This window comes from Phoca vitulina, unplaced genomic scaffold (assembly GCF_004348235.1).
Source record: "Phoca vitulina isolate PV1807 unplaced genomic scaffold, GSC_HSeal_1.0 scaffold17, whole genome shotgun sequence".
Lineage (NCBI taxonomy): Eukaryota > Metazoa > Chordata > Mammalia > Carnivora > Phocidae > Phoca > Phoca vitulina.
Window position 1 is genome coordinate 25,086,696 of NW_022589720.1, and position 283,766 is coordinate 25,370,461.

Genomic DNA, 283,766 nt, shown 5'->3' on the forward strand with positions numbered 1-283,766 from the left:
GAAAGTGAAAAAACAGAATGGTTGTATGGGTTCAGAATAGTTCTAAGTGTATCAGCTGTTTACCCTCGTGATCACAGGGCTGACGGGCAGTTGCTGCTCACTATCCCCTGCCCAGCATAAAGGGAGAGTCTCATAGACCACATCGCTAGCCTGGGAAAAGATCGAAATTCAAAGTACAGTTTTTACTGAATGCATATCCCTTTCACACCATCATAAAGTCAAAAAATTTTAAGTCAGACCACTGTTAAGTTGGGGATCATCTGTAATGGTTGCCAGAGGCCAGGGGAAGGGAGGAAATGAAGAGCTAGTGTTTAATGGGTATAGTTTGGAATGATGAAAAAGTTCTACAGATGGTTAGTGATGAAGGCTGCGCATCACAACAATCTGAATGTCCTTAATGCCTCTGAATTATACTTTAAAATGGCTGAAATGGTGAATTTTATGTGACATATATTTTGCCACAATAAAAAAAATTAAAAATCAAGAACCTACAGCTTTCGGGGCTCCTGGGTGGCTCAGTCGTTAAGCGTCTGCCTTCGGCTCAGGTCATGATCCCAGGGTCCTGGGATCGAGCCCCGCATCGGGCTCCCTGCTTCTCCCTCTCCCACTCCCCCTACTTGTGTTTCCTCTCTCGCTGTCTCTCTCTCTCTCTCAAATAAATAAATAAAATCTTAAAAAAAAAAAAAAAAAAGAATATACAGCTTTCCTTTTACTCTTTCAGGACTATCAGTCACAATTAAGACCATGGAGACTGTAGAATGAAACCATTTTAATGTTTCTAGCCCAGCAGTCAGGACTCTGCCCAAATCATAAAAGATCCTCAACTATTTGAGAACAAGAGACGGATGATGGATAGACAGATTACTTATAAAGTTCAAACTTATACGCAGTATTTCTAAACACATCTAATATTTTATGAAAATCACTCCAATGTATGTTAAAACAATTTTCTAATTTTTTTTTTCAGTACATGCCCTCTTTAATACCCATCACCAGGCTAACCCATCCCCCCCCACCCCCAGAACCCTCAGTTTGTTTCTCAGAGTCCATAGTCTCTCATGGTTCGTCTCCCCCTCCAATTTCCCACCTTCATTTTTCCCTTCCTACTATCTTCTTTTTTTTTTAACATATAATGTATTATTCGTTTCAGAGGTACAGGTCTGTGATTCAACAGTCTTACACAATTCACAGCGCTCACCAGAGCACATACCCTCCCCAATGTCTATCACCCAGCCACCCCATCCTTTCCACCCCCACCACTCCAGCAACCCTAAAACAATTTTGTAATTTAAAATTTCATAGATGCATGGGACACCTGGCTGAGATACCTCCTTAAAAGATTATTTGTGACAATCAAATGAAAGGTAATCCCAAAACCAATTTCCAGTCAGCTTCAAACTACTTTGTAAATAGAATTCTGTTGTAAGCCCCAGCTCCCCCTCCTCTCCTAGAATGGAATGCCCATCCTTCTGTAAGTAGTAATAATGCCCAGCTCAACTCCCCTCTGCTCCTGACACTCTCCTGGACAGCCTCAGCCTAATTCGTTACTTCCTCTGAATTAAAAAAAATGCACTGTCTCCCCTACTCAAGTGGCACTTTGGATAGTGCTACTTTATGCTCTACTTTAATTCCCACATGTCTTATCTCTAGGGGACTAGACTATAAACTAGTGAAGGCTAAGACTTCTCTTGTAACTTTATTCCCAGACTCATTAACAAAAAGTCGTGCAAAAGTACAATTTTGTAATTTAGTGCAACTTTGGAAATTGCTGTTCCCACATCTCCCCACTCTCAACCCCCTCAGGGAAGGGGCCTTGGTAGCCAAACAACCTACAGTGAGGGAAAAATGAAAAATAAATTAAAATACAGGAAGGAAATAGGAAAATCTTTTTCAATGAAATAAGATATAAAAGAAAGGACTGTAGAAAGGATTGTGGGCCAATGCCTTCTCCAGAGAACCCAGCCCTACCATCCTAAGAGAAGATCCTGGCCTTGAAGTCAGCTAGCAGGTACCAGAACCCCTTGGAGGGGTGGGGGAACATCAAAAACAGGCGGAAGGACCATAGAAAGGGGGGAAGAAATGGTGATCACAGGGGTTAGAAGAGGAATGTTCTACTAAGCCCAGTAGATAAAGTACAAGAGGGTCAAGAAACAATAAAAATAGGAAAATATTAAATACTTATAAATACCACTATAAATTTTAAGTCACTTCTGGAGGCTAGATAATTACCCATTTGCATTTGCTCAGTACTTCACAGTTTTCAAAGCACTTAGACATATGCCAATTCACTGGATCCCTATAATCTAGAGGTTATGGGACAGCCCACAAATGTAGGCCCATTTTGCCCAGGGGAAAACTGAGGGTCTAAGAATTCAAATCATTTATCCTAGTTTTTCTAACTAGTCAAGGGCAAGGCAGGGAGTCAAGAACACGGCAGTCTTTGGCTGCTGATCTAAGGCATCCCCACTATGTCCATACTGCACTTCTCATGTACTTCCATTAAAGGCAACAATCTATTTTATGGAAATCATTTGCACATATGTCTTCTACATAGACTGATTGCTCCTTGAGGGTAAGAAATTTTTCTTTGAAACTCCACCACCAAGAAAAGACTGACATACAGAACGTGTTCAATAACTGGATTAAACTGAACATATGGACACTAAACCTGCTTCCATTTTATGTACTACAGATCCAAAAATTAAAGGACAAGCTCAATTCAGTGAACAAATTGAAATTTAAGTTCAATTCTTCTTTTTCTTAAAGTATAATTCTTAAATGTTATTTTGAGCTTACTTTGTTAATATAGCATAAAAATCTAACAGCTGTGTTTGGGAAACTGAAACTAGAAAATGAAATCAGAGTAAAAATAACCATTAGGAATTTATAAGCAGTCCTTTCGTTTCCAGCCCCTCCTACAGAATATGGGGGGGGGGGGGCACAGAAGGATGACACACAAAACTTTACCTACACATTATTAACCGACAAGATTAATTTTGATCTTAAAATTTCACTCACAACCTCCTACAACTGTATGCTAAAATTGTTCCTCTACTACTGAACTAGAAGCCAAATTCTTTTACAATAAAAAGTCCTATCAGAATTTTCTAAACCTCAGGTAAGAGCACAAATTTAGTATTTTCAATACTGATTCATTTCAGTGTTTCTCAACTTTTCTCCATTATTGCCCCTAAAGGAGCTTTTTCAGACTTTTTTCCCTAACCACTTTCTCCCCCATGAAATTTTATTAAGATGGATACACCGTCTGTTTATATGACCTATGTATTATCCCCAGAACCAACTTTCACTCCCTTAAGGATCACAATACCCCCATCAAAAATACATGATTTACTTAATAAATACCTATTGAGTAGTAGTATATGCCAGGAAAGATACTCACTACCAAAAAATTCTAGAACAGCAACACAATTTAGTTTTGTAGTTTACTATGAGTTTTGACACACAAAACTAAAATAAAATGGGCCTGAAGATAGAGATCTTCTTTCCAGTGTTTGTACCTAGTCAAGGGTCTGGCTCAGTAATCTTTGATAAATGCATGAACATTGTTAGAATTTTAGATGTAGTAGTTACACAGCTTGTGATGTCATTCAACAAGATGACCAGGCTACAGAAATGTCAGCTTCCTACCTCAAATCTCAAAAACTCAAATCCAACTCACTGCAACCCTGAAACCTGGATTCTTCTGTAGTAAGTTTTCAGGAAGAAGAAAAAGACAGGGGCCCCCAGGGTGGTTCAGTGAGTTGAGTGCCTGACTCTTAAGTTTCGGCTCAGGTGGTGATCTCAGGGTTATGAAATAGGGCCCTGCGCTGGACTCTGTGCTGGGAGTGGAGCCTACTTAGGATTCCCTCTCCCCCTCTCCCTCTGTCCCTCCCCCACTCCCTCTAGTAAAAAAATAAATAAAGTAAAAATTTGTTTAAATAAAATAAAAAAAAATCCTGGGGCGCCTGGGTGGCTCAGTCGTTAGGCATCTGCATTCAGCTCAGGTCATGATCCCAGGGTCCTGGGATCAAGCCCCGCATTGGGCTCCCTGCTCAGCAGGAAGCCTGCTTCTCCCTCTCCCACTCCCCCTGCTCGTGTTCCTTCTCTCTCTGTGTCTCTCTCTGTCAAATAAATAAATAAAATCTTTAAAAAAATAACAACAACAACAACAACAACAAAGCAGGGCACTTGGCTGGCTCAGTGGGTGGAGCATTCAACTCTTGATCTCAGGGTTGTGAGTTCAAGGCCCACACTGTGTAGAAATTACTTAAAAATAAAATCTTTAAAAAAGAAAACAAAGCAAAACCAAAAAATTAAACTAAAACAAACAGTTCCTATTCAGTAATTTTCAACCTTCTGGTTCACTAAATGCTTTTGAGTATATGATGAAAGCTATGTCCTCTTCCTCCAGAAAAATACACAATTACAGAGTGCTCAGTTTCTAAACTCCCATCTGTTAACTCCAATTTAAGAACTTTTCCACTAATGTAATATGTAAACCAAATAGTTTATTAAGTTTAAAAATAAGTTAACTTTTTAAAATTTAAGTTTTTAAGCTTACAAATGTATCTACCAGAAGCATTCTTTCCAGTAACATAATGTACTTTAATCATGATTGTATTCTTTACAGATCAGAGGCTTACCAAACAAAAAGAGAAGCCGACTACTTTCTATATATACCTGTAATACCTAAATTAAAACCTCAATATTTACTAAATTACATTATAATGCTGAACATGCTACTGTAACAAGCAGCAGTCTTTCAAGCTTCGATTAAATCAACCTAGGGTGCCTGGGTGGCTCAGTCTTTAAGCGTCTGCCTTGAGCCCAGGTCATGGTCCCAGGGTCCTGGGATCGAGCCCCATATCGAGCCCCACATCGGGCTCCCTGCTCGGCGGGAAGCCTGCTTCTCCCTCCTCCATTCCCCCTGCTTGTGTTCCCTCTCTCACTGTGTGTCTCTCTGTCAAATAAATAAATAAAATCTTTAAAACAAAAAAAAGAAACCTAAAGCCACAGACATCAATTTCAAAATGAAACCAGACTCCCACCTTTGGCACTTGTCATTATACTTATTAAATGGAAGAAACACCGGACAAGCACAATCTCTTTGTGTTGCTTTAAAAGGAGATTCACATGAAAATAGAATGACCTAAACAAAGACTAGCAACTTTGAAGGGTATCATTTACTCTGATTAACAGCAGAAAAATTACGCTGACAGAAAGTAGGAAAAGTTTGCATGGATATAGAAGAGCGTTGGGCCAAAAATGTACCATGACATAACAGAAAAAGCATGATTTAGGTCTTTGAGACTTACACATAAGCTGACACTGTAACAGTTTATTTCTTTAAATATCAAATATGTCAAACTTCAATCAAAATAATTCCAAAGTAAAAAATAGTAATTCCAAAGTATATCAAATACTTTGAAATATCATGTATGATATCATATATCAAATGATCTATACAGGGACCATCAGATGATTTAAAATTAATATCAAATATTTATTAATTTATAATTAATAAGTTAATAATTAATTATTAATAAGTTATCAAATATTAGGATGGCTTGGAAGATTAGTGAATATGTTGGCCAACTATGAAAGAACCCCAAAGCACTGAAAATGATTTCAATAGTATAAAATCTTGTTTAAAAGGTACAAATGGGGGGCACCTGGGTAGCTCAGCTGGTTAAGTGGCTGCCTTGGGCTCAGGTCATGATCCCAGGGTCCTGGGATTGAGCTCCACAGCAGGCTCCCTGTTCAGCAGGGAGTCTGCTTCTCCCTCTCCCTCTGCTTGCCACTCCCCTTGCTTGTGCTCTCTCTCTGTCAAATAAATAAAAACCTTAAAAAAAAAAAAAGGTACAAATGGTTCAATGAACTCCAAAAACTAATTTTTGAGATCCTGTGTGTCTTATACTGTGTACCTACACTTAAATATGCCTGAAAAAATAAATGAAAATTCAATCTTTAAAAAATATGAAGAGAATATTATTTGTATTAATAAAGGAATCACAAGGGGCGCCTGGGTGGCTCAGTCGTTAAGTGTCTGCCTTCGGCTCAGGTCATGATCCAGGGTCCTGGGATCGAGCCCCTCATCGGGCTCCCTGCTCAGCAGGAAGCCTGCTTCTCTCTCTCCCACTCCCCCTGCTTGTGTTCCCTCTCGCTGTGTGTCTCTCTCTGTCAAATAAATAAAAATCTTTAAAATAAAATAAAATAAAATAATCACAAAATTCCAAAGCTCAGAAGCCTTTGTTATACTTTAAGTTACTAAAATCTTAGCACATGTTGAAATTCTGAATATCTGCAGAATGGATTTCTAGTTAACAAATTTAATACTCAAAGATGGTATGTATCACTGCATGCAAAGAAAGATTTTTAAACAAAATTATACATCTTGGTAAGTACTGTATTTCAAAATAGTGACCTTAAGAACCTTATTCCAAAACTGCAACATCTCTGTAATCAATCTTTGGAGCCAGTTTAAAAGCCACGCAAAAGTCAGTTCCATCATTTTAGTTACTTAACTATTTTATATTAGTGTGTATTATTCAGCTGAACTACCTACTTATTCTTCAAGACACAGGATGAAATTATTACATTAAGGTTCTTGTCTACAAGCATTAGAAACATTAGTAATAGACTGTGGCTATCTTTTAAAAAGGACTTTTTTAACATTTTATTTTTTTAAGTAATCTCCACACCCAATGTGGTACTCGAGCTCACAACCCCAAGATCAAGAGTCGCATACTCCACTGACTAAAAGCCAGCCAGGTGGCCTTTAAAAAAGACTTTAGGGAGCCTGGGTGGCTCAGTCGGTTGAGTGTCTGCCTTACACCTGGGTCATGATCCAGGGGTCCTGGGATCAAATCCCGAATCCCTGGGATCAAATCCCGAATCTGGGCTCCCTGCTCAGCGGGGAATCTGCTTCTCCCTCTCTTGGCTCGTGCTCTCTCTCTCAAATAAATAAAATAAAATCTTAAAAAAAAAAAAAAGACTTTCAATGCAAGGATCTTACAGATTACAAAATTGAAAGGTGCCTGAAGGGGTGCCTGCCTGGCTCAATCAGTAAAGCAGGCAACTCTTGATCTTGGTGTTGTGAATTTGAGCCGCGCACTGGGGGCAGAGCTTACTTAAAAACAAACAAAAAAACAAAAACAATAAACAGAAAACTAGGGGAAAGGTACATGGTAAACCAGGATGGAAAACACAGCACCAATGGGCTAGGGAGAAAGAAGCTCAAAGAATCATGTCAGAGAACAGTGATCTCAAGGAACCATGTCAGAAAACATTCTGATCCACCCACTGGCACCACTTAATAGGTCTCCAAAAACCCCACAGCCCGTTCCATTATCAAGATCCAAAGCCCTGGGAGAAAAAATCTGATTGGAAAAGCCTAGGTGTGACTGCACTACAAAAGGAGAGGGGTAAATGCTTCAAGAGAGCAAGCTAGGGCTACACACAATGGTGGAACCCCTATAAAAGGAAGTGAGGAAGGGGTAAGGAGAGAGGGGACACAACATGGTGGAGAATAAAACAATAAATGTCCACAACAGTCCAATCAGAACCATGGGAGAGAATTATTGCTCCATTTTAAAAAACTCTGAGGCTCGGGATGCCTGGGTGGCTTAGTCAGTTAAGCGTCTGCCTTCACCTCAGGTCATGATCCCAAGGTCCTGGGATCGAGTCCCACATTGGGCTCCTTGCTCAGCAGGGAGCCTGCTTCTCCCTCTGCCTGCTGCTCCCCCTGCTTGTGCTCTCTCTCTCTTTCTCTCTGACAAATAAATAAATAAAATCTTTAAAAAAAAAAACAACTCTGAGGCGCAGGGGGCTTAAAGAATATATGTAAAACAAAAGATACATCTCAGAAAAGGACTATGACACCTCTTTCCACTTCTACTATTCCACAGGCATACTCTAAATTATACCTGGCCACTTAAATAATTAAATCCAACATTAAAGCACTAAGATCTGCCATCAATGAAAATATTTAAAAGTATCTAACACCCAAATAAACAACAAAAATAGAAACACTCATAAACACAAAGAATAAATTGGTGGTTGCCAGTGGGCAGAGGATGGGGGGGGATGAGCGAAATAGGTGAAGGGGACTAAGAGTTACAAACTTCCAGTTATAAAATAAGTAAGTCAAGGGGCACCTGGGTGGTTCACTTAAGTGTCAGACTCTTGATCTCAGCTCAGGTCTTGATCCCAGGGTCATGAGTTCAAGCCCCATGTTGGGCTCTACACTGGAGTTGAATTCAACTTCCAAATTAGCAAGATTCCTGGAGCCTACTTAAATAAATTAATTAAAATAAAATAAGTCAAGGGGATAGAAAGTACAACATAGGGATTAGTCAATAATATGGTAATAACTTTGTACATTGACAGATGGTAACTAAACTTATCAAGGTGAGCATTTTGAAATGTTTATAATTGTCAAATCACTGTTATATACCTAAAACTAATATGTCAAATATACTTCAATTAAAATTTAATAGGGGTGCCTGGGTGGCTCAGTCAGTTAAGAGTCTGCCTCCTGCTCAGGTCATGATCCCAGGGTCCTGTGATGGAGCCCTCATCAGGCTCCCTGCTCAGCAGGGAGTCCGCTACTCCCTCTCCTGTTCCCCTGCTTGTGCTCTCCCTCTCTGTCAAATAAATAAATATTTAAAAAAATAAAATTGTTAATAAATACAATAATGATGTCCTGAAGAAATAAAGAAATAAATAAAATGCAAAAAAAAAAAAGTATATGACACCACTTGAGGTAATCCTCCATGAGGCATTCTGAAAACTCTATTGACTCTTGGAGGCATCTATGGAAAAATCAAACAGTCAGGGAAAGGAAAATATCTGGCTCATCGGCTGCCCTCCCCCTTCAAACAGTCAGGGGAAGATTACAGGAATCTTGCTAATTTGGAAGTTGAATTCAAGTTTAAACCTAACGGCCATCCTTGCTGTGGCCTCTGAAGATTTATTTCAGTATCTATGTCATTGATGCTCCATCCAGACTGAGCACCAGAATCCCCAGAGGGGTCTAAGCATCTATATTTTAATAAAAGCCACAAAGGAAAATCATTGGTAAAAAGTGTAAAATGTGTACCTAAATTCAAAAAAGAAGAAAAAAACTCCTCACAATGACTTTAGAGTCACTCCCAATAGGTAATCTGAGGCCAAACCATCTGCTTGTTGGCAAGCTGAGCCTTCTGTTCGGTAAAGAGAGGACAGGAGGGACACTAGATTCAGGATGTAAATCAATGTCATTTTTTAAATATTGTAGATTATAAATGTGTTAAAGATGGATAATTCAAAGAAAATGAACAAATGACAACCTACATAATACGGATGACTGTCACAATGCAAAAGATGCAAACGGAAGTACAAAAATGAACAAAATTATTCTATGCTGAATTCTAAAGTAAGCCTAGTGGCTACCCTTGAGGTATTAGGCAGTAACTGGAAAGGCAGCAACTGGGGCTTCTGGAAAGTGGTCATGCTCTGTTTCTTGATCTAGGTGCTGTTTAACAGTTGTGTTCAGTTTGTGAAAATTCATCACCCCAAATGCACTTTCCTGTACACATTATTGAACAAAAAATACTTTTCAAAAGCCATAATGTCTCAGTTTTTTTCTAAAAGTCAAAGTAAGGGGCGTCTGGGTGGCTCAGTGGGTTAAGCATCTGCCTTAGGCTCAGGTCATGATCCCAGGCTCCCTGCTTCTGCCCCTCCTCCTGCTTGTCCTCCTCTTGCGTGCACTACCCCACCCCCCGCCCCCGAGTAAATAATATCTTTAAAAAAAAAAGTCCAGGGCGCCTGGGTGGCTCAGTCGTTAAACGTCTGCCTTCGGCTCAGGTCGTGATCCCAGGGTCCTGGGTTCAAGCCCCACATCAGGCTCCCTACTCGGCAGGAAGCCTGCTTCTCCCTCTCCCACTCCCCCTGCTTGTGTTCCCTCTCTCGCTGTGTCTCTCTCTGTCAAATAAATAAAATCTTTAAAAAATAAAATAAAATAAAATAAAAATAAATAAATAAAAAAGTCCAGGTAAAACTAATTTTCACCATTTTACAATTTCTTTACACTTTTTCTCAATTGTTTGGATTCAAACACAGTAGCTCACACACCCATATACAATGTATCATTAATGACCTGCCTAACCTTAAAATTTAGGTTTTAACATCCTAAGAGTACCCAAAGATAACAAAGATGGATGCTAAGCTAAAGCAGTGAATTTATTAAGCTATATATTGTGCCTAAAGCTTGGAAGTTAATATCAAACATAAATTAAAATCTAATATTAACAAGCATAAATGCCTAGGCTCTCAGTAAGAGTAATTCCTGACCTCCTAAAAAGAGTGATACAAGTTGAAGACATGGGGGGGAAATCTCCCAAAACTTATGGAGAAGGTGACAGGTTTGGTTATTAGTTCTGTAAAGATGTGGACAGAAGTTATATAGGTTAATCCCTAAAACCTAAATCTAAATCAATGCCAAATCCCAAGCCCACCCACTTCCACTTCAACTCCCTGCCTGCAAAAGGGGAAATAGAAAATTTCTCTATGTGACTGTTGAAATCAGCAAGAAAATAGAATTGGCTAGTGTCTGAACCTTAGCCACGATATGGAAAGTACAGTGGCTCCTGACATAAACACAACACATGGTTTCAATTACCTTGCCACCAAAGAAATTTAAATTGTCTACATTTTTTAAGTACCGTTAAGCTTCGGGGCACCTGGGTGGCTCAGAATGGTTAAATGTCTGCCTTCAGCTCAGGTCATGATCTCCAGGGTCCTGGGAATCGAGCCCCGCACTGGGCTCCTGACTCAGCGAGGAGTCCGCTTCTCCCTTTCCCTCTGCCTCTACCCCCCTGCTCATGCTCGCTATCTCGGTCTCTCTCTCAAATGAATAAATAAAATCTTAAAAAAAAAAGGTACCATTAAGCTTCACCAAATTCTTTATCTTATGAAAATCAAGCACAGAAACAGAGCAAGTCAATATGCCCTAGCTTAACCTTTTCCAGTAACATATACTTGAGGAAAAAAGGGGCTTTTTCACCATAATTTCTCACTTGAAGTGACTCAAATCCAAAAGCTAATTTTGGTTTTAGTTGGGGTTTTTGTTTCTTGGTTTTGTTAAGTTTTAGTTTTACGCACAGGATGTATCCACACAGAAAACTATCAAAAACTATAAACCAAAACATTCATACAGGAATACAGATGACTTGTTTTCTTCATTTTTTCTGTATTTTCTAAAATGTTACTTTTGTTCCAAAGGAAAAAGATAAAGACTTACAGAAAAATGTTTATTACCAAGATTCTAAATTGTGAAGCCTAAAACTTTGGCAAGTTGAATACTTCCTAAAATCACATTTCTAGGACACTCTACATCAACAGACCATCCCCAACTTAACAATTTTTCAACTTTATGATTGTACAAGAGTGATACTTCCAATTTTGATCTTTTCCTGGGCTGGTGATATGCATACAATTTGCTAGGCACAGCCACAGGACCACAGGCATAACCAATGATAGACTTAGAGCCATTCTGTTTTTCACTCTCAACACAGCATTCAAAAATTTACATGAACTATTCAACACTTCATTATAAAATAAACGTTGTGATAGAGGATTCTGCCAACTGCAGACTAACGTAAACGTTCTGAGCACGTTTAAGGTAGGCTAAGCTAAGCTATGATGTTTGGTAGGTTAGGGGTATTAAATGCATTTTCAACTTCAAATATTCAATTTATGATGGGTTTATCAGAACATAACCCTATAATAAATTGAGGCAGATCTGGGGGTTGTTTTCCCAAAGAACAAAAAGGAATTTCACATACAGTCTGCTTCCATCATAACTCAGTAATTAATAAACACACTGAGCCCCTTTCACACCCAGAGGGACCTCTTTTCAAGTGATCATTATTAAAACCTGCAAATGGGAAACCTAAATATTGCAAATATTCTAGACATTTATATCAAAGTAAATTTTAATTCACTAATTACTAAATACTAGGAGGGCACAGTCCATATAAAACTCACCTATATCTAGTAAGTTTTGGTGAAGTAAGACTAAATTGTATTATAAAGATTACATTTTTTGCCCACCTCTGTGAATTGGGAAAACTTTATTAAAAATCAAAACATAACTTGGATATTTCTGTACTTTCTGTATCTGACTCTCAAAATGTACTGTTTGTAGATTTCATGCTGAGATAAAACAAGCTTCTAGAACTATCTCACCATATGTGATTTATAGAATATCCATCCATTCATCTGGCTGACTGGCTGCAAATCTCTAAAAACAATTTTTGTAAATAAAGATATGTGATGAAGCAAATACAGGAAAACGTTAATGACAGAACCTAGGAGGAGAACATACAGATGTCCGCTTTAGCATTTTTCTTCAACTTTTCTGTGTGAAAATTCTCAAAAGATACCAAGATGAAAATGATCTTTCGAAATCACAACACGAAGACAGATCTATAGCAACTGTAACCTACCTATGGCTGTGAGGCCTTTCATCAAATCACAAACCCAACATTTTTAGCACCCCCCAAAAAAGTCCTTCCATAAGATGGCAAGATTTTCTGGAGACTAGTGAACCGATAAAATATAAAAGTGATACTAAAAATAATCTCTTACCCAAAGGAAGGTTACCTAGGAAGTCATTTTCCAGGAGGTGACATGAGATTTTTGTTGGACTTTTAACTTTATCAGATGTAAAACAACTTTTGCCTCCATTACCATTTCACCGAAATTTTTCAAAATTCCAAACAGTACACTTTAAGTTTTGGCTTTTTTTTTTTTTTTTTTTTTTTTTTTATCTCCCAAAAAGCAGATCCGTGGAGCCCTCCCAGGTCCTAAAACCTGCGAAACCCAGAGTTCGGGGCGCTGGTGGTTCCGGGTGTTTCACTCTAACGGGCAGTCTCCAGGTGGGATTGTACCCTGGGGTCTACACGGGTTAAACAGGCGGAAAAAGGAGGACATACAGACCGCCAGGGAGTCAAAATCAAAGGAGTGACTGTGTAAGGAGGAAGGGAAAATCCAAGCAATCGGTGCGGGGAGGATCTGGAAGCACCGGGCCAGCTGGGCGCTCAGCTCAGGAACTCGGAGGGCAGACGCGCAGAGCCGGAGGCCGGGCTCCCGCCTGCGCCCGGGTCCCGCGCCGGCCGCCAAACTCCGGCCGCCCCCGCCCTGCCCGCCGCGCCCGCACCTCTCGGTCCTTGAGGCCCAGCAGGAGCACCTCCTCCATCAGGGTCAGCCTCGTTTCCTTGGAGTCGCCCTTGTCGTCGTCGTCCTGCTCGTCGCGGCGGCTCTGCGCGTCGTCCTCGCTGCTGCCGCCGCCGCCGCCCGCCACCCGCTCCTTGTCCGCGGCGTTGCGGGAGGCCTCGGTGCGCCGCTGCACCAGGCCCGAGCTGCGCTGGGTCAGCGAGGTCATGGCTCCCGCCGAGACGCCGGGCCGACAGGGACGCGGGACCTACCGGGTCTCCCTCCTCCTCCCCCCGCGGCCCCTGACCCGGGCTTCCGTGTTAAATCCCGGCTCCGGGGCGACGTCTGTCGGCAGCTGGGCCGGGAGCAGTCATGGGGAGACGGGTCGGGGCGAAACGGGCGGGCCGGGCGCCGGCGAGGCGGAAGAAGGGCTCTTCCCTCCTGCGGCCGCGAGCCCGGAGGCAGCCCGAGCTCCTAGGTAGAGAAGGAGGTGGTGGCGGTGGCGGTGGCGGCGGCGACGGCGGCTGCGCCTTCCCAATATGGCGGCGCTGGCTGACGTCACCGGAGGATGTGGCACAGCCGGCTCGGGGCGGGGCGGGCCCGGAGGGCGCCGGAAGCCCCGGGCGGGGACCCGGCGGCGGGGGCGAGGGCGGGGATCCGCTGACTGTGACCCCTTCCCGGGCTCTGGGGTATCCGCGGGCGCTCGCCCTCGACTTGGCGTCCCTTGGCCGCCGGGCCCGCGGTCCCCCTCCGGTGGCCCATGACGTGTCCTCCCTTCGTCCGCCTCCCCCTTGGCCCCTCGAAAAAGAGGGCCTGCAGCCAGAGACTGGCGAGGCCCCCCACGAATGGGGGAGCCGTGGCCTTGCGAGGGTGGACCCCGCTCAGCCTCAAGCCATGCCCTTACCACCCCCGACACCACCATGCTCGGAGCTGGCCGCGGGCGGGGGGAAGGGGCGGGCGGGGCGGCAGGGACCCGGCTTGGAGTCCGGGGTCCCCTAGAGACACAGGAAGGGCTTTGCTCGCTGCTGATGGAGCGGGAGTTCGCTCTCTGCCCACGCGCCCTGACCCTTCAGAGGGAATAACTGCATTTAAATGGCCTGAAAGTGGACTTTTAGTGTTTACTACGTGTATTAGAGGTTACAACAAATTGAATAGTTTTGTTTATAAAACTTTCCTCGCCTCCGACTTGTAAAGTGACCAGGCGCAGTGAGTACGGTTAGGACTGTACGCGTCAGTACACTTGACCTCAACGATCTTTTTATAGAGACAATAAACCCGTTGGGTTTCCTGCCACGTCTTTGTACAAATTAAATTTCCCCCAATTTTATTACCAGGTGAAATCCTCTTGGCGTGCTTGACAGTTACGCAAGTTATGATATACCATAGATGTCAAACCTGAGGGGGAGTTTGGAGGGCCAGAAGGGTGGAGCTTACAGACAAAACGTGGGGAAATGGTATCGGATGCCATGCGGTGTAACTTAAAATCAACAATGACGACAGGCTGTGGCTACAGTATGATTTAGACAGGAGAAATATATTGTTGTAACAGGACTTGAGCTGTAATAAATGATAAACGCCCACAGTAAAACTATCCCACAGAACATTCTCGCTACAGAGTTCTCCCTCCCTCCTCCACAAACCCATTATCCAAAACTACTGGCCGCACACCATCATCACACCCCAAACCCTGGAAAGTGAAAATGCTAAATCCGAGGTGGGGAGGAGCGAGCAAGGGGAGCACAAAGTAGACCCTCCCTTTTTCCTATCTTTCAGGGCAAAGGTCCATTTCACCTCAACCGATTTCTCCCATTCAACATCCTGTTCAACTTTTTTTCTTCTTTTACTTCTCTACCAATTCTTTCCCAAATAGCTTAAAATGTTTCTTTTTAAAAGAAATTTAATTATTTGTTTAGTATAGTCAAATCCATATAGTTCAAGGAATAAAAAATTAATATAGTGAAAATCTTCCTTCCAGCCCTGCCCCTGGTCACCCAGTTTTTCCCCTCTTCTCCTCGCCTGGTGGTTTCAAAAATACTTCAACAAATTCTCTGATGCACCTCTCAGAAGAGGAAGCCTTACTCCCCTTCCCTTGAGTGTGGGCCTGACTCTGACTCTCTGCAAATGAGTAGACTGTGTGGTGTGACTCCGTGTGACTTAGACTAGATCATAAAAGTCTGCGGCTTCTTTTCTTGTTCTCCCTCTCCCCACCCCTCTCCTCCGTCTATCTCTCAGATCATTCACTCTGAGAGAGGCCGGCTGCCATATCTTAAACACTCAAGCAGTTTTATGGAGAGGTCCACTTGGGGAGGAACTGAGACCCCAGGCACAGAACAATAGGAGTGAGCCATTCTGGGAAGCGGATCTCCCAGCCCCAGTCAAGTCCTTAGTTCACATTTGATTGCAATCTCATGAAAGACTCTGAGCCAGTCCTGAACTTCTGAGCTACAAAAACTGTGCGATAATAAATATTGGTTGTCCTAAGACACTACGTTTAGTTAGCATCTTATGCAGTTCTGCAGTGATAGGTATTAGTGCTTATACGAACAAATAGATGACAACTAATAGTATTGTTATGAAAATCGGGGGTGTGAAGCTGGCTTGGTCAGTAGAGCATGCAACTCTTGATCTTGGGGTTGTGAGATGGAGCCCCACAGTTGGGTGTAGAGATTACTAAAAATACATAAATAAACTTAAAAAAATAGTATTGTTATGAAAATCAATACAGGGAGGGGTGCCTGGGTGGCTCAGATGGTTAAGCATCTGCCTTCGGCTCAGGTCATGATCCCAGGGTCCTGGGATTGAGCCCCCTTGTTGGGCTCCCTGCTCGGTGGGAAGCCTGCTTCTCCCTCTCCCTCTGCCATTCCCTCTGCTTGTGCTCTCTGGCTCTATCCCTCTGTCAAATAAATAAAATCTTTAAAAAAAAATAAAGTAAAAAAAAGAAAATCAATACAAGGAAACCTCACTAAAGTAGAGGTCAGGAGGCTGGACAGGGGAGGCTACAAGAGTGAGCCTTAACTGCACTACCTACTATTGCATTTCTCTGGTGCTCCCAAATAAACCCATTTTTGCTGGTAAAATAACTGACTTTTACTAACATTTTCTTGGATTTCCTTCCAGAGATTTTTTTTTATGTATATTCAAACAAGTATGAAAATGGTTTCCTTCCTTTTTTATGCAAATAATAGCACATAATACACATTGTTTTGTATCTTGATTTTTTTCACTTAATGTTGGAAAACATTCTATATCAATACTTAACAGCTTCTTCATACTTTGTTTCGGCTGCATTGTATTCTATTGTAATACACTTTTTTCTTTAGTCAACCCCCTATAGATGGACATTTAGGTCGTTTCCAATTCCTTGCTATTACAAACAATGCCATAATAGATATAATGAATAGCCACATGTATTTTGTCCACAAAAATGCATGCTCATGGTCTGTCTATTCATACGCACTCTTGAGATTACTGAGACTTTACATAACTTCATTGTTTGTTTTTTCAGAGGTTTTCTAGCATTTTTTTCCCTTGTTTATTTTCCACAAGCTAGACTTCAAAATCACCTTACTTGGAAAGAAAGAAAAAGAGTGAAGGAAGGAAAGAAGAATATGGTATTTTGGGAACCAAAATATATATTCCTAATAACAGTGACGGTTAATTGACTGCCGAGTATGTGGCAGGCATGTTCTCCAGTAGCCCCCACCAGAATCCTGCAGAGAAGGTGCTGCTCCTGCGCCACATAAATCCCAACCTCCTCATGCAGCAAAGCCCGTCAGCACACTTATGCCCAAGCAGAGGAACCTAGAAGTACAAGGGAGTTAGCACTTAAAGCGGGTAAAGTTCCCCTTTTTCTCCTCAAATGGGTCACTGAGATCCTTTCTACAATTTCTCTGCGGTCCTTAGCTGCAGCAAGTTCAACAACACATTCCTGCTATGTCTCTCTGCCCTTCACTCCACCCTCCCCCTCTTCCTCGCTTCTGTTCTTGGGAGTTGCACTCTCTAACAAAATAGTGGCACAAAAGCCTTTGTCTTAGGCTCTGCTTTCTCAGAATCCCAGATTACAACACCCGTTTACTTGTGAAGAAACTGCAGTTCAGAGAGATTAAGTAATCTGTCCAACACACCACATCTGGTAAATTGCAAGCCTGCATTAATGAAAAACATATTTGCCTTAGAACTCCGGTCCTTACTTCAATCATTAAATATTTGTACGTATATATATTTGCTGTATTCCAGGCACTGTGCTAAGCAATGAGGATGTTATAAAAAAACAAAAGAGACACCACTCAGTTTTCATGAGGCTGTTTAGTGGAGGGCACAGATATTAAGCAAATCATCACACATTAATGTATAAATTGAGAACTGCTTTGAATATATTTGAATACAGAAGGAATATAGTATTATGAGAGCATATATTCTCAAATATATGAGAAACTTATATTTTATCTGGGACTCAAGGAAAGCAACTCTGCAGAAGTAGTAAGCCAAAGAATGAACAGAAATTAACTAAACCAAACCTCTCATTCCTGAGAAAAAATTGCATGTGGAAAGGCCCTCTGGCAAGGAGAGATCATGGGATGATGGAGAATGAAATAGAAAACCATTTTGGCTAGGCTAAGGGGGAGAGTGTTGTCAAAAGCAAGAGTGACAGACAAGGATCAAATCATGCAGTGCCATAAGGCCATTTAAAGATTTTGATCTTTTTCCAACCAAACACAATGAGAAGCCATCAAAGATGCTTTTAAATGCCTCCCTTGTGGGGCGTCTGGGTGGCTCAATCGGTTAAGTGACTGACTCTTGATTTCAGCTCAGGTCATGATCTCAGGGAGTCTCTCTCTCTCTCTCCCTCTGCCCCTCCCCACTCACTCTCCCCCAAATAAACAAATAAATAAATGCCTCCCTTGTAGGGGAAAGAATGGAATGCGTGGGTATGTAATATTACCAGATTTGCATTTTGAAAAGCTCCCCCAATACACGAAAGAGATGGTCACGATTGATACAGCAGCCAGTTAGTTTTGTAGTAATCTCAACAGGACCTGATAGTACCTTAACTATGACCATGGAAGAAGAGATAGTAGGAAGTGAAAGTTTCCAAGAGATGCTTAGGAAGCAAAATTAATGAACTCAGTGGAAGATTGACTATGGAGTGGGTGAGCCACAAGGAAGAGAGGTTTTCAAGGATGACTCCCCATCTCTGGCTTGTGTAAGAATGTATAGGACAGCCCACTGAGATAGGGACCACTGGGCCCTGACCAGGTTTGCATCTGAGTATATTTCAGTTCAGTTTTTGAGAAGTGTATGACACTTCCAAGAAGAGATGTTGTATAGGTAGTTGGATGTACAGGTGCTTTCTGTTTTAATCTGATAAAAATTTCAAAACACCTAGAAAATGGAACTGTAAAAGCACAAGAAGAAACTATGAGTGAACTCTTTTATAACCTTGGAGAAAAGACGCCTTTCTTAACATGATTCAAAATTTGGTAAAAAAAAATTTTTTGAAATAATTATAGATTGGGGCACCTGGGTGGCTCAGTCGGTTAAGCATCCAACTCTTGATTTTGGCTCAGGTCATGCATGATCTCAGGGTCATGAGATCAAGCCCCTCGTTGGGCTCTTCACTGGGGTGGAGTGTGCGTAGGATTCTCTCCCCCTCTCCCTCTGCACCCACCACTCATGCATGCTCTCTCTCTCTAAAAAAAAAAAAAAAAAGAATTATTGATTGACAAGAGGTTGTAAAATTAGTACAGAGAGGTCTTATATAGACTTAACCTGGTATTCCCCAATGGTAACATCTTCTATTACAATAGTACAATACCAAAACCAGGAAAGGAATATTGGTATAATCCACAGACATTACTCAGATTTCACAGGTTTTATATGTACTTGTGTGTGTGTGTGTGTGTGTGGTATAGATCTATGCAATTTTACCACATGTGTAGATTTGTGTAACCACCACCAATCAAGATAGAAAATTGTTCTCTCGCCACAAAGATCCCTCATGTTACCCCCTTATAGTCCCACCCCTCCCCTCACTCCATCTCTAACCCCTGGCAACCACTCATCTGTCCTTTCTATCATTTCTGTCATTTGAGAATGCCGTATAAATGGATTCATACACTAGGTAGCCTTTTGAGATTGCCCTTTGTCACTCAGCATTATTCCCTTGAGATCTATTCTATGTATCAATAGTTTGTTCTTTTTTATTGCTGATGGTATGGATGTTCCACAGTTTGTTTACCCACTCACCCATTAAAAGACTTTGGGTTCTTTCCAAATTGTGTCTATTACAAATAAAGCTGCTATGAACATTTGTGTACATGTATTTGTGTGCACATGGTTTTCATCTCTCCGGGATAAATACCCAGGAGTGCAATTGGGGCCTTATGGTGAATGTGTGTTTAGCTTTTTAAGAAACTGCCAAAATGTTTTCCAGAGTGGCTATTCCATTTTACATTCTTACCCCAGCTTTGCTCTGAAGAACAGCAATATTATTGATATAACTAGCAAACCTTTTAGAGGCACTCAACAATATTATTTCTTTTTTAAAAATTTGGCACTATGATTGCAAAGATTTAGTGAGCATTTATCATATTCCAGAGATGGCTCTAAATGTCTTTCACATTAATTTTAGTTATTTTTTTTAAGATTAATTTATTTAGAGAGTACGCACGCATGTGTGAGAGTGGGAGAAAGAGCAGAGAGAGAGAATCCTCAAGAATTCTCCCTGCTGGGGCGCCTGGGTGGCTCAGTTGGTTAAGCATCTGCCTTCGGCTCAGGTCATGACCCCAGGGTCCTGGGATCGAGCCCTGCATCGGGCTCCCTGCTCAGCGGAGAGCCTGCTTCTCCCTTTCCCTCTGCCTGCCACTCTGCCTACTTGTGCTCTCTATCTCTCTGTCAAATAAATAAATAAATAATATCTTTAAAAAAAGAATTCTCCCTGCTAAGCACTGAGCCCAACCAGCTAGATCTCAAGACCCATGAGATCATGACCTGAGCCGAAACCAAGAGCCGGAGGCTCAGCAGACGGAGCCACCCAAGCACCCCTTTTGCACATTAATTTTAGACCAAACTGTGTAGGTCACAATTTGTCACTCCCCTGTAGTTACACATCCACATCCTTGCTATCGCCTTGCAGTGTGTGGAGGATACTTCATTACCCCTTGCCATTGGGCTTGACCGAAGTCTCAGCCGTGGGGTTGGCCATGTGACTATCTCTGGTAACTAGGATGTTGGCCGGGAGGATGCAAACAGCGGCGTGAGATAGTCTTCCGCAGTTGTGCTTTTCCTTTTATGCTCCAGGCTGCTGCCATGTGAAGGGCTGCTTTCATGGCCATGAAAACACTTCCTCTGGGTAGTCCGCTAGTCCCAGAAGAATGAGGATGAGGCACACAAAAGCGAACACACAGCTTGGGGTCCAGCCCAGCCAAGCCCAGCTGAGATGGGCAGAGCCATTCTAACCACGCCACGGTTGTTGAAATAAAGGCTTCCTCTCTTTTGCCACTAAGCATATGTGCTGCTGAAGCGAGCACTGTTGCGTGCCACTCAGATGTCGTGTTATCCAGTAGCTCACTTAGTTCTCACAACATGCTGATTATGGGCTATCAGAGCCCCATTTTACAGAAAAGGAAATCGAGACGCACAGAGATTAAATATCTTACTTAAAGTTCCACAGCCTGATACCAGAGTCCATGGTCTTATCAGGATCTCACAGTGACTCGATGAATTTAGGACAAAAACAAACTACAGAGTGGTCTTTGTCATAAAAGACATGAAACTCCAATGCATAGTTTCAAAGATTTAAAATTTTATTGTATTTTTGAATAAGTAATAAACTCACATACTTCAAAAATCAAGATGATAAAAGGGATGTACATAGAGAAGTTGCACTTCTACCTGTGAGCCATCTGTCAGAGACCTAATCCTAACATGGCCCTTGGCGATTCTTGCCGCCCTGGTATCTACACTGTTGTGAGACTCCCTCTCCTTGAGTGTGGGCAGAAGTCGTGACTTGCTTCTAACTACTAGAAAATGGCAAAAGGGGAGAGGGTGTTGCAGATGTAGTTAAGGTCCCTAATTAATTCACTTTGAGTTAATCAAAAGAGAGATAACCCTGGGTGTGCCTGGCATAATCAGGTGGTCCCTTGAAAGCAGATCCAACCCTTCCCTAATGAGAGAGACTTGAGTCAGCTGAGACACGGTTTTTTTTTTTAGATTCTCCATAGGGAGTGGCTTCCCTTTCTTCTTTTTTTATTGAAGTATAATTAACATACAGTACTATATTAGTTTCAGGTGTACACTATAATGATTCAACAATTCTATACATTTCTCGGTGCTCTTGATGGCTCTCAAGACACTCTCTTGGGGGCGCCTGGGTGGCTCAGTCAGTTAAACGTCTGCCTTCGGCTCAGGTCATGATCCCAGAGTCCTGGGATAGAGCCCTGCATGGGGCTTCCTGCTCAGCGGGAGCCAGCTTCTCCCTGTCCCGCTCCCCCCTGCTTGTGCTCCTGCTCGAGCTATCTCTCTCTCTGTCAAATAAATAAATAAAATCTTTAAAAAAAAAACTAAAGACACGCTCTTGAAGGAGAAAACAGCTATGTTGTAAAATGCCTATGGAGAAAGGTAGCTTCTAAGAGCTGATGGTCTCAGTTTAGAAACACAGCAACTGAATTATGCCAACATAAATGAGCTTGAAAGAGGACCCAAAGTCCAGATAAGAATGTAGCCCAGCTGACACTTTGATTACAAACTTGTGAGACGCTGAGCAGAGGATCCAATGAAGCTATGCCAAACTCCTGACCAATGGAAACTGTAAGATTATAAGCGTGTGTTGTTTTAAGCCACTGAACTAGTGGTAATTTGTTATGCCGTAGATGCAAATAGGTTGAAAATAAAAGATGGAGGCACCTGGCTGGGTCAGTCAGTGGAGCATGTGACTCTTGATCCTGAGGTCGTGAGTTCAAGCCCCACACTGACCATAGAGCCTACTTTAAAAAAAAAGAAAAGATGATAAAATACATCAATCATGCAAACAGAACCATAAAAAAGCTAGAGTGGCTATACTAATATCAGACAAAATAGACTTTAAAATTAAAAAAAAAAATGATACTGGAAATATACCCTCAGGTTTATGGTCAACCGATTTTCAATAAGAGTGCCAAGACATCAATGGGGAAAGAATAGTCATTTCAACAAATGGTACAGGGACAACTGTGTATTCACACTAAAAAAATAATAATAAAAATTAAAAATTAAAAAAAAGAAGGGATGCCTGGGTGGCTCAGTTGGTTAAGCACCAGACTCTTGGTTTTGGCTAGGGGCATGATTTCCAGGTCATGGGACTCAGCACGGAGTCTGCTTAAGATTCTCTCTCCCTCTGCCCCTCCCCCCACTTATGTGTACATGCTCTCTCTTTCTCTCTCTCAAATAAATAAATAAAATCATTTAAAATGAAATGAAGATGAACCCTTACCTTATATCATATACAAAAATTAACTCAGAATGGATCAAAGATCTAAAGGTAAGAGCTAAAAAATATAAGATGTTTAGAAGAAAACAAAGGCGGGTGCGCCTGGGTGGCTCAGTCGGTTAAGCATCTGCATTTGGCTCAGGTCATGATCCCAGGGTCCTGGGATCGAGCCCTGCATCGGGCTCCCTGCTCAGTGGGGAGTCAGCTTCTCTCTCTCCCTCACCCCTCCTCACGTTCGTGCTCTCTCTCTCCAATAAATAAAATAAAATCTTAAAAAAAAAAGCCAATTCATATAATAGGAGAAAATTTTTATAATTCATATATCTAATGAAGGACTTATATCCAGAATATATAAATAACTGACAACTCAATAATAAAAACACAAATAACTCAATTTAAAAATAGGTAAAATATATGAATAGACATTTTTCCAAAGAAGATAAAGAAATAGTTAATAAGCACATGAAAAGATGCTGCACATCATCAAGGAAAAGCAAGTGAAAACCAGGAGACACCATTTCACACCCCCTAGAATGGCTGTAATAAAAAAGATATCAACAAGTGCTATTGACAATGTGGAGAAATTGGAGCCCTCACACAGTACTTGGGAGTGTAAAATAGCGCACTACCGCAGAAAACAGTTTGGCTTTAAGCAGTGTTACCAAACGATCCAGCAATTCCACATAGACTTATATACCCAAGCTAGATAAAAATATATGTTTACACAAAAACTTACACATGAATATTCATAGCAGCATTATTCATAGTAATGAAAAAGTAGAAACAGCTCAAATACCCAGCAACTGGTGAATGGATGAATAAAATGTGGGGTATTCATGCTATGAAATATTACTAGGTAAAAAAAAAAAAAAGGAATGAGGTACTGATAAACGAAGACCCTAAAAACATGCTAAGTAGAAGAAGCCAGTCACAAAAGACCACATTTTGCACAATTCTGTTTATAGGAAATGCTCAGAATAAGCAAATCTATAGGGAAGGTAAGTAGATTAGTGATTGCCTAGGGCTAGAGAGGGTGGGGGTGGGGTGGGGAATGGGGAGCAACTGTTAATGGATCCAGAGTTTCTTTTGGGGTGATGAGAATGTTCTAAAATTGGTTGTGGTGGTGGTTGCACAACTCTGTGAATATATTAAAAAACACTGAGTTATGTATCTTAAAAGGGTGACTTGTATGGTATGTAAATTATATTTCAATAAACCTGTTAGTAACAAAAATTAGGGATTTTTGAATTAGGTTTGGCTAGGTACATGTCCCAAGATACTTTATTATTGAGAAAAAAAGGTTTGGATCTTTTAAAATTTACTTTTATAACATGTACTTTTAATTCTTAGGTTAAAATGTTTTGAACAAGGTTTGCTCATAGGGAGGTGATGAAAAACCAACATACTTTCAGGATAATAAAACATACTCATATTTTTTAAACCAATAAATTTGGACTAGGATTTAAAATTTTAAACAAATACAGAACAAAACATTTTTATTTACTTTCATTGATGTTTATAGTGAGAAAACAAGTACTGTAAACATGAAAGGAATACAGAGACTAGATAAGCTATAAAAATAATTCTAGTTCTTTGCTTACATAGCAATCTGTCACAAATTCTAGAATTACATAGTTTAAGGAGCTCTCAAGATATCAAACAATTCACATTTCTGAAACTTTTCCAATAGCCTACTCATTTTTCCTAGAAATCTAGAAAGGCAAGATTTTGGGTTTTACCAAATAAAGTTTGATATCTTTCCACCATGGTCATCAGGAAATTTTCTAAACTTTTAAGTTAAATGCTTAATTATTAGTCTATATGAGGAAGGAAATGTTAAGCAGTTGGCCGGTCCTGACTTAATAAGGGTCTCTAACTGTGACTGGAAGCTTTAGGCCAAAACTATCTTAGAATTTACTTCAGGTTTAGGTAAAAATCCTCTGTGCTTTTGTTGCATTTAACACCCTTCTCTTTTTCTTAGCTCAGTGCAAATTAGCTAGCTCCCTCATTGTTATATATAAAATTGCCCATTTTGGGACCCCTGGGTGGCTCAGTCGGTTAAGCGTCTGCCAGGTTCCTGGGATCGAGTCCTGCATTGGGCTCCTGCTTGGCGCGGTGGGGAGCCTGCTTCTCCCTCTGCCTGCCACTCCCCGTGTTCGTGCTCTCTCTCTCTCTCTGACAAATAAATAAATAATAGCTTTACAAAAAAATAAAAATAAATAAAAATAACCCAAAAGGGGGCACCTGGGTGACTCAGTCAGTTGGGCATCTGGCTCTTGGTTTCGGCTTAGGCCATGATCTTGTGGTCCGGGGATCGAGCCCTGCATGGGGCTCCGCACTCAACGTGGAGTCTGCTTGAGATTCTTTCCCCCTCCGTCTCCTTCCTCCTCTGTTCATCCCCCAACTAATGCTCTCACTCTCTCTAAAATAAAATCTTAAAAAAAAAAAACAAACATAGAAGTAACCCAAAGGTTCATCAGTAGAAGACTGGCTAAATAAACAGTAGAACATCCATCCGCACAATGGAAGACTGTGTACTGTGAACATGAATTTCATCACCTCCCTATTCTCTGCTAATATAGAAAGATCTCTGATATATGTTGTACAAAGAAAAAATACAAAGAGCAGAACAGTTTATACAATATGCTGTCTTATGTATAGAAAAGACAAAAGAATATATATTCATATTTGCTTATATATGCATTTTTAAAGCCCCGGAAAGATACAGAAGAAGTTAACAAAAGGTGTTGCATGATTTGGGAGAAAGAACAGGGACACAGTGGCGAACATGCAGTTGGTGCATTTGTTTTTTTTCAAACCTACACATATATGTATTTTTATTTATATTCAATTTTAGGTTTACTTTTTCAAAATATCAGCTCTATTGAAATATAATTCATATACCATAAAGTTCGACGGTCACCACAATCAATTTTAAAACATTTTCATCACTCTTTTCCCTGCAAAACACCTGCCCACCAGCAGTCATTCCCCTCTGCTCCCCAACTTCACTCCCAGCCCTAGGAGATCACTAATCTATTCTTTATCTCTACAGATTAGCCTATTTGCCTGTTCTGTAGGGTGTGGATTCTTCTTTTTCCTTCCCAATTCCACAAATTTAGTCCATTTGTTCACTTACAACCACCTCTGCTTACTTTGCCCCCAGTGCCAGTCCAAACATCGCTCTCACCACCTGCCACTACACTGAACATTCTATAAATGTTCACCATAATCTTAATAACGACTATATCTACTTTAATTCAAAATCCCAGGAAACTTTTACCTTGCACTTAATAAATAAGATAGTGGGATATAATTCTCTATCTCCTTCTTTATGAAAGATAAGTTTAGATAAGTCAAAATATAAGTAAGTAATACATAATCCTAAATTTGACATTGAAATTGGGTTGAATTTTTTTTTTTTTTGAAGAGTTGCATGATTGGTTAGGTTTTTAAAAAATTGTTATTCTTTTTTCACTTGCATCTGAAGTTAAGTGTTGTTGTGGGTTTTGGAAAATTAGTCATCAACCAAACTACAGAAGATCTGATTGAGGGAGATCTGGGAAGATCAGTTTCTCAGGCTTCACATTTGCCTCACTGCTTTTGTATTCTACTTCAGATCCAGTATCAACTCTGCTATCTCTCAAACCGAGGTGTGGCCAATGGATGGCCTATATCTGCCCCAATCAAGAGATAGAGTCTATACCCCCTTCTCTTGAACATGAATAGACTTGAGACTCTCAACCAATAGAGTACGGTAGAATTTACCTTATGTAACTTCTGAGGGTAGGTCATTGAAATATCATGCACATCTGCTTTGTTCTCTTGGGATGACTGCTCTTGGAATCTGGCTGCCATACTGTGAGGAAACCCAAGCATCCTGTGCTGAGACACACCTAGAAAGGAACTGAGGCCTCTGGCCCACAACCCTGGCTGAGCTCCCAGTTAAGTGAGCACCAATATGCCAGCCATGTGAGTGAGCCTTCTTGAAAGTGAATCCTTCATCATTCCAGTTGAGTTGTCCCAGCTGATGATAAGGGGAGCAGAGATGAGCCATCAACTCATGAGAAATAGATAACTGAGACACAGGTTAAGAAGAGTTTCCTTGGCTCAATCTCCTTTAGAGCAGAGTCTATTTTATCTTTAGATTCAAAGGACTTCCCTCTTCTTGCGATAAACCACCAAGCCAGTAATCAAGAGGAATTGTTAACTGCCAAAAGAACTCTGAACCTTTCATCAGCTTCCTTCATCCAAATAAGTAATTTAGTGAAAGCTGACCCTACACTCATTTTACAGGCTGGAAACTTCAAATAGGAGGAGTTAAACCACAGTGGACACTAGAGTTAGGAGAGCCTGACTAAGAAAAATAATCAAGTCAATGGAGCAGTCAAGAAGAGAAGAAAGTAGATATGCCCTTGGGAGACAGGGAGAGAACCCTCTAATTATGAGGGTAGGACCAAAAAACAGTCAAGCCAGTTAAGTGATCTGAGCATGAATTTGAGGAACTGTCACAGAAATAATCTCTCTTGTTTTTAGCTCTTGAAGGGGGGATGAGGTCAGATGTCAAAGAGTTATGCACACCAGGGGTTCAACATACATTATGAATTTAGTACTTCTTGTTTTCAGGAAAGATTGAATGCATCAAGTGATCTTTTGAAAATTACACAAGTGATGGGGTGCCTGCATGGCTCAGTTGGTTGAACATCTGACTTGATTTCAGCTCAGTTCGTGATCTCAGGGTTGTGAAATTGAATCCCTTGTCATGCTCCTTGCTCAGTGGAAAGTCTGCTTGAGGATTCTTTCTCTCCTCCCTCTGCACCTCCCCCACCCTCAAATAAATTAATAAATCTTTAACAAAAAAGGAAATTACACAAGTAACATGAACACGTTATGATAAAAGATCGAAACAGGAATCAATTCTAGTGAGCAAAAATATAAAAGTCACCTTGCATTCTCATCCCCATTTTTACATCCCTCCTCTAAATTAGCCAGGACTGTGGTTTGGTGGCCATCCTTCTTGTCCCCATTCTATGCATTTACATGTAACACATATATATAACATTATACAGATTTTTAATATAAAAGGGTCATGCTGTACACATTGTTTCACAAGTTGCTTTTTCCTCTTTATAGTATGTCTTGGGAATCTCCCCATATCAGTGCATTTACCTTATCTCATGCTTTATAATAGTTGCAGAGTATTTCACAGTATGGGCAAACAATTCACTAGATCAGTTCTGTGATGATGGATATTTAACTTATTCCTAAATGTTCACTATACCAACAGTGCAATAAACCCCCTTGTACAAACATCTGTGTGCAACTTCAGTAAGATAGATTCCATGTCTTAAGCTCATGTCCCCATTTCCCCCTGACACAACTCACATACTCTCTGATGTCCCTTTTTTTCTGTGCGTTTCAGAACTGTTTCTTCAGTGACTTCTCCCAAGGCACTCTAGAATGACTATTCACTGAGGAAACAGAAGACTCCAGTGGCAGGAAAATTAAGCTGAGGTTAACTAAGACCTAAAATTTGACATGAGTACCTAAACCATTCTCCCAAAAAGTTTCTTTCTTTTTTTTTTTTAAGATTTTATTTATTTATTTGAGAGAGAGAGAGAGAGAGCACATACGACCCAGGGGGAGAGGCAGAGGGAGAGGGAGAAGCAGACTCCCGGCTGAGCAGGGAGCCTGATGCAGGGCTTGATCCCAGGACCCTGGGATCATGACCTGAGCCGAAGGCAGATGCTTAACCGACTGACACACCCAGGTGGCCCTCCTAAAAAGTTTCTTAATAAAGATGGCCTTGAAATATGTTTACCTTTCTTGTTACCTCTACTATTTTTGGGTTTTGGGACAAAGTTAATACTTGATTATAAATACATGCTTTTAAAATAAAAGAAAGGAAGCCTTGTAACATAAACCTAGAATGTTTCAACTAAAATTAGCCATCTTCTTGCACTGCAGATACCCACCTGAGGATGAACAACATACATGCTTCGAAGCATCATTAAGTTCTTTATTCCATTGGCCTCTTCTTGGGCAGATGCATTTGCCTCACATACTAACTGTACTAACCGGTGCCTCATGACCTTAAAACCTTAGTGTCTTCTCCAAACATCATTTAGCCAAGTCCACATCATAGCTAGAGCCAACCTTGTGGTCTGTCCTACAAGTTTTACTTTTACTTATTTGTCCCCAGAAGGGTTGGGGGATGGGAAGGAAAATGAATAGGTTAGGTTTGCTTTTTACAAAGGCCAGACCAGTGGAAGGTTTCAAAGGCAAAGCTAAATATAATAAATCCATACATTGTAGTATTCCCTCTACTTTGGTGTACATTTGAAAGTTCCCGTAACATAAAGTTTTAAAATTATGGCAATAAATAAATAAATAAATAAATATAAAAAGTCCTTTTTGGATGGGCCTTACGTGGTTGAATTGTATTCCACCTGTCATATTAGCAAAGCCATAGGATTTCTTACACCTATGTCAAAGATTACCTACTGGCAGTGTGTGCAGTGGGCCCGTGGACCTGTCTCTTGCTTCAGCAGTGTTTGGATGGAACAGACCCAGGGATACCCCTTTCTTCCAGCCTCCGGCCACCCTCCAACCTCTCTGCCAGTTGCAACTTTCAGAACTATCTTCTTGGCCATCTTCTGCCTTCAGACCAGCCAACCCTGTAGGTTGAGCTTAGCTCCTTACTGCTGGTCAACCATGAGCTTCCAGATTTACCAGAATGATTCCACCTAGGTGTGGTCTGCCATCAACCCTCCTGGTCAACATGCATCTGGGAGCCTCCTACACCTACCTCTCTTTGGGCTTCCGTTTCCACCGCAAGGATGTGGCCTGGAGGCAGCACACCACTTCTCTCACGCGTTGGCCGAGAAGCGTGAGGGTGCTGAGTATGTCCTGAAGATGCAAAACCAGTGCAGCAGCTACGTCCTCTTCCAGGACTTGCAGAAGCCATCCCAAGATGAGTGGGGTAAAACCCGGGACACCACGGAAGCCACTTCTGTTCCAGAGGAGAACCTGAGGTGGGCCCTGCATTCTGCCCAAGCAGACCTTCATCTCTGTGACTCCTGGAGAACGGCTTCTGAGATGAGGAGGTGACAATCCTCAAGAACATGGTAATAATCGGACTCACTTCCGCAGGCTGGGTGGGGAGAGTGTGTCTTGGAAAGGCTCATCCCCAAGTACAACGAGGAGCCGGCAGCTCTTGAGTGGCCCCCGTACCAACACCCTGGTGTCAGGCTTCTGCCCGAGACTCTCCCTGCAGCCATTAGGGAGCTTTATTTATTTATTTATTTAATTAGTTAGTTAGTTATTTGTTGGAGAGAGAGAGAGAGAGAGTGAGCACAGGGGGAGGGGCAGAGGGAGAAGCAGGCTCCCTGCTCAGCCTGGGGCTCGATCCCAGGACCCTGAGATCATGATCTGAACGGAAGGCAGATGCTTAGCCCACTGAGCCAACCAGGCGCCTTGCCACCAGGTAGCTTTTTAACCCCCATGGAGCTTCTCCCATGCTGTGGGCCAAATGGAAGCAATAAAGCTTTCTGCAGGGGATGTGAACTAACTTGAATTTAAATAAAACTTTGAAAGAAAAAAAAAAAGCTTTCTGCAGGGGAGAAAAACAAAAAACAAAAAGAAAAACAAAACAAAAAACCAAAGATCTCCTACCATTCTAAAACGCGTTTCCACCTGTAACCGTAACTCCTGAGGGCTGTGACGGTCCTATTCCTGTTACCACAGGCATCCCCGCCTTGTTCATAGGAGAAAGCTTCCTCTTCAATGGCGGTCTGTTGGCTTGTTTATTGACGGGCAGCTTTCAAATGGTCTAGCTTCAAAAATATAGGCGTTTTGTTAGCTTGTTCACGATAGAAAAATAAGCCTATGTGGGTTATTGAAATACGAACTAAAATTCGAAACTTCCAACAGGAATTTGGTTTGGAATTAAGATTGAGAAAAAAAGAGACTGACGATATTGGTGCCTTGGCTGATGAGATTTAGTGGCTTAAACAAAGGAGCCCAAGTACCAGCATGGGGACTGGCCACCGTGCTTTGTGTTTCAACAGAAGGAAGGGAAATGAGACTAACAAGGTAATGTGCTATAAACAAGAAGTTTACACCATCTTCCATTTCGTTGGGTTTTTGTTGTTATTGTTCTACGGCGAACAAATCTTATTTTTCTAGGAGAGTTATGAAGCCTCTAAGATACTTCTAGGTATTATCTTCAGTGATGCTCCTTATCTTTCTTTCAGGTAATATTCAGCCCCTACAGCTACCGCAAATGCAGCAAATCGCCCACTGAATTCTTTAAATAATGCACCAACAAAGGAAATGCTGTTTGCAAAGCCACCCATGTACGTCCAAGCCTCGCTGCGGCCCTGTGAAACCCGTAGCCCTCATGCAGCTAGCTTCTCCTGGGCGGTTTCTACTGGTGCCCCTTCTACCTTCCATTGCTTATAATCTGGAGGTTCCATTTTACTATGACCACCTTCATGTCGATGTCCACGGGCCATGTATGACAGCAAACTGACCTCCCAGGAATCTCAATATTCAGCTCTCCAGCCTCAGCCACCATCTTCCATTTCTGAGACCCATTACCATGGTCTACTCCCTTGCCTGTCTCCCATTAAGCAAGAATGGAGGGACATGCCCATACACTCCCAAATTAGCCCTCTTGTTACTCCCCTACCCCAGCTAAATAACTTCCATGTATCTCAATTAAGTGTGTGTGTGTGTGTTTGGGATAAAATAATTCAAAACCAAGCCCATGACTACGATCATGTGCATTATTATTATTAAACTTTTTTTTAATAATTTCAAATGTAAAGAAAAATTGCGGGATGCCTGGGTGGCTCAGTCAGTTAAGCATCTGCCTTCACTCAGGTCATGATCTCAGGGTCCTGAGATCAAGTCCCGCATTGGGCTCCTTGCTCCCCTGCTTGTGCTCTCTCTCTCTGGTAAATAAATAAATAAAATCTTTTTTTAAAAAAGTTGCCAAAATTACAGAGAATTCCCATTCTGTCTTTATCCAGAATAATCATTTGTTTCTGATTTCATCACATTTGTTTTCTTTTTCTCCCTCTGTAATTATTTATTTGCTCTCAACCATTTGAGTTTATATAGCTCATGCCTTTGTTATACTCTTAATACTTCATTGTATAGTTCTTAAGAACAAGTATATTTTCCTACATAACTGCAACACAGTTTCAAATCAAGAAATCTAACCTGGATACATACTTTTTTCTACTCTGCGATCCATATTCCAATTTTGTCAACTATACCAATAAATTCTTTATAGCATTTTCCCCCTCTAGTACCAGCTTTAACCAAAGATCACATATGCATTAAATTGTCATGTTTCTTTAATGTTCTTTAATCTGGAAAGGTTCTTTAGTATTTCTGTGTCTTTCATGACATTGATGTGTCTAAATAAGCCAGTTGTTTTGTAGAATGTTCTTCAGTCGGACTTGCCTGGTGTCTCCTCTCGACTTGATTCAGGTCATGGGTCCCCTACCAGAAGGGCACAAAAGTGATGTTTTGTTCTTCTCTGAGTATCAGATCTGGAAGCACACCATGTCAGTCTGCACCCTGTTGGTTAATTTTTTTAAATTTTTTCCATTTTTTAATTTAAATTCAATTAATCAACATATAATGTATTATTGGTTTCAGAGGCCTGTTGGTTAATGTTGGTCAATGGATCCAGATGTCATCCAGTTTCTCCACTGTATAGTTACTATTTTTCCCTTGCAACTAATGAGCAATTTATGGAGACACAGTTTAGAATTGAGTAAATATCCTCTTCCTCATCAAACATTTCCCCCTAGATATAGCAATCATTGCTATTTCTTGCTCAAACCATTCTTTACTATGACAGTTGCAAAACGGTGATCTTTCAACAGTACCACTCCCTCCACACTTACCAATCTATATTTCACTGTAAGGGAGGACCCTCCCTTGTTCAGCCCCATTTATTTGGTTGTCTATCATCAGCATGAATTGATGGATTCCTATTTTATTCAATGAGTTATAATCCTTTACTGTCCTGGTTTATCTTTAGCTCAAAAATTGTCCCAGATGTAGCCACTGGGCTGTCCTTGAAACTAGTTCTATATCCTTTTAACATGTTCCCATCTCTTTTTTGTTGGTTTTTCATTTCCATACTTTCTGTTATAGCAAAATGTTCCCATGTTCCTGGCTCATCTTGTGCTTCTCAGGCATTTCTCCAAGGAGCCCTGATTCTTTTTAAAGAGGAAACTGGGGGCACCTGACTGGCTCAGTCAACACAACATGCAACTCTTGATCTCAGGTTGTGAGTTCAAGCCCCATGTTGGGCATAGAGCTTACTTGAAAAAAAAAAAAGATGATATCATATTTAGAAAGATTTGGGCACTAGGTATATCTTTTGCATTTTAAATGAAAAACGACTTCCAATGACATTGCTTATGACTGAATTGTGGGTATTCTGTTAGGTTATTTGGGATTATATTTTTTATTTCTATCTGTTGTTACAAAATAATATATCTGTTGTTACAAAATAATATAGAAATACTTTTTGCTGTATCTTCCAAAAATAAAAACAATATATGCTGTGAAAAATTCAGAAAATGTCTAAAAGTTAAGAACGTATTTAAAAAATCTCCTATCAGGACACAATTAGAAATGTATTAAAGTTTTGTTTAGAGGTTAAAAAAATCACCCACCATTCTACTCCAAAGATAAACCACCATCAAGATATTAATAGTATTTATCACTAGATAACCATATTTTATAGTATAAATATACCAAAAATGTTTCATCAGAATACAATTATTGTATAATTTCAAAGTGTGTGTGTGTGTATGTGTGTGTATTTCTTCAGGATAAAGCCCTAGAATTAAGATTGCTGGATTAAAAATGTATGCATATTTATAAGTAAAGAAAATGTAGCCAACATTTTAGTCATCAGGGAAATGCAAATTAAAACCACAGTGAGAGGGCCCCCTGGGTGGCGCAGTTGGTTGAGCATCCGACTCTTGGTTTTGGTTCAGGTCATGATCTCAGGGTCATGGGATCGAGCCCCGCATTGGACTCCATGCTTGGCATAGAGTCTGCCTAAGGATTTTCTCTCTCCCTCCCCCTGCCCCTCCTCCCCTAAAATAAATAATTCTTTAAAAAAAGAGACCACAGTGAGATACTTATAACTACTAAAATGCATAAAAAAATTTAAACTGACAATATCGGTTGTTGGCAAGGATATGGAGCAACTGGAACTCTATAAACTACTCGTAGAAGTGGAAACTGTAATAACCACTCTGGAAAACAAGCATTATCTACTACAGCTGAACAGTCTTTAAGGCTGTGCCTTTCGTGTGACATACAAAAAATATTCACCTACATTTTTTTCTTGCTTTTTGATGGTTTTACTTCTTACACTCAATCCTTAACTGTATTGACTATAGGTATAAGGTAAGAATCTCCATTTTATTTAATTTTTTGCAAAAGGTTAGATGTTGCTCCAACTGTATTTATCGAACATTTTTTTTGAGAGAGAGAGCCTGAGATGGGGGAGCAGCAGAGAGAGAGAGAATCTCAAGCAGACACCTCACTGAGCATGGAGCCCAATGCAAGGCTCAATCTTACAACCCTGAAATCATGACCCAAGCTGAAATCAAGAGTTTGGTGCTTAACCAACTGAGCCACCCAGGTGCCCCTTGAACAATCATTTCTTTCTTTCTTTTTTTTTTTTTTTAAGATTTTATTTATTTGAGAGAGAGAGAGATAGAGAGAGAGAGAGCATGAGGGAGAGGGAGAACCAGGCTCCCCACTGAGCAGGGAGCCTGATGTGGGGCTTGATCCTGGAGCCCTGGGATCATGACCTGAGCCCAAAGCAGATGCTTGACTGAGCCACTCAGGCACCCGTTGAGCAACCATTTCTAACTGAAAATCAGTTTACTAATTGAAAACAAAGTCATAATATTTTAAATTCTTATATCTACTTGAATCCATTCTTAAACTTTGAAAATTTATTTTTAGAGAAGGAGAGAGGGGAGGGGCAGAGGGAGAGGGAGAATCTTAACCAGGCTCCACCCAACGAGGAGCCCAACATGGGGCTCAATCTCCGAACCCTGAGATCATGACCTGAGCTGAAATCAAGAGTCGGTCACTTAACCAACTGAGCTACCCATGTGCCCCTCTTAAACTTTATTCTTTTTCATTTACCTGTCTCTTCTGTTTTGATTTCTTATTTTTTCTGATATTTTGTATTCTGATATGGCAACTATATCATATGCCTTATTATCTGCAGGGGAAATCTTCCTCATTTTTCTTTCTCCAAAATGTTCTTCATGTGCCTATGTTTTAGTCATTCCAGACCTCCAGCAGGGAGGTTAGTGCTTAACCATAGCAGGTGCATTCAGTGTTGGTTAATTGGATGAATGAAGAGCTATTTTGAGCTCTCAAATTACCGCCTCTTAAAAATAATCTACATACTCTGTCTCCAATAGAGCTCCTCTGCTTTTTAGTATTTTAAGATCTTAGGGGATGTAGAAAGTGAAGGCAAAAATAAAAATTTTCCTTGATTCAAGTATGTAAAATAATTCTGCTACTATAACAATGAAATATCTAGTGTCCTAAGTAAAATTTGAAGAATTAATTTTTTTGGAGATTTTTTTTTTTAATTTATTTGACATAGAGAGGGAACACAAGCATGGGGAGTGGGAGAGGGAGAAGCAGGCCTCCCACCGAGCAGGGAGCCCAATGCGGGGCTGGATCCCAGGATCCCGGGATCATGACCTGAGCTGAGCCAAAGGCAGACGCTTAACAACTGAGCCACCAAAGCACCCCTGAAGAATTTTTTTAAAAGTAAGCTCTATGCCCAGTGTGGGGCTTGAACTCACAACCCCGAGATCAAGAATCACATGCTCCACTGACTGAGCCAGCCGAGTACCCCAAGAATTCATTTTTATTAGCATACAAATACTTGATTTTGCCTTCCAAGGAGCAGCTACACTTTCGACTTATACTTTTTGTTTTATCTCATTAATGCAGTGCTAGTTCAAGAGAGATTGTTGCAGTAGATGAGATCAGTTACTGGGTGGAAATGTGTGTTTAGAAATGTTGATGATATTTCAGGGAAATCTCCACTGACCCAGCCCTGAACCAAATCCATGTGTGATGCAAACAGGCATGGCCCAGTGAAAAGATGCTAATCTGAAATATTTAACCTCTTCTGTAATGAAAATTTCATGGTGTAATTTTATGTTTTTTTCAAAAACATATTTCAACTTGTATGACTAAGTAAAGCCAGCCAGTTTATTATACAGGATACAAACTTAGGTATGCAAAAACATAAACATGTCTATAATTGGACTTAATCTCTATCGAAAGCCTTCATTCTGTCTTCGTCTGAAAACTTAATCTTAATTTGGGCTGACCTGTCAATTCAGGATTTTCTCAGTTGATTTGGGGGTTTCCCACTTCTTCCCAGGGTTGTATCCAGGCTCTGGGGGAAGATAATCTTAAAGTCTATCGAGAGGTGGCCATGGGATAGGAGGTGGCTCTACCCTCTACTCTACCTTTGCAGCTGTGTGCTCTCCTTCCTGCTTACAAGATCCCTTGGATCCCTTGACCCTCTTTCTTAGCTCTTCAAATCATTCTTGATGGTATGTGTCTTAGTCTGTTCACACTATTATAACAGAGAAATTTATAAACAACAGAAATTCATTTCTCACAGATCTGGAGGCTGGGAAGTCCAAGATTAAGTCACCAGCAGGTTCGGTGTCTGGTGAGAGCCTGCTTCCTGGTTCCTGGTTCAGTCTTCCTCCAGTGTCCTCACGTGGTGGGTGGGGCAAGGGATTTCTCTGGGGTCTGTTTTATAAGGGCACTAATCTCACACATGAGTGCTCCACCCTTATGACCTAATCACCTCCCAAAGATCCCTACCTCCTCCTACCATCACACTGGGGATTAGGATTTCACATATGAATCTGGGCAACCATTCAGTCCATAGCAGCATGAAAAATATCTTGCTCTTCTTCCCTGCCACCCTGGGCTACCTCAGGCCTCTCTTCCCACATGGCCCACCCAACCATCTACTCTACCACCCCCTTGATGGTACTTGGAGAGTTCTTTGAAACGTGCCTCTTCCCAGGGCTACAAATGGGAGAGAGACACAGGTCTCCTCTACCGATTCCCTAAATCAATGTTGTGGATTGTGTTCCCTCTAACATTCCTCTGCACACATTCAGGGAACTCAAGGGGGAGGGGGAGGGATAGGGAGCAGGGTGCTACATGCCATTCCTTGCCCTCCACAGACTCTTCTTCCTAACCAAAGGATCTTTCGTCAAGAGAGGTTGGGGAGGAGGGTCTGGGGAAGGGGCAGCTGGTGCCATGTCCGGCCACAAAGATGGCATGAAGCAGGCCAAGGAGACTGACGAGGAAGATGAGGCGTTCGAGCAGAAACAGAAAGAGAAGCAGAAGAAACTCGAGGAGCTAAAAGCAAATCCCACCTGCTTATAGGTGGGATTAGGAAATCTGGCAAAAAGTAAGCTGTTCCTTGTGTCTGAGGTCATGGTGATCCTTAATTCTATTCCTGTTTAAACATCTGGATTCCCCGTCACAGCATCTGTTGCCGCCTATAACTAGAATGAAGTGCTGTCTTAGATCCTGTTGTACATTTAAGAATAAACTGTTGTAGGGGCGCTGGGCAGCTCAGTCAGTTGAACATCTCACTCTTGGTTTCAGTTCAAGTCATGATCTCAGGGCCATGAGATCGAGCCCTGCACTCTGCGGGGAGTTTGCTCGAGATTCTCTCTCTCTCTTTCTCCCTCTGCCCCTCCCCCAATGCTCACTCGCTCTCTTTCCCTCTCTAAAATAAATAAATCTTTTTTTTAAAAAAAAGAATAAACTTTTGTAAAAAAAATAAATCAATCATAAAAAAAGAGGTCGGGGAAGATGTGTGCGCATGTGTGCGTGCCTTTATGATGGTATAGGAATAAAAAGCATTGCACAGGGAGAAAAACATATCCATTAACTGTTTGAAATACTAGCCACCATATTTTCTCCAACAGTTTGAATCAGACAAAGCATGGCTTATGTCCTGTGTAAACTGTTGGGTCCTAGTCTGCCAGATTTGGAGGGGGAGCATTTGCTACACTAATTTTCACATCATGGTGCAGTGTTCCTGGGGCATGTACTGCAAACTGGTTCACTCAACACAGTTTCTGACCTCCTCCTAACATGCAAATACTTATACAGCACTAACTATAAGGTACACACTATTTTAATTGCTTTATATTTATTAATTTGTGCCATCCTCATAAAATCCCTATGAAGTAGATATCACACTCATTTCCTTAAAAAAGAGCCTGGGGACACCTGGGTGGAGCAGTGGGTTGAGCATCCAACTCTTGGTTTAGGCTCAGGTCATGATCTCATGGGTCCTGGGATGGAGCCCTGCATCAGGCTCTGCGCTCCGTGGGCAGTCTGCTTGAAGATTCTCTCCCTCTGCCCCTCCTCCCCCAACTCACTCTCCTTCGCTCACGCTCTGTCTAAAATAAATAAATAAATCTTTAAAAAAATAGAGCCTTGTTTTCAAAAGTATCATGCAAAAATAAAAATATATGACATTTTTTATTAGGAAATCCTTGGTGATTTGCTAATAGGACTAAGGCTAAATTCCTATCACCAGTTTTATAGTAACAGCTCTATTAAAAAGATGTATCAGCTCTTACAAGATCTTTCCCCTTTAAATTTCTCTTTCAGCTTGTGCATCTAGAATGTCTCCAGCTCACCGGTGAGTAGCCTTCATTTCATGAAGTGTCTGATGAGTTCTCAACACGAGGTAGCTTCCCACTGAGTATATCAGCCAACTATTGCTCTGTAACAAATTACCCCCAAATTTAGTAGCTTAGAACAGAAAACAATTGTTCTCATCTCACAGTTCCTGTGGGCCTGGAATCTGGGCATGGCTTCGCTGGGGTCTCTGGCTCAGGGTCTCTTACAAGACTGCAATCAGGGTTTCTGGTGAGACCGTAGTCAATCAATGTTCAACTGGGGGCAGATCTGTTCCCAAACTCACTCATGGTTATTGGCTGACCTTAGGTCCTTATGGCTGCTGGCCAGAGACATCCATTTCTTGCCATGTGGACCTCTCCATTAGCTCACAAAATGGCACCTTGCTTCCCTCAAACAAAGGGCTCCAAACATGAGAGAGAGAGAGAGAGAGAGAGAGATGAAAGTCAAGTCTTTTGTAACCTAGTCACTTTTGCCATACCCTATTTGTTAGAAGTCCCTAGGTCCAGCCGTACTCAAGGAGAGATGAATAAAGACATGACTGCTGGGAGCCATTTTAGCAGTTGCCTGTCACTCTGGGGCACTTTATTCTTCCCACCCATTACTGTTCTTACCATCCTGCCCTTATAAGATGGATTAGGCCATGTGATATGACCAATCAGTCAACCCGGACCTGAGAGTTCATACTCTAAGCACGCCCTGCATTCTTCCACTAATACAATGGTGTGCTTTAAAAACAGATGAATACTAATGGAGGTGGGCTCGGGGAAGCCTTTTTCAGCAATCTTACTGTTTGGATGTGTTCTGGTATTGAGACTCCCAGATCAACAATCTGTAACATTGAGAGTCCTGAAGCTCCCCTCCCTCAGAACGTGCCTACCGCCTTGGCAGTGTATCCTTGAAAGCTCTTTGTCCTACCCGTGCTCCATGGAATGTCAGGGAGTTAGATTAATTATGCAGGAAAAGACTCAAGGTTTCCCAGTCTGTGTTAGGGGCAAGGACATGCAGCTAAATAGAGGAACATTACCACAGGACTGTCAGGCTTGCTGTCCTTCCCAGACTTTGTTCTGAACAGTCTTAGGGCACAAGCTCAGCTGTGGGGAGGGCTTATGGAGGATGGCTGATCTGGGCAGAGGAGAAGAAATGCACTGGACCAGAAAGGTGCTGAAGGAGGCATTCTGCTAACCCCCTGAGGGAGCTTATCAAGTCCTGTCACCACTCCAGGCTTGAGTTCCTCCTCTCTAAAATGACAGGATCAAGGGGCGCCTGGGTGGCTCAGTCGTTAAGCGTCTGCCTTCGGCTCAGGTCACGATCCCAGAGTCCTGGGATCGAGTCCCACATCGGGCTCCCTGCTCCGCGGGAAGCTTGCTTCTCCCTCTGCCACTCCCTGCCACTCTGCCTGCTTGTGATTCCTCTCTCTCTCTCTGTGTCAAATAAATAAATCTTTAAAAAAAATAAAAAAATAAAAAATAAATAAAATAAAATGACAGGATCAAAGCAGATAATCTCTACTTTTTATGGGTTAATCACTCATAGAAAGAATTTGTGAGGTAGCTAGTAAAGAATGAGGTTAGCTGTTTGAAAGAGAAAGGGATAAGTCAGTGCTGATTTACTAAGAAGTTACAGAAAACTATGAGACTTTAAAATAACATAATTTTTTCTGATCTTAACAAAATTCCATGTTGTTGTGAAGACTATTGTTTTGTAAGTACAGAGCTCCTTTCCTTCTAGAAACAACCACTTATTACCATTCTCTTCAATATTTCCCCCCAACACACACACACACACACACACACCATCCACATAATTACCACAGAAGCCACCATGTTTGTGAATCATGATTCTGTCTGCAGGTGACTAGGCCAGGGTGGTGTGCTTATCTAAGTGGGGACAATCTCAGTCCCGACCTGCAGATTTAGATCTGGAAACAGATGATGTCCAGTCTGTCTCAGGACTAGCAGGGCGCCTGGGTAGCTCAGATGGTTAAGCATCTGCCTTCAGCTCAGGTCATGATCCCAGGGTCCTGGGATCGAGCCCCACGTCTGGCTTCCAGCTCAGCAGGGAGTCTGCTTCTCCCTCTGCCTCTGCATCTCTCCCCTGCTCATGCTCTCTCTCTGTCTCTCTCTTTCTCAAGTGAATAAATCCAATCTTAAAAAAAAAAAAGAAAAAATTTCAGGACTAGGGCGCCTGGGTGGCTCACTCGCTAAGCGTCTGCCTTCGGCTCAGGTCATGATCCCAGGGTCCTGGAATCGAGTCCCACATAGGGCTCCCTGCTCGGGGGAAGCCTGCTTCTCCCTCTCCCACTCCCCCTGCTTGTGTTTCCTCTCTTGCTGTGTCTCTCTCTGTCAAATAAATAAAATCTTAAAAAAAAAAGAAGAAGAAGAATTTCAGGACTAGGGGCGCCTGCGTGGCACACTCGGTTGAGCTTCCAACTCTTGGTTCTGGCTCAGGTCATGATCTCAGGGTAGTGGGATCAAGCCCTGTGTAGGGCTCCAAACCGAGCAAGGAGTGGGCTTAAGACTCTCCCTCTCCCTCTTCCCCCTGCTCTCTCTCTCAAATAAATCTTTTTAAAAAATGAATTTTAGGGGCGCCTGGGTGGCTCAGTTGGTTAAGCGACTGCCTTCAGCTCAGGTCATGATCCTGGAGTCCCTGGACCAAGTCCCGCATCGGGCTCCCTGCTCGGCAGGGAGTCTGCTTCTCCCTCTGACCCTCCCCCCTCTCATGTGCTCTCTCTCATTCTCTCTCTCTCAAATAAATAAATAAAATCTTTTTAAAAAATGAATTTTAGGACTATAGGGGGTGCCTAGCTGGCTCATCCAGTACAGCATGTGACTCTTGATCTTGGTCATGAGTTTGAGCCCCACGTTGGGTATAGAGATCACTTAAATAAAAACTTAAAAAAAAAACATTCAAATATTTATATGTAACATCTAATAAATAGATATTTCAAATTCCTCTCTGGATACTTACTGCAAGAGAAAAGACACATCAATATAATCCTAGAAGGGTTTCAGAATAGATAAAAGATTTATAATAAAACTGTTATTAATATAAAAGTTGCAGTAAAGTATCCAGGTGAAAGTTTAGACCTGATTAAACTGTTCACCATGAGATTGTTACCTACTAGGGTCCTTTGGCTCTCTAAGTGATAGAAATTTACTGAAAGCCAAACTGGAAGTTTCAGGCTGGTTTTATCAACAAAGGCCCAGGAAAGTTTTTTTACAGAGACTAAGGTGGGAAAGGAGTGACGACTAAGCACTTAAGGGCAGGAGAGAGACAGGAAGTTGGGAATGCAGGTGCAGTAGACGCAACATGCTTCCTCATGCATCTTATGTCTCATTAGCATGTTAACTCTCACCCCTGGGCATGATTTTCAGTATTATAATGAGGTAAAAAGTCAGTGAAAGGTCAGCGCTGGGGTCCATCTTGGCACAGACTGGTCTGGTTTGGTCTTCACCAGTCTTTGTAGTTGAGTCTCTCCTTTGGTCAGCATCCTGCTTCTGCATTCCCGTGAGATCTGCTACTCAAGAGGCATAGGGTTTCAGCTATCAAGGAATGCTGGATTTCATGGTCAGTATTGTGGGGACCCGAGTCCAGTCCCTGCTCTGTTTCAAGACTAGCTTTCCATATCTGAAAACTAAGTGAACAATGTGGTCATAGCTTCTGTCCTTGGGTCCTTTCTCAAACTTTTGCTAATCGTTGCTTTTATCACGTGAAGGCCAGCATGGGCCAGGTCATGGAGGGCTTTGTATAGGGGGTTAAGGATTTGCATCTTCATCCTAAGGCAATGAGAAGGCCTTAGAGCATTGCATGTAAGTGACCTGAACCAATTGTCATTTTAGAAAGACTTTGACTGCAGAGTGGGGTCAGACTGGAGTGAAACATGTGGAAAAATGAGATCAGAGACACTGACAGAGGAGTCCAGGGTCTGCCTGTGCTGGTTAAGGCCAGGGTGGTGACAGTGGGGATGGAGAGAAGTGGAAGGACTCAGTAGACATGTAGTAGGTAGACTCAACAGGCATTGGGGGTTAATTAGGGTCAGAGAGTAAGGGGAAACAAGACATCGAGAACAACTCCCAGATTTCTAGTTTGGACAACTGAGTGAATGGTGAAGTCATTTTATGAAAACAGAATTCTGAAGGAGAAGCAAGTTGGGAGGGAGTAAAATGAGTTTAATTTTGGACTTGTTCAGTTCTCAATGCTTTGTAAACATTCAAATCTTGACAAATGAATCAAAGCCAGAGATAAAGATTTGAAGATCTTTAGGGGCGTCTGGCTGGCTCAGTTGGTTGAGCATCCAACTCTTGATCTTGGGATTGTAGGTTCAAGCCCCACATTGGGTATAGAGATTACTTAAAAATAAAATCTTAAAAAAAAAAAGATTTGGAGATCTTTGCATATAAGCAGAGGAAAAGGATTTGAGGGTCACTTGTGTCCACAAGGTAATTAAATCCCAGGAATAATTATCACCCAGGAGGAGGATTAAGAGACCTAAGGAGGATAGAGGAAAGAATGTCTGTCAGGAGACTAAGAAGGAGCAGCCAGAGGGGAAGAAAACTAGGGAAGCATAATAATGTGGAGCCCAAGAGAAAAGACCAATTCACAAGGGAGGAAATGGCCCATAGCACTGACCACTGAGGCAGTCAAGTAAAGTCATTGACAGTTGCCTTCCCAATGTCCATTCTTTCCTTATTATTGGCTTGTCATGCTTAGTCCTCACTGGTAGACAAGATGAGAACCAAAAAGTGTTTGGTAGCACGGAGCTCACTGGGGCCTTGGGATAATGGACTCAGAAGTTTGGAGTGGACTCAAGAGCCAAACTGTGGAAAGAGCCAAGATGTCCATCAACAGATGAATGGATAAAGAAGTTGTGGTATATATAGACAATGGAATATTATGCAGCCACCAAAAGGAACGAGATCTTGCCATTTGCAACAACATGGATGGAACTGGAGGGTGTTATGCTGAGCGAAATAAGTCAATCAGAGAAAGACATGTATCATATGACCTCACTGATATGAGGAATTCTTAATCTCAGGAAACAAACTGAGGGTTGCTGGAGTGGTGGGGAGTGGGAGGGATGGGGTGGCTGGATGATAGACATTGGGGAGGGTATGTGCTATGGTGAGCGCTGTGAATTGTGCAAGACTGTTGAATCACAGATCTGTACCTCTGAAACAAATGATACAATATATGTTAAAAAAAAAAAAAGAAGAAGATAGCAGGAGGGGAAGAATGAAGGGGGGGAAATCGGAGGGGGAGATGAACCATGAGAGACGATGGACTCTGAAAAACAAACTGAGGGTTCTAGAGGGGAGGGAGGTGGGACGATGGGTTAGCTTGGTGATGGGTATTAAAGAGGGCATGTTCTGCACGGAGTACTGGGTGTTATACGCAAACAATGAATCATGGAACACTACAACAAAAACTAATGATGTAATGTATGGTGATTAACATAACAATAAAAAATTTAAAAAAAAAGAAGTTTGGAGTGGACTGAGAAGTGAGTGTAAGGTGGGACAGTGAAAACCTAAGTGAAGATGACTGTCTCAAGGAGTTTGGCTGGCTGGTGGAGGGCAGGCATGGAGGTAGGGAGCACAGGTTGAGGGGAAAATAGGATCAAGGCATGCAAGTCTTGCAATAAGCTAGAGCATTAAAATACTGATAGGCAGGGTCAGTAGAGACTAAAGGACCAGACAGACAGAAGTTAATAGAGAGCAAAGGTTCCTGCACAGATAACAAGTGATGGCAGCCAGGGCACAGGTGCAGGGACTCCGTATAAATAGAAGAAGGCCAAGTCTTCCACCGTCACAGGAGGGACAGAGGGAAAAATAACGGGATAAAGGCAATGGGAAGCCACGGGTGGCAGGAGTGTGAACCAGGAGCCACAAGCTCCCTGAACAGTGCTGAATTATATCCACAGAGCTAGGGAGAATTTTCCTTCCTATTTTATTAATAAAACAGCCCATTTCACCTCTAGTGATGGCTTTATTTATCAAAGCCAATCTTTTATGATAATATAAAAAATCAGAGACCAAATAGTCTAAATGTATCTCCTCCTGAATCAGCTTCTTTAACATGTATTGACTGGGTCAAAATTAAACAGGGGGGTCACAATACCTAGGTACATCACTTCTGTATCCCATAGGATGCCTCTAATTAAAATAGCCTTAACTACCAGCAGCCAGAATGAAAAGAGAGGGCTCAAAAAGAAACTCACATGGATATCCACATGGAATATAATAAAGTTGGACCTTTACCTCACACCGTATACAAAAATTAACTCGAATGAAAGATCTAAATTGTAAGAACTAACACTGTAGTAAGAAGACTTACTAAAACTGTAGTAAGAAGACATAGGGGTAAATCACTGTGACCTTGGATTTGGCAATGGATTCTTATATATGATACCCAGAGAACAAGCAACCAAAGAATAAAAAAACAAATCTGGGTCATCGGAATGGCTCAGTCAGTTGAGTATCCGACTCTTGATTTCGGCTCAGGTCTTGATCTCACAGTGAATTTGAGCCCCACATTGGGCTCTGCGCTGGGTGTGGACCCTACTTAAAAAAAAATAATTGGACTTCATCAAAATTAAACTTTTGTGCTGCAAGGACAATCAAAAAGGTGAAAAGACAACCCACGGAATGGGAAAAAGTATTTGCAAATCATGTACCTGATAAGGAACTTGTATCTAGAATACATAAAGAACTCTTGACTCAAAAAGACCATACAATTAAAAAATGAACAAAGAATCCAAACAGACATTTCTCCAACTACAAGGAAGACAGACAAATCACCAACAAGCCCATGAAAAGACGTTCAACACCATCAGTCAATCATCGGGGAAATGCAAACGAAAAATAGAATGAATACCACCTCATACCTACTAGGATGGCTAAGAGTGAACAGTCAGGTAATAGCCAGTGCCAGCAGGATGTGGAGAAACTAGAACCCTCACACATTGCTGATGGGAATATAAAATGGTGCAGTCACTTTGGAAAACAGTCTGGCGGTTCCTCAAGAAGTTAAACAAAGAGCTCTTGTTTGACCCAGACATTCCACTCCAAGATTCATACCCAAGAGAAAGGAGAACACATGTCCACACAGAAACTTGCATACAAATGTTTGTGACAACATTATTCATACTAGTTAAAAGGTGGAAAAGACCCAGTTGTCCAGACCGATGAACGGATAAGCTAAATGTGGTATATTCACATAAGAGGTTATTACTATTAGGCCATACAAAGGAATGAAATTCTGATACATGCTACAGTGTGGATAAGCCTTGAAAACATTATGCTAAGTGGAAGAAATCCATCACAGAAGACCACTTACGTGATTCCATTTATATGAAATGTCCATAATAAGCAAATATAGAGAGACAGCTTTATTAGCAGTTGCCTAAGGCTTGGGGAGCAGGGGTGGGGGGGTGGAGGAGTGATAGCTAAAGGGTATGGGTTTCTTTTTGAAGTGATGAAAATGTTCTATAATTGATTGTGGTGATGGCTGTGTGACTGAATATATTAAAAACTACTGAATTGTACACCTTAAAGGGGTGAATTGTATAGTATGTGAACTATATCTCAATAAAGCTGTTACCAAAAAAAGAAAGAAACTTGCAATTGTAGGGCAGCTTTCTACCACGCAGCCTGTTGTCTCTGCAAGTCACAAATATCCTCAACCACCTGGTCTAAGTAGAGGGGTACCCCAAAATGTGGGTCCTTGGGATACAGCCACAGAACTCTGTGAACTGAGCCACCATCATGTCATGCTGGATTTCACGTGTCTAAGTTGCCTTTTGTCTTGACAACTTGCTCCTCTGAGTCAGTGCAGGATAAGTTCTCCTTGTGCCTACAACACACTGAGCCCTTATTCCCTGTGCTATGTTATTGCGAGGAAAACCAACAAGTTTTGAATATGCTCACACAGAACTATACTTCAAACTGGTTATGCAAAGGCAGGAAATGGTATGTGTTGCGTTACGTTTTTCTCACCACCTACTACAAACAGAAGCTGTTTAATTTCTTGGCTTTTAACTTTTTTTTTTTAATCACAAAACATTTATTTCTTGAATTCTTGCTGTCCTTTCCCCATGCTCTGTAGCTTGGAGGATTGAGGTGGGGGGGGGGGTTGCCGCACGCTTGAGAATATTATTGCACTTTGAAGTGTTGGCAGGGATTCTTGGAATTGGATGATGAATATAGAGGTACTCTGTGAATTGAAACACTGTGTGATTTTTTAATGTTTGATTCGATTAAATAAAAATTTCAACTTCACAGTAAGGATTGAATCATATAATCATCTAGTTAATTTTGCCATTTCCTTTGAGGCCAGGGAGACAGTATGGGTCAGATCTTCAAGAATTCTGGGAACTCAGGTCCTGGAACCAGAAGCTCTGAGGCAGGATGAAACTCAACTTCCTGGTAGAAATAGGAAGGGCATTTAGAAGTGTCCACAGGCTTTGCAGATATAGAAACGGTACTCCTTCATGAAGAAGGGAGGCACAGGCAGTCCCACATTTGGAATTCAGGGGAGAAATCAGGGACTTTATCTGGTGTGGAAGCTCTCTGAGCAACTATTATGTAAGAATGCACTAGAACTCTACCACTTGGATCTAGAGGAATTTCCACAAGACAATGTCGAGGGAGAAGAGATACGGTATAACTAACGTCCCCGCCCCCCATTCATATGGTCTCTCAGAGGGTCCTCGTCCGGGTTGAGCACCGGTTGCCACAGTGACAAGGTGCTCACTCAGGTACTCTGTTGTGTTGCTTTCCTGTCCTACTTCCCCCTCTGTGCTGCCCAGGATCAATCGACAAATAAACTACTCACACCCTAATTTTTGTCTCAGAATTGGCCATTGGGGGAATGCAAACTAAGGCCCAGGCTAGGAGCCCCTGGGTGGCAGCCGCGATGGACCAAAGGCCAGAAGCAGGCTTCCTATACCCTAAGACTCCTGTACAACTGTAAGGAATGAGGGAGGAGTCCCCTCGATTTAACTATGGTTGCATATCCAGCAAATCTTACTACAGAAAACGATTACATTTTCAGTCAATCTGGTGGAACGTCATGAGTTGGCTGTAGAGCAATTGTGGCTATAGAGCAATTGTGACACTCTTCTGGTCAACGTCAGTAGCTTCGGGAAGTCAGAGGTAGGAAGGGGCTAACGCTCCCCAGCACTGTTACTACCATCACCTTAGCAGATGGCGTTTCACAATGAAAGCCAGCCCTGGACCAAATTAATAGATGTGTGCACATTTAGTAACAGCACAAAACAATCGTGTTTCCTGCACTCAGGTCGTGGGAGAAGTCCCTCTCTTTGTCCTCAGGCCAGGACCTGGCATGAAAGTTTTACTCCCAAGATCAATGCAATGAGACAGCAGAAACTAACGCTGTGGTCCATGATACGATGTGGAGGTCACTGGACCAATGGGGTTTTTAGAGCTCGTGCTTTGCTCCAAAGTATTTATGCTGCTGGGCCTGATGGATTTTTATCCTGTATGTCTGAGGATGGGGCCTCTATGAGATTCCTAGCCAACCAGAGACCCCAAGTATCCACTCATTTTACCACTGAAAGAGCATTTTTAACATCCCAGATGCTGCTCAACAAATCCTCTGAGGTAGATCTTAAAAACATTTGAAGTGCTAATGGGCCACCTCTGGAACCTGGATTCCTGTTTAGAGTATTTCAAACCCTAACTGCTCCTAGGTTGGAGATTAAATTTACACACACACATACACACACACACACACACCCCTCTGTTTACACGAAGTATTTAAACGACCAAACACACAATACAATCTTAGCTAACACTTACTGAGCATTTACTATGTGACAGACACTAAAGGCACTCATATCTAACCGTCCAGCACATCAGTGAGGTGGGTTCTGTGAGTGTCGCCATTTTGCAGAGAAGGAAACGGAGACCTTGCCCAAGTCCCACAGTTCGTAAGCTGCAAGTCAGGGGCTCAGATTCCAAGAACCCAGCTCCTTAACCACTACACCACACGGCCTCTGATGGGGACCAGGGCCAGACTGAATTTAGAGACATAGAGAAATGTGCCACTGATAGTGTTAATCTGAGAACCTGACCTTTAGAGAGAGGCCCACTCCACAATCGGTGAGCAGTGAGCTACAGCCTGAGCGCAGGCTGGGAAGACACACGTGTTACACTCCGAGCTAGCGGGGTGGCCCTGGTCCGACACAAAGTCCTTGCTCACAGCCGGCCTGCCCAGGCTCTCTTCTCCAGGCTTTGGAATGAGGACCAAGATTCCAGCTTCAGTGTGGCTGGTGTCCTGAAATCAGATTTGCCGTGGGAGCTTATCTCACTTCATTGACTGGGAAGACAAGAGAGCTGGTGTGTGGATCAAGAGTGGCCAGTAACACTCAGAGAAGACTCCATGGGCTTCAGGTACTGAGAGCCAACAGCATCTCTGACCTAAACCTTCAAACACACACACAATTGCTCTCCTTGGTTTAAGTTGTTGCAACCCATTGTTTTCACCGATGCAGCCATTCAAAGTTTCCAAGCCAAAAAAAAAATCACATGACTGCTCCAAGGAAGATTCACTGGCAACGAGAGGGCACTGAAAGCAGAGGCGGTAATTTATAATAATGATCCAGGCAACAGAAAATGACCCAGAGGGACGATGGAAATGGAAAAAGGGGACTCAAGGCAAGGGGACATGAAAATTCCAATTCCTTCCCTGAGTTCCATTATATCCTGGTGGCCAGGTAATTTGGTAAGGATGTTTCTCTTCTCCCATAAAGGACCAATATACTTCCATATATATATTTGTTTATAATTACTTCTTGAAGGATTTACTTAAAATTTTTCCCATTTATTATGTAAAGTTTCAAATACAGCAAAGTTTACAGAATTCTATGAATACCCGTACTCTCATATACCCAGCTTTGGATCATCTGACATTTTGTTCTACTTGCTTTATCACACACCTAGCCATATCCATCCCGCTACCCATCCATTAACCCATCTTATTGTTGCTGCCATTGAATCAACTGCAGACAACCGTATACTTCTAAATAATTTGGTGGTGTATCTTTAACTAGAGCTCAAGATTTGCTGTTTCTTTTTTCTTTCTTGTAATGTAAAATTCAAACACAATTAAACACATCTTAACTGTATTTTTGCTGAGTTTTGGCATGCACCTGCATATTCCCAACTCTTATCAAGATCCAGAATGCTGCAACCACATGGATAGAACTAGAGGGTATGATGCTAAGTGAAATAAGTCAGAGAAAGACAAATACTATAGATTTCATTTATATGTGGAATCAAAAAAACAAAACAAATGAACAAAAAAACCAGACTCTTATTAAATACAGAGAACTGGAGGTTGCCAGAGAGGAGGTGGGTGGGGGATAGGCAAAATTAAGGGGATTAAGCGGTACAAACTTCCAGTTATAAAAGAAGTCACAGAGATGAAAAGTACAGCATAGGAAATAGTCAATAATATTATACTGACGTTGTATGGTGACAGATGGTGACGATGCCAACCACGGGGAACATCCAGCAATTCACAGAATTGTCAAACCAACATGTTGTACACCTGAAATGGATACAGCATTGTAGGTCAGTTACGCTTCAAGAAAAAAAAAATCTAGAATGAAACCTTCCTTTCGGTCAGGCCCTTCCCAGCCTGCCCCCGCCTCACACCTCCCAGCCAGGTGACGCCTCCTGCTGTTTTCGGGCCCTGGACAGTCTGGGGACAGGCTGTGTTCAGGTCTCCTTGGAGAGACTGCATAGCATTCCAAGCCCGGTCCTCGGGGGCAGACTGAGGGAGAAAATGTGCTCCGTCTGCATTCCTGCCTGACCCAAGACTGGCACACACCACACCCTTACGGGGGGGGGGGGGGGGAGGCCCCCCTTCCCCCTGCCCCCCACAACTGGTGAAGTGATCGTTTCTAGCAACCCCCGCCTTTGAAGGGGGGGGGGGGGGGGTAAGCCACACAGCCTTTTATAAAAGTAATACTCAAATCTAAATTAAAAAAAAAAGTTAACTGCTTTACAAAAACTGGACTAGCTAGCCAAACTGGAAAGTTTTCTTAAAGGAAGGCCAAAAAAGCTTACTGTGTGTCTTTCCATCTGATTATACACTTCATATCCCTTAATTGCTAGAGGCAGACAATGTAATAGAAGGATTAAAAAGAACGAACGTGGGCCGGAACCACAAAATCGGCTGAGATGTCTGTGTTTTTAAAGACACAAAAGCACCACTCCAACAAATCATTTTCCTCTTCAATCTATAAATGGTATTTAAAATATTTCCCCATGGCTAGGCTGCTTATCAACATACACAGCCCTCCTTATACTGGAATCCACACCAAACAGATCTCCCCTCACCTGCCTCCATCCTAATATTCTTCAGGGCAGTATGTGGTGTTGGGGAGGCTGTTGGAAGGGCATGTGTGGAAGGCCATGGCCACTGTAAGACTGTCCCTGCAATGGTGGGGGGGTGGAGGGTCCTGTCGGCCCTTCTGCCCTGTCCCAAGGCTGGCTTCAGAAGTGCTCTAGAGCCCCAGGTGGAGCGTAAGCACAACAAGCACAGCTGAGACTTTCCTTCTGCTGAGCAACTTTGGCCACAACACAGGAGGGGCTTGGAAAATAGGCTACAGTCCAGGCTCCCTCTGCCCCCGAGTTCCCCTCCAGCACAGTAGCCAGGAGTCTGTTCTCAACAGGAACCCCTGCCCAATCCTGTTTCATATCAGATGAAATATGTCCCACTCTTTACCCACCCCTGCAAGTCCCCCACTGCCCTCACCTGGAAACCAAGGAACAAGCAAAATCAGGAGAGAGAGACCACCAAGTCCACTCAAAGTCCAACAGCTGTTAAAGAAATGTGGAAAAGAGGGCTAAAATCTGCTCATCTATAGGGTCCTAACTATTACTCAGGAACTTAACAGTTATCGAAGAACAATGAAAAGAATGTGGTAGCAATGGGAGCTTATTAAGTTCCAGGGATGTCTCAGAGCTGGCTTGGCGACAGGGAGCTAGGCCTGGCTACACACAATAGGAGGTGAGCAGAGTAGGGGGACATCTTCTCTTGTCCCTGAAAGGGGGAGGGATGCAGATAGGAAAGGTCAAGGAAATGGAACTCTCCCAACAAACACAAGTGATAGGTCTCAATCTAGTAAGTGCTAAACCAAACGAATTAGAAAAAATCCTACCGTCACACACCATCTCATTCTGCCAGCTCACTTCTCCTCTCTGGAAGGAAAAACAAAGCCTTTTCTCTTTCGTGGTTTAACTGAACTCAGATCTTTCAGCACTAAAACAGACTTCTCATGTTATGTATGCCCTCAAAAGCAAAGAGGCAGCAGTATTTTATTTCACATATTTAAAAAGCCCTTTTCCTTTATTTGCCCTATTTTATTGTTCTTCATAGTATTTCAACCCCACCTGAAATTTTTTTAAACTCTACACCCAGGGGTGCCTGGGTGGCTCAGATGGTTGGGCGTCTGCCTTCGGCTCAGGTCATGATCTCAGGGTCCTGGGATCGAGCCCCGCATCGGGCTCCCTGCTTGGCGGTGAGCCTGCTTCTCCCTCTCCCTCTACTGTTCCCCCTGCTTGTGCTCTCTCGCTCTGTCAAATAAATAAATAAAATCTTTAAAAAAAAATAAACTCTACACCCAACGTGGAACTCAAACCTCATGACCCCAAGATCAAGAGTCTCATGCTCTACTGACTGAACCAGCCAGGTGCCCCTAAAATTTTAAGTATTTATTTAGTTGTTGGTTTCCCACCACCACCAACCAACCAACAACCAACCAATTCAACTCAACCCAAGACACACACACACACACATGCACTGAATGAATGAAATTGTTCCATGTTATATCAACCACATCGAATGCAGTATTGCTTGTAAATTGTGCTTTAATTTCTGCAATCAGATATGATGCAGTGAGATACAAGTATAAACGTTCATTGTACATTGGGAAAATAGAAATCACATTTATACAGATAATAGCCCAACAGCTTATTCCCTTTAAAAAAAAAAGTTTTGAATGTTTTTAAAGCTAATTTATTTTCAGTGTAAAAACTTGGAGGTATAAACAAACTCAAGATATTATATACAGTAAATTAATGTACATTTCCAAATTTGCACAGTGCAGCATTTTAAACAAAGTAAATGGTCTCATTTCAGCTTTTACTGTTAAGCATAATCCATATCTCAATCTTGAATAAAAATGTCACAATATATAAACCCACTGAGAATTCTGTACACAAATACAAGTTTATAGAAATCTGATTTCAAATATAAATACATAAATTGTCATGACCTCACATGTTACAACAGCTTATTTTTCTATTGTACTTTTTTTAAAAAAATCATAGAAAAATATTTCAACACACATTCAACCGCTATGACAAGGGCCATGACCTTGTGCCTTTAAACCATACTTTGTGGAGTGTAAAGCATCACACCAGGCATTTTTGGAATGAAAATTACTAAGATTCTAAGATTGAAGAGGCTATTGTATAAATATTCACGTTATAATATGGTAACAAAAATAGTTAGCTCCATAGTGTATTTGGGAGGCAGTGGGGCAGAGAAGTGGAGGTTAGTGCTAGTTTAAGAAGGCCCACAGAACGTATGTTAAGGTAGCTAATGAACTAGTGTATTTTTAAAATCCCTACTGCAAGCCTAACACTGAAATCACTAGTGAGACTCTTAAGGCAACCAAGACCGGACATGCGTTTGGCCCCCAATGCATGAATCCTGCCCTCTCAGCCTCTGTCATTTTAACAGACCAACCTGGCTCACGTGTCAATGTGGAATGGGGAGAACAGCAAAGCAATTTCTTGTACATACAAAAAGACGATTCAGTGCAAACTGAGAAACTTCTTTGTCAATAGTTTCCAAATTTCTTATTGCCCTCAAGCAACTGAACTTTTTCTAAACATGTAACATTCAAATTGGGATCTACACTGGAGAGCAAATGTATATAAAAGGCAAACATTCAATTTGAAACGTTCTAACATTAGTTTCCCCCCCTTCCTTTTGTGGGTTTTAACAGGGTTCCACTGAGAAAGAAAAAACTGGTCCTTAAAAGTGTACTTTCCTGCATTTAAAAATATATATACCATTTAGACAGCAGATCCAAGGTGACCAGGCATAATCAAGTTTCTTCTATGGCTTTGAAATCGTTGAGGTACTGTAGGAGAACCATCACCTCTGCTATTCATGCTTCTTGGCCTCCCTACAGAAGCCACGTTCAGAAGTGATCCTGCTCACGCCTGCGTGGTTACAGAGACTTTGGGGAGACCGCGTGAGGGCTGCGGCGGAGGACCGTGGGCACAAATGGCCCCAAGCCTCGGCACACTGTTAGAAAAAGGCAAAGCACTTTCAGTTTAACCAACAGATTTAGCAGCAAGATCCTGGGACTCGGTGCACCACAGCAGGGAGCATGGGGACGGCAGTGAGGGGGACGGAGTGGGCAGAGGGAGACCTGGAGCTGTCAGCGCACGGAAAGGGCAGTGGGGCTGGCCGGCTAGCCCACCAGCCCCACACAAAGTGACACAGTCTATGCAAGAGGGGGGATGGCCAGATATGTCAGGATGGGTGACATGGATGGAATTTCCCCAGCTTTTCTCAGGCGAGAGGATGTAGAAGGGAAAAATGCTATGGGTTAAATGAATGCCATACATCTTAATACCTCTATGTGAGTCTTTCAATTTGCCATACACACATCAAATAAAGCTGAACCTGCTCCGAACTAAAGATGGGTAGAGAGACACACACTCTTCCCAACGACTAGATAAATTATCTCGGCACAAAAAAAAAAAAAATTATCTTGGCACAGAAAAGATCTGAAGAAAGTCGAGTCCAAGAATGTCTGACCAAAGCCCTTTCTAGTAGTAAACCCGCCACTGCAGGTTCTGTATAATACTTACGCATCAGACAATGGCCAGTTCTATTATGGGTCAAGTAGTAACTCCTTTCAATTAATAATACTAGAGATACGGTTTTAATTGCATAGTCTTTCAGGAGCATGAAAAAACCACGAGAGCCAGCTCTTTTCCTGAAGGTCCAGGCTTCCTGCTACAGAGCCCTGGACTAATGCCTCCCCGCCCCCCCGCAGCAGTAAGCTTCAGCATGACCCACTAATCCGGAGATGAAACGTGTTCGACTCCTGTCCCAGCCCTCAGCGTTCCTCCTTCACAACCACTGAGCAGACGGGTCACACATCCCCCAGATCCACAAACTCATCTTCTCGTTTGGCCAGATCGTCTTCATCGCCCAGAGCTTTCCAGCCACTGGTGGGCAAGACTGGCTTCGAGGAGTGTCGCTGCAGCAGAGCGAAAGGAAACAAAGAGGACAAGCGGGCAGAGCTCCTCAGCAAAGGGGGGGCCTCTGCCGGGAGGGCCCCCTGGCTGTGGTGTCTCTCGTCGATTTTCTCTTGTAAGTGCTCTACTTCCTCCATCATTTCCAAGAGTTTGCTCATGGTGGCCACTCTGCCGCCACCCAGGATTTGGGCTTCTGGAATCCAGCGCAAATAGCGCTGGGCCCAGACTTTGATTTCTGGCCCCTCGATGTGAGGCAGCAACAGACCGTGGTAGTCCGTGGGCTTGCTGTGCCAGCTTTCATAGAACTCTCGAAAGTTGTCTTGCAGCTCATCAGAAGAATTAATTAATTTGCTAATTCTCCTGCCCAGAAGGTTTTTAATTAAATGATCTGTTTCTTCCCTGAAAAATCCTCTTTTGGGAGATGATTTAGATTGGGTAAGTGGTAAAGAAAGTTGTCGTTGATGCTTTGAGAGAAAACACAAATAAAAATCTCTGGTTAGCTAACAGCAGTTACAATCATTCCTCTCAAAAAAGGAAAAAAAAAAAGCAGGGTTGCGGGGGGGGGCATAATCCTGCGTTAACAAGAGTCATGAGAAATCAGAACCGCCATGTGAATGAAAAATCATTAAAAAGCAGTAACCTGGTGGGGGAGGGGGTTCTTGTTTACTCCACGACGCAAACATTAGATGCACATGGCATTTAGAGACAAACAGGTGGAAGCAGGCACGTGCAGGGCTGTGCAGGAAGGTGGGCTGTGACAGGAAGAGCAGCTTTCTACTTCCTCCTCTCCTGGCACAGGCACAGTGAGCACTTCCGAAGAACAAGCTTAACTCAAGCTGGGCTGCCGAATTTGGGCAGTGCGGGTGTGAGGCCTATTCATTTTCCGGAGACAGCAAAATGTTTCTTCCTTAAGAACATTCTGAACACCTGGGAGGAAGCAGTGCTGACTACCTGAAGATCCCATCGCTTTAATGAACTACATTTGCAGGTTATCAGGCATCCAGTGGGAGTCCAAGCCTATGTCATCAAGATTCTTTTGGACAAAGAGACAAGTGGGAGCAGAAGGAATTTGAGGAACTGGCTAAATGGGCCAGATGTTCTTGCCTGACAAGCTGTGCTGAGTAGAAGATGCAAGAGCATTGACATTATTTTCCTCCCCAGTAATTCTACCTGCAGCCAAAGCAAGGTATTCTAAACTGAGGAGCACCAGGACGGGGCTGTGAAGATGGGTAAAGAGGTAAAAGGTTACAAGGACCCCCGGGGCCCAATGGAGAGGTCAGCAGTGTGGGGAGATGCTGTTTCTCCCCAGCTCTTTTGCTCCTGAGGTGTCCGTTTGAAATAAGAAGTCAACAGTTTTATGGGCAGGCTAGCCCTATAACTCTCATATATTCCTGCCAGTGGTTCTTCCTGGGGGCGGGGGGGGCAGCGGAAGCATCCTTTATTATGGAATACAGAACAATAAAAATATAAAGAAGAAAAGCAAAACCAGCCACAATGCCACAACTCAGAGCTGACCAGGATTTTTGACTTTCCAGCGGGGATAGGAGCACCGAAGGCCAGGAGTCAGCCTGGAGTGTTTGCCGCCTGCCGGGTTCTGTGCTCGGTGCTTTACATACATCGACTTGGCCAATTCTCCAAGTCACTGTTCCTGCCCCGTTTTACAAACGAGGAAACCAAGGCACAGACATTAACACACGAAGACCCCAGCTATACAGTGCTAAAGGCAGTTTTACATACAGTCTGGCTCCAGAGACTGGACCCTTAATGGAACTCCACTTGTCTTGGAAGCCCCTCCTCTCAACCCCTAAGTGAACAGTGGGTTCAAGAAGGGCAGGGTGGGAGTGGCATGCCTGGTCCAGGCTGAGGTTGAGATCGCATGCCTGAGCGGGGCCCACCGCCTCGAATGGCAATGCAAAACCAGTGCTTCATGCTGCTCAGCCACAGCCTCTTTTGTTTCTATAGAACTTTTCCAAGGCCATCTGCCCACTCAACAAGGGGCCCAAAGCCCAACACATGATGTCCTAACACAAAGGCTTCAAAGTTCCTCGTCACCCCAGCCCCAACTCTTCAGCTGATACAATCTGAGATTCTCCAACTCTGGCTCAAACCTCCTGCACCTGTCAGCTCCTGGAGCCTCGGCCATCTGCTCCTGATTACAGGGAGAAAGGACACTGAGAAAAACTGGATCTGGTCACAGAAATGAAATCCAGCCTTGCAAGGGGGAGCCTCAGTTTCCTTCCATGCGACATATGGAATCAGGCCTCGCTGTCTCTGAGGTCCCTTGCCCCCTCCAGCCCGGGGCACTTCTGAGATCCTGAACAGGTGAGAAGTGTGCATGCAGCCACCAGGGGGCACAGCACACTGAGGAGAAACGGACCTCGGGCCAAGCTGTTCCAGAGCTCAGGGCAGTTCTGGTCCAGCGGGCAGGAAAGAGACTAAGCTGGGAGGGGAAACATCCACCCCGGCCCTGAGGACCCTTGAAAGAGGAAAGCGACAGTTCAAAGTTGTTCAGCAGCTGGTATCTTCTGCAAGAGCGGGCCGCGGCTCACCGGGCCCCCAAGCCTCTTCAGAACGGAGCACCTCCCTCACCAGGACTGGCCAGGCTCCCTGGACGGCAGGTGGGATCAGAAGAAGGGCAGTGGAGAAGGCAGAGACACACACTGACCTGGGATTCATCACTACCGCTTTCCCCTTTGTGGGGTCTGGTGGGGGGAAGTTCCAGGCCAGGAGACAGAGTCAGGAGATGGCATGGAAATCAATGATCATCTAGGGAACTTGGGGGTTTTAATAACTAGTACAACGAGTAACAAATATCTGAAGGGATAGCCAAATAATTTGACAGTTTTGGTTTATAGCACAGGTGAGCAAAGGACAGCCCACAGCCGATCAGGCCCGGTGCCTATTTTTGTAAATACCGGGACACAGCCGCGCTCCATCGGTAGAGAGCAGGAGCTGGGCTGGGGACTGTGTGGCCCTTAACAGAATAGACTGTAGACGCAGCTCAACGAAGAAAGGTCTTGCTACTGCAGACATGAGCCGGTACAGACGGAGCAAACCCCACAATTAATGCTCCTTCTGCCCTAACCACACTCAGGTAGAGAGTACACACGAGCCCATGCGGCACAGCTGTCTTGGCAGTAACCTCCCCAGTGACACTGAGCAGATGGCCGTGTCTCATCAGGGCAAAGGCTGATGTGCTGACAGCAAGTGAGTCTCACGGGCCCTGACAGTTTGCCCACCACAAACCTGGACTCTGCAGGCTGTTTACAGAATGTAAAGTTACAGGATGTAACTTTCCTCCTGACATACATGGGGATCTCTGGGCAGATGAAAGGGGTTAGACATGTGGTCATCTTACTTTCAAACGCGTTCCTTTCCGCTGGCCTTTGTCCAGTTTTGGCTTTTCCACATAAAGAGGGTTTTTGAGCAACATCTGGGCTTTAGATTCAAACTGTACGGACCAATCCCACACGGTGAGCAGATTCAAAGGCTTGCTTTGTGTATCTTGGCTTTCCCTACCCTGCCAAAACAAGCACAGGTCACGACGGTTCCCAGGGAGGGCTGGGGAGAGCAAGCACACAACGCCAAGAGACCCGCACCAGGAAGGGCGCTCCTGCCCTGCCCGGAGACCGACCACTCATGGGTCCTCCTTTTGAAAGGCTGCAGCTGTCAGTGGTTGTTCACTTAAGGCTTTGGGTGGGAAGGGAGAGAGGGAAGACGGTCACCTTATTTTCCAGTGGCCCACGTGCCACCCACTGATGGGCACTTTCACCACAACCCTTGTGAGGTCACTATTTCTCACATTTTATATTTGAGGAAGCTGAGGCTCAGAAAACTGAGGTGAACTGCCTGAGCTCTTGAAGCTGGTGAGCAATGGAACTGGGCCTGTGTCACTGGAAGACCACGTTCTGTGCCCCCACTTCACTGAGGAATTTGCTAAAACCACTCCCGAAGAACCAGCTCAGGCAAACCCGGAGGCCAGCAGAAAAGCCGGCCAAAGGCATTCAGCGTGGTTAGAAAGTAAAAACTCCCAGGAACGAGGCCTCAAGGGAGACTAAAGGAGTTTAAGATGGAAAGTAAAAGCCTAGCTTCCCTGCTCTGCCTCATCTCCATTTTCTTCAGAGTAACTCCAGGCATCAAGTAAATGGAAGAGAAGGCTGACCGTTTTTACAAAGAACAACTTTTAATTTTGCTTAATTCCTCACCTCCAACACTTGCTCTCCCAGCTCCAATATTTACTGTGTGGCCTTGGGCCAATTACTCATCCTCTCAGTGCCTCAGCATCTCAGGATAAGAATGTGGACCCCACAGGGTGCTGTGAGAATTATCAATACCCAGAAAGCACTCAAAACAGGGCCCAGTATGGGGCGCCTGGGTGGCTCAGTCGTTAAGCGTCTGCCTTCGGCTCAGGTCATGATCCCAGGGTCCTGGGATCGAGCCCCACATCGGGCTCTCTGTTCAGCAGGGAGCCTGCTTCTCTCTCTCCCGCTCTGCCTGCTTGTGTTCCCTCTCTCACTGTCTCTCTCTGTCAAATAAATAAATAAAATCTTTAAAAAACAAACAAACAAAAAAAACAGGGCCCAGTATATTGTTACACAAATATTCTTTACATCAAAACCATTGCAATCTACTTGTGAGTCAGGGCTTCTTTAATGCACAGGTTCCTAAGAGGGACTCTTACCATGTTAATATCTTTTTGATGAGGCGAATTGAAGAAGAAGGTGCTAAAAATAGGTATGTACAGACTATCTGACAAAACAGTCAGGTAAGTCTCTGTGAAATCAAATGCTGGGGGATGCTGGTGCACCAGCTGCCAGACGCAATCCAAGAAAAGCAGGAACACAGGAACCTATGTGAAAACAAGGTACATGTTACTAAGCAGGCACTGAAAGGCCAAGGCCAGCTGTCCCGAGTTCAGGGGCAGCCATCTCAACAGTTGTGGAATAACCACTTCTGGGCACTATATTCTCTGAGAAACAACAGTAGACTCCATCCTATTCCAAGCAATGAATATGCTCAACTGAGGTCACATGCCTGTAGATTAATATCCGTATTCGGCAGTACTGATCTGTGTAAAAGACATTTCAAAGATGAAATATGTAAAATCTCATTACTGATCAAGCATTGACAGATGAGCATTTGCAACTGATTTTGATGATAGGGAACACTTTGAATCCCAATTAAGTGAAATTGTTATCTCCCCTCCAAAAAGAGTTCCATTCTTCTCACTTGTACTCAATATTTTGAATTTTGTCAATATTCCTTTTTCCGCCCCCACAATGACGGTGCAGAAGAGAAAGAGACCGGGAAAGAAGGCAGAAGCAGCAAAGGTGAGTTTCTAAGCTTTTTTCACAAGTGTACAGATTTTTTTAACTGATAGCCTCCTTTGTTAGCTACCTAGAGGCAAGCCCTTTAAAGGCAGAGAGAGGTTTCTAGTGTGCTTTATCATTCACAAAGTGTTTATCCTTCTGAGCCAGTGACCCTGCCAGGGGAAGACAAGCCATGTCACGGCCTCTCCCTTATGGAGGCTGCCCACACCCCATGCAGCTCAGAAGAGAGACAGGAGTTGGGAATCCAGCTCTTGAACCAAATGCAGGGCTGCATCCATTATATCTCAAAGCAAACAACCCCATTTTCCTTTAAAACTCCAATATGGTGTCAAGTAAACTCAAGTATAAAAATATAATTTTAAAGATTTAAGAAATATAATTTTAAAGATTTAAGAATTGTGCTCGGTTAAGCAACTGACTCTTAGTTTCGGCTCACATCCTGATCTCAGGGTCGTGGGATCAAGCCCCATGTTGGGCTCCCTGTTTGGTGCGGAGTCTGCTTGGGATACTCACTCCTTTTCCCTCTGCTCCCAACCCCCAAATAAATAAATCTTTAATAAAAATAATTTAAAAATTTTAAAAATAAAAATTTTAAAACTTCAAGAAATGAAAGTAGTCATGTAATAGAAGAAAAAAGAAAGACCAACATGTTGATGTTGAGATGTTAAGAAATGTTTATATAGCAACTTTTTTTTCTTTTTTTAAGATTTTTTTTTTTTTTTTTTTATATTAGAGAGAGAGAGAGAAACAGCATGAGAAGGGAGAGGGTCAGAGGGAGAAGCAGGCTCCCCGCCGAGCCGGGAGCCCGATGTGGGACTCGATCCCAGGACTCCAGGACCATGACCTGAGCCGAAGGCAGTCGCTTAACCAACTGAGCCACCCAGGCGCCCCAGCAACTTTTTTTTTCTTAAAGACTTTATTTATTTGACAGAGAGCACAAACAGGGGGAGCAGAAGACTCCCCGCTGAGCAGGGAGCCCAATGGGGGCTCCATCCCAGGACCCCGGGATCATGACCCAAGCCAAAGGCAGACGCTTAATCGACTGAGCCACCCAGGTGCCCCTATATAGCAACTTTATTTCACACCTTATTTTCTGCTCAATGTATCATTTAAATAGAATGGAAAATATCTGAACCTTATTGTAGAGGCAGGAAAATGGGTTCAGAAAGTTTGGTTGACTTCTCCAAAGGCTGGATGAAAGCAGATCAGACTGGATCTGTTCTTGGACTTATTCCCGCCCCCCCCCCCGCCCGCCCCCACGGTACCTGTCCGTCCTCACGTTCTCAAGATATCCAAAACATACTCTTCCCCACAAAGTATCAGCTCTCTCTGCCCATCATGTTATTTGAGTCCCATTAACCTTGCAAAGTCCTCAGAAAGGCAAAGTCCATTCTAAGACTGAAAATGGTGATTTCCATTCAGCTTGATGGGACACAGATGAGCAGAGACCAGGCCTGAAAGAAACCTCAAGCCTAGCTAGAGAAGCTGGGGTCTTCCAGGAATTCGGAGAGACTCCTACAATTTCTGTTAATTCCATAAAACTGCTCCCCACCCGACACAGCCACATTTATTATCTGGAGTAAGAACAGCCATGAGTCCTTCTCCTAGAATACGGGAACTTCGCAGGTGACTTAACTAAAGAAAGTTCACCTGTTTTCATTTTACCTTCCATAGTCATTAATAATGTAGCCAAAGTAGTTTACACAGCTGCAGCTGAGACAAGTACACCGCAATTTGGGGGGCTAACTAAACTACAATGCTAACTCGCCTACGCCTGAATTCAGGGTCCATGCGGGGAGCAATTCACATGGCCAGGAGCAGAAGAGGTTGTGTACACAGCGGACATATACTGCCGATAAGGTCCTGGTAATGGATGGCATTAACATAACCCCCTGCTTTATTCTGAAAAGATTTATGTGTTATTATGTATTTTCTGTAACTAACTTGTATACTGGATATTCATTTTTTTTTTTTGCAAAGATTAACTTAACAGAAATTGTAGGAGTCTCTCTGAATTGATTTTTAAGTTTTACAACAAATCAATGTTATTCCCATCATGAAATAAATATCCACCCTTAGTGTACACAATTTATAAGAGAAGGATCTGAACACACTAACCCCTTTCCTTGGGGAAGGGCTTCGATACCATTTAAAGCATTCAGAGTCATCAAACGGTGAAGTGAACACAGCCTTCCTAACAAGCCCATCGGCATGCACTTAGCAAGCAGTAACCCTCCATCTGAAGACAGGTATTAAGAGATCGGGGACTTCTGCAATGAGGACACTCACCTCCTCTTTGTCACTCTGACGGAGGTGGTTGCAGCGATCCAGGAAACAGTGCCCACCCATGATCCATTCCTTTTGGACGAGGCTCTGGAAACCAACCCTGGTTCTGCAGTGGGGGTCCATCATCACTTGCACCAGAGAGGAAAGGAGGCAGCAGAGGTCGGAAGCGTTCTCCTCTGGGAGGGGCCCCAGCGCCAGTACAAAGAGGCAGGAGAATGTGAAGTTATTTAAAGCCGCCCAGAGCACTTGCACAGTTAATAACAGGGTTCCCCAAACCAAAGTCGGCTTGCTAACTGACAGTCAAGCCCTACTTCTCTGAAGCCAAAGATGCCAATGGGAAACAAGGTAGTGTTTTCAGACCGAGGGACAAACTGCTTCTGGCCAGTCTCATACAGGTTCCCGAATACTCTGGCCCTAAGCAGGGATTTGCTTACTGAATGAATAAAACGTGGCATGTCAAGTCCACTGTCAGCACGTGGGCATCCCGGCGTGCCACACAACGAGGACAGAACCATACACAAGATGGCGGCCTGCAGGGCTTCACAGACCAACTTCAAACCTCTTCCAGCTGCTGTGTCAAAGCAAAAGTCCTCACTGGACCCACTGTTCCCAGGCTCGGCTGCTTCTCAGACTCACCTCGGAGCTCCTTTCCTGCACTCCCTCTGCTTTGGAGGAAGTGTAATCTCTCTGGACCCCCTTATTCCCAGCTCCACAGCGCTTTCTGTTTCTGTCTGAGAGCACCGAGGTGCTCTGCCTAGCCTGGAGGAGAAACTCCCTTCGGGCTACTTCCACGCGCCCACCCCCAGAGCGCACCATACAAAACCTGTACGATGAAAATTCAGTGCACACACTTGTTTAGCATTCAGGACTCACAGCTAATAAAAGCATACATCACCATCCATACATTTGCCTTAGAGTTTTCAGATCCTAAAAGGGAGGGTCTACATCCCCGTGGTTTCCCCTTTACAGAAAGAAGTGCAACCAAGCTGCTATTTAAAAATGCCCATGGGGAGGACAGTGCTAGTAGCGGTGCAGTTAGAGAAACTTGAGAATGAATTCTCAGTAGGTAGAAAATTCTCATTCTGACCCTGTCATGGTGAGGCACTACGGCCCAGGCTTAGGCGTGGGCTTCTGTTTCTCTCCCAGGAGACAGGTCTCAACTACAGGAGTGCATGCATTTCAAAGAAACAGTTTCGTCTATGGAGTGCTATCAGGTTTTGAAACAAGTCTCATTTTTAAGGGAATCTTCCTCCTTGCATCTGAAGGATATTAATAGTATATGTGTGGGTAACAGGAAGAGTGGCTAGAAAAGGAGATTTCAAAGGAGACAACTCAGTGGTCCATCTGGGAGCAAGTGACTTCTCACAACTCAGCCAAAGATGCAAATTTCGTTTATGCGACTCTGACTACTGCCGTCTGGCCCTTACTTCCATCTCTCAGACCCCAATCTATCCCTCCTCCTTTGCACCAGTTACTCAGTCAGTACTCTGTTCTGCCATTGGTGATAAGGTCTTTTTCAATAACGTGCTCAGGTCAACTCTCTCATTAGGCTGTAAACTTCTAAAAGGCAGAAGTATACAGCTCTGCACATGGCAGGTGCTCAATAAATGTACTCAAATTGAAGTCACTGAGCCAATATCAGGTGGTACAGAAGCCCCAGGCAGACACATTTTCCAGCCTGCCCACAGAGGCTAAATTTCAGCAATCACGGAGTGCATCAGAGCAATGGTAAAAGCTTCAGGGTATGAAAGCAGGAGATGATCTACTGAATTGGAGGTACAGGTCTATAAGAAGTTAAAATATTCTAAATAGCAAACATAATATTTTAGCTGAGATCTAATCAATTTCAGCAACCTTTTTAAAAAAGCGGTTTACACCTGTTTTTACACATTCTGAATGTGTATGTCCTGTTGGCAAGTATAGCAAGTTAAGCCCACTGAGGAAAAGGAAATCATGACACAAAGTTTCTACGGCAACTGCACAAGGTTGTCAAACACAAAGGTATAAAAATAACAATTAAACCATCCACGGGTTTCTTTTATATAAAAGGAATTATCAAAAGGTTTTAACTTTAACCAAATTGAGTTAATATAAAACAAAATCCAAAGCATTGGAAATGTGACCTTTGGTGAAGATACCAAACAATTCCTTCTTGGGCTGCAAATAGGTCTGCCAAGTTCTAAACGAAGGATTTATTTTTAAACTGTAACACTGACCTCAAACGCAAAGGATTCCAAGGTCAGAGTAGAAAAGAACGGGAAGGATTTCTACACTAGCTCACTCCTTTTATAAGACAATTCCAATTCCATGAAGCTGTGTATACAGAAACTGAATCTCGACTGAAGGAAAATGAAAACCACTCCTTGTGCTTTAAATATATTACCTAAAAGAAGAACGTTCATGTTTTGTGCTTCTAGACATTCTGTAATCTCTATTGCTTTTTTCAGGCAACGTCTAAATTGAAAAGAGACAAGAAAGGGGCGTTAGTTCCTGAGGTTGGTATCAAAACGATGAGAAGTTTAGAGACAGAAAACTGAAGACTAAGGGAGACGATCTCATTTGTTTTTCCACTTGAAATCCTCCAGAAAAGAAGCAATTACCATTTACACTATTCAGATACTGCAACACACTCATTTGCCAATTAGAAACTGAAAAATTTCAGAAAGGAATCCCAAAACTGATGTTAAAATGTTCCTAGGTGATTTCTAAACTACAAACTCTTATTGAGAACTCATGCCTGAGTCTGGCCCGCGAGTCCTAGTAAGACCCACCAATGCCCACGTCAGAACTGTGCCGCACGCCCACATCATTTAATTCAAGGTCACTTGCCAAATGTGTCAGTGTGGCTGACGAGATCCGATATGCCCAGAAATCCCTTTTGTCTGTCTCTGTACACACTATTCCTTTTACAGCTTCGACTGTTCTCTACTTATAACTAGGGGCTTCACAATGCTGTTCCCTGCCTGCAGGGGTGCCTCCCTCGGCCGACTCTTCATTTGTTCTCTGCCCACTCCACATAACGAAGGGTTCTTTTCTGTATGACATTTATCACTGTTTGCAATTATACATTCAAACTGTGGGACACGTGGCAGGCTCTTCAAAACATATTTGTTGATAAGTGTTTGGAGGGCTGAGGCTCCGTGCCACAAACCTCACCGGCAGAACTGAGAGATGCCATGCCAGGTCAAGGGAAGAATTCTTCTCTTTTCTCAAAAGAATCTTAGGGCCGCCGGAGCTATTCTCGCACCCCGATCATCACTTCTGTTCTGTGCCTCCCCCTTTGCCCTCTCCTTTACTTAACGGCAACAGAAAGGAGCTATTCAATATATGAAGCAGGGAAGGGAATGTAATTCTGTCTCTGGGGCTCTCAACCTAATTCCAAAACCCAAAATGACTAATTGAGATTAATCATAAAGTTATGGGAAAAAAAGGGGGGGACACCTGGGTGGCTGCCTTTAGCTCAGGTTATGATCCCAGGGTCCTGGGATCACGCCCCGCAATAATTTTTAAATAGGTAATATACACACAAGACACAGAATTCAAAAAGGTATTCAGTAAAAAGTCAGCATCCCTCCCCTTCACAATCCTGGTTCCTGCTTGGAGGCCAGCACTACTGCCTCAGTTAGGATCTTGGGTTGCCACGCCCCCTCTTCTGCAGTCTTTCAATGCCTAGTCTAGAGCCTACAGAGATCTCCTTCTGAGCAGGTAGCATGTCTATAAATTCAGATCAAATGTGCACAGAATACATAACACGTAAAATCCAGCTGAGCCCTGAAGAAACATGTGATCTAAAGAACAGTTAACTGTGAAATATAACAGTTATTTGTCAATTTGCTTTACTACTTTGAATTGGAGAACTATAAAATTCATGAGCAAAAGAATGGCTTGAAATACCTGATTATGTCAAGCCAGCTGCTGCTTTCCAACAGAGAAAACCATTTTATATCTGTGTCCCAAAATTCGGTACTATTATCTGAAAAAAGAAAAAAGAGTAAGAAGTCAGGTCACTGTTCTCTTCCACGTCTGCCACCAAAAAGCTGTGCTACTCAAGCATGCTGTTCAGACAGTCAGTCCTGGACCTGGACTACAGACTCCAAGCACAGATCTCTGCTTTTAAGCAAAGGACATTTCCAGACCTCAGCTGAAACGGTGTTTGAACTTATATAAGCCCCTGGAAGGGGGTGGCAATCAGAAATGGATTTTTTAGATTTTTATTGCTCAAATAAAAAGTGCCCCACAGTATGTATATAAAGTCACAGTCCACCTTTTAACTCAACAAGGAGAGTAACATGTTTTAGGCAGAAATGGTCAGGACCCAGGCTATACTGTTCCTAGTAGTGGAAAATGCAACAGGATACATCCTGATGCCGGGCAGCCCAAAGCGGGAGATTTGGCTTCTGTTGGAATCCTAAACACACAAACACATTTTCCTTGCTCACTCCTACACCATCCCCCCCACCCACCCTGATACAGAGAACCCTGCGTTTCATGGACATCTAAGACATGTCAAAGTTGCAAACTCAAATCAGTGACAAGGCAGACACTTCTGCGAGTCCTGGAAGATGAGAATGGAAGTGTAGAATCACAGTTCTGCAACAACTAGTGCAGTGAACACTATACGTTCAGGGATCATTTCTATTGTTTGTTACTAGAGAAGTTTCTCTGAACGTGTAGAATACCCAAAATTTAAGATCTGCAAAAAAACCAAAAAAAAAAAAAACGAAAAACAATAAACTAGTGCAATGTATCACTCTCCACCAGATCCCTGCTTTTTATAAATCTATTTTATAACACACAACATAGTGTGTTCTCCTTAGAGGCGGACACTGCTATGTCCCTGGGTGTCATATTCATCTTTATCTCAAATGCCTCCATAGTCAGTGCATTTAATGAAAACTCCAGAAACGTCAGCTGAATGAATGAATCCTAAATTAGCTGGAATCTGCTAGGCTAAAAAGTCCATGTTAGGAAAAACTACATGTAAGTGTGACCAATCTCAGATGGTAATACAGACTCACTGAAGAACGAGGAGAATAGATAACTGAGCTGGTCAAACTGGATTCAAGTCCTAAATTGTTCATAGTGGGCAGCCTAGGCAGGGAAGTGGGGGAGGCTGGGATGTGCATATTTCATTTCTTACTTGTCCATTTCTGCTTAATCTGAAGGGAAAAAAGAGATTTCCACTTGGGGCAGGGCAGGGAGGTCCATTCAACAAGTGACCAACAAGAACAAACAGACCATTCGTTTTATAAATCACCGTGACAGAGCCAGTGAATAGTGGCATTGCACAGTCCACAACTTTTAAAGGGAGAAGCCCCAGTGTTCCCCTCTGGGCAACCGGGGTGCTGGGGATGGAGAGAAGAGGAGGGGTGGGCCTGTGTTCACGGCCACGAGAAGGGGCAGTGGGGCATAAGACTGGAGAAAAATGGGGGGCGGACGTGGCAATGACACGGCCCCTTGACCACCAGCCCGCCCCTCCGCTCCACATCAACCCTCATGGCCACGAGCCTCTGGTGCAAACTGAGCCCAGGGAAAAGGCACCAACTTTCACCTGATCCACATGGCATGTCTTTCCCCATGTGACAGGAAGTTTTTACTCAGCATTCTTCTCACCTATCAGAAAGAGCTGTTTAAATTTAGAGTATGCAGTCTGGATGTCCTGAAGCGACAGGAAGTTGCTGGACAGGTCTTCGGTTTTAACAATTTCATAGGGTGGCCTGTGGATGGTCTTGTAAATTCTAGGTATCAAAAAGTAACGTGAGATTAGAAGAACAGATGTGAATTAGAAATAGCTTATTTGCCCTGAGCACTTACTATGTGCCCAGATCTGTGTGCATAGGATCTTCCCATTCAATCCCTGCCAACGAAGTAACCACCACAGGACTGCTGTCCCTGGTCAGCTGAGGTGGGAATGCAAGCGCATGGGGCACTTCCCAGCCTGAGAGTATGATGATTGTAAACTGACAGAGCCATGATTTGAACCCAAGGCAGTGTAACTTCAAAGCTGTCTTCTTTTCTGTTTTTAATTCATCCACTTTGGGTTTTTTTTTCCCCACATTTTGAAAAATTTCAAACATTTGTTAAAGGACAGTGACATAGGCCATGACCCGGATTTGACCACTGTCGACCTAGGGCCTTCGTGCCACTTCCCCCTAAATACTCAGGCATGCATCTCTAAAAACAACGCAGTTGACATTTTCTATGATTATGTTATACTGACTCCTTTCAAAGCTAATTTTTTAAGTGTATTTTTTTCAGTAATCTCTACTCCCAGTGTGGGGCTCGAACCCACGACCCCGAGATCAGGAGGGACATCCTCTACCAACCGAGCCAGCCACCTGCCCCTCCTTTCAAAGTGATTAAAAACAATCACTCTAGGGGCACCTGGGTGGCTCAGCCCATTAGGCATCTGCCTTCGGCTCAGGTCATGATCCCAGAGCCCCGGAATTGAGCCCCGCATTGGGCTCCCTGCTCAGTGGGGAGTCTGCTTCTCCCTCTCCCTCTGCCCCTCTCCCACTTGTGCTCGCTCGCTCGCTCTCAAATAAATAAATAAGATCTTAAAAACAAACAAAAACCAATCACTCTATGTGGTATTCCCGAGCACTAAGCTGTCAGCAGGTGAACAGGAGTGAACATACTATTAAGCACTGTTCCCCTGCATCTGGGAAAACAAGAACTGAACTAACCAATAAGAAAATGTAGAACAGTACTGACCCATCCAAGAAGCTCTTTTGGATTTGTAAAAGGCCATCATCCTGTTCTTTGGGCAGTGCTGACATTTTCAAAAGGGCACATCCATTATGGCAGGACCAACACCATATCTGCAAAGGGGGAAAAAAGATTTTTCAGATATAACATACACAATCCAGGAGGAGACAGGTAAGCTTAGCATTTAAATTCATACAGGGAAGTGTTTCACTTTAGTAAGAAATGGCTGGATATATTCACCTTTGTTAAGCCAAAGAGTAGTTACGTAAGTGAAAAACACCGATTTAGTCTCAAAACAAAACAAAACAAACCAAACCAGGTCTAGATAGTCACACGCAGCCTTGCCTATGGTCTAACGTATATACCTTTTGACTTGCCTTTAGTGCTGGGAGCTGAGACGATGGTGTCACCACCGTTATCAGCACAGATCTCACGAGAGCGCAGCTTACTCGGTCAGGCATCTTACGTCAATTAACCCATTTGATACTCACAGTCACGCTCGGAGACAGTAAGATCCTTAACCCCATCAACAGCAAGAAACTGAGGCTTGGAGAGAGCAAATAACCTCCTCAAGCTGCACTCCAAGTTGCAGCATTCTGACGAAAGGCCAGATGGCAAGCAGGGGGCAGCTCCTGTCACCAGAGAAAGTTCACACTAGAAAGAAGGGAAGCTGGCCATTCAACGCAGAAGACTGTACATGCAAAGCAGTGCAGTACGTACAGACAATGTGAAGAGGGCTAAGATATGGGTCTACCTTCAAGGAGTTTACACTCTCGAAAGGGAAATACATTTACAAACATAGTAAAAGGTAGAATGTGGTAAATGAAAGAAGAGAATTTCAGGAACAACAAAGGGAAGGCGAGACAAGAAGAAATCATATGAATGACCATAAGTGACAGGTTCAGGCACTTTTCTGGCTGTGGTGGGAACTTTTGTTTGTTTGCTCTATTTTGCAGGAACGAAAGGAAACGAGGACTGATCTTGGGACAAAGTAATCTGCCGGCACAGCCCGGCATGGAGGAGAGGGCAAGGCTGGTTGGGGCAGGTGAGTACAGCTGTGGACTTTGAGCCCCATAAAGGCCTGGTTAAGGGTTGAGAATGGCAAGAGGCCGGCCACTGCTCTGCTGACCGCATCCTCAGCCTTAGCTCAAAGGCAAACCTAGAGGAAGAAGATGCCTTGTACAATTCTGCTACGTGGAGATGGTATCTTTTTGCTTCTCATCTGCAATGAATGGTATAAACCATACACTGGCCATGCTAGCAGCAGACTCCGGGGCCATGAGGTTGAAGATCAGCACACAGTCCAGGTGATACTCTGCACTACACTTAGAAAGCCAGGAGGCACAACTGGTTTGGGGTTTCAGGGGAAGAGGACAGAATCGGTGCTGGTTATATTAGGACCTGTGTGCAGATATCCAGAAGACACATTAGATGAGGGTTACAAGTTTAGGAGGGGAAGGCCGGACTGGGGTTGTGGACATGGCAGCTGGCTGCCAGCAGACATGGAAGAGATGAGAGCCCACCCAGGTAGTGAGGGCAGAGGAACACAGAACTGTTTCAGGAAATGCCAAAAAGCAATGACTCCCCTTCTCAGGGCCAAGCTGTACTTGGACTCTTTAAGATTCAAAATGAGGTTGGAAGTGTTAGGACACCGAGACAAATCGAAGGGCCCTTTGCTGTCCTCCCCCTCCCTTTCCCAATGTCATGCTAAGCAACATACAGAAACCAGCACACAGTTTCTATCCCTCTGCCAAGGGTGGTGGCATTTTGAATGCCCAAGCAATCCTGTCCCCCTAGTTGGGTGCAGCTCACTTGGATAAAAGGGGACAGACACTCTTAGCTATGACTAGGTGACAGGTTCTTTTTTTTTTCCCTAAAGATTTTATTTATTTATTTGACAGAGAGAGACACAGCGAGAGAGGGAACACAAGCAGGGGGAGTGGGAGAGGGAGAAGCAGGCTTCCCGCTGAGTAGGGAGCCCGATGCGGGGCTCGATCCCAGGACCCTGGGATCATGACCTGAGCCGAAGGCAGATGCTAACGACTGAGCCACCCAGGTGCCCCTAGGTGACAGGTTCTAAGAAATTATGTGTCCTTTATCTCTTTTTCTCTCTTCTCCTAGGGCAGAAAGGGTTGGCTCTTGTTGATATTCAGCCATTAATAACTCATTTTCTTTTGAGGGCACAACCATACCTGTCTCATCTCATCTGAGGCAATTCCCTTACTGTTCTCTATTTGAAAAAATAAATAGAAAACAAGCAAAATTCTTGGTCAAAGACAGACTTCTCACTGGAAATTAACAAAAAGCCGGTCTTCTCTTATTGTGGTATGTATAATTTCTGCCTGGTGTCTTAGTATATGTCTTGACAAGAGACAAGAATCACTGCTTGTTAATCCTGTTTAACTTTTAAAAGGGAGAGGGAAAATTATTCACTATTTGATACAGCTTAAGGTCATCTTTCTTAACAGAGCCCAAGACAGAGCTTTAGGGGAACATCTACAACTGGACGCTAGAAAGCAGCGTAAGAAGGAAGGAACTATTAAGGAGGTTAGAGGACCGAGAAAGCACAGTGTGTCCAAAGCAAGTCAAGAATTTAGACACAAAAAAGGTCAAGACCATAATCAGTGTCAAACCTGCAGTGCTGGTATGGGGCAGTGCTGGTACAGGGAGTGCTGGTACTTGGGGGGGAGTGCTGATACTGGGGGGGCAGTGTTGGTACGGGAGGGGACAGTGCTGGTATAGGGGAGGGGGATGCACAAGGCCCGCTGACTTCTGGAGGGTCCATCGCAGAGTAGGGGGTAAAAGTCACAGTGCAAGAAGAAATGAGGAGAGAGTCAAGGAGGGAAAATTAGTACAGAGTCTTTAAAGATGTTTGTCAGTACTGGGAGGGAGAACAAGACAGTAGCTTAACTCTTAACGAGGGGCTTCTTCAGGTCAGGGGAGGCTTGAGTGTGCCTTCAGGTAGAGCGGAACACCAGGAAAGATCCACAGGGAAGGGGGAAGGCTGATGGAAGCAGGCTCCTGACAAAGCAAGGGCAGATGAGATCAAAAGCCAGGCAGCTGTTTAGATTCAGGAGAAGGAAACAAGAGCACAGAGAAAAACCAACAGGAGGTGAAGGGGAAAGCCGAGGGAGGTCTTGTCGAGGGTTGTACACAATCCCACAGAAGTAGGGGAAACATCGTCTCTCAGTACAAAAATTAAGAATGGAATTACAAACTTAAAGAGAATGAAAAAATGGCTTATACCAGCCCTAGGGAAGAATGATACAGGATCCAAAAGGAGTTAAACAACAGACTGCTGAGCAGAAGAAAGGCCCAACTGAGGCAAGGTGACATATGGCTTTTCCGTATCCCATTCAGTAACACTCTGCTGTTCGGTTTGAATAATCTTTAGCAATGTTCACTAACCCCACAGCCAAAAAAGATCAATACTCAGGGGCTGGAGAACAGCAGAGGGTAGAGGAGGCCAAGGTCGCTAGAATGGCCGCAAGGGTATGACTGAACCTACAAATGATGCAGGTCTTCACTGAAAATAAGGCAAGAATAAACACACTAGCTGAAAAGTCAGGGTAAAAAAAAGCATGGAGATACGGAAATGTTCTGGAACTGGAAAGTGGTAATGGTTGCACAACACTGTAAATACAATAAATGCCACTAATGGTAAATTTTATGTTATGGGTATGGAGAGCTCTGTGTTCCCTGGGTAAATGTGTCAATTCCATCTTGTATAATATTCTTCTGTTGTCCATTCATGCAAACCCCACTAACAACTTTCAGGACAGATCTAAAAAAAGTGAGAACACCTTCCTGTTTCTACCAAGAAGTTATGTTGCTGGCTCCCCACTCAGATCTCATCAGAACATTTTCTACTTCTCTGCCTCAAGGCCTGGCTAGAACACAGTATCCAAATTTCAACGCTGGATGGAAAGGCAGCCTATTCGCACATGTGTAGACCATTCATCTTTATTTCTTCCCACAGAGCTCACCCTCTTTTCCTCAATCCATCTCTGAAAGGTTAAAGAATGAAGACCCTCATCTTCATTGTTCGAAAACAGTGATTCTCAAAATGTAGTCTATAGATGGGGGGAGGGGGGGTTTCCCAAGACCCTTTCAGGTGGGCTGAGAATAATACTAAGAGTTAACTTGTCCTCTTCACTGTGCTGACATTTGCACGGACGGTGCCAAAGCCCTGGTGGGTAAAAGTGCGGGTGCCTTCGGACCACTCAAGGCACCGCTCCCAGATGGCACTGGTCACCACTGTATTCTTCATAGCCACACGCTCGCAGAAAAAAGAAATGTTCTACTTGAGAATGTTCTTAATGCAGGACTAAAAATTACTAGTTTTATTAATCTTGGCCATTACAGATTGATATTTAATATTAACAAGCTTTATAATTAACATGATGAAGTGGGAAATAAGCACTGAAATACAGTGTATAGGTCTTGAGGAAAAGCACTTATGGGACTGAGGTGAGAGGTGAACTAGCTGCTCTCTTCACGGAATTGAAAGAATGAGTGAGAGTCGAACACTGTTCAGACTTTGGCATGTGGCAGTGTTCATCCTCAAAACAAAACAAAAAAGAATGAAGTGACCCTATCACTTCAAGGAAAACAACTGACAAATTGTTGTAAATGATAAAAATTGAAGTTTCATGCAAAAATTAGAACTGTGGAAAACTAATCTCTGCCTCTACCTAGACAGCTTCCCAAAACATACAGATTTTTCTGATGAGACAAGTATGATGTTAATGAGTGTGATTTTTATATAAGGAAACATGCTAATATTTGGACGATCTGTATAACCCCGTGAACCAACACTTTCCAAAAGACCACTATATAAGGTCATAAAATCATGCATGTTTTGGGGCACCTGGGTGGCTCAGTCGTTAAGCGTCTGCCTTCGGCTTAGGTCATGATCTCAGGGTTCTGGGATCAAGCCCCATATTGAGCTCCCTGCTCAGCGGGAAGCCTGCTTCTTCCTCTCCCACTCCCCCTGCTTGTGTTCCCTCTCTCGCTGTGTCTGTCAAATAAATAAATAAAATCTTAAAAAAAAAAAATCATGCATGTTTTAAGATCTATTCCAAGTACAAGACAGACCCCATGGATTTTAATTTAACAAAGAATGAAAAATTCATTGATTAGGTTTTCAGATTCCTTATTGCAATTAACCTTGATGAAACCACCACTTCTCATTTTTTTTGGTGCACCATCAAAGAATAATATTCTGAATTATCTGAAAAGGTGAATAACTATTCCTCCCTTTCCCAAATATGGATCTGTGTGAGGATGGATTTTCTTCCCATACGTCAACCAAACCCTAACATACTACAACAGACTGAAGGAAAGAGGTAGATTTAAGAATCCAGTGGTCTTCTATTTTTAAAAATGTAAAACACTGCTATTCTATGTTTTTGTTTGTTTTGAATAGTTATTTTTCACAAAAATATGCTATTTACACTAACATGTAGTAAGTTTATTGCTAAAATAAGCTAAAATTTTTTGTTTTAATTTTTCATATGGCAAATATCAAATAATATAATCCACATAAACAAAAAAAGTCTTTGAAATCCTCAATAACCTTTTAGACTATAGAGTGTTGAGATCAGAAAGTATGAGAACCTCTGCTCTCAATCAAAGGTTACAAACTAGTGGGACATGAGCCAACTCTAGCCCAAAGACCTGTTTTTTAAACATCTGAATCAGTTGCATTCATTTAGAAATTGGGGAAAGTCACAACTCACATAAAAATCCCTATCTCTGGCTTCTCCTGAGAAATCAGGATATCTGGCAAGACCAGGCCCATATTCCCACATGGCACAAACCAGCTGGCAGAGAAAAGCAGCCTCACCCTTAACTCAGGTGGATGGTCTCTGGTTCACTGCAAGGGCCAAGCTCATTACCTGCTCTGCCTACATGGGACCTACATGTGACCCTGATTAAACATCCTGCCTCCCATCCAGGAGTGACCTTTTTCGTGAACAAGCCATGTGCACAGTACAGCATTTATTTGTAATTCTCATTCCTTACTAAATTCCCTGAAGGCTTGGCAACTCCCAACCACCAATTAGAAACTGGAGTAACTGCCAGAGCCTTGCTTTCTTTGATTAGTAACACATTAATATGGCTCCCATCCCAGTCTATTCTGTGAAAACTAAGTAAACTCTCCATATTGTCTCTGGGAGAAAAAATGGCCACATGCACTCAAAAATTAATAGTGGGGCCAAAAAGAATCTTAAACCCTACTACCCTTCGAGTGGGGTACTCAGCCTCAAAATGATTTCAGGTGCAAAATCAGGCTGGCTTTCAACATTAGGTAGATCTGTAATCCTCTTCAATCTCTAAGATGTTTCTGCTAAAAACTCTATTGCAGCTGTGAAAACTTCAGAGCTGTCCCAGGGAGCCTCATGTCTGAGAGACTCTTTTAGTGAGCCCCTGAGATATTTCTGGATCCCTTTTGGACGGAGGACCAAAGCCAAGGGCTTTAAATAGAATAATCTGCCAGAATGGGCTGATGAGCAACCCATGGCTATTAGGGTTTCCAGATGTACTCACTGGTATGCCGCGACCCTGAAAGCATCGCACGTCCTCTTCAGGAAGAGGGGTGGGGACAACAAAGTATGCTGGCAATCTAGAAGAAAGAGATGTCATCAGTTTTAGTACTGGAGTAATTCACTAAATATGAAGGCTCAACTTTAATGAACTGAGGAAGCGAAACACAGTGGTAAGGACACGAACCTTATTTCCCTCTTAAGAAGAACCAGTGCAGACGAACGATCTCCAGCCAAATCAGCTGGGACTCTCGGTTCAAATCCTAGCTCTTCCTCTGATTCTGTGTGACCCTAAGTAAGCTACCCCACTTCTCTGGGTCTGTTTCCTCATCCATGAAATGAGGGGACTGGAATGTATGATACCTACAAGTATATGAATTCCAAAATTGGGAGTGCTCTTTCTCATCACATAGTGGCAATTAAGCACCCATGTTTTCAGTCAGCTAATATAAAAACCAATAATTACAATGACTGCTGCCTAGACATTTTATCAAGCATTCTGACAACAAACATTTAACTGCTTCCTGTAGGCCAGACTTAAATTCCTTAACACAAATTATTCACTTTATCCTGACAACTCTATGAGGTATGTACTACTATTATTCCATTTCACAGACAGAGAAACTGAGACAGCACCACTAAGGCCCTTCACAGATTATACAGCTAGTAAGCATTAGTAGAGCTATGACCTGAACCCAACCAGTATGGCTTCAGTTTCTATATGAGAAAATTTAGGTTCTAAAAATGACCTGCTAAGTGGTAGGAAGTGGGAAAGTTAGGTTTTCAGAGTTGCAAAGATCGGAGATACACAGAGACACCACCTCTTCCTCTAGTTAGCAAATGCAGGTTCCTATTAATAAGAAACCTGCTAAGTTGCATCACTGTGGAGCTGGAAAACCCTTTCACTCAAAGAGCTTGAAATAAAGCCTCACGGGAAGTTAAGAAGGTGTCTATGGTGTAAGAACTACAATGGAAAATAATGGATGGCACCTGTATGCATGCTGCATGTTTGAAGAAGTCCTGTAAGTATCAGGTGATGGGACAGATGGACTTTCTAAGTTGAAGAGGTTGGAATTTGAATGTGATCAAGTCCCTAGATCTAATAAATCCATAGGGAATGGAGCACCATTTTAAACACCAGCAAAATCCAGATTATAGGAAACAATCAGAAAATAGCCTGGTTTCTTCAAATAAATTGCAAGAAAACAAATGGTGGGAAGATCTACAGATTAAGAGACTTGAGAAACCTATCAATCAATTGCAAGATATCAATCTCACTGAGTCTTCATTAATGATAAAACGGATAAAAAGATGAAAAATTGTTCTAAAATTTATAAAAACAATGGGGAAATTTTTGAACACTGACTTATGTTACTGAATGATACTGACTGAGGGTTTTAATGTTAAATTTGAAAAGTGTGATAATGGTTTTATGGTTACATTTATAAAAAGAGTTCTTAATTGTCAGAGATGTATACCAAAAAACTCATGAATGAAATGTGATGAGGTCTGGGATTTATTTCAAAATAATCCAAGGGAAGCACAGAGAAAATAGGATTAGGAATGAGTTAATAATTGTTGAAGGGGGGGTGATGGGTAAAAGGGAATCCATCATATTCTCTTTTCTTTTATACTGCTTGAAATTTTCCATTAAAAAAAATCTTAAAGGTAATTAAAAAGAAAAAAACCTCTCATTATATTTTAACATAGAACCAGGTTTGGAAAACACTGGTCAAGGACAAGATACTTCAAACCATCAAAATTGTTTTAATGCACAGGTGGTAAGGTATCCCTTCTTCAGGTGTTATCACTGACGTAAACAAACAAACCCCCCCCCAAAAAAATATCTTCACACATCAATGAACTCAGGCTGCCCATTAAAATCACATAAGATTAAAAACCTCCCTATGTCCAGGCTCCCCCCACAGAACTATTAAGTATCAGAAGCTTGAAGAAAAAAATCCAAAGCTCAAAAGCTCCCCAGTGTACAAGGAGGATGACAGCTGTTGTTCTAGACGATCCCGCTACTCCAAGCATGCAGCAGCATCACCTGGACAGCACATTTCTCCAGCTCAGCCGCGGACCCACTGAATCAGAGTCTGCATGTCAATCCCCAGGTCACTGAGGAAGTAGCGCTGCGCCAGCAACGCACCAACAGACCACAGTTTCTCCACCTTCACACGAGAGCTACCTGCGGGGTGGGTTAGCCCTGAGTCTCAGCTCATTCTGCAGAGCTGGGGCCACAAGGTTTTTTAAAAGTTTGCATGTCTTGCCCTTCTAGTACTAGCGAGGTTGAATTTTTTACCATGTTGGTTAGCCAGTTAATTTTCTCTCACCAAGAGTCTTCCATCAAAGGGGGCAAACGTCAGAACCAAGTCTATTAGCATATGCAGCATGCACTGGCTCCAGAAGGGAGGCTGCGCAGAGATGGACAGCTCTGCACCAGTGAGAGGAGTCTCAGATGTCCTCTCTTGTCCCAGCAAACTACTAGGAGGTTCCACAGGCTCTCTGCTGTGAGGCTCCCAATGTCCACAAACAGCTAACCCTCCCTCCTTGGAGAGCAGTCATTCTACTCATCAGGACGAGATTTCAAACACAAAGTCAACAGCCTTTCCAACTACAGGACGACTTTCTTATTGAAAGCTGTCCGATCCACTCAGGCCCAGCCTTCATCAGGGTGAGGAAACCCTCAGAGGGACAACAGCGGGGCAGCAATGTCTTCCTGGGGCAGCGTCAGTTCACAGGCCTGTGTGACACACGCCCACAGGGTATGGACCTTCTGAAACCTTGACAGGGAGGCAGGATGAGAGAAAAAAGGCTTTTCAGAGAGGGAAGATAGGTACTGGAATAGCCAGCTCTGACCTGGGGAGAAGATGAAGTAGATGCTCAGTTTCCTATTATCCAAACTGACTGGAGTGCCTGCTAACCACTGGAGGAAGGGCTTTCACTACTTTACTCATTCTGTTTCCTATTTATTGATGCCTCTTAAAACCAGGCACTAGGGGCGCCTGGGTGGCTCAGTCGGTTAAGCGGCTGCCTTCGGCTCAGGTCATGATCCTGGGGTCCTGTGATCGAGCCCAGTGTCCAGCTCCCTGCGTGGTGGAGAGCCTGCTTCTCCCTCTCCCTCTCCCTCTGCCTGCCACTCTGCCTACTTGTGCTCTCTCTCTGTCAAATAAATAAATAAAATCTTTAAAACAAACAAACAAACAAAAAAAACCAGGCACTATACTTGGTACTGAGGATATAATGATGAAAAAAAAAAAGTGTCCTTGATTCTCCCGAGCTGACAGGTTGCAGAAACAAACATTTTCAAATGGTGACACAGATAAAAATAAACTCACAATCGTAAGAAGTGCTGTGATGAGAGGCATGAGCACAAAGAAAGCTCTCACTGAGACCTGACCTAGTCTTGGGCAGGCTCCCTACGAAAGTAACACCTGAGCTAAGATCTGACAAGATGAAAGCAACTACCCTTGTGCTGCTAAAAAGCAAAAGGAGCATCCCAGACAGGAGACCACACGGGCAAGGCCTATGGTAGGGGGTCAGTATGGTCAGAGGGGGGTAGAGAGGGAGTCAGGCAGAAGTCAAACCATGAAAGGCCTTGGAGATACAGAGAATGGATGCTGGGGGACCAGAGTGGGTGGTGGAGACCATGTAGGCAGCACCACAGTGGTCCAGGTGAGAAACAAAGCACAGCTTGCCCTGTATCTTCTCCACGGGGCAGAAAAGGGTGGGGGATTGTATGTACGGCTGGGGCCGTCCAAGGCGTATGTGTTTGCGCTGAGTGCTCCCAGAACTAAAATCTTGCCAAGCTCCATTTTCCCTGCTAACCACTAATTAAAAGCTTCCTTCCCACGGGGCACCTGGGTAAAGCTCAGTCGGTTGGGCATCTGATTCTTGGTTTCAGCTCGGGTCATGATCCAATGGGTCCTGGGATCGAGCCTCACTTCAGGCTCCACACTCAGTGGAGTGTCTGCTCGAAGATTCTCTCCCCCTCACACACTCACTCACACTTGTGCTCTCTCTGAAATAAATAAACTTTTAAAACCTTCCTCCCCACCTGACTTTTCTACCAGGTGTATTTTTGATGCTGACAACTAAACAAATACCAATGAATTTAATCAGTATGTGGCAGGATTTTTTTTTTTTAAAGATTTTATTTATTTGACAGAGAGAGAGATAGCGAGAGCAGGAACACAAGTGGGGGGAGTGGGAGAGGGAGAAGCAGGCTTCCTGCGGAGCAGGGAGCCCGATGCGGTGCTCGATCCCAGGACCCTGGGATCATGACCTGAGCCGAAGGCAGACGCTTAACGACTGAGCCACCCAGGCACCCCTGTGGCAGGATTTTTTAAAAATAATTCTCGGGAGTGCCTGGGTGGCTCAGATGTTAAGCATCTGCCTTCGGCTCAGGTCATGATCCCAGGGTCCTGGGATCGAGCCCCGCATTGGGCTCCCTACTCAGCGGGAAGCCTGCTTTTCCCTCTCCCTCCTCCCCCTGCTTGTGTTCCCTCTCTCGCTGTGTCTCTGTCAAATAAATAAATAAAATCTTTAAAAAAATGAAAACAATCGGAATGGGGATGCCTTCTATCAGTGTCAACATCATATTACAAACTATCACCTCCTAGGTGCAGGGGTTTCTAACCTCTTTCTGAGCAAGAGCTAGCTTTCCCTTTTCAAGCTCTGTGACTGGAAAGAGGGGGAGGAGGAGAAGGGCAAGAATGGGGCCATGGCATTTGCTCTGCAGGCCCCTCCCCACTGTCATTCCAGGTTGTGCTGTGTCAGGAGAGCTAAGTTTATAAATGTTTGAGATTGGGGACACCTGGGTGGCTCAGTTGGTTAAGCACCTGCCTTCAGCTCAGGTCATGATCCTAGGGTCCTGGGATCGAGCCCCACATCGGGATCAAGCCCCACATCGGGCTTCTTGCTCAACAGGGAGTCTGCTTCTCCCTCTCCCTCTGCCTGCCGCTCCCCCTGCTTGTGCTCTGTCAAATAAATAAATAAAATCTCTTTTAAAAAGAAATACAAATCTTATGAAATTGCTAGCAGGATAGTGGAGAGTATGTTCCAAAATGAGAATATTCAAGCTTCTAAAAAAGAATTATGCAGGGGTGCCTGGGTAGCGCAGTTAAGCGTCCAACTCTTGGTTTTGGCTCAGGTCATGATCTCAGGGTTGTGAGATCAAGCCATGCCTCGGGCTCAGCGCTCTGTGGGGAGTCTACTTGAGATTCTCCCTTTCCCTCTGCTTCTCCTGCTTGTGCACGTGCGCGCTCTCTCTCAAATAAATCTTTAAAAAAGTATTATGCAGAGTCACCCTTTAAAAATGTAGGTCAGGGGCGCCTGAGTGGCTCAGATGGTTAAGCATCTGCCTTCGGCTCAGGTCATGACCGCAGGGTCCTAGGATCAAGATCAAGCCCCACATCGGGCTCCCTGCTCGGCGGGGAGCCTGCTTCTCCCTCTCCCTCTACTGTTCCCCCTGCTTGTGCTCTCTCACTCTGTCAAATAAATACATATTTTTTTAAATAAAATAAAAATAAAAAAATGTAGGTCAGATCACATCATGCCTCTGCTCAAACTTTTCCTCACTGCACGATAAATGCTGAAAGCCTCCTCCCCTTCACCATCCAACCACCTCCCTCTGCCCTGACCTCATCCCCTACTACTGTCCGTTGATGGCTCCTCACCAGCCCCTGGCTCCTTGCTGTTCCCTCACAGAAGCCAGACAACACTCACCTCAGGTCTTTGCCTCTCCTGTCCCCTGTGCCTGACCAACCCTCCCCCCACCAACACCTCCAGCACTCCCGAGCCCCCGTGATCTATTTTTCTCCATAGTACTTACTACCTTTTAATACTCTCTAATCACTCATTTATTCTATCATTGTTTTCCTCCCACTGGCGTGAAAGTTCCAGGAGGGCAGGAATTTTTAGGCTCTTTGTTTACTGCTGTATCTCTAGTAGCCAGGACGCTACCTGGTGCACAGTGGCCACTCAAAGATTTTTTTTAAAGATTTACCCATTTATTTGAGAGAGAGAGAAAGAGTGTGCACACAGGGGGAAGGAGAGAGGGGGAGAGAGAGAAGCAGGCTCCCCACTGAGCAGAGACTAACACGGGACTCAATCGCACAACCCCAAGATCATGACCTGAGGGAAAACCAAGAGTCACACGCCTAACCAACTGTGCCACCCAGGTGCCCTGCCAAAGATTTTTATTGAATAAATGAAGTGCTAAATAAAAGGAAAGCAAATATACAATATAAATTCAAAAATGCCTCTAATAGTTTTATACTTAAGACTCTACATACAATGGGGAAAAAAAGAAACAAATTCACTTTTGAATGTTTTAAGGGACATCTTAAGGGTTTCTTAAGCACTGTATCGACATGGAAAATGTGGACCCCTCCTACGCTGCTGATGGGAGTGTAAATGGTACAGCCACTGTGGAAAACAGTCTGGCAGTTCCTCAGACAGTTAAACACAGAGTTATCATATGACCCAGCAATTCTATCCTAGGAATACACACACACACACGGAACTGGAAACCTAAAACCTTGTAAACAAATGTTCATAGCAGCGTTATTCATAATAGCCTATCAACTGATGAATGGATAAATAAAATGTGGTCTATCCATACCATGGAATATTATTCAGCAATAAAAAATAATGGAATGCTGCTACATGCTACAACATGGATGAGCCTTGACAACATTATGCTAAGTGAAGAAGCCAAGCATAAAGACCACTTATTATCGGATTCCATTTATAAAATCTTGAGAATAAGCAAACTATGGAGACAAAGTAGATTAGAGGTTGCCTAAGGCTGGGGGTGCTGAGGGCACATGGGGAGCAACTACTAAGCGGGGTATGAGGTTTCTTCTGGGGCTGATGAAAACATTCTAAAATTGACTGTGGTGATGGTTGCACAACCCTGTGAATAGATTTCAAAATACTGTGTACTTCAAATGTGTGAATTGTATGACATGTGAATTCAATCTCAATAAAGCTGTTAAAAAAAAAAAAAAAGCAGAGCACCGAATGCTTACCTTTCACCGACTTTATAGCCTTCATTGACACTCACTGCTTTGTACTTGACATGGCCTTTGGTCCGCTCCAACTCCCAACACCAGTCCTGAAGTGTGTCAAACATTACAGTATGGTTCTTGGGATCGGCGGCTAACAAAACAAATTTAAAAAGAAAGTCTTGTCGTGAAGTACAGTATTTTAATGACATGAAAGTGGATCCGTAAGCCCCAATTTTGTTCACTAAGCCCATTTTTATCCAAGCACAGCAAGTTCACTGCTTAATCCTAACCTTGCTCCTTTTTTTTTTGTCATTAACTCAAAATTATGATGAAAGGTCTATCTTTTTATACTGGAGGAAAGGAGGTGTTCTTGTTCCACTCCTTGCAAAAGTAATTTATAGCTCCATTTTCAGTCATCTGACCATAAGATAATTTATATAACATGAAAGATCCTGTGAAACACTAGAAGACAGGCTTGGCACAAATGCTAAAATAATAAAATATTTTTAGCCCTACCAATATGTGCATAAGATGGCAAACTCATTTGAATAGCATGTCAGATCCCTGAATGTAAATCCTCCTTCAATTTGCAGATGCATTGCCAACAAGAGGATTTTCCAGTGTGACATAGTTACTAACGGCCATCACCAGATCAGACAGCTGTGGTGAGGGTTAGGGCTTACTAGTCAGGGACTGCACCATGGTCACGGAGACTTCTGCCCCTCACCCTGCATTAGGGGGAAATGTCCAGGAGCACTACGCTTGCAGCCCAGCAGATGTGTCCTTGGTCCTCTCCTAAGCCACAGACCACTGGGTGTCATGCACCAAAACAGTCTCAGCTATTTACACACATCAGTTCAAGCCCTTGTGCATTTCAAAAAAAAAAAAAAAAAACCCCAAGCATTTTGGGGAAAACAGTGTTTGATAAAACTCCCCCATGCCATTTTATTAAAATAAAACCAGATTGTAGTACAAACGATAGTAAGAATAATGACAAAAACAGCGGTTAAGCTTATATAGCACTTAGTATGTGCCAGGTACTGTTCTGAGCATACTACATTATATTAACTCAATCTTCACAATCCTACAGGGTAGGTAATATTAATTCCTCCATTTTACAGATGTGGTAGAGAAAGGTCAAGAAACTTGCCTAAGGTCACAGAGCTAGGCAATGGCAGAATTGGAATCCAAACCCAAGCAGCTATAAAGGATTTCCATAAAGTAATAAACACCAAAAAAATTTCCCCATAGACACAAATAATAGTAAGACTCCTATTCAAGAGTAGATAATTCTTTTAGCAACACAGATAAGCCCTTCCCTAAAATGCCACGTCACAGTATTTAGGGCCTTTCAGCCAAAGCATATTTTGTCAATTATTAAGCCAGAAACTAACTGAAGATGTTCAGGCTGCAAAGCACCCACCTCTACAAACCCCTACTAAACGCAAAAGATAACTGTTCAATTAGCATCCATCAGTTACAACATTTACTTCTCAAAAAATGGGGGTTGGAAGGAGAATTAAAAAAAAAAAAAAAAGATGGAAAATAGAATAAAAGATGCCACATATCCTGGGCCTTGTGGCACAAAAAAACAAAAACAAAACAAAAACACCACTCGGTGAAGACCAGAGTCAATCAAGGTAAGTGTTGGAACACAGATCAACATAGTCTTGGGGAGCCAAGAAACTATGCTATACTGAGTCTGGACCAAGAGTCAGGATATAAGGAAGAGGCAGAATTCCTAAAAATAGAGTAAGATTTTTCAAATGTAAACCCAGTAGATGTTTACATAAATTATAGTAATTCATAAATCAGTCATATTTTGTGTAGCTCATATTGCACCAAGCTATTGTAAGCCAGTTACTCAGCACTTGCACGTGTAGCTACAGTGAAAAGATCCGTCATTCAAAGATGAACTTACTAAATTAAGGAACTAATTTTATGTTCAGTCTAACACTAGAGCTAAGCATTATCCTTAGTGTAATTCTCTGAAATAATCCACCCTGAATAATATGCAGTTACACTTTCAATTAACCCTCACTTAATTGACTGTGCCCTACGTGCCATGGATTTAACAATTTATAATCTTCACAACACTTCAACCGAGGCTTTAACACTGCTATTTTTATAATGAGAAAACACATGCCCCAAAAATTTAGTGTCATCCCCAGGATCACACAGCTACTGAGCAGCTGGGCAAGGATGTGAACTCAAGTGGGACAGACTCCAAAACTCACAGCTTTTCTACTAAATCACCATAGTCCCCAAAATGCAACCTGCTCTCTCAGATATCTACATCTCTGCACATGCTGATCCCGCTGCCTAAAATACTCCTCTGTGCCCACCAGACACCCCCACATCCTCCACTATCGGCTCCAGCACAGCCTGGGCCCTGTGACAGCCTCCCCGCACCGCCTGCAGTGTGACCAGCCCCTCCACCAGAGGACACAGCTCTCAGCTGTCTCTGCTTAGACTTGATGCTCGTAAAGGACAGGGATTTAGTCCTACTCACTTCCATCCCCAAGTCCTGACGCACAGCAAGCATTCAAAAATGCTGAACAAATGAGCAGTTCAACTGTACACTCCAGAAGGCCCCATGTATGCTGTTAAGCTAACATGCCACGTCCCTAACGAAAAGCACATAGCACACAGGGTCACTCAACATCAGCCTGATGTTAAGATTGACCGGCAGAATCAAAAGGAATGAGATCTTGCCATTTGCAACGACGTGGATGGAACTGGAGGGTTTTATGCTGAGCGAAATAAGTCAGTCAGAGAAAGACATGTATCATATGACCTCACTGATATGAGGAATTCTTAATCTCAGGACACAAACGGGGGGTTACGGGGGTGGGGGGGGGGGGGAGGGATGGGGTGGCTGGGTGATAGACATTGGGGAGGGTATGTGCTCTGGTAAGTGCTGTGAATTGTGCAAGACTGTTGAATCTCAGACCTGTACCTCTGAAGCAAATAATGCAATATATGTTAAGAAAAAAAAAAAAGAAGATAGCAGGAGGGGAAGAATGAAGGGGGGGAAATCGGAGGGGGAGACGAACCATGAGAGACAATGGACTCTGATAAACAAACCGAGGGTTCTAGAGGGGAGGGGGGTGGGAGGATGGGTTAGCCTGGTGATGGGTATTAAAGAGGGCACGTTCTGCATGGAGCACTGGGTGTTATGCACAAACAATCATGGAACACTACATCAAAAACTAATGATGTAATGTATGGTGATTAACATAACAATAAAAAAAAAAAAAAAAAAAGATTGACCGGCAGAGTGAGGAAACAGACCAAGGAGAGAGATGGAGAGAAGAAGACAGACATCTGTGGAAACACTGTACAAATGCTAGGCATTATTAATAGCTAATTCAAATGACCAATGTTTCTTAGTTAAAAGACTGCTCCCTTTCTCAGTGAACTGAATGGAAAACATTTAGAATTTAAGTTATGTAAGCATATTTGTTTTCTGATGTGCTCTCTATGTACAACTGTTCCATTTCCCCAGAGCATGTTCTGGTTGTTTAAAGGCTTTCTAGAATGCAAGACATTGTCTAAAGTATTATGAAATGAAATCAAATATATTAAGGTGGGGGAAAAAAAAAACCCCAGGAACAAACAGGATTATTTTAAACTTGTCTGAATTTTGTTTCTCTAGTCTCACATTCCCCGTTATAATGTTGATTTCATCTTTCGTAAGAAACAACCAAACCAATAATCCCTCACGAAAAAGCAAATAAACCTAAAAGATAAGTTAAAGCAATAAAGATCACAGGAAAAAAAAAATAGAAACTTTTTTTTTTTTTTTAAGGAACTTGAATGACTTACCCAAGCAAGAGGCAATCAATTGCTAGGAAAGAGGAAAAAGAAACTCATGGATGGGTTTTTGCTTGCTAGTTTCAGGTAGGAATTTAAAGGGTCTGCCTACCTGCAAATTAGAACCCAGAAGACACTCACCTGTATTGTTTTGTGCAGCAGCTGCATAGGAAAACAGAAATAATCTTTTAAGCAGTTTAGGAGCCTGGGTATGATGAATTATGCCACTGACAATCTAGAAAAGAACCAAACAATGGGTATAGTCATACTTTTGGCAGATAAACACTGAGCTGTCTAGGTTTTCAGTCATGCTAATAGGCTCCTATGGGCATCACACAAACTCTGAGGTCTCTATGATGTTACCTTCTGGAATAACGCCAAGTAAACAGAATGTTAACAATTTTGTTAGGTTTCTAAGAGCTTTGAATTTCTAGGGAAAACTTTAAAGATTTTATTTATTTATTTATTTGTTTGTTTATTTGAGAGAGAGAGAACAGGGAAAGGAGCGGAGAGGGAGGGGAAAGAATCCCAAACAGACACTGCGCCAAGCAGAGAGCCCGAGGCAGGGCTCAATCCCACGACCCTGAGACCATGACCTGAAACCAATAGTTGGATGCCCAACTGACTGAGCACCCTGGCACACCTGAATTTCTAGGGAAATTTAAAAAAATTTTTTTAATTTATCCATTCGAGAGAGTGAGAGCACATGTGTGGGGGGGGGGGGGGGGAGGGGAAGGGAGAGAGAGTCTTAAGCAGACTCAGTGTGGAGCCCAATGTGGGGCTCGATTTCATAACCCTGAGATCATGACCTGAGCCAAAGTCAAGAGTCAGGTGCCCAACCACCCTGGCGCCTGATTTCAGGGAAATTTTTAAAACATAGTCTCATTCAAAAACAAGGTGTTACAAAAACTTAAGTGCCATATTCAGATACTCTAAAAATCTGACACATCAGAGACATAGGGCTAATATCAGACAATAACCAAGACACTTAGCTATTCTGATCCACTTATGGACTTTAAGACCTTCTTCTAGAGATTAGAAAAAGAAATCAATCCATTGTGCTTTTTGTTTGAAGTTTCCAAACAAAAGTATGTTTGGACAGATAGCTAAAACCATCGTTCAAAATGAAGTTTCTGGCTTCTCAGGGACTTTCCCTATATACACCACTTTTTTCCTGCTCAGAATAGATACCGGAGTCATGTTTATTATTCTTTTTTTTTTTTAATTTTTATTGTTATGTTAATCCCCATACATCATTAGTTTTAGATGTAGTGTTCCATGATTCATTGTTTGTGCATAACACCCAGTGCTCCATGCAGAACGTGCCCTCCTCAATACCCATCACCAGGCTAACCCATCCTCCCACCCTCCTCCCCTCTAGAACCCTCAGTTTGTTTTTCAGAGTCCATCGTCTCTCATGGTTCGTCTACCCCTCCAATTTCCCCCCCTTCATTCTTCCCCTCCTGCTACCTTTTTTTTTTTCTTAACATATATTGCATTATTTGTTTCAGAGGTCATGTTTATTATTCTAACTGAACTACCACAATCCCTGAAAGAAAACCAAGGAGTTACCCGTAACTGTGTATAACTCAACTGTAGCCAGAACAACAGGTGAGCTGGCCCCTCTCCACGTTTCCCCCGACGGATCTACCAGGACAGTGGCAAGTTTGAGACCTTCAATACCTTAGTAACAGAATCGTAGAAGTTACAGTGACAACTGTAACCAGTTCTTCCAGTTACATATTCCGATTTGCTGCAGCAACCAGATTAAGTTTCCTTAGTGTCCAAAATCACAGGCCTCATTTGGTAACTCGGCTTTGCCTGTCTGCCCCATGTACCTCTTCCTCCTCCCACATACTTCTACAACTTCCCAGATATGAACTCCTTTGTTCCAGAACTTGGGGGTCTCTGCTACTACTTTTTGGAAAGACTGTCAGAGGTGGGAGAAGCAGCTTGCCTCCTGACCCTGGTTTATCACCTCCCACTCTTTAGAGGCTCCAGGAATAAAACCATCACGAACTCTAGGATTAAAGGTAGCATGTGCCAACATAATATGCAGGCATGCTTCACCAAATTCTCGCTCAATTCTAATCAAAGCATGTGATTATAAGCCAATTTCAACTTTACGGAGTGAAATGCACCCCCTCCACCTTCGTGCAATATAAGCAAGAAGAGTTAGTGGTGATACCTGATGGGAAAGAAAACCTACAAATACATGCAACTAGTTACCCTTTTGACTTCCTCTTCTTTTGTGTACCTCAGACCAAAGTGGAACACTCGCAGGTCTTTGCAGTGGATGATGAGTTTCTCAGGGTATTTCTTCAGTTGTCCAAAGAGAGGTTTCTTTTTCTCATCAAACACTACACATCGATGATGAAATCAAGAAGGGAAATCATGTTATAAGGCAAAAAGTTAATGCTGAGGAAACAGGTAGACTATTCACACCTCTCAAAAGTGAGAGGAAAGGTGCTGTCTTCAAAGTAACTGTCATCAGGGGCCCCGGCTCTCTGACAATGGGCAGCGTTCTTCATTCCTCTGGACAAGCTCAAAATGGACTGACTCCAGAAGCTAAGATTACAAAAGATGGAAGGGGGTCACTAGGGATATGCTGTCAAGACAGTTGAGTCCTGGCTTTATGGCCAGGGGCACCTCCTGACACTTCCCTCCCTGCCCCGGAATTTGGACCGCACAGTACCTACCCATGTTGGGATCATCATAAATGGCTACTGAATGATTTCTGAAAAAGCCCTTACTGCCAAAATATAGAACTGAAGCACAGAGAGGCTTGACCCTTAGCAGAAAAGACTCAGAGTACAGTGCAACAAACCTTTATCAGATTAGTCTTTAGAGTAAAACCTACACACCTCACACGGACAGTCACAAGTATGATCTAGCATATAATGGCACTGCAGAGTATTAGAACAGGTTCCAAATTCAAGTGCAAGCTCCTCCAGCTAAGTGGCCCCGAATAAGCCACCTTACATCTCAATTTTCTCATCCATAAAACTGATTTAAACAAATATGTAAAGAAATTTTAGTAAATTGTAAAGGACCATAGAAATATTATCATTATCAACCATACTTCCAAAGGCTGGCAACACCCCAGGGGAAAAGATACTTACCTCCATAAATCTGATCAACACAGTGGAGTGTGATGTCATTTTCTCCTATAACCTCATTCTTAAATTGGGTTTCCTAAAAGATTCAAAAGGAAACAACTGTGACTCCTTTCTGTGCCCTATTAAACATTTATAGGCAGAGTAAATCACCATTTTCCAATTGCACATTAGGAAAAACAGAGGGGGGGTGGAAGAAATGGGTGAAGGTGGTCAAAAGGGGCAAACTTCCAGTTATGATAAACAAATCATGGGATGTAACGTAGAGCCTGGTGATTATAGTTAATACAACTGTATTATATATTTGAAAGTTGCTAAGAAAGATCTTCTCATCATAAGGAAAACAAATTTGTAACTATATGAGGTAAGAGATGTTAACTAAACTTATTCTAATAATCATTATGCAATAGACATGTATCAAATCATTACGTTATACTCCGTAAATAGGATGTTATATGTTAATTATATCTCAATAAAACGGTGGGGAAAATTGAGTGTACACTCTAAAAAACAAACAGGGAAATGGAGCCGGCCACATTCTCTAGGAAAGGGATGATGAAGTGTGCAAGGGAAGCTGGTAAGCACTTTTTTTCCAAACCCAAGCATGACATGCCATTCCTGGGCTGCTCCCAGGCAAACTGGCCATGCCACAATCACTTGGAGAGGTTAGGATTTCTCTACACAATTGCAAACTGGTGAGTGACAGCTACATGAAGGCAGGTTTAGGAAGAAAACACTGTGAGTGCTGTCTGTATTCGGACGGGACGAGGAGCCAAGCCACTCGAGCAGACAGGGGCAGCAGGGGGTGGGCCGGGACCGCTGAGTTTGCATCAACATACAGCGCGCCCCCCCCGATGGCGTGGGCTGTCCTCTCCCTCACTCCACTTGCCCATTCTCCGTAAGCAGGGATGAGTCTTATGAGGACACTGCGACTGGGGCACAGTAAACCCAAATTCAAGTGCTGCATTCAGCATCAGTTTCATTACTGAGCTCAGTTCCTGAATTTGAGGGACAGCTCAGTATACAGAAAACATGGGGAACTAGTATATTTGGGGAAATGTGATTCCAGTGAGTGATGTGTACTATGCTAAAATACAGGAGAAATTAAGAACAAGTTGACAGTGTCAACCTATGAAGTCAGATGCAAGCCAGCGTAACCTGAGGCACTGGAGGGAAATTTTAGAACGGTCCCACCACTGAAAAGAGATCCCAGAGGACAGAGAGCAATCTAGTGGTGAAGACTTCTGTCCTTTGTGTTTAATGTGTGTTGGCAGGTAGGGGGAGGAGGGTAGAGTCACTGAGGAGCTGGGAAAAAAGACAACAGGGCCACAATTGCACTGCTCCCCTCAAACTCTGCCAAATGCAGCTCATACATACATCATTATCCAGTGCCGATTCGTCATCGCCCAAGAAAGCAATCTTAAAGTCTGTGCAGACAAGTTTCCCATAGATCCCACGCTGACAGGAATCTTCCTGGACATACTTCAGCACTGTGCTGGCTTCACAAAGCAGCTGTTCACCTGATCAAAACCAAAGCAAGTCCTCCTGAGAGTCTTCAGGGAACACACAATATGCGACAGTAAAAGCTTCCCCAGCTCTCGTCACGGGAAAGACAAACGCACGACACACTGCAGCCCTTCAGAACCTACACTTTCAGCACAGCAGGGGCTGCAAACCTGAGGCACGAAGATGAAGCAGAGTGGGGACCGCTGGTAAGTGAAACCAAAATGGCTCAGATACACCTTCACATGGGGCACTTCCCCATCTTCTCGCTGTGAATGAGGAAAGTGTCCAATACGTGGAAATGATCTCAGCTACACTTGCAAGCGCAGACCTCAGTGTTCCTATTACTTGGGCCCAAGCAGGCGTTCCCCAGAAGTGATACCCTACCTGGAATTAGCAAGGCTCTAGAACACAGAGCTCAGGCCCGCTTTGTGGGGAGAGTGGGCCATCATCTCTAACTCTGGACCTGCTGAGAGAAAGCAGGGTGCCTCCCCAGCCACAGGGCTGGCAGGCAGCTTCCTCAGACACAGAGGTGCAGCATGACCACATGCATTCTGGCTCCACAGACAAGGATGGGAGGAAAAGGGAGGTCAGAGGTTTGTGGGAAAAAAATGGTTTCCTCTCTTTCTTAGTTGAGGGTGTTTCCTCTCAGTGTGTCACCTTTCCTGCTCCATCTGCAGGCGCCCAGCCTGCTCGAGCAGCTGTATTTCCTGGAGATAGAAAGGACTTTACAGTCAAGAAGATTAGGATTTGGGGATAGGTAAGCGTTCACTGCTCCCTAGAAACAGAGAAGTTTATGAGGGCTAGACGTCTGGATGAGAGCAGAAAAAGGAGAAGGATATGGAAGATATAAAAAACCAAGTGCAAATATTTTGTAACAAAAAAGAAAAGGAATATTCTCTTTCAACAGACAACCATCTCCCCTTAGAATCTCCCTCTGGATATTTTCCTCAGTGTTTCTGAATGTACTTTTTGGCTCAAAATTCACTTGGTCTAACTTTCAACATGAAAATAGTTTCAGACACTGAGACTATCAAGGGATGCATATTATGGTATATTTTTCCATCTCCCAAGGGGTTAATTACTAAGGAAATACAGGAAGATGGCTCAGTCACTAGGTCAGCCTCTAGAGGGACCACCGAGCTCGAAGAAACAATGAATCGGGGCCTTGTTAGGGTTTAAAATAGTTCCGAAAAAATGCCTCAACTAGTTCAAGGTGGAAGATACGTGAACAAGGCTTCCTGAGCTTTCAACTCTTAGCGTGAAACACTTCTAACAGTGTTTCCCCAAGACCAGGCAAGCCGGGTTCAGGCGGTGGCCGTGCGCTGGCGAATAGACAGCGGCACGCAGCAGCTAATACGACATCCCGTGCAGCTCTGCAAGCCCGGCGTGCTGCGCATTGCTATCAGCTTGCATGTGCAGAGAGGGTCTCAAACCACGGGAGGCAGGAGCTGGAAAAAATCAAGGTCTAGTCTGGGAAATGGAGGCGGCACATCAAGAAGAGACCTCAGGTAATCCAGCAGATGAGAGAATGAGTGTAACACTAAACTAAAAATCAAAGTTCCAGGATCTATGACCCAAGGAAAGGAAGGACAATGTGGTATGTGGATTAAGGTTTCGGCCATTATTAGTAAAAAAACAAAACAAGGGGCGCCTGGGTGGCTCAGTCGTTAAGCGTCTGCCTTCGGCTCAGGTCATGGTCCCAGGGTCCTGGGATCGAGCCCCGCATCAGGCTCTCCGCTCTGCGGGAAGCCTGCTTCTCCCTTCCCCACTCCCCCTGCTTGTGTTTCCTCTCTCACTGTGTCTCTCTCTGTCAAATAAATAAATAAAATCTTTAAAAGAAAAAACAAAACAAAACAAAAACAAAAAAACACCTCTGAAACTTAGAAATATTTTTAAGTTTTAGGATCCCAGTATTTACCAAATAAGGTGGATCAGTCAGAAACTTGTGCATATTCATATCCTCTCAATAAACATTAGTACCAGAATGAGGCCTCCATTGCTTTGGGGAAATATACCCAAAAACTCTTATGAAAAAAAGCTATTGGGATTAGAAAAAAGAAAATGGAAGAAGAACCAAATGCACAGCCCCCCGGACAGCCCCACCCGTGGAAGGGAATACAACCACCACGTAGTTTGTCTCTGAATTCAGGAATGATTAAAGCTTAACTTCAGATATAGAGTCTCTCTTCCATCTCAAAACTATCCAACCAATTCAGACTCTCAGTGATGACCTCAGAGCAAAGCCGTGGCAGCCCCAGGGTTAGTAAACCCCGACCTGTCTGGTCCTTTCGCTCGGATGCATACGCGAGACCACAGGTGAGGCCAGCCACCAATGCTTGCCTGGGGAGGCCGAGACAGCTGTGCTAGTCCAGGGCAGCTAGACCTCGGCAGCAGGAAGAGCGTGTGGAACGTAAGGCTCTGTGGGGGACCAGGATTTTCCTGAGTGGAGACCAGAATACTGGATGTATCCACGTATAGCGACACGAAAAAGGCCTAATTTGCTTGTGAAGGAGGTGAATTTCCCAGGCTTATTTTCATCAGCTTGGGTGGAGGGGAAAACAAGAAAAATTCTTGGCAGATGCTGTAATATTCAGACCTAGGTATGTAGTGACTGAACTAAAGACCTTGATATTTTTGTCCAACTCATCCCCATTATATGCTCTCTGGGTTAAAACAAAGGAGTTTATATATAGCAGTACTAGGGATGACATAATTTATCACTGGCTTTGAGTTGCACATGAGGTCTGAAGCTAACATGACCGTTACCTGGCAACAAGTGAAGAGTTACTTCCTTCTCTGTTACTTCCTTCTCATTTGTGTGAATTTCCTAAAAGAGAAGAACAAATGGTAATATTTTTCTTTGTTTAAAGGCTCAAAATGAATAACATAAAGTCATGCTTTCAGAATACACACTAAAACATCATATACCGTCAGGAGTTTTTTGTTTATTTGACAAGCTACTTTTTAAAAATGTATTTTTAACTAAAGGAAGACAGAAAATTCCAGCAAATTAGTTCAATGTACTAAACTATCTAGGACTGACAACTATTAGTTGCCCCCAGTGGAGGGGCAGGAATGGGCACCCCCTACCTAAAAGAACAAATGTCACACAGAAAGTAAGGCAGCTCCAACAGAGTCTGAAAGGGAATGGGAGACATTCCACAGCATGACTCCCCTCTTCCTCCAGTGAGAACCAAGGATCAAAAACAAAAGATGATTATGTGTTCTTGAAAAAAAATGGACATATGTCAAGGGCTTGAAGATAAGAACAGGAAAATAGGAATGTGTCAAGTCAATACTGATCCATCTACTCTGTAGCATACCAAGACGCAATAAAGACAGATGGGAAAACATTCCAAATTACCTAACACCCCAAGGCAGTGCAATGGGACACAATCACTTCTAATAAGGAATCAAGGCCAGGTTGTCACTGTTTCTCAATGAAAAGATCTTCAAATGCCTTCATGTTGGGTTCACTGTTTTTTTGGGTATTCAAAGATAATTAGCAATCCTTAATGAATTAGTGGAACCCGGGAAAGGTCATAAATGGGTGTTAACATAACAAAGAGAGGCCTGGTGGGCCTCCTAAGGCAATCTATCATACCATCTATTAAAGCAGTCTTGCCAAAATAACTATCCTCAATTGGCCTGGGTTTCTGTATCAATCTACCAATTTATAAGAAACACTGGGACAGAGAAACATGTTAAATGACACCATGGGGATGCAGCCAGTCAAATCTTCACTGTGGAAAATTCTACACGACACAACCAGCTTTGTTAACAAATCAAATCAGAATTTGTTTTGTTTTGTTCTTTGGCATGAGGCTCTAGGTGGTAGAAGTTTCCTGAAGCTGTGAATTCAGACTGAAATACTGAATACTGAAATCTTGAAGCTGAAGAAGAAAATCATAGCTGTTTCAGAAAACCCATTTTTTAAAAAAGATTTTTATTTCAGATAAAGAGAGTGAGCACAAGGAGGGGGAGAGGCAGAGGGACAAGAAGACTCCCCACTGAGTACGGAGGAACCCAATGCAGGGGGCTCAATCCCAGGACCCTGAGATCATGACAGGAGTCAAAGTCAGGCACTTAACTGACTGAGCCACCCAGGCGCCCCTCAGAGAACCCATTTTGACCATGGTGTATTTTAGAGATGGTTACAGTTTACATCCCAAAAGATGCCAAAAATCCAGTCCTTCCGAAGAGGCAGTGCTTCTTAGACTTGGAGAGTGTCACATCATCTGGGGATCTTGTCACCTCTGCAGGTACTCACGCCTCACCACAAGAGTAAGGAATCAGAGTGCTGGGGATCCAGCTGGGCCCTTGGTTTTGCAAAAAGCTCCCCAGAGGATTCTGATGCATTGCTCTAGGTTGTGCATCTTGCATACAGAAATGCTATGAGTGTTTTGGTAATTTAGAAATCCTCATGGAGCTTCCACTGTCTGCCATTGGCACGGAACTAAATTAAAGCACAATTATTTTTGACAAGTCTGCCATCTTTCTCCAAGGAGATAGCAAAACTATTCATTAAATTCAATCAGCTGTTAGAAAACTAGTGATCATCTTGACTAGTGCTTGGAATTCAGTTCAAACACTGCAGCCAGCTTGGAGAGGACTAGCCCTACTATTATGTCTGCAGAAGTAGCATCTTCTAATGACAATTTATACTACTTAAAACTATCTACATCAATTCTTGAAATGGTTAGTGGAATTCTTTCTTTACATTCTATAAACAAAACAATCAGGAGACACCTTTTAGGATTCTGTCCTACCCAAAACTCCCTTTCCCCAGACAACTGTTCTCTGCTCCCCCAAGTTCCTGGAGTGAACCACCGCTTCACCATCAAATGCCTGGGAAACGGACAGTGGTCCTTGAAGAGCTAATCGTTTTATGTCCCAAATTAATTTGGCTGAAGGTCTAAAAGAAGTTAACCAAGTTGGCTACTTAAACTACAACTTTGTAAATTTGGTCATCACAAGTATGGTAAAGCAGAAAAAGCTGTTCTGCAGAGAACAAGAACCATGAAAAGGTTATGTGGAGACAAAAGCCCCCTCTTCCAGACAAACAACCATGGCCGGGACTCTCATGGTTTCTCAGGCTTTACTGAGGCCCAGCCACACCTTTGGCCCACAGTTCCGTGAATCACACCTGCATCCTTAAAATAAATCCTCTTGTTCACCTACATTAGTTACAATGGTTTCTGACTGTCACCAAGGGAATTACTGACTTAGGTCAATTGCATTAACAATATAGAAACCATAAATGACTAGAATCACATATTGCAACATGTCAATGTACAATATATCCAGGGCTATAGGATTAGGACCCATGTCATAGCTGCCACCTTACAGGTGAGACTGGCAGCGAAGAGTCAAATGCCAGAACTAGCATCTACTGCCTCAGTGTGTGGGTTTTAGATGGAGTGAGGATGTATGAAGCCTCCAAAGCACAAAGCCTCGTATGAGTTTGCCATCATTCAGCTGATTAGCCTTGTCACTTCTAAACTAAGTCATATATGTATTTGTATACACATATACATTTATACACACACACATAAATTGTAAGCAGAGGATGCTAGGCTTCTAAAGGTAACTGAGGTTTATTCATAGGAAGAAAGAAGAGATTTATAAGACACAAAGGTAATTGAAATGAATCCTACCAAGTGCTAGGTAAACAGGAGTCTGCAGTCCAGGGGGAGAAGAGACAACACAACACTCTTGGACAACCATAATACAACATGACGGATGCAACGAATAAAGGTATTGATATGGGGCTCCAGGAGCACAAGAGGGGGCCTCACTCCCCAAAAGAGGGAGGAGTGGGGAGAGGAGAGACTGTTCAAACAAGTGCTTCTCGTGCTTCTCCAACTGCCCTCAATGCTTCTAGGCAAGTGGCTCCTAAGGAATGTGCAGGAGTTCAAGGGACGGTCAAGCAGAGAGAGGAGGTGCAAAGACATAGAAGCAAGTAATTCTGTTAAGAGGTGAGAAAGATGGCGGGGTGAGTGGTGGGATTCAGGCCATCTTAAGGAGTTTGGGCTTTAGTCCGTGGGTAGTGGGGAGCCCATGTAGGATTTTAAACAGGGCAGTGAATTAAGCACATAGCATTTACTATCTCTGAAACAGGTCTTTCAGGAAAAAGCACAGGACTAAATCAGGAACCCTTTGTAGGGTTCTAGCCTACAAAGATATCAGAGGGATCTTGGGCAAGTGTCCTGGCCTCAGTGTCCCCATCTAAAAGAATGGAATTAAGAGCCATACTACCTGCCTTGCGAGATAATGTGCAAGAGACCTGTGCAAGGTCAAAATCATGACAGTGATGTGAGCCTGAGCATGTGTGTCCGGAAAGCAGGCAGGGTCCTTGATGGCTTTCCCTCACTAGAAACAGAAAGGAAAGCCTCCCCCTCCAGACCCACTCTCTCCATTCCAGAACACTGTCACAACAAGCAACTGAATTCTCAGAGGGATGAATATCAATCCACTGGAACATTTCCTGAAAGAAAAAGGGAAAAGGCTGGAGACCTTTTCCCACTCACCGTCTTTGTCAAATGCCCCAAAAGCTTAGTACACATTTTTCATTTTATTTATTTTTTTTTTTTAAAGATTTTATTTATTCATTTGAGACACAGAGATACAGAGAGAGAGAGAGCATGAGCAGGGAGAGAGGCAGAGGGAGAGGGAGAAGCAGACTCCCCACTGAGCAGGAGCCCGATGCGGGGCTCGATCCCAGGACACTGGGATCATGACCTGAGCTGAAGGCAGACGCTTAACCATCTGAGCCACCCAGGCGCCCCATTTTTCATTTTAAACATACTGACTCCTCTTCTTCCCTAGAATAATGTTAAATACATTTGGATGGTGGCAACAAGTTGCTTAACGACTGAGCCACCCAGGCGCCCCGGTGGCAACAAGTTGCTGACCAATAACTGATCTGAGAGAGAAAGGGAAAACACACAAAGCAGCTAGCTAAGTCACTGAGAAGCCACGTATTTTATGAAGCATGTGGGAATTTCAACATTGGAGAAGGATGACAGAAACACCACCGAGATTCCTCGCGGGGCTCAACTTCCTCCTAAAACTGCTGCTACCCCTCAGACTGCCCTCAGCGCTCAGACTGCTAAAGTAGAGATCAGAATAACACAGTAAGATTACACTGCTGCTGAAAAGCCAGCATCCAAGAAAAATCATCAAATGCATGTGAGCCCCTGCCTCAAATGCCACTAAAGAATTATAACAAGACTTTATTCATCCACAACGCAGGTAGTACAGCAACCTCATCTACTTTGAACGCTGTCGAAAATCACGAAGACTTGGGGTGCCTGGGTGGCTCAGGTCATGATCCCAGGGTCCTGGGATCGAGCCCCGCATGGGGCTCCCTGCTCCGCGGGAAGCCTGCTTCTCCCTCTCCAGCTCCCCCTGCTTGTGTTCCCTCTCTCACTGTGTCTCTGTCAAATAATAAAATCTTAAAAAAAAAAAAAAAAAAAAAAAATCACAAAGACCAAAGGATTTCTGAGCAGTCAACACAGATGTGTCCAAGTTTGTGCACGGCAATCAAAGCCCTCCACAATGTCAGGCTCAGCTTTCACTTCAACTGCACACTTTCACTATAATCATAATAATAGCCAACTAACATTTACCAAGCTGCTATTATGTGCCAAGTAAGTGGTCTTCGTTAGTATCTCATTAATCCGCACGACTACTCTAGCACTGGTATTACCTCCATTTTAAAGATGAAGAAACAGGTTTAAAGTGGTTCGGGAACTTTCCTTTTATAGGAAATAAGTCACTAACCCAGGGTACAGCCCAAGCCCTGACGAGCTCCAGAACTCACATTCTTCGCTGCTAAGTATTAGTTCTAACAAACATGGTCTCTGGTTTCCTACTACAAAAGGGAAAATGGTTGTGATATCCACTGCCTGTAGTAGGAAACCAGTCTCCTATTACAAAACTGATTAGGACAAATTAGGAAAATTCCCTTAGGAGAACTGTACTTCACTATACAAGGATTTGCCACATCCAGGACAAAAGCATGTGAAAGCTAAAGTCAGCTAACACTCCTGAGAATCTGCTGAGAGGCTGAAAAGCAGCCTGGTTTTCATTCCACTAGTTCTCAAAAAGTAAATTCTCTAGTTTCTTACCAAGTTCACATTTAAGGTGCTCATCTTCTCAAAAGTGTGACAGACCTAAGGCACCTCGGAAAGGCAGAAAATGGGCCCTGCCAGAAAGCTGTTGACCTTGAAAGAATGGGGGGTGTGGAGGGTGATCCTACAATGACGCTCTCATAGGCCAGAATGCTTACAAATACCAAAATGCTTCACATCAACCCTTCACTGTTTATGAGGGCTTTGAGTCAAAAACTGAAGTTGTTATTCTCAGTTTAATCTCACCCAGCCAGAAGGGCAAATTCCAAGAGCCAACGTCCCTAAAGGTTCCAAAACACAACTTCTTTCAACCACATTTGGCACCAAAGTGCTAAAAAGACACACCACAGACATTTTATTTTTTTTTATTTTTTTAAAGATTTTATTTGACAGAGAGACACAGCGAGAGAGGGAACACAAGCAGGGGGAGTAGGAGAGGGAGAAGCAGGCTTCCCGTGGAGCAGGGAGCCCGATGTGGGGCTTGATCCCAGGACCCTGAGATCATGACCTGAGCCGAAGGCAGACGCTTAACGACTGAGCCACCCAGGCGCCCCAACCACAAACATTTTATTTCCTGAAAGTTGCTCTACTGCTCTCAAATGGACATTTAATATACTTGTTTTCTCCACTAAAATAGAAAATCTGAGGGTGCAAATGTATTTGCATCCACATTCTCAGTGGGAATCTATGTGCATCTCAGGATGAAATCTACCTTTTTTACAGCAGAAAGCTCTATTTTTAATACAGCATAATACTAATAAATTTTGTTTTCCCCCTTGTTTCTCCAAACTTCTCTCAGGGCATGCACTAACATCAGAAAAAATACAGATTTGGGGCAACAGTTCAAATCCAGCTCTGCTCTACAGACATGACCTTGGGCATGTCATTTCACTTGACTGAGCTTTTACTTGCTCCTATGTAAATGGAAACAATACTACCTAATATAAGGCTTGAAGAAAAATGTATGCAAATGCCTGGCACACATGTTCAGTAAATGGGAGTTATCACTGTTGGTCGGAACAGTATCTGTGCTTCTTGATTTCTTTTATTCTCTCGTCCTTTCCTCTGAGTAAACAAAGAATTCAAATATACTACGTAAGAGTTACAATTATTCAAGATTGTCACACAAGTAAGAAAAATTTCTACTTCTCTCTCAGTTCCATTTCCCACATTAAACTAAATTGAATCTACTCTCAATTCTTTTCTGTGGATCAGAACTCCTGCAGTTAGCGACACCCAAGTTGGCCCTAATTCCGTAAGACAGAGTATACAGGAATATCTGAAGCAAAGGAAAAAGAAACAGCCTTTTTCTATTAGTAGGATTTGTATTCTAGAAGCCCACAATGACTTAGATATGGTCATTTTGTGTCTTACCTTCTGCAACACAAAGTACTTTGAACCCATTATAAGACCAAGAGAGGAAACTAATGGCTTCCTTAAGAGAACACCACATCTGAGAAAGGGACTGCTCAGGCATGCTGTACAAAAAGTAAACCTTTCTTGACAGCTGATCCTATTGAAAGTAAATCACTGAAAGTTGGTAACAAATTGAGAATAAAAACCTCTATAAGCACTTCAGCAGTAGAATTTAAGGAGCCACACTATAGGCAAACATCACTAATATCTAACCCTTCTCTGGTTAATACTTCAAAATAATTATAAATTATACACTATCCAATTCTTACAAAAAACTCAGAAAAAAGTAAGTACCATGATCACTACCATCAAATACTCATTCCCAAAACAAAATAGACAACAGTCCTAAGAAGAGAAATAGCCTAAAGGACTCTAATAAATCAGTGTATACAAAGAGAATCATTAACAAACCAAAAACCAAAAAACCCCCAGGGCGCTTGGCTGGCTCAGTCAGAAGAGCATGACTTTTGATCTCAGGGTCATGGGTTCTAACCCCAAACTGGGTGTAAAGATTACTAAAAAAGAAAAAAATAAACTTAAAAACCCTCCCCTCAAAAAGCTTAATTTTTTCTTTTAATTTGGGAAGCTAGCTATTTGGGTGGTGGGGAGGAATCAGGAAAGACAGAATGGAGTCTCATTAGCTATGTCCTATTGTTCCTTCACTCCTGTGTTTTACAATAGCTTTTTTTTTTTTTTTTTTTTTTTAAATTTTTTGTTTTTTGAGGGAGAGAGGGCGCATAAGCTGGGGGGGGGGGGTAGGGTAGAGGGAAAGGGAGAAGCAGACTCCCCACTGAGCAGGGAGCCTGGACATGGGGCTTGATCCCAGGACCCCGGGATCATGACCTGAGCCAAAGGCAGATGCTTTTTTTTTTTTTTTTAAGATTTTATTTATTTATTTGAGAGAAAGAGAAAGAGAGCACAAGCAGGGGGAGTTGGCAGAGGGAGAAGGAGAAACAGGCTCCCCACTGAGCAGGGAGCCTGACATGGGGCTCAATCCCAGGACCCTGGGATCATGACCTGAGCTGAAGGCAGATGCTTAACCGACTGAGCCACCCAGGCACCCCCACAATAGCTTTTTGAACCCCACAAAGAACTGACAAACATGGAGATAACATCTCAATGTGTCCGAGAAAGAGAAAAGAGTTATAACATCCGTTGCTTGTTGATTCTGGGAGAATGAACACAGTCAAATGGAGGAGAGGGGAAGCACTTACCAACAAGGGTACAGGAGCACCCACGTCTGGATGTGCTGAGTCTGAACATGGATCTTAAAGTGGGTTACAGGACAGGATGAAATTCCCACATGTACATCCTACTCCTGATCATGCTGCATTCTGAGTGTGTATAAGCTGTTGTCTTCATGGGAAAATTTATTGGATGAGTGATTAAAGGCTATCCAACTTGATCTTTACAACTGGATAAGTAAATACAATCTCTTCCCTATCAACACTACCAATTACTAAATCATGACTCAGGGGTCACTTGTGGACTGCAGAAATCACAAATGTCCACTCTGTAAATGTCAAAGAGGGTACTTACAAGGACCAGCCCTTATTGAGGTTGAGAGGTGAATAATGATATATTTTTTTGGTGGGGGAGGGACAGAGGGAGCAGGAGAGAGAGAGAATCTTAGGCAGGCTCCATGCGCAGGGCTCAATCTCAACCGAGATCATGACCTGAGACGAAATCAAAAGCTTAGCTGACTGAGCCACCCAGGCACCCAGTGATAAATATTTCTTGAGTTGTGTCAGGCATTGTTTAAAGGGTTTGATACTTATTAACTCATTTAATCCTTATAGCACGCCTTTGAAGTGGGGTTATTATACCCACTGCTATCTCCATTTTGCAGATGAAGACACCCAGCTAGTACGTGTGGAGGTGGAAGTCAAACCCGGTAGCTGGCTCGGTCTGCCTTAGAGGATGCCATACTGCCTCTTACGTGGAACGGAGGAAAAACAGGACAAAATGGCCAGTCAATGTATCTGCTAGACCCACCTGAAACCAAGTCAAACCAAGAATCATACAAAGTTCCCAGGGAAAACCTAAAAGGGTGTTGTAGACAACAAAAGGAGGCAGAAGGGAAAAAAACAAACCAAGAAACACCTGCTCTACAGGGGTAATGGCTGGCCGCACGGGGAAGAACTCCGGGGCTTCTTCAACACCAGCTGAATTACCTTTTGTGACTTACTCCACTGGGTCCACTGAGGCAGAAGTCTCGGATTTGTCACCCCAACAAACCCTGGAGGGTTCAATGGGAATCTTCTGATTCACGACACTCCAGGCACGGCTCCAACCACAGTGAACACTGCTATGTACTGCCCGGACAATTCTGTGCTTCCCTTCAAGAGCATGTAGTCTAGAGGCCAAGCTAACAGTCTCCCTTGTCTCCCTTTACACCTCCTTCTCCGTCAGCCTCAATATCCAATCTACCACCAAACCGCATCAGTATCACTGTTCAATGTTTCTAGAATCCATGTTCCTCTCCTATCTCCACCAGCATCACCTCATTCAAGCTACCCTTCTCCACCCTAAAGCAGCAGTGATCCTTTCAGCACAGTTTGTTTGCATTATTGGCGGGATGAAGACGGTGCCTTGATGTGGCCTGTGAGGCCCTGTGCAGCCTGGCCCTTACCTACTTGTCCACTCTGGTTTCCTACCATTCTCTTCCTCAGTCTGCATGTTGGCCACACTGGCCTCCTTTCAGCCTCCCATACCTGCCAGGCTCCTTCCCATCCTGAGGTGTTTCCACAGGATGCTCCTTCTACAGAATGCTCCTCTCCTTCTTTGCCCTGTGAATTCTAAGTATCCTTCAGGTCTCAGGACAAGGGCCATTTCTGTTCCCGGGTTCTCACAGCCCCATGTATCTCTCTCCCTCCTAGCCCTTGTCATAGCTGCAATTTCACATTTGTTTTTGTAATTATTTAAGTCTATGTCCCCACCAATCTCAACTCTTTGAGGGCACATCTTTGCCTGTTTTTTTGCTCACTATATATCCCCAGAATCCAATACAGACCTTGCAAGTGGTACATGTTCAAAAGATTTCCTTGACTAATTCAATTAGTAATGACTAAGTAGTGAGAGGTTTTAAAACCACTTGAGCAGGGACCAGAGAAACATATGGCTTAAGATACAATATCGATCTAGGCTTGGGCCGTTACTACGGATGGCATCACCAAATGCTCTAATCATATGTTAAAGTACTGGGGAGAGAGTGTATTCCATTCAAGACTGTCATGCATGTGGTATTAATCCAGAGAGACCAGAACCCGTGAAGCCTGTCCAATAAGAACTGCAGGAGCGCAACAGCCGCGGACGGGGCTGGCGTCATCCCAGGACCCTAGAGCCAATTCAGCTCGCGTCTAGTGACAGCTGCCCCCTGGTTTCGGAGAGGGGCCTGAACTTCCTCTTCACCCTGTACTCCTTCAGGCCCCGTCTCCTTCAACCCTGACACTCCCTGCCCAGCTGCCTGACCAGCCAGTAGTGCCAATCTTACTTCCAGAGCAATGAAACATGGGATAAAAGTCCTTACTGACCCCAATTAACGATCTTGGGTCAATGTGTAGGGGAAAAAAAGGTAGAAAAGTATGGTTCTTTAATAATCACACGAAACTGGTTCTCCTAGTTACACTGACCAACTTTTCCTGAACTCCACAAGATTCCTGAGAACCAACTCATTTGAAAATGATGCGAATTTTCAACAAATGTGGCAGTTAAAAACGGACAAATGCTTTGTGCAGCACCTCTTGCTACTCGGTCCGAGTGTGGACGTTTTGTGCCATGACAGCATAGAAGAGCGCACAGACAGCCGCCAGCACTCTCCGCGGTCCACATTTCCAAAACTAGGGTATCCCAGTGGCCTGGATTCGGTTAGAACAGTGTCCGAACTGAAAGGGAGAACAGCTCGGCCACACCGCTAGGACAGGAGCTGGGGTTTTTGTTGTTGTTGTTAATTCCTTATTTCATCGATTACCCCAATGTCTTTTTATTTAATTTTAAAAGAGGATAAGGGCATGAATAACAAATCTTCCAGTTTCCGCATGTTCCACCCCGCAGATCAAAAGGAGCTGCATCTGTTCCTGTTCCCACTGCGAATATCAACCATCCCCAGGACCAGCAGCTGCCCCTCCCCCCACATCATCTAACCCCCACCCCCCACCCCCCTCCACCCCGAGCCAGAAGTGCGCCTATGCAGGGGCAATCTATGCCAGACAAGATTGAGAACTGCCACCGATTCTTCAGCAAGCTTATGGCCCCGAGGAGACAGCGGGGATACCAGATGCCGTACCACACAGCTGGCCTGGCATTAACAAGATGTCACTATGATCTCTTCTCAGAACTAGATTTCTGAGGAGTGGCCCAAAGCACAGGGTTCCAGTGAGCCCGAGGAGCGACAGCCGTGAGTCAACACTCAGGCTGTGTCTGGTTACTAAGAGCAGCAAGGTGAGCCATCTCAAATACATACCAATCTATTTCAACAAACAGCTCCCCGACATCCTAAACACCAAATGCTGAGGATAAAAAGATAAGTAAGAATTGACTTCTGCCCTCCCTAACTTCAGACAAATAAAAAGTAATAATTGGAATACTGGGCGAACAGTGCAATAAATTCCAGAAGCTGACAAAATAAAGACTGCGTCATCTCATGTAATCCTCACAACTCTGTTAACAGCCATCAGTGTTCTCATTTTACAGATGAGGGAAACGAGGCTGACAAGGTTAAGTGAAGTGGGACTTGAGCCTCAGTCTGCCTGACCAGACTTGTATTCTTCACCACAATACAACCTGCCTCTGCCTGCTGACCACATCCATCTCCAGGACTCTGCCTCCTGCCCTTTCACAGACTCTTTCACTGACCGAACTATCACTTCTCATGCTGTATTCCAGCACCATGAATCCAGGAGAGAACACACCGCCCCTGCCTTCCCGGAGCACACAGGAGTCGGCCACAGTCCAAGCTGTAAGGAAGACGTGTGCGAGGTGCTGCGTTTGGAGGACAGGCCACAGGCCTGAAGGGAACCCAGCAGGAACATCTAATCACATTCAGACAGGGTCAGAGAAGACTGCTACCCTCAGGAAGTGTCATTTATACTGAAACCTGGAAATAAGCAGAAACGAGTTCCAGGCCAAACAACCACTCTGGCAGCTCTTCCACAAGTCCTCTTCGGGCAGGGTCCTCTTCCCTCCTCACGAGACCTGTGTTCCCTGGTCGAGCTCTCCCACTCATGGCACGTCCAGCAATGCAGAGGATGATCCCCAAATGGCTTGTCACTCCAGATCTCTATTCAGAGCTCCAGGCCTGGACACCCAAACAGCCTCCTGGCCACCTGCATTGGAAAGTTCCTAACATCCTCCAAATTCACATTTCAAAATCAGCTCATCACTCCCCTGTTCCCCCACCAAACCTGTTCACCCTCCTCTGGGCTCTGACTTGATGGTCAGCCCCAAGAGCAGATACGCAGGAGTCATTCTTTTTTTTTTTTTTTTTTTTAAGTTTTTATTTAAATTCCAGTTAGTTAACATGCAGTGTAATATTAGTTTCAGGTGTACAATACAGTGATTCAACACTTCCATACAACACCTAGCGTTCATCACACGTACCCTCCTTAATCCCCAATCACCCATTTCACCCACCCACCTCCCTTTACCCATGAGTCATTCTTAACTACTCCCTGCCCCTCACGTCCTGTCTGCTCAGCTTTATTAACAGCTCCAGAAGCCGTCCACATCTGTCCATCCCTATTACCACTCTTACTTTTGGCCACCATCACCTCTCACCTTGCACACTGCCGTGACCACAGCCACACCGCCACCATCTAGCCCCCAGTGCAGCCACTGGGCCCATCAATCCACTGTCCACACAGTTCAAGACCTCTGCGAAGCTCTCTCTGATCAACCCTCCCTCCTGTATCCAACAATCTTTTACCTTGCCTCCTCCCCAACCAGTGACAAACTGGGGGCTGAGGCCATACCTGTATTTTTTTATTTTTATTTTTGTATTTAAATTCAATTAATTAACATATAGTGTATTATTAGTTTCAGAGGTAGAATTCAGTGATTCATCAGTTGTGTAACACCCAGTGCTCATTACATCATGTGCCCTCCTAATGCCCATCACCCAGCTATCCCATCCCCCCAACCCACCTCCCCTCCAGCAACCCTCAGTTTCCTATGATTAAGAGTCTCTTATGTTTTGTCCCCCTCTCTGATTTCGTCTTGTCTCATTTTTCCCTCCCTTCCCCTATGGTCTTCTGTTTTGTATTTTTTAGTTTCAGACAGTAAACTGTCAATAAAAGTCTACTGAAAGAATGCATACAGAAAAACATACAAAGAGACAAGTAATTCTTGATCCTGGTAATATTCCTAAGCATAGTTCTTGACAGATTTTTAAAAAACAGCTCTATTAAAAATTAGTACCTAAGTATATGATTAGTGCCAAGTATTACTGAACTCTTGTCACATGTCTCACGGGCTTTGTGAAACACATTCTAGACCCATCAGTGGGGCAGGTGCATGTTCAAAGCCAGACTTTAAATCTGAAGCCCTGTCACTGAAGATAGAGACTCGAAGCTAAATGAATCTACCCACAGTCCAGTTCTAGGGAGCTAGAAATCAAGACAGAATTTGTTTCCTGGAGCTGATTCCCAGGGCTGTTGGTTCCCCGCTCCTGGCCAGAGGGCTTCACTCCCTTTGGAGCCAGCCTGACGAGCAGGCTCATTCCCCTCTGAAAGTATGACCAGGTAAAAGCTTTCCTGCTAACCACAGCTCGACTCCACTAACTATACACTGTCTTTGGCGTACAAACAACAATTACTCTGACAAGAAAACAGAAGCCAGGGAAGCAGACATGCAGTAAGAGGCGACCTGACAATCTCTGTCTGGACTCAAAGTAACAGACCATAGACTGAGCCGTTCCGGTACCTGGTCTTTGAGGACTCTGCTATTTACTCATCATGCAAATCAGTTCTCAGCCTTAATAAGTGTTAATTGCATACGGCTAGTTGGGAACTCTCAAAAACATTTCAGACTAAGCATCTATTATCCATGGGGCACTTGGGTGGCTCAGTCGGTTAAGTGTCTGCCTTCGGCTTAGGTCATGATCCCAGGGTCCTGGGATCAAGCCTCACATGGGACTCCCTGCTCAGCAGGGAGTCTGCTTCTCCCCCTGCTTGTGCTCTCTCATTTGCACTCTCTCAATAAATAATAAAATCTTTAAAAAAAAAAAAAGCGCATCTATTATCCACAAAAACATAGGACTAACTTAAACACATAAATATATGATTTGCTGGAGATTTTCATACGTCCACTTTCATATGTCCTATGTAATTTATCTTGACAATGATCCTGTAAAGTATTCTCATCCCCACTTTACAGATAAGGCCAATGAAGCTCCAAGAGGTTATGTGCCTGGGCTCATACAGCTGAACATGCGATGAAGCCAGAACTTTTTCTCAGGAGTTCCAACACCTCAGAAAGTTTATAACAAAAGTTTAGTACTTCTGGTTTTTACTTTCTTTTTGTAAAAGTTGTACTAAGACATAATTCAGGGCACCTGGCTGGCTTAGGCAGTAAAGCATTGGACTCTTGATCTCGGGTTGTGAGCTGAAGCCCCATGTTGGGCATAGAGCTTACTTTAAAAAACAAACAAAAAACAAAGACAAATTCATATACCCTAAGGTCACCTATTTAAAGTGCACAATTCAGGGGCGCCTGGGTGGCTCAGTCGTTAAGCGGCTGCCTTCGGCTCAGGTCATGATCCCAGAGTCCTGGGATCGAGTCCCACATCGGGCTCCCTGCTCAGCGGGAAGTCCACTTCTCCCTCTCCCACTCCCCCTGCTTGTATTCCCTCTCTGTCTCTCTCTCTGTCAAATAAATAAATAAAATCTTTAAAAAAAGAAAGTGCAGAATTCAACGGTGTTTAGTATATTCAGAGTTGTACAACTATCACCACAATCAATTTTAGAATATTTTCATCATACCTAAAAGAAACATGGTACCCATTAGCATGGTACCCGTTAGCATTCTCCCTGACACCAACCCTCCGAACCCACTCCTAGCCCTAGGTAACTACCAATCTTAAACTTTTTTCCTATTACAAAATAATACCATCAAGTATCTTTTCAACTGTAACAAGTGTTTAGGACAGGGAAACAGGAAACAACCTCTAATAGTGCATTACCCTAACAGCTAAGGAATACTTACTCATGTGCCCATTCTAAATCCTTCCTTTCACACTTAGACTGCTTTTTTCCCTTATCTCAGATTTTTTTTTTTAAAGATTTTATTTATTTATTTGACAGAGAGACAGCGAGAGAGGGAACACATGCAGGGGGAGTGGGAGAGGGAGAAGCAGGCTGTCCAAGGAGCAGGGAGCCCGATGAGGGACTCGATCCCAAGGCCCTGGGATCATGACCGGAGGCAAAGGCAGACACTGAACGACTGAGCCACCCAGGCGCCTCGATTTTTTCTTTTTTTTAAAGGAAGAAAGTAACTGCTAAGACTCAAATTAAATCCCTCACTCTGGTTTGACAGCTCATCATTTGTTGAATGGCAGTGAAAGTATTACTCATTCATGCTTCTTGACAAGAATCACTTTAACAGATGACTATTGGGGCATAAAGACCAAGAACAGAGTCAGCAACCACACTAAAGGCCTACCACAGCTCTCCACCTCAGCCATCCAAATCACTCTCCAGGAGAAATAAAAAAGAGCCTCAGAATGATGCTCCCACAAGCAAGCTTCTGAGGCCCCCTCCTGGGATGGCCACAATGCTCTATGAATCTACCCTGACTTCCACTAGGCCACACTCAGCGGCACTACAGCCCTGCCCTCAAGGAGCTTACAGTTCTGTTGGAGAAAGAAGACCCGTAGATGTGGAGCAATTATACATCAGCAGAGAATAGATGCTCAACTGTAACAACCAAGAACGCAGAGCTATGGACAGTCCGTACGATGTACAAAAAGAGGGAGAATGCCAGTTAGGCAAGACCAGAGAGCACAGAGAGGCTAACATTGCTCCGGCCTTCTGAAGTGCTCCCTGGCCAGGTTCTTTTCCCACTAAACTCCTCTGCTCACTTTTCTTTCTCTATTTGGGTTTCCTCCATGACTTCATTTGAAACAGCAGTTCTCAACAGGGGATGAGGGAAGAGAGCATAGTCACCAGAAAAAATGCAGATTCCTACAGCAGGTGCCCCCCAACCCCCCCCCCCCCCCCCCCACACCCCTCTCTGCCCCTAAGACATATCTGAATCTCTAAAGCAGGACTTGGGACAGTGTATTTTTTAAAAAGTTCCTCAAAGAAACAGTGTTTAAAAAGAAAAGAATTTCCTTGTGCAAATTAGGTTGGTTTTTTTTGTTTTTGTTTTTTTAAGATTTTCTTTATTTGACACAGAGAGAGCGAGAGGAAGAGAGGGAACACAAGCAGGGGAGTGGGAGAGGGAGAAGCAGGCTTCCTGCTGAGCAGGGAGCCCGATGTGGGGCTCGATCCCAGGACCCTGGGATCATGACCTGAGCCGAAGGCAGACGCTTAACGACTGAGCCACCCAGGCGCCCCAGGTTTTTTTTTTTTTTTTTTAAAGATTTATTTATTTGAGGGGTGCCTGGGTGGCTCAGTCGGTTAAGCCTCTGCCTTCAGCTCAAGTCATGATCTTGGGGTCCTGGGATCAAGCCCTGCATCAGGCTCCCTGCTTGTTGGGGAGCCCTGCTTCTCCCTCTGCCTGCCACTCCCCGTGCTCTGTCAAATAAATAAAATCTTTAAAAAAAAAAAAAAAAGACAACAATCTTAGGAGCTAGATACTATTATTATTCTTTTAAAGCATCTGGATTTTTTTTTTTAGTTTTTAAAGATTTTATTCATTTATTTGACAGAGAGATAGAGAGCACAAGAAGGCAGAGTGGAGGGAGAGGGAGAAGGACAGGGAGAAGCAGGCTCTCCGCTGAGCAGGGAGCCCGATGCGGGACTCGATCCCAGGACCCGGGATCATGACCTGAGCTGAAGGCAGACATTTAACCAACTGAGCCACCCAGATACCCCGATACTATTATTGCCATTTCATAGATGAGGAAACCGAGGCTCAGAGAAGTTAAATACCCAGACCAAATCCATGTGGCAAGTAGCAGAGCTCTAATTCCAAAGCCATGCTCTTAACAAGCACGTTACAAAAAACTAATGATGTAATGTATGGTGACTAACATAACATAATAAAATTAAAAAAAAAAGCAAGCACATTACATTGCAAGTAAAGAGGGCAGCACTGGAATGTGTACGAGCGCTAGAGAGGCAGGTGGCAATTACAGGGCTGGCCGAATCTCATCATTTTCAGCGAACTGATGGGACTAACAGCAGCTGCAAAAACACATGGCGCTGCCTTCTGTGCACCACCACCCCCCCCCCCACTGCTATATAAATACTAGGTCAGCTGAATAGCTGGCAAGGAGCTAAAAGCTTCGGAGCAGGAGCTTCTCTGTGGCCTTGGAGCAGCAGGAACCAGGGGCAAATGAGAAGGCGCCTGCAGCCTCGCAAAGGGCCACACTGACTTAATGGTAAAGCAGCAACCACAGAAAGCAGAAAACAATCCTGCACATCCTAGCGGCACCCCTTGGATTCTACTTTTCAGGACTTAGCTCCCTTGCACCGCCCCCCATCAACGCCTTATATAAGGTATGAGACAGATGCTCCGACCACCTGGTCCCGACATGCCCATGCGCCTTTTGAGCTGTCTCTGTTGCCTGCCCACTACATCATCCCCGCCTCCCCACACTAGCACCCACTCTTACACTGCCCTTTCCAAGTCCTACACAGCCTTCAAAGGAGGCCAGATGCTGCCGTGGGCCCTCCGTGCACTCCTCCTTCCTAACCAGGCAGCACCCATCTGCTGACGTGCTGTCTCTCTAACAGGATGTGAGCCTCCTGCATGCACAGACTGTTTTCTCACATTCCTAATTCTAATGCAGAGCAAATGGTAGGTCCACGATCAAGAATTCTCCCAATTCAACTTACTATTAATAATAACAGCATCCAGGGCGCCTGGGTGGCTCAGTCGGTTAAGCGACTGCCTTCGGCTCAGGTCATGATCCCAGGGTCCTGGGATCGAGTCCCACATCAGGCTCCCTGCTCCGCGGGGAGCCTGCTTCTCCCTCTCCCACTCCCCCTGCTTGTGTTCTCTCTCTCTGTCAAATAAATAAATAAATAAAATCTTTAAAAAAAATAAATAAATAATAATAATAACAGCATCCAGCAGTTGTTGGGGACCCACTATGTGTCAGGTTCTGAGCTGGGCAGACAGGGTTATTTCTTCGCAAGTGCAAAATAAGCCTGCAGGGAACATGGTCATCCAATGTTACAGCTGAGGAAAATAACTCTATGAGAGGTAAAATCACACTGGAAGTAGATCTCTAGAGATTAAAGCAAAACAGGAATTCAATTTTATGTCTAAAGAAAAGGTAGGAACGCAGTGAGATTTTTCATTCCAAAACTGGGCTCACTCCCTTTAAGGTATCCTCAGGAATTTTAGAACTCTCTTAGCAAGAAAAGCAAAAAGCCCAGCAGCTCAGGACCATTGTCTGAAATTGGGGGTGGCAATCTGTCATAGGGAAAGGTAGATTGGGGTGCCTGGCTGGCTCAGTTGGTAGAGCATGCGACTCTTGAGCTGGGGGGTGTGAGTTGGAGCCCCACGTTGGGTGTAGAGATTACTTAAAAATAAAATTTTTAAAAAAGGGGGTGGGGAGGTAGACTTCAAAATATTTCACAACCATGGCTAGGGCTTCCATACACAAGTCCTGCTTTTCTTGAGGCTGAAGACCCTCCCTTCCCCAAAAGCAAACAATGAGGGCTAAGATGCCACCTCCAAAAGGCTGCCCCCCAAGTAATGTCTACAGGGAAAGATGAAGGACAGGGACACAGGAGGGAAAAGTTATGATATTATTTTAGGAAAAGTATTTACATATGAAATTGAAACAGCATGGCCTTGCAAGTGCCATTGAAATAAAAAGTTATTACTCCCAGAAGTAACTCGATTTTACTTACTCATATCTTAAGTCAATCACTGAACAGACATGATAAATGGACAAAATTTGGCCTATGATAGAGTCATTAGAAATGAGGGACAATGGGGGCACCTAATGGGCTCAGTCGATAGAACCTGCAACTCTTGATCTCAGGGTTGTGTGTTGAAGCCCCATGTTGGGGGCAGAGGTTACTTAAAAGGAAAAAAAAAAAAAAAAAAAAAGGAAATGAGGGAAGAGGGAAAACGGGTCCACAGAATGAAACTAGCAAAAGGTCAAAGGCCAAATGTTAACAATGAAAAAAGTCAACTAGTAAGTGTTCTCTTTAGGTTGGAATTTTAAATATAATCTTATCATTCTCAAATGTATAAAGGAACAAAGAAAAGAGGAGAAACTTTTAGAGACAGTGAAAAATACTCTAAGAAAGAGTTACCACACAGTGAGCTTTCCTGGCATGATACCATGGCAACAACCACAACAACTAAATACTCCACTTTTGTTAATACCTTAGCTGGGAAAGATTTCTGTATTCTAAGATTAATGATTAAGCACTTTCTGAAACCATCCAAGTGGCCCTGACCCACAACTTCTGAATAATAACAACAGTAGCCCACATCTACTGAAGCCTAACCATGTGCCAAGTACTTTGCTAAGGATTTGCATAATCACATTTAATATGCATACATGTTCACATCTACCTATCAGATGATATTACTATTCTCATTTTCCAGGAAGAAATACAACCAAGGCTTAAAGGACTGGCCTCACTCACAGCTGTAACCAGTGGTTGTTTGCTCTCCCTAGAGCTGTGCCCCTGAAGGCACATAGAGGGGACTAAGGAAAGGAGGAGGCCCTGTGGTCCTTCCAGCTCTTGAGCAGCTTCACTCCACTCCAGAGTCCCTGTCCATTTTTACCTCCCCCCTTCATCCTCCCAAAGCAACAGATTAGAGGTTATAAGATTCCAGTTCAACCCTACCTCCCAACCTATCTCAAGAGGTTTATTTTAAATGATTCATTAAACTGCAAACCCACTGTTCTTGTTGACTCCCAAAAACACATCAGAAGTCACAAGTGTAACTTATGAGACACTAAGCGTGGTTTCCTGGGGAAAAACAAGTCAAAGTGTATGCTCTACTGGGACAGGTCGGCAGTACTACCTTCAAATACATCTTTACACATATTATGCTTGCAACCATATGAGATACAGACACAGACAAAGCAAGAACATCCTAAACAATGGACCTAATTGCTTAGGTTGAGGTAGCATAATTGATGGTAATTTTATTTTTCTAACCTCTGATGTTTGTAACTTTGCTATGTTGTCTTTTCTTAATATTGTCTTTATCATAAAAATAAGTATACATCTTTTAAGGTAATTAAAAAGAAGCTTTGGGGGCACCTGGGTGGCACAGCCAGGTGGGCGTCCAACTCTTGGTTTTGGCTTGGGTTGTGATCTCGGGGTTATGGGATCCAGCCCCGCATCGGGGTCCATACTCAGCAGGGAGTCTGCCTGGGTTTCTCTCTCCCTCTGCTCCTCCCTGCCTACGCAGTCACGCGCACATGCGCGCGGTCTCTAAAATAAATAAATCTTAAAAAAAAAAAAAAAAAAAAAAGCTTTGGTTGGGGCACCTGGGTGGCTTAGCTGGTTAAGCAACCGACTGGATTTGGCTCAGGTCATGATCTCAGGGTCGTGAGATTGAGATGCGCCGGGTATGGAGCCTGCTTAGGATTCTCTCTCCCTCTGCCCCTCCCCCATCAAAAATAAAGAAAATTAAAAATAAAAAAAAATTTTTAAAGCTTTAGCCTCTGAAAATCCAATTCTCACTAAAGAACACTATTACACAGTGTGGAAGTATTCCAAGAACATCAAACATCCTGTTGAAGATGTTCAGAGAAAAATCTAGAACTTTAAATTTCTAAGTATGGATTGTCCTCAGCCTAAGATTTTGATGGCAGCCCTGGTTTTAACATCAGAGAGGGAAGTAGGGTGCAAAAGAGCATCGGGTTCTAAGACAGAGGGTGTTTGTATGGCAGCTGTTTGATCAGGCTGCAGGAAGTGTCTCGATACTGCCTCATGACATCTTCTGATGCTCCTTCTGCAGAAGCTGAGTGGTATTGGAGAGGATCCAGGGAGATGCCGCAGGAAGCACATGCAGGAGAGAAAAAGCGGAAGCTTTGGAGAGATCATCAGGCTAAAGCCACAGCTAAGAAAGTGATCATTTTAGGAAGAACTTTTGATGTCCTTTCGTCACTGTCAATGACCTCTAAGCTCCAAGAGAAAATTCTGCCATCAAAAAATTAGTTTGGAATGGAAAAAAGAGACTTTAAAAAAGAAAAGTGATGGATCTAGAGTTTGCCTTTAAAGGTATTTTTTATTGCTAGGACTGAGCAAGGATGTCTGTTTTAGGATAAGCCAATGTCTTCTAGTCATGGATCCATCTAAGTCATCAAAGTTAGTAATCCAACACAGCAGTGTTCCACCAAAAAATCATCTCAATCATTTCATCTGCTTTGTAGCCCCAACATCTAGAATAGTGCCTGGTACTAGCAGGTGCTAAGTAAATATCTGCTGAATGAATTCCCTGTATCTCCAAGGGGCCCTGTATCCGCTCACAGTCACCTGGTGGAGAAAGTAACAAAAGCCAAGAAGGAAACTGCTACTAGAGACCATGAATGAGAAAACACTTCAGTGTGTGAACACCAGTCATGACTATATCCATGTTTCATTAATAATATTACCTGCATTCATAAATGTAAGGATGGAAGAACAGCCCTGGAATGAGACTGCCCAAGTTTAAATCCTGGCACCACCTCTTGTTGGCTGTGACCCTGAGCAAGGTACTAACTTCACAGGGTCTCTCCACATCTAAACACACAAAAGGAAGTAATACTATCCACTGCATACGATAGTTGAAAGGATGAAATAAGTACAGTTCCTGGGACACAGAAGTGCCTAATAAATATTAGTAATTATTCACTGTATTATTTTGATATATACCCCAGCTTTTCTCTCTTGGAAAAACCAGATCATAGATCAGTTCACTTCTCTCCATGAAAAGATACGGCCTTAAATCAAGATTAGGCAATCAAATGCATTCTTTTCCCTGAGGGATAAATGAAAAGAAAAAATTGGCTCTTTAAATCTGGATTTTTTTTGATCCTTCCTCAATCTTCGTTTCTTTTCTTGCTTTTTCTTCCCACATCTACATAAAAACCTTTCCTAAGCTCCTGTGGGCCTAGCTTAGCCACAGGCACTGCTATCTCCAGGAGACAGTTCTTATCTCTGGACTGCAAAACTTCTGTGGCGCTGGGCAGGACATTTAACCTTGCAGGGCCTCGTTTCCATATCTGTATTACAGAGGAAGAGTACAGTGGTGGAGCAGATTATCTTTAAATTCTCTCCCAAATCTAAAAATCTACAAATAAGGGTGCCTGGCTGGCTCAGTTGGTAGAGCATGCGACTCTTGATCTCGAGCTCAAGCCCCATGTTGGGTGTAGAGATTATAAATAAACTTAAAAAAAAAAAAATCACGGAGCACCTGGGTGGCTCAGCCGGTTAAGCGCCTGACTCTTGATTTCAGGTCAGGTCATGACCTCAGGGTCATGAGATCAAGCCCTGGGTCGGGCTCCACACTGGGGTGTGCAGTCCGCTTGAGATTCTCTCTCCCTCTGCCCATCCCTCCACCCTCTCTCGCGCGTGCGTGCTCTCTCAAAATAAATAAAATCCTTAAAAAAAAAAAAATCACACTTTCTTTGGTTTTTTATGCTACCTAACATCTCCCCATCACAGTGTTTCTGTTGTGGAAAATGGGTCTAATTTAAAATGACATTATAGGTTAACAACAGACATGGAAAGACATTTACAATATAGATTTCTGGTGAAAAGGTAGATTACAAATAATATGATCAGCAATATTAAACCCATTTTAGAAAAAACATATGCATACACCTACACACATATCTGACAGGGTACACTCTGAGTTGCTTATAATTTTTCTTTAAAAAATTCTTTGCGGGGCGCCTAGGTGGCTCAATCGGTTAAGTGGTTGCCTTAGGCTCAGGTCACGATCCCAAGGTTCTGGGATCAAGCCCAGTGTCGGGCTCCCTGCTCGGCGGGGAGCCTGCTTCTCCCTCTCCCTCTGCCTGCCTCTCTGCCTACTTGTGCTCTTTATCTATCAAATAAATATAAAATCTTTTAAAAAATAAAATAAAAAATTCTTTGCAAATCTATATTTTCTCATTTTTCTATAATGAACACTTAGAGCTTCTGAAATAATAATCAGGTGTTTTATTTAGCAAGAAAAATGGATCTGGCTTCCAAACTATAACCAAATGCCTCCTTGAAGGGGAGGTAGGCACCCAGCGGTTCCCTTGCACAGAGGCACAAGGTCCTTTGCATTGTTTGTCTGGGACTAACCTGGGGTGGTGATGCTGAGATGTTTCTAGGTACCAGCCATCTGGTACCACCAAGAATGACCCAGCTCTCTCCCTCCCATTCACCTCAATTTCCAGAGCCACTGGCTTCCCCCTTACAAGCTCTACTGATCTGTAACCCTCTGGGCAGAGTTCACAAAACATGACCAAAGGTCCTAAACTACAGTTCAGGATTTTAAGGTTCACATTCACTGACTTAGAATCAATGACAGATGTCAATCCTCTCTAATCTCAAGAAAAAAATAAGCCATCATATTTAAAAGCATCATCTTCCACTACTTTATCCAGTAAAGCGCTACTGTTTTCAACACAAAGTGCTGACTCTTGACAGACTCTGACATACTGAAGAAAGCCACTGTTGAGCCTTCCAAGATCGGATCAGCCAACAAGTTATCACCAGGCACGGTATCACCACATCGTAAGGCGTGAGGATTGTTCTGGCAGCTCAGTGACCTACCAGCAGAAAGGTGCCTGAGAAACCTGCGATTTCCCAGCTAACAAAAGCAAAGCGCATAAAGAGAAATGAGAGGAAGACATACACCAAATGCAGTAAAGATGAAAGCAATATGAAGGAAAGGAGTAGAAACTGAATGGCAGCCCAGAAAAGTGTTCTGAGGGACTCCTCCTACTGAGTGAGCCAAGAGGTTACCAGACACAGTATTCTCAGAGGTATATAAGCTACGCCGCAAAGCTGCTCACGTCAATTTCCAATAATATGATATCTAGCAAAAGCTATACATTTAAAAACAAATTGCTTTCTCACCCGCTCATAACTTTATCTTTTAAAAACTGTAAGCAATTTAGGTCAGAGCCCTTCCCTCCGTTCAAAATATTTTTAGAGACAGATTACAACAAAGAAACATAGTGTCTACACAGCACTATTTCACTGCAAGAAAACAAAACTGCCAACTATAAGGATCCGAAAAATGTGACCATTTTGGGACTGAACCACTCCCCTTCCCTAATTATCCCTCAAAGGAAATATATCAGGCACTGTGGGCAAAGAGGGAAAACATGTCTAATTACAACATGTGCACTTGGTGGATGAAAAATTTGAACATTCTTGAACTGTGGCCACATTTCAGAAGACTTTCCATTTGTAGTTTAATCTCACTGAAGAGGAAAGGTTAAAGATCAGTTGTGTTTCAGCAAGGGCTCAATCAAAAAGACACAAAGAGAAACCGACATTACTTACCCACCATACAAGGGAAGCCTGCTGAAAATTCAAGATGACCCTGACTCCTTATCGAGGATCTAAGGAGGAAGTGGTTTTTATTTTCAAATTAGGACTAAAAATAAAACCTATTTCAAAAGTATTCTCAACTAGAGAAAACACAAATTTGAAGATGCGTGTATAAAGGCTTCTGGCCTCAGGTGGTGTTACAGAAGCAGTCCCTGATCAAGACCGCTCATCCACAGCCCACCTGCCTTTGCTTTGCAGGGGTGGGAAGACAGCTGAAGACAGTGAGTTTGATAGTTAGTGCTCCTGCACATTGCTGCTTAAAGTACTGGGAAGAGGAGCAGGAAAAACCTTCAGGAATCCAAAATAAGAATGCATTTCATTAGGTATCTGGGTTGGGAATTATTGCTCAAGAAGTCCTCAGGATGGCCTACAAGCTATGACCTCTCTAACCTGGTTTCCTAGGACTCTCCCCCTCACCTACTAGGCTTCTTCAGGGCTGACTTTCTTGATGCGCCTCCAACACTCCAGACTTCCCTCTACCAGCACTACTCTTCCCTTAGACCCCAAACACCCTTCAAATCTGCTCAAATGCCACTGTGGCAAAGAGGAAAATGGTGCCTTTCCTTTTCCCCTGATACTTACCACCTTCTAATATAACCATGTAATTTACTTATATTTATTTTACTTATTGTTCACTCCATTCTCCCTCAAATACGCGCCAGGAGAGCAGGGATCTTTGTTTTGTTCACGATGTATATATCCCAAGAGTTCAGAACAGTGTAGGAGCTCAAAAAAATATTTTATGAATGAATGAACTTGACAGTAAAACTCCAGGGGGAAGGCAAGAGGGGGTGAAATGAAAAGGGGAAGAAATGACAGGAGAACTCTCAAGGGAGAGAGCTGCACTGCTTGCTGATGGGAGGCGGGAGGCGGTGCACGGTATCCCGCCCCCGGCATCAAACAGCAGGCGAGCTCAGAAGACTCCACTGAGAAATTCCAGGGGCAGGGCAGACCCACCCAGGCGGCGGGCTCTGGGCAGGTCCCCACGGGGGTCCGGAGCGCGCAGCCCTTCCCCTCCCGCGGTGCCCAGGACCCCAGCTCCACGCCAAGGTAGGCAGGGGCGGCCCGGGCCCCAGCACCTTCCCGGCCCGGGCCCCTTCACCTAGTCGCCGGCGACCGGGCCCGGCGCTCCGGCACCTGCCTGCCGCGCCGGAGGTCCCCACCTCAGCCCGCGCGAGATCCCAGCGCGCCCCCGAGGGCCTCACCCCGCCCGGCTCCCCTCCCGCACACGCACAGGAAGCGCCCGCGGCCCTCCCAGCAGCGGGGAGGGGGCTCCCGGCGCCCCTCGCCCCGGCAGCTCCAGCCCGACGCCCCGCCCGCACGGCGCCCCCTCACCTCAGGGCGCACGTACGACACGAAGGAGGGCTTGGGCGCCTTGGTGCCGCCGCCACCGCCGACTACCCCTTTCCCCAGCATACCGCCGCCCTAGGAAGCAGCGACGCGCGGGAGCAGAGGCGTCCGCTCGGGATCGGCAGCGGCGGCGGCCACCAGCACTGGCGGCTGGGGCTCCGCCCATCCCCCGGGCCGCTGCGGCCGCGGCGACGCCCGCATCCGGCTCCGCCGCTGACACCGCTCGCCCCGCCCACTCCGCGCGCGGGCCCTGGGAGTCGGGAGCCCGCGGCCGAGACCACGCCTCCTCCGCTCGCGGCAGGCGGGTCCGACGGGCGAGATTCGCCTCCGGAGATAGGCTCCACTCCGGCAAAGCCCGCCTCATCCTTCCTCTGATTGGGCAGATGGCGCTGCCGGCCTAGCCCCACGCCAAGCTACTTCTTGAATGAACCTGGAGAGATGTTTCCTCTGACCAATCCAAAGAGCGTTCTTTCCGGACTCCCCGGCGATTGGATAGCAAGAATGTCGCTGTCGTCCAACGATCCTACGGTCCCTAAGTTGTGAGCAGTGGTTCATTGCGGTCGATCTCTTCCCCTTGCTGTTTTGGTTTAAAACTTTCAAAAGTGTGGTTGTATCGAAATCCTCCGTATGAGTTCCAGATTGACGTCCAGGTTTATTACTTTTAAATGTAGGCAAAGATGAGACAAATCATTGTTAACAGGCACTTAGGAATAGGTTTGAATGTTTGATCATAAAAGGCCTGTCGACCTCATTTTTCCGCTGTTTTTTTGTTTCTTTGTGTTATATCAGAATAGTAAAAGCCCTTAAGAGACTTATCCACTTTCCTAAGTTACCGATAAAATCCTCATTTTTAGTGAAAATTGCAAAGGAAATTCATTTTAATGTCACATTTGGTGCCAGGCATTGTGTTAGACACAAGTGAATAAGACAGGACCCCGCTCTCGAGAAAGTGAGTCTAGTGTAAAAAAACGAATAAATATTTGCAGTTGATTTTTTTGGTGTCAGGCACTGTGACTAATGCTCTTTACCCTCTTCATCTCCATGAGCATCCCTCCCCAAAGCCAAATAAACATAAAATCTAAGTGGAAACCAATGTGCTTACTTTTGCAAACTTAGTTTCAGGACAAGTCCTGTAGCCGCATTTCCAGTTAGATGGAAGCCTATCAGGAATGGCGGCCCTGGAGGCACAGCTAAGTAGCATTATCCTGGTTTTCAGGTGAGACAATAGATGCAAGTAATTTGCCCAGGTCTCACAAGTACTCACTGACAGAGCTAGGATTCCAAGCCAGGTTTGTCTGATTCCAAAGCCCCAATTCTTAACATTGTGATTATGCAAATTAGGAGAGAGCATAATTGAAAGCTATCAATTCTGTTTGAGAAGGCCAAGTCAGGCTTCATAAAGAAAGACACTCTTCAGGGAGGTGTTGAGGAATGAAGTTATTTGTTCAGACTAAAATATCAGTTTCTTTTACAGCAGTTTTTACTTTCAAAGTGAAGTGACAGGGCAAATTTTTACTTTCTTACTTTTCAAAGGACTTTGGAATTTCCATGGTCTTCCACCAAGGTATGTTAGCTTGGGTACTTATGGCCAGGGTTGGCTTCTTGGACATGCAACTAGTGCAGTCATGCAGGGCTGGCACTTAGAAGTGTTTGGGGTTTAATGCTCAGCAGTTGCAACCTTGAAATTCTTAATCATTTTATCTTGAATTTATGTTTTTTAAGTGAAGTTTGATGGGCCGATGGACAAGCCCAGGGGTCTTGGAGCCTTATTTCCTACACAGTCCGCCTCGCATCCTCTCCCCACTTCTTCCCTGGTGCTCACTCCCCTAGCACCTTGCCCCCCCCCCCCCCCCCAGCCAATACCATGACTGCTGCTGGGGCAGCAAGCTCATTGCTAGGAGGGAGTGAGAAGGGAATCCCGCATTCCACCATCGCCATCCACCTCTCACCCCCATGGGTGCCTGGACACTGACTGGGAGATGATTGGGGTCAGACACAGCCCCCACCCCACCCCTTCCTGTGTCTCTGGGTGAGGTAAACAACCATCCTTGCTCGAGACTGGAAGGACCATGGCTACTGGTGGGAACCTCTTGCCCATCCCCATGCAGATACCAAATGTGGCCAGGCAGAGCAGTTCTAACCCCTTGGGGATCGCACAGACACTGTGGGAATGGTAGTTGACTTCCCTGCCCCTGGCCAGGACCCCACATTTCCATTTTGCACTGATCTCTGCAAATTATGTAGCTGGCCCTGCCTATGCCCTTTATCATCTGTGTCTTTGAGCAAGGTACTTCGTCTCTCAGTGCCTCTGTTTCTATGTAGGATGATGGCAACGGCAGTGATAATTATCTCCCGGTGGTTGGGGATTATTCTGAAGCCTAAAGATGATCCAGGTGATGCCCAGTAAGCAACAAGAACTAAATAGGTAACAGCTGTCTTGGTACAATCCTACCAAGCAGGACATACTTTAGCCCTCCCCCCCTACCCTGCACCATAGAAAGAGAAGCAAAGAGACTTCTCCCAATAACCAGCTGTGGGACTTTGTTTAACAAAGAATTTTTGTTTTTTGCTTGTTTGTTTTTGTTTTTAATTTCTAGTCCAATCCTGGGACTAGAAATAACAGCTTTTATTTTTAATCGACTGCACCAAATTTCCCTGTCTTCAAGCCATCCTGCATTATGATAATTACTTTATCCTACTCTTCAACATCCATTTATGGTCAAATTGGTTTGCAGTGTGATAATTCTGGACACTTGACACAACCACTGCATTCATACACCCTCAGGAAACTATAGCCAGCAAGCAAGGAAAGATTTGAGAGAGTGAAAGGCTGGCTGCTTCCAGGAGCAGTTTAGACTCAATGATGAAAACCCACACTTTTTTTTTTTTTTTTTTAAGTAGGATCTATGCCCAGTGTGGGGTTCGAACTCACAACCCTGAAATCAAGAGTCACGTCCTCCACTGACTGAGCCAGCCAGGTGCCTCATAAAAAAAAATAATAATACTTTAAGAAGCAGTAAGGGAATGAGGACAGAGAATAAACTAACATCTGTTTCCATCTTGCTCTTAAGGTTTTCCAGCTATCAGCATATTTTTACTTAATCTTTAGGGTGTGGGTCAGATCTCCTTGGGAGAGCCTCTCCCAACTGATTGAAAAATTCCTGTCATGCTGAGGTCAAATAATTCTCCATCTATTAATAAACACAGATGGAAGTCCTTAGACCTTGAAATATTTTAATTCACACACAGTAGTTTAAAGTCACTCTTTTCTCCTAATGCTGCCCTAAGCTTTCTTGGAGAATTATAAATAGGAACAAATCTTAGCTCACATAGAATCAAGGGCCAGACCAAAGGCAGAGCTTCCCCCAGACAAGTGAAACCTACAGGATACTCCAAAATAGGGGAAAATGTTTTCCTCTGGTGGAGAGTTAAGCCTAGCCGCATTCGCATTTCTCCTCTTTGGAGTCACTTGAAGCAGCCTATCTGTGGGTGTTATTCATCTTTATCTGGTGTGGGCGCATAGTAGGAATTCAATCAATATTTGCACCTAAGTGAGTGAAATGTAATCAGATGAAAAGCAGCCTAGGCAGCAATTGATTATTAGGTGGGGGAAACAAGAGTTCAAATATATATCTTATGTATTCTGTTGTATTACATATATATAATTTTCAAGGATTAAGATGCACATGTTATTTAATGGCCACTTGCCCACTTCAATTTTAGCAAATGGTCTGGATCCAAAGATTTACCCTCTTCTTTCACTGAAAATAGAAAATTCCTGAGCCTCTTGCTGCAGCCAGGGCCCTTTCAACCTTCCTCTGAGGATGGTGAGTAATAGATCTGGATTAAGAGGCATTTGGATCGTTCTCAATCTTGTGGCGCTACAATATGAGGGCCTGCTGGGGAGACTCAGAAATTGTAAACAAAGATGTTCTGGTAATTTTTTCCCCCCCACAAAACATGCAACTTAAGATGATCACGTGGTAGGGGGGCTTGATGAGCCTACTCTATGATCTGTATTCTCATCAAAACGCAAGTTAATGGCCTGATTGGTTTTTTCATTAAATAAAGATTTACTCATGGCTCACTTTGATCTGTCTCCCAGCCTCTCCCAATAAGACTCAGTCTTGATCTCAAAGTCATGGGATCCCACTCCCAGCATTGGGCTCCAAGCACCTGGCTCCAACAATTAATAGGTGTGTGACTTTTAATTAAGCATTTATATTCTTAGGTCTCAATTTTTTCACCGATATAATGAGGGTCATGGAGGAGCCTGACTCTTGATCTCGGGGCCATGAATTGAGCCCCACACTGGGTGCAGAGATTACTAAATAAACTTAAACAATATTTAAACTGAGGGTTATGAGGATTATAAAGGCATCTACCTCATAGGATTGCTGTGAGGATTAAATAAGTTAATGAATATACAGTGTTTAGAGTGTTGTTACATAAGGTGTGAGAACCATAGGATATTCAGTGATCAAAGCAAGGGGCAGAACAGTAGGCAGAGTAGGCTACCACTAGTATAAAAAAGTAGAAATAAAGACTGCATATACCAGGGCGCCTGGGTGGCTCAGTCGTTAAGCGGCTGCCTTCGGCTCAGGTCATGATCCCAGGGTCCTGGGATCGAGCTCCGCATCAGGCTCCCTGCTCAGCGGGGAGCCTGCTTCTCCCTCTGCCTGCTGCTCCCCCTGCTTGTGCGCATGCTCTCTCTCTCTGTGTCAAATAAATAAAAATCTGAAAAAAACGAAGAAAACTAAAAAAAAAAAAAAAGACTGCATATACCTAGGTCCTTATATTTGCATAGAACACCTTTGGATAGATATAAAGGGAACTATGACATTAATTGCTTTCAGAGGGGGAACTTGGTGTTTGGAAGAAAGATTGAAAGAAGAGTTTTCACTGCATACTCTTTTTTTAAAAAGATTTATTTATTTTAGAGAGAAAGCATGAGCAGGGGGAGGAGCATAGGGAGAGGGAGAGTGAGAATCCTCAAGCATACTCCACGTAAGCGTGGAGCCCGACGTGGGGCTCAATCCCAAGACCCTGAGATCATGACCTGAGCCGAAATCAAGAGATGGCCCTTAACCAGCTGAGCCACCCGGTCGCCCCTCACTGTATTCTCTTTTATACCTCTGGATTTTAAACCATCAGAATTATTACCTAGCTCAACAACAAATTAATTTAAAATTACACACAAACTCACATACAGAATTATCTCCTATAGTTTTTTTTAATTGGGGTGAAAGTCCCATGACATAAAATTTGCCATTTTAAAGTGAACAATTAAAATACATTTAATTTAAAAGCAAGAGCCTTTTACAAGACATTGTTTTCTGTCTCTGCTTGTCTTGGCATTAGTTCCCAAATCCACCCATCAAGGTCTAACCCCAATGTCACCACCTCTTTGACATCTTCCTTGGAGACTGTTGGAACCAGTCTAGAGCTCTTCTGAATCCCTAAGCATCCAGTATCTGTATGCTGCATTGGCCCATGAACTGGAATATGTCTTGGAATCACTGCAAAAGGGCCTCCTCACCTTTGTCTTCTCTCCTAGAGCTATCCTGCGAGCTTCTCGCAGTCAGAGGAGGCCCTCCTGCGCATCTTGGCATTTCCTACAGTGCTATCCTTGGTGCTTTGAAGAGAGTATCAGATTGATGGAAAGCCTTCAGAACCTGCCTGAGCCCTGGAGGCCTCTGGGACAAGGAAACTGTGCCCTCTACGGGACTATCTAGGAAGTGCTGAGCAAGGAAGGCATCGGTCTCCCCCACTCTCCAAAAGTTCCTGTTACACCACTCCGCTTTAAGAAGGACCCCCATTAGTACCTGTTTTTGCTAATGAAAAAAAAAAAAAGAAATCTGAAGACAATTTTTGCTTTTAACAAAATGGTAATTGCTTCTTTGCTTACGCCATTTCGGCTTAGAATAGGCTTCATAGGAACGCTTTACTTTCCGACAGCTGGGGAAACCTGTATTCACAGCGCAGGCGGGGGTGGTCCCTCAGCTCCGGCATGGGATCAAGGAAAATGAAGGAGGAGGAGGCGGCTGGGCCCATTCCCTCTCCGTCCTCCTTCACCAGGCCTCCCGTGGGCTCACCGGGTGCACAAGCAGACGGCACGCGGTGGAAACCGTGCTTGCGTCGGGGGCTGGGCCACCCCCGGAGGCCGTAGCGCTACCGCCACCCGCGGAGAGAAATCGGTTTGAGGAGTGGGGGTGGGGCGTCCCCAGGCCCAGAGAGGTAAAACGCCTTGCCTGAGATCGCACTGAGCCGTGCCACCCTGCGACTGGACTTCTGGAACACAGCCTTCTTCCTGAACGTGAATTCCAAGCCAGAGGGGTCTAACACGGGCAACTTAATCTGGTTATTTCTAAGCTTTCTCTCTGTCACTTCAAGTCTTCTAAGTCAGTCACAGTCCATTTCAGAGCTCCCTTCTGTGTGTCTTCCCCCGCTCTCTGGGCTGCGTTAAAGGACGCACAGAGCCCCAGCGGGGCCTGGCACGGGACAGGGTGGGTTGCCCATCTCCCTGACTCAGGCGCATTGCGCGTCCTGTGTGCTCCCCGGCAGGGAAGGTGCCCGCTTCCGAGGGTGCAGACTTGGGCCTGCAGTCACTCGGCCCTGCCCCCCGTTGCCGCCGGCTGGTGTGGCGATTCCTTAGAGAGGCAGCTCAGTCCTCTGCCCTGGGGTGGTTTGTGCCCTACCCGTGAACGGGTGTGCCCCTTTCCTCTGTGAGGCAGCCTCCCCGCAGCACCTTGGCTGTCTTTCCTCATTACGTTCTGGGTCTCACTTGGGGGCCACCGAATACTCTGGATCATTTGCAAACGCCTTGGGAGACACAGAAGAGTCAAGGGGCTTCTGCAAGGGGTCTAGCGCCTGGAAAGTCCACACCACAGTTTCAACTCCTGTGTGCCTGGAGGCAGTGGAGGAGGGATTGTGGGCAGGGCCACCCCGAAAGTCCCCTACGGGGGTACCAGACTCAGGCCAGCCCTTCCCTTCTCTCGGTTTCCCTGAGTGAGGGGGTAACTGTGGGGCAGGGGAAGTGCAGGGACACTTCCTGCTTCTCACTCTGCTCTTTCTGTCCCCAGCTCAGCGCCCAGGGCAGGTGTGTGTGTGTGTGTGTGTGAGTGTGTGTGGTGTGGGGTGTGTGTGGGGTGTGTGTGTGTGTGTGTGTGTGTGTGTGTGTGTGTGTATGTGTGTGTGTGTGTCTGGAGTAGCCAGAAAAACCTGTTATTTTGTTTGGCTCTCCATTTCAAATTTCTCTTGACTCATTCCAGGATGATAGAAGTCCAGATCTGGCATCTGATTCAGGGATGATCTTCAGGAAAGGGGAATGAGAGAAGCTCGTTGATATCTCAGATTATTAAGAGTGACACGACTTCTTGCTTTACTTGTTGTCCAACTCTGTGGAGGCTGTGTATCACAAGATGGAAATAAGGTATTATTCCTCCTGGAATTTTAACTGAGATCAGAGCCTTACGTTTAGATCTTAGAATTTCTGGTACTCCAGAGCTGGTTGGGAAAAATCGAGGGACATGACATCCAGGCTGTTTATGCTCTGATTCGAAGGAAGATGACACTGAGAGAATCTTCTCTTCCTTCCCGGTTTTGTTCAGGGCTGCATCTGGTTTGAAAATCTGGAAGAAGGGTGGGAGGGCACCTCTTCTCCACAGAGGAGGGCCACTGGTGTTTGGAGCCGAATCATCTTAGAGGGAAGAAGAAAGTTGTTGCTGTCATAGGGGCCAGGAGAACCTTCTCAAATAAAAACAGGCTGCGCATGCCTCCCTGCTGGGATATTTGATCTTTGTTGAAAGTGCAGTCAAGCCTGTTTTGAGCTTGGCTGACCCCTTCCCGCTCCCTGGAAACCTGAAAGGCTTATTGTTCAGGTAGTTGTAAAAGAACACAGAGGTCGCGAAAGGCCCGCTCTTTTATGTCTGAAGAAGTTATCTGTCCCAAGGTGAAAATGTAATCAAAATTGTTTCTTAAAAATCCCTTTTGTCCAAAGGCAAGGAATAGAAATGGCTGAGCTGCCAAGAAACATCTCAGTATTTTTACAGAGTCACTTTTCGGCTTGAGCTCTGTTAATGGTTAGCCCCCCCCCCCCCCCCCCCCCGCCCCGCCCCACCCAGAACACTGGAGTCTATTCACCATTCATTCACCTGGTCTCTGGAATGGATTCTGAGGGCAGCCAAGTAAAGCACCAAGCAAGGCAATCTCAGACTTTGCAAACATCTTACGCAGGTTTAAGAAATCTGAAAAGAAGTTTTGTCACTCCGCTGAAACGGGGGTGGGCCCAGAAGGAGGGAGGGGAGTCAGTTCATTCTCCCCCTTCAGGTGAGACAACATCAACTGAAGAGAAAATACTAAGAGGAACTTAACCTGAAACCACGCAACGTTAGAGAAGCAACTGATTCATTCTTTCCCCTTTTCGTTTTCCTTTTTTTCTTTTTTAAGTAATCTCTACACCCAACATGGGGCTTGAGCTCACAACCCTGAGATCAAGAGTCGTGGGCGCCACCGCCTGAGCCAGCCAGGCGGCCCTGGATTCGTTTTTAGAAAGAAGTTTCTCTGCTCTACTTTTCTCCTGGTCTCCTCGTGTGCCAGGGCAACACCGTCCGCATCCCCGAAGGAAAGGCTCTGTCCATCGTGGTCGGAAAAGGAGCCTCCCACACCGGCCTGTGAGGATGACCTCAGAGGGAGCAGGACGGGCACCATGGGGAGAAGCCAGAGCCAGGGCTTTGCCCTGTGGTCACACTGCTGGTTCCAGCACAGGCAGTGGCGAGAGATGAGACTGGAAGGACAGGCTGGAGCTACAGTTTAGGGGACCCTGAATGCCACGCTAAGGATTTTGCAATTTATCCTTAGGTATGTGGAGCTATGGAAGACTTTTTACACCATTTTTTTCTTTTTAAGGAATTATTATGGGGGCCCCTGGGTGGCCCATTCGGTTAAGCGTCTCATCTGCCTCCGGCTCGGGTCATGATCCCAGGGTCTGGGGATGAGCCTCGCATCCATCAGGCTCCCTGCTCAGCGGGGAGCCTGCTTCTCCCTCTGCCTGCTCTGCCCACTGCTCCCCCTGCTTGTGCACACTCTCTCTCTCTGTGACCAGTAAATAGAATCTTAAAAAAAAAGAGAGAATTGTCCACTCACATACATTGCTCATTTATACTTTCAAACAAAGAAATTTATAATTTATTACCAAAGTTTTCCATGTTCATTGTCAAGTCTTCTGCATCTGTTGGAAAAGTCATTAAGGATCTCATAACATGGAGATAAGCAATGCTAATAGTTTGGAGTTAGAACTTCTGTATGTGTGTGTACATATGTAGATGTATGTACTGCAAAAGTGGACTCTTACACAGATACTGGTTTTACATAGATGATTTGTGAACATCCCAGCATACCAGTAAATACCTAGCTATAGCATTCTATGTAATGATCCACTACGTGGATGTTCCATTTGTTCAGTTCCTGACCATTTAGGTAACATAATAAAAATCTTTATGCCTGTATCCAATTCTTTTCTTAGTGGAATCAGCCCAGTTATTTGTCTCTAAATTTTATTCCGGGATACAGGAATTTTATATTTTTGTAGTAAAATTCATGTTGATTGATTTTCATATATTGAACCAGATATTCCCAAGATAAACTCCCCTTGGTTGTGGTATATTATTCTTTTTTAAAAAATATTTATTTATTTGAGAGAGAGAGAGAGCACAAGTGGGGGAGAGGGGCAGAGGGAGAAGCTGACTTCCCACTAAGCAGGGAGCCGGATGCGGGGCTCCATCCCAGGACCCTGGGATCATGACCCGAGTGGAAGGCAGATGCTTAACCCACTGAGCCACCCAGATGCCTTTTTTTTTTTAAGATTTTTTTTTTTTTTGAGAGATGAGAGAGAGAGAGAGAGAGAGTGTGCGCCCGTGCACACATGAGCAGGGGGAGGGGCAGAGAGAGAGGGAGAAGCAGGCTCCCTGCTGAGCAAGGACCCCCATGTGGGGCTGGATCCAAGGACCCTGGGGTCATGACCTGAGCTGAAGACAGACATGCTAAACCCACTGAGCCAACCAGGTGCCCTGTGGTATATCATTCTTACTTTTTTTTTTTTTTAAGTAGGCTCCACACCCAGCATGGAGCCCAGCATGGGGCTTGAACTCACGACCCTGAGATCAAGACCTGAGCTGAGATCAAGAGCAAGGTGCTTAACCGACTGAGCCACCCAGGAGTCCCTACATTATTCTTTATATATATTGCTGGATATGATTTGATAAATCTCTCAAGGGTACTTCACTTTAACTTCATCAGGTACATTGGTCTGAGCTTTGTTTTTCTTTCTTTTTTAAAAAAATAAGTCTATACCCAATGTGGGGCTTGAACTCATGACCCTGAGATCAAGAGTCGCACACTCTACCAACTGAGCCAGACAGCCTGAGTTTTCTTTGAACAGTTTTTATTTGGTTTTGATATCATGGTAATGTTGGCCTCATAAAATAAGTTGAGGTTGAGCCCCAGAAAAAAATTATAAAGTTATTCATAAATAACTTTATGGAGCCACTTACCCTAACTCCTCCAACTCCCCAATCTGGCCAGTGTGTTCCAGTTACTCAGGACTCCCCTTTTCAATCCTCTGGCCAGAAATCTGGGGCTGTAGTTACTACTCACACATCTATGGTTGTACTCATGTCTATGGCTAAGCAGTGAGTTTACCTCTGGAAGGTGGAAATACGGTGAATTGTTGACTTTGATGATACTTCAGTTCTTGTCTTCTCCAGTCTTCCTGTCACTAATTATGTTTTAGAGTCCTCAAACTGCTGTTCTTTGTATTTTATCCAGATTTTATATTCAGAGGGAGAGACAGGGCAGAGGGTGCTTACTTCATCTTACTGGGAACTTGGACTCATAAATTTGGTTTCAATTAATAAGTTAGTCATAGCTGCCTTCCCACTTTACCATATACTAAGCCCTCTCCTTTTCGTCTTTTTTGTTGTACACTAAATTTCAGGACAAAAAAAATTAAGAACTCATACAATTAAGAATTTTACCATCTACCAAATCTTTTTTCCCTTTGAGCCCATCTTTGTTTCTCTTCAATTCCCACAGCCTTCTATCTCTTTCATTAAGTCCAACCAAAGAACAGACAGGAAGACAGGCTGCTCCAGTGTTACTGAGATTTTCGGTCTCTGCTTTAAAATAAAGGGTTCCTTTAAGGCTGTAGTTTGCTTAAATTTCAGGCCTCCTTCCTGACATTTCTCTTGAAACAATCAATGAAGGAAGTGCGTTGAGTGTTTATGACTGTCCTTTAGATTTTATTTTTTAAAGTAATCTCTATACCCAGCATGGGGCTCAAACTCACAACCCTGAGATCAAGAGTCGCATGCTCCACTGAGTCAGCCAGACGTCCCTATGACTGTCCTTTATATTAAGTGTGGGGGACATCAAGTATCTTAGTGTATGAGAGAAACATATGATCACGGAATTGAAGAATTTTGGAGAGTCCATAGGTAAAATGGCTGGGGTCTCTGATGTCATAAAATCAAATGCACACTGGCCATCCTGGTAGGCAAAACAGGGAATGGTAGAGGCTGTGATAAACTTTCCAGAAAAGATTTTGTCTTAAATTTATCCTCTGGAAGGAATGGCCATTAATCTCACCTTTAGCTAATTGTTTTTTTTTTTTTTTCCAGCTTTAGCTAATTCTCAGCGCACAAGAATACATGCCCCCTGTCATCAGATCTTCCAATTTTTCAAGAGAAGTCAAGTTGAGGGACGCCTGGGTGGCTCAGTCGTTAAGCATCTGCCTTCGGCTCAGGTCATGATCCCAGAGTCCTGGGATCGAGCCCTGCATCGGGCTCCCTGCTCCGCGGGAAGCCTGCTTCTCCCTCTCCCGCTCCCCCTGCTTGTGTTCCCCCTCTGGCTGTGTTTCTCTGTCAAATAAATAAATAAAATCCTAAAAAAAAAAAAAAAAAAAATAGATAAGCTGGGATTTTCTGTGAAATCTTTAATACTGGTTGTTTTTAACACTGTTTGGGCCAAATAAGACACAGCTATATCCTGGATCTGGTACCTAAGATATGACTTCTGGCTCAGGTAAAGGTTGAAATGCAGAGCAAAGAAGATGGAATTCCCTCTTTTTCTAGAATTATTTAACCATTGACCTTTGAAAAAGATGTAGCTTTGTAAGTTCCTTAGAATGAAGAGGTAAAAGTGGGCCTTTGGAGTAGACCAAAATTGGGTTACTTAAAAATTATTTGTACACCATGTCTTAAGGATTAAAATTCTACAGGGGCGCCTGGGTGGCTCAGTTGTTAAGCATCTGCCTTCGGCTCAGGTCATGATCCCAGGGTCCTGGGATCGAGCCCCGCATCGGGCTCCCTGCTCAGCGGGAAGCCTGCTTCTCCCTCTCCCGCTCCCCCTGCTTGTGTTCCCTCTCTTGCTGTGTATCTCTCTGTCAAATAAATCAATAAAATCTTTAAAAAAAAAAAAAAAATTCTACAAAAAGAGGCTTGGCTGCAGGACACATCAATGGGAGGTTAGGGTTAGGGTTAATTGCTCGGCTTTGAAGTTAACAGAACTCTCCAAGTATGTAGCTTTCTGATGATCTGACCCAATTCAAGAGATTATATCATTCAAATGATCTTTTATTACAGAAAGGACAAGTTACTTAAGCTCAAACCCTAGTTTGCTCATGTGTAATACTGAACACCTAGCAATGTTGTGAGGATGAAACAATATATACTGTTCAGCACAGTGATGTGGAGTTGCTTGAAGGTATTTTGAGTAGCAGTGACATAAACAGATGTGTTAGGAGGAATAAGCTGGGGGTTGTTGGGTGAGAGACTGGAGGCAGAAAGAAAAAAAAGCAAGATTGGAGTTTAGATAAAGGCAGGATTTGGAGGTAATTTTAACAAAGGGAATATCTAGAACTTGGAAGATGGATGAGATCATCAAAAGCATTAAAATGCTGATGACAGAACTGTGGGTGCTACCTAGAGGCGGCAGCACAGAAGGAATGTTCGGGGAGGTAGGAAGAAACAAAATAATCAAAAACACAACAACCACGGAAAACAAGGGAAACGTTAACACAATATATAGCAAAACCAGCATCCATTTTGTCACAATCTTCTTTATGCCTGCATTTTGGCTGCCATGAAATAATGATTAACTTTGAGGCAACTGGCTATGTGACTTCTATTCCAATGACTTTTACCAGGTACATGGACTAACAATGTAAAGGCATAACTCTTTTTATTGTGCTTTGCTTTATTGCCCTTCACAGATGCTGCATTTTTTTGGAAATTGATGGTTTGTGGCAACTCCACATCAAGCAGCTCTGTCAGTATCGCTTTCCTGACAGCACTTGTTCACTCAGTATCTCTAAATCACACTTTGGTAATTTGCAAAATATTTCACACCAGCTCATTATTGTAATTATTATGGCAATCTGTCATCAGTGATTATGACTCTGAAAGCTCAGATAATGGTTAGCATTTTTTAGCTTTAAAAAAATTTTTAAGTTTTAAAATTTATCTTTAAAGACTTTTTATTCTTTAAAGGTATGTACATTGTTTTTAAAAAAGACATAGTGGTAGGGGCGCCTAGGTAGCTAAGTCGGTTGGGTGTCTGCCTTCGGCTCAGGTCATGATCCCGGGGTCCTGGGATCGAGCCCCAGGATCAAGCCCTGCATCGGGCCCCCTGCTCAGTGGAGAGCCTGCTTCTCCCCTTGCCCCGCACCCCGTTTGTGCTCTCTCAAATAAATAAATATCTTAAAAAAAAATAAAAAACCTAACGGTATTGCACACTTAATAGATGAACGTAACTTTTATATATATGGGGAAACCACTTTATTGTGACATTTGCTGTATTATGGTGGTCTGGAACTGAAACTCCAAGTACCGCCGAGGTATGCCTGGTAATCACACCTTCAACTTGGAAAAGATCTGATTATCTTACATACTTCCATACCTAATGCCAGGACTTTTAACCAAAATCTTAAACAGGTGGTTATAATTTTGAACATGAGCAACAACTTTACAAATGACCTCTATTTTACTGTTGCAGTTAACATTTTCAAAAAGCTATTTCTTCAATTGATTTTTTTTCTATAGTCTCTCCTGCTCTGTGGTTCCAATTACACAGCTTAGTTTCAAATTCACTACCTCAAAGTATCACTTAAAAAAAGAATGCCCAGGTGGGAACCTGGCTGGCTCAGTCAGTAGAGCATGACTCTTGATCTCAGGGTTGAGTTCAAGCCCCACAATGGGAGTAAACCTTATTAAAAAAAAAAAAAAAAAGGCCAGAACTGAACACTATGGCTCTAGATATGGACCAATGCCAAGGATATGTATCTCTCATTTTAGATATCAGATAAAGGACAGAGGTAGCTCCCTCTGGGTTAAGTTTCAATGCTAGCTCACTAAAATTAGTTGTGATTGGTAATGTAGGTTTGAACTTCCCTCCAAACCCCTACCCTATGCACTAACATTTTTAAACATTTTTTATTTCTAAGTTATCTGAATACCCAACGTGGGACTCAAACTCAAAACCCTGAGATCAAGAGTCACAGGCCAGGTGCCCCAGGTCTTGTTTTTATCTACATTATAAAGCACACTAAATTGCACTGAAATGCAGCATACTCATTTTAAACAGCTCATAGCAAAGCTCAAGGTAAATTACAACACCCTGGAATTCTTCTCATCAGGAACCTGTCATACTTCATTATCCTGTATTTCTTTAACATAGAGCTCCACTGATCCAAGCCCTAGGTATGTGCTGTTTTCCCTATTTCTGAACTCATTTTAAGAGTGATTAAGCTAACGGAGATCAACTTTTCATACTTTGATTCAACAGATTATAAAGAAGCATTCACATTGTTACTTAACTGATTACATAGTCCTTTCCAAGCTGAAGACCCTATTTTTCTAATACCAGGTATTGGAACTATATTAAGAGAAGGTGAATATAGTAGCTTTGTATTTAATGTACCAGTTTAGAGATTTCTCAAAAATATTATTCAAGCTTTAAGTTGGTTACTGATTTCTACTTTCACATTTTATTTTACAGCTAATATTATCACACTAAACAAGATAAAGACTAAAATGACCTAGACTACAGTTAATCAGTAAAATTGCTTAGGGAATGGGGATATTATGATTTGCTAAATATCCCAATTAACTTATGCTATACATATTGTGTGGCTGATAATAAAATACCTTCAATACTAAATTTAAAATATAGTTTTGCAGGGTGCCTGGCTGGCTAAGCCAGTAGAGAACGAGACTTTTGATCTCAGGGTCATGAGTTCAAGCCCCACGCTGCGCGTAGAGCTTACTTAAGAAATATATGTAAAAACAATCGTTTTTGGACTTTAGAGTACATGATGGTCACTGCTATAAAGCATGTTTATTCAAACATGATCAATGTACCACTTGCAACACAACCACCTATACTTAAAAGAAATCTAATTTGGAATGATTCTATAGTGCTGGTTAAAACTGCAATTTTCCGAGGCACCTGGCTGGCTCAGTTAAGTGTCCGACTCTTGGTCTTGGCTCCGGCAAAATCTCAGGGTCGTGGTTTCGAGCCCCGAGTCGAGCTCCGTGCTCAGCAGAGTCTGCTAGAGATTCTCTCTCCCTGTCCCCCTCCCCCGCTCACATAATAAAATCTAAAAAAAAAAAAAAAATACAACTTCCCTATGTGTACTGATATGGAACAATCTCCAGGATTCCAAGATACTAAATGAAAGAAAGGCAGGTACAGAATATACACCGTATGCAGCCATTTGTAAAACAGCAAGGGTGCACATATTCACGCCCTGTGCACAGGCCATGTGTGGAAGGGTATACAATGGATTAATACTGACTCTCTCTGGGAAGGGGCAACGTAAGAGGCAGAAGACATTTTATGCCATGTACTTAAACCTTTTAAATTTAAACGTGTATGAACCATCCATTCAAACAACATTCTTAGGCTTATTCTGGCCCTCCTCAAGTTTTGGAATTAGGGCTTAAAACTCTTAATTTTTATAATGTTCCCCAGACAACTCTCAAGGAACAAATTTGAGACCAATTATATGAACATTATCTTTCTAGGATACTGTAAAACTTGCCCTTTATGGAGAAAATCTTCAAAAATGAGATAGCACTGTCAAATTCAGTATAAAAAGTAGTGGATCCATTAAAGCAACTATTTATAACTTCAATTCAATTCATACATTGACAACATAATAGCATGACCATGCAAGACAAAAAAATTTTTTAAGGGAAAAATTATTTAAAATACTCCTGACTTTAAAAAACCAGGGATCTTTTGCTGTGCTGTTCATGCAATTCTGCATTTTTAATTCTAACTTGTCCGAAGAAACAGAAGAAAAAATAGTGGTGAAGAAAAAGAAAATTCCAATTTGGAGAGCACTGTGTAATTGGAGGTGGGTAAGAGGAATCAATTTATTTGGGGGTTATCATTAAATTATTCTAACATAAGAACAGGAAAAGTCAGCCTGAGATGCAGAGAATAACTGATAATTAGTTGCCAAAACAACTGGTTCAAGAATGTATTAGCAGGACGATGCCCAGTACTTTTTTTTTTTAGAGGTTTTATTTTTGGGGCACCTGGGTGGCTTGGTCGTTAAGTGTCTGCCTTCGGCTCGGGTCATGATCCCGGGGTCCTGGGATTGGGCCCCGCATCGGGCTCCCTGCTCCGCGGGAAGCCTGCTTCTCCCTCCCCCACTCCCCCTGCTTGTGTTCCCTCTGTCGCTGTGTCTCTCTCTGTCAAATAAATAAAATCTTTAAAAAAAATAAAAAATAAAAAGGTTTTATTTTTGAGAGAGGGAGGGAGAGCTCACGAGCATGCGAGCACACAAGCAGCGAGAAGGGCAGAGGGAGAAGCAGACTCTCCGCTGAGCAGGGAGCCCGACCCAGGGCTCAATCCCAGGACCCTGGGATCAAGACCTGAGCCAAAGGCAGAGGCTTAACTGAGCCACCCAGGCACCCTCTCCCCAATACTTCTTTTAACTAGAGTTTATAGTTTTCTTTAAAAATTGTCAAAGCAGGGGCTCCTTGGTGGCGCAGTCGGTTAAGCGTCTGACTTTTGGTTTGGCTCAGGCTGTGATCTCAGGATCGTGGGATGGAGCCCTAAGTCAGGCTCCACACTGAGTGCCGTCTGCTGGAGATTCTCTCTCCCTCTCCCTCAGCCCCTTCCCCCTGCTTGCTCTCTCTCTCAAATAATCTTTTAAAAAGATGTCAAAGCAGAAGATACTAATGAATCCAAGTTCTTTTTTTTTTTTTTTAAGATTTTATTCATGAGACACAGAGAGACAGAAAGAGAGAGAGAGAGAGAGGCAGGCTCCCCTCGGAGCAGGGAGCCTGATGCGGGACTCGATCCCAGGACCCCGGGATCATGACCTGAGCCAAAGGCAGACGCTTAACTGACTGAGCCACCCAGGCACCCCAAGTTATTTCATTCAAGATGGTTAACGTGGGTCTATCCACAACAATGAAAATAATTAAGTCATGCAAAAAATTAGTACTGAAACAATTATTTTCATAAAAAATTTAAATGGCACCAACTGTTTATCTGGATGAAGACACCCAAAACAAATGCAAAATTTTGAAACAGACTGAAAACATGTTTAGAACATAATTATAAGATGAAGGGAGCAGCCTGGAAAAGTGCTGAGCATGAATTTTGAAACCTGACTCAATTTCAATCCTGTCATATAAGTTGATTTGTGATCTTGTTAGTTAGCCACTCTGGGCTTCAATTTTCTCATCTGAAAAATAAGAAATATAGCAGTGTCACTTATTGTTTAAGATGGGAGAACATGAAATGACCTAGCATGTCATTGGTGTGTGATGTTAAGTTCTTGCCTTCTCTAAGAGAACAGTGAGGAACAAAATTCAAAAATTTTACTGGGTAAAACTCACTATTCAAAAGAGTAAAATGAGACCCAGAAACATTTAAAAAACAAACAACGGGGGGTAGGGGTGAAAAAGGCTTGTCCGTGTTACATAGATAGTATGTGACAACCTTTGGAGAAAAGCCCAAGTCTCCTTTTCTAGTTCTCCAGTGGTTGTCTCCTACAGTTTCCTGGTCTTCTAAGTGGAGGTCCAGGGAAAGATTCAAATTCCAGAAAGACACTGAGCCAATATACTATTGAATTATAAATTTTTCTGGAAATTATGTGCTCAGGCAACAAGTACTTGTCAGGAATAACAAGATATATGTACCCAATAAAACTTGAATGTGGTTTTACTGAAGCATAAGTCATTTCAAAGCAAAAGTAGTTTATGAGTCATCTCTAACATATAATACATTTAAGTCATTATGTGAATTTAAGTTTTTATTTGTGTATTTCACTGTAGTGCTGTGACAACAAAATGACATCTGTGTACCAGAGCATACATACATCAACAGTAAGATGTAACTTCTCATTACACCACTGCTAGAATATTTAGCTTTTTGTAGGACACATAAGCATGTAAGATGGCCACACCAAATAATTTTCTGGTTTTTTTTCCTTAGATAACCTTAATTTTTTATCAGTAATACTTTATCAACCTCACTGTTAAGAGAACTGTAAATTATCTGGGTGATGGGGTATGAGGGCAGGGGGAGGAATCATTCAACTGTGTTATACTGTAACAGTTTGCTAGAATAATCTCACACACACCAATAAGGAACTGTCATCATAATTAAGGGCTAGTTACTGTTGTTAGTTGCACAATGATAAAGTTCTTTTGAAAATATTGGTTAGCCCACTTATATATGAAAAATGCCCTTTCCACTTATGCAGAAGAAAAAAATATTCAGAAAGTTATTTTTTGGCCTTGCTATGTCAAAAAGTCAACTGTACAAAGGTCTACGTGTCAAACCTAAAATTATAATTTTAAAAGTCTATTAAAAACAAAAATGTCATGCATTTTTATTATCAATTATGCAGAGGCTTTAAAACTGTTGCAAGACCATATAGTATATATTAGCTTTTATACTGCTAATGCACAACTAACAGCAAACTTGATTAGATTAACAGAAATCTGTCTTAATTACACCTTTATATATCACACTAGAGACAAATGCCACAAGATCTGCAGAAACATTCAGTTCTGAGCACTTAAATGGCAGGATAACTTTTTGTGTTGTAATCCATCACATACAGAATAACAAAACAAAAGGAAAAAATTCTGCAGTTTCACGTTACAAAAAAACGTACTGCTGTAAAATATTAAGAAGGGGTAAAGGATATCATCTATTAACACAAAGTAACGACTAGTGTCAAAGAGCAAACAAAACTCCTAAATAAAAATATCAAAATACACATAGCAACTGAAGCACAAATACTGCATTAAATACAGTAAAGATTTAATAAGACTAGTTAATAAAAGACACAAAAATAGGGGGAGCTAGGGCAACCAGTTAATAAAACCAAAATAATGGGGAAAACATCTGAAGCATTGTTTTTCCCCTAGTTGGAGCACAATTTTTTTTTTTTTTGGGTGTCTTTCCATTCATATAATACCTAACACTGTACATTAAGATATTAATGTCACAGAAAAACTTGGTTCTTCCATGAAATTCTTTAAATTCTTGATAAATTTTTCAAAGTAGACATTATTATGAATGAAAAACAACCAACAAATGGGCACCTGTTGTTTTTAACACTGCAGATTTACAGGAACTTTTTAAAAGTTATCATAATCTTTTTTGTCTTTTTTCCCCTCAGCTTCAAATCCATCAACTCCATCGCTATCCCTTCTTCGTTTCCTGTTGTTGTGGATGTTAAAACGTTGGCTCATTTGGGGTAATGGATCCATGCCTAGAACTTTGTGTATCTGGCGGAATGCAAGGAGTCTCAATGCAAACTGCAACAAAAAGAGCCGGAATTCAAAGTTAATTTTAAGAACCAAAATATTAATTATTAACTAGGCTTATATCTCCATATATCAATATAAAAAAGCATATTTAATTAAATAAACAGCTTGAATAATATTAAGTTTCACAACCAAAATACTCCATATGTTCTAGTGTTTATATTTTCAGGCTTTTCTGTACGCATGCTGTTTTGCTTTTTAAAACATAAATTAAGAGGCACCTGGGTGGCTCAGTCAGTTATGGGTCTGACTCTTGGTTTCGGCTCAGGTCATGATCTCAGGGTCATGACATCAAGTCCCAAGTCAGGCTCCGTGCTGCGCATGGAGCCTGCTTAAGATTCTCTCTCCCCTTTTCCCTCTACCCCTCCCCGCCCAGCTCATACGCACTTGCATTCTCTCTCTCTCAAAAAAGAAGTTAAGAAATAGACCTTTAAAAAAAATTCAGTATCATGTTCATTTAAAAAAAAATCTTGAAATTGAAACAATACGTAACAAAAGGAATGTAAATCTCATTGAGTAAATCCCTCCTTGGTTTCTACTCATGTATTTTCCCATTTTTTCTGTGATGCCCATGTGTATAGGCTGCACACATACACACACGCACACACACTTCCCCAGGTTTACAAAAAAGGGTCACATTTCTTCAACTTGTTACTTCATGAACCAAAATCAAAATTTCCACTACATGGTTATGTATGCGCAGAAATGTGTTAGGCATCACTGTCACAAGATTTCATAAGACATAATCTATTCCTTGTATTTCTGGGACTATATACCTCTTAAATTAATTCAAGGAGATGTAGTCATTTGATTATATGGCAAATTTCACTATATGGTTATAACCTTCAATGTAAATGTTTAGGATTATTTTTTGAGATTAACATATCCTAAGAGTCACCCTTTTAAAGTGTACAATTCAGTGTTTTTTGGTATACTTACAAAGTTAAAGCTGTTCCATCATAACCACTCTCTAATTTCGGAACATTTTCACACACCTCCACCCCCACAACCCCCATGACCCAATGTTGGTCATTCCTCAACCCCTCCACCCTTAGGTCATGATAACCACTAATCTACTTTTCTATCTCTACAAGATTTACACACTGTGGACATTTCATATAACATATGGCTTTCTGTGTCTGGCTTCTTTCTCTTAAAGTGGCTGCTGTTGAGACTTTTTTTTAAAAAAAGATTTTACTTATTTGAGAGAGAGAAATAGAGCACACGGGGGGTGGAGATGGAAAAACAGGGAGCCTGATGCAGGGCTCAATCCTAGGGCCTGGGGATCATGATCTGAGCTGAAGGCAGAGGCTTAACCGACTGAGCCACTCAGGTGCCCCTATTTTTTTTTTTTTGAGAGCGTGTGTGCGCGCCGGGGGGCGGGGGGTGGTGGTGGTGAGGAAGAGAGCTAATCTTAAGCAGGCTCCATGCCCACTGTGGAGCCCAACATGGGGCTCGATCTCACGACCCTGAGATCAGGACCTGAGAGGAAATCAAGAGTGGACACTTAAGCAACCGAGGCACCTGGGTGCCCCGAGACTATTTTTTAATGCCTAATTATTTTCTTCAGCTGAGATCTAGTTGTTTGTTACAATTATCTCTGTAAGAATTTACTATTCTAGAAATTTCCTTGATGATACGATTCCAATTCCTTAGAACTCTGCCTCATATATTGGCTTTTGAAATCCTCAAAGTCCCCAAATCATCTGTGTTAAGGACTTGATATAGCATTCTATTTAGTCTGTAATTCCGGATTTTCACCAGTACTGGGTGCTTCTCTACTTCACTTAAGCTATAAGGCTGTTAACTCTCTGAAGTGAGAACTAGGAATATTTATCATAATAGAATACTTATTCTTTATTGAGAGATTCAGAAAAGATAAACAGAATAATTTTTTCTTCTGTATTCATGGAAAATATCCAAAGATATCTGGTATACAATAATGAATACTAATACATTTCTACCACAGGGATATTGCTGCTAATCATCAGCCTATTTGAATACTAGGAGTTTCTAAATGAAGGAATACTCCAGTAAGTAAAACTGAGCATCTGAGGCTAGAGTGAGCATCCTATAACCTCTTGTTCTGCATGTGGCTTGTATGTATTTCTAACATTTAACAAGAGAGAATTCTGTCACATAATTAGCAATTATTTAGCAGCAAACAAAATTTGAGGATTGATACTGGAATAATTCTCAAAGACATCTTGGAATTTTAAAATAACATCGAAGAAGACTTGAGGTTTACTTTACAATTCCTTTGAGGAGGGAGGGTTAACATCTATGGGAAGGGATCTGAATAAATGACCAAGGCTGTATCTGGCAGAAGCAACTTGAAAAGATCACTAAAGATAAGACTACAGAAATACACGAAAATAAAGATAAGCATTATGGGGGAAAAAAAGAAGAATAGATCTAGATAGAGACAAAGGAAGGAAGAAAATTACTAACATGGGTGCTACAGGTCACCAAGAAATAAACAGATCAACATGGGTACAATTCATAGAGCTTATTCAGATTTTACCAGTTAGATATGCACTCCTGTGTGTCTTTAGCTTTAATGCAATTTTGTCGTACGTGTAGCCTTGCATAGCCACATCACAATCAAGACATTAAACTGTACCATCACAAGGCTCCCTGTATAGCCACCATTAACAATCCCTACCCCATCCCTAACTCCTAGGAACCACTACTGTTCTCCATCTCTGTTATTTCATGAATATTACATAAATGGAATAATGCAGTTAACTCCTTCACTTTTTTTTTTTTTAAGATTTTATTTATTTATTCATCAGAGAGGGAGAGAGAAAGGAGAGCACAAGCAGGGGAACCGCAGGCAGAGGGAGAAGCAGGCTCCCCGTTGAGCAAGGAGCTGGATGTGGGACTCGATCCCAGGACCTTGGGATCATGACCTGAGCCGAAGGCAGCTGCTTAACCAGCTGAGCCATCCAGGCGTCCCATAACTCCTTCACTTTTTTAAAAAAGTTTTTTATTAACTCCTTCACTTTTTTAAAAAAATTTTTTATTAACTCCTTCACTTTTAACAAGGACATTTGTCACTACCACCTAAAGCCAGACCACTTTCTTCAAAGTGATATTAAAAAAAAAAAAAAGCCTTTCAAATGTGAATTCTATTAGTTTTTGAATGCCCTGCTCCTAACCCTAAATCTCCTTTCCCTTAGAATTTATAAATAATTCCTCCTTTAAGCACCAAGGAAGAAAGCGACTTAGGATAACTATCTTCATCCCCCAAAAATAAACCCAAAGAAATACAAACAAAACATGTCTAATACACATTAATTAGTAATCACATAAGTTATCCCTTAATATACTTATGACATAACAATTTACTTTAATCTTGACATCTTCCAAATTCCAAATTATTGTTGCCAGAAGACATAACAAATCAAGAACTTAAGTCCAATAACTTAATGTCTTAGAGTGAATTATTACTGTTCATTGCTAGTTGCCTTTTCTCCCCTTAGTACATTTTTGGAATAAAAAAAGAGCTATAGTAGTTTTAGACTGTTTTTTTTTTTTTCCATTCATTCATTAGGTTCACATATCTTATCTTTCCATAAATCTTTTTCCAATAAAATTATTAACTGATTATGATAATAGCTAACATTTATTAAAATCCTTCCATATACCAGATACTGTTAATACAGTTAAACACATTAACTCATTTAATCCTCCCAATAATCCTGCTTGAAACAGGATACTACTTTTATCCTTGTTTTATAGATGAGATAGCACAGCTGGTATTCAAATCCAGGGAGTCTTGACTCTAAAGCCCACTTTTTTCCCCCTAAAAGATTTTATTTATTTGAAAGGGAGAACGCACGCGCAAGCTCTCACGGGGGGAGGGGGGACACAGAGGGAGAGAAACTCAAGCAGACTCCCCGCGGGGTGCGGAGCCTGACACAGGGCTGGATCCCACAGCCCATGAGGTCATGACCTGTGCTGAAATCACTAGTCCGACACTTAAATGACTGAGCCACCCAGGTGCCCTGAACCCACACTTTTAATTACCTACTTTAGACAGCCTTTCCAGTGGCAGGAGAGACTGAATTATAACAATAATTACCATAAATCACACAGCATATCACTTTTTTTTTTTTTTTTAAGATTTTATTTATTTGACAAGAGACATAGCGAGAGAGGGAACATAAGCAGGGGGAGCGGGAGAGGGAGAAGCAGGCTTCCCGCTGAGCAGGGAGCCCGATGCAGGGCTCGATCCCAGGACTCTGGGATCATGACCTGAGCCGAAGGCAGACGCTTAACGACTGAGCCACCCAGGCGCCCCAGCATATCACTTCTTATAACCAGAGTACATAAACAGTTCCCATACATCATGATATGTAACTTAATACCCAGATTTAAGAAGGCACTGAAAATACAGCTGTATTTTTATATAATACACTTACTTAAGACACACACATTATAGTTAAAGTAATATAATTTAAGATTATATTAGTGAAATCTAGTTTAAATTATATCCCCTCCAAGGGCTTACTTACTTAGGAAGAACAGAAATAAATACTATGCAGTGACTTCTTTTAAAGGACAACTATAAAAAACCAAACTTGAAGGGCAGTGACCCAACAACAAAGCTTTGGGATTAGGAACACACTGGTACCTGTGCACTGGATGTGATGTCTTCACGCTGTTGGTCAGTCATCGTTGCCAAGGTATCAAATGGATCCTTCTCACAAGGATCCAGAAGTCCAGGACTACCTATAAGCAATCAATATATGGAGAAAAAGGCATTAGCATTATCCATTTGTAAAAGAAAGAGTTCTTATTTAATTATCAAACAGACAAACATTAAGAACAAAGCAAAACCTACCTTTAAGAATAATCCCTGAAGAAATGCACTCAAAAACTCTTCTCAGTGCATCTCCAGGGCTCTGAGGACTAGAAGCACTACTGATTGCTTTCTCTACTAGTAACTCCATAGCCTAAAAGTAAAAACATAAAAAAAAGTGTTTAACAGCTTAGAGACCAAAGGAATCACTCATTTTCAAACACCAGAATGACAAATTACTCATGAAGTGGTCATTAAAAATTTTTAAAGACCAAAAATGTTACACAGAGCAGATCACAAAATCAGAGTATGAATCACATATAAAAACAATCAAAATGAAATAAAACAAGTAATGAAAACAAAACTCATGAGGCAATATATAACTTACATTTTAAAAAGATATTGTAATTTATGTTTAATGAAGAAAAATGTAAAATAGATTAGTAGGGTTTTTGGTTTTTAGTTTTAATTATTGCTGGTCTTTCCTATTAAAATGACAGTCCTTAAAATTCTTTTTTTACCCCAAATATTTTATTTATTTATTTGAGAGAGAGCATGCACGAGTGGGAAGAGGGAGAAGCAGACTCCCTGCTGAGCAGGGAGCCCAACTTGGGGCTTGATCCCAGGAACCAGGGATCATGACCCGAGCCAAAGGCAGACACCCAACTAACTGAGCCACCCAGGCACTTCAGTCCTTAAAATTCTTTACATATTTAGGGCTCACATGTTTGTTCTTTAAACCTACAGTTAGAGGTGCCTGGATGGCTCAGTAGATTAAGCATCTGCCTTTGGCTCAGGGCATGATCTCAGGGTCCTAGGACTAAGCCCCACATCGCATCGGGCTCTCTGCTCAGCAGGGAGTCTGCTTATCCCTTTCACTCTCCCTCTGTGTTCTCTCTCTCTCTCTCAAGTGAATAGATAAAATCTGTAACAAAACAAAACAAAAAAACAACAAAAAAACCCCCCCTACAGTTAGAGCAGGTCAATATCCCAAGTAAAGAAGACTTGTTCTTTCTTTACAAACAACGTATATTATCTAAATTTTCCACTTAATGCACAAATGAACTTCTATTACCCCTAAGGAAAATATAAATTATGCTTTCACTGCAAAGTACATTTGAGAGACTCAAAATCTAAACCAATCAATAAAAGACAAAAGTAAAAGTATACACTTAGAAAGCAGACATACAGGAAGTGTTCTGAACAGTCTCTTATTAGAAAAATTTGCTTTCATTTAGACTTTAAAACTTGAGATATAATTCACATAAGAACCATTTTTTTTTTTTTTTAAAGATTTTATTTATTTATTTGACAGAGAGACACAGCGAGAGAGGGAACACAAGCAGGGGGAGTGGGAGAGAGAGAAGCAGGCTTCCCGCGGAGCAGGGAACCCGATGTGGGGCTCGATCCCAGGACCCTGGGATCATGACCTGAGCCGAAGGCAGACACTTAACGACTGAGCCACCCAGGCGTCCCAGAACCATTCTTTTAAAGTGTACAATTCAGTGGTTTTTAGTATACTTACAAAGTTGTTCAACCATAATCACTATCTAATTCCAGAGTATTTTCACCACCCCCAAAGAAAACTCCACACCCCTAGCAATCATTTCCCATCCTCCCTTTCCTCCAACCCCTGGCAACTACTAAACCACTATCTCTACAGATTTGCCTATTCTGGACATTTCTTACAAATGGAACTATATAAAACGTGGCTTTTTGCATTTGGCTTCCTTCACTCAGCATAATGTTTAAGGTTCACCCAAGTCATAGCCTTTACTGAAATTTTAAATATAACATTCAAAGAAACTGAATAGATTGGAACTACAATAAAGTCCTTAAAAGATAATGAAGCTGAAAATACCTTAGTGAGAACCCACTTTTAGTTGTGTGCCTAAGAAGCTTATGGATGTAATCTGAGGTAAAAACCATATCCACCTATTCACCCCAAGGTCATCTCGCAGATCTTTTAAATAGGAATAACTCTGAAAAGTTTGGACATGTGGAGACTGCATTTCCAAACAAATTAGGAATAAATTATAAGAGATGGAAATTTAAAGAGACAGTATATATTAACAGCTACAAAAATGATAGCTGAGCAGCATGAGATTGAAAACAAAAATGAAAAAAATGTAAATCACAATGAAAAAAATTAAGATAATTCAGTTTATTCAGTAGAAGAATGCAGGGAGATGCTCAAGACTTTTATTTATTTAAAAAAGGATTTTCATTTAAAAATTTTTAGTATTTTAAGGAATCAGCTTCAGTTACTCAGATAATTCAATGAATGTATAATGAATCTCTCTCTTTTTAGACAAAGTATTATTTTAAGATGTCTAATAGACTGTGAAATCCTTACGGATAAGATCAATGTCATTTATTTTGAGCTCCTGTGCCTAGTGTAATGGCCAACATATAGGAAACAATATGCTTAGGAAACAAAATACTTTTGAAAATAATACTGCTCATAAGAGAAATTAAGGGTAATATTTATCAAAATTATTGATGCTATGCTTAAAATACAAAGCTGAGTCCTAAAATATGCAACTTTCACAAATATAGTTGACCCTTGAATAACATGGGTTTGATCTGTATGGGTCTACTTACATGTGGATTTTTTTCAATAAATATATCAGAAAATTTTTTGGACATCTGTGACAATTTGAAAAGACAGATGAACCACATAGCCTTGAAATGTCAAAAGAATTTAAGAAAAAGATAAAACTATAGGAATACAGGATATAGGGGTGCCTGGGTGGCTCAGTTAGTTAAGCATCCAACTTGATTTCGGTTCAGGTCATGATCTCAGGGTTGTGAAATCGAGCCCCATGTTGGGCTCTGCACTAGGTGTGGAGCCTGCTTAAGATTCTCTCTCCCTCTGCCCGACCCTCCCCACTCTTAGGGAAAAAAAAAAAATGAATACAGGATTTAATACATGTAACATACAAAGTGTATTAACTGACTGTGTTATTGGTAATGCTTCCAGTAAAGAGCAGGCTATTAGTAGTTAAAATTTTGGGGGGGGGTCAAAAGTTATACATGAATTCTGAACTGTGTGGGGATTGGTGTCTCTAACCCCTCCATTGTTCAAGGGTCAATTGTAACTCAAACTTTTACTAAGTACTTTTAGAGAATGCTAAGAGAAAATTAAGTATTAAATAATCAGCTATAATCTTGGTATGTCAAGATATAGGATGTGTTCCAAGTAATTCAAAGCTTTAACAAAATCTGCTTACTAATTGATCTTAAGAAATGAGAACTTATTAATTAATTTATTTTTTTAAAAGATTTTATTTGACAGAGCAAGAGAGTACAAGCAGGGGGAGCAGCAACAGGAGAGGGAGAAGCAGGCTCCGCCCTGAGCCACCCACGTGCTCTAAAAAATGAGAATTTATGATTTATACTTGCATATAAAGGTAGAAACTAAAAACCAAGAAAGAAAGAAATTTATGGAAAACCAAAAGTCAGTGTATCAACACACAATAAAACTAAGTCCACTATCTGCCTTCTGAGATCATTTGCTATGAAGTGAGCAATTTAAAAATACTGATTTTCTACAGAACATAGCTGTTTGCCAAGCAGATGTCTGTAAGTTAGGATAGCAACGAAAGTAGAATGCACGTGGTTTATAAGCTCTGAAATGTATGCAAAGTAAAAGAACAACATCAAAGATGAACACAATCGAATCAGACAAACAATATTTAGGCTGTTATAAAGGATCTTGGTAGCTTAAGTTATTTAGAGAAAAGCTCTCCATATTATTTGAAATCTAGGATTGCAGTATTTGCTTAAAAAACCACTCATGGGTCCCCTGGTGTGAAATTCCAGATTTCCCTGGGTCTTCTGGTAGGAGCCACGATCAACTGTGCTGGTAACATGGGAACCAAAAATCTGTGTATCCCCTATGAAGGGGACCAAGGGATGACTGAACAGACTTCCTGCCGCTGCTGTAGGTGAAACGGTGATGGCTACAGTGAAGAAAGACAAACCAGAGCTCAGAAAGAAGGTACTTGGGGCAGTGGTAATTCATTAATGTACGTCATACAGGAGAAAAGAAGGTGTGTATCTCTATTTTGAAAATTATGCAAGGGTCATAATAAACAATAAAGGCAAAATGAAAGGTTCTGCTATCACAGGACCAGCTGCAAAAGGGTGTGCAGACTTGTGGCCCAGGATTTCATTCAGTGCTGGCAGGATTGCATGATTCTTTGGTGTATTTGTTAAAAAAATAAATAAAAAAAAATTATTTGTGCCCTCCTTACCCCACCATTCATGAAGCCTGTTTTTCCTTCTCACCTCTAGTAGTAGTAAAAATGCTTACTATGTGGCAAGCTACATGCTAAGCACTTTAAATGCATGATTTCATTTAATTCTCATAACTGGATGCTATTATACCCTAATTTTAAAGGATGGGGGGGTGGGGGCAACAACTTAAACAGGTTGTCCAAGGTTATACAGCTAAAACGTAAAAATTAGGCTGGGATTTGAACCCAGGTCTGATTTAAAATCTATTTTTATTTTTTAAAAAACCACAACTGTATTTCAAGAAATATCCCTTATCAATGGGTGATCCAGACTGATAACTAGTTACCTTGCATATTAGTTCTTTTTTTTTTTTTTCCTTAAGATTTTATTTTTAGGGGCGCCTGGGTGGCTCAGTTGTTAGGTGCCTTCTCTTTGGCTCGGGTCATGATGGGATCAAGCCCCGCATCGGGCTCCCTGCTCGGCAGGAAGCCTGCTTCTCCCTCACCCACTCCCCCTGCTTGTGTTCCTGCTCTGTCTCTCTCTGTCAAATAAATAAATAAATAAATAAAATCTTAAAAAAAAAAAAAAAAGATTTTATTTTTAAGTAATCTCTATACCCAACGTGGGGCTCAAACTCACTACATGAGATCAAGAGTCGCGTGCTCCACTGACTGAGCCAGCCAGGCGCCCCACTGACTAAAAATACACCTTAAGAGACTGTGGTAACACAAATACTTTCATTTGGTGGCAGTATAAACAGGTAAAACCTTTTTTATCATACAACTGACAAATTCAAAAATTTACAATAGGGTTATTATACTTAATGAAAGCACAAAAAGAGGCACCTGCGTGGCTCAGTCAGTTAAGCATCTGCCTTTGGCTAGGGTCATGATCCCAGGGTCCTGCGACTGAGCCCTGCATCAGGCTCCTGGCTCAACAGGGAGTCTGCTTCTCCTTCTCCCTCTGCCCCTCCCCCCCCACTCCTGGCTCACTCGCACGCCCTCTCTCTCCAAAGAATAAATAAATAAATAAACAAATGAATAAACAAATAAATAAAATCTTAAAAAAATTAAAGCACAGAAGATATCTAACACTAGAAAGTTTGGTTAAATAATAAAAAATAATAGTAATTATCCCCTTCATTATAGCTAATACTGAGCGCTTATTATATACTAAGCATTAACCAATTTAAATCATCACAATCACCTTTTGAGGACAGATATGACTATTATTCCTATTTTACAGATGAAGATATTTATATTAATAAAATAGGGTTTTATGAATATCATTACAATAAGCAACTGTACACACAAAAACCATTTCTACATTCCAGCTGATATAGGTTAATATTGATACATGTATGACAGACTTCCATTCCTAAGTCCATGTGTAGGATGTTCTATTTTTATATTATATTTATGCATAGCACCTTATTTCATACTCAAAAATTCTTGGTAAAAACTGTCACGTCTTGTGGGAAAAAGATTTTTACAGTTTTTGGTGATTCAGAAGTGCATGAACTTTTTTTTTTTTTTTTTTAAAGATTTTATTTATTTATTTGACAGAGAGAGACAGCAAGAGAGGGAACACAAGCAGGCAGAGTGGGAGAGGGAGAAGCAGGCTTCCCATGGAGCAGGGAGACCGATGCAGGGCTCGATCCCAGGACCCTGGGCCCATGACCCGAGCCGAAGGCAGACGCTTAACGACTGAGCCACCCAGGCGCCCCAGTGCGTGAACTTTTAAGTAGATGTTTTTTGTTGGGGGTAACTAAGTGTTGCACATATGTTATTTTTAAGCTAAAGTGAATGAGAGGATACACTTCAAGTATAATTTGTGGATTCTTTTGCAAGCTAAGACAATGGTTAGTTCTTTGCCCTGAATGTCAGTGTCCTATCATTTAAAAACTTCACTGGTTCTAAAAGTGACAGACAGGGGGCACCTGGCTGGCTCAGTCAGTAGAGCATGAGACTCTTGATCTCAGAGTCTCGAGTTCGAGCCCCATGTTGGGTAAAGAGATTACTATCCACCCCCCCCCCCAAAAAAAAAAAAAGGTGACAGGAACTCTGTTACTACAAGCTACCATCATTAAAATCTAAATTACTTATATTCTTAAAAACAAAAACAAAAAAAAGAAATATGTAGGAAGAAATACTGAATCACATATTTCAACAGCTATTTGTGCACAAAGTAGAATTATGGTAGTTCTCTCAGCCTCTTTGAGAACTGTCCGTTTACATTTGACAGATCATTCTTTTTTTAAACAGCAAGGTAAAATTCACGTAATATAAAATTAAGTACTTTAAAGTGAATAATTCAGTGGCATTTAGTACATTCACTATGTTGTACAACGACCACTTCTTATCTAATTCAAAACATTGCCATAATTCCAGAATAAAACCCCTTAACCCATTAAGAAGTTTCTTCCATTCCCTCTTTTCCTCAAGTCTCTGGCAACCCACCAATTTGCATTCTGTCTGTATGAATTTATTATGGATATTTCACACAAATGCAATCATATAATGTGACCTTTGTGTTTGGCTTTCTTAATGTAATGTTTTGGAGGTTCGTCCATGTTGTTACAGATCATTCTTTTTTGTAAAATATTCCTTACTCTATACTGTTCAGAAATGAAACATATAATGAACATCAAAAAATTAAGTATATACCCTTTGTAAATTATAGCAGGTATACCATTCCAAAGGAGGTTTAGATACTATGTAGCAATTCTGATGTTAGACCAATTTGACAAGAATTCTACCTGTATTTTCTTTACTTCATTACCATGGGTTCAAGACAAAAGAACTAATTTGAGGGCAGAGTACCATTTTCAGTACTCACTGCAGTGGTGAAGGAAAGCCTAAGAGTAGGCACCATTACTTATTTACTCAAAGTAAATAATCTGAATGCTAAATAAAACTGAAAATAATAAAGTTCGTAAGAATTTCACATTTCTTTTATGAAAATCAAGAAACTTTACTCTTGGGGCTGCTGGGTGGCTCAGTCTGTTATGCATCTACCTTTGGCTCAGGTCATGATCCTGGAGTCCCAGGATCGTGCCCTGCATCAGGCTTCCTGCTCAGTGGGGAGTCTGCTTCTCCCTCTCCGCCCCCCCCCCCCCCCCCCCCCGCCGCTCATTCTCTCTCTCACACAAATAAATAAATGAATAAATAAATAAGTAAATTAAATCTTTAAAACACAAATGTTATCTCTGCGAAAGGTGATAGTATAAAGCTTAATTTCACGATTTCTTGCCCCAACACATAATTAATAAACAGTTACAACACACCCAAGCAAAAATTTAACAGTTTCAACCAAAAACAGAGGAAAAGGTCAGTGAAAGAATCTTTCCAAGGAATTGAGTGCCTTAGGCAACTTTCTCCATGGAGCTCCTAACTTGGTTCTCTAGAGGGAAGATGGGGGTAGGGCTGGCAGTTGAGTGAAAAAAATCCAAAAAATTTCATCAATTACTTCCCAACTAAGAGAGATAGATAGAACAAGTCATACTGAAGGCAGCGGCAGAAAAAGAAATTTTCCTAAATGTAAATACCCCTTCTACCATTCCCCTCCAGAGAAAGGAAAAGAATAGAATTCACTATCCTGAAGACTCTTGCAGAAGGGAAGAAGAGAAGAACAAAAGAATCCTAGTTATCCACATCTAATTATGTCTAAACAGACATTTGGCTAATATGTAGGTAAAAGAAAAGTAAAAAAGATAAGATCTGCCGAAGAAGGAAGTGGTAGGGAAAATGTATTACCAAGGATGACTGTGCATTCTCAACAGAAGTGTCCCAAAGTGGCTTCCCATATTCCAAACACTGTTGGCTCAGGGAAATGGAAGTTGTTCCTAAAAGGGGATGGTGAATAGGGAAAAAAAAAAAAAAGAGAGAGAGCAGATTCTGCATAGGCAAAGGCTCTAGGTGCCCACCCTGGGTTTGAAAACCAAAGCGTGAAGGTGTGCCAATGGGATCTACCTCACAGAGTAGCATAGCACATTCAATCGATACATAATAGAGAGCACTGCTTATGTCTGCAACAAGGCTGGATGCAGCAAATCCATACATCTTTTGTTTAATCCTCAAAGCAGAGCTCACAGGGGAAGAAAAAGGAGAGCTATTTTAAAAAAGCATGGATGGGGCACCTGGGTGGCTCAGTCGTTAAGCATCTGCCTTCGGCTCAGGTCATGATCCCTGGGTCCTGGGACTGAGCCCAGGCTCCCTGCTCAGCAGGAAGCCTGCTTCTCCCTCTCCCACTCCCCCTGTTTGTGTTCCCTCTCTCGCTGTGTCTCTCTCTGTCAAATAAACAAATAAAATCTTAAAAAATAAAAAAATAAAAAAGCATGGATAGGTTCAAAGACAATTCTTGTTTGAATGTCAGAGCACAAAAAGATGATTTTGTAATGGAACTGACAACTAATGAGATGAAAAAACAAAAAGAAACCAGGCATGATATCTATTTGGGTGGAACATACCATGAAAAATAGAGATGAAAAATCAATTCTCTACAGACTTTGAGTGATAATGATGAGTGATCTATGTTCACTGCTTGTAACAAATGTACCTTTCTAGGGAGGAATGTTGATGGAGAGGGTGTGCATGTGTGAGAGTAGAAGATCCAAAAACTCCTCTAAAAAAAATAATGTCTATTTAAAAAATAAATTAAAAAACATGTTCTGGAAGGATCTTAGTTTAAGCTAATAAAGATATAATCAATCTGCTAATATTCTGAGTTATAAGAGAACTTGATGAGCAAAAAACCAATAAATTAAAAACTCAAAGTTGAGATGAAAAGATTACAGAGCTAACAAAGCACATTGAAATATAAAAACATTATTAGAGAATAAATAAATTATAAATAGCAAAGAAGACTAGGACATAGCTGAAAACGAAGTTACTACCAAAGAGATAATCACAGGAGACACAAGAGGAAAGGAGACAAGATTTAAAACAATTACAGGGGCGCCATGGTGGCACAATCCGTTAAGCGGCCAACTCTTGGTTTTTGCTTAGGTCGTCATATCAGGGTTGTGAGATAAAGCCCCATGTTGGGCTCCAAACTCAGGGAGGAGACTGCTTAAGACTCTCTTTCCCTCTGCCCCCTCCCCATGCGCACACTCTCTCTCTCTCAAATAAATCTTAAAAAAAAAAATAAAACAGTTACGAAGATAGAAGATATGCAGGACAAAAGCAATCCAACATAAGGATAATGGTGTCCCTAAAATACAGAATCCTATTAATCAGACATAACGGAAGATTGTTTTCTCCCCTAACTGAAAGAAAAATCAAATCTGCAGGACAAAAGGACAACAATTTCAATAAAATGCTGATATTAAACAACAGATTCCAAGACATATTTGGTTAAAGTTAATGATACGCAAAGATAAAGAATTCTTTCAATGGCCTATAAAAAAAAGTCAGGGCCAAAAAACTAGGCAGAACTTAGACTTACCAATACACAATGCTGGAAGATAGTGAAGTGAAACTAAAAATGGAGAGGGGGAAAAACTGTGACCTAACAATGTACTTCTCATTAAAGTAATGGCAATTGGCAGCGCTTCTCAAACATGACAATTTCAAAACATCTTTTGATAAAAATTATCTGATGATAAAATACAAAGGAAATGAAAAGGAAAAGCCCCAGTATAAGACCTAGTGGTTTGCACTGAACCATTTAAATATAGAATATTAAACAGAGAATATGAATACAGAAAGAAGGTAAATAGTTATTTTTAACACTTTTAAGGTTTAAAAAGCATTAAGTGTGTAAATGGCTGTTTTCTAAGTGGAATCAGCAAATATTAAGATAAGAAACAGGTTTAAATATATTTAAAAAAAAAAAAGGAACCAATGAAAGAATTACATAACAAGAAACCCAAAGAAGGATTGGGGAAGGGGAGGAAATATAAGTGAAAATTTTCTCAGCTTTTATGGGTGAGAGTTGACAGAGACTATATAAAACTGTTAATAGATGAATGAGAACATCATATAAAACCAGAAGGGCAACAACTAATTGTCACAAGGAAAAAACATTCACACACAAAAAGAACAAGGAAAGAATAAGAATTATGATAAAGCACAGAAGAAAACAAAGGAAACATAAATACACTCATACCAGGCAAATGCTCATGACAAGAAAGCTAGAGTTTCAATATTAATCAATGGACAAGGCTTATTAACTCATGACAGAAATTGTTAAACAAGGGACCCTTTATAATGGCAAAGGTCCAAATTCACAATGATGACGTAACTGTATTAAGTGTTTATGTCCAAAATTATCACTGCAACGAAACAATAAAGCACAAACTATAGGAAATAGAACAGAAATGGAAACATAATAGAAATAGCAGATTTTAATTTACTTTCATCAATCCATGGATGGATGAAGTAGACAAAAAATATGTAAGGAAAAAATACAGAAGATATGAACAAGATGATAAAGCTGAACTAAGAGGTGTATGTGAGAACACCTCTTTAAAGGTGACCATAGGAAAAAACAAAGTGCCCATAGATCATAAAAACTGTACATATTAAACTACAGAGAAACTTTAAATTCCAAAAATTATAAATAGAATACATTTATCAGATTATAATGCTATAAAAACTAGAAATTATTTACAGAAACAAATGCAACCCGTTTTCAATCACACAGAATCTAAAAATTCCCTCAAGGGGGCACCTGGGTGGCTCAGTCAGTTAAGTGTCTGATTCAGGATTTTAGCTCAGGTCATGATGTCAGGCTCATGGGATAGAGCCCTGCACTGAGCTCTGTGCTCAGCAAGGAGTCTGCTTCTGATTCCCTCTGTCCCACCATCCCTCCCCCCGTGCGCGTGCACTCTCAACTCCAAAATAAATAAATAAATCCTACAAAAAACAAAAAACAAACCAAGAGTGTACCCTTGTCTTGATGAGCACTGGGGGATGTACGGAAGTGTTAAATCACTATATTGTACACCTGAAACTAATATTATACTGCATGTTAATAACTATACTGGAAATAAAGAGTGAATGAAACAAGTATCCAACTCAAGAAGTTGGTTAGAGAACAATAAAATAAACTCAAGGAAAACAGAAAATTAGAGATGAAATTAGGATTAAAGAGGAAAATGGTAGATCTGGCAGATAAATCCAAGGAGCTGATTTTTTGGGGAAAGGAAAAAATAATATGAAAAAGTAAGCCACTGCCTAAAGAAGACTAATACTAGGAGCATTTTTAAATGTCAAAATACTAACATTCTGGTGTGTTTTGATTGTTTTTTGAAGCTGAAGGAAGGAGAAAGTAGAAATGATATATAGTGCCTATATTTTTATACATTAAAAAATTTGAAGTTAGATAATGCTTAACACATTTTTATATTAAAATATATTAAGAATTTAGTGTATTCTGACCACATACAAATAATGAAACACCCATTTGTCATTTTGCTCCTATACAGCAACTACTACTGCTGGCTAGTCTAATCAATCAAACTAAAAATTAAAAACAAACAAAATAATAATAAAGATTCTGCAAGTACTTAAAAAACCCTGAGGGGGCAACCTGGGCCGCTCAGTTGGTTAAGCCGCTGGCTCTTGGTTTCGGCTCAGGTCATCTCAGGGTCGTGGGATCAAGCCCCGCATTGGGGTGGGGTGGCAGGAGTTTGCTTCAGATTCAGATTCTCCCTCTCTCTGCCCCTCCCCTGGCTCATGTGCACGCGCTTTCTAAAATAAATAAATAAATCTTAACACCCCACCCCGCCCAAAAACCTAAAAAGAAAAACAACAAAGAACCCCAAACAAAAAAACAAAAACAAAAAACTCCCAAGACCCCAAGAGCAAAATTCTATCCTATAAAAATGTGAATATCTAGCTGAATTGGTCAATTTTTCTAGGATAATAGAAGTTACCAAAATTAAAGCAGGAGAGAGAAAAATTAGACTAATTAATCACAACAGGAAAAACTGAGAAAATGCTACCCCCTTTATTAAGAGAGATTGGGAAATAATGTCATCAAATGACAGTAGTAGTTTGATCCTACCCAAAAGCGTTTCAGAATTTAAATAAAGAACAAAAGCCTTCAAACTGTTTTTAGAGAGCTAGCGCATTATTGATTCTGAATCTGAAAGAGAACAAAAATAAAACTATAAAACTTTCTTTTATGTCACCAAGAAAATTCCTAAATAGACTATCAGCAAACAGACTATAGTTCATTAATATTATTCTTATATATGAGAATCACTCATGCAATGCAAAGATAGCTCAGTATGAGGAAATCTATTTGTATAATGAACAATATTGAACAGGTTGAAAGGAAAAAACTATACATTCAGGACAATAAACCTTGAAAGACTATCTGATAAAGTTCAATTTCCATTCCTGATTCATTTTTTTTAACCTTAAAAAATTTTTTTTAAATGTAAGCTCCACACCCAATTTAAGGCTTGAACTCACAACCCTGAGATCAAGAGTCATATGCTCTACCTACTGAGCCAGCCAGGTGCCCCTCTATTCCTGATTCAAAATTACTTAGCAAACTAGGAAAAGAATGATAATTCTAACCTGACAAAGAAGTATCTCAAATAACAGGCTAACCATCATGCTTAGTACACTGTACACCCTAGAAGCATTTTTTTTTTTTTTGCCTAGAAGTATTTCCAATACAATTAGGAACATAGAATGCATGTAAAGTATATTATTTTTTATTTCCTATTTATTCTAGAAGTATCAGTTAAATTAGAAAAAAGAAGGCAAAATATCATTTATAGGTATGATTCTAAGATTAGAAAACCCAAGAGAATCATATGAAAAAAATTATTACAAATAAAGGAATGCAGTCAGGTGGTAGGGGTTGCAAAATTAATATCCAAAGTTAACAGCTTCTATATACACAAACAAGAACCAGAAAATAGATGTGAAGGGGGGAAAAAAGCCCCTAAAAGATAAAATACCCAGGTACAAACAACCAAAACCAAAACTTAACATGCACAGAACATATTCAAATCTAAGCAGGTACATAAAATTAACTTCAGTAAACAGGACATCACATACTCTTGGCTAAGAAGAGTCAGTATAAAAGTGATGATAATTCTCCAAATGAATCTATTAATTCAATGCAGTACTACTTAAAAAAACATCACAAGAACTTTGGAGAAACTGAACAAAGTTGTAGTCAAGTTCATTTGGAAAAACAAACATAAGAAAAGCCAAAAAAGGGGCGCCTGGGTGGCTCAGTCGTTAAGCGTCTGCCTTCGGCTCAGGTCATGATCCCAGCGTCCTGGATTCGAGCCCCGCCATCGGGCTCCCTGCTCAGCGGGAAGCCTGCTTCTCCCTCTCCCACTCCCCCTGCTTGTGTTCCCTCTCTCGCTGTGTCTCTGTCAGATAAATAAATAAAATCTTTAAAAAAAAAAAAAAAAGAAAAGCCAAAAAAATTCTTCTGTGCAAGATGGTGTTTAAAAGGGGCAAAGAACAAGGAGGCAAGAATGTGATGATGAGGACAATCAGAATTTTAAAATTCTGAAGCTTCAATCGTTAAGAGTTTAGTACTACAGAAGAAAACAGACTGAGGAATCAAAGACAACTGCCGAGATGGACCCACAAAAAAGGAACTTTGGTCTAGGACAGGGTTTTTCGACCTCAGTGCTACTTTTTTTTCTTTAAAGATTTTATTTATTTATTTGACAGAAAGAGACACAGCAAGAGAGGGAACACAAGCAGGGGGAGTGGGAGAGGGAGAAGCAGGCTTCCCGCTGAGCAGGGAGCCTGATGCGGGGCTCGATCCCAGGACCCTGGGATCATGACCTGAGCCGAAGGCAGATGCTTAACGACTGAGCCATCCAGGTGCCCCCTCAGTGCTATTGATAACCAGTTCTGATAACCAAAAATGTCTCCAGACATTGCCAAATGTCTCCTGAGGGACAAAACTGCCCCTGGTTGAGAACCACAGGTTTATGATAATGGTGGTATTTCAAACTGGAGGTTGGGAGAACAGATATCATTGTTAAATAGATTATTCAATGGTACTAGAATAATTGGCAATTGGTTTGAAAAAACATTTAGCTAAATCCATTTATGATTTAAAAATTTTTTTTAAATTTAAAATTATTTTTAATTATACAAATAATGTATATATATTTTGTCCTGGTAAAAACTAAACATTACAGATCTCTATCATAATCATCCCTTTCTCCTATTCCTCAGAGACAACCTATTACATATATATATTTTTTGACAATCCCCATTATAAGTTGGAATACATTCTTCTCAAAGCTTTTGTTATGTATTTTTTTTTTTTAAAGATTTTATTTATTTATTTGAAGAGAGAGACACAGCGAGAGAGGGAACACAAGCAGGGGGAGTGGCAGAGGGAGAAGCAGGCTTCCCGCGGAGCAGGGAGCCTGATGCGGGGCTCGATCCCAGGACCCTGGGATCACGACCTGAGCCGAAGGCAGACGCTTAACAACTGAGCCACCCAGGCGCCCCTGTTATGTATTAAATATAGATATATATGCACTTGCAGAAAAAGAAATTTGATGGGGAAAAAAAGCTTCAGAAGAAAGCATGTGTGAACTAATTTATAATCTAAAATACAAGAGAATTTTTATGAGTAGAATACAAAACACAGAAGTCATCAAAGATTAATGGATTAAAATTTACAAAAATCTGATATAGTAAAAATGATAATATAGCTAAAAAGCAGATGAAAAGCTGGAGGGGCGCCTGGGTGGCTCAGTTGGTTAAGCGACTGCCTTTGGTTCAGGTCATGATCCCAGGGTCCGGGATCAAGCCCCGTATCGGGCTCCCTGCTCGGCGGGAAGCCTGCTTCTCCCTCTCCAAACCCCCTGCTTGTGTACCCTCTCTGTCAGTTAAATAAATAAATAAAATCTTAAAAAAAAAAAAGCAGATAAAAGCTGGAAAACATCAATTTTGTTACAGATAAGCACTAATTTCTTATAATAAAAAGATTTAATATAATTAAGAAAATGTTGAGTAACAAAGGAACTGCTGGTTAAGAGAAAAATCATTCTAAATGCCAGCAATCACTCAAATAAAGAAATGTAAGTAAGAAACGGGACACCATTTTATATTTATTATATATGTGATGATATCCCAGAGTTAGTGAGGGTGTGAAAGAAATGATCAATCTGGGGCGCCTGGGTGGCTCAGCTGTTAAGCATCTGCCTTTGGCTCAGGTCATGATCCCAGGGTCCTGGGATCGAGCCCCGTGTTGGGCTCCCTGTTCAGCGGGAAGCCTGCTTCTCCCTCTCTCACTCCCCCTGCTTGTGTTCCCTCTCTCGCTGTTGCTCTCTGTTAAATAAATAAAATCTTAAAAAAAAAAGAACTGATCAATCCAACAGTTTTTGGATGTTTTCAAAGATCCAACTTTCTGATAAATACTTGGCACATGTTCTTTGACCTTGGAATTCTGGCCCTAGCAATTTATTACATGAATTATAATACAAAAGCTTGACAATAGTATAATGAAGACTTAATGGCAAAACACTGCAAAAAACCAAAATGTCCATCAAATGGATACTAGTTAAATAAAGTATGGCATGTCCACACAAAGGGCATACCACGTAGTTAATGCAAAGAATAAGGTGGATTTGACTATGCCCTTCTCAAAGAGCTCTAAGATGTATTTTTTTTTTAAAGGTTTTATTTATTTATTCAACAGAGAGACAAACAGTGAGAGCAGGAACACAAGCAGGGGGAGTGGGAGAGGGAGAAGCAGGCCTCCTGCCGAGCAGGAAGCCCGATGCCGGGCTCGATCCCAGGACCCTGGGATCATGACCCAAGCCGAAGGCAGACGCCCAATCATCTGAGCCACCCAGGCGCCACCAAGATGTATTTTGTTAAGAAAATGCAAATAATGTAAATAGCACGAACACCCCTGTGTTTAGAAAAAATTAAAGAACTAAAGTAACCTGGCTATTCACTTCTCACTAACTCTGAAATCAATAGGTTCAATTATATTTTTGAATAAACCCCTCCTCTATCTGAATTCTTGCTATTCAGGAACCAAAAGGGCTCAAACATAAAGGGATACTAGTACATATATAAAAATAAGAATATATATGATGTATATACATGTGCTTTTTTCCTGGAAGTAATCACAACAAATTGTTAAAGATAATTTGCCATTAAATAATGAGAAGACTTTCACTTTTTGGTGCCTTTCTGCATTATTTGAATTTCCTAACTTCACACATTTCTTTTTCTTCTTCACATTTTATTTCACAATCTCTATTTCTGTTTTTTTTTTTAAAGATTTTATTATTTATATGAGAGAGAGAGAGAGAGAGAGAGCACATGAGAGGGGGGAGGGTCAGAGGGAGAAGTAGACTCCCTGCTGAGCAGGGAGCCCGATGCGGGACTCAATCCTGGGACTCCAGGGTTATGACCTGAGCCGAAGGCAGTCACTTAACCAAATGAGCCACCCAGGTGCCCCTCTATTTCTGAATTCTTAAATTTTTAAACTTTTACACATTTAAAAAAAAAAGATTTTATTTATTTGAGAGAGAGCACGCACATGCACATGCACAAGCTGGGGGAGGGGCAGAGGGACAAGCACACTCCTTGCTCAGCTGGGAGCTCAATGCAGGACTCCTTCCCAGGATCCTGAGATCACAACATGAGCCCAAATCAGACGTTTAACTGACTGAGCCACCCAGGTGCCCCTACATATTATTTAAAAAGAAAAACCTGTCAACAGAACCCTGCATAAGGAGATTAATAGCTTATTTTTAGTCTTTGTACCTTGATGTAAGTAAAAGCCAACTAACAATTGTTGTTATCTTAAAAAAAAAACATAAGAAGAGAAAAAAAAAAAAAAAAAAAGGACAATACAAAAAGAAACATCAAGTGCAATTCTTTAAATAGTAAAATCATAGAAAAATTTTCACTCTATGACCCCCAGGATTTCTCACTAGAAGAGGAAAGAAACTACATTTAGGAAATGAAAAAAAGTTGACAATTAAATGTAAGAGGAGATTATAAAAAACTGCAGAAGTATTTCCTCAATATTTATTTTTCACACCATAAAGTTACATACTACTCACCCAGCTCGGAAAATCAGACCACGTTGGAACTCGCTGACAGAGGTCCCGGAGAATACGTATGATAATCACGCAGGACTGCAGACCATTAGCTCTAGCCTTGAGAGCAACACAAAAACCCAGGTGAATTAATCTTAGAAATATTGAAAATATCCCTTGATGAAAAAAAGTTAAAATACCACTGTTCAATGGAAGCTCAGATAAAAATAAAACAAAAATAACCACACTTAAAATTGGATTCAATGAGCTGCCATTTACAGCAGTATTTTATGCCAGGGTTAGTATTTAAAAGCTGGTATTTTAGGTCAAAGTAAACAGATTATACAAGAATAATATTTCTTGATCCCCTGTGAACCTTGACCTGTGTTCATTTAAAACAGTAAACTTAAAAAAAAAAAATCTGCCTACATTAGAAACAAAAGAAAAAGTAAAGAGCTAAAAAGTTTGTCTAGGGACTGAAAGGTTAAGGAAATCTGTTTGGTTTCCCTTCTGTGCCTTTGCATGACTGCAAAGTCACTAAACCAAACAGCTGCTTCCTCACCTTTCACTCCCTACACTTATTAACTTAGAGAAAGAGGGGGAAAAAATCTTAAAACTATACACAAAGCTTTAAACACATATTCCATTATTTAAAGCAAAAGTTAATCTGCAGCCTTATGGAATATAATATATATACACAAACATGTGATGTTCCTAAACAAGTAAACTTTAAATATAGCCACTAAAAATAAAAATAAAAAACCCCAAACTACAAAACACCCCCAAACCTACGGTTATTGTCAAATTAATAGTAACTGCAATATGCAGATCTTCATACCCAGCTTTCTATGTTAACATATTTTCTGAGATTTAATTTAAAGTAGTATTGCTTGGGCAATCTTTTGAAATGTTTAAACACAGTTAAACATGTTGTACTGAACTACTCTCTCATAAGGCTACAAGAAAAAAGTAAAATGATGTTCCGAACCTGGAACCACTTAGCGTGGCGTAGAGCAGCCAGAGCGTCAAGGCATTTTTGCCTGTCCAAGACGTCCGGTGGGTCTTTCACCATACCCGAGGTTACATCTAAAATGGATTGAATTGGCAAAATGCAGTGAGGAATGGGTGTTTGACCAGGTGAGCAAGACACTTCCTTAAAGTAGCATCAGTGTCACATGAGCCATTTGAGAGTTTACCAGCACTTTAACGTACCCAGAGTTATTTTCAGCAAATTTATATAATCCAATGTAACAATCAAAAGGAGAATTTAAACTCTTAAGAAATATAAGTGATTTCTGCAAATAATCAACCCTACCCACCAAAATAAAATCAAAAGGAAGGATTACTGGACACAGTGCACCAGCACAAAGACAACACAAGAGGGAACACAAAAATCCACCTTAATAAATGAGAGTTCACGATAAACTATTAAGTTTGTTCAGTATTCTAAATGGTCAGAGGTTATTCTGGGGCTCATATAGCAAAGAACTAGTAATAAATATGGAATGATCAATACAGTAATAATCATGGAAAAAAACAAAGAGCCTAAAATAGGCATTTCTAAGAGGTCAATGTTTTTCTCTTCTACCAGGAAATTTTAGCTTTAAGGGAGTATGAAATGCTCTTTTAAAAAGTTCCCATGGGGCGCTGGGTGGCTCAGTCGTTAAGCGTCTGCCTTCGGCTCAGGTCATGATCCCAGGGTCCTGGATCGAGCCCTACAGCAGGCTCCCTGCTCTGCGGGAAGCCTGCTTCTCCCTCTCCCACTCCCCCTGCTTGTGTTCCCTCTCTCGCTGTCTCTGTCAAATAAATAAAATCTTAAAAAAAAAAATATTCCAAAGGATAATTGGAGAGAAATAATGGGTATAGTGGAAAAGGGCAATAGGAACTAACATGGTTAAATAGGATAAGTATAGAAAAAGAAGAGATGCAGTAAGAACTCTTTGATGATAAAGAATATGTATGGTCTAAAATTATAACAATGGATTTTAAATCAGAGTATTGTATTAAAACATAAAGGAGCTATCTAAAAAACTTGAGAAAGTCTGAACCTAAACTAGGACAAGAAGTTAATTTTACATTCATGATAGAGGGCCAGCTATATGTTCATCTGAACATATCTGTAAAGTGTGTATAAAAATAACAGCATATTTGCTAATCAAACTATTCAAAATAGCAACTAAGTAAATCTAATTTATAGCTCTTAATGATTTTAATAGTAGAAATATTTTCTAAATACAACATAATTACACACTAGGTGAGTAATCCATTGAACTTAAGTCTTCTGGCAAAAGTGTACCAAAATTATGGGGTATTTAAGATATAATTTAATAAATCATTGAGGGTACCAAATGAATATGAGGGACAAAAGAAATACATGATAAAAGAAGTTAAAGATGATTTTAAGAGTATTATTGCCACTTCAGGCAAGTTATTTAATTATATATATTTTGTATGGGCATTCAGTTATCTTAAAAGACAGTTGTCCTTATTTTGAGTAGGTAACACATAAAGAAACATATTCTAAAAATGATAAAGAAATCTATCCACTGGGCTTTCTATTCTTAGTTCTTGCTCTTCAAATAATCAGATGATCCAGATTTTTCAAGAAGACATGTTAGAAGGGCGATTTACAGATAATCAAAGAACACTGTGCAGCATTCTGAGATTAAGACTGAAAGAAGAATGTGGGTACTAAAAAGAAACTATCAAGACAAAATATTAGTGATTTTTAAAAAATAGTGGACAATCTCAAAACCTGCAAGACCTACTACTAAAATCAGAAACATACCGACCATAAGAGATGGGGCTCTTCTGAGATAAGGAAAAGGAAAAAGGAAAGCACAGCTAACTAAGGAAATAAAAAAAGAAAGAAAAAAATGAAATAAAAAACCATTCTTCAAAGCAGGATTACAGAACTGCTGAAGGACCCTCTTTCTATGTCCCTTATTTACATTACCTGCTAAAGCTAGAATGCAAATAGGTGACAATGTGCAATCTCTTTCTAAAAAAGTTTCTGAATTTCTAATGTTATTTTCACGACGTTATAATTTCCTTCAATATGTAAGAAAATTTTTCTTTTTGCACACAAGCATTTATAACTTTGAAAATTTTAATTAATGATACAATTTCAAAGATGCCAAGACACCTATTGCAATTTAAAAACAAATTAAGAGCTGTAAGTAGAAAGTTTCTGTTAAATTTAGAGTGTGGATTTTTGCACCCATTTTATATTTCAAGTGGATTAACCCCTTAGGTATATTGTGCTAAAAACAAAAAAATCATACTTGTTGCCTAATACCCAGTTAACAAAACAAAAATCATTTAATTTATTAAAAAAAAAGCAAATTCTTACCCTACATAAATGTAATTTCATCAATTTTAAGGGGTTAATCACCAGTTAGAAGACATGCTGTGTCCACACTATTTTATGATTAAAAGTTAATGGGAATATATTAATTTAAATTAACATGGTTATGTAAAATATATAATCCACCCACAACCATTTAAAAACTAGTGTGAACACTGCTCAATTCTAGAATAGACAAAGACAAAACAAACAAAACAGCCACACAAAGGACAATAAATGCCAGACTCTGCATCCAAAATCCCTCCTTAATCAAATGGCAGGTGTGACACTGAGCTTTTGAAAACCTTGGTCAAAAATCCTTCCGATGTCTTGGCAGCAACCCCTGACAGGAATCAATCCCCTCTGCTAGAAGGCTTTGGACCGGGCCTGATAAGCTACAGGTGGAAAAAAACACACACATACTTGACTTGCTGCAGAAAAGACTCTGTAGCAAGGGTTAGAGCATTACCAACATTTCAAGCTTCAAGTCAATTAACTGTTAACTTAGTGTTTAACTGTCAAACACAGTACTATAAAATAGATCTGTCATGCGTTTAACAGTTATTTGGGCAATTTAATAATTTCTTTTAAATAATTGAAAAATAATTTTTGGTATTAAACAGGACCATCTTTATTAAAGAGCTACCACACTGCGCAAGTCGCAAGTCTCAAGTCTCAAGATTTGTAATTGCTCTTCCGGCAAAGCCTTCCTTACCCCCTGTACTAACTCCCCAAAGCAAGCTATAGGCTTTAAGTCATTTTAAGACACAGAGCATTGGGAGCTGCAGTGAGAGAGAATACATACCGTTATTCTGCAGCAAGAAAGAAGCAATCTTCATAATGAAGCTAAAGACATAGTTTACTGCAGTTATCTGCAGCAAGGAACACTCTATCAATGTTTCTACACTTTTTGCACATCCAACTTTTCAGCTCAGTGTCTTGAAGTAAAATCTTCCAATTTTGGACTGATCACTTCTCTCACCAGAGTATTTATGAAATCCAGAACAGTAATTCTAACTCAAGTCTGGGTCAGACAAAAATATAATTTTGTTTCCTTTAGAAGGGATAGGTTATCAAAGACTACTATAGATGCGATATGAACTTTAGACTTTTGCAATGTAACAAAATAACTCAATAATGTACAAATTTAACTAAGGCTAAATAGAATTGGATAAAATGTGCTCTGAAATAGTTAAATTAAATGGTTATATGAGTATAATTTCATCCTAAGTATAACAACGTTTATTTATATCATATTAGAAGATTTCTTTTTCAAATCCTAAGGGTCATATGTTGCATATGAATCGACCAGATTGACTCAGGAACTGTTTTTCCAGCAATATCCACAGTCAGACTTTGAGTGGAAAATCATGTTCATATAAAAGATCCTTTACACAAAACCCGTTCATTTTTAAGATGCAAAGCTTATACAACATACAAGTCCTGATATGGTGTATATGTGAAGTATGCAAGATTAGACATGTCTCCCAATGACCGCATTTTAAAAAAAGTGTTGTCTTCCTGGGTCGTGGAAAGCCCAGTGCCTTAAAAAAAAATTGCTTTGCTGTAAGAAAACAAATTTAAAGGGACAGTAACTAAGAGCCTACTGATGCTATTTTAGACAATTTTAATATTCAATACAGTATTCTTTTCTCCTCTATCTGTATCACAAAGAAATATTAGTGTAGACTATATAACTCCATACTCAACAAGTTAAGATGTACAAAAACAACATGAAAGGAAACAAAGTAAATTTTATCTGACCCATAAAACAACAGAACCAACATAAGGCAGACACTGACCATGCTTTTTGGCTTAAAAGCTTTTGAAGCTTTGAAAATGTTACAGAACAGTCCCTAAAGCAACATTGCTGGCACCAGCAGGATTTCACCTTCTACAATTGTAAAGTAAGTTTAAAAACCCTGTACTGTACTGTAACTTACTAACTACACCTACACCATTTATTTTTCAATATCTCTAGTATAATTATATTGGGTTCAAATGCCCAAATCTACGTGCATTAGGATGCTCTGCATTCATGAAAACTCTCCAAACAAAAGAGCAACCTCAGAGAACTAGAAATATTTACCTCAGGACAAGCCAAATCCATGATTACACATATAACAATGCCTCTTAAAATGTAAGTATTACAAGTATATAACCAATTTTATTTGAAACTCTCTTGTCTTTTTTTTAAAGACAAGAACAAAAACTTCTTAATAGAAGTTAAATTTGTGGCCCCTTACTACCAACATTTAATTTTTTCATGTGTCCACTAAGTCAGCAAGAATAATTTTGAACTTTTTTTTTCCAGAAATCTGAGGTTAGCAAGAAAAGAAAAAAATCAAGAAAGTCAATAATACCATGAGTGTTTTATATAAAAGTACATTACTAAAAAGAGCATTTACTTTCTGGGAAATGATCTTAAGCAAAACTGGTTGCTACATAAGTCAAATCTATCCAATTCATATGTAATGCCAGCATGTTGCCTTCTAGGGCTTAATGCCATCTTAAAGAGTAGGTAAATGAAAAAAAAAGTTAATAGAAAAGTAGAATGTTTAATGGCTTTCCAACCTCCTTCCCTCATGTTCTCTTCTCTAATAATTGGAGATGTCAGGGTGATAGTGACTTGCATTTTGGGTTCCACACATGAATTCAAAATTATTGCCGCTTCAGACATAGCACATTTTATATCATACTTCTCAGGACTTATAACCTATGTAATGAAGAGTACAAAAAAATTAGTTGGACTTTTACATTATCAGACAAAGCAGATTCATTATGGCTCTTTCATTTTCTCACTACCTCAAACATTTAATTAATTAATTAATTTTTAAGTAATCTTTACACCCAACATGGGGCTCAAACTTAACAACCCGAAGATCAAGAGTCACGTGCTCTATCGACGAAACCAGCCAGGCACCCCTACTTCAATCATTTTATAAGGAGTAGATAATATACTACTCTCCAAGAAGCCTTACAATAATGCAAATATCATTAATCTCTTACTATACTTTCCTTTTAGAATTCTTTGTTGACCGAACATTTATCATTATTTGTATCAGAGAGATTATTTGTATATGTCCCTATTAGATTATAAATTCTTGGATAAAAGAAATACTGCTGTATTTACTACTGTACCTTCCAAATAGCATCTGGGTAGTTAAGTTCTCATACATTTGCAGAATTTGAATGAAACTAAATAGATTCTTGAATTCAACCATTCCCACTGTACACTGTGAAATCAACATCTATATTTCATAATCAGAGAGCAAAAAGTCTTGATTAACAGCCAGAAAAACCAGGATTCACTACAATTTGATAAAGATAATAAGCCCCAGTTCCTATGAATGAATGAAGACGTTACACAGAAATTACATTGAGTGTTTATAGTATAGTATGTAAGTTCAAATTCCAGCTGTTACTTTACTAGTGCTGTGAAGATGGGCAAATTATTTAACTCTCCTATCCTGTTTCTGTAAAATGGGGACAGAAATCTTTACCTAACCTATAGAACTAAGTGAATTAACTATATAAGGCCCTTAAAACAGTGCCTGGTTGGCTCAGTCAGTTAAGTGTCTGACTTCGGCTCAGGTCATGATCTAGGGGTCCTGGGATTGAGCCCCACACTGGGGGCTTGTGCTCAGCGGGGAGTCTGCTTGAGATTCTCTCTCTCCCAACCCTCTGCCCCTCCCCCAGCTCGTGTGCTCTCTCTCAAATAAAATCTTAAAAAAGAAAAAAAACAAAACAAAAAACAAAAAACAGTGCCTGATACATACTAAGTACTATATAAATGTCAACTATGACAATGATGAAGCATTAATTCTACTTTTTTTTATTCCCTTGTATAGTAAGTACAGTCTGATTTGGAAACGGTATTTTGTTTTTAGTCTAACTCCTTGATTACTTCCTTAGGATGTATTTCCCGCTTTGTAGTTTTACTAAGTATCACAATTAAGATCAAGATATTTCTAGCAAATTACATAATTCTCTCAAGGTCCTCAAACCTTTCCTCTCCCCCCACCACACCCCACTGCCCTAGCAGCCTCAACAGAGGAATAAGCAGCAGACACACAATGCCAATTCTGCTGGCTCCTAGTACTTAAAAGACTCATCCACAATAAGAAACTTCATTTCTGGAACAATGGTAACATAAAGCAAACAACATTAAGTGTCAGAGTTGTCAGAGCTTAAGTTCAACACTGTGCTTCACTATCCCTTTTGTTACCAGTTGCTCTGCTGTGGTCAGGTACTATTTATTCTGACTCATTGCTGTAGAATACACATTACCAATGAAATGTCAATCCTTGGATTTAGAATATCTAATTAAACTGCAAGGTTTTAAGATAAATTATATACATTAAATTATTCAAGGAGTTTTTTTTTTTTTTTTAAGATTTTATTTAGAGAGAGAGAGAGGGAGGGAGCATGAATGGGCGAGTGAGTGTGTGTGTGTGGGGGGTGGGTAAGGCAGAAGGAGAGGGAGAGAGTCTTAAACAGACTCTGTGCTGAGAGCCAAGCCCAACGTGGGGCTCGATCTCATGACCAGAACCGAAACCAAGAGCTGGACGTTTAACTGACTGCACCACCCAGGCATCCCAAGGAATATTTAAACCTCAATCTGAGATTCTGACAAATTAATGTATAAAATTTTTTAGAATTCAAACTTAAAACAAAAAGTTTGCTTTTGAAAGACCAAAAGGGGATATTCTACTAATTGTGCATTGCCATGATTTGCTGGACAGAGAATTCCTATCATTATAAACAAAGAAAAACAAAACAAAACAAAAATCACAACAAAACCAGGGAAATTCAAATTGGAAAGACTATTTCTTACTATATTTTATTAAAAACATGTATTCAACTAAATAGGCAAGAGGTTCACAGATTTTAAAAATTTAAGCTTGCTACACAGGGGCTTTAACCAAAAAGAAAAAAGAAAGAAAAACCATATTCTGTCAACTGCCTTCTCTCTTATGCTTCAAATCTTGGGGAAAAAACAGGATGAGGACATGTGCTACAATTTTACATTTTTAAATAAATTAGCAAGATGGCTTCATGTCAAATACAAGCACTATAAAACCTAAAAAGACAAAGTAGAAAATAGTCCTACCGATTTGCACAACGAAGCAAAAAAAACTCAACATGGAAAGTCAAGCCAAAAATTTAAAGGCTGGCTTAGGTTTAGGCTGAAAGCACAGTTAGTCCTGCCAAAAACTTCTGAACCAGACAAGGGGTAAAAATGAACATTTCCATAATACTTACAGCAAGCTGTTTGGGTAGGTTTTCTGCAATACGGCTTAATAATGTCTTTGAAGGTTTCTCGGAGCACAGCAAAACAAGGTTGACATTTCTATCTCCTCGGAGAAGTAATCCTTTTGCCAATACTCCCACTCGCAAAACTCCTTTTAAAGCTCTGCAGTGAAATCAAATTATATTATGACATTTCTCTTCTCAACCAGACCCATGATAATCTCTAAATATATAATAGTAAATTAAATAACTTTTATACTATTAAAAGTTTCATCAACTAGTTAAAAAATATTTAGTATTTTTTAGAAGTATCCTTCATTTAGATAAGAAATATGGATAAATAAATCAAGAACTAAGTTCTCACAGGGACAATTTCAAAGAATATTAACATTTCTGTGTCTCATTTTATAAATCAGAGTAAGAGTCATAGTTCTTCTTTTTTTTTTTTTAAATCTCATGACCCTGAGACTGAGACCTGAGCTAAGATCAAGAGTTGGATACTTAACTGACTGAGCCACCCAGGCCCCCCAAGAGTCATGTTTAATATAAAAATATTTCCAAATGGTAAAAGGAAAATGAGAAGTTATAGATTACAATGCAAAACTTGATATGAAAGATGTTTCTAGGGGTGCCTGAGTGGCTCAGTTGGTTAAGTGTCCAACTCTTGATCTCAGGGTCATGAGCTCAAGCCCTGTGTTGGGCTCCACACTGGGCCTGGAGCCTACATTAAAAAAAAAAAAAAAAAAAGTTACCAAAGCTTAAGCTTCTTCATTCTTTATGGTCAATAAATTAAGGAAACAAGTTGCTAAAACAAGGACTGAACAGGGACAGATACAACAAATAAAAACTGAAGAACAGCTGAATGCAAATATGAAAGCTGCTTTGAAAAAGGACTCAAAATAGTTTTATATAAATTAAAATAAAATTAGTAAAATCACAAGGTTGGAGATTATAAGGGAACTGTGTATTTCTCATTTTAGCAAACAGCAGCTAAATACATTAAATATCTACTCAAATAAGGTAAGACATGTACACTCACACCAGAGTTTTTAGTCTTTGTAACTTTTTATTTCAAGTATAAGAAGTCCATGGAAGGAAAAACAAAAATAAGCAAAGTAAGTAACTCTGAAAACACACCTGTCTTTACCTCCCTCCTTCTTATCATCTCCCTCTTTGCTCTTGCTCTTCTCATGTTCAGACAAACTGTCCGAAACAAGTTTTAAAGCACGTTCAGTGATAGAAACAATTTTCTGAACTGCCTGTAATTCCTCTTCAGTTGGATAAATGGTTGCATGTTTTGTCATTACATAACGATCATCAGATGAGTCAGGACGACGTAAGGGCTAGAGAAAAAAGTTACTTCATTTAAAAGCAATGGTTCCTGGGCAAAAGTAAACTTGTTTTTCAACTATACATATGTTTCTCATGCCTTTTTAGTAAGAAAGTCAACTATGCAAAATGTCCATTTAAAATTATCTTCCCTTTTTCTACTTCAGTAAAAACAAAACTGCAAACTTTGGAAAGTTATACTGTCAAGAGTCGGAAGCTTGTATATGTATGCATATCTCTGTATGTACACATGCTTTGCCTGAACACCATATCTAATAAAGTTATGAAAATACTTTTTACTCAACTTTAAAGACCAGTGATTGTGAAACTTTTTTTGGCTTTGATAAAACAGGTCTTACAAATGCTTGTTCTGTGTAAAGACAAATGAGAAAGAGAATAAGTTAAAGAGGAGGAATTTGCTATTTTCTCCTAAATGTTCTCTGGAAAACAGAACAAACAAAAATCCTCTAGTTTTGTAGTCTGAACTTCTATGAAATGTTCCTCGTAAGTTGGTGTCTCTTCTTCTACACAGCTTCTGTGAAACACAAACTCTTAAGATGCGTATCTTTCCAATAGTTTTGATGCTCAGTCAGGTTGAACCATTACATACCCCTTTATCCTGCACTCAATTCAGAAGCAGTAGCAGGTTTTAGATAGTTGGGATTTGAAGAAGGAAAAAAGATTCTCAACAACAGGTAGTGGGAACATAATAATTTTGAAGGCAAAGCAGCTGCCTTCAAAATTGGTTGTTCTTGCAAATGTCAAGAAAAACAAAGAAAATCTCTAATGTTAAAGAACACTTGACAGAACAAAAGCTCTGCTCCTGTTTAGCTTTTACTGAAAGTAAGAAAAATTCATGGAAACTCTATGAAGTCCTTATAAAGACATGAGTTAGGAAGCTATAATAAAAGGAGGGAAAATTCTAAATCAGATGAAAAACTTACATTGAGATTATGAGACTATTAAATCTAAGAATTAGCCCCCCCAAACTGTTATCTTCTAATGCTGAACCAATCTTACACTTTCACCGCCCTATGTAAATTAAGTGGACACTCACTGCAGGCCCCTGTGGCTGAGGAGGCATGCCTGGTCGGACTCCCAGAAGGCCTAATGGGCCTGGGGGACCATGAGGATAGCCTCCATCAGGCATTCGGCGGCGATCATCCCAATGGTGTTGTTCTTCCTCCATTCTTCTCCAGTACATGTCCTCTTCATAACGTCTGAAAATAGAGAATGACATTACAAGCCTTTAAGAAAAATACAACCCAAGAAGTTACATCAGTAATGACAAAAAAATGCAATTAAAAAATTGTCCCAAATCAGCTTGGCTAACACCCTTCTTTTTCCCTACTGTATCTAATATCCTTTACTTGCTTTCATCTACAAGTAAATGGATGCAAATATCAGTGAAAAGAGGTGAGAAAACAAAGAGAAAAGCAACACAAAATTTCATGGCCTGATGTCAAAGCCAAAGGAACAAACACCAGAAACCTCAGAGTTCCTTTCAATCTCTCCCTCTTTAAGATAAAGATTGTAAACTTAAATGCCTACCTAGAGTGGCCAGACCAATAACGTGTATGAATCAAAGACGTGAAGCACACATTCAGGAATTATCTTGCTGTCTCCAAAGAAATGTGTTCCCTCCTATTTTCTCCTTAGAGAGACTCTCTGAAGACTACTTTTAATTTCCCCATTTAGGATACAGGCATACACAAATTTGTCTACTATGAGGAAAAACAACAGTGCAAGACAGTGATAAATGGCAACTCATTTTCTGTCTCATTTTTGGGGACATATTAAGGTTGGAGAGGACTATGGTCAAGTAGAAAGCACGTGTTTGTTAACTAACTAGAATTTAAATAAAAATTTGAAGAAAAAATAAAAAGAAAGTACATGTTCTGGCTAGAGAGAACAGCTGCTACTCAGCCCCAATTAATTACTGCCATAAGGGAATACAGGTTTGCAATCCCAAGATCATCAGGATTTTAAAGTTTTTCAAAATCTTTAATGTTGGTTCAGATTAAAAATACTATGTTTATCAAATAAAACATCTATGGGCTGACCTTGGACTGTGGGCAGCTATTGTATAACCTCTGCTTTAACAGTCATTTTCAGAATCTAATTTCTCTTTCACTACCTCACTCTCACTTCTGTCTTTACTTTTAGCTTCAAACTAGGTACCGATAACTCCCAAGGGAAATCATGTCTCTAAAGCAAATTTTGATAGTAATAAGGTTTACTAGACAAATTTGTTTAATATAAAAGAAAGAAGTGTGGTTCTCCAAAAACAAACAAAACAAAAAATCTCAAGTATGCTTCTCAAGTAGCTCTATAGAAACTACCAATTTCCTCAGGCTGGGAATAAGTGTGCTTTTTTTGGGTCATCCAACTTGGAAGTAGTACAGAAACATACTTTTCTGTTATTTAGGCCTTGAGAGAAAATGAACAGGTTGACGGCTCTGGAAAACTACATTCATTCCAGTTTTGAATAATTTATTGTTATTACTGAACACAAATGTTTAAGTTATATAAGGGCAGGGATTTTTATCCATTGTTTACCAATTCATACTCAGTGCCTAACACACTACATGCAATTTCCTAGCACATCATAGGTGCTTAATAAATACTTGATATATCAGCAAAAGAAGAAAAGTTCCATAATCTAAGTACAGAGAGTTTCAAATGCATTACAAAGGCAGATTATTCATAAAAATTGAGACTGATATATTTAAACATATTAAAAAAATAAAAATCAATATATAACAGCAAAAACTATCTGAATATAACACATTAATAATAGGTCAATAGCTACAATATAGTGTCTGTACAGAACAACAGGTAAGTAAAAAAAAATAAAAAATGAATAGGCAATTTACTACAGAAGAAATGTAAATGGTCAAACATGAAATAAAATTCAATTTGTGAAATAAAAAGTGGCTGACAAGGATGTGGAGAAAAAGGAACCCTTGTATGCTGTTTGTGGGAATGTAAATTGGTGCAGCCAATGTGGAAAACATTAAAAATAGAAATACCTTATGATCCAATAATTCAACGACTGTGTAACTACCCAAAGAAAATGAAAACACTAATTTGAGAAGATACATGCACCCCTATGTTTACTGCAGCATTATTTACAATAGCCAAAACATGGAAGCAACCTAACTGTCCATTAATACACAAACAGGTAAGGAAGATGTGGATGGACACATAGGAATATTATGCAGCCAGAAAAAAGGATGAGATCGTGCCATTTGCAACAACATGGATGGACCTAGAAGGTATTAAGCTGAGTGAAATAAGTCAGACTGAGAAAGACAAATACATGATTTCACTGATATGTGGAATCTAAAAAAACAAATGAATAAACAAAAAGCAAAATCAGACCTATAAATATAGATAACTAATGTTTGCTACAGGGAAGGGGTGTGAGGGGACAGGCAAAATGGGTGAAGGGGAGTGGAAGATACAGGCTTCCAGTTATGAAATGAGTAAGTCACAGGAATAAAAGGCACAGCATAAGGAATATAGTCAATGAATTACCAGTGTTGTCCGGGGACAGATGGTAGCTACACGTGTGGTAAGCATAGCATGAAGTATAAACTTACTGAATCAGTATGTTGTACACCTAAAACTAATGTAGTATTGTGTGTCAACTATACTCAAAAGAAGTTTTTGAAATTTTGCCAGTAATATAATTACAATTCAAACTGAACTGAAACAAATTTGAAAAGATTTCCCCTTCCTACCCCCAAATTTCAAATATGAAAACAAAAACCAACCAACCAAAAAAGGATTTCGTATTTCTCTCATTGGCAGGGACTTTAATGTTACAGCAGCAATTTTCAAAGTGTGGCCCAAGGACTCCAGATGTTCCCTGAGGCCCTGTCAGGGGATCCATGTCTTAATATTAAGACATCATTTACCTTTTCTGTTCTGATTCTCTTTTGAATGTACAGTGGTTATCCAGAGGCAAAATGTGGTATCACAACAAATTGAACACAGAAGCATATATGAGAATCATGATGCCTTCTCTTAAGCAAGACATTAAAGAGATTTGCAAAAATGTAAAACAGTATCATTCTCACTATTCTGGTGAACAAATAGTTATTTTAGAGTTAATTTTCACCATATTTATTAAATACATGCAATATAATATAGTCAATATGTTTATATTTTAAACAAATATAGTTAAAATGTCATTTTAAAATGAATTCGTAAATATTAAACTTCTCAGTTTTAATTTTTAATATAGTGAAATCTTGACAGCTATAACCCACATTAAGCAAAAGCTCTTTGGAGTCTTCAATAATTACTGAGTATAGAGTCCTGAGACCAAAATATCTGAAAACCACTGAAGTTACAGTATTCAGTATAGACAGAAGTACGGGTCTCCTTCAAACAAATATTTCCAATTCTGGAAATATTATTATTAGCAACTAATCATGATTTATGCAATAATACAGCCTCAAGGATGGTCAATGTAATAATTATGTTACAGAAACGCTGGAAACAACCTAACTAACAATATGGGACAAGTTATAAAGAAAATTATACATCTATAAGAGAATGCTATGCAGTCACGAAAAATAAAAATAATCCTAGCTTAATTTGTAAGTTGACATATAAATGAAAAAAGTGAATTATAAAATGTGAACAGGAGCGCCTGGGTGGCTCAGTCGGTTAAGCGTCTGCCTTCGGCTCAGGTCATGATCCCAGGGTCCTGGAATTGAACCCCTCATCGGGCTCCCTGCCCAGCAGGGAGCCTGCTTCTCCCTTTCCCACTCTCCCTGCTTGTGCTCTGTCAAATAAATAAAAAATCTTAAAAAAAAAAAAGTGTACATTATGCTTCTGTTCTTATTTTTTGAAATTATATATATATATATATATATATATATATATTTTTTTTTTTAAAGAGTTTATTCATTTGACACAGAGAGAGTACATGCACACAAACAGGGGGAGTAGGAGAGGGAGAAGCAGGCTCCCCACTGAGCCGGGTGGGGCTCAATCCCAGGACTCTGTGATCATGACCTGAGCTGAAGGCAGACGCTTAACCACCTGAGCCACCAGGTGCCCCTGAAATTATGTTTTAAAACTTGTACACAAATACTCCTAGCAGCAGTATTCATGACAGCCTGAAAGTGGAAACAACACAAATGTCCATCAACTGATAAATGAACAATGTTACACATTCATATGATGGAATACTATTCAGCCATGAAACAAAGTACTGATACATGCTAAAACATGCATGAACCTTGAAAACATTATGTTAAGTGGAAGTAGGCAGGGGTGCCTGGGTGGATCTGTCGTTAAGCGTCTGCCTTCGGCTCAGGTCGTGGTCCCAAGGTCCTGGGATCGAGCCCTGCATCGGGCTCCCTGCTCTGCGGGAAGCCTGCTTCTCCCTCTCCCACTCCCCCTGCTTGTGTTCCCTTTCTTGCTGTGTCTCTCTCTGTCAAATGAATAAAATCTTAAAAAAAAAAAAAAAAGTAGGCAGACAAAAAAGACCATACATCGTATGATTCCATTTATGCGAAATCTCCAGAATAAATCTAAAGATTTATTTATTTGAGAGAGAGAGAGAAAAAGAGCACACAGAGGGACAGGGAGAAGCAGATTGCCTGCTGAGCAGGGAGCCCGATGTAAGGCTTAATCCCAGGACCCTGTAATCACGACCTGAGCGGAAGGCAGACGCTTAACCAACTGAGCAACACAGGCGCCCCCAGAGTAAGTCTATAGACAGAAGTATATTGTATATTATACAGAAAGGGGTAGATGTAGGGGTTGGTGGGAAAACAGGGACTGCCAATGGGTTTGTGGTTTCTTTTGGGGGTGACAAAAACAGTTCTAAAACTGACTGTGGTGATGGCTGTATAACTCTGTATTACTTAAAAACCACTGAACTGTACCATTTAATTTTTTCAAGTAACCTCTACACCCAATGTGGGGCTTGAACTCATGACCCTGAAATCAAGAGTAACATGCTCTACCGACTGAGCCAGCCGAGTGCCCCTGAATTTTATCATTTAAGGATATGTTGGGGTGCCTGGGTGGCTCAGTCGGTTAAGCACCTAACTCTTGTTTTGGGCTCAGGTTTGTGAGATCTCAGGGTTGTGAGATCAAGCCCCACATTGGGCTCTGCACTGGGCATGGAGCCTACTTAAGACTCTCTCTCCCCTCTATGCCTCTCCTCCGTGCGCACACTCTCTCTCTCAAAAAAAAAACTCAGTTATATCAATAAAACCAAATATTAATATATCTCTAGAAGATATGTTTTCTCCTTTCTCCTTCCCTATAGCCTCTAAAGCTTCTATAATAGACGTTTCTTTTGTAAAATGCACACATTATTGTCTAGAATCTACCAAATCTTATACTCAGGATATTTTTATCACGTAACAAAATGTTCTATTTTGTTTTAAACTGAGGCATTTATTTAGAATATTAAACTATTCTGGGGCACCTAGCTGGCTCAATTACTAAAGCAGGTGACTCTTGACCTTGGGTTTTTGAGTTCAAGCCCCACACTGGGTATAGTAGAGTTTAATTAAAAAAAAAAAAATCTATCTATATATAATTCAACTATTTCTTCATATATTTAATATATGTAAGATACCACTTACCACATAATTCCTAATACCAAAGCCATGGTCAAATACTAGAATAGCCAATATCTTAGTTTTAATGCATTTCTTTCCTGTACCTATGATCTTCCTGAAAAGTGAAAATTAAAGTACACTAAATAAATCTGGATTGCTTTGAATAGGAGTCATACTCAGAATAGCTAAGTTTTTTAGAAAGGCTGAACCACTTTCTATCATGCTACTAAAAGTTAAAGATACTACCTCATTTCCATTCTCCAGCGTTCTTCTTCTTCTCGTCTTCGCCAATACTCTTCTTTCTGCATTTGCTTCCTCATTTTCTCTTCTTGAATCTTTCTGGCTCGAATACTGGGCTTTACTTCAACTTGCAAATCTGGATTTACTTTTTTCTGTTAATGCAGACACTTAAAAAATTAGCACGCCCTCTAACAATCTAGACGTATTATTAATCATACAGTCCCCCATATTCTTTCATCATAGAGGCTTTCAGTTGCAAATTTATTTTAAGGGTAAAATCAGTAAAATAAGTTGTATTAGAGGAAAGATTCAGAATACATTAATAAACATTCTTCTTCCCCTCCCATCCCCCAAATTCTTAACTAAGTTTACGATGACATACTTAGTACGTAAAAAGTACGTAACTTAGTGCTAACCAATAGAAGAAATCCTTAGTGAACTAATGGATATTTAATTTTCCTTTACTTGTTTGTAAGTAGAAGATTCTAAATGTCTGACTGTGAGGGTTAAAAAACAGACTATTTTAATTTTTACCACCTCTTTGTTTAGAAGGGAACACATGAATCTAATGCATTAGTCTAGGCTAATTAAAAACTTTAAATAAATAAATGATTTGGATTTAACTTAACATTTGAAGCGTTTTCAATGAATTCCTCATCTTAAAATTCATTTTAGTGGAAATTCTACCAAGACAAGAAGGTAAATAAATGGAGACCTAATACTTCTTTCAAAATACTTTATGTGAAGCCATTATCTATATATATACGATTACTTGATCCAAGCAATGTTATAGTCACTAAAAATGATGAAATATGGTTATACTGTTCTTAGCCAAGTATAACAAACTAATCAATAAAAAACAAACATCTGAATCCAAGTGAGACATGACATGCTAATGTTAGAATGGAGTTCATGAACTGTGTTACGTTTAAATGTTGTGTTTTCTATGCAGAATGTTCCAAGCTGTGTTAAAATAAAAAAAGACAGCTGAAAAATTTTTAAAGGGGGGGAGGGGCAGAGGGAAAGAGGCTCTTAAGGAGGCTCCACACCTGACATGGTGCTTGATCCTACAACCCTGAGATCATGACATGAGCTAAAATCGAGTCAAACATTTAACCGACTGAACTGCCCTTGCCCCGACAGTTGAAATTTTACTCACTTTATATTGAAGTCTGTGTCTTCGCCCTTTTAAGTGCATCTCCTTAGCATTGGGATCATTAAAACTGCACTCACATAATTTACAATGGAACCGAATTACTTTTCCCTCATCATTTCGTACCTTGACATGGGAAAAAAGAATTCAAGAATCATAACAAAATATTATAGTTGAAGATTTCACTCACAAACCCTCACAGATTCTGTGATGAATAAATGTAAACAATTAATACTGAAGTAGGGGGAAAATAAGAGACAATACCTATAATTTTTTAAAAGGATAATCTAGAGAATCGAAATAAGTGTTAAAATTCTTAACTGCACCATGCAAGATGTGTATCTGCATGTATTTGCATTTGATATTAACTTTAATTTCAATACCTTTAATTATGTTTAAACATTTCAATTTAAATGCAATTGGATAAGAGTTCTCTAATAAATAGTGAATACCTGCTACTGGCTAGGTACTGCTCTTGGAGATGGAAATAAGAGGATTAAAGACATTATTTTGGTATACAAAGTTCTACAAAACTCAAGATTTTACACATGTAACTTTATGGAAAATCAATGTCAATTTTTTTCTAAATGCACAACCAGTTAGGTAGAGAAGTACAGAGTTATTAACATGTCTATAATGGATACTAGGTTCAAATTATTTGTGAAAGCTTTAAAGACTGGCTCTGAATGCCAATTCTCTTAAGTTTTGGCTTACTTAATTAATCAGTATCATTAAAGATTAAGGTGTCCTGGCCGTTTAGATAACCAAACGTTTACTCTCTTAAGATCTATAATTTTTAAATTGTGAACTACTTATAAACAATATAATCCAGTTTTCTATCTGGTAAACAAAGACAACATAATATGTAATTTTTCTTGATGGGAGAAAAAAAATGAAGCGATATTTACCAAAAATCTACTATATGCTAGGTACTGTTCTAGGTACTTTATTTAATCTTCACAACTTTGGAAATATCCAAGTTTTACAGATGAGGACACTGAAGCTCAGGGAACTTACGTATGTTCTATAATACAGTGAAAGTAAATAGTGCTACACCACTCTATGTTGGGCTTTTTGCTAATAGCAAATATTTATCAGGCCCCTCATTCCTCAATTTACTGAGTTTACCTGTAAGACAGGAAGATTTCTAATCAGCTTGAGAAATCAAATAAACATGATCTGATATATCAGCAACTTTAATCTTACACATGAAACTACATGATTGTTCAGAAAGAAATACTGGCTCTCTCTGTCATTATTTTGCAGCTCACAATTTTTTTTTTACTCTTTATATGCAGGATACTTGAAGGATACAAGAATGCCTACCAAACAAATAGAAAGTTACCTTACATCACAGTGATGGTGTTGGTAAGGAAAAAGTTAAAAAAAAAAATTATGATGTCACTTAGGCAAGCCTAAAGAGCATGCTTTTTTTAAAAAAAATTTACTTATTTGAAGGTGGGGGGAGAGGGAGAGAATCTTCAAGTGGACTCCTTGCTGAGTGTGGAGCTCACCACAGGGCTTGATCTCACGACCGCTGAGATCACGACCTGAGCCAAAACCAAGAGTCAGTCGCTCAACCGACTGAGCCACCCAGGAGCCCCAAGGACATGCTTTTTAAAAAACTTTAACAAAGATACCTATGATATTCCTTTATAAGTAACCTAAATCTAATTTTACGCATAAAGCATCTGTGCAGAGGGAGAGACTCTTAAGCATGCTCCATGCCCGGCACAGAGACCAACATGGGGCTCAATCTCACAACCGTGAGATCATGACCTGAGCTCAAACCAAGAGTCGGATGCTTAACCGACTGAGCCACCCAGGCATCCTCAATGTGACACATTTCTTTCCTATACTAATCTCACAGTGATGGTATTCTCAAATCAATACCTCCTCCACATAATCATGGCCCACTGGCTGCACATCACTCTGCAAAGCAGCAAGAGATGCAGGTGTGACTGCTTCTGACACGGTGTCTGGCTTTACTTCTGGAATCTGTACAGAGGTGACAGGAGTGCTTTTAACACATTCGGTTCCTTTTAAGTCTTCCGTTTTATTTCCTGTTGACTGCAGCTTATTCCCACCTAGAAGAGCATAAAAGATTTATAGTGATTTTCATTTTCTTTTTGTAAATGTATAATCTGACACAAGAAAAATTTCAGATAAAGTTCTTATTTCTTCACCATTAGTCCAACTCCTGCTTGACATACATCAGAATTTTGAATAACACATCAACAATTTGGCCTTTTTACCCTGTTAATGAAATACATATCTGGATTTTTTCCTTCTCCAACACCCAGTGACCCTCTCCGTCCCCATCATGACTCTCATAACAGCAAATACCTAAAAGTCAATAGCAAGTACCTAAAAAGGTAGGGCCTAAGCCCAATTCACGTTTGTATCCCTAATTCCCTCCCAAGGAACTGGGCAATGTCCTAAGTCCTGGTAATATAAGAGTAAGATAGTGTAGCTGCTTCTGAGGTGCCAACAATTTAAGGGAAGATACAAATAATTATAATACAATGTAGTAAGCGCTACAGTAAACAGGAACACAGTGTGGTGGGAATTTTTTTTTTTTTTAAAGTTAAAAAAAAAAAGGGAGCCTCTACCTTCTAACACGATCCAGTTAGCAAAGGCTTCACTAAGGGTGTGTCACTTGAGTTGGGCTTTGAAAGAAGAGTTAACAAGTATGAACTTGGCCCAGCAGAGAGAAGAGAATGATGTCTAAGTAGAATACCATACACGATAACATGAAGTTTAAAAGACTATGGTAAATTCAAGGAGACCTCAGCATCAATTACTACGTAGGCAGACGTGATGACACATTCAGATTACGAAGGCCTCAGATGGCATAATTAAGGAATATAGTTTTTTCCTACATGCAAGGAGGCCACTGAAAATTTTTAAGCAGGAGACTAATACAATTTGACACGTATTTTAACAAAATGACTTTGATAAGCTTTGGAGAGACTGAATGTGGTAAGAGACAAAGCTCTGAGGAAAAGACTTTGAAGGCCTAAAAACAAGGCAGTAGCTATGAAGAAAAACAGGCATTTTTTTGGTAGAAATACTGTAGTGACAGAAACAAAAGGACTATGTACACAACTGAAGGAGACAATAAACAAATATAAATAATGTCAGTAAAATTTTCCATGTGAAAAAAAGCGCAGCAATTTGACGAGATTATTTCATGACACTCTTGTGACAGAATCAGACACTGGTTGGCCATAGAGAGCCATACAGAAAATAACCAGGTAATTCCTATAATATAGCTCTAAAAGGTGGGAGTTTTGAGTTTGCCCAAGAAATTTTAAAGTTACTGCGCACTGGAATGAATGAGACCACTTGTGAATACTAGGTGAGGAGAGTGAGATGAGAACCAGAATCAGAATCTTAGTAGCACCACCATTTAATGAACATGAAGGCAGGAGAACCTAGACACACCTGAGAATGGGGTGGGTAGACATATAAGAGAGACTTTAAGCTTTAAGGTACAACAGTCAACTGTGTCAAATGTTAGAGAGGTAACCAGAGTGAGACTGAACACTGGTCACTCGATTTGGCAATTAGATCTTTGGTGACTTCTGAAAGCAGTTTCAGAAGAGTAGGGTGGAAACACTGGAACAGACTGAGGACTGGATAAGAAGTATAAAGTAGAGAAAGTAAGAATTAGGCTGCAGCTTGAGAGGATTATGGTAGTAAGAAAATGTCTGTTTTTATTTTTTTTAAAGATTATGGAAGACATAGGTAAACCTGTATGACCAAAAGGAAAAGGAAGAAGCCATTAGAAGATGGAGGACTGATTAAAATTTCAAGAGAAAAAAACAGATATGTGATCGAATAAGGTCTCAGAGAAGAAGGGAGATGGGTACAAGAGCATAAAACAGAAGGATTAGTCCTGGAATGGAGGACAAACATCATTTTGACAGAGTTAGGAGGAACACAGAATCTTTAGTACTTGCCAACAAAGTTTATTTTGGGTGTAGATGTTTTCTTGGCAGCCATATTTGTAGGCACTGCTGATACTTTAGTGTTAGATGTACTATTAAGAGACGAGTTTCCTGTAGTTGTAAGACCTTTCACTGAAGAAGTTGCAATTGATGAAGTATTCACAGTACAATTGCTTGCTGCAATGCTTGAGGGAGAGGCAGTCGGTTTTGAAGCAGACACAGCTGTTGAAGAAGTAGCTTGGCTAACAACGTTTGGTTCTGTTGAAGGAATGGGTTTACCAAGTTTTGTGTGTAATTTAACCACCTACAAAATAAAAGCGTATTTGTGAGGAAACCCAAAAAGCACTGATTAACTTTTTCTAAAAAGAGTTTATTTTTTTTTTAGAAATCAAGGAAATGGATATTTATCATTTTAAATAAAAACCTTAAAGTATATTTATACATATACATTCTCTGCTTTAAACAACATAAACTAAACAAAATCCAGCCCTTTTTTGATGACTCTTTGACGACCCTTGGTTGCTCTGAGCTGGCATAAAAAACTTTATAAAACGAAAATCCGAGCTATATTTTTCTTTGTTATATTTTTGTTTATATATTTGTATACACAAAACTCATTACTTTCAAAACAATCTCTGTGAAGCAGATTTCGATACATACTCCATTTACCACAAGGTGAGGAAACCAAGGCAAAGAAAGATGAAATCAACTTGGCCACATACGTACCAACCTATACTTAAGCATGACAAGAGGAAAATAATCATACAACAAATTTCCAATTGGACGAATAAATGATCTAGTTTAATTCAAAGAAAAAAAGTCTCCAATCTTTCCCTCTTTAAGCAATGACTATTTGATGTTACCTTTATGTATATTTTAGCATATAAACAAGGCCTATAAGCCACTCAAAGCTCTCAAGTTTTAAAGCCACCTATATTTAAACCCTCCCATTGAAAAAGTAAAAGAAAACAGAGTAAGACATAAGGGTGTGTGGGAAAAAACACCTACTTTCTGATGCTTAGCACCACGAATGTGGGCAGCATATGCATCTGCTCCTGTACAAGACACATCGCAGAGCTCACAACGTAGCTGATTTTGAGTCCCACGAGTAGAGTTGTTGCTGCTGCTGGTATTTTGTGAGGCTTTCAATGCGGCTTCTTTTTTTTTATGTTTCTGTCCTTCTAAATGTTCTTTATAAGTCTGTTTCAAACAAAAAGGATAAATGTTGCTTTGCTAATTTTCTATCTGTATCATTTGAAATTATTCAATTCTCAAATCTCTAGTACTCATTTAATAATGAGCACTAAACAACTATAAAAGCAACTGAACAAGAGCATGTGGGATTCCCTACATACGTGATATATCTGTGGTTCTCTGTATTTTGCTTACCAAGAATACATTTATCTAACACTTTGATTTACAAAGGACTTTCATACATAGCTATATTAAGAATATAAGGTAACCACTTCCAGTTTTAAGAATTTGAATCTTTTATTTTATTTTATTTTTTTTAAAGATTTATTTGAGAGAGCGAGAATGAGAGAGAGAGTACATGAGAGGGGGGAGGGTCAGAGGGAGAAGCAGGCTCCTCGCTGAGCAGGGAGCCCGATGCGGGACTCGATCCCAGGACTCCGGGATCATGACCTGAGCCGAAGGCAGTCGCTTAACCAACTGAGCCACCCAGGCGCCCAAGAATTTGAATCTTTTATTGCTTATGTATAATGATGGACAGAGTGACCATTCCAGAAATTATTTAACTGTAGAACTAAGAGGAGGGAGGGAATGTAGCTATATCATGAAAAAAAAAAGTTGCTGAATGGTAAGAAGACATTTTACGAACAGGTATATTTATTTATAAAACTAACTTTTCTAACTCAGAATGTGTTTTCATAAGAACCCATGCCATCCTGAAACAAAAGCTTATTTAAAATACGTAACACTCAAAATTACATGTATTTGTAAGGAAAAACAATATTATTATAATACTGGCCAACAAAATAGTGAAACTGTATATTAAAAACTGTCTGGGGATGCCTGAGTGGCTCAGTCAGTTAAGCGTCTGCCTTTGGCTCAGGTCATGATCCCAGGGTCCTGGGATTGAGCCCCATGTCAGGCTCTCGGCTCAGGGGGGAGCCTGCTTCTCCCTCTCCCTCTGCTTGCTGCTGCTCCTGCTTGTGTGCTGTCAAATAAATAAATAAAATCCTTAAAAAAAAAACCAAAAACCAACAAAAACTGTCTGGAATCAGGTAATTAAAGAAGGCAGATTTATTAAAATGAGGAGGTTAATAAGGACTGCTGTCTCTTTTTTCTTGAGTGGGGCCAAATAGTTCCTCTTTCATGTTTTATTTTTAAAATTGTTTTTAAGACAGACGTATCATTAGCATTAAACTGTATATTCATCACAGAATTTCAGAGCTGGATGGAACTTTTCTAATTTTTAAACAAGATAATCCTTTCTCCAAATGAAATCTTATGCAGAAGTAGGGAAAGTTGCTCTGTTTTTGGAACAAAAGAGGGAGACCTAAGACCCAGTCATCTGATTCTCCTCTCATTATCTGCAGTGGCCTGAAGTGGCTCCATGAAGCAGTCTGAGACTCAATTACTTAGGGCAAGTCCTTAATAAGCGAGGGAGCAAAAGCCCAAAGAAGTGAAGGTCTCCAACTTGTCCAAAGCCACACAGTGGCAGAACCAGGACTGGGACCATGGCCCCTTAAACCTGAATCTTACTCTCCTCCCTCCTTTGTCCACACCTAGATTCGAACTTAAAAAGTCAATGATGCTTTTCTCTAAGGCTCATTAGCCCCTTAAGGCACTGCCTCTGAGTTGCAGAAGTATCCCTGGCCTATTCTTTCATAAAAATCTAGACACTCCAAACCAATGGTCAGCCTTATATATATCATTCTAAATGCGACTTTTCACCAATGATCTTAGACCCATGTTCTATCATTTTATGTGGGTAACAGACACTCAACACATCTTTTCGGTCTACATTTGCCACTCATAGCATCATCCCCTCTCAATAGCCATCGCAGAGTAGGATATATACTTCTTCCCCTGCTCCCTCTCCCCTGACCATGTAATCACAATGAGACTATTTCCTATCACACTCAAATAGGGAGAAAGAAGGTTTTATGTAACTAGTCACATATATTAAATATTCCACAATTATTCCCTAATTTGTGTAACTCAGGGAAATCTGATAATTGAAAATAATCTAAAAAATCAGTATTAAAAAGTAGATAGAACTAATCTAATAAATTAAGAAGAATGTACATAGGTGGGGCAGAGACAATATAACTGAAAGAAACTACTACAGAGTCAAAGACTATCCCTTTCCAATAATATGTCTTTTATCTGCCAAACTGCTTGTCAATTCTTATATAAAAAGACACTCTTAAGGGGCGTCCGGGTGGCTCAGGTCATGATCCCAGGTTCCTGGGATCGAGCCCCACATTGGGCTCCCTGCTCCGCGGGAAGCCTGCTTCTCCCTCTCCCACTCCCCCTGCTTGTGTTCCCTCTCTTGCTGCGTCTCTCTGTCAAATAAATAAAATCTTAAAAAAAAAAAAAAAAGACACTCTTAAAAAAATTAACAAATAATGTCAGGATAAGGGTTGAACACATTAGACTTTATATAAAGACTCATGCCTAAATCATACATTTTAATATGTAACAATCAGGAAAAAAACAAAACCTGGGGGAAAAGGGGGATAAATATTTTACATGCTTCATTAGTTGACATTTTTGAAAAAGACACTTCCCCACATCTTTCTTGTTCCCAAAGTTTCTATTCCCTCACAAAGGAAACTACACAGAAAGAACATTCTACAAAGCATATGCAAAAGTTAGCCTTATTAGAAATGTTATCCTGTAAACTACAGACTGTTAAAAGAACTTATTTTAAGGATTTTTAATATTCCAGAAAGATAATTCTCTTCTGCTATTTAAATGCTCCAAAAAATAACACATTTGACAAAGTCCTCTCATCTTTAATTCAGGTATGTAAAACTGAATGATCTCTATGGTCATCCTTTCTCAGCTGTAAAATTCTATTCATATACTCGTGGACCTCTAAGAACAGCTAAGGAAATCAACAGCCAACTGTGCTAAGCTGAAGAATTTTGTATAAAGGCTTTATAAAGCAAGCTGTGGACGCTAAAAGAAATAAAAAGTCAATCTTACCCCCAACCCCAATTAATTTGAAATTACAACTTTTAAGTTAAATTTAAGTTTTATTTAAGGAGCAAAGTATCTTTCATGAAAAAAGTATAATTTACCCATTTTTCATTAACATAATCATGTTTAAAATTTTTTCTTAATAGAATTCTTACGTCTCAATACAAATACCTCTTAAAAAAAGACTGTTCAGCAAAATATGTATGTGTTAGCTAAAAGCTAACAGGAAAGAAAATGTAAACCTCTGTAAGTGTGAGACTATCAACCATACTTGACTATCAAAAATAACTTGAAGGCTCGTGGTAAAACATACAACATAAGTACCTGTGGTCCAGCACAGCTGATCTTACAAACATCACAATAGTGAATCTGGGGCGGTTTGGGAGGCTGTTTTGGTTTCAGTTGTTTATTTTGGAATGGTGCTTTTTTAGTAAAGGTGGTCCCTGTCCAGGCAGCTGTTGCAGCGGCAGCTGCCGCCGCTGCTGCCGCCTGCTTCTGCTGCTGCTGCTGCTGCTGGTAGTAGGAGGATGCAGCTGAATACACTGCTGCTTCATAACCTGAATACGATGTACCTTACAAATAAAATCAAACAAAGAGTACGTTATATAATTACCAAAGGCCAAGTTAAATGATATGAATTTAAATTCAATAAATTCTGCTAGTAAAGGTAGGTTTACATGTGCATATTTACAAATAATGAGTATCTCACAAAACCTGGAAAAATCTTATTTACCCTCTTTTTATACAAGTCAATCAACAAGTTTTTAACTCCACACGTGCCAGGTGTTAAAAAGGCATAAAAGAGTCTAAGATTTGGTCCCTGACTTCGAGAAACTTATAGTTCAGTTGGTGGGATACGACAGAGTGATAAACGTACGCGGTTACAGAATCTGTTAATATTTTCCCAAAAAGAATTCTTCTGCACACAATTTGGGAAGGGTTGAATTTGAAGGAGTGTCTGTACTAGGATATTAGATAGGAAAAAAAGAAACTCATGAAAGTATATGCTTGATGCCTGAGAGGATAGAAGATTTAAAAGAACAGGAAAACACACCAAGACTTTGAGTTCTAGTGACTGACTGATGGGGTTGTGCAACTGATCAAAGCAAGGAGCTGAGAGAAGCTGGTTTGGAGAAGCAAGGTGAAGAAACCTTAGCAGACATCTGTGATATGGAGCTGGAGTTCAGATGAATATACAGGACAACAGATAAAAAATTTTGGAATTAAGGACCAAATACATTGGTTCTCATTCTCCAAAAGAAAAAGAGCACTGTATTTTCTGGTTGAATGCATGGCTTGATTCTATCCATTTCCATTGTTCAAAGTCTCTAATGATAAAGTACACCAAGCTAGTTACTGACATAGACATAACATACATGTTGCTTATGTTCAGTGATTTATAGACTTAAAAATCTACAGAAGTTTTAAATTTGACAAAGTTGTGGGTTTTATTCATAAGCCTACCTCAAAACTGGAAAACTTCTCTCCTTTCTAAACTAAGATCTCTGGAAATTTGGTGGACTCCCTATTGATCACACTGCAAAACTTCCTTTTTTTCTGAAGTGGAATTAAGTGGGCCAAGAGTCACGTAAGGCTCAAGCAAAATATTCCTAGTTGCCAGGATGGCACAGAAGAACTACTTAAGGAAAACTGAACCTCTCTCAAATGCAGACTGCTATGTTGAAAAGAAAAGACTTATGACCCACTAGCTCTGAGGCGTCTACACACATAGGAAAGAAAACAGGAATTGGAAAGGTGAGGATTTAAGATGCATGGTAAGTGAGAATCACAGGCACCTGAAACTAGAAATATCCAGAAAACAATGCAACCAAGTAATTTGCATGAAAAGCCTTCCTAGACTTTTATGTCAGGCTATTAAACTATATAAATGCTTATAAAGATAGAAAGTATGGTAAGAGAAGAAAACATCTAAAAGTAAAAATAGGAAGAAGCAGGTAGGCATATCAATAATAAGCATTATGATCAGATAAAAAACAATTAGAAAACAACTCGTATAACTGATCGAAGGAAAAACTACAGATCAATAAACTCTTCTGGTCAGTCTTACCAATATCATATGTTACTTAAAAATGTGACAGAAGACCAAATACCTTCAAAGTGATAGGCAGAAACATGTACAGTTTAAATTTCACTCTTAAAACACCATAAATTGTCTAGTTAAAACAAACAAAGCTATTTTTAAATGATAACTGGCTAGGACCATGATTTTTATATGAAATTTTTTAAACAGACATTTTCCAAATGACTAGCTATTGTGCACAGAAACTGCAAAAATGCCACTTAAATGTAACCTCATGAATTAATGTATCAAGAAAATAAAAAGTAACATAAGGGCAATAGCATCCTACAATGCTGGATGACCAGGACTTTTAGTTTAGCTTTTTTTTTTTAAATTGAGAATCCACAGTATGAGGGGCAGTGTTCCAGACACAGTGAAGTCTCAAAACAGACCTGTTAGGCAAGTATTATTACCCTTACTTGACAGATGAGAAAACTGAGGCTAAGAGATCGTGAGGTGCTTTAAACACTGAGTTATTTAAACCACAAAAATCATCAGGCTAGGCTTAATATTTATAAAATAATCTCCTTCATTTGCACACCTGTAGTCTAAAACTAACAAAAGGTGAGCTTAACTATAGCTTACTACTTAATCTCCTATGACTACTAGCAAACAAATGTACATTTCTTGTAAAAGCACTATGGGAAAACAAATATAAGGTTGAATCTCTAAGCAAAAGTTCAATTTTTTAGGGCTAAAACAGTTTCACTTAAAAAATACTTTTACCAGGAGCGTCTGGGTGACTCAGTTGGTTAAGCATCCGACTTCTGATTTAGGCTCAGGTCATGATCTCAGAGTTGTGAGATTGAGCCCCATGTTGGGCTATGCCCTGGGCGTGGAGCCTGCTTGGGTTTCTCTCTCTCCCTCCCCCTCTCCCCCCCTCCCCCTCTAGAAAAAAAAATAATTAAAAATGCTTATCAATTAGTAAGTTACATATTAAAATATAATTTTTAAATGTACAATATCAGAAACAAAAACATACCATTTCAGTAGTAAATTCAGCACGTTACAAGCCACCATTTAGCAGGTACCAAGATTCTAGAACTAAGTTTAATGAAATGAAAAATATAGCTGACCTAAATTGTAGCTGATATAAAATTGCACACATAGAACTCAGAAGTCCTAACAATGATCTTTTTGGATGGCAATTTCACATTGTGTATCACATTTTTTTTTTTTTTTTTAAAGAGCTTACCCTTTGACATAATGGGAATTTCTAGGAATTTATCTTAGGGAAACAACTTGCAAATACACGAATCTTTTCATACAAGGATTATTTTACCCACTGTTATTTCTAGTTTTTCCCTAATATGAAACCTAGCATCCCAAGCAAGAAAGAAGCTTTAAAATCTATATAGTACAACCATACAATAAAGTATTATGCAGCCATTAAAAACTATATATTTCTAAGCATAGATTCTGATTTCTAAATACCATATTAGAAACCACAGCTCCTTTGTGAAATGGCTGATTGTGAGTCTTGGGCATGAAATGCTTGAAGTGTATCAGTAATATCTTACTGTGGAAGGAAAAAAAGGAAAAAGTGCTCAAAGAATAATGATGCCAAGTCCAAACAGCTCAGGAGCGAGTTTGAAAAGGATTCTCACTGGCCAAATTTGGGAAAACGTGCCTCAAAAAGAAAAATGAGAGTAATGGATTATACTACACTAAACAAAAGAGAATGAGTCTATAGTAATACTAGAAAAGAAGAGGAGAGGGGATGCTTCCTTAGAGAAGAGTGCTAAGAATCAATGTAAAAAGATTTTATATCCATCATTGTAGAACTTGATTCAGTTAAGAGACTTTCAAAGGATCTAACACCATAGAGGGAAAAGTAATTGGGTAACAGGCCCATAGATTACCTGGTTAATTACAAAGGGGAAAAGGTATCCTTAAAATGGAGAGATCTGGTAGTCACCACTTCAACCAGTGATTATACTTGGCATCATCAATAAGGAATTTACAGCATTACTTATCTGCTCCTGATGTGATGAAATGCAAAAAGTTCACTTCGGTAGTTTTACTGACTAGAAAACTGCCAAAATCTAAGCATAAGGAAAGCAGGTAAATCCAGATTGTGATATTTTATAGGACAACTGGCCTGAACTCTTAAAAAATGTCAAGGTCAGGAGAGACAAGGTAAAAATAGGAGATTATTCTACATTAAAGGAAACTGAAACTAACAAGATATGACAACCAAGTACAATCCACAATCCTTGATTAGACCCTGAATTTAAAACAAAGCACAAACACACCAAACAGAAAGCTCAGCCATAAGAAACACTTGTGGACAACTGAAGAAATTAGATAATATCCATGTTCAATTCCTTTTATTGATATTTGCATGTGGTTATGTAAGAGAATGCCCTTATTCTTAGGAAATACAGGCTGAAGAATTCTAGGCAAAGCACCAGGTCATCTGCAACTTATAAATATAATGCTGACCCATTTGAAATGTTTTAAGAGATAAAGCAAATATGATAAAATATTAATAACTGGTAAATCTAGGTAAGTGGTATATAGACTTTACACTATTTTTTCAAATTTCCTGCAGAATTAAAATTTCCTAAAATAAAAAGTTGGGGAAAAATATAAATCAAAAGAATGATGTATCTTATACTTGGTGACATGAAAGAACATTCACAGTGAGAAAAAAAGCGATTAACAAAACAGTATGCACTGGACAAATTCATTTTTATAACAAAATGTATATACTGCATATGTATATTCCCATGAAGAAAACTAGAGAAAGACATGCACCAAAATGTTAATGGCAATTAGTATCTAGGGGTACATGTCCAGTGATTTAATATTTTCTTTTTTATCTATAGTTTCTATTTTAAATGATGTATTACTCACGTAATATAGCAGTAAATAAAAATAATTAACTTCATCCTGTGTAAGATACATTCAAGCAACGGAGACAATGGAAGAGAGACAGAAAAGAGAGGGAGGAGGAGAACATTTAAGACAGAAGCAATAACAGGAAAGGATACTATCGTACTCCTTATTTTGTTGAATGTGGACATTAAAAAAAAAAATGTGTCCAGTCAGAGCTGACTGAAATAATTCCATTTATAGTTATAACTGATTAATCAGATACAAATAAAAATTAATTAGAGATAAAGAGGCGCAGAAAAGTTGTATCTGGGCAATCCTGAATGACAGATCTAGGAATAACCTCTCCTCACTCCCAATTCATTTCTGCACGGTTGTCACAGTTAACTTATAAATCTGTTCCCATTGCTCCTTTTGGGCACCCTTTTGGCCCACAAGATAAAGACAGACATCATAACAGAGCCTGCAAGGCTTTTCACACTGACATTTCCAGCCTTATCTCCTGATATTTACCCCATATATCCTGTATTCCAGCCACAACAAACTTGTTCCTAAACACTCCACGTCTGCCTAATTCACCACCGTATCCCCAGCACCCAGCATAAACATTTATCATAGGATAAGAAATAAAAATATCTGAAAAACAGGGCACCTGGGTGGCTGAGTCCCTTAAGCATCTGACTCTTGACTTGGGCTCCATGCTGGGTGTGGGGCCTGCTTAAGATTCTCTCTCCCTCTCCCTCTGCCCCTCCTCCCCTGCTTAAGCACGTGCCCCTGCACTCTCTCTCAAAACAAACTCTGAAAAACAACAAAAAAATTTTTTAATTCAGTAGTTAGGCTTTTAACACCCAAACTGCGATGAATTATCAAAAACTGAAATTGCCCATATTGTCTTAAATCATCCATAGAACAAGACAAGGTATTGAGAGAGAAATAAATGCAGAACAAACCATATAGTAGTACAAGGTTACATGTCTACAAAAAAGCAACATGTGATTTTAATCACTGAAATAATGCAAAGTACCTTAGCTAGAAATTAGCAAAAGCAGTGGACATAGCGAGATTTTAGTGAATATATTTCTCTTAATATAACGATTAAGGAAATATATAATTTCCGTAATAAGATAATAAAATAAACATATGATTATTTAAGGAAAATAGAGCTACTCTGTCCTTCCAAGACACATGTTATATAACAATCTTATGGATATTTACAAAGGCTACCCAATATTTTCAAGATTACTTACTCCTGAGAATAAAGAAATAGTTCCCTGGTGGCTGAAATAAACAATACTATTTGTCAGTGGTAGTCCCTGAATGTTAACCTTAAGTTTTCAAATTCATTTGGAAAAGTCAGAAAAAAAATGACCCTGTAAAATACTAGGTCTTATTTTCTCTAACTGCAATGCAAGGCCCAGGACTCATGCATGACTGGCTTTCAAATGCTCAAAGAGCATTTTACATTGTTAATATCTCCTGGCTTAAAAAAACAAAAACCCTAAAAACACAACTTAGAGTATGGTCCATTTGTCACATTATATACATAAAGCAACACCTATCAATTAATTCAATTCTTGCTACTGGGATAAGATCATGCCACAGAACATCAAGACAGTTTCTAGTAAGTTTCTGATTTGCTTACTCATTTAAACACAGTTTATCCGTCTTACCAGAATAAGTAACTGCCGTGGTACTGTAAGTAGCACTCTGGGTGTAGGACGGCACCACAGTCGCTGCAGCTGCTACTGGCTGTACGGTGGAAGATACCGGATAAATGGAGAAAGTAGTGGTAGCCGGACTTGGTGTGGCTGGTTTTATGGCTGTCACTTGTCGAGTTTGCTGGGCTTGTGTATACTGAGTTGCACCTTGGCTATAACCCGCTTTGGGGGCTAAAATGGCAAAGAGATTTCAGAAAATTAGAAAGGTGAACCTCAACAGTTATTGTACCAATATTCTTGAAAATTAGAAAAAGTGTAAACATCAACTGTAAATTTAATGCTAGCAATTTCTTCTTGGCAAAAGGGTTGAAATTCTTATTACCAACTGAATAAAATATAACATCTACATAAAATTCATTTACCATCCCTTCCCAGTTGCTTTCTATGTATTTCCAGAATGGCATTTTGTCCAAATTAACAACCAACTGAAATAGCAGTACTACTTAAAACAGGTACTAATAAAGTTGTCAGAAAAGGCGCGTGTGTATTTAGGATAGTCAGTCTAACCTGAGGGTTGTGCTTAATATTGTGAACAGAATAAAGAGCCTCAAATATGATTTCAATTCACAGTAAAAATTTCATTCAATGTTTAATTATATCGAACTTGTTCATATACCATTCATATTTTATTAATTTATCTGTAGTGAACTTCAGTCTAATTCCAACTCACAAGGTGCCACTGACTTAATTCTTCAAATATCGGGGCACCTGGGTGGCTCAGTCGGTTAAGCGGTTGCCTTCAGCTCGGGTCATGATCCTGGGGTCCTGGGATCAAGCCCCACATGTGGCTCCCTGCTCAGTGGAGAGCCTGCTTCTCCCTCTCCCTCTGCCTGCCACTCTGCCTACTTGTGGTATCTCTCTGTCAAATAAATAAATAAAATCTAAAAAAAAAAAAAAAAAAAAAAACTGCTTTAATTCTTCAAATATCAACAGCTTGAGTGCAGCTGTTTTTAAATGGCTACCATTCATGTTTCTGCTAAACTTTCTGCTGCCTTTGACCATATTCAAAATAAATGTACGCTTTAAGAATCTTATGAACCTTATTATTAAGCCCTAAATTAATAATTAATTTTATTAATGATCACTAAAGCATACAAATGTAATTCCTGATAAAGGCCCAGTTATCAGGGGGCCAAACTCACTTTATGCTGAGTTAAGGCACCTTAAATAAACAGCACTTAAAAGTTTATAAAATGGTTATCTACATGCAGTATAAAACTTGACCCACACAACACACAGATGAGGACATTTTACAAAAGGAAACTAATGTTCCAAGAGCTCAATGGCTTACAAGGCACACAGTCAATGTCAGAGCTAAGACTAAATCAAGACTCTTCTGACTCTTTAACACAATCTAACTTTGATAATTAACCAGGAAGTTCACTACAGATCAGTGTACCCACATATTATTAGAGAAGAAACTATAAGAAAAGTTGGTCATTATAATTCAAAATATTTTTATACCACTTTTAAGGGACTCACAGAAATCTTAGAACTAAAAGTACCGTAGAGAGATTTGGGTCAACTACCTCATTTACAAATAAGAGAACAGAGATGAAAAGAGGTAAAAATCACTCAACCACATTAGTGGTAAGGCCAGTACTAGAAGCCAGTCCTACTCTTTCCTAATCCAAGGCTCTACCCACACTCTTATGGTCCTTCAAAAATAACTAAAATAAAGGAACTGTCTACTTTTCTGAACTCAGAGAGCTTTGTTTTAAAGGTTTTCAGCTGAATCTCTATCAAAATATCTACAAGGGGTGCCTGTGTGGCTCAGTCAGTTAAGCATCTGATTCTTGACTGAGATTCTTTCCCTCTGTCCCTCCCCCTGCTCACACACACTCTTTAAAATTTAATAAATCTTGGGGTGCCTGGGTAGCTCAGTGGGTTAAGCATCTGCCTTTGGGTTGGGTCATGATCCCAGAGTCCTCGATGGAGGTCCACATCGGGCTCCCTACTCAGCGGGGAGCCTGCTTCTTCATCTTCCTGTGACTCCCCCTGCTTGTGCACGTGCAAGTGTGCGCACTGTCAAATAAATAAAATCTTTAAAAAAATAAAATAAGGAGCACCTGGGTGGCTCAGTTGGTTAAGCGACTGCCTTCGGCTCAGGTCATGATCCTGGAGTCCTGGGATCAAGTCCCACATTGGGATCCCTGCTTAGTGGAGAGCCCGCTTCTCCCTCTGACCCTCCCCCCTCTCATGTGCTCTCTCTCTCAAATAAATAAAATCTTTAAAAATAAAATAATCTTAAAAAAAAACAAAAGAAATAAAGACTATAAATACGTAGGCTTCCTTGAAAACAAAGTATTTCCTGTATTTGAACCATTACATTTACTGTAATATCAGAGGCTGGAAACAGAACCAACTGTCATTACTGATCAGAGAAAGATGAATTAAAAATACAGGCCCACCAAGGGTTTCCACTGGTTACACAAAGGCAATCAGCAGTATGTTCTGGGCATTTCTGGCGAAGGTAAGGATATGGCCAGAAGTTATCACAACTCCTAGAAATCAAATACATTTCAGGGAGAGAAGGGCATGATTACGATTTGCCCTCATAGCCCTCTCACTCTGGTACTCAAAGGTATGCAGCAGAAGAAGAGAAGGACATGGCTAGAATCTGCTTCTTGAGGTAAGAGAACACAATAGCTTAGGTGGACTCAAAAGGGTATCTTCATTAAGCACACTGAATAATATATTTCAGTAGTTTTCCATGACACTGTGTATGCCAGTCAAACCCACCTGTCTGATAGTAGGTCTCAGCAACAGAAGGCTGAGGCTGGGCAGCGGCTGCTACAGCAGCAGCAGTTGCCGTTGGCTGTTGGTAGTACTGCTTACTGTCATACGCTACAGCAGGAGCGGTGGATCTCACATATGAGTACGAGTCCTAGAGAAAGGGAATGGAAGAAAATCTTGCTGTAAGTGGCAGGAAAAATCCCTAACTCTACTATATAAAAGTGTAATAAAGGAAAAAAAAACCTAACTATTGACCTAGGTATAACAGTCAAATTCAAAACAAAGGGCATTCATTTTGGACTTTGAAAATAAGGTCAAAACCATTTCAAGCAGCATGTTTAACTTTTACATCAGAAAAAAAAAATCACCGACACATTTTAAAATAATGCTTATCTTTAAAATTCTATTAAGAAAGGGGCACCTGGGTGGCTCCATCAGTTAAGCGGCAGTCTTGATTTAGGCTCAGGTCATGATCTCAGGGTCCTGGGATCAAATCTGGTGTTGTGCCTTGGGTGGGGGTGGGGGGAGGGGATGGGGGAGGTATCTGCTTGAGGATTCACTCTCCCTTCCCCCTGCTCGCTCCCTCACTCTCTCACACTCAAATAAATAAATCTTAAAAAAAAATCTATTAAGAAATTCATAGAAGTTTTGCTTTAAAAATGGATCTCATAGTAAAGACCACTTGCATGTCCTAAGCTTTGTGATTACTCCAGCTTTCTTTTCATTCTTTTTTATTTACCATTATTATTAACAACTTATTTTTTAAAAATAGGCTCCATGCCCAGCACAAAGCCCAACGCAGGGCCTGAACTCATAACCCTGAGATCAAGACCTGAGCTGAGATCAAGACCTAAGCTGAGATCAAGACCTAAGCTGAGATCAAGAGGGACGCTTAACTGACTGAGCCACCCAGGTGCCCCTGTTTACCACTATCTTTAACATAATGAATAGAAGCTTCCGGGTGGAGGAGAGGAAAGGGGAACACAGGTTCTAGAGAGAAGGAACACTATATATAAATCTCCAAGGCAGTGAAGATCAAGGTGAGCTGGGTGAATTCACTAAACAAAGTGAGGAGGGATGGGAAGGTATGCAGGTGGAAAGGCTGAAGAAGTAGGCAGGGCCCAGAAAACTATGGGCTTCACACACCTTATTAAAAACAATGAAATTTATTACATTTCATCTCTGGACATAATGAAAATAATCACACATAGCAAAAGGAACTCTGAGTTTAGTAACTTGCAAATATCTTTTAATTAAAGATTTATTTACTTATTTTAGAGAGAGAGCACAGGGGGCCATGGCAAAGGAGAAGGAGAGAGAATCTCAAGCAGACTCCCCACTGAGAGCAGAGTCCACTGTGGGGCTCATCCCATGACCCCAAGATCACAACCCAAGCTGAAATCAAGAGTTAGACCCAACCAACTCGGCCACCCAGGTGCTCCGTAACTTGACAAATATTAATAAAAAATACTGTTATAATTTATATGTCAACTCATTACTTAACAAAATAAATTCATATACTTTAAAAAGAATATAGAAAAACTAGGCAAAGTTCAGAAGATCCTAAAGCAAACAAACAGAAAGCAGGTTATTAAAGGATTAGAACCAGGGGAGCCTAGGTGGCTCCGTCGGTTAAGTGTCTGACTCTTGATTTCGGCTCAGATCATGATCTCAGGGTCATGAGACTGACCCCTGCATCAGGGTCTGCACTCAGGAGGGAGTCTGCTTGAGATTCTCTCCCTCCCTCTTCCCCAGTTCCTGCATGCTCTCTCTCAAACAAATAAATAAATCTTATAAGAAAAATAAAAGATTAGAACCAAATTTAAATAAGTAGTAATTTAGTACCATAATAAACACAGTACTATAAAAGGGAATTAGAGCTTCATGTCCCAAATAAGACTAACCAAAAGCAACTACAGGATATAAGAGCAGCATCAATTTCTGTTACATACTAAGAAAGAATACTTTGAGGGAAGAATGTACAGGCAACAGAATTTCTGCTCTTGTTATGTACTAAGACGACACTATGTAATTGTTTGGCCCATATAGTTTAGGCTCATGGTTCTCAAAACAGGAGACAGAGGAATACTGCCATAGTACAAACAAGGAGCATCTTCCCTATGTCTTCATTTTTCTGAAAACCTTGGTTAAATATTTAACAATTAATGTAAAATATTTTTAATTAAAACAGACATAGATATAAAATGGACTGGAATGGACTCAGGGGAATTATTTCTAAAAACTCACTGCAAGGGAACTTAATGCTTGGACTATGCCCCTAAATTACCTAAGAATACACATTCATTTCTATCATCAGAGTTATATTTTGGAAGACCCAAATATGATAAGCACTGGCTTGGACATTGTATCATACACTGGGGTCACTGAAACCTGCGTGTTAAGACTATTGAAACTAGTAGTTTTCTTACCTGGTAGTTCTGTGTAGTAGCTGGGGGTGGTGGTGGTGGTGCTTCTTGTTGTCTCTGGGTATAACCATAGTCAGTTGCTGTATGTGCAGTGGGGTAGCCTCCATAAGCAGCAGCTGTTGCAGCAGCTGCAACAGCTACTGGAGCAGGCCTGGCAACTGCAACTGTGGCGGCCGCTGGTGCATAGGCAGCAGTAACTGTGTGAGCAGCTACTGGAGCCTGATGGACAGTGTAGCTAGCAACTGTAGTTGGATGAGAGTAGGCTACACCCGAAGCTGGCTGCTGGCTATATTGCGGAGTAGAAGAATAAACATAATACAATTTAATTTTAAAATCTAAGAGTTTAACAAAATAAAAAGCACATTTTCAAGAAATTTAATCATGGACTACAAAACACCAAGTATTTGAACTCAATAAGCCTAGTCAATACCGTATTTGTTACTGTTATAATTTTTATTCCTTAATCTTAATACATTAGACAGTCACACATACTATGCTTAAGATCATGGACCATATCACAAAGCAGGGACGACAAACTGGGATAAAATGCAGTATTAGGAAGAAAGGAAAACTTGATGAAACTAGGAATTTAAAAAAAGTATTTGTGGGCGCCTGGGTGGCTCAGTTGGTTAAGCGACTGCCTTCGGCTCAGGTCATGATCCTGGAGTCCCGGGATCGAGTCCCGCATCGGGCTCCCTGCTCGGCAGGGGGTCTGCTTCTCCCTCTGCCCCTCCCCCCTCTCATGTGCTCTCTCTCTCTCATTCTCTCTGTCTCAAATAAATAAATAAAAAAAAAAAAATCTTTAAAAAAGTATTTGTTGCTTGTAGAGTTCTTTATTATGTTCTACAGTTAAAAAAAAATCTCTACAAAGAAATCATGTTAAAAATACTAAATTCTAACTCCAATTGTAGAAAACATTTAAAGTAGAAAACTATTACCCAGTTGACTTAAATACTTCTGATACTCTAGGGCAGTAGTTCTCAACTGGGGGAGATTTTGCCCTCCAGGAACATTTGGCCATGTCTGGAGATATTTTTGATGGTCAAACTGCAGAGGAGGTGGTGGTGATGCGTGCTACTGGCATCTAGTGGGTAGAAGCCAGTGATGCTGTTACATATCCTACAGTGCACAGGACAGCTACCCACAACAAAGAATTATCCAAAGAATGTCAACAGTGCTGAGGTTGAGAAATCTTGCTCTAGGGCACAAAACCTACAATGGACTCTCTATTAATTTAGGTAAATTACTCAAGTTACAGGCAGCCTTTCATTATACACATTTATTTTTCTCTCAAAAATGTAGCACATGTTGCAAAAGGAGACCTAAGCCAGATACTTTGCAATCATAACCATTTAAAACTCAAAGAGGCAAAAACATTTTCCAAAACTGTAAATCAAATAAAATTTCCAGGTAAAGTTCTCAGAGTGATGTTTAACTTTTTAAAAATTTTAACTTTTAAATTGAGAGTCTATGTCACATAAAACCAAGGCTTACAGATGTTAAGCACATCAAAGTATATTTGTTGGTCTAGGTTTTCTAAAACACTCACAATTACACTTGCTAAAGCTTTATTACCAAGGCAGAAATGCCTTCTAAAAAAAGGAGAGCCCCAACAGTTATTTAGCTGACAGGTTTTAGATGACCATAAGTCTTAATATGAGCCAACAGTTAAGAATAGCTAAGAAAAAAATACCTGACATAAGCTGAAGCTGCTCTAATAAGTACCTGATTCAAGGGTTATAGTACAGGATATTCTTCACTGGTGTGCACACTACCATACAAATATGGCATAGAATTAAAATTTGGGGCCATCACATTTTAACTGTATTAGGGAAAACACTGATAATTATAATGTATTCAAAGGGAATCAATATGAAGCTTATAAGTATGGCTATTACTTCACATAAAAAGTGGAAGACCTGGGAACATTCAGTCTAGAAGAGGTGACTGGGGAAGATATGAGAGCTGCCTTCTAATAGAAGAGACTTACTCCATGCTGCTCCAGAGAACAGAACTAGAACCAATGGATGGAAGGGTGGCAGATTTCAGCCCAATATGAAAAAGAAAAAAAAACAAAAACTTAGAACAAAGTCCAAAGAAACTCTTATAATTTATATTTGGATGAGGTTTTCCACATTTTGATATTAAAAGTAGCTAATATTTTCTACATATATGACAATTAAAAGACAGGAAAAGGGAAATTTAAATTGTAATAGTGGAAAAATTGGTTTGGGATTGACATTTTCTATGGATAATTCCATATCCTTAAGAAAAAATGCCAATAACATTATATTTCTTCAAAATTCCTAGAACTGAAAAAGAATTATATTTAAAATATAAATATACCAGTTCTGTGAAGCTTGTATTTAACATTTACTGATAAAATTTCACACATTCAGACTACACTGCATAAAAAGGGTTTGGTTATGTAAAAATTCAGATAATCTTGGATTCCTATACAGTTTCCATTCATCCCACTGCTCTTTATTGAATATCTGTTCACACTTCCTGGTCTCCAAAATTTGTCCTATAGGACAAAAAACAAAGTGGGAATAGAATAGGAATGTCAAGTCAACTAGGCAAGCAATTTGATTTATACTGCCTCTGATCCTTAAAGGTCCATGTGACTAAAAAAGGGATGATGATATGCTCTGGTTTAAGCCTACTGTCCCCCCATAATTATTAACAGTATGCTCCCACACCGATGTGTCTCAGTTTGAACAATAAATCTTATAATCTCCCTTCCCAGGAACCATATAACAAGATGTCAGTTCACTTAGCAATTATCATTTACTACATGCCTAGGGCTGCCTAACCTAACTCTGATCTGTATAGTCAGATCTGCTCAGATATGGCTGGAACCATATCCTCTACCAAAAGCATCATGAAGAATAATGATTTAGTTCCAATTCCCACGGGTTAAGGGCTAGGGCAGTGGTCTGCTGTTCAGAATAAAGATTTTCTAGTTTGTCATCTTAAACCCATCTGGGAAATTCTCTTTCAATCTGAAATATCCTTAGAAAATTGCCTTCTATGTGATGTATCTGACCAGCCTGGGTTATACCAATTCAATTAAATATCTAGTGGCTAAGTCTAATAAAAAGTAAGTAAATTTTTAAAAATTCAGGTCATATCAAGTTCAAATTAGTTTAAGCAAAATTAATCTTAGGTTGAAATATTTTAAACCAAGGTTTTGCCTAGTTTGTAGTGTTAGAATAAAAGGTATTAAATTATATCCCTACATAAAACTTAAGACTTAATGGTCACTAAATGATTTTTAAAATAAAATAGGATAAGTAAATAAAAACCCACATCTTGTGCCATAAAAACATATTTGTGAAATATGCAAAGGCTTTCATTTTCATCCAGCAGAAAAGAAGCTTTAGATAATATCCTTTGTGAATAAATTAAATCTAATAAATCAGTTTTAAACCAGGACAAACTAATAAATCACAAAACAAACATAAAAATATGGGATGAACAAGATTAAGAAATACTTGAAGAATCATACATAAAATGGAAGGGTATTTCTCTGGGGGGGAGAAAAAGGTAAAGAAAGTATTTAGGGAATTATTTATATTAAAAAGCAATAACACTTTTATATTCTTGGACTTAACCTGGAGGTTAATTAATGGCCAGCTCTCTCCTTGCTTACCAGAAAGTGAAACCAGCCAGAGTCCTTACCAAAATAGACAGCCGACCAAAATCACCAGTCCGAAGAAAGCCTACTATAAACTGCAAAAGAAACAGGAATGATCCTGCAGGAAATGGATATCTCAATGTAACAAACAAGAATTTTCACAGACTCTAATTTGTATCCATGAAATAAGAACTTAACACCAGTTAGAAGATAAAATTAAGGGATATAGACAAGATCAGGATATAAAAACTATAAAAGAGAAGATAAATCTAGGAAGTCCAATATCCAACTAGAAGGGATTCTGAAAGAAAAGAAAAAAAGCAAATAAAAGAAATTAAGAAAGAATATTTCCCACTCTGGAAGGGAGGCACGTATTTTCCAATTTAAAGGGCCTACAGAGGGGTGCCTGGGTGGCTCAGTTCGTTAAGTATTTGCCTTCAGCTCAGGTCATGATCCCAGGGTCCTGGGATAGAGCTCCGCCATCAGGCTCCCCCTGCTCAGTAGGGAGCCTGCTTCACCTTCTCCCTCTGCTGCTCCCCCTGCATGTGCTCTCTCCCTCTCTCTAATAAATGAATAAATTCTTTTAAAAAAAGGGCCTACAGAGTACAAAACAGAATGAAAGAACACCACCTCGAGACATACAGCATTTCACAACATCTCAAGGTTAAAAAATATATATATATACATATATTTTTATATATATATATATTTTTCAAAGTCTCCAGAGAGGAAAAACAAGTCACCTGCATACAACTACACGAAAACCAGAATTTTACTGATAACACTAGTGCTAGAATAGAGTAGACTAATGTCTTAAAAAATTCGAGGGAAAATGGTTATTAATACAGAGTTCTGTACCCAGCTAAACCATTAAGACAGAATAAAGGTGGTGGTTGTTGGTTTTTTCTTTTTTTTTTTTTTGACATTCAAGAACTGAAAGAGTTTACCTCCTATATACCTTTTCTTTGGAAGTGACATGAAGATGTACTTTAACAAAAAATAAACCAAGAAAGAAATCATGGGATCCTATAAATAGTGGATCCAAACCCAGGAGGGAGATGAGAGCCCAGGTCACCAGCTGTGCAGCAGGCCCAAAGAGGCAGCAAGCTTGGACTCGAAGTTAAAAAAGGACAGAAGCCTCCAGGAGAGAGATGTCCAGGAAAATAAAGGATTGGACAATAGACAGTAGACCAGGAACCTGGAAAAATATTAAGATATAATCAAGGCACCAAAAAGATTTTGGGGAAAAAAAGGTAATGAAAGACTTCAGCAAATAGGACATTGCTCAAGAAAGGCATGATCCTGGTAAAAGACACCACAGTTAAGCAATCAGTAGGGTGTAAAAAAAAGCAAACATCCATTTGAACTTGAACTGAGGAAGATTCTTTTATTAAGTGGTACGGGGTTGTAAAAATGGAAGACATTAGGAATGATCATCATAGAACACCACCACTTGGATTCACAGTTAAGTACTATTTACAGTCATATTAGTAAGTTTCTGCCTTAAAGTTTTAGAATCAACCTAAATTACAGAAGATAAACTATGATTACAGAATATAATGTAAATGTTAATCACAAGTAGAACTACAGCTAAGTTGGGGGATGGGATGGGGAAAGAGGGAAAGTAAAGCACCAGAGTTTCAAGATTCTTTTCCTAATCTAGAGAGTACTGAGATACTGACTACCATTGTTGGAAATGGAGTGTCTGAAAATAAGAGAAATAGCCCTATCACTGAACTTCGAAGGAGAAATAAGAAGCATGAGAGGGTATGTACTAAATCTTAACTGTGATTGTAGGAAATAAAAATATAATGCATAAAAAGTCAATAAATTAAGACACAGAGAGGGGTGCCTGGGTGGCTCAGTCGTTAAGCATCTGCCTTCGGCTCAGGTCATGATCCCAGGGTCCTGGGATTGAGCCTCGCATCAGGCTCCCTGCTTGGCAGGAAGCCTGCTTCTCCCTCTCCCACTCCCCCTGCTTGTGTTCCCTCTCTCACTGTATCTCTCTGTCAAATAAATAAATAAAATTTAAAAAAAAAAAAAACAGAAGCATATTATTTAATGATACGGAGTTAGAAAAAAAACCAGAACGTATTAAAGGTGGGAGTCACTACAAAGTGGAATTGGGGAGAAGGGATTAGGAAAATAAGGGAACGTTGTTTTCATTAAAAGCCCTTCTAGTGGTGCCTGAATGGCTCAGTCAGTTAAGCGTCTGACTCTTGGTTTTGGCGCAGGTCATGATCTCATAAGGGTTGTGAGATTGAGCCCTGCATCAGGCTTCACACTCGGTGCGGACGGAGTCTGCTTGAGATTCTCTCCCTCTCCTCCCCCACTACACATGCACGTGCACACGTGCTCTTTCTCTCTTAAATAAATAAAATCTAAAAAAGAATGCTTTCTATACTATTTTTAATTACATTATGTATTATTCTGGGGGGAGCATAAAACAATTTTCAAACTGGCAAGTTGAATGACCAACAACCACAAATTTAAATTACTCCTGTCTAGGTATTCCAACTCAATTCTAATTTCTACATTTCTGGTCTCGACCCTAACCTATACCCAACTCCAAGCCTATTTTTAGTGCTTTCAAATTCCATTAATATGACCTGGATTTACATTATACTAAAGTTATAGTCACTACCAGCATTAAAAAAACTATGCATTACCAACGGCTTGTCCATATAAGTGGCATCTGGTAACAGGGAAAACATTCCTATACCTCTTTTAATTTCTATACAGCAGTGATTTTCAAAATATGATCCAAGGACTGCTAGGATACAGGAGGTTATCCCTTTTTCAATTACAGATTGCCTTCATATAATTCAATCCAATTTATTGCAACAGACTGAATGCAGAAGCAGACTGAGAACCAACCATTTTAATTAAGATATTAAAAAGATTTATAAAAATCTTTGTAAAGATATAAAACAATGCCTCTTGTCTCCCTATTATTGGAGGACAGGAATATAGTTATTTTTTTATAGCTCCATAAAGAAATTTGGGGTTAACACGTAGTAATCTTATTTTTATTTTAAAATGATTTAATAAATTTTTTTAAAATTCTAAGACAGTAAATATTAATATAACCAACATAAACAACAGCTCTGTGGTGTCTTCAATAATTATAACTGCTTTAGGGGTCCCAAAACCATAAGCTTCAAGAGCTACCATTTTATGATATACAGCATTAACTTTGATTCATCATTCATTTCCCTGCTCTTTACACCTTTAAACAAAAACATTTTCTTCCATTCTGTAACAGTGAAACAGTTCTCAGGGAAAATGAGCAGTGCACATGGTCAGAGCCCCAGGTCTGTTGCCTACAACTGCAATATCCCTAATCCAGGGCTCGAAATCTCCCACTGTACCTAGTGTGCTGTGCACAAATATCATTTTCTGTGATAGCAGACAAGAAAGGTATTAGGAAGCAATGGCCTAGAACTCTGGGACTCCCACAAGAAACCAGCACAGAAGGTGAATTAGAAAAAAGTCCATTTTCCCTTGTAAGGGAAAACTGTAGAAGAAACTTTCCTAGCTCAGCCTTGGCTCTGGGTAAAGGGGAGAGAAGTCTCCTTTAATAATTCTTTTTTTTTTTTCTTTTTTGAGTGAGAGAGCAGTGTGTGGGCATGGGGGGGGGGGCAGAGAGAGAGGGAGAGAGGGAGAGAATCCTAAGCAGGCTCCATGCCCAGCATGGAGCCCATCAGGGGGTTCCATCTCATGACCCTGAGATCATGACCTGAGCCAAAGGCAGAAGCTTAACCGACTGACCCACCCAGGCACCCCTCCCCTGACAACTTTTTTTTTTTTTTAAGATTTTATTTATTTATCTGACAGAGAGAGAGAGAGAGCACAAGCAGGGGGAGTGGCAGGCAGAGGAAGAAGCAGGCTCCCCGCAGAGCAGGGGGAGCCCAATATGGGATTTGATCCCAGGACCCCGGGATCATGACCTGAGCCGAAGGCAGTCGCCCAACCAACTGAGCCACCCAGGCACCCAACCCCTGACAATTCTTTATGACAAGCCAGCCTTCCCCTAGGTTTGGGTTCTGGAATTCACCTTATCTAAGAGAACTCCAAGCTAAGTAGTTTAATATATCTCTGAGCTGATAGTGCTTTCAGATGCCATAAAACACATTTTCCTCTCTAAATGCTACAATGTTCTAAGAAACAGGAGATCTCAATAAAAACATCACAACAAATCCCATAAGGAAACAAGTTACTAAAAGCAGGAGTTTGCAGAATAAAAAAAAATTTGAAAAGACTGTAAGTATTAGAATTATTGACTATAAAATATAAAGTAAGTATACTTAAAAAGGTAAAAGAGGGACGCCTGGGTGGCTCAGTCCATTAAGCGTCTGACTCTTAATCTTAGCTCAGTTTTTTTTTTTTTTTTTAAGATTTTACTTATTTATTTGAGAGAGAGAGAGGAAGGGGCAGAGGGAGAGGATCTCAAGCAGACTCCTCAGCATGGAGCCCATGCGGGGCTCAATCTTATGACCTTGAAATCATGACCTGAGCCAAAACCAATAGTTGGACGCTTAACTGACTGAGCCACCCAGGTACCCTCAGCTCCGGTCTTGATCTCGGGGTTTTGAGTTCAACCCTGCATTGGGCTCTGCACTGGGTGTGGAGCCTACTTAAAGAAAAAAAAAAGGTAAAAGATTAGACTATCAGAACTTAAGACCAAGGACCAAGAAGTTGATAAAAAAAACAACCAGATGAATTTTGATTTTTATAAGAACACACCTTCCAAAAATGAAATACAGTATATAAAAATTATAATCAGAAACTTAGAAAGGCATTACATAACTGATTAGACATGGCTGACAAAAAAATTAGTGAACTCGAAAGTATCTCCACAATTACTCATTATGCACACAGAGACAAAGAGATGAAAAATATTAGAGATTAAAAGACAAGGACGATAGAATAAAAAGTGGTAAGTTACATCTAAGTAGAGTTGCAAATGGAGAAAAAGAATAGAGGAAACACATCTAAAAAAAATGTCTGAGATTTCCCAAATAATGAAAGATTAATTTGAAAGCCCCAACAAAGACAAAGAGAAGCACTGCGGGGAAAAAAAAAAAGTGCCTACAGAGACTAAGTGAGGACTTCTCAAAAATAAGGAAGTGAGATTAAAACAAAAAACAAAAACTGTTACTGGTAGACCCATATTAAAGGACATTCTTAAAGATTTCCTTTAGGAAGAATGAAAATGATCTCAGAATTAATAAATGTCATGTTAAGTGGTAAATATGATGGTAAACTTAAATAATCACTGACTATATAAAATAATGGTATTCAACAATGACTGGTTGTGGGGTTAAAATCTGAAATACTGTAAAATAACAGCACAAAAATCAGGAGAGGACTGATCAAAGTTAAAGCATTTTAAGTCCTTACATTGTTTAGGAAAGTAAAGATAATGATTAACTTTAGAATGCATGAAATATTCATGCTAAATTTCTAGAGAAGCCACTATAAAACAGAAGCAGAATCTTCATTCTGACCTTGTAAAAAGAATGAGAAAAAGTCTCAATCAAGAAAATGTAGACTGCTTCTGTCACTCACATTATTGGATGTGTTTTTTCTCCCCTGGAAAACATATTCTCTATGTGTGTGCATTATTTTCAATTTTGGATAAAATGGCAAAGTAACTGATAGGCAAAACACTTTTTTCCTTTTCATGGCATACAAAATACAATTTGATCTTTTCATTAGTCCAAACTGAATGTTCAACATTGTTGGACTTTTCTATTTTCCAGGTCAAATTATGGCATTTTGTGTATCTACCAAATTACAGACAGATTTTCTTTAAATTACATTTAATATTTCATAATGTTGACAAAGATGCAAAATTAAACTTCCTCACAGAATCACCCCAAAGACAAACCATCTTTATTCTGTACACTTGATATTATATATCATGCTCCCACTACCTTTACAATACTATTAAAATAACTGTATCATAGAATTTTAGAAGAAAATAACCAATCCTACAACTTTTACTAACACATTACACTAGTAGCCTACTAGTGGGGTAGGGGGTGGTTAAATGTAATATGAAAACTGTTAGTTTTCTTGGGATCCGTAACTCACAGTATACCAAGAAAGAGCCATTACCATTTACACCTGGGTCCACTGGACCTTTTGCACTTTTGTATTTTTGATGTCATTTGACAAATTATTTGCACAAGCATAAGGGATAATAACAATAAAAAAATTATCAGAAATCTTAAAAGCAGCAGCAGACCCAAATTTTTATTCCATATGCTCCTGGTTTTAAAACAAACCATGTTCTCTGAACAGAACTGCTAATCAACTTTTATGCACGAACCTGGAACATTTCTATCTCATAAATGCTGATTGCAGATTTCAAATATATCTCTAATGAGTTCTACCTTATCATTACTTCTGGTTCTTCTTTTTGCACTTGAACTGTCAAAATGCAATGCTTACAAAATTTTTAAAAACATTTGATGGCTTGGGGCAGCTGGGTGGCTCAGTTGTTAAGCGTCTGCCTTCCAGCTCAGGTCATGATCCCAGAGTCCTGGGATCAAGCCCTGCATCAGTCTCCCTGCTCAGCTTCTCTCTCTCCCTCTCCCCGCTTGTGTGCTCTTGCGCGCGCTCTCTCTCTGTCAAATAAATAGGAAAAAAACTACAAAAAACATGATGGTTTTAAGAGACAGTCATCTTCTTTGCTCCGTAATTGCAAAACATTTTCAATTTTAAGTTTGGAATGATCAATATAATCAATCTTTTCCTTTCTACACCATCGATTTCCTCCCAATTATCTTTGAATACATACCTGCCTTCAGCATCTGTCCACTAATGAATTATATGAAGTAAATTTTGGTGCACAAACATCACAAAAGAGGAAAGAATGCTGCCAGATACACTTTTAGCAAATTGAGATGTTCAAGATCTTGTCATGGAATATTATTACATAATGAAGTCATTCCTATTGATTGACTGGATAAAAATACCACATTTACTTTCTTATCCTTAGAAAAACTTTATCTTTCACTCACTGATTCCTGAGTTAAAAAAAAAAATCAGTTAGGACACTGTATCTGAAGATTCTTAGTCTGAGATTTTGCTTTTACAATCAATTTCACTACCATCATGAGTCTAGAGTGATGCTGTTATTTACATTCATGTTATTTATCTAATAATTGTCAAACATCTTCCCGTGTTTTCTTCTTTACCAATATGGACAGAGTATGGACAATTTGAAATCCTCAGCTTTGCTGAAGAAAAAAACTAAAAGCTAATTATAAAGGCAGTGTCTCTACTTTTTTTCATACCATCTTCAAAGATGCAAAAACTGGGTGACTGGGTGGCTCAGTTGGTTAAGCATCTGCCTTCAGCTCAGGTCATGATCCTGGAGTCCCAGGATTGAGCCTAGCATCAGGCTTCCCGCTTGGTGGGGAGTCTGCTTCTCCCTCTGCCCCTCACCCTGCTCGTGCTCTCTCTCTCTTGCTCTCTCTCTCTAATAAATAAAATCTTAAAAAAAAAAAAGATGCAAAAATTTGGGCAATGCAATGTCTTCCAATTATCTCACTATTGTACCACCCTTCTAGGTGATTCCAACATTCCTCAATTTTCCTATCGTATTAGTTTTTTTTTTTTTTTCAAAGATTTTATTTATTTATTTGAGAGAGAGAATGAGATAGAGAGAGCATGAGAGGGGGGAGGGTCAGAGGGAGAAGCAGACTCCCCGCTGAGCAGGGAGCCCGATGCGGGACTCGATCCCGGGACTCCAGGATCATGACCTGGGCCGAAGGCAGTCGCTTAACCAACTGAGCCACCCAGGCGCCCTAGTTTTTTTTTCTTTTTTAAAGATTTTATTTATTTATTTGACAGAGAAAGACAGTGAGAGAAGGAATAAGCAGGGGGAGTGGGAGAGGGAGAAGCAGCAGGCTTCCCGCCAAGCAGGGAGCCCGATGCGGGGCTCAATCCCAGGACCCTGGGATCATGACCTGAGCCGAAGGCAGATGCTTAACAAAGGCAGATGCTTAACGACTGAGCCACCCAGGCGCCTGTATTAGTCTTTTTTAGAGTGGTTGGCAGTAAGTGACAGGAGGAAATAATTCCTAGGAAGATGAAATAGCAAAATGTTTCAAGATAGGAAAAAATAAAATCCCTATGGTAAATTTTAGACTTATAAAAGGGATCCAATGGATCCATATAGTAATTGCAAGATAAAATGAATTTTATTCCACTTTTAAAAAATTAAGCAGATTTTCTTTGGAAGACCTCTGAGAAAAAGTCATGAAAGGTCAATCCTTTTAACTATTTGTAAATAAAACCGCTCAAAAAAACCCCACAAAAAACAAAAACAAAAAAATCACACACCAAAAAACTCACAAACGTTTGGGTACAATAAAAGCTGATAAATACCATAAGTTAATTAAACCAAAGTGCCCTGTAACTTTCTGAACTCAAGAAAAATTTCTCCAGGAAAGATATGAACACTCACACTAAGTGAGATGAAAAACAAAACAAAACTAAAAATAGCCTCCTGACACTTAAGGTCAGTTTTTATTGTCAAATGTTTTACAAACTTACTAGGAGTATTTTCAGAAGTATTTTGATTTCATAAATGTGGATAAGGAATTATAAATGTGTAAAATAAGATCCTGAAATTCTTAAAGCTAGGATAACCAGACATTCTGAAAGCAATGGATAGCCAGTGAAGATTTTAAGCAGAAGAGTGTTGTGCTGAATTTACATTTTATGATGAGCATTCTGTTTATAGTAAAAAAAAAAAATGGTTTGGGGTGGGTAGGAGTGAGAGAAGCTACAAAGCCATCTTCACAAATCACAGCATTCTTTGCCCTCATCTATATGATTATTGTTTAAAAAGGCTTTTGTAGCAGCGCCTGGGTGGCTCAGTCGTTAAGCATCTGCCTTTGGCTCAGGTCATGATCCCAGGGTCCTGGGATCGATCCCCGCGGGCTCCCTGCTCCGCGGGAAGCCTGCTTCTCCCTCTCCCACTCCCCCCGGCTTGTGTTCCCTCTCTCGCTGTGTCTCTGTCAAATAAATTAATAAAATCTTTAAAAAAATAAAAAAAGAAAGGCTTCTGTATTATTTTTCCTATCAAAAAAGTAATAGATTTCTTCAAATTTCTTTTCGAGAACATTCTTTCCCACTTAAAGCTGACTACCATATCAATGTAATGCATTTTATACACTGTATTTTCCCAGAAATTAAAAAAATGATTTAAAAATTTTATTTTCATTTAATTCATCTTCAAGAACAGTGCTTCCCAATACTTTAAGCCTCTTTGATCAGTAGGACTCTCAAGAGTTTATATGAATACTAAATTAGACCACAATTTTTTTTTTTTTTTGAGCCCCCAGGATGAAGGTCCAAGGTACGTGGACAGAAAAGCAGGTTTCTAACAAGGATCTAGGACACAGGGAGTGAAGTTAACACTATCCACCCCACAGTGAGGCTGGAGAAACGGGGAGAAGGCCTTCCCCCTCAGGGACGTTGTGTGTGCCCTAATGGAGACCACAAAACTTATTTTAAGCAAAATTTTACGCTAGTCTTTCGGTAGTTCCAAGTAATTAGATTTTAGTTTTCCTATAATGGCTACCCGTTAAAATTATACCTATAATTAGATAACTAACATTGCTTACTACCTCTCTTCTTCTGGTTTTTATGACATAACATTCTCATAGCTCTCTGCCTACCCTGTATTTCTTTCTCTAGCCCTACCTTAAACACAGATGCTCCCCCAAGTTTGCAACCATGGCTCTATTTTTTGTTTTTCTTTCATTCATTCAAAAATGTTTATTAAATGATCTATGTCATACATACATCAATGGGGGTATCATTACCATATGAATGATATCCTGATTCATACTACCAACCCGTATCCGTTTCCTAAGCTCCATTTCCAAATAGTCTACTGAATTTAATAGCTAACACTGATGGGGATGTAATATATGCCAGGCAGGGACTGTTCCCAGCACTTTGCAAATACTATGTCATTGAATTCTCAAACCACAATGGAGAATGTAGAAGCCTCCCAGGATGCTGAAAATACTGTTTTTGTTTTTAATCTGGGTGCTGGTTATACAGGTATATTCAGTATATGACATTTCATCAAGCTGTACTATTATATGTGCAGTTCTTTTTATATATATTATACTTTAAGAGAGAATTTTTTAAAAATCTCAATCCTATGAGGTAAGGAACAGTATTATCTCCAGATTAAAGATGAAGAAACTCAAGAGACTGTTTCCCCACTGTCAAATGGCAAGTAGTATATAGGGAACCAGGATTCAGCTCAGGTAGTCTGACTTCAAAGCCCATCCACTCTCAATCATATCAAGCATCATACATTTCTGTCCTGGCTCAACACATTTCCTTTGTCTAAAATGATCTTCTCTCAGGGGCACCTGGGTGGCTCAGTCTGTTAAGCGTCTGCCTTTGGCTCAGGTTATGATCCCAGGGATGGAGCCCCATGTCGGGTTTCCTGATCATCAGGGAGCCTGCTTTCTTCCTTTCCCACTGCTGCTCCCCATGCTTATGCTCTCTCCAATAAATAAAATCTTAAAAAATAAATAAAATAAAATGCTTAAAAAAATAATAAAATGATCTTCTCTCAATTTTCAGAGTGAAAGACCATGAAGCGTACCTCAAACTCCATAGTCAGAATCCTCCAATTCCCCATTTTAGTATTTCATTAAAATTCAGGTATGATCATTATCATGGCATGGTTATTTGCAGGTATATCTGTCCCCACTCCCATCTCACAGAAGTGTAAACTCCTGAGCGCAGGGACTGCACATATTGTAGATGCTCATTAAATATCATGTGTTACTCCCTAAAAATGTATTTTATCATACATATTATATATGAGAAGACTTATATTAAAACAAAAAAGCCCAATGTAATCTTTATTTCACAAATTTGTCCTCTACAAGCATGAATTAAAGAGCTGTACTGCACACAGCTTTCACACAACACTCAGAAATGCTATACTCCAAACAGTGACCCTAATTATGAGATAAAAAGGACAATTTATGACTGAGCACAGTAGGTGCACTCCACACCTTTAATCATGTATCTAAGTAATTCTAACATACTCTGTCAATTACTACTACACTTACAAACTCAAGGCTTTGTCTTCTGGCTAACCTGATGGTGTACTTCTGAAAAATAATTTGGCTGGTTTTACAAATATCTCTATTTTAAACAGCTATACATTATAATGCAACTGCTCATAAGCATAATTCTATCTCTGGAATCTCTCTTTTTTTTAAAGATTTTATTTATTTATTTGACAGAGACAGACACAGCGAGAGAGGGAACACAAGCAGGGGGGAGTGGGAGAGGGAGAAGCAGGCTTCCCATCGAGAGCAGGGAGCCGGATGTGGGGCTCGATCCCAGAACCCTGGGATCTCTATTTTAATCCAGTGATCTGTTTGTCTATCCCTGTACAATACCACATTCTCCTGTTGAACAAAGTTTGGGTATGTGATAACACAAGACCTTCCTTGTCATATCTTACAAGTCTTTTGGACAAGTCTTACTTTTGGGCAAATACTATCTTCATTACCAACATTAGAATCTCTTTTGATCCAGTTATCCCAAAAAACCTGTTGTGATTTTTATTGGAATTACATTAAATATATAGATTACTTAGGAGAAAATTGATAACCTGATGGTATCGATTTTTTTCACTCCACAAACCCAGCCCATCCTCATTTATTTATGTCTTCTTTTATGGGCTTTATATCCTAATGTATTTTTTCCTTAAGCATTCTGCATATCTCATTAGTTTTATTTCTACTTAATAGGTTTTGTGGCTATATAAAAACAAGATTTAATTTGAAATTTTATTAACTCAATATTGCTGAAACAGTAATGTTACCAATTTTTGCCGGATCTTAGATCCAGAAAGTTTGCTGAATACTTATTATTTCTCATATTTTTGTCTGTTGCTTGCAAATAAAAAATTTCCTTCCTTCCCCATTAAACTGACACGGAAATTGAGACCTATCAATTGATACTCAAGTACCTACTTTTAAAACATTTTACTTTGAGATTAGGAAGTTCTCTATATAAAGTATATGAAAGACATCAATTAAGGAGTTCCTTTAAAATCCTTACAGTATTATTCAAATACCTATACTTTATAGAAAACTAACATTGGTAAAATGCCTACTGAAAAATCAGTAGGGCAGAAGGTTTTATATAATCTTTACCTGAAGGAAAGTTAATCGAGAGAACAGTCTCAGAAAAATGAAGTGATTTGGCCAAGTGACTGATGGAATAGAGCTGGGATTCAAATCTAAGTCTAACAAGCTCCAAATCTATGCTCTTCCCGACAGTATATTGTAAAGCCGTTTACGAAACCATGAACATACACCTTAAACATTCTATACAGGAATATTTTGGCTCACAACTACTCTTAAGGCTATTAATAACATAGACAGGAAATATCATCAATGTAACAGCAGCAATCCTTTTAGAACATTTTCATTATTTCAAACTCATTCATGCAATATGAATCCCAAGATCTCTGATTCAACAATGAAAGCTGATATAATTAGCAGTTGCAGAATTTTTTTGTAGAGCCAGTAAATTTCCATCACCATGATTGGTTTCAACAACCTGTTCACCTGGTTTTTCACCTTCTCAGTTAGTGATTACTCCTTTTCTACCTTACTAGCGTTACTCTTATTCTTTCCTCAAGACATAGTTTTCTTAACACTACATTCAAAATAAAGCAAAAAAGGAAGAGAAGGAGAAAAAGGAAAATTCACCAGCTAATCATCCTACCCAAGTTATTTAACTCAGTGATGTGAAGAGGTAATTATCCTTTAGGAACAGACATACTAAAGATATCTCAAGAATCACTGGATGAGATGCCTTCCTAGCAGATGCTTAAACTAATGTCCAGCAAACGGCCACGATCCACTTAAGTATTTACCATTTAACAATACTTGCTAAGACTCTTAAGAATATGGGGGTAATGTAATTATTTTGCATCTTTATACAATCTCTACCCTAAAGCCTTTGAATTCAATAAATACTAGATATAAGAAGGGTTAAAAAAAAGTTGCCAAATGATTTTTTCAAATAGCTAACTTTATTGAAGTTATTCAATGATACACTAAGTTATATATAGGACAAAGAAAATTAGTTTAATTAAGCACAATCTAAAGATTTAGGTTATCCAGGTAACAGACAAGAAGCTTGATTAGATAGATGACAAGAAATGGATATGTCCAAGGCTTTTCTAAGTAACAATCAAAGGGAAACTGGCTGTTTAAAACTCAAAGAAATGTTTATGTCCTATTAATAGTGGAATATAATGGATTACTTTATATTTATATTACATATACATATATTTGTGTCTGCCACAAATTCCTTTCTACAAGTAAATACCTATGAGAACTTCTGTATCACCTCCAATGAAGGAGTGAAAAAAAAATGATTTTGAGCCTATGAAACTATCAGAAAGCTTTTTTTCTGAGGATTATCTGTCCCCACATTCTTTGCTACCCCAAGTTGAAATATTTTTTCCCAAGTTTACAAAATTAGATTTATCCATAAGCCTATCTTCTCAAACAAAAAAGGTAACTCTACTAAAGTAGGTTACCTACCCAACCAAGTCCCCTTTCTGCTGCGAAGCCATCCTATTTTTTCACTATACTTGAGATCTGCTCCATTCTGTGCCCCACAAATTAATTCTACCACAAAACACACATAAACACACACAAATACTTTAAAATATTTTGATTTCCTCATTTCCAAGGGGAAAAAGCACATGAAAGGTCAGAAAATGAAAAGATTGCATTTGCTAGAGTGGTAAATGGGCACAGTAGGTTTATTTACTTGACTTAAAAACATACAAAAAGGAAGAAAAATATTCAGTAGCTGATGGAACGTGCAGCACAAAGACTAAGTAAATGCTTATCACAAAAATATTTAATATGCATTATACAAATGAAAAACTTAGTTTATTTAGAGGTTAGCAGTTAGAAGTAGCAGAATTTATAGCTTTACATAGCTATAACCAAGAAAAGTAAGAACCAGAATGCAATGAAGATTTAGGTTACTTTCAGTTATCTGTATTCAACGACAGGTGTAGCAACCACTCTAATCATCCACTTGTAAATGCTTAAAATTTCCCCAAGTTTGCATCCTTTAAATTAAACAAAAAAACCCCACAAACAGCAACAAAAAACTTGCAAAGTAAGCCTTGGTCTTCCATCTAAAAGTTACACTATAGAGATTTCTAGACAGAAGAAAAATAAGCATCATCACTGCATTCTTTGCATATCCTTTTATTATTGCTACTTATCTTCCTTGAGCCAAAGTATTAGCATTATTGGTCCTGATTTCTTCCCATTAAAAGCAAATAACTTTCCATGTACTGTATCTATACAAAAGGACAGAGCATATTAACAATTAATTTTGCTGACATACCTATGCATAAATAAGTATAGTCCAAAGACTAGTCTTTCCTCATTAGACATACACATAAAAAGCAATTTAGGGATTTGGATGGTTGTTACAGTTTACTGAAACTTGAGGAGATTCAAAGCCGAAGAAGAAATTAGATACAGAAATTCTGTACTAGTTTTCTATACTAGAATAAATTACATACATGCAACTATTTTGTCAAAAAAATGAAGTATCTTTAAGTTGGCATTTCCTCCCCCCTTTTTGTCTGTAGCTATGCACTAGAAAAAATACTTCAAAACTGCCAAAGCACCCACTATATTTTAAGTAAATAATCCTAAAATTTATCACTCTGCCCACAGTAACAACAAAAAATACTGTGTGAAACAAGTCACATTTTTAATGGTTAAATACAGCTTTGTCCAGAACACATAGTACTTGGTAGCACAGGATTTATAGCACAGATGCTGATTAGCTATCTTGTTTCCCAGAAAAAGAAAATGGCTTGATTTTTTTTCTCTCCCCACAAAAATTATTGGCTCTAAAAGGTTTTATCAAAGTAACTGATACTTTGTTAGTTTAATTATCACAACTTATAAGCAAAGAATTTGTTAATATCTGAAAAGCCCCAAGATTTTGCCCCAATAATTTGTCATCTCAGTCCTTTTTCTGGAATATGTCTCAAGATAAAACAGATGTAAAAAATGCCACATGCATTCAAGACATTTAAAACAATTATAAAAATTTAATACCAATTTCGTAAATATAATGCACACACATTTTAACAGCTCTTAAAATCAATGGGGTCTTAAGCATTGTATATTTTAATTGGCAGCAATTTTTTTTAATGATACATAAAATAACGTCACCCTTTACAAATAAATGGCATCTCAAAAATCCATGAAATACGGCAACTTTCTCAGAATTACAGGCTTTTACCCAAGATAGCCCAATATCTCATTTTACAAATGAGGAAAATGAAAGCCCAAATAAGTATGTCCCCAACGTCATAAAATCAAGAGCAAAAAAGACAGGGAAGCCAGGTCTTCTGATTCCCAGTGATGATGCCCTTTCCATTACACAACCCAACGCTTGAAGTTAATGAGATGAAAAAATTACCTGGGTTTAACCAAATAGTTAACACACAGATACCTAATATAATCTCCCTCTCTATAAAAAACTTGTCACTTAGGAACCCTGTAGGTTTATGCTCTGAATCTGAAGAGAATGTCTCTGACTCAAAAACAACGACCACAAAAAAAAAAAAAAAAAAATCTAGCGTGTTTTTCTCTTTTGATAAGATGTATAATGAGCTACAGACACTTCAGAAATTAGAGCTTCCCTTAACGTAGAGATTTCATAGGATGCATCACAGTAAATCAGTATAATCTCACTTGCACCTCCCCCCACCCCCACGCCCCAGGAGAAAGACCCGCCAAGGGGAATTATTACCGCCCCCATCACCCCCAGCCTAAACTCAATAGTTAGAACAAGGCCGTGGATTCATTTATCAGTACTAGAAACTTCGCACATCTTCTCCAGTCTACAAACTACAAATTCACAGGTGGTTGGTATGTTTACATCTCTCCCCGGAGGAAAAAAAACTAAAGGAACCCAATGAATGTAGTGACACCCGCAGTTTGTTTGCAGGATTCGAGCGGAGGGACAGGAGGAGCCGAAGGAGAAGTACCCGAGAAAACGACACGTTATCTGGGCTCTGGGGGCCGCAGCACCGGGCGAAGACTGGCGCACGGGAGGCGTCGCGGAAGAGGCCGGTGGGCAGCGCGCTTCGGCACTCCCCTTCGCCCACCCTCTCCATTCCCCAAGTGGGAGGGCGATTAGAGGTGGGGACTGGACAGGCGGGGCGGAGACTGGGGGGGAGATCGGAGCCTCGGCCTCGGCTCCCTCCCTCAGCCGGCCGGGCGGGGGTGGCGGCTGGGCTCCGAGGCCGCGGGAGGCCATTTTAGCTGCGGGGCCGCCGAAAGCCCGGGCGGCCCTCCACGTCCCGACACCTCGGCCGTCCCCCGCTCCCGCCCCCACCGGGGGCCGCTGCCCGCCGCGGGGCCGGGCGGGGCGGGGCGGGAGAGGCCGCGGGGCCCGGCCCGCCTCGGGCCGGGGCTCGGGGCCGCCGGGCGGGGGCCGGCGCGGGGGCGTCGTGTCGACGGGATCCGGGCGGAAGAGCGAGCAGGGGGAAAGAAGGGAGAGGGCGGGGAGCCGTTACCTATACTGGGCCGCAGCCGCCGCCGCCGCCGCCCCGCTGTGGGTGAATCCAAAGTAGTTGCCGGTCGCCATTTTGGCATCTTCCCCCAGCCGGCTGGGCACTGCGGCGGGCATGGAGAGTCGGGTCCCATGGCGGGAGGAGAGGTGCGGTGGGGCAGAGACGCCGAGGGAGGGAGGGAAGGGGAGAGAGAGAGGTGCTGTGAGAAGCCGCCCTCGCCGGGCCGGGACCGGGGCCGCGGCCGCGCCGCCTCCCCCTCCCGCCTCGCACTCCCTCACTCACTCGCACGCCCCGGTGGCGGCCGCCGCCTCCTCCCCGGAGCCAGCCCCAACCCCCGCGCCTCCCCGCGGCCCCGGGTCGGGGAAGGGGCCGGGCAGGGACCTCAGCGGGGTACATTATACTCACCATAGGTGAAAGAAACTACAGGGCATATGGGAATCATGGGCTCGGGCTGCTGCTGCTGAACTCTGAACTCTCACCCACTGCCTCCCTCCTCTGCCCCGCTCCTCCTCAGCGGAGAACAGACCGCCGCCTCCCGCCGCACTGCGCACGCGCCCCTCGCGCTCGGCACCCTGGGAGCTGTAGTCCCGGCCCCCTTCGCGGCTCCGGCTGGCGCGTGCCGGGCCTCGGCCGAGGCGGGCCTGGACGCCTTCAACGTGGTAGTGACAAGGGGCCGCAACAGGGGCTATAGAGGAGAGTGCCAGGAGCGCCTCGCCCTGCCTTGGGGGGATCAGGGAGAATGACCAGAGAGAGTGACGTCTGTTAGCCTTCTCTTACTTTTCACTCTCACTTTTGCGTGTGCAATGTTCTCTACCTTTCAGTCCTTCTCTCTTGTGCACTTTTAATTAGAATTTGAGCTGGACTAATTTGCATGCTTCCTTATTTGCCTCATTCCTGCTTCTTGTTTCTAGTCTCATAATTGGGGAGGGAAAGACAGGGGAAGAGAGAAAAAGAATGCTAGTCTGTTGGGCTGGAAGCACACCCCCAAACACCCCTCCCGAACACCCTCTCCCCCACCTGCACCCACTCCTCGAGTCCCTCAACGTGTGTTGAGCAACCCCCCACCCCCACCCCCCGGCAGTGTCAGGCTAGGTCTTGGAGATATATCAACGAAGAAAATGAAGTCCCTTGCACACATGGAATTTACCTTCTGGGGAGGAAGAAGGAGGGTGTCAGATAATGACCAAATAGTATAGGGGCTGGTGATTGCAGCTTTAAGAATAAAGCCTAGTAAAGATAGAGAGGAGGGAGGTGCTGTTTTATGTAGGGTGTGGATACAGCAATCACCTGAGCTGAGCCTTAAAGGAAGTGAGGGAATACCTGGTAGATACCTGGAGGAAGGACAGCAAATAGAGGGCCCTAAAGCCGGAGTGCTCAAGAGCAGCAAGGAAGTTAGTGCTGCTGGAGTTGAGTGATAAGGAGACAGGATCTTCAGAAAGGTCCCTGGTAAGGATGCCAGATCTTTCATGGTAAGGACACAAGAATACTCTCCCTCATGCAAGCATTTCTTTCTTCCCTCTGCTTTCTCGCTGTTCTCTCTTTACTTTCCCAGTTCATTTCCAACCACTCTCTTTCCTCTTACAGTCCCTCCTCTTGTTGACTGCTTCCTTCCACCTTACCTCCCATCAATGCATAAGTGCTCCGTTTCACCTCCTCCTCATCTTCTCCATGCCCATGCCCCAGACCCTCTGCTACTGGTCTCTCCTCAATGTTTATTTATTTACTTATTTATTTTAAAAAAATAATCTAACCGTTTTTTAAAAAGTTTATTTAAGTAATCTCTACATCCAATGTGGGGCTTGAACTCATGACCCCAAGATCAAGAACCACACGTTCCTCCAACTGAGCCAGCCAGATGCCCCTCCTAATATTTAACATGAGCATTAAAAAGAAATGCAAAGGGTGAATCAGAACTCACTCATGAAGTTTAGGGCTTTATCCCACCTTCTTATGCCGCAGCAGAAACAATACCGCAATTCTTACTTGTGCCAACCTGGCTCCCCCACACCTCCTACAAAGGTACGAGTTCTAAGAACCTGTCTGATTTATCCTCTTTTTCAAAAAAGAGAAAATGTAGAACATTGGGGGAAAAAAAATCAATGTCATTGTTTTTGACAATACTGATTTTTTTTTTTTTTAAGATTTTATTTATTTATTTGACAGAGAGAGACACAGCGAGAGAGGGAACACAAGCAGGGGGAGTGGGAGAGGGAGAAGCAGGCTTCCCGTGGAGCAGGGAACCTGATGTGGGGCTCGATCTCAGGACCCTGGGATCATGACGTGAGCCAAAGGCAGACACTTAACGACTGGGCCACCCAGGCGCCCCAATACTGATGTTTCTCTAGGCAAAAGTTATTTGCAGTCCAAGTGTGTTGCTAGGAAAAAGTATCTCCTACACATAGGATATTAGAACCACATTTTAAAGGTAATTTGTCTTGAACTTCATGGAGCAATAAAGCTTTTAAGGCACTGACTGTAACTGCTTTGATAAACTTGTACTATTAGTTACTAGGCTACTTGAATAAAACTGGAGGAGAAAAGACAAGTGTTAATCACCTGCCTAGGAAGATTATTTTTAGGCCAGTTTCATGCTTGGCTGTTTGGCAGGCCTTTAGAGAATGGAAGAGGGCTGCCGGCACACCTCAGTGAGCAAGCAGGTAACTAGAAAGAGGAAGGTGTGCCTCTTCTCTTTGGTAACTGTTCCTAGAGTTCAGAGTAGGTGTGGCAATAGTGAAAATTGTTTACAACAGTGTACTCTTCAAAGAGGGAATCTGTAGGAAGGGCTCAACTTACCTTTGGCATGGGTTTATTTAAGGAAGGAGTTTGGGATGGGCTGAATCAAGAAGCCTTGGGTCCTTTTCCTGGGTATTTAGTAGTGGAATGGCCTGAACACATTATTTAATCTTTCTCAACCTGTATGACAAGAATAATAATAACATCTCCCTCACAGGACTATGGTGGGGGGTTAAATGAGGTAGCATTTCTATAAAACAACGCCAAGCACAGGGTATTTATGTAAAAAGAACTAGGTGGGATGATTGTGAATCCTTTCAAAATCTACCTTCTAGTAAGTGCATGCACTGTGCAAGTCACTCACCTAAAACCAAAAAGTAGGTGGCTCTGCCCTAGGAGGTTTTATGTCCCAGAGTGTACCCAGTCTAGCCAACATGGTAATATGTAGTCCTCTAGACCAAAATCAGGTGGGAGACTTGACTGGAGGAAGCCAATTACAACATCCATTATCCTTCATGTCCAGAAATGGTTGGCATTGGAATACAAAAAATTACACTTAGCAGTCATTCTCCACACTTCAGCTAGAGTGATGGGTTCAAAATGCAAATCTGATCAAACTCTTCTATGCTTCCTCTCACTCTTAGGACAAAGCAAAACTCACATGGCTTACAGAGTCCTGTGCAGTCAGGCCTACCAGCCTTTTCCAGCATCTTCCTCCTTCTTCCCTTCATTCCAGCCACCTTGGCCTCTTATTTACCATGCTCCCTCCCACCACAGGACTTTGCAAGTTCTGCCTGACTAGAATGTTCTTCCTTCCTCTCTTCACCTAGTTAACCCTCATGCTTCAAGATCTCCACTCAGTCAATTGCTCCTCAGCCTTCCCTGACCCCTTGATCCATCAGACCCTTTTTATGCTCTCAGAGCCCCAGGCATCCCTGTTAATAATGATTAACATTATTTCTGCCATCAAACTACAGCTTGATGAAGGCAGGGTGCCAATATCGGGTGCCTGGTGATAGGCACCCAGTAAGTACTTACTGAATAAATGAACCAGGCAGTGCACAGCTTAATCTTTGATGATTCAGAAGGCAGTTTCAGGAACCTGTAATGCCTCAGGGTCATCATTAAGACTTCAATTAGCATCTGAGGGCAAATGAGAAAACATTAATTGGCAGACCCATTAACCACAAGGTGGAGCTAGCCTGAGAAGGCCTGTCCCTAAGCTCACCCCAAATACATCTAGTCACCTTTAGTCATACCTTTGAGTCGAGACCTGGTATCCTGAAAGGTCTTGTTAAAACGCAAACCTGTCAGCCAGAAAGGATGGCAATATTAGCTACTCTACATACCAAGAGAATAGGACATGGGGAATGAGGGCTTGGTCTCTGAAGCTGGACATTTGGCTTCAAATCTCAGCTCCCATTAACTGGTAGGGCTTTAACAACTTCCTAGAGGTAAAGATCTTAGATCAATGCAGGGTTCATTGCAAGTACTGTGAATGTTGGTTGGTTATTCTAACCATCACCCATTCTTGCGCAACCAGAGATGAAGCCAAAGGATGGATTGGGGTTTTTTGGTAGGGGAAGGGGAAGATCAAGCCCACAATGGCGCAGAATGGGCAGGACTGGGATAGGGAAGGGGGCACAGAGGATCATAGGGACGCATGCAAGAGGAGGCAAGGGGCAAACTGCTGCTGCGTCATTATTTCCCTGAGACCCCAGGGAGGGAGCATGAAGGCCAGGAAACTCACTTGGAACCTGTGATGGTCTCCCAGGATAATTACAGTCATTGCATTTGGGGATAATAAAGAAAGAACAGGAAATGAGGCTCTAGCTCTGGGCATGACTCGGGCAGGCTGAGACTCCAGGCATTCTGGGACCTTACCAACATAGGCAGATGGTGCTGGGAGGGGACAGCGTGTGGAAGACAACAGAGTCAGGCTAGGGAGCTGACCTAGCTGTCACACTGGCTCTTAAGGGCCAAATGGGTAGGACAATGTTCACGATTCAAAAGGAAAGTTCTAATTTTATTTTTATTTTTTTTAAAGATTTTATTTATTTGACAGAGAGAGAGAGAGCGCAAGCACAAGCAGGGGGGGCGGCAGAAGCAGGCTCCCCACTGAGCAGGGAGCCTGATGTGGGGCTCAATCCCAGGACCCCAGGATCATGAACTGAGCCGAAGGCAGATGCTTAACTGACTGAGCCACCCAGGCGCCCTGGGAAAGTTCTGATTTTAATCAAGAAAACTTTAACTGGGGGCGCCTGGGTGGCTCAGTCGGTTAAGCATCTGCCTTCAGCTCAGGTAATGATCCCAGCATCCTGGGATCGAACCCCGCATCGGGCTCCCTGCTCAGTGGGAAGCCTGCTTCTCCCTCCTCCACTCCCCCTGCTTGTGTTCCCTCTCTCGTTACGTCTCTCTCTGTCAAATAAATAAATAAAATCTTAAAAGAAAAGAAAAGAAAACATTAACTGAAGGATGTACTCCAGGTGGTGGTGTGATGGTGAAAGACCAGGAAGCATTCCCCTCTAAATTCTTCCGTTCCCCCCTCCCTTTCTCCTTCTCTCCCTTCCCCTCTACTCTCCTCCCTTCTCTCGGAGGAATAACTGTGTAGTCTAGGAGATGTGCTGTAGTAAGGATATTCTTCAGAATCCAGTTGAAGTTCTTTCTTGAGTTTTTGGCCAATGGATGGTGGATGGTGGATAAATGGATGGAGACATGAAGGACTTTGAAAGAATTAAGTAGCAAACTGAGAACCATAGTCCAAGGTCAGACACTAGGGTAATCCACAGAGGTAAAATGCATCCTTGATAAACACAGTGACACCTACTGGTGCAAATGGGGGTTTAGCACAAAGATGACGTATTTCATCTCTGTAAGAGCGTTTGTGATACAGTGGTTTCTTCTAGGAGTAGGTTTTGTGGATTCAAATCCTACCTGCACCATATACCAGTTGTGTAGGCCAAGGACCAGTTATATAGCCTCTCTGAGACTCAGTTTCTTCAGGAACTCATAACACCTAGTTCCTATGGTTGCTATAGACATTAAATGAATTAATACAAATAAAGTTCTTAGAACATTGCTTGGCCCATAGCAAGTGCTCAGTGCAATCCTCTTGGTTACCGCAAAGACTGAATAGATATTAGCAATGTCTCCGGGAGTAAAGAATCTCTTGGCACAGAGAGTCTCTGATCTCTGTCACCCTGTTACACTAAATTTTTTCAATTAAATTTTTTAATTGAAATATAATTCATTTACCATAAGACTCACCCTTTCAAAGCATTCAATTCAGTGGTTTTTAATACATTCATAAAATTGTGCAACTCTCACCACTGTCTAATATCAGACCATTTTCATGACCCCATTAACAAATCCTGAACCCATTAGCAGTCGCTCCCCATGCCCTGTTCCTCCGAGTCCCTGGCAACCACTAACCTGTTTTCTGTCTTTATGGATTTGTCTATACTGGACATTTAATATAAATGGAATCATATAACATATAGCTTTTTGTATCTGGCTCCTTTCACTTAGTCTAATGTTTTCAAGTTTCCTTTATGTTATAGCATGTATTGGTACTTCATTCCTTGTTATGACTGAATAATATTCCATAGTTTGGATATATCCCATCTTGTTTATCATTCATAAGCTGATGGACATTTGGGTTGTTTCCACTGTTTGCCTATTAAGAACAATGCTACTATGAACATTTGTGATGGCTAATTTTATGTGTCAACTTGACTGAGCCAAGGGTAGCTGGTAAAACATTATTTCTGGGGGTGTCTGTGAGGGTGTCTTTGGAAGAGATTAGCATTGAATCAGTAGACTAAATAAAGATGCCCTCACTTATATGAGTGGGCATCATCCAATCTGTCAAGGCCCTGACTAGAACAAAAGGGCAGAGGTCTGGGGAATCTGTTCTCTCTGCTTGAGCTGAGACATTCATCTTCTCTTGCCCTGGGACTTAGAGCTCCTGGTTCTTGGGCCTCTTAGCTCCAACAGGGACTTACACTATTGGTTCTGATTCTCAGGCCTTCAGACTTGGACTAAATTTCATTACCAGCTTTCCTGGTTCTCTAGCTTGCAGATAGCTGATCGAGAGACTTCTTGGCCTCCATAACAGTGTGAGCCAATTCTTATAATAAATATCCTCTTATATATATCACTGTATATTGGTTCTGTTTTTCTGGAGAACCCTGACTAATACAAAATTTTGCATTGACATGTTTTCAGTTCTCCTGAGTACAATTTCTGGTATACACACACAAAAAAAAACTTTCTAAATATCTCAAGTTCTCTTTCTCTGCACAGCCACTGCCCTAGTTTTGTCTCTTGCCAAGGCCATTCAACAGCCTACTAATTGGTCTTTCTAAGGATCTAATCCTCTCAATCCCATTCTCCACATAATTATCAAAGGATCTAAGTTTGAAAAAATAACAGTAATAATAGTAAGAACAACTATGTACATTACAATAATTCATTCTTTTAAAAAAAATCTGAGGTAGAGGGATGCCTGGGTGGCTCAGTCGGTTAAGCACCTGCCTTCGGCTCAGGTCATGATCCCAGGGTCCTGGGATCAAGTCCTGCATCAGGCTGCCTGCTCAGCGGGGAGCCTGCTTCTCCCTCCCTCTGCCTGCCGCTCCCCCTGCTTGTGCTTGCTCTCTCTCTCTCTCTCTGACAAATAAATAAAATATTTTTAAAAATCTGAGCTAGAGACTATTATGCTTATCCCATTTAGAGATAAAACTGAGTTCACAAAGCTGGTAAATGCCAGAGGCATGATTTAAATCTAACACCAACCTGATTCCAGAATGCCTAACCTCTATGACGTACCACCTTCCTGAAACACCTCTGGCCAACACGTCACTACCCTGCTGAGGACCTTACAAAGATTTCCACTTGCCTAAAATAAAAACATGGCCTACTACTTATTGTACATGGCTATATCTCATTCGTAAATTCCTGGAGTATTTGTATTATCAACTCTCTAATTTACTCTGAAGCATCCCATACTTTGCATTTCCTCACATACATCAGACTTGTCATTTCTTGTTCAATGTCTTTCTTTCCCCCAGGAGAGAATGTAGTAAGTGCCACAGAGTCAGGAACCATGTCTGTTTTATCCACTGTTAAATTCCCAATGTCTAGGACAATGGCAAGAACATAGTAGACACTTGATAGCTATTTGTGGGATGAACGAGAATAGTTCTGTGTTCTTCATCTCTTGAGGACAATGGCTTTATGATATGTATCTTTGGTATCTCCCTCCACTCTCCTCCAACTCCCACCTGGCACAGTACTAGGCACATAAGAAAATGCCAACCTGTTTTAGTCCTCCTAGCTCCCTTGACACTTTAGCACAGGTTATCTGCTGCCAAGTCTCAGCACCAGTGTTATAAGGGTTTCTTTGTGTCAGTAACACATTCTGAGGAATCGGGAGAACATGCAGAATTCAAAATAGCCGTGAAGAATAACTATTTAGGGGCTTGGAGAAGAGTTCTAAGCCAGGCTGTGATCTCATTTAGAGATTGATATGAAATTAACGAGTGATGCTGAAGGGCATATTGGTGACAGAAACTAAATTTTTAATGTTTAATTTAAATACCCATATATGGGGACGCCTGGGTGGCTCAGTCGGTTAAGCGTCTGCCTTAGGCTCAGGTCGTGATCCCAGGGTCCTGGGATTGAGTCCTGCATTGGGCTCCCTGCTCTGTGGGGAGCCTGCTTCTCCCTCTGCCTCTGTCTCTCTCTCTCTCTGTCTCTCATGAATAAATAAATAAAATCTTTAAAAAAAAATTTAAAAAATTAAATAAATAAATAAATAAATAAATACCCATATATGGCTAATGACTACCATATTGGATAGTACAGCACTAGAATCAGATGACCTGGGTTCAAATCCTGACTCCACTTTGTGACTGGCCAATTTATTCAACCTCTTTGTGCCTGCTCTCCTCATCTATAAAATGGGGAAAATAATAATAAGACTCATGTCATAAATTTGGTGTGAGGATTAAGTGACTACATATACACTTCAAGCTAGCACTGGGGTGGCTTGGAAAAGAGGTCAACTGACATACAAAAAATGGGTCATCTGGTCCACCTGATTAATAGAGTGCTGCCTCTGCTGGGAACACCCTTTTGTGGGCATTTACATGGTGTATTAGTTTCCTATTGCTACTATAACAAATACTACAAACTTCTTGACCTGCAACCACACACATCATCTTACAATTCTGTAGTTCAGAAAACTTACTGGGCTAAAATGAAAGTGTCAACAGGGATGCATACCTTTAGAAGGCTCTAGAGGAGATTCCATTTCCTTGCCTTTTCCAGCTTCTAGAGGTTACCCACATTACCTGGCTCATGGCCCCTTCCTTCATCTTCAAAGCCAGCAGCAGAGCATCTTCAAATCTCTATCTGACTCTGACACTCCTGTCTTCCTCTTTTAAGGACCCTTGTGATTATATTAGGCCCACCTGAAAAATCCAGGATAATCTCCTCATCTCAAGATCCTTAACATAATCACACTTGCAAGTTTGTTTGGCTGTGTAAGAGAACATAGATTTGGGGACCATTATTCTGTCTACCACACATGGGATATGGACATTTTCACATTCAGTGGCCATTCTGAAAGGTCCATCCAGGTATCTCTCCCCTGGATCTTCCTGTCACCATCTTCTAGGCTTGTTCTTTCTCAAGTCCCTGCTCAGCTGGCCAAGTTACTAGCCAGTGCTCATTAATAAATATAGATCCATGCTCAGTCTATCTTTACTTACACATGAAGTAGATAATAAGGTATACACCCTAAATCCTGCCCTTTGGGAGGATTTTCCTTTACCACTATATTTCAGGGCTACCCTGACTGGGGCAGTAGGACAAAATCGTCCAATTCTAGCTGGAACCAGTATAGCATGCAGATTGATCAATGATTCTTCCACATTTGCCTCTTTCATTAACTGATCATAGGGAATTCCTGGTGAAGCTAAGGATGGCTGAAGGAAGAGAGGGCAAAGTACTAGGAGTAAGTTACAGGAGAATCCTGGGCCGCCTGGTTGTGATGGTGTATTTGTGCCTCTGGATTGCTCCAGCCTGGTCTCATACATATACCACTTCTATTTTGGAATGCTGCTATATGTGTTTAATTTTACAGTTTGGTGGATAAGATAATACCCAATTCATAATGGACAGTTCTCATAGGTACTTGGTGTCGGGTCCAGAAGCCTCCCAGGCTAGAAGTAAATTTTTAGTAAATTTCAGTCATTTCATTGGTTCTAATCTGCCATAGATTGTAAAAGCAGCAAAGAAAATAACTCTGCCAATAATAATTGTAAGACAACATTGATTATAATTATTATGTATGCATTCCAAGTTCAGAGATATTAAAATGTGAAAAACAACAACAACCCACAAACCATACATCTTAGAATCAGTAAAATAAGATACCACCCAATCCATTCTTCCATTGTATATGTAAGGAAATAGGTCTAGAGAGGTAAGTGACTCGCCCAAGATCACAGAACCATGGTGGCACATCCAGACACATCTGACTTCTACTCCAAAGCCAGTTTCATTTCAACATAGAGATTTATTCCTAATGATTAGTATGAATAATAGCAACCCCAACTTTGCAAAATAAACTTACATTAAGTGCACTTATTCTCCTTTATGTCAGAAATAACCAGGAAAAGTAGAGGCTAGGTCTCTCCGGACTGTGCTCCTTACACCTTCCCCTCTGTGTCTATGCTTGCATAATCAGGTAGCTTCTAGAGGACTTGCTTTTCTCTGGGGAAGGGGCCTGGAGGACCAGAATTTCTAAGAGGTGAAGGAGACTTTATTTGCCCTTTTGTGGTGGTTGAAGTTTTCCTTGCATAATGAATTGATTTTTAAATGAAAAACCCAGTTCTAAGTACATCTGATTTGCATACATCTTGGAAATACAGTCATTTGTACCCTGGCTCCCCCACTCCCACCTACCTTGAATCTGCTTTTTAGCCGTTACACGGCCCCCTCATCGCCCCTTCCTCTGCCCACTCCACACTCCACCTGTGCGGTCTGTCTCGCCTTAACTGCAGCCACGCAGCTGAGCTGGAGGCCAGGAGCGTCTGAGAGACCCCTTCTCTGCCTGGAAGGCCTTGGAGTTGTCATTCTCCCTCAGACACACAGTCAGAGCCTCAGAGGCCCAGAGCCTCCGGGTGTGGATGTGACTCAGCCAAGGTTTCTCCTGCCCTTGCCAGCAAGGACCTGAAGTAGCAGTCAGCCTCCGGGACCTTGAGAAAGGACTCCAAGCCTAGGTAGCCACACTCCTACCTTCCCGGGTTCTCGTAGCCACATCTCAAAGCCCCACAGGCAAGATTCTGTGTAAGGTGGGGTGGGAAGAATACATTTAAATGTCTAAACAAGCAAGTGTGGAGCTAGTGGAGCTGTCTTTTTTTAGATTTTATTTATTTTTGCGTGCGCGCGCGCGAGAGAGACAGAGAGCGAGAGAGAGAGAGAGCGCACAAGTGAGCAGGAGCTGGGCTGGGGGTGGGGCAGGAAGGGACAGAGGGAGAAGCAGATTCCCTGTTGACCGGGGAGCCGGATGCAGGACTCCATGCGGGACTCGATGCGGGATCATGACCTGAGGGGAAGGCAGATGCTTAACTGACTGAGCCACCCAGGCACCCCTCAATGATTGTCTTACACAAATCATTATTCATGCCCTGGGGTTCTGTTGCCAGAGGTTTCCACCCATTATAGAATAAGGGTTCTGTTAGGAAAGGGAAAGGCTGCTGTAGTCATCTGCTGGGGAGACTGGGTGGTTTCTGCAACCTCGAACTGGAGGCTGTAAAGTCCAATATCAAGGTCCAGCAGGGGCCAGTTTCTGTTAAGTATTCTCGTCCTGTTTGGAAACATGTGTGCTATGCTCTCGAATGCTCTCCCTTTCCTCAGGGTGTGTGCTAGGAGAGAGAGAGAGCAAGGTCTCTGATGTCTCTTCTTCTAAAGGCACTAATTCCATCTTGAGGGTCCCACCCTCATGACCTCGATTAACCCTAATTACACCCAAAGGCCTCATCTTCAAATATCATCACGTTGTGGGTTAGGGCTTCAACATAGGAAGGTGGGGGTGGCGGTGGGACACAAACATCCTGTTCATAACAGCTGCCAAGTAGGCAATAAATAGTGTCTGCCATTCCTTCTCTGTGGGATGATTGGGTGGTCCCAGCTTGGTAGCAGTCTGGGGAATATGTCGGTTGCAGGCAACATCAAAGATGCAGTTATGGTACGCTCAGCAATAGTGAAATCATGTTTCTTTCTTTTCTTTTTTTTTTATTTGACAGAGAGAGACACAGCGAGAGAGAGAACACAAGCAGGGGGAGTGGGAGAGGGAGAAGCAGGCTTCCTGCAGAGCAGGGAGCCCGATGCGGGGCTCGATCCCAGGACCCTGGGATCATGACCTGAGCCGAAGGCAGACGCTTAACGACTGAGCCACCCAGGCGCCCCTGAAATCATGTTTCTCTAGCCACTCAGGCCTAATACATTTTCTCACATTCTCCTTCACAGACCTCCAGAGCTTGGGACTCCTAGTGAATGGGCTCTATCCACAGACAATGTCCTTGATTATCTTAGTCATCGTAGGGCAGGCTGAGTGTGGGTGGGTGTTGCTTCTGTCATAACAAGACCTGGTTTATCCCAAAGAGTCTAGAATCTATGACGATGTGCAGTAGACTGTTGGCAATTTCCTGAGTTCCCTGCTCATGTACTCTTTGTCTGCCTATGTCCACTGTCTCCACCACAAACAACTTCATAGTTATCCACGTTGCCCAATTTTGAGGCAAGGCCTGGGGATGGATATTTCTAGTCTCCTGAATAAAGGAAGTAAATATGACAGATTAATATTTCACCAACAGTAATCTACATACTTCCTCACTTGATATCTTCAAATGTCTTCATTTCCACCACCTTCACCCCAGAAAGCTGGACCTGAGTCATTCACTTCTCTGTGGGTATAAAAATTAGGGATCTTTGATTACAAGTAATAGAAACCAACCCTGGCTGATGAAATCCACAGGGGACTTTAGAAGAGGCTATAGAAAGCTCAGATGCTTAGCAGGAAGGCTGGAGGATCACGCTCGGAACTGGATAGAAACAAAGTCAGCTCTGGAAGGTAAAGAAGCCGGAGCTGCAGGAACAGCCTGGACAGACACCATTGTCTAATGAATGAAAGCCAACCGTTTTCAATTCAATTCTCTGCAGAACATTTGAACTAAAGGCAGGATCAATTTCAGATGGCCTGCAAATTTAAATGTGAAAGGAAAAAATCAATAAAGCCTTTAGAGGAAAACAGAGGAGAGCCCTTTTGGGCCAGAGAGGGCAGGGCAGGGTGTCACATACAAGCCAGGCTTGTCTAGGGGAGGACTCCTAATCTAGACCAGGAATGGGAGGTGCAGGCAGACCCCAGAGGTTTGGAGGGGGCATGTTTGTGGCTGAGGGGTTTGAGAAGCAAGCACAGCAGATCAAGGCTGTGGCAGCCTGATTGATTCCAGATGCCTTCCGTGGTGGCTTTGGTATTCCCAATACCCCTTCATTCTTAGAAAGGGTCAGCTCAGCCTGCTGGAAAAAGGCCTCAAGGCCCACAGCTGAGCAGGGACAGATACCATGCATCTCTTCCCCCGGTGAATGCGTTCAATTAGCTGGGGGCAAAGGATAGGAAACCAGCTTCGCAAGTGCAGAAATCCAGCATTCTCAGGGAAGCTCTCTGAGAAAGTGCAGCATACAGCTCGGAGATCAGAGAGGTTGAAATTCAGGGCCCCGGGTTACTTCAGCCGTGGAATAGAGCAGCGGAAGCAGAGACCACATGTTTTGCATATGTTTTCATGAAAGACAACTATGAGGGGCGCCTGGGTGGCTCAGTTGGTTAAGCAACTGCCTTCGGCTCAGGTCATGATCCCAGGTCCTGGGATTGAGTCCTACATCGGGCTCCCGGCTCAGCGGGGAGCCTGCTTCTCCCTCTGACCCTCTCCCCTCTCATACTGTTTCTTACTCTCTCTCTCTCACATAAATAAATAAAATCTTTTTTAAAAAATAAAGAAAAACAACTATGACTATTGTGCCAGACCTGTTCTAAGCACCTCACATGCACCATCTTTTCAATCCTCCTGATAACTCTGTTGTGTAAGTTACTATCACTCTCTTCATTTTACAGATGAGGAAACTGAGGCTCAGAAAGTTTAAGGCACTTGTGTTGGATCACACTCTGTGTCAACTTGACTGGGCCAAGGGGTGCCCAGACATTTGGTCAAACCTTATTCTGAGTGTGCTAGGAGGGTGTTTTGGGAGGAGGCTAACATTTGAATCAGTAGACTGGGTAAAGCAGTCTGTTGACTGAGTGAAGAGACAGAGCTGGGATTTAAATGTTGACAACATGGTTCCAGAGATACTTAGCCACTGTACCTTCTATTGCCTCTCATGGAAGCCAGGCAGATAAACATAGATCCCAAAGCAGACTATTTGGACTGGCAACCAGAATGACTCAGAAGGCAAGGAGACACTGATAGAGATGCATTCCAAGTTTGAGAACCAGAGAGCCAGAAGGGGTGCAGAGCAAGAGGGAATGTCATGGAGCCCGGGTGTGAGAGTGTGACCGTGTTGAGGCACAATTCCATACAGCCCTCATTTACCTTGTACCTCCCTTTGGAGGGCTCCCATATGTCTTTCTTTCTTTCTTTCTTTCTTTTTTTTTTTTTTAAGATTTTATTTATTTATTTGAGAGAGGCAGAGAGAATGCGAGCAGGGGGAGCAGGGAGGGGCAGAGGAGAGAGAGAGAATCTCAAGCAGGCTCCACACTGAGCTCGGAGCCCAACAGAGGGCTCAGATCTCACGACCCTGAGATCATCACCTGAGCTGAAATCAAGAGTCAGACACTTAACCAGCTGAGCTACCCAGGCACCCCCCCTTTCTTTCTTTTTTTTCTTAGGATTTTATTTTTTAAGTAAACGCTTACACTCAACATGGGGCTTGAACTGACTCCCCAAGATCAAGAATTGCATGTTCTACCAACTGAACCAACCAGGCATCCCTGCCCTCCAAATGTGTTTCTTAACATGTATGTGAGACTTCTGACACTAGGTTGATAGTAAGAATCTTAGGTTCCTTCAGAATTCCATAGTGGAAGCTGTCCAGTAAATCCTACTGCTTTGAGCATACAGCATCGGACTTCTTTAATACCTGCCTTTTTATCTTGGTAAGTGTAGACAGTGATTCTTATTTGCTTGTAGGATAGTGTACTTATTCCTAACCCTGGTCTCTAAAACTCTGCATAATTCAACAACCCCAAATCTCAGCTGCAGTCTGCCCAGTCTCCACTCTGAACCCCACATAACACATTTGTATTCCAGACTCTTCCACTTTGCTTTGCTGGCATACTCTTTCACCTTGTCTTTAACCATTTAAATGCCACCAATCCTTCAAGGCCTAGCTCAAGTTCCATCCCCTCCACTTAGCCTTCTGCATTAGGTTTTGCCGAGAAACAGAACCAATAGGAGATATATATGTATATCACATTTGGATAATATGTGATATATGTGCTTATTGCCAGGAAATGGCTCATGCAGTTACAGAGGGTAAGAAGTCCCAAGATCTGCAGTTGACAAGTTGGAGGGCCAGGAGAGTTTATGTGTAATTCCAGACCAAGTCCAAAGGCCTGGGAACCAGGAGACTTGATGGTGTCGGTTTCAGTGAAAAGCCCACAGGCTCAAGAGTCAGTGTTCTAGTTTGAGTCCAAAGGCTGGAAAAAAGACCAACGTCCCAACTCAAGCAGTCAGGCAAGAGGAGTCCCTTTTTACTTGAAAGAGGGTCGGTCTATTTTGTTCTATTGTTGATTCGATGAAGGCCATCTCCATGAAGGAGGGCCATCTGCTTCATCCAGTCTATTGATTCAAATGTTAATCTCATCCAAAAACATACAGCATACCCAGAATAAGGTTTGACCAAATGTCTGGGCACCCGATGGCCCAGTCAAGTTGACACATAAAATTAACCATCAAGGGGTGCCTGGGTGACTCATTTGGTTGAGTGTCTGACTCTTGGTTTTGGCTCAGGTAGTAATCTCCTGGGTTGTGGGATCGAACCCTGAGTTGGGCTCCACGCTCAGTGAGGAGTCTGCTTGAGGATTCTCTCCCTCTGCCCTCCCCACTCTCTCTCTCTCAAATGAATAAATAAATCTTTAAAAAAATTTAACCATCACACCTTCCTTCATTTTTGAATTGGAACTATATGCTCCAAGTCCCAAATTGTAACCTATGGTTACTCCTAAAGGGTGTCATTCCAGGAGGAGAAGGGACAACTTCCATTTTTATTCTTTCCTGTTCAAAAAGAGGGGTAAAAGTAAGTAGTGGAACTTTGAATAAAGGGTGCTTTTTTTGGGTGCTTTTTAATTTTTTTGTTAAGTTTTCAAATGATCTATATTAAAAAATGGTACATTCAAAAAAATGATCCAACTCCAACTGCCAGTTATAGAAAATGCAGAGGAAAAAGGAACATGTTTAATAAACCATGTGATACAATAAGCAAAACCCATGACTATTGGGAACTATTCAGGATAAACAACCCAGTTTCTTCAACAGAGAAATTGCAAGTGTTATAAAAAGAAGTAGAAGGAAAACCTATGATTAAAAGAGATTTTAAAAACATAGCGACCATTTGCAGTATGTGGACATTATTTGGATCCCATTAAAAAAAAAAACCAAAAAATGAAAATGGAAAAATTCATAGCATTTATGAGACAATTGGAAATCTAAAGGACATTTGACCCTATTAAGACTTTTTTTTTTTTTGAGTGTAATGATTGTATTGTGGTTATATTTTAAACACTTTTAAAGAAACATACTCAAAATTTTAAGGATGAAATAATGTTATGTCTGAGATTTGCTTCACAGTAAATTGGACAAGGGTGTGGATGTGGCACGATTGTCATGGTTGATAATTTTGCGGATTAAGTGATACATAGAGGGCTCATTATACTATTTGGTCCACTTTTGTGCAAGTTGAAAATTCTCTATAAATAAAAAGATTTTAAAAATTATGATATGTCCAGCACAATTTAATTGTAGGTAATTATTTCTACCCCAGCAACTGTGAAAGGCTTATTTAAAAATTTAGAGGTTCACTCAAAAGATAGTTGAAAATTTCAGATGCTAAGAAATTTCCATCTCCATTTTCCTCCTCCCACACAACATAATTGTCATTCTGGTTGCAGAACCAAACTCGTGTGAAACCACGTACAACACAAAGTAAATTGTCAGCTCACTTCTGGTTTCTGGCTGCAACTCAGCCCTGAGTTGGCTGTGTTCCTTCAGGTTCCCAGCTGAAGTCTCGGGTGAGACTTTTCCTGCTATAGAGACAGGAGCCAGACCCCAGGGCTTAGGCAAAACCCAGAGGGGTCACCAAGATGATTAAGACAGGGCCCCTGCCCTCAAGAACATGAATCCACCTTACATCCAAATGGAGAACCATCCACATTTCTCAGGGCATCTTCCAGAGTGTGAGATTCCAGATACATCGGATCCTCCTTAACTCACTTCTCTCACTACACTTGCTCCTTCGAGAATTCATCCTGCTTCACAGCTTTCCGCGCATCTAAAAGGTGATGATTCCCAGGTTCACGCCTCCAGCCCTGCTCTCTCTCCTGATTGCCGGCTCGAATGTTCGACTGTTTTTGTGACGAAGGCGCTTCTCCAGCTCCCGTGTAACAGGGCTCCAGCCATTTCCTCAAGGCGCACCGCCACCCCTCTGCCCCTCCAGGGAAGTCATTCCTGATGCTTCTCTTTTCTTTGCTGTCCACATCCAGCTGCTTACTAAGTCCTAGGGACTCTACCTTCAAACTGTTCCCCAAATCTGACTCCTGCTCACCACTTTAGCGCTACCTTTTGGTCCAAATCACTAGTGTCTCTCATCTGGGTTACTGCAGTAACCTTCCAACTGGTTTTGCTGCTTCTTGCCTTATCATTTGTATTGATGAAGATTAGGTTTTAAAGAGATTAATCAGATTATGAGTCACCCACCTACTTCCCTCTTAACTCTCTCTAGTGGCTTCCTTTTCTACTTATAACAAAATTCAAATTCCTTCCATGGCTGACAGGCTCCTCGACGACCTGAACCCTGCCTACCCACTGTTTCCCACTCCCTTTGGCTCATTCTCCTCTAGCCACTGGACTTGATTATGCTCTTTGGATGTTTGCTCCAGCCTCAGGTCCTAGTATTTGCTCTTCCTATTCCAGTTTGTTCTTCCTTAAAACTTCTTATGGCTTGTTCCCTCCCTTGGTTCAAGTGCCTACTTAATTGTTAGGTTCTAAGAAATGCCTTCTCTCTGCCCTATACAAAAGAGCCCTACCTCTTATCATTTACCCTCTTTTTTTGTATAACACTTATTGCCACTGAAAATGATATATTTATGTTTATTTCTTTATTTTCTGTTTCCTTCCCCTCCTCCTCCCACCAATGTAGGCTTCAGGAGGGCAAGGACTTTGTTTGTTTCACCATTGTATTTCTAGGGCTTAACTCAGTAATTGAATAAGTATTTGTTGAGTGAATTGAATGAATGCATCTTCCAGGACTAGTCTGATACAGACTTATCTTCTCTAGAGAATGGGAAAATGAAAATACCAGCTTGTTATCCTACTTAGAATCTCAGAGTGCAGGCATGAGCTATGGAGTTCATGTGAATTTCTACATGCGCTATCAGGATTCTTTTCTTAAAAGAGCCTGGTACCTGATACATTGGGACTGACACCTGGCCCCCAGAGCTGGACCCACATTCAATTAGAGATTATTAACTTTACCTTAACCTTCCTGCTGGTATTCTAAAAGGAAAGCAATTCACCCCAACAGGAGCACTCATACTTGGCCCGTGAGCACTGGTTAGGTTGCTGAGGAGAGAGGGTTTGAATGCAGCCTCGATAAGAGTCTCAAATCATCTTTAGGCCCAGCTGTCTTGTAACTATCTCCTGGGGAGAGAACTCTTGTGCTAAAATGCAAGAATTAGTTAAGCTTCAGAGCTGTAGAAAGCAGCACAGCGTGGCTCTGTTTTGTGGCCTCATACAGTTTAACCCAGGTTGGAAGAAAGTAAGTGTTTCATATCAGCTGGAACTGAGGGGGGTTGTACCTCACCCGTGACCCCAGAGACATGAGAGATATTATAGGGGATGGTGGGGGCACCAGCCATAGTGGGGAGGGTAAAGACCTGTGCAGCAAGTCACAGCGTGTGTCTGGTGAGTAGTGACTATCTGAATGACAGGCGAGGTGCACGGTAAAAACTGGGGATATGCCCAGCAAGGGGCTGGATTAAATTATGTTTAGAGCCCTTTCATTTTTTTTTTTTAAAGATTTCATTTATTTATTTGAGAGAGAGAGCATGAGCAGAGGGGAGAGGCAGAGGAAGAGGGAGAAGCAGACTCCCCGCTGAGCAAGGAGCTGGATGCGGGGCTCGATCCCAGGACCCCGAGATCATGACCTGAGCCGAAGGCAGACGCTTAAAAGACTGAATCACCTAGGCACCCCTAGAGCCCTTTGATTAAAAAAATTTTTTTTTAAGATTTATTTATTTATTTTAGAGAGAGAGAGCATGCAAGCGAGGGGAGGGGCAGAAGGAGAGAGAATCTCAAGCAAACTTCCCACTGAGTGGGGAGCCCAGCATCGGGCTTGATTCCCCGACCCTGAGATCATGACCTGGGCCAAAATCAAGAGTCAGATGCTCAACGAACCGAGCCACCCAGGCATCCCTAGAGCCCTTTGATTTTTAAGACAGGTAATAAATTATATATCTTAGAACAATTTCTATTTCTATTTTTATTTATTTATTTTAAGATTTTATTTATTTATTTGACAGAGAGATAGCGAGAGCAGGAACACAAGCAGGGGGAGCCAGAGAGGGAGTAGCAGGCTCCCCGCTGAGCAAGGAGCCCGATGCAGGGCTCCATCCCAGGACCCCGGGATCATGACCTGAGCTGAAGGCAGACGCTTAACGACTGAGCCACCCAGGTGCCCCACAATTTCTATTTTTAAAAAGTAGGGGCTGGGGGCACCTGAGTGGCTCAGTCATTGCGTCTGCCTCTGGCTCAGGTCATGATCCCCGCTTCCGGCTCCCTGCTCAGTGGGGAGCCTGCTTTTCCCTCTCCCTCTGTGCTCTCTCTCTCTCTCTCAAGTAAATAAATAAAATCTTTTAAAAAAATAAAAGAAAAAGAAAAAACAAAAAGTGGGGGCTGGATCAGTCAGGTTTTCCTGCAATGATTTTGTTTAAACAAATAAACTCAAATTTCAGAGGCTTATAGCAACACCACCACATCTATGCTTCTCACCATAGGTCGCTGGAGTGGTTCTGCTTCAGGCTGTGAGTCTGGTTTCGGGTCAACTCCCCGTGTCTCTCACGCTGGGACCAGCAGCTTCTCATGGCACATGGCTGAGGTCCAAGAAGCCACGCCAGACCTTGCAAGCACATTTAAAGCCTCTGCTTAGGTGACGTTCATGAATATTCCATTGACAAACAAAAGAGAGAGTCCAGCCCGACATCAATGGGGCATGAAAAGGTACTGCACTGGGAGACCCTACAAAGTCACACCGAAAAGGCTGTGGATGTTTCTTTTTTTCTGCTGGGAGGAAGCGAAGGAGCAGTAACCCAATATCCTACAGGGCCCATCAAGGCTGTTTAGAGGCACAAGTGAGTTACCATGGAAACATCTTGAGTGAGAAGAGTAAAATCTCAACGGTAGGGGCATGCAGCCAAGATTGTTCCTTTGTTACTGTTACTTTGATACATATTCCTTGATTTTTACCCTCCAGGCTAAAATATGAACCTACTTGATTTTTGCCCCCAGGCTAAAATATGAGCCTCTGGAAGCTCAGATTACAGGGTCATGAATCTCTGTCTCTGGCAGGAAGCACCAAGGCTGAGAACTTGAGCACATAGAACTTGCAACTTGTAATGTAAGGAGCTGTATGCTCAGGCAGCGAAATGCAGCAACCAGGCCTGGCATGGAAAAATAAAGCTCTTGGGTCTTTTTCAAGTTTGTTTAAAATGACAGGTAAGATCTTCCTTGCTCTGTGTTCACGAGCTTGCTTCCGCCATGACGTCTTTTCGTATCTAAGAATTACAGCAACACTCGGTGTACCGACATTGTGTGAAAATCAAGGTCCCATGCAACTGATATTTCCATGTAATGGAAACTTGCCCCTTCAAGTGCCAAAACAGTGTTTATTTTAACCACTTTAAAAAAACAGAAATTGCTTTAAAGTATGTAACTTGCTAACTGTCTTAAAAAACAAAGGGGCCTAAACATAATTCAGTCTTTTCTTAAAGACTCAGGATATTTGGGGTGTCTGGGTGGTTCACTGGGTTAAGCATCTGACTCGATTTTGGCTCAGGTTGTGATCTCAGGGTCCTGAGATCGAGCCCCACATCAGGCTCTGCACTGAGCGTGGAGCCTGCTTGGGATTCTCTCTCTCTCTCTCCTCCTTTCCCTTTGCCCCTCCCCCTGCTCTCACTCAAAAATAAATAAATAAATAAATAAATAAATAAATAAATAATGGGGGTACCTGGCTGGCTCAGTTGGAGGAGCACATGACTTTTGATCTTAGGGTTGTGAGTTCGAGCCCCACGTTGGATGCAGACATGACTTAAAATAAATTTAAAAAAAATTTTTTTAAAGATTTTATTTATTTTTTGACAAAGAGAGACACAGTGAGAGAGGGAACACAAGCAAGGGGAGTTGGAGAGGGAGAAGCAGGCTTCCCGCAGAGCAAGGAGCCCAATGCGGGGCTTGATCCCAGGACTCTGGGATCATGACCTGAGCCGAAGGCAGACACTTAACGACTGAGCCACCCAGGTGCCCCAAAAAATGTTTTTAAAAATTAAAAAAAAAAGTAAATTATGACAACCTGATAAAAATAAAATTTCTGTACTACCAAAGATACATACTCAACTTACAAAGCAAGCAAAAGACTAGAAAGAATAGTTATCACAAATATAAAAGGCAAAATATTAGCATCCAAAATATATAAAGAATGCCTACAAATTAATAAGGAAAAGATAACCTAAAAGAAGTATGGGCAAAGGAAATGAACAGACAATTCCGTGAAGAGGAAATACAAATGGCCAAAAACATAAAAAGATGTTCATTCTCCCCTGTGATAGAATCATATATAGCAAACCAAAACAAAGAGATCCTTTTTACCTATCATATTGGCAACAATTTAAAAGATCACTTATAACCAACATTGATGAAGATGTGGGGAAACAGTTATTTACACACCTTCTGGCTTAAGTGCAAATCATGTCTAGCCTTTTTGGAAAGCAAATTGTCAGTCTTCATTAAATTTTTTAATGTGTATACATTCAACCTAGATATTCACTTCCAGATGGCTTGCCTGAGGAAACTTGCATGTGTGCACTATGAAACATATAGGATCTTCCCTGGCACCTGTTCATTGGGTGAAAGACTAGAAACAATCTAAATATCCATCAGTGGGGAGAGTGTTAAATAAACTCTGGTAAGCCCATACTGTATGTTGGGGGAACCTCCATTTCTTTTCTGGTCTCATATTTCCAATGAGAGGAAATTAGAGTCGTCCCCCCCCCATTCACACCTCTCTATGGGAAGAGGGGACGTCTATGATTAATGAATTTGGAAGAAAGAACTGGATATGTTCAGCCAAGTTCTTTCCTTTTTCTCTTTTTTGATGATCCTCAGGGACACTGCATTTTGACCTGTTTTCCACTGCTTGACACGGTAGTAAATGAATGAGGAAGCCTATCTATCTCCACCCCATCTATCTAATTATAGGCTGAACTGCTTGTAGCCAAAGATTTGAATCCATGTTCTATCCAATGCTCAGCAGTAAAAAAGCAGACACTGTGGTCTACTGTCTATTTTTCGGTTGCTTCTGTTTGGGGATTGGAATAAAGAACTGTAAATAGTAACCTTCTAAAAACCCAACAACTTGGAACCTTGAGCAGTAGACTGGGATTGGCCCTAAGAACAGAAAAAAACACATGGAGAGATCATGCTCCTGGCACAGCCCCAGCTGCTGGCATTAGGCTTTGCTGCCGTCGTAGGAAGGACAGGGCCAGGGTTCCTTTTGCCCTTGACTGTTTGAAATATGGTTTGAAATGTGGCCACTTTTTATAGCAGCTTTTAGGGTCAAGCAGGAAACGAACCTCTTAGATTCATTTGGCTTGTCTACAGGTTAAAAGTCACATCCACCATGCTGACCAATTATATAACCTCTGACCATGACTTTGGATTTTAGAGACTCAAAAAATATAGCTCCATCATCAGAATGAATGCGTGCACGCATTCACATATGTGTTTAATAGACTTTTTTTTTTTTTTTTTAAAGATTTTATTTATTTATTTGACACAGAGAGAGAGAGAGCACAAGCAGGGGGAGTAGGAGAGGGAGAGATAGGTTCCCCACTGAGCAAGGAGCCCGATTCGGGGCTCAAACCCAGGACCCTGGGACAATGACCTGAGCCGAAGGCAGATGCTTCACCGACTGAGCCACCCAGGTGCCCCTTTAATAAAAAAATTTTTTTTAAATTAAAGTATAACATACATGCAAAAATGTACTCAAGTGAACACTACCAATATCCACCACTCAGATCAAGAGACAGAAGGGTATCTTATTAGTAAACAACTATGCCAACCTCTTGGGTTGAAGTAGAACGACACCTCAGTAGGATTACTATAAAGCCAAAGGCTAAGAAGGTGATTAAAAGACCTATATCTAGGAGTCAGAGGGTCAAGGAAGAACTAGTTGTTTCAAACTAGGTTTGAAAAATCTGCTTTAAGGCGTGCCTGGGTGGCTCTGTCAGTTAAATGTCTGACTCTTGATCTCAGCTCTGGTCTTGATCTCAGGGTCGTGAGTTCTAGCTCTGTGTTGGCTCCCATGCTGGGCGTGGAGCCTACTTAAAAAAAATCTGCTTTAGAATAGAGCAGTGGAAGAATACAAGCAAAATAAGGAGAGAGAGATTCCCTTCAGAGAAGATTGAGATCTGAGAGCCTTGGAATCAATGTGTGGTCCCCAGAGCAGTAGCATGAACCTCACTGGGAACTTGATAGAAATGCAAATACTCTGGCCCTTCCCCAGACCTATTTCATGAAAGTTCCAGGGGCAGAGCCCAGCAACAAGCCTTCCAGGAGATTCTGATGCCTGCTAAAAGATTGAGAACTATCTTAGAGCATAGGCTAGATGGATTTGAAAGAGAAAACGACAAATTTTGTCATGAACTGTCATACCTCCCATCTGTTCTTCTAAGGGCCCATTCATCTTTCCCCACAACCATTTACTCTCCCCAGGAGGCCTACATCCCTCTGCCCGTTTCCCCATTAAGATAGTATTTAACCTTGAATTCTAAAGCCCCTTCTGGGAGTTAGTCATTTTCTCCTGGGTATTTCCCATGTACACACGAGGAATACATGTTAATGGACTTCTGTTTGTCTTTCTCTTGTTAATCTGTCTTTTATTACAGGGGTCTCAGCTAAGAACTTGGAAAGGGTAGAGGGATTTTTTTTTTCAATACCTACCCCCGGGTGGAATTGTTTGATTCAGGAAGATGATATTAGAATTTGTTTGCTTGTTTGAAAATGAAGGCTTTCAGGAAACCCAGAACTCACTAATTTAATGTCTCTTTTTCAGGGACCCCACAAGATGAATTGCAGGTGATTATGTTAGAAAAACAATATCTGGGCCAGAAAGCAAAAGGCTGGTGGGGATGAAGACACTCAGGCCCAGTGAGCAATATCAGCCACGTAGGAGTTAGAGAAGAGAGTGAACGGACATAAATAACTAGCTAAACTGCTTAAAATCTTCCTGAAGGGGGATGGGAACTACAGGGGATATGGAACTCCAGAGGTTTACCCCACTGCCACAGAAAAAGACCGGGCAGAAGAAGTAATTCAAGACCTGAAATTCAAATATAGGACCTCAAAAATATGCAAAGCCAAAGAAAGCCTAGGGCTTGATGGAGAACAGATGGCAAAGGTATGGGCCCTCTGCAGGCCTCTAGGAGAGTGCTTGACTTCCGAATCTGCTGGGGGTGGCTAGCGGAAACAAAAGTGGGCACTGGGGAAAACAGGCCCTGAAGTCCCAAGGAATGCTGGTGCTGAACAATGAGAACAGCTTTCCTGGGGCATCTCTACTGAATTTAAGCCCTGCACAGGCCTGGGTATCCACAGCAAGAGGAGCCCAGGAATGTGCTGTGGATGTTCAGGAGAGAGTGTGAACGCTTTGTCACCAGACAGAGCATGGAGTGGCCAGGAACACAGGGGGAGATATGAACTAAGAGGTTGGAAGTCAGTTGGGTGGCTAAGAAAAGAACCTCAGATAAAACATGGTGACTTTGCAAGAAGACAGGAATGTCTCAAATGCCATCCTCCAAAGGAGACATTTTTCTTCTATGTATACTAAATGTATGGTTCTCTAACTCACCTCTTGGTTTTTTTGTTTTTGTTTTTGTTTTTGTTTTTGTTTTTTACACAGTTTGTTTTCAGGCTATCGTCTCCAGATAGCTGATGTGGATGATTTACTTTCTGGTAGGGCTGGAAACAAAGATTTCTTCAACTAGTCTCCTTCTCTCAGATCCCATGGCCTTGGTCTTTGGTAATCATAAGTTTCTAGATTTAGGTTTATGTACTTACAGCCATCATGGGGTGTTGGGAATTGCTTGAGTTCCCAAAATATGGTAGGTATGTGACTGGTGCTATGACAGTCTTGTGAATCCTATTTACTCTTTGGACTCACTAAGAGAGAGGTACATTAGAGTCTTACATTAGAGTCTTACCTCATTCAGTGTGTGAAGGCTTAATAGAACTACACTCATTCCAGTGGACACCAATAGGAATGCATTTTGCTTCGCTCCACTGGGCATCAGTGTGAGAAACTTCAGGCAGAAACTGAGCATAATAAGTCAATCAGAGAGGAAGAATTTTGGATTTTAACCGCAAACTTTAAGTTACAAGGTTAAGGGAATTCAATATCTGGACTTTAATTTTTCTATGAGATAGCCATCATAGGAGGGAGAACGTATTCAAATCTCTATGTTACAGATGTTGTGTTTTTGGTTATTGTGGCAAAATATACATAACATAAAATAACATTTACTGTTTTAACTATTTTTTTTTTTTTTAAAGATTTTATTTATTTATTTGACAGAGAGAGACATAGCGAGAGAGGGAACACAAGCAGGGGGAGTGGGAGAGGGAGAAGCAGGCTTCCCCGCGGTGCAGGGAGCCCGATGCGGGGCTCGATCCCAGGACCCCGGGATCACGACCTGAGCCGAAGGCAGACGCTTAACGACTGAGCCACCCAGGCGCCCTGTTTTAACTATTTTAAGTGTATGGTTTAGTAGCATTAAGTACATGCACATTACTGTGCAACCATTACTTCCATGCATCTCCAGAACTTTTCGATCTTCCTAAATTGAAACTCCATAACCGTAAAACAACAACTCCCCATTTCTCCCCTGCCCCGAGCCCCCGGCAGATACCATCATTCAACTTTCTGTCTCTATGAATTTGATTATCATAGGTACCTCATGTAAGTGGAGTCAGAGTGTATCTGTCCTTTCATGACTGGCTTCTTTCACTTAGCATTGAAGGGTAGCAGAATATACCACCCCAAAATACACTGCTGTAGTATATTGATTACTTTGAGCTGTAGGCGCTTGAAAAACCGCAAATGCAGGAAGAGGCTTTCCCTATCTCCCCATATCTTCCCAAAGACAGGTCATCCAAAGGAACTCAATTGTCATCAATCCCTTCCCGTGGAGTTTCAACAACTAGGGAGGACTGACTCTTATCACAGGAGAGCAGATTAGAAGTTAGCCCCACCCCCAGACAAACTCTTTTACAAACTATCATATTTACTACCTATTCTTCTAAGAGCCCATTCATCTCGTCTAAAAATCATTTACTCTCGCCTTTCCCTATTAAGATGGTATTTAATCTTGAATTCTTTTTTTTTTAATTTTTTTATTGTTATGTTAATCCCCATACATTACATCATTAGTTTTAGATATAGTGTTCCATGATTCATTGTTTGTGCATAACACCCAGTGCTCCATGCAGAACGTGCCCTCCTCAATACCCATCACCAGGCTAACCCATCCTCCCAACCCCCTCCCCTCTAGAACCCTCAGTTTGTTTTTCAGAGTCCATCGTCTCTCATGGTTCTTCTCCCCCTCCGATTTCCCCCCCTTCATTCTTCCCCTCCTGCTACATTCTTCTTCTTCTTTTTTTCTTTCTTAATCTTGAATTCTAATGCCTCTTTGGAGAATTATTAATTTTGCCTTGATTATCTCATATATATATATGAAATATACATGTTAATAAATTTGTTTGGTTTTCTTGTGTTAAACTGTCTTTTATTACAGGAATCTCAGCAAAGAACTCAGAAGAGTAGAGGCAAAATTATTTTTTCTCTTCTACAGCATAGTGTCCTCAAGTTTTAGCCATGTTGTAGCTTGTGTCAGAATTTCTTTCCTCTTTAATACTGAATGATATTCTGTTGTATGTTTATGCATGTTTCCTGTTCATCCATCAGTGGACATTAGGGTTGTTTCCACCTTTTGGCTATTATAAATAATGCTGCTGTGAATTTGGGTGTACAAATCTGTTTGAGTTGCCACTTTCAGTTTTTTTGGGTATATACCCAGAAGTGAAATTGCTGGAACATACGATAATTCTATTTTTAATTTTTTGAGGAGCCCCATGCTGTTTTCCACAATGGCTGCACCATTTTATATTCCCACCAGCAATGTGAAAGAGTTCCATTTTTTCCACATCCTCACCAATATTTATTTTTTGGGTTTTTTGATAATAGTTATCCTAATGGGTGTGGGGTGGTAACTCATTGTGGTTTTGATCTGTATTTCCCTAATGATTAGTAATGTTGATCATCTTTTCATGTGTTTATTGCCCTTTTATATATCTTCTTTGGAGTAATATATCTATCCAAGTCTGTATGAGGGTTCCCCAGAGAAAAAAACAATAGGATATATATGTCCTACATATAGACAGAGGTTTATTATGGGAATTTGCTCATGCTGTCATGGAGCTCAAGAAGTTTCATGATCTGGGGCACCTGGGTGGCTCAGTCATTAAGCGTCTGCCTTCGGCTCAGGTCATGATCCCAGGGTCCTGGGATCGAGCCCTGCATCGGACTCCCTGCTCCTCAGGAAGCCTGCTTCTCCCTCTCCCACTCCCCCTGCTTGTGTTCCTGCCCTTGCTATCTCTCTCTCTCTCTGTCAAATAAATAAATAAAATCTTTAAAAAAAAAAAAAAAAAAGAAGTTTCATGATCTGCCACCTGCAAGCTGGAGAACCAGGAAAGCCAGGGTACAATTTAATTGGAGTCTGAAGGTCTGAAGACTTGAGAACCAGGGGAGATGATGGTGGAACTCCTAGTCCAAGACTGAAGGCTGGAGAATGAGGAGTGCTGAGGTTTGATGGCAGGAGAAAATAGATATCCCTACTCAAAAAGAGAAAGAGGAAAGTCTCCCTTCCTCCACCTTTTTGTTCTATTCAGGCCCTAAAAGAATTGGATGATGTCAGCTTGCACTGGTAAGGACTGATCTACCTTATTTAGTGTACTGATTGAAATCAAGTTGATTCATAACATTAACCATCTCAAAGTCCTTTGCCCATTTTTAATTGGGTTGTTTGTTTTTGTTGTTGTTGAGTTGTAGGGGTTCCCTGAATATTCTGAATATTAATCCCTTATCAGATACATGATTTACAAAAATTTTCTTTCATTCCATGGATTGCTTTTCACTCTGTGATAGTGTCCTTTGATGCACAAATGGTTTAAATTCTGATGAAGTCTAATTTATCTATTTTCATTTTTGTTGTTGCCTGTGTTTTGGTGTCATATCCAAGAAATTATTGCCAAATCCAATGTCATAAAGTTTTTCCCTGTGTTTTCTGCTAAGAGTGTTATAGTTTTAGCTCTCATATTTAGGTCTTTGATCCATTTTGAGTTAATTTTTGTATATGGTGCAATTTCATTCCTTTGCATGTGGATATTCAATTTTCCCAGTACCATTTGTTGAAAACATGCTCCTTCCCCATTGAAAGGTTTTGACATCCTTGTTGAAAATCATTTGACCATATATCTGAGGACTTATTTCTGGGTGCTGTATTCTATTCCATTGGTCTGTATGACTGTCTTTATGCCAATACCACAGAGTTTTGATTACTGTAGCTTTGCAGTAAGTTTTTTTTATTTTTTATTTTTTTAATTTTTATTTATTTTTTTAAAGATTTTATTTATTGGGGCTCCTGGGTGGCTCAGTCGTTGGGCGTCTGCCTTCGGCTCGGGTCATGATCCCGGGGTCCTGGGATCGAGCCCCGCATTGGGTTCCCTGCTCGGCGGGAAGCCTGCTTCTCCCTCTCCCACTCCCCCTGCTTGTGTTCCCTCTCTGGCTGTGTCTCTCTCTGTCAAATAAATAAATAAATAAAATCTTTAAAAAAAAAAAAAAAAAAAAAGATTTTATTTATTTGTTTGACACACACACACACAGAGAGGAATCACAAGTAGGCAGAGTGGCAGGGAGTGGCAGAGGGAGAAGCAGGCTCCCTGCTGAGCAAGGAGCCCGATGTGGGACTCGATCCCAGGACCCTGGGATCATGACCTGAGCCGAAGGCAGACGCTTAATGACTGAGCCACCCAGGCGCCCCTGCAGTAAGTTCTTTTTTAAAAAATTTCAGCTTTATTGAGGTATAATTGACATATATAATTGTAAGATATTTAAGTGTACATCATGGTGATTTGATATATGTATACATTTGAAATGATTCTCCCCATCTAGTTAATGAACACATCCATCACCTCACGTTTATCTTTCATTGGTGAGAACATTTAAGTTCTACTCTCTTTGCAAATTTCAGTTTTGCAATACAGTGTTACCAACTATAGTCCCCTGTTTTACATTAGATCCTTGGACTTATTAATCTTATAGCTGAAAGTCTGTGCCCTTTTGCCAACCTCTCCCTTTCTCCCATTCCCTAGTCCTGGCAACAACATTTCTATTCTCTGTTTATATGTTTGATTTTTTTTTAATATTCCACACATAAGTGATACAGTGTTTGTCTTTCTTTGTTTGGCTTATTTCACTTACTATAATGCCTTCAAAGTCCACCCATGTTGTTATAGATCTCAGGATTTCCTTCTTTCTCATGACCGAATAACATTATATATATGTGTGTGTGTGTATGTGTGTCTATATAATGTGTATGTATGTATATATATGTAATGCATATATAGTATATGTATATGTGTGTATAGATAAATGATAGATCAATCGATCGATCGATCGATCTCCATTCCTCTGTTGATGGATACTTCAGTTGTTTCCACATCTGGATATTATGAATAATTCTGCAATGAACTCAAGAGTGCAACTATCTCTTCAATATCCTGTTTTCATTTCCATTGGATGTATACCCAGAAGTGGCATTGCTGGATCATATGGTAGTTCTATTTTTAATTTTTGAGGAACTTTCATACTCTTTTCCATAGTGGCTGCACCAATTTACATTCCCACCAAAGGTGCACAAGGGTTCCTTTTACTCCACATCCCTGTCAACGCTTGTTATTTCTTGTCTTTTTGATGACAGCTATTCTGACTGGTGTGAGGTATGATATCTTATTGTGGTTTCAATTTGTATTTTCCTGATGATTATGAGTCTGTTGGCCATTTGTATGTCTTTGGAAAAATGTCTATTCAGTTCCTCTGCCCATTTTTAAAAATGGATTTGTTGTTTTTGTTATGGAGTTGTATGAGTTCTTATATACTTTGGATAGTAATTCCTTATGAATATGTAAGTTACAAATATTTTCTCCCATTAGGTAAGTTGCCTTGGTTTCATTTGCTGTGCAGAAGCTTATTAGTTTGACATAATTCCACTTGTTTATTTTTGCTTTTGTTGCCTTTGATTTCTGTGTCAAATCCAAAAAATATTTGTCAAGAAGGACATCAAGGAGCTAACTGCCTACTGTTTTCTTCTAGGAGTTTTATGGTTTCAGGTCTTACATTCAAGTCTTTAATCCATTTTGAGCTGTTTTTTGTGTCTGGTGTAAGTTAGTGGTCCAGTTTCATTCTTTCATAATTGGCTGTCCAGTTTTCCCAACACCATTTACTGAAGAGACTGTCCTTTCCCCATTGTATTTTCTTGGCTCCTTTGTTGTAAATTAATTGACAAAAAATATGTGCGGTTTTTTTCTGGGCTTTTTATTCTGTTCAACTGATCTATGTGTCTGTTTTTATGCCAATACCATACTGTTTTGATTTCTATGGGTTTTTTAAAAAGATTTTATTTATTTATTTGACAGCGAGAGAGAGCACAAGCAGGGGGAGTGGCAGGCAGAGGGGGAGGGAGAAGCAGGCTCCCCACTCAGCAGGGGGAGCCTGATGCGGGACTCGATCTCAGGACCCCGGGATCATGGCCTGAGCTGAAGGCAGTCTAGTCTGCTTAACCAACTGAGCCACCCAGGCGCCTGATATCTATGGTTTTTAAATCACTATGGCTTTGTAATATAGTTTGAAAACAGGGAGAGTGATGCCTCCAGCTCTGTTCTTCTTTCTCAAGATTGTTTTGGCTATTTCGGGTGTTTTGTGATTCCATACAAATTTTAGGATTGTTCTATTTCTGTGAAAAATGCCCTTGGAATTTTGATAGGGGTCGCACTGAATCTGCAGATCACTTTGTGTAGCATGGACATTTTCATAGTATTAATTATTCTAATCCATGAGCATGGAATACCTATTTATTTGTGTCTTCTTTAGTTTCTTTTATCAATATCTTATAGTTTTCAGTGTACAGGGTTAAATTTATTCCTAGGTATTTTATTCTTTTCAGTGCAACTGTAAATGGGATTTTTTTCTTAATTTCTCTTTCTGATAGTTCATTATTAATACATAGAAATGCAACATATTTCTGTATATTGATTTTGTATCCTGCTACTTTACTGAATTTGTTTATCAGTTCAAACAGTTTTTTGGTGGAGTCTTTAACCCTAAAGACAATTATATATGATATATATAATACCATGTTATCTGCAAATAGTGGTAATTGTACTTCTTCCTCTCCAATTTGGATGCCTCTTATTTCTTTTACTTTCCTAATTGCCCTGCCTAGGACTTGGAATATTATGTTGAACAGAAGTGGTGAAAGCATGTATCCTTGTCTTGTTCTTGATCTTCGAGAAAAGTTTTCAGTCTTTCACTGTTCGGTATGATGTTAGCTCTGGGTTTTTAATATATGATCTTTATTATGTTAGATATTGCATTTTCAAAAGAAGTATCTTTTTGCTGTATAACCTTTGGTGAGTTACACTGGACAATGTGGGCATATTTGTGATGGGAAACAAAATATGGAGCACATTTTTGTTTAGATAACATCAAGGTCTAGGAGTCAATTTAATAAAAGGGCTGTCCTAACCCACGTTAGAGTCTTCTGAGGCTAAATTGTAAACTTCATAATGTAAAATTCAAATGTTCACAAGACAGATCTATAAAGGAGTAGTGACTGGTATTGAGGGAATGGATTCATGAAGGCAGAAGCCAGGAACCTTCTGATAAATGCTTGTCCTCTGCTCCAGGGAGAAACGGGGAGTCAACCATGCCCCTGTGCATTTTGGTCTAAAAGAGTTACAAGAACAAAAAGCTGGAAAATGATCAGGGGAATCTCCATTTCCCTGGCCTCAGTTAGATTCTAGGTTACACTCCTGTCCTCCTTCCTTTCCCTCATCCACTTATGCATTCCTATGAGGAGAGGACAGGTTTGCCTGTTTGGGAGTTCGGTAGAAGGGGCTGGGCATCTTAGCTCAGCCCTTTTGCTCCCATTTTCCAAGGTGTCTGCCTGGAGGGCAGTGCCCTGCTTTGTAGTAAGCTCTGAAGCCTGAGGACATGTGGATATCCAAGGATGCCTGTGACCCCACAATCATTCAGGGGTGAAATGCAAGTCCCTCTAGATGCACCTGTAAACCATGTTTTCCAATCAGCATGTTAACAACACAGGTGTTTTGACTTCTATAAGTTTTCGATTTATATCTGTCTTTCTCCATTGATCATAGACTTAGGAGAGAAAGAAAGGAGTATTATTTTGGCTTTCTAAACTCTCAATACTATGGAATAGTATGTAGCAGTTAAAAAGAACTAAATGGCTCCATATATATATACAAATGGAAAGATGTATTGATAAAAGAAGTCTTTTAAAAATATTTTTAATTTTTAATTTTAATTTTATTCAATTTTTAAAAGATTTTATTTTTAAGTAATCTCTATGCCCAGCATAGGGTGTGAACCCACAACCCTGAGATTAATTATGTCACATGATCTTCTGACTGAGCCAGCCAGGCACCCCTAAAGATTTTTTTAAGAAGATTTTATTTATTTATTTATTTGAGAGAGAGAGAGAATGAACAGGAGGAAGGACAGAGAGAGAAGCAGACTCCCCACTGAGCAGGGAGCCCGACATAGGGCTTGATCCCAGGACCCTGGAATCATGACCTGAGCTGAAGGCAGCTGCTTAACTGACTGAGCCACCCACGTGCCCCGCCCCTAAAGATTTTCTATTTTTAAATAATCTCTATACCCTGGCAAGATAGCTATCTCTATACCCAATAAAGGGCTCAAACTACTCATAACCCTGAGATCAAGAGTCGTACGCTCCACCAACTGAGCCATCCAGGTGCCCCGATAATAGTCTTATTGTTAATTTAAAAAACCAAGCTGCAAAAGAAGATAGGTACAATATGATCCTATTTGTTTTTTTGAAAAGGCTCCACAGGCTCACGAATCTCTGTATTTCTCTATGTATATTTATATATGTAAATACATATAGAAAGTTCTGGAAGGACATACTCCAAACTAATAACAATGGGTTCTGTATGGTATCCTTGATTTTTTTTTTTTTTACAATAGAATATATCTGTGTAATTAATAGTTGAAAAAAAATTCTTGTATGTGAGTAGAATGTCTGGCTAAAGACCAGCTTGTTTTGAAGGTTCAAAGGCCTTTTTTCTATTACTTTCCAGTTAGGAGTTGTGAGGTTTTCCCTAATTAGGGTGGTGGGGATGGAGTGGACCTGCAAGCCAGATGGAGCCCAGGGGCCACAGGGTGAATGCAAGCTCTGTCCCTAAGAGCAGATTCTGGGGTCCATAATGAGAGGTCCAGACACCACCAAGGAAGGGGGAAGCTGGGCAGGCAGGCCTGGAATTAAAGTGGGAGCTGGTGGAGTGAAAGGCCCACACTGAACTTGGGACTTAATTTTTAACTGGTGCTTTCTGTGATATACACTTGTAGGTTGGCCTGGTTCAGTGTATTGAGTTCCTCTAGGCAAGAAATGTGCATTTAAGGGCTGCTACATATCTGCATTTGTAAAGTATCAAAGTACCCAGATATTCCAGGTGTGTGCAATAAATTGTGTGGCTATCACCAGAGCTGATATCCTTACCTATAAAACGGTCCTGATGTATCTTTGAAGAGGACTCTGTGCCTGCAGCTCTGTCCCTGAAAAAGATCTGCGTGGGTGTTAAGTAGTGAAACGCAAGAATATTAAAACTGATTTTCTTCTAAGGTAAATTGTAGTTTACCTTTTAACCACCAGGGGGCGAACGCATTTCGGTCAGCGACCTGGTTTGGGGCTGGGCAGGAGCCAAGGGGGATAATTACCTCCAGGTGTGGAGGACTCTGCAGCCTCTTCTGGAGGCCATAGAAATTAACCCTTCAATTGTCCAAATGGATTATGTCTTTTTGACTATTGGTTCTACCCTATGATTACTGGCTCTAAATCAGGTTAAGAAAGACACCGAGTTAACAAATTTCATTTAACTCTTGATTATCCCAGTGTTCATTTGAGAACTCTCCCAGCTGGTTGCTTCTTCTTTCTTATGTGTTTAGGCCCTTTGCAAATATGGCAAAAATTTAGTGAGAGAGGAGACGACCTGTTGTCCTCGTTTTTGTCATCAAAGACTAAATCACAAAAAAAAGAGCCATTTCCCGGTAAATAGAAAGAAAGGAGAAAAACAGCACAGAATTCTAAGAGGCAACGTTCCATCTTTTGTTTGTCTCTTTTGTTTAGTTTTAAGGTTGTGAGCAGATGGCCTCGCTACATCAATAACACATGAAGTCAGAGCTTACTAGAAAAGAGTTAGCTGGAGATTCTGGAGGGCAGGCTGCGCTAATAGCTCAACCCATCTCCCTGGGGCACTATTTTTCTAAGTATAGTCTGCTTATTGCATCTGAACCACCTGGGGGAAGGAGGGTTTATAAAAATGCGGCTTTCTGGGCTGCATCCCAACCGACGGAATCAGAATCAGGATCTCGGAATTCGCCTTTTAAATAAGTTGCCTAGTTGATTTCTTATGAATGAATATACATTACTTTTGAGATATGAGGTAAGCCTCCTGGGGTGAAGTAAGAGAGGAGATGTGGCAGCAGGGATATTTCTCTGTCAGGTTTCAAGGACCTTACCCTGAGGTTAAGGTCACATGTCCCAGGAAGCTGCCCTGTGTAAAGCAAAGTGGCAGGAAGCTGGGCCTGAGGATGGACAGGAAAGGCTGTGAGGCTGTAGGAGATAGAATGGTGTGTCACTGGGAGCCATCTGGAAGGAGACTGGGGATTATTGGACACCACAGGAAGTCGCCCTAAAGCATCCCTGAGGACTCCTTGTTCTCCGCCACTCAGAAGCCCCCAGTAATCCCAAACACAATACCCAACAATATTGGTATCAACTGCAGAGTACCTGAGACAAGCTTCTCTTGCCCCCCAGGGATATCCCTTCCTTCAGGAACTCTCGTTTGATCACACTTCCTGGAATTTCACCAAGTATAACTTCATTTGTGTGGGATTTGTGTTTTGTTTTTAAATCTTCTTTTCAAGTGCAAATCCTCTTGGGGTAATGAAACTTCTATTCACACGCTGGAGGGAATTTCCTTATTACTTCTTGTTGCATAGTTGTGATCTCTCACACTGAGAAGGAAAAGAAACATCTTTATTGAATTGAGAGAAAGAGGTAATTTTAGAGCTGGGGAAATTTGAATGAAGATGGAAGAAGGGGAAGAGATCATTGATTCCAGGGACATTCGAAGCAGGGAAAAGTGCAAGGGCTGCTTCTGGTCCTTATAGGGCTTCAAGCCCTAGGATAATCCTGGCCAGAAGAAATAAGAAATAGTGAGTACTTGCAGCAGGACTGAAATCTTAGTCTGCAAGCTCCAGAATGGAAGACATAGAACTTTCATGATGTTTCTATGTCACCCCAGTTTCTTTTTTTTTTTAAAGATTTTATTTATTTGAGAGAGAGAGAATGAGAGACAGAGAGCACAAGAGGGAAGAGGGTCAGAGGGAGAAGCAGACCCTCCGCTGAGCAGGGACCCTGATGTGGGACTCGATCCCGGGACTCCAGGATCACGACCTGAGCCGAAGGGAGTCGCTTAACCAACTGAGCCACCCAGGCATCCGATGTCACCCCAGTTTCTATTTTGCCTCCATGTACCTATCTATTGACTAGGTTATGTTATGACAACAGCCTCCAAATCTCAGGGGCTTACCACAATGGAGGCTTGTTTCTTCTTTATGTCACCTGTCTGGGTCAGCAAAGGAACTCTACGTGCTCTTGTCACTTAGGGACCCAGGCTGAAGAACTCATCTCCACAAGTGCTTCCACCATTATATCCCCAGTGTCTAGCCCATATTAACACGGTCACAGAATATATATTAATTAAATGGATGAATACAGAATAAGTAAATAAATTAGAGGAAAATTTCTCATTTGGGTGTCCGGCATTCGATTCTACCTTAAATGTGCTTGATACAATGAACATCTTTAAGTCAATGCTTGTAGACCTGGGAAGAAGGAGTTTCATTTATTTATTTATTTTAAAGGTTTTATTTATTTTTTTGAGAGAGGGAATGAGAGAGAGAGAGAGCACATGAGAGGGGGGAGGGTCAGAGGGAAAGCAGACTCCCTGCTGAGCAGAGAGCCCGATGTGGGACTCGATCCAGGGACTCCAGGATCATGACCTGAGCCGAAGGCAGTCGCTCAACCAACTGAGCCACCCAGGCGCCCAGGAGTTTCATTTATGAGTCTTACCAACAAGAAAAGAAGAAGCTGAGGAGACTGTTTTATTCATGCAACCATACAGGAGGAGAGAGGAGACAAGCCTAATTCCATTTATCTTATTTTATTTTTTAAAGATTTTATTTATTTATTTGACAGAGAGATAGAGAGAGAGCACAAGTAGGCAGAATGGCAGGCAGAGGGAGAGGGAGAAGCAGGCTCTCCGCTGAGCAGGGGGCTGGTCGTGGGGCTCGATCCCAGGACCTTGGGATCATGACCTGAGCCGAAGGCAGACGCTTAACCGACTGAGCCACCCAGGCGCCCCCCTAATTCCATTTATATTTCTTTAAATTATTGAATGTATTAAACAAAGTAATAGAGGCGCGTGATTTTTTTTTTAAGTTAAATTCTACAGTGTTGTATACCTCCTCTTGTGCACCAAGAATATACTCTGCTACCCAGAGGCAGCCTCTCCGGTTCAGTTTTTTTTTTTTTTTAAAGATTTTATTTATTTGACAGAGAGACACAGTGAGAGAGGGAACACAAGCAAGGACAGAGGGAGAGGGAGAAGCAGGCTTCCCACTGAGCAGGGATCCCGATGCGGGGCTCGATCCCAGGACCCTGGGATCATGACCTGAGCGAAAGGCAGATGCTTAACGACTGAGCGACCCAGGTGCCCCTCAGGTTCAGTTTTTAGGTGATTTCCTCCATGTGTCTATTATGCTCACGGTGGTGTTTCTTGGTTGATCAACTTTATTTTTTAATTTAATTTTATTATTATTATTTTTTTAAGATTTTATTTATTTATTTGACAGAAAGAGACACAGTGAGAGGGGGAACATAAGCAGGGGGAGTGGGAGAAGGAGAAGCAGGCTTCCCGCTGAGCAGGGAGCCCGATGCGGGGCTCGATCCCAGGACCCTGGGATCATGACCCGAGCCGAAGGCAGACGCTTAACGACTGAGCCACCCAGACGCCCTGGTTTATCAACTTTAGACACTATCTCTTGACTTCCTGTTGTGAACGATAAGGATTTAGGCTGCTCATGCTCCTCTCCCAGTAGATGTATATTGTCATTTTTAGTTCTTCTAGTGGTTACTGTTTTGACATTAAATAATGGACATACATGTCTCTTTCTCGTTCCAAAGATTTTAGGTAGTATCTTCGTGACTTTATTAAAAGTCCAAAAAGCTTGCCTTTCTCTTAAACTCCTCTCTCCATGCTCTCTTTCCCAATTTCTGACATCTGTCGTTTGTTTTCACATTGTCCAGCCTGGTAAGGTTTACATTCTGTCTCGAAACCATAATTTGTTGTTCCAAACTTTGTCTGTCCAGCTTGATTCTAAAAGATCAAAGTCTCCGGGGGAGGAGAGGAATGAGGAGAGTGATTTGGGAGGGCCCCTGACACAAAGCCTGACCCGAAAAGGCCGCCCAGATGGGATAAGGGGCTTTATTTGAGGCCTCCGGAAGTGAGTGGCAGCTTAGTTATTACCTATCGTTCCCCGCGCTCAGGAGCTAGGGCAGCTGTGCTTCGAGAACTTCTCAGTAGTAGCCAGCACCTCACCCAGTGTCATGGCAGCTGGGTGACGTCTGTCCATCCCCCCACCTTTGCTCGGCCCCCATTTGTCTTACCATATATATATATATGGCTAATCCTCAAAATATAACATCCTGAGACATCAATAAACCCACACAAAAGGAGCCTTAAATCTCCTTAGGAGCAATCCTCTACGCTGGTCCTGAGGTTTGAGGGGCTGCCAAGGGACCCAGCTCAAGACTCCGCATCCAACCACCCCCAGGCTGGAGCAGTGGTTACCCGTCCTCACCCCTCCTACAGGCCTTTAGTAGACACCCCGCTTTCCTCCTCACTTCTCCATCTGCCTCTGTCATATCCACAGAATGTTGGGAGGCAATTCTCCATGGCATTTCTACACATTTTATGACAGCTTTGGTCTGTTATTTGCATAGCAAACATTCTTGGACGCTAGAGATAAGGTCTCTCTCTGCGTCAGAAGTCAGTTTTGTTTCCTGACCGATATAATGAAGATACTGTCTTCCTCTGGGACATGGGGTAGGGGTGGGGGGGAAGGTTTGCTAGTAGTTCCTTTATAAGATTGGGGGTTTCTCAGCTGTGACATGGATCTCTGTGTGGGCACTATTCACCCCAGCAGGCTCCACGGCACCCTCGGGAGGCTTGGGGGCAGGCAGGTCAGATGCAAACTTGGGGCTCATGCTGCCTGCCATGCTGTGAGTAATAAACTACGTCTGCTGGGGCTGGTTGTTCCCTTACTGTCAATGACCGTGTGGCAAGTCAGTAGACCTGGGGGCGCCTGGGTGGCTCAATCGGTTAGGCGTCTGCCTTTGGCTCAGGTCATGATCCTGGGACCCTGGGATCGAGCCCCGTGTAGTGCTCCCTGCTCAGCGGGGCGTCTGCTTCTCCCTCTGCCTGCCACTCCCCCTGCTTGTGCTCTCTCTCTCTCAGTGTCAAATAAATAAATACAATCTTTAAAAAAAGAAGTCAGTAGACACAGCAGCTGCAGAGTCATTGCTGTTTAGGGACAGCTTGACCACTTGCTGCAGACCCTCAGAGGGGCTTCAGGCTTCTTCCCGGGAGTTAGACCTTCCCTGTGTATTCAAGGCAGTGGCTTCCTCCGTTCTCACGCCTGCCTCCGAATCCCTTTGCTGCCGTGCCTCCCTTCCGTTCTCCTCCTTTACCGTCAGTCAGCGGAGGTGTTGGGTGTGGTCAGCAATAGATTATTAATGCGTGTGCTGATTACCTAGTTGGACCAGAAACTCCATTTGCAATTCAATGTAGACGGAAGAAATAATACAGAGAGGTCTTTTTGAGATTTTCAGGAGCCTCGAATCACACAACATTCAACTAGTAAATTGCAAAGCATATTGAATGATGAAAAGGCATATTTTTGCTGATTGCAAAATCTCTCTTTTTTGCATGGCTCCTCAGATTTTCACCACAGGGATCAGCAGAACCTTTTTTTTTTTTTTAAAGATTTTATTTATTTATTTGACAGAGAGAGACACAACGAGAGAGGGAACACAAGCGGGGTGGGGGGTGGGTTGGGAGAGGGAGAAGCAGGTTTCCTGCGGAGCAGGGAGCCCGATGCAGGGCTCGATCCCAGGACCCCGGGATCATGAACTGAGCCGAAGGCAGATGCTTAACGACTGAGCCACCCAGGCGCCCCTCAGCAGAACATTTTGAAGACGAGAGGCTGAATGGTATTTTTCAGCAGCGTGAAGAAAGCGAGGCAGGGGAGACAAGATGCCCTCCACTGCAAATCTGTGGATTGTTTTCCAGAACACCGTTCAGACATTCCTGTTCCCAGGGGCTGGAGAAGCCTTCAGTTACCAGACTCCTGTGCAGCTAGGGCTCCTCAGAGCACTCATCCAGTGAGTCTTCAGGGTACAAATGAGGCCCTGGCTGAGGGCTAGGAGACTGTGTTTTCCAGAAAGCATCATAGTGGAGGTTTTGACTCTTCTGGAACAACAGTGATGGGGTTTCTATTGTTTAATATCTGATGTCATCGCATGGTTACTGCTAAGTTATACAGCATCTTTGTATTAACTAGAGAACGATACCTAATGCAGCCTAAAGCACTTTAATTCCAACTGTCAAAAAATTGTCATTAGGGGGCGCCTGGGTGGCTCAGTCAGTTAAGCATCTGCTTTCTGCTCAGGTTGTGATCCCAGGGTCCTGGGATCGAGCCCTGTGTTGTGCTCCCTGCTCAGCGGGGAACCTGCTTCCCCCTCTGCCCCTCCCCCTGCTTGTGCTCTCTCTCTCTCTCTCTCTTGTGTGCGCGCGCTCCCTCAAATAATAGATAAAATCTTTTAAAAAATTGTCATTAGGATACTGATGCCTTAGAATAAGACACCATCTGTTGGAATTGTAATCAATGATCTAATACGCCTACCAAGTGAATAGCACACGCCCTGGGGTTATAAAGAGAATCCTGACTGTGATGCTATGTGGTCTGCAGTGGTTAACAGCAAGGTTCTTGTTAGCTTGCGAGGATGCTTCCCTAATCCGACGCCGCTTCCCTCCATAGTCCTCTGGGAAAAGCATCAGGCTACCTGATACCTTTAATTAATCCCTTTCTGCCTAAACTAACTAGAGGGGGTTCTTGTCAGCAACTCACAACTCTGATCAATACAGACAGAAAACAGCGAAGGTAGCAGCAGTGAGGCAGAGAGCGGCAAAACAACGTGAGTCTTTGGGTCTGCAGGGAGGAAAAGAAGGTCTCGGGAAGAGAGACATGATCTTCCCCTTAGCTGCTAGGAAGACAGGGTGACTTCCTTGAAAAGGACTCGTAATCTACATATATAGGGGAGGGTTATAGGTTCAATAGAGGAGAGAAAATACATTTATTTGAAAAAATGAATGTGCTAGATATTTTTAAATCAGCAAACTATCCCTTTATATGATGCCTTACACTTTGCAGGGTACTAGTTGAGTGATTTTGACATAAATAAACATATTATCCCACTGGTTACCCCTGTGTTGGAAAGGAAGTAGCTGTCCGATCCCCGCCACGAACTGGTATGCTGATGAAGCCCAGACACCAAGTCTGGAAGGATGTCCATTAGAAGGTTCACCGGGCTGAGGGTGGGGGCTGCTGGAGATCTGTCCTGTTTCATCAGCTCCCCTCCTGGTTTTCCTCACTGGTGTGGAAAATCTCAGCTTAGAACTATTTGAGCCAGATTGCTTCTTCTTCCCTTGCTATCCACCTTTTAGTTATCTTATTTCAGGTCAAAGCGAGGTGGAGGAAGGGCCAGGTCTTTGATTTTGTCATCAGCGTGAACATTGTATCTCCACTCTTAGCTGTGTCTTCTACTTGCAGACGGAAGACATATGGGCCCCTAAAAGATAGCAAAGAGACCCCTTGCCCTCATTTTCTGCCCCCTTGGATTTCTTTCTTTTTTTAAAACATTTATTTATTTATTTGAGAGAGAGAGTGAGCAACACACACACACACACACACACACACACACACACACACACACACACACGTGGGGGGAGGGGCAGAGGGAGAGAATCTTCAAGCAGACTTCCCAAGGGCTCAATCCCACGACCCGTGAGATCATGACCTGAGCCAAAACCAAGAGTTGGACATTCAACTGACTGCGCCACCCAGGCGTCCCTGCCTCCTTGGATTTCTTATCTCCTCTGCTTCTCCACCATGGCTCTTCCTTCCCTTACCCCTTTTGCCCTCTTCCTCAGTTTGAATTCAGTACCCCAGCCTCATCTGGTTCTTTCTGGATAGATCTGGGGCTTTGGGCCAGGAGGGTGCTGGGCAAGAGGGCAAGAGAGGCCTCTGGGAGGGACTGACCTCGGGAAGTGGCAGAGGAAGGTATCTAAACCTTTGGCACTTCCCAGTTTAATGAATCTTTAGGTGATTATGTTAAGAAGTATGGCTATCTCCTTCTGTTATTCTAATCTATTTTGTGTTCAACCCAGGAGGAGGAAGGGCACAGGAGGAAAAAAAAAACCCTTTCCTGCCACATATAAAATATTGCAGATGTTAGCTGATGATTACAAAGACAGTAAAGCAGGCCAAGAAGCTGTTGGGGGGAGGGGGTTTGCCGAACTGACTGTTGAGGGCAGATGCTCTGGAGGATTAAATTACAGAGAGTGAGGTTGTCGGTGCCATTCCCCCGCCCTGCTCAGTAGGGCTGGCAGCTATTTCAAGTCCGTGGGAAAGAGAGAGTCTGCACTATTTGCCTTTAGGAGGCACTTTATTTTATTCCTTGTTTTGGAAAATGATACCCACCTCTGCATGTATGTGGGTGCCTTTTTTATGAAGTGTTACTCGGAGATTCAAAATACGGAATAGTGCTGGACTGGGCATGTGTGCATTTTGTCTCTCTCTCTCTCTCTCTTTTTTTTAAGATTTTACTTATTTATCTAGAGAGAGAGAGAGAGCACACATGAATGAGCTAGGAGGGGGGAGGAAGGAGCAGAGGGAGAGAGAGAATCTCAAGCAGGCTCCATGCTCAGAGCAGAGCCCCATGCGGGGCTCGATCCCAGGACCCTGAGATCATGACCTGAGCTGAAATCAAGAGTCGGACGCTTAACCGTCCGAGCCACCCAGGCATCCCATGGATTTAGCCTCTTCTGCAGCCATTTCCCCCTCCTCTGGCAACAGCCCTACGATTTGTGTGGGGAACACCGTTCTTCGCTCTCAGTTTCCATAATCAGTGAGACTGAACCCCACCTGACCCGCCCCAATTCCAAGCTGGCGCTTACATCGACATATGCCGTCTGTCACAGTGAATGTACTGGGGTGTCTGTGTGACTTAAGTTTGGGATGATGAGAGTCAGCCCCAGAACTTTGCTGTCACTGTGTGAAAGTGGGGCTTGCCTTCTGCTGTGGGTGCTGAATGGATGGAATATAAGTCTGGAGCGGCTCCTGGCTTCCTCTGTGAAAGCTTGCTGGAGAATGAAGGCCCGTACAAGACATCCAGTTGTGTGATGAAGAGAGAAGGTTCCTGAGAACGTCGTCTGAGTGTCTGCATCCAGCTGCAGCTGAAACTGGTACTGCCCCAGGACTTTTCCTAATGTGCGCCCTGAAGTCTTCCCTCCTTCCCTTGATCTACACCATTTTGCATTTGAGTCTCTTGTCACTAGCAACGGAAAGGGTCCTACCTAGTCCACGTGGCTCCAGAAAGCTCAGCAGGTTCGTCGTGGTTGCCGTGTTGGGCAGAACAAAAATGAGGGCGGCTCTGCCTTGGCCTCTGACGCTGCTCTTGTGGTGGAGGAAGCTTGCAGGTTGCTTTCCAGGGCCTGCTGGACTCAGAGTGCACAGCTGCCTCGGAGAAAGCCTGCCGGCCAGGAGTTAGCATCCAAAACTCAGCCAAACGATCCACATGCTCAGTTCCGTGCTATTGTCTGCCAAGGACACCCATGAACGAAAATGAATGCACATAATAAGGGTCTGACATGAGTTCAGAAAGCCCCAGTTCCACGTGCACCCACGTGAAAAAAAAAATTTGTTCTCAGACCCCCTGGGAGAGACAGCTCTTGGCTCACTGACAAGAGCTGATGTGAAAATGTTCCTTGAGTGGAAGGCAGCAGCTGTGAAGGGTAGGGGCAATGGGAAATACTTTAGTATTAATTTGTTTGTCCAGCAAACATTGATTGAGTGCCTTCTATCATGCTACGGATAGAAACACTAATAAAAGACAGAGTTCGGGCTCTCAAGAAGCTTGCAGGTAGGCCAGGGAATCAGGCCCGAAAATTGATGCAGAAATGTAATTAGTGATACTTCAAATGGAAATAATGGAAATAATAAGAAGGTGATGCCCAACCAACGGTGCCCATTGCTTCTTCCTTAATTCATAGAATCCTGATTTTATTCGAGGAGGCAAGATGCTCAGGTAGGTGGGCCCCTCCCCAGGCTCGGGATGAACCATGATAGACCCAAGCCAGCGATTTTGGTAGGCATCAGAATCACCCTGGGGGAGCTTTTCAAACACAGAATTCCAAGACTCACCTTGGGTTTCTGAGTCACTAGGTCTAGGCGAGGCCCAAGAATTTGTATTTCCAACGAATTCCAGGTGATGCTGCTACTGCTGGCCCGAGTCCCGGTCATCGAGATCAAGCATGGTCGCCTGGTTGGACTGTTCTGGGCTTTGGGTTAGGGTGGGGCACACGTCCACGTTCTGGCCAATGAAGTAGCAGGAATCCTCTGCCTTTAGTGCCCGCGGTTCTTGGTCACGGCGCTTCAGAGAATGAAGGGGTAGACCAGACGAAGAGTGGTGGGCAGCAAAGCAGAGCTTACTGAGTGATAGTACAAAGCTCCCGGAGAGGGAGGGGGCCCGAGGGGGTTGCCACCAGAGTTTCTAAGTTTAGGGGTTTCTATGAGCTCTTTTGCAGAACTATCTTCAGCAATCAGGCTGTGCTGAGTCGTGCCAATCAGGGCTTTGGTCACGTATCCGTCTACCTATTAGGTTACTGTCTACGTGCTGAGGGTCTTTTTGCTGACATCTGGGGGCTTATGTCTTAACTGCCCCTTGCCGGTGATAGTGATGGATGCTTTGTGGTTAATTGTCTTATTTTAGGACATTTTGCATTAGTCATTTCTGCACAGGTTGCAAAGCAGAATGCTAGTGCGCTCCTGTCTAAGCTCCAAAACAGGATGTTAGTGCTGTTTTATCTTAGCTGTCCTGACTCCATAGTTTCTTGTTGGGGTCCCTGACCCTGACTACCTAAGTGTCCAACTAACTCCTAACAAAGTGAAAGGGAAAGCCTATGGAGAAATTCCAGGAAGAATGTTTACTTCCTGGGAAAAAGTGAGTTGAAAGGAGGCCTGCCCTTTCATCCAACTTTGGAGTTACGTGAGGAGATGCGGTTTGCATGTTCTGACTGTGTGGACATGGCCGGGAGACTTGAAAAAATCTTGACCCAGAGCCCTGACATGGTCTGGAACCACCCACCTTCAGACTCAGCTGTGTGAAATAATTAAATGATATTCCCATTTTCATTTAGAGCTGGAAATATTCCAACTGATTCCGAGGGCCACTGATCTGAGACTGAGTGGGATGGAGTATCAGGAAAGACTTCCAGGAGGAGGTGAATCACTCTTATTTCCCAGTGCTTCAGGAAGAATGGCTCCCATTTGTGCTTTGGCAAAATGACAAATGATTACACTTTATAGACTCACTATTTTACAGAGTTACTTTTGAACTGCCTAAAGGAGGAAGGTGAAATTTATCAATGCCAAGGTTTTACTTCACATATAAAAAACTGTGTGGGAACAGAGAATGAGGAAAGCATTCAGTCTACCTGTGATAGAGTCAAGGAAAAATTTATGTAGGAGGTGACCTTTGGGCCATGCCAATTGACAGCTGATGCCAGGTGGAGGAAACGTATAGTGCTAGAGTCTAGTGTGTAGTATGTACTCATATGTTTGTAGGGCTTACGTGATTTTAAGAACACATCAACCAGGGGCGCCTGGGTGGCTCAGTTGTTAAGCATCTGCCTTCGGCTCAGGTCATGATCCCAGGGTCCTGGGATCGAGGCCCGCATCGGGCTCTCTGCTCGGCGGGGAGCCTGCTTCTCCCTCTCTCACTGCCCCCCCCCCATCCCCACCCGTCCCCGGCTTGTGTTCCCTCTCTCGCTCTCTCTCTCTCTCTGTCAAATAAATAAAATCTTAAAAAAAAAAAAAAAGAACACATCATCCAGAGGAAATGGCACAGACAGGACAGAGCTTGGTGTTTCTGGGTAAGAGCACACGCTCTGATATGGTGACCTAGAGGCCGTACAAGTTGGATTGTGCCATGATATGAAAAAAGTTGGAGAGCATCGGATTAGATAAAATTAGAAAGCAAAAATCAAGGATGTCACTTAAATCAACCAAAAAAAAAAAAAAAGGACTATCCCAACTCTCAAAGGCTTCTGAAACCCAAGCCCCTGAGACTTCCCTGCCTCTGGTGGGGGGTGGGGAGAGGGGAAAGGGGAAGGGGTAGAGGGGAGGGGGGCCTCCCCCTGAGGCCAGCCCCACCCCCTACTGAGCCAGTCCCTCCCTTGGAGGGGGAATTGTTTCTTTGTTTCATGCCCTACTTGTCATTTTACAATGCCTGGTAACCAAAATCTAAATACAACATGGCCTGGGGTGGAGCAGAGCAGGGTGTAAAATGAGTCAGGAAATCATAGAAGATGATCATTTGTACAGCACGCTAGGTTAAACAGAGGAGACTGCTTACAGCTGGGGGTGACCGGTCCTGGGGCTCCCTTCACCCAGCCCCACCCAACGACCACAAGGACAGGTGGACCAGTAGCTCCACACATCTGTAACCCATTGCTTATTTACTTAGAAAAGTCCTGATGACCTATCTGAGAATGGATTTGAGGATGCTTAAACAAGCATGATGGGATACAGTTTTAGTTTGGGCTGAATTTAGGGAAAAGGGTGCAGTTAAATGCTAGCATGGACAGGAGAGTTTGGCTTTTCTCTTTTTCAGCAACAAACATAGCTTTTGAAATGATGTAAAATAATGCCCATTAAAACCCTTCAGAAAACTGTAAATCAGGATTCACCTTTGGTCCCAGGACATAGGCGCCTTAGACCCACTGCGGAGGGAAGAAAGATGCTTCAAGTTTATACTAAGCTGGGGGTTCTAATTATTACACCTGACAAGAGATTAATTTCTAAAATTAGATTTTTCTTGTGGCTGAAAGCAATCAGAAAATGTTTTTCTTTTCTTAGAGTAAGTGGTAAACTAGTTTGCCCAGGTTTCATTCTGGACAAACAGTTAGCAAGAATTAGCCCCACAGACCATGTGGTTCCTGTTGTTCAACATAGAAGTTACCCTAATAAATGACTTCAGGGAGTGATAAGTGCTATGACGAATAATAATAGTTCACATGAGAGATGATGAAGATAAGAAATAAGGTATTTGGGGAAAATGGAGAAAATTGCTTTAAAAAAGGACATGATGGGGTGCCTGGGTGGCTCAGTCGGTTAAGCGTCTGCCTTTGGCTCAGGTCATGATCCCTGCGTCCTGGGATCGAGCCCCGCATTCAGCTCCCTGCTTAGCAGAGAGCCTGCTTCTCCCTCTCCCTCTGCTGCTCCCCCTGCTTGTCCTCTGTCTCTCTCTTGTGTCAAATAAATAAATAAAATATTTAAAATGAAATGGACATCATTTGGGGTGCCTGGGTGGCACAGCCGGCCAAGTGTCTGACTCTTGGTTTCCACTCAGGTTATGATCTCAGGGTCATGGGATCGAGCCCTGTGTTGGGCTCTGCGCTCAGGGCAGAGTCTGCTTGAGATTCTCCCTCTCCCTCTGCTCCTCTCCTGACCTTCACGTGCACTCTCTCTCAGATAAATAAATAAAATCTTAAAAAAAAGTAAAAATGGACATGATTTAGTAGCAGATTAGGTGTGAGAAGTGATAAAGAAGGAAAAGTCAAAGATGGCTCTAAGTTTTCTAATTTGGGGGATTAGGTGGATGATGGTCCCAATACCTGAAATGAGGAACACAAAAAGAGGAGCAGAATTGGATGGGGAGAGGAAGAAAAAAGTTTTGTTTTGGACTGAGTTTGAGGTGCACGTTTCCCAGGAAGGCCAGAACCCAGGAAACAGTTGGAAATCGTCTGGATCTCAGGTGACAACTCAGACAGTATGGATTTTGGAGTTTTCAGGACACGGAATGCAGGGGAAACAAGGCTAGATAAAATCCTGCAGAGAAAAAGAGCACAGGGCGAGAAAAGGCTTGAGGAGCCAACATTTAACAGTTAGCAGAAGGTACCAAAGCTACTGCAAAGGAGCCAGTAGAAAGGGTAAAGGAAAGAGAGGGGCACCTGGCTGGCTCAATCATTCTTTTAAATGTGGATGTGTAGTATATCGTATTGCATTTTTCTAAGGAATGAGGCTGCATACCTTTTCTTATGGCTATTTGGATGTCCTTTCCTATAAAGTGTCTAGTCAAGTGTCCATCTTTGTATTGAGTTAACAGTCTTTTCTTTTTTAATTTGTAGGAGGTTTAAAATTTTTTTAATTTAGTTACTACACCAATGCCATACCATATTATACTATAGTCTTGTAATAAAACTTAGTAATGATAGAATATGTGCTCCCACCATGTACTTTTTAAGAGTGTTTGGCTATTTTTGGCCCTTAGCATTTCCATATACATTTTAGAATCAGGTTACTATTTTCTGCAAATACACCTATTGGGATTTTCATTGGGATTGCATTGAGTCTATAAATTGATTTGGTGAGATTGACGTATTTACAACACTGAAACGTCTAATCCATGAGCAATGTACATACTTCCATTTATTTAGGTTATCTTCAATTTTTCTCAAAGTTCTCTAGCCTTCTGTGCAAAAAAAAAAAAATATTTTTTAAGATTTTATTTATTTATTAGAGAGAGACAGAGCACTGAGCTGGGAGGAGAGGGAGAAGCAGGTTCCCCTCGAGCAAGGAGACTGATGCAGGGCTTGATCCCAGGACCCTGGGATCCCATGACCTCAGACGCTTAACCGACTGAGCCAACCCAGATGCCGTAGCATGTGACTCTTGATCTTGGGATTGTGGGTTTGAGCCCCACATTGGGTGAGAGATTACTTAAAAATAAAATTAAAAAGTTAAAAAAAATTAAAAAATTAAAATTAAAATTAAAAAATTAAAACTTAAAAAAATTTAAAAAATAAAAAAAAAGGAAAAGAGCACATGGTAACCACACCCCTTACATAGGGAGTGAGGGAGGATGTCAGAGCCATACAAGCTCTCCTTCAATAGTGCAAACAAGTTAAATACTGGTGATGACTGATCTAATAGTCATAATGTGCTGTTCTTCATAGCACATCAGCTAACACACTTGACCCAGTGATAAGATGTGGCATTTGAGCAATGGATGAACTTGTAGAATCCCACCTGCTCTTTTGCCCAGTGATTCCTTAAAATCAGTGACTTGACCCTGCAAAATAATTAGATAGAGTGGTTTTTGGACCAAGGTCCAGAATGAAGTCAACTGTTGACTTCTGGATCATTTATCAGATCCAAAATGCTTTCACATGGGATAAAAGGCCCCTCCTGCTCTGACTACTGATTCTTTTTCTTTTTCTTTCTTTTTTAAGATTTTATTTATTTGAGAGAGAGAGACAGAGACAGAAATAATGACAGAGATAGTGAGAGAGAGCATGAGCAGGGAGGAGAGGGAGAAGCAGGCTCCCCACTGAGCAGGGAGCCCGATGAGGGGCTCGATCCCAGGACGCTGGGATCATGACCTGAGCTGAAGGCAGATGCTTAACTGACCTAACCACCCAGGCATCCCTACTGATTCCTTTTCAACCTTGTTTTTCAGAGTTCCTTTCTGTTTACCTTACCCTTCAGGCAATCCGTTTACTCCAATGTGCCAAGTGCCCCCTCACCCCTCATGCCTTTCCCTGTGCTGTTTTCTCAGCTTGGAGTACCAGTCTCCAGCCTAAAACCCTTCGTCAACTTCCTTTTGGTCTTAGAATAAAATTCAAACATGATCATGTATGACCATAACCTTGATTCTTGATAAAGAAAACCAACCCCCCATAAGGAAGTTTCATGTTACCTCAACTGCCAATTAGAGGAAAAGCTGAAATCTTGAGAAAGTCCCGGCTCTGTAAGTTTTTACCAGTGTGTTCCATCGATAGGTAATGCATCCATTACCTGTCACTGAAGCCAGCCTTTTGAATTTGCTAACTTATAATCATATTTCCCTTCCTCTGTGTAATAACATGACATCCTTCTCCCTGACCTCAGTTTCATGACCCTTCCCCTTCTTTTCCTGAATGTCACAAAATCTCTCCTCCCCTAAATGTCACAGGACAATTCTCAGCCAGGTTCTTGAGTGTATCTATGTTAAAAGAAAACCTGTCACATCGTCTCTGTTGTTTTTTTTCCCCAAATCTATACCTTCAGTTTAATCCTGAGAAAACATCAGACAAACCCAAACTCAGAAACATTCTACAAAATACCTGGCACTCTTCAAGAGAAATACGAAAAGACCGAGAAACTTTCATAGCCCGGAGGAGATGAAGGAGACACGACAAGTGACAAGAGCCAAGGTGGTGAGGCCCACAGGAAAACAAAAGCTGGGAGTCGGAGTGCAAATCCCACAGTCCCCAAGGCCAAGAATGGTGCTGCTTCTCCAGCCAAAAAGGAAATCCTGAATTTCCTAATCCTGGATTAGGTCCTGGAATAGAAGGAATCATTTAGTGGTAAAACTGGAGAAATCCAAATAAACTGTAGTTAATAGTACTGTACAATATTAATTTCTTATTTTTGAGAAATGTGCCATGGTATGAAAGATGTTAACATTAAGAAAGCTAAAAGAACTCCTATAAATAATTTGACATATTAAAATTACTAAGGTGTGAGGGCCACCCAGCTTCTGACTGGTGAACCCTCCCCTTCTTCCTTCCTTAGTTCTTAGTAAATGACAAGTACTGACATTAAATTCTAAGTTCCACACTACTTCTATGATCTTATCCCATGCCATCTTTCCTTTGATTCATTTCACTCTAGCCTGGGCCTTCTAGTTCCCGGGACACCAACCTCCCCTTCAGGGTCTTGAGCTTGTCATTTCTTTTACCTCTCAGCTCTTTCCCCTGCTTCTTTGCAGGGCTGGCTTCCCTCCTTCAAATCTCAGCTTAATGTCTTTCAAGGAAGGAGAGGCCTGTCTTGACCAGGTCTCCCATCGATCTGTCACAGCATCTTTGGTATTTTTCTTCATTACACATCATCACAATCCGTAATGTATTGATTTATTTACAGATTTTCTCTCCTCCAGAATGTTTGCTCCATGAGGGCAGAGACCTTGTCTGTCTTGTTCTCTGTTCTATCGCCTGCCCTGAACACAGTGCTTTGCCTGTAAGAATTACTCAACACATATCTGTTAAGGGAATGTCAAAGGGTAATTTTCCAAGAGTTGAAAACATGATGCTCATCAAACATATAGTGAGCATGTGTCAAATATTTGCTTAATCCATTTAATGAAGGAGCCAGCAAGATAATACAGCTGGTCTAAGGAGAATTCTAGGAACAGAGTCAGGAGGCATGATGAGATAAGTTAGCTTGGTTAGAGGTAAATCTGGTTAATGTCCTAAAGGGCAAGAAACTGTAACATTTGGAGTTACCTTCTCTTCTGAATCATTTGCATCTCTAATGGACAAAACCCTACAAATTAACAGGTAACTTCACAGAAGCTGGGCCCCAATGATAATAAGTAATAAGTCAAACAAAGGTACATTCTTTAGAGGAATAATGCTTGGGTAGGTCTGCTGGGCAATGCTCCAACATGACATTGGAAGGACATGGAATCATCTTTTTGCCTTAATTCTAAGTATTGGACAATTAAAAAAAAAACAAAAACAGAATGAATGAACAAATTGAAAATTTCCAATTGAAAGGGGGGTGTTCAATGAGTCAGGGAGCAAGGCAGCAGCTACCTGCTTTGAATTTGATTTGCCTTTGACCAGCATCATTTGACTTAGCATCTCCTTCAGGAGTCAGCCCATGTGTCACCTTCTCTGGGAAGTCTGCCTCGAGCTTCCGCTCACCCCTGGTCAGGCAAACTGAGGGATTCAACCTCGTTATTGAGACAGTGAAGTTATCCAAGCCCTAGATTTTTTCCCCGAGACGTGTGTAGCCCTGCCTTATGCCAAGACACCTTACTCCTGTTGTATCCCTTTGCTTCCCAGGCCATATTTTTGTTCTGTGGATATACACGAGACGTCCCCTGGGGATTCCCAGAAATAACTGAGGTGGGGTAGGGAGGAGACTTGGAGGGTGAGATCCCCCATCCCTGCAATCGGCAAGTGAGGCCGAGGGGTCAGGACAAAGTAATCAGAAATATAAAGAGGACCTCGTTTGTATTATGGCTGGTGAAATCAGCGGCACACTGGTCAGACAAATATCAGAGCTATTTCTTCACTGCTCTCTGGATCCCATGAGATACTATTCTGCAACAGGTCAAGAGGCCAGCCTCCCCCGGGTATCTTTCTCTAGTTTTAGAATTTATTCGGGGGGATAACAATCTCTGGGACCAAAGTCCTGAGCATCGAACCACGGACTATTCCAAGAAGAAATCATTTCAAGGCGAATAAAGACTCAACTCAAGCTGAAAACAGTCCCCTTAGTATATCAGAGGGGACCTTTAGGCAAGTGGCATCTTGCCAGCGAATCGACTCTAAGCAAATCTGTAGCAGCCCGGAGGTGCTGGAGGGGAGTTTCAGAAACAGTCCGCGCTGGGAGGACAGTGCAACAGTTGACAGGAATTGCCTCACTCCCACTTGGAGGCTCATCCTCTGCAGATCTCTCTGCTCATCTCTGCGGCTTCACAACAGCACGCAGGAATCAGAGACGGTTACATCAGGAGATCAGGAGATCAGGAGACCCTGGAGACATTCTAGTCCATCTCTTTGATTGCGCAGCCGAGGAATCCGAGGCACAGAGAAATGAAAGGATTTGCCCCAAGCCACACAGTGGAGAACTGTGAACAGAACCTGGATCTCTCGTTCAAGTATTTCCAATCCCTGGTCGCTTATGTATCAGCTAAGCAGGAGACGTGGCGACACGCGGCTTTGCTTTCCTGCCGATTGAACTCTATTCCTGGTGCAGAGCTCGAGCATCAATCAACAAACAGTAGGAAGAGAGACGTGGCCCGCGTGCGGGAGCGGCACGTGATGGGCCGTTGCAGACGTCATTCGAGGCAGTGCCATGGCAACCAGCATTCACGCTGGCCCCAGACGGGCCCCAGGCTTCGGGCTTCGGAGGGTAATTAAAAATGGCTTCTCCCTTGCTGAGCAGAGTGCTCCGGCCTCTGTTTCCCCTGGAGTGAGTGGCTCTAAAGTATACCGAGCCCTGCCTAGTGCAGCTTCTTTACCAAAGGTTGGGCGTGGGGTGTCTGTGCGTGTGAGTGCGTGTGGTTCCAGCAAGAGAAATAGACTCCAAGCCTCGGGAATCCCCGAGAATGACTATGTCTGGCAGTATATGGTTTTGCTTCCTCTTAGACCGATGCATTGTTTCAAAATGTGTTCCCTGAACACTGACGTCCCAAAGAGGTGCCCTAGGCGGTGAGGGGAAGGTAAGGGGGAAGGGCACCTCCGCAGCTATCTTTCTTTCTTTCCTTTTTTTTTTTTTTTATGGCTTTATTTATTTAAGAGAGAGACAGAGAGCACGACCGGGGGAGGGGGCAGAGAGAGAAGGAGAAGCAGGCTCCCCGCTGAGCAGGGAGCCCCGATGGGGGGTTCGATCCCAGGACCTGGAGATCACCACCTGAGCCCAAGGCAGACGCCCAACCCACTGAGTCACCCAGGTGCCCCGACTATCTTTCTTATATACTGCAGGTTCTGCTGCTACCAATTAATAGTACATCAATTGTCAGCCGCGGCAGTGGACCAGGAGGGGTCCTGGGTGACCACTGAGATGCGGAGGCTTCCTTGATTTTAACCTGAATGTTCATGTACTCGGCAACACAGGACTCCTCAAACGACCATCCGTTCTCCCTGAATATGTGCTTTCCTCTTCTTTTTCTGCGTTTCCAGTTGGGCACCTGGGAATACAGACCTCCAGCTTCCCTGACAGGTAGGCATGGGCCTCAGACATGTAAGGCCTGTTCCACTGAGTAGACGTGCCGCTTCCCTGATGTGCCCTCTCCCGGGCCTTCTCCTCTTCCCTTCGCCTGCTTATAGTGTGACAAACCCCCGTGGGCCATGAGGATGAGGGCCCCACCACAGGAATGGCAGAGCAGAAGGTACACTTTTTTGATCATTCACAAATATTGCTACTTATTTTACCAGTACTAAAAAAATAAGGTAGGAAGTACTCAGTATGCTAGATACATGAAGCCTGGTTCTGAATGAAGCTCTTGAACCTGAACTGCCCTACTAGCCCTCTATTTTTTTTTTTTTTCCTTACGTAGGCTCCACACCCAGCATGGAGCCCAACACAGGGCTTGAACTCACAACCCTGAGATCAAGATCCTAAGCTGAGATCAAGAGTTGGATGCTAAACTGACTAAGCCACCCAGGTGTCCTCTGCTCTATTTTTTTTTTTTAATTCTTTATTAACAGCTGAATCAACATCCTATGATACCCCCACACCCATCATGCTAAAAGTCATGCTAAAAGTGTTATTTAGGATGCTTTGGGGTACAAGTAACAACAAGCCTACTGAAAACAGTTTTAAAACATAGGCATTAAAAAAATGATGTCACTTCAGGGGCACCTGGGTGGCTCAGTCAGTTAAGCGTCTGGACTCTTGATTTCAGCTCAGGTCATGATCTCAGGGTCATGAGATCAAGCCCAGTGTTGGGCTCCTTGCTTAGTGGGGGGTCTGCCTGAGATTCTCTCCCTCTCACTCTGCCCCTCCCCCCCACTCACACTCTCTCTAAACAAACAAACAAACAAACAAAATCTTGAAAAAAAAAACCCAACACAAATTTATTCTCTTACAGTTGTGGAGGCCAGAAGTCTGCAATCAGTTTCACTGGACTAGTGTCAGTTGGCAGGGCTGGTATTTTCTGGAAGCTCTAGGGAAGAATCTATTTCTTTGCCTCTGTTAGCTTCTGAAGGCTGCCCACATTCCCTGGCCCGCGGCCCCCTCCTTGAGATGCTGCAACATCCCATCTCCTGCAGTCAAACCCCTCTCGGCCTCCCTGTCCTAAGGACCCTTGTGGTGACAGTTAGGGCCCACCCAGAAAATTCAGGATAACCTCTTATTTGAAGACTCTTAACTTAATTGCACCTGCAAAGTCCCTTTTGTTAAATAAAGTAAGATTTGCAGGTTTCGGGGATGAGAACATGGATACCTTCGAGGACAGTTGTTAAGCGCCCAGGCTCTTTCTGTTTTCCTGCTCTGCCACTCTCAATATTTTGGTGACATCTCCCTTCAGGATTTTAAAAAATTAATTAATTAATTTTAAAATTCCAGCAGGGTTGACATACCATGTTCTATTAGTTTCAGGTGTACAATATAGTGATTCGGCTCTCCCTTCAGGGTTTTAAAATCACTTTGGGGCTCCAAGCATCACATCCTCATGAGGCCTTGTCTCCAGCAAGAAGAGAGGAGTGTTCCCAGCCTGTCTCTTCATTTATCAAGGAGGACCTGGTTTCCCAGAGGTTTTCAACAGAAGCCACGGCAAGTCCCAGGAGCAAGGACTGGGTCACCTGCCTGTGCTCGAGCCCCAAACAAGGCTGGTAATTTGCTAGTCTCTGCAGCAGGACGTGGGGGGCCGATGCCGAGAGGGAGAATGACTGCGAGGTGGGACCTCACTCTGGAACGTCTTGCTGTGGATTCCCCAGGCGTGAGTACCACTGAGGAGCCCTATGTTGCCAGGCTGCCACAAAGGCAAATGTGATGGCATGGATGGAAGAAAAGATGTTTAACTTGTGTGTGTGTGTGTGTGCGTGCGTGCACATAACACACAAAATCATCAAACATAATGTTGAACGACTATGGGCACGAGACATGAGCTCTTTAAGGATAATGTGGGATAATCGAGTTGTCTTTCCTTCATTCAACTGACACCTGACTCATGTTTTCTGTGACAGACTTCTCCATCAAGGGCTGAAGTTACAAATATGAGTAAAAAAAGTCTCTGGTGTCAAAGAGATCCGGGATAATCACGAGAGAGACGATCTAGTGAAGACACAGTGTCGCTCTGAGGGAGACATAAGATGCTGGGGTGACGCACAGGGGTGCTTTATGAAACCCAGTGGCTGTCAAGTTTTATGGAAGCAAGACGGGAAGTATCAGGAGCCAGAACTGGCCGGTGGTCTCTCACTTTCCTAGCTCATAGTTTCTTCCCTCCGTACCTTCTCTCTTTCTCCTCTCTGCCTGCGTGACTGCAGTCAGACGCCCTACAACCGATGGGCTCCCCCGCAGTTGCCTGTCCCACCGAGGTGTGGCGAGGTCACAGCGTGACATAGTGTGGCTGTAGCCATGCTAGGAGGGCTGTAAGTGCAGGAGACCCCAGTACGTACCTCTGCGAGATGATGAAAAGAATGAGGAAGTGCGGGGCAGGCTGTAATTTGAGGTGGTGCTTGTAATTGGAGTCACTTATGTTAACGGTCTGTACCCACTTTCAGACAGCTTGTTCCACTTCTTTGAGCCTGGAAAAGAGTGAACAAAAATCATGCTGGGTTTGGAGGAGGGGGGAGCAGCCCACTGCCGTCCCCAGGGAGCCCTGAGGCAGCCTTGGAGAGGCTCGAGGCAGGTGCGGGGAGGTGCGGCTGGCACAAGGCCAGCCCCTGTTGTTTTTGGGATTAAGTAGGAAAAGTTCTTGCCCAGAAATAACAGAGCTGGCGAATGTCTGTGGGATTTCCTTCTTGTGCTCAGCGGGTCTCTCCCTCCATGCTGGTCTCACCTCAGGAAGGGGAAGTTGGGGTGCTGTTGCCCCTGGCAGGCCACTCCTAGTCCTGGAATTCCTTTGACACTTCCACTTCCGTAAACAATTACTGGGCAAATGCTGTGAGTATGAAATCGTCTTTCTGGGGTAGACATTTCTGGTCACACAAAGACCTGGAATCTTGAGGGAAGCTGCCCTTCCTCACTGGGGAAGGAAGGGGTGGAAACGGGGACCCTATCTTAGCCGTTATTAGCGGGCATTTTCCTCAAAAGCTAACACATTTTTCATCTTGACCTCAAATTAAAAACAACATTGGTAAGAATACTTGGGTAGGAGATGCAAAGGCTCATCTTGTTTGAATACAGAGCATTTTGCCCTTTTCTGCGGCCCCAGGAATACCTCACAGGGACAGGCCTTCACGGGGTTCACACTCCCCTCCAGGGAGGGAAGGTGAAGCAATGTTTTGAAAAGTGGCTTCTCCTTTCCCAGGAGAAAGTGGGTCAAAAAGAGAATGGCTGCTTCTTCGTTGTTCTTGAGACTCTAGTTTTGAAGGGTCAGGGAGTTTTTTTCCTCCTGGCCCATTAGAGGCAATTTTGAGGAGAAGAAAGAAAATGAAGAATGCATAAAGAAAATAGGATGTTTGAGGGGGAGAAGCTGGGGATTCTGAGGAGAAAAGGTGGAGGCAGTGGTGAGAGGTTCTGCTGCCCTAGAGGTGCCATAGGAGGGCCCCCAGAGGAGGGTCATTTGGAAGCTGTTCTTGAGTTGAAGTCGCCCCAGCTTTCCTCTGTGCCTTGTGCAATTTTCACTCCACATTCTGGCTTTCTTTATTTTCTATAACAACCGAATTCCAAGTGCCTAATCCACTGGGGCTTCACACTCAGTACCCCGGGCATTTATTTGAGTTTAAATCTGCATCTGTAGGGCTTATGAACGCGGAAGTGTGGCGATGGGGGCAGGGAGGGTCCATTTGATCTTCAGGTCATCTGTCCACGTAGGTGTCTGCCAGGACTGTCCCTCCAACATACCAGCTGATTCAGGTTGCTCCTGGGATGCCCCTCATTCCTGTCCACTTGGTTCCTGCAAGTCCCACGGCCTTTCCCGTGTTACTCCATTCTTAGTCTTGAGGGCAGTGGAATCCCCCTGAGACATGAACTTCTCTGCAGCAATTAGGGCACAGAGCCCCAGGCCCTGGGCCTCAGTGACATCTGAGGATACTGGTTGTCCATCCCTCTTTTTACCCAGCACAAAGCAATTTTTTCTGGAGTGGAGAAGTGCCCCTCCTCCAATCCCACTTCCAAACATCTGGCCCTGCCTGACTCTTCTCAGTACCACTCTGGGCTTTAGGCATCTAGAAGCCACAGTCAGGAAGAAGTCTGCCTGTCTGTCCCCCTCATTCTCTTTTGCTTTTGCCCTCCCAAATGGCAAGAGGCATGAAATAGATTTATGTGCTGGAAATGGGTAAAGGAGAAAAGAGAGAAAAATGGAAAAAATTAGTTAAGGGTTCAAAATATTATTCTGCACACACATAGGTGGGAACCTCATGTCATCTGCCCAGAACTAAACCAGTTTGTACATCTGGAGTCAGAATCACCCGTGTGCTTGCTGAAACTATAGAATCCTGTCCCCCACCCAAAGTCTGCTGAATCAGAAGCCTTCCAGGCAATTCTCCTGTGCACTACAACTTGAGAGTGTCCTAGTCCCAGCCTCAGTCAAGTCATCTACCGGGTTTTAACATCGAGTTGTGCTTGTTCCCAAGCTGGTTCTGAGCACTTCAGTGCGTGTTCAAATCACGCAGGGATCTTGTTAAGTTGCGTGGTGGGACCTGAGATTCTCCATTTCTAACAAATGCTGCTGCTGGTGGAGGACCACATTTTGAGTGGCAGAGTGCTGCAGAGTCTATGTTGCTATGCTTTGCAGGCCTGTGAAGCTGTCTGTCCTGAGACTTCGCAAGTCCCTGGTGCCGCGGTTTCCTTGAACTGGGATTGGAAATTGCTGTACATTCATGGATACCGTGCTTTGTTGACTGGGCTCTACCTTGTGGTCATCTAGCCTCGCTCTGCCTCCCTGTCCCCCACTTCCCTCCCCTTACTGACTCCTACTCCCACCCCCACTCTGCTACGCCCGCTCTGCCCTAAGGGGCAAACCCACTACCATGCCCCGGTCTTCCTCACCCTCTGGGCCTCCTCTGACTATAGATAAATAGCTGGAAGTCTCTAGAGAATCTTTAAATTTGCCGATATGACAAAGTCCTTTCTGTAAGAAAAGGGGAAGTAAAATTTGAGCAAGCAAATAAAGGTGAGTCAGGAGTTCTTTCTCTTTAGGTCCATCCTCAGTGGGAAAGAAATTACAACTACTGACACTAGCCTTGACTTTGAAAGATGAGCTGAGTCTGAGTCTGTGGGAACTCCTGCCCCTTTCTGGGAGGTGGAGGGTAAAGAGGAACCTTAAACTTTCTTGCATGGCATGTGCTTCTCCCTCAAGTCCTTGGGGAGTAGGGAGGACAGTCATAGAATGTAAGAAGTGGCGAGATTCTTTTCTGCATCCACGGAGAGCTTCTGTTGTTCAAACTAGCATGGCTTCAATCTCTGTTACCTAAAATAAGGAAGCAGGCCTAAGGTAGAGGAATAGGGAAAAACTGACCTGTGGTGCGCTCCAGACATGGAGAATCATTGGTCACATTGAAAGGTCTATGGTTGGAGTGAAGCCAGTAATGATCAGTGGACTGGAATGCCGATGGATCCAGAAGGAGAGCCCTGACCATGTACCTCCAGACCAGAGTGAGATCCCCTAGGCCTGGGAGGATAACCATGGAAGTCATTGGCCCTGTGTCCAAAGACAACACTTCTCAGGGCAGTGCACCAGGCAAGGGTCTGCGGAAAGCTCCGTCAGCGTCACCCAGGGCAACTGAGTAACAGCAGTTCCAATGCTGGCCCCAGAGAGGCTGATTCAGCAGGGCCCACTGAACTATATTTTAAAAAACACTCGTTAAGGCAGTTTATACATACAGTCAGGTTTAGGAACCAATGCCTTAGTACTCGATTTGCCAAATTTTTAGCAGAAAGATTCATTCATTAGGTACTTACTGAGCCACTGTTACGTGTCATGTATTGTTCTAAGTCCTGGGCAAGCAGTGGTGAGTAAGACTGGTGATGTATTTGCAGAGCTTCAAAATATGAAACAGATAAAAATGAGGAGTGAATTTTTCAGGAATTTTAAATATTTATATGAAATGTTCAGGGACGCCTGGGTGGCTTAGTCAGTTAAGCGTCTGCCTTCGGCTCAGGTCATGATATCAGGGTGTCCTGGGATTGAGCCCTACATTGGCCTCCTTACTCAGCGGGGAGTCTGCTTCTCCCTCTCCCTCTGCCTGCTGCTCCCCCTGCTCGTGCTCTCTCTCAAATAAATAAATAAAACCTTAAAAAAAAAAGTTCAGAATAAGAAAATCTATAGAAACAGAAAGTAGATTAGTGGTGGCCAGGGACTGGGGGAGGGAGTAGGGAGTGACTGCTGATGGGCAAGGGGTTTCTTTTGGGGTGACGCTGATGTTCTGAAACCAGATAGTGTTTCAGCAACACAATTTTGTGAATATACTAAGACCCACTGAATTGTACACTTTAAAAAGGTGAATTTTAGGACATGTAAATTATATCTCAATCTAAATTTTTTTTTTAAAGATTTTATTTGTTTATTTTTGAGAAAGAGAGAGAGAGTGCACCAGCAGGGGGGAGGGGCAGAGGGAGAAGCAGATTCCCCGCTGAAACAGGACGCAGGGCTCGATCCCAGGACCTGGGATCATGACCTGAGCTGAAGGCAGCTGCTTAACCCACTGAGCCGCCCAGGCACCCCCTAAAAATTTTTTTTTAAAAAGAAGCAACCACAGACAATAAAGCCAGCCCATGGGGCGCCTGGGTGGCTCAGTTGTTAAGCATCTGCCTTCGGCTCAGGTCATGATCCCAGGGTTCTGGGATCGAGCCCCGCATCGGGCTCCCTGCTCCGCGGGAAGCCTGCTTCTCCCTCTCCCACTCCCCCTGCTTGTGTTCCCTCTCTCGCTGTGTCTCTCTCTGTCAAATTATTAAATAAAATCTTAAAAAAAAAAAAAGCCAGCCCATGTTCTGTGTCTAAGAACTAAGACAAAGCTCAGAGCCCTTTGTGCCTCAGCTAGGACTCACAGGTGGCCACAGAAGGGGACCCAGGGTTCAGATGACAAACTTGGCCAGGCCCAGGATTGCCTTTCTTTGCCGGGGTTTGAAGAGTGTATCAATCTCTCAGACAAGAGGGATTGGCGATGAACCAAAGTATGCCTGTTACACTTAAAATAATTCTTGTTTCTGGGCCTACATTGTTTATATATGTTTGTATTCAAGCCATAGGAATGGTATGTTAATTTTCAAATACTTAATTCATTTTGCTATTTTTTCAAAGACCCAGTTCCAGAAGCCCATTCCGGTTGTCAGAAATTCGGTGCCAGGTCCTGGTACCGTGCAGGTCGGTGGTCTTGGGGACTAGACGTAACTCTCCACGGAAGCCCGCCAGACAACAGGTACACAGGCCTTGATCGCATACATCTCCTTGATTGAGTCTCACAGGCTCCTGTTGGGTGGGTGAGGAAAGTATTTTGAGGAGAAGCAACTTGGAATTTACATGCTGTATGAAAATGCCTTCGGGGGACAGAAGGTGTTTTTAAGCATGAAACGTTTGGATCATCGATGGGAGAAAAGGCCTGCCAGTGAATCGCAGTTCCACTTTCTGGCTCATCACTGCCTTTGGGTTTTCTCCCTTGACTGGTTCTGACAATGTGCCATGTTACAGAATTTGTCACTCTTGCTTCTGAGCTGCCACATTTGCTCTGCTGCACATCTGGGGTTACTGCGGAAGGTTTGCAAAACCCATTAACAAAAATCTTTTGAATTTGCCTTTAGCATTTTGCAGGCTCACCAGCTGTTTGTTTATGGTCTCTAGGAGATTGTTTTGCACATTATCAATGAGTAGCATGCAATTACATTATTATTATTATTATTTTTTAATTTCTTTATTTGACAGAGAGATAGCACAAGTAGGCAGAGTGGCAGGCAGAGGGAAAGGGAGAAGTAGGCTCTCTGCTGAGCAGGGAGCCCGATGCAGGGCTCGATCCCAGGACCCTGGGATCATGACCTGAGCCGAAGGCAGCTGCTTAACCGACTGAGCCACCCAGGTGCCCGGCAATTACATCATTATAATGGCAAGTATAAATGGAATTCTCAGTAGGGTGTTTCTGGGAGAATAGATGTACTCTTTCTAGTCCTAGTGCCCTAAAGAGACTCCATAGTTAGACAAACCAATGGCTTTAGGGAGATGAGGGCCCCCTGGTCATGTTGCCAAAACTTAGGGCTTCTAGCAATCCTCAGGCCATTAGCCAACAAATCTCAAATGTAGATGGCACACCAAGACTGAGGTTTGCCAAGAAGACCCATCTGAACCTCTTGTTACCCGTATTTTTGATCCAAATTATTCATGACAAACCTCCCTTCTCCTGGAATTGACACTGAATTAAAACGATCCCAATGATCTGGATGTAATTAGAACCTCATTTGTTCATGCATTTTTTAACAACAGCTTTTATTGAGATATAATTTACATATCATAAAAGTCACTCTTTTAAAGTGTACAATTCAGTAGTTTTTAGTGTATTCACCGAGTTAGAATCTCTCCTCTTGAATTTTAGAACATTTTCATCACCCCAAACAGAAACCTTGTGCCTGTTAGCTCTCATGCACTCACTGTTCCCTCTCATTCCCCCCTCCTCTTCTGGCCTCTGTAAACCACTCGTCTACTTTCTGTCTCCATGAATTTGCCTCTTCTGGACATTTTATATAAACAGAATCATACAGTATGTGGTCTGTTGTTACGGACTTCTTTCAATTAAACTAATGTTTACAAGGTTCATTCATGTTGAAACATGTATCAGTACATTCATTCACTTAAAAGTTTTTTAATTGTGATAAAACCCACGTAACATAAAATTTATCATCTTAACCATTTTTAGGTCTACAGATCAGTAGTGTTAAGTATGTTCACATTGTTGTGCAACCCATCTCCAAAACTCTTTTCAACTTGCAAAACCGAAAATCTATGCCCATTAAACAACAACCCCTCATTCCCTGCTCCTCCTAGCTCCTGGCAGCCCCCATTCTACTCTCTGAATCTATGAATCTGACGATTCTAGGCGCCTCATATGTGTGGAACCATATAGTATCTGTCTTTTTGTGACTGACTTATTTAACTTAGCATAACATCCTCAAGGGTCATTCACATTGTAGCATGTGTGAGAATTTCCTTCCTTTTTAGGGCTGAATAATATTCCTGTGTGTGTGTGTGTGTGCACACGCACTTGTGCGTAATATACAAATCACATTTCGTTTATACACTCTTCTGTGTTGATGGACACTTGGGTTGCTTCCATCTTTTGGCTATCGTGGATAATGCTGTTCTGAACATGGGTCGCTGCTTTCAGTTCTTTGGGGTAAATACTCAGAAATGGAACAGCTGGATCATAGGATAGTTCTGTTTTTAGCTAATTGAGGAGCTCCCCTACTGTTTTCCATGGCGGTGTACCATTCTACATTCCTGCCAACAGTAGACAAGGGTTTCAATTTCTCCTATATGTCTCCAACATTTGATATTTTTCTGTTATCATTTTTTTGACAGTAGCTATCCTGGGGGGGGGTGTGTGGGGTGGCACTCCTTCATTCTCAGTGCTAGGTGGGTGGGAAGAGGGGCTGTCAGTAAGGGAAAAATATAAACAAGATGATAGACATAATCCTTGTTTCATTCTTAAAATTCAATTAGGGAAGTAAGAACATAATTTTAACTTTAACATTTTTTAAAAAAGATTTTATTTATTTCTTTCTCAGAGAGAGAGAGAGTGAGCACAAGCAAGGGGAGCGGCAGGCAGAGGGAAAAGCAAGCTCCCCTCTGAGCAAGGAGCCCTATGTGGGGCTTGATCCCAGGACCCCAGGACCATGACCTGAGCCAAAGACAGACGCTCAACCAGCTGAGCCACCCAGGCATCCCTTAACTTTAACATTTTTAAAGCAATCACTATGTTCCAGGCACTGTGCTAAATGCTTCCCTAATTCAGAACACTTTCGGCAGCCTGTGTGGTAGGTAGGATTGCCGCCATCTTGGAGGACAGGAACCTGGGACATCCCAGTGCTTTGTCAGCTGTCTCCAGGTCAGAGTGAAAGCCTAGATGAGCCACCTCTCACTCCGAAACCTGTGCTCTCTTTCTAAATCAGAGGATGAGGTTAGCTTGATCTTGTCAGCCCAGTCTCGCAGGGCTGGAGAATCTGGTGTGGCCTGTAGAGGCAGGGATAGGTGGTGCTAGGCTTACATTGGAAATGTTCGTCATCGGTTGTAATACGCTTTTTCTC

At 41.7% G+C, this 283,766-nt stretch overlaps 3 protein-coding genes, 1 long non-coding RNA gene and 2 pseudogenes across 6 annotated transcripts in view; 2 read left to right on the forward strand and 4 right to left on the reverse strand.

The window, feature by feature from the left end:
- GOLPH3 (golgi phosphoprotein 3) overlaps positions 1-13,426 on the reverse strand; it is a 62,894-nt gene extending 49,468 nt beyond the window's left edge. The window contains exon 1 of the mRNA XM_032415238.1: positions 13,202-13,426. Within this exon, the coding sequence (XP_032271129.1) occupies positions 13,202-13,426 (225 nt within the window). The remainder of the gene's footprint in view (positions 1-13,201) is intronic.
- A 17,464-nt stretch (positions 13,427-30,890) lies between these two features.
- On the reverse strand, positions 30,891-31,179 carry LOC116639167 (annotated as a pseudogene).
- Positions 31,180-52,326: 21,147 nt separating this feature from the next.
- On the reverse strand, positions 52,327-119,896 carry MTMR12 (myotubularin related protein 12). The gene is made up of 16 exons (XM_032415147.1): positions 119,644-119,896; positions 93,846-93,906; positions 90,951-91,093; positions 89,580-89,652; positions 88,687-88,817; positions 86,599-86,692; positions 82,663-82,792; positions 75,630-75,705; positions 69,084-69,190; positions 67,983-68,107; positions 66,264-66,342; positions 64,753-64,823; positions 62,373-62,545; positions 59,435-59,602; positions 58,112-58,273; positions 52,327-55,217 (listed from the first exon to the last, which is right to left on the reverse strand). The coding sequence occupies exons 1-16, from the start codon at positions 119,722-119,724 to the stop codon at positions 54,648-54,650; spliced, it is 2,244 nt and encodes a 747-aa protein (XP_032271038.1). The 5' UTR covers positions 119,725-119,896; the 3' UTR covers positions 52,327-54,647.
- Positions 116,878-128,146, forward strand: LOC116639022. Its single transcript, XR_004300763.1, has 3 exons — positions 116,878-119,358; positions 126,930-127,090; positions 128,107-128,146. It is a non-coding gene; the product is annotated as an uncharacterized LOC116639022 (long non-coding RNA).
- Positions 128,147-137,968: 9,822 nt separating this feature from the next.
- Positions 137,969-220,237, reverse strand: ZFR (zinc finger RNA binding protein). 3 transcript variants are annotated; one of them, XM_032415130.1, is made up of 21 exons: positions 220,104-220,237; positions 219,702-219,801; positions 201,401-201,424; positions 199,414-199,696; positions 196,991-197,135; positions 194,201-194,419; positions 187,937-188,184; positions 184,448-184,639; positions 183,452-183,743; positions 181,380-181,573; positions 179,493-179,612; positions 178,340-178,485; positions 172,555-172,717; positions 171,306-171,511; positions 170,181-170,331; positions 167,490-167,631; positions 162,558-162,655; positions 161,594-161,689; positions 144,364-144,475; positions 144,154-144,251; positions 137,969-139,505 (listed from the first exon to the last, which is right to left on the reverse strand). In XM_032415130.1, the coding sequence occupies exons 1-21, from the start codon at positions 220,138-220,140 to the stop codon at positions 139,326-139,328; spliced, it is 3,246 nt and encodes a 1,081-aa protein (XP_032271021.1). In that variant the 5' UTR covers positions 220,141-220,237; the 3' UTR covers positions 137,969-139,325. The 3 variants fall into 3 exon arrangements, with proteins under 3 accessions (XP_032271021.1, XP_032271022.1, XP_032271020.1); XM_032415131.1 differs by lacking the exon at positions 201,401-201,424; XM_032415129.1 differs by lacking the exons at positions 201,401-201,424; positions 219,702-219,801; positions 220,104-220,237 and adding an exon at positions 219,171-219,470.
- On the forward strand, positions 148,111-148,952 carry LOC116639214 (annotated as a pseudogene).
- Positions 220,238-283,766: the final 63,529 nt, after the last annotated feature.

Coding starts and splice junctions, on each gene's coding strand:
- MTMR12 (XM_032415147.1), bottom strand. CDS start 119,724: ATGCTGGGGAAAGGGGTAGTCGGCGGTGGCGGCGGCACCAAGGCGCCC. Junction 82,793..86,598: donor TGCTGCACAAAACAATACAG/GTGAGTGTCTTC, acceptor TTGTTTTGTTAG/CCGCCGATCCCAAGAACCAT. Junction 68,108..69,083: donor CAAAAGAGCTTCTTGGATGG/GTCAGTACTGTT, acceptor TTTGATACCTAG/AATTTACAAGACCATCCACA.
- ZFR (XM_032415129.1), bottom strand. CDS start 219,442: ATGGCCTCCCGCGGCCTCGGAGCCCAGCCGCCACCCCCGCCCGGCCGG. Junction 199,697..219,170: donor ATAACGTGTCGTTTTCTCGG/GTACTTCTCCTT, acceptor TCCGCAATATAG/CCAGCAGCCAGCTTCGGGTG. Junction 184,640..187,936: donor TCAGCTGTGCTGGACCACAG/GTACTTATGTTG, acceptor TGTTTGAAACAG/ACTTATAAAGAACATTTAGA.